The 206,253-nt window shown below is 45.3% G+C and overlaps 2 protein-coding genes across 12 annotated transcripts; both read left to right on the forward strand.

Annotated features, from left to right (window-relative positions):
• Window positions 1-2,637: 2,637 nt before the first annotated feature.
• On the forward strand, window positions 2,638-24,609 carry TPRA1 (transmembrane protein adipocyte associated 1). Of its 5 annotated transcripts, none has more exons than XM_039481629.1 (11): window positions 2,638-2,751; window positions 10,454-10,662; window positions 10,815-10,947; window positions 13,818-13,904; window positions 15,913-15,985; window positions 16,978-17,057; window positions 18,477-18,587; window positions 19,208-19,268; window positions 20,852-20,954; window positions 21,740-21,820; window positions 23,497-24,609. In XM_039481629.1, exons 2-11 carry the CDS (start codon window positions 10,466-10,468, stop codon window positions 23,729-23,731), a joined length of 1,161 nt encoding a protein of 386 aa, XP_039337563.1. In that variant the 5' UTR covers window positions 2,638-2,751; window positions 10,454-10,465; the 3' UTR covers window positions 23,732-24,609. The 5 variants fall into 5 exon arrangements, with proteins under 5 accessions (XP_039337563.1, XP_039337564.1, XP_039337565.1 ...); XM_039481630.1 differs by lacking the exon at window positions 2,638-2,751 and adding an exon at window positions 2,795-2,869; XM_039481631.1 differs by lacking the exon at window positions 2,638-2,751 and adding an exon at window positions 2,799-2,887 and having other exon boundaries at window positions 10,459-10,662.
• Window positions 24,610-33,634: 9,025 nt separating this feature from the next.
• On the forward strand, window positions 33,635-205,870 carry CHCHD6 (coiled-coil-helix-coiled-coil-helix domain containing 6). Of its 7 annotated transcripts, none has more exons than XM_039546036.1 (10): window positions 33,635-33,978; window positions 37,073-37,214; window positions 38,538-38,607; window positions 40,646-40,790; window positions 89,975-89,995; window positions 100,370-100,453; window positions 131,075-131,145; window positions 148,484-148,591; window positions 152,983-153,118; window positions 154,592-154,773. In XM_039546036.1, exons 1-10 carry the CDS (start codon window positions 33,889-33,891, stop codon window positions 154,739-154,741), a joined length of 1,017 nt encoding a protein of 338 aa, XP_039401970.1. In that variant the 5' UTR covers window positions 33,635-33,888; the 3' UTR covers window positions 154,742-154,773. The 7 variants fall into 7 exon arrangements, with proteins under 7 accessions (XP_039401970.1, XP_039401973.1, XP_039401972.1 ...); XM_039546038.1 differs by having other exon boundaries at window positions 33,640-33,978; window positions 154,587-154,686; XM_039546042.1 differs by lacking the exon at window positions 154,592-154,773 and adding an exon at window positions 180,732-180,811 and having other exon boundaries at window positions 33,642-33,978.
• The last annotated feature ends 383 nt before the right edge of the window (window positions 205,871-206,253 follow it).

Raw genomic sequence — 206,253 nt, forward strand, 5'->3', positions numbered from 1 at the left:
AGCTAAAATCAGTGGCTAGTTTTGAAATGGCTCAAGTGTTTGGATCCAGGCTCGTCCGCCCTTAGGTGAGACTATGTATTGGGAAGTTCCATGGGATTGAGAAGGGTAAGGAACCCTTCACACCCATCTGCTGGTCTAAATCCAGCTAAAGGCTGTTTTTTACCATCTGATAACTGCCTGGTGGCTTGAGTGAAATGAGTTTTGTTAAATCAGTCTAATTCCTAGTGCAGGGATTCTAAAAATGAGGATCGGGACCCCTCAGGGGGTTGCGAGGTTATTACATGGGGGGGGTCGCGAGCTGTCAGCCTCCACCCCAAATCCCGCTTTGCCTCCAGCATTTATGTGGTGTTAAATATATTTAAAAGTGTTTTTAATTTATAAGGGGGGGGCGCACTCAGAGGCTTGCTCTGTGAAAGGCGTCACCAGTACAAAAGTTTGAGAACCATTGTCCTAGTGGAATGGTGACCAACAAAATAACAAAATCCACCACCACCAGGATTGCACTAACTGACCTCCATTTTTGGCAGTCCCAGCAGATGGCAAGGATTGAATGAGCCAAGGAGACTGAACTCCCCTATCCAAGGCAAGGATGAGGCACATGGGTTGGTGAGAGCGAAGCTTGCCCTGCTGCAGCTCTTGCAGTCCCTGTCTTGTGGATATAGGGCTACAGTCTCCAGGGTCATCAAGTCAGCACCTTCCACCAGCGCTAAAATATTCCCATACAATGAGATTTCCTAGAACCAAAGTAGAGTGAATTGGAACAATTGGAGATGCCATAGTGACAGCTCTGCCAGTGGTCCACCAGAAGCTAACAAGGTTATACAAAGGCTTCTAAATTTCTTATCCTCTCAGGCAAGTAGCTGTTGTCTCACTTGATACTGTAAAATGCTTTGAGATTCATGGATGAAAACACTATTGTTATTGTTAATAATAATGCCTATGTTCCCATTAGAAAACCCAGGAAGCAAAATGAAAATGATGACAACGTTGGAAAGATGAAGAGGTAGCACAGTGTCACACCTTTGTGTGTGCACCTATGTAAGCCGCAGACCTAGGCGCAGAGGTGTGGAGAGCTCAATACTTGATGATTCTAGACAGTATTTATTAAGACTTAGGGGTGTGTGTGTGTGTGGTAGGCAGTGCCCTCAATGCACCAGCAGTCTAACCATTGTCGGTTTTTTGTAGGCTTCATTGGCAGAGGAGAGTTTTAAGGAGCAATCTGAAGAAAGATAATGATTTAGTTTTGCAGAGGTTTATGGGGAGCTCCTCCCAAGTGTGAAGGCAGCATGGGAAAAGCATGACAGTGCTTGTTTGAAATTTAACAAGTGGGCAATGGAGGCTGGTTGACATCTTGATAGTGAATGACAAGGTTAGGTGGGAGGGGACAGCGATGGGGATTGGTTGTCAAAGGTCCTGAAAGTGAAGACAAGAATCTTATGTTTGCTGTGGCCAATTTTTTTTTTTAAGTAGTCAGTGAGTGGAGGGATTGAAAGAAAGATGTGAAATCGTCAAATCAATAGGAAACTTCTAAAGGTGTGGCTCAACTGTATCCCGAGCCTCTGCCAACTCCAGGCTCAATATAGCTCTCAATTAAATCAATGAGAATTGAATTATACTTCCAGAAAGCAAGATACAAAGATCTGAAGACAGTAGCAGACATTCTGCAACTCTTTGGACTATATGAGCCTATTTAATAATTCTTATTATATTACTTATATAGTGGCAGGGCCCAGAGACTCCAGTCAATATGATGGTCTCATTGACAGGGATCCAGCCCCAAAAAGCTTAAGGTCCAAGAAGAAACATGACAATGAATGGGTGGGGTGGGGGAAGAGGAATACCATCAAAAATAGATAAAATGTGTACACATGTTCTCTCCATATATGCAAATATTAGCTCAACTGCCTCCCAACTTAGTCACAGTAAGCTGGTTAAAGTCTTGTAGTGATCCCAGCAGAAGTGGGTGTTGATAGATGAAAAGGTAGCTGCTTTGGGGGCGGCTTTTGCCTAATGACTGAGACTACAACACAAATCATTCAACACTGCATTCCTCTGGCAGCTTCCATCTGGTGATCTCAAAGCATTTTACACATAACATCCTATGCAGTCAAGTTGTTTTACCCTGAAACTGCCCATGGCTCTCTCACATTAAGCTGTTTGGTTTAGTGTTGGGACCCATTATATTATCCTGACCTTTCCATCTGATTTGCAATCCTAACCCAGTTCTCTCCATTAGACCCTGGTGCAATAGATCTTTCAGTTTGTACCTGCCCTGCTTTGTAACTTCCATTCTCTACCCAGATCCTCTGCTTTCTCTTTACCCTCCTTATTCATTGTGGCCCAGATTCTGCCACCTTTGCTCACCCTAGCGCCTTACTCCGAGTTCCCCACCCACTCTGCCAATACCCCTCCGTGCTTGGCAGGAGAGGGGTGAATTGTTTCCCTGCACCTTTTAGACCCTGGCAGTCCTGCAGGTCAAGTCCCGCCTCCCAGGGAACTCCATTGGGTCCTGTGGCCGTTTTGTTTCTCTTTTTGGCGAGTCTCTTGACCTAGGCGTCTCGTGATTGGGCGAAGAACTCCGGCCCAGAGATCCTCTGTAAATACCAACTCTAGGCCCACACGAATAGGCCAGTCCTTCCCCCTCGCGGGAAGTTGGGACCTCTCCGGCTTACATGGGCACGTCCAGCCGCAGCAGACCCCGCCCGGAGGCAAAGGGGGTGCCAGCGGAAGGGGGAGGGCTAGCTGACATGGGTAGGGGTTGCGGCTCCCTTATGGTGTGGCTCTTTCGCGACGCTCCCCGGGCCCGCGGCCGGTGGAAGCGGTGGGGCCGGAGCCGCGGCTGGGGGATGGCCCGGCTGGGTTCCCGCGGGTGAGCAGCGCCCAGCAGGTAACGGGGGAGCGCGGCCGGGGCCCCGAGCCCGAGGAGGGTTTCCCCGGGGCCAGCTTCGTGACAGGGGGAGCCCTGCCCCCGGCGCCGGGCCTGAGGCTTGCGGGGCTGCAGGCGGGCAGCGAGCGAGGCGAGAGGCGGCTGCGGGTTGCTGCCAGTCAGGCAGGCAGCCGTGTGGGGGGCGGGCCCCGCTGGTGTCCGAGGGGCCCTGTTTGGACGCGGCTTGTTTCCGTGTAACTCGTTCCAGGCGCGGCCTCGCAGGGAAATAAGGAAGGGGCGAGTCGCCGCGCAGCTGGACATTTCGGTTCCGGCTGTTGTGTAGCCACGGCCCTGGGCTTCAAAAGCTTTTCTTAAACCGAGGTCTCTAGCCTGGCTGGTCCGGAGTGGCGGGCGGAGAACAATACTCGGCTCCGTTAAGGGTTGTTAAGACTGTGGACAGTTGTACTCCGTGTCCACTGGAGGTAGGACAAGAAGCGATGGGCTTAATCTGTAGCAAGGGAGATTTAGGTTAGAGACTAGAAAAAACTTTCCCGCTATAAGGGTTGTTAAGCTCTGGAATAGGCTTCGGAGGGAGGTTGTGGAATCCCGGTCACTGCAGGTGTGTTAAGAACAGGTTGGACAAACACCTGTCAGGTTTACTGTGTCTTGCCTCCGTGCAGGGCCCTGGACTTGATGACTTCTCAAGGTCCATTCCAGCCCTGCATTTCTGTGATTCATATCCTGTCTCTTTGAGCCTTCCTGTGAGGAGGTACCCGCTAATATGAGAGCAATGAGCTTCTTAGGGGTTGGCTACATGCAGAAGTTGCATCTGTTTTTAAAATCACTTTTAAAAACTAAAATAATTGTTGCAAACCCCCATGTGGACACACCTGTATCAGTTAAAAACAAGTTACATAGGTTTAGTTTCTGCCTGTATATTTACTAATACAAGCTAAATTGATATAATCCAGGTTTAAACTGACACAAGGGTGTCCACACAAGGGTTTTTACGGGTTTAACTACATTGCTTTAAAACAAACCTTTAGTTATACTGAGGTAACTTGGGGTGTGTTTGGATAGTTTTAACATGTTAGTCGGAAGCCTAGGACTCATCCTGATCAGCTAACACATGTTAAAACTATAATTTGCTCTGGCTACATTAGGATATTCATGTAACGTATTACAGTTTAACTATACACCGTTTTTCCTGGTCTAGACAGGTTCTTTGTGTGTAGGCAGGTTTCAATGGGAAATACCTGTTCAATCTGTTCTGGGGATGTGTGTATGTTGGGGAGGTTGTTGCTGGTCTCAGGAGTTCTAAAGAAGATGAGAAATACTCTCTCTTTTTGCTAGTTGTGTTTTTTGAATGTACACTGGGTTTCATAAACCAGTAACTTCTAGCAGCACCTGCCTGGATGCTGCTGACTGGGAGCTTTCAGTGTTGTTTTTGAGAAACACTGAAATTGACTGCAAACCTCTTCCATGAGGAGTGAGTATTTCAAAATGGAAATCAAGCAAATCTCCTGGGCAGATGGAAGGCAGTGGCAGCTTGGCCCAGCTGTTGTTGGGAAGCACAAACAGCTAACTGCATCATGTGTGAATTATAGCCATCACTGGGAGCCTTTATGTTAGCCTGCATATGGAGGGTCTGTCTAAGAATGTACAAATGCTATTCTTTTAAAAGCCTTTACTAAAAGGGAATGCTGCTTTACTGTAAAAAGTGGGAGAAATTTGGGAGAATTCTTTTATGATTATTGAACCCCTATTTGAAAATCTTTGGCATATCCCTGTGTTCCCAAACAAAGCTATTGTTATGACTGTAAACAGGATTTGACAAATGATCTCTAACTGGCCTTCAGACCTGGCCTCTTAACTTGGGAGCAAGTTTTACTTAAAATTTACATTTTAGGCCAGACTTTTCAAACCCGTGTGCCTCAAGTTCGATGTCTCTTTAGACACCTCATAGGTGGCCTGATTTTCAAACTCTTTTGAGAGTGGTGGGTACTCAGTGCCTCAGAAAGTTGGCTACTTGTTTAGGTGCCTAAGTATGGAATTAGCTGTTTAACATGAGGCATACACACTTTAAAATGTTGGCCTGAGTTTCTTTCTTAATGGTAAGGCTTTGATCCTACAGTGGGGCTCCATGCATGCCCAGGACTCTGTTCACTCAGAGCTCATTGCAGGATCAGGACCAAACTTAAGATTTCTCAAAAAATTCTGTTGGATTTTGATACTGTTTTAGGTTATTTTGAAGGCAATTGATGTGTTGGACTTTAAATCTGCAAGGGTGCACAAGCTTTTTATTGAAGCTTTTTATTGTGATACTTAATATGATCACTCCCCAATGCTGTTTGTAACGTAGTTGAGCTCCAGGTAATCATTGTGAACGGAAACTAAATTCTAAATATTCTATAACATATGATCAACTAAAAAAATACTCATCGCTAACATGGAGCAAAAAATATGTGTGTGGTAATAAGGATGGGATACCCAGGAAAGAGAAATTGTTGGAACAGATGGCAGTGGTAACACTTTTGTGTGAGAGTTTGTTGTATCACTGTTAACCCTCACATACATCAGAAAACACTAGCTTTTAAAACTAGATTGTTTGTTTTCTAAACTAGTGGTTTTCAACCTTTTTTCATTTGCAGACCCCTAAAAAAATTTCAAATGGAGGTGAGGACCCCTTTGGAAATCTTAGATGTAATTTGCAGACCACCACGGGTCTGCAGATCACAGGTTGAAAACCACTGCTCTGGCATAGTCAAGTGAGCTCAAATGGCAGAATGCTAAGGCCTTTCATCTCCAGTGTGCGTAATATTTTGCAATTCTCTAGGTGTCTCTCATCAAAAGATCCTGAAGTACCTTACAGAATGTAATGAATTTAACCTTACAGCCCTATTGGAGAGGCAGATGAGGAATACCCCATTTTACAGATGGGGAATCTGAAACAGAGAGAGGCTAAGTGCTTTGCCTGAGTTGTCACAGTGTTTGCGTGACAGAACTGAGACTATAACCTGAGGTGTGATTCTCCTATGTGGTATGGTTCAGAACTTGCAGCTGAAGGGTGGGGATGACTAAGACACCTTTAAGTTGTGCTCCAGGCCACCAGCATAACACAGACATAGGGGCCTGAGTTACCCAGACTTCTGGGGCTTCTCTATGGCTGCAGTGCTGTTTGGGACTAAGGGTTGTTGGTGAGCTGACCCTTTGGAAGCATTCTTACTGCCTGCACTGGGGCAATTTTCTTGTGGCTGGAACCAGGGCTTCTAGGGCCCATTTATTCTGCTCTGGTATGTGATGTAAAGGGGCTGGAGTGGGGGTGAGGATCTCTGGAGTCCTTCATTTGCTTTAAGCAGGTGGTCATCCTACCTTCCCTCCTCTCCTACATGGGGTATGTTGACTCTGTTTACTGCAAGTTTCTTTGCTACTCCTCTCTCCCCTCCACGAGAAGGCAGCACTACCTTCCTGTCTGCTGTGGTAAGCTAAGGGATATTTCTGAAGGACTCTGCTCATAACCTAGCTTCATTATATTGTGGGTTTGGGTCGCTGGTGAGACTTCTGCTAATTATTTTTTTAGCATTGTGGTTTTCTTTTCTTACTTTTTAAAACTTGCTTCAAATTCTGACATGAAATTGAAACTGGAAGGGGAGAGGGGAATTAAGTAAACATATTTCTGCCACTGGGTGGAAAAACCCATCTTGTGAGCTTGTCCTGTGGACAAAATGGGGATGCAGGAATTTTGAAGCAAACATTGACCCTTGAAAAACTGTGTTTCAACCTTCCTCCCTCCACCCCCAATTCACCCCTCCACCCTTATTTTCACCTTTAAAGACATTGCAATAACAGTTGCATTTAAACGTGGTGTTTGTTAGCACAGTTTTCTGTCATCAGGGCTGCTTGTATGTGGAAAAGGCTGCTGATCATGCCATGTAATGGATAAACAGGGGTTTCTAACATGGTTCTTAGAAAGGAAGAAAAGTATCCTTTCCTCACCAGTCTGGGAAACCAAACTACAACTCTGCTAGCTGTGTAATTCAGCTGTAGAGGAGACGGGTCTTGAGAGAGCAGACTGCTGTCCAGTAATTTCAGCCACAAACTTCATCTATCTTTGAAATTGTTAGAATGTCCTAATTCAAAATAAAATAAAATTAAAAAAAATCCACCTTTTTTTAGTGAGGGGGGCAAAAATACCCACCATTTTTATGTCACACCAACAATAACATGAGTGCTCCATGCTTACTCCGTGACTAGGGCGTCTTGCCCTAGATCAATAATAATGGTAAGATGTAAATAGCCAGGCACATGTTCCTGTTCCTATTGTCCCTTGTGAGTCCAGGGCTTATTGGAAAGAGACATTGATGCAGTTTAGGTCAGAATGGCTTCAGCTCTGTCCAAAATATGGGGAAGGAAGAGTGTGAATTGATTTGCTGTCTGAGAAAGAAACACTTCCTGTAGGAGAAAGAAGAGGGACTTGGGCTACAGCACATTTGTTTTTTTTGTTTGTTTGTTTTTGTTTTTAACCTGGGTATAATATGATTTTGCCTCATCCACACAGCCTGGGCCAACCTAGGTCAGCCTCAACAGAGTTTAACAGCTGTGCAGCATGGTGGTGTTGGCGGTGTAGAAGGTCCTAATGAAACATCTCTCACAATACACACAGCTGATAGTATTTCAGACTAGACTGGACAAAGCCCTGGGGAATATGCTGCTAAAGCACAGTCCTGTGGTGGATGAAGGAGCTAAGACTATGTAGCCTAGAGACTGTTCCTGCTCCCATTGAAAAAGTCAGTGGCAAAAATGCCCGGTGCTTCAGTGAGAGCAGAGCAAAGGCACTTGATCAATTCACCATATTGATGTTAACAGTGCCACTTAGCCTGGCTTGTTCCTTAAGTGCTAGATGTCTTATTACTTTGCTTTTATATCGAGCGTCTTTGGAAGAAAAATAGGACAACTAGCATTTGTCCAGAACTAGTAACCTGGTTGAGAGGCAGGCTCAGTATTGACTTGCCCTTCAGGGCTTTGTGATTGTAAGTCTTAGGTCTGGTCAGCCCAGCTCTGCTTATCACCACTGTGTTGTATTTGCACGATACCAGTGAGCTTTAAGGAGAGGATCTGGTGTCTCTGGGATGCCCTCTACAAGAAAGATGTTTGTTCTTTCTTATTTAACTCCCAGACAGACTGATTTCTACCCAAGCTCTTTCTGCTTGGGGAAGGCAGGTCAGATGCTGTGTCCCAGAGTGGATGTCATTGGGGCGTCATGGTTCATAGTTGTTTTCATGGCTCTCTTTCCCCTCCCTGCACTCATGGTGCTGTTTCTCCTCCCTTCGGCATCCTATTTTAAAAAAAAAGTTAGGCAGAATCTCTGCTCTGCGGGTAAGCATGATGGTATTCACCCTTTCCTACCCAATTCCTGCCCTTCCTAGAGTGAAGAGGTCCGTCACATGTGTCAGGCTAGATGGATAGAGCAAAGTAATTAGAGAAAATGCCTGCTTCAGTGAGCGTCTACGCTGATTAGGAATTGTGGGAAGTGGAGAAGGTGAAATGCAGCTCTTGGGAGAGGAGAGGATGTCTCCATAATCCAAAGGTCACTCATTGGAACCTCTGCCAAACTAGGATTTCTGGCACAGAAATTGCCACCTCAGCACAAAGTTAATCTTCCCAAGAGTGTGTTTGTTTAATGTTATGTACCTAAGGGAGTGAAACATACAGTGATCATTAAAGAAATCCCCAGCCCAACAAGTACCTGTTAGAATGTAGGGATGAAAAGTGGATCTGTTAGCAGAGAGCTCCCCCACTTGCTTTGCCTTGTAAGCCCTGGAAAGGATCCCAGTTTTCCAGAAGAAAGAACAGCTCTGTGTATGAGAGTTTCAGGCAGAACCCTGGAAGGGTAAACCCTGAATGCTAAAGGTTCAGCAGATGACACAGAGCTGTACCTCTCTTCCCATCTGTGAAAATATCCATCTGCTGACTCCTGCTGCCAGCATGTGGGAAAAAACCTTACCTTCTTAAATCCACTCATACTGTCTGCTCACTTTCACAGTGCTGGCTGTAGTTGGAAGCCACACGAAGGGGAATTTTGTTGAGATTAATCCTGGATTAGCTACAGCAAACTGGCTGCCAAAGCTTTATCTGTATGTCTACACTGCAAAAAAACCACCCTAACCCCAGTAACCCTGTGATGGCAAATCTCTGAGCCTGGGTCAACTGATTCGTGCTCATGCTCCGGGGTTAAAAATAGCAGTGTAGACATTCCTGGTTTGGGCTGGAGCCCAAATTCTGAGACCCTCCTCCCTTGAGAAGTTTCAGAGCCTGGGCTGCAGCCTGAGCCAGAATGTCTACACTGCTATTTTTAGCCCAAGAGAGTGAGACCCAGAACCTGAGTCTGTTGAACCAGTGTCTGAGACTGGCTACTGTGAGTGGTGGGTTTTTTTCAGTGGACATACCCTACCAGTGACATGTCTGCGCCCACTACCCAGGGACATGTGGCGTTGTGATGACAGTAGGCAGGTTTTCTTAACCTCACTGTGTTCTGAGATGGCTCCGCTGGGGAGAGCTGGGTTCTAGAGAGAACAGGACTTTGCAGTTGTATTGCATCTTGTGTCTGTGAACTGTAAAGCACATTGCAAGGGTCGGGTTCTCATTCACAGTGGGGAAACTGCTGTGTAGAGAGGGGATTGGCCCAAGGTCCTGCATCACGTCAGCTGCAGGACTAGTGAAGCAATCCAGGTCTCCCATCTCCCAGTCTGCTTTAACCCCATGACACATTATGTCCCATGAGGCATAACATGACACTGCCTCCCAGGCTGCATTTCTCTGGTGATGGGCTGTATATAATTTGCATGTCAGTTTGTAAGTACTATGTGCGTGAGCCCAGTTAGGATTGTGGTATGGTTGGGTTCTTAGAAGAAAGCATGGGGCCAGTTTCTACAACCCCACTAAAGTCAGTGGCCAGGACTTGGGATTTCATGGATGTGAGTGCAGAATTTGGCCCAATAACATATGAATTACAACTAATAACCCAGCAGGAGCAGCCCCTGGTACCGGAGAGATGTGGAGATAGGTCAGGCATATAGGCAAGGAGAGTGTGAGTATGCATTCAGGGAGGGCAGGTCATATGACAACTGCCCACTCCCCTGCTGAAACCAATCTCATCTTCCTTCAAAATGCTAGGGAGAGGGTGTGTGGAACAGTGGACAGACGAGGTAACTGTTACCCTGGGCGCCAGGGTTCTACACTTGGCTGTCCCCCAATGTGACATTGGAGAAGTCACTGAATAACTGTTCTTCAGTTTCTACATTTATAAATTAGGGACAGTGATAGTAACCTGTATCCCAGAAGCGGTGAGGGGTTTAGTTTGTTGATGACTGCTTGGAGATCCTTAGATGAAAAGGGCTGATGTTGGTAGTTTGCAGTAGTGAGTAGGATGCAGTTACATAGGGTCTAATGTCAGGGACGCTATTTGATGATCTTCCTGCTCAGTTGATTTAAGGTTGCTTTTTGCCTTCATCTTGGTTGTTCTGTGTTGTATCATGCTTGGTCTTAGCACCCATTGTGTGTGACTCTAACTCTCTGTCCCACGTCCAGAGCAGAGGCAGGATGTCCCAGTCTGTGACGTCTGCGGTGAGGTTCTCCACGTATGACAATATCACCCACTCTGTTGCCGATGCCCTGGTTATGGCCTCAGATAATGTGACGGCTCTGCCCCAAACAACAACAGGGGCAATCAACGACACCAACATCACTGTGCCACACAAGTGCCTGCTCTTGCTATATGAAGACATCGGGAAGTCCAGGTGAGGTGTAGGAGCTGGGGCTGGACCTTGTCCAGGAAATGATGGCTTTCCCTCTTGGGTGTGGGAGCAGGGGAAAGTGAAGCTGGCGCCTTCCTCGCGGGGAAGGGAATCATGCAAATGCACTTTTAACTATTTTATTTCACTTTTTGCAGAGTCCGCTATTGGGACCTTATGCTTCTGGTTCCCAATGTGCTTTTCTTTGTCTTTCTTCTCTGGAAACTGCCTTCTGCCAGGGCCAAGATCCATGTCACCTCTGGTCCCATCTTTACTACCTTCTACATACTAGTGAGTACCAGCACTGCTCTCTGAATTGACTGGGGAGTGTTAAAATGCTGTGTGTGTGTTTGTGTTTTGTCTGCCCTCACTCACCTTCCCAGAACATTTATCGTTTGGGGTGAACCTGAGTCAGATCCCATGGAGGTAAAAGCCCTTTGGCGCCTGCATAAACATATAGGTTTTCTTTTTAAATTAAGATTCACTGTTAGAAATGGGCACAGAGCTTCAGAGTTTGGATCCAGATCACGATTCCACTTCTCTGAGACTTGGGGGACGTTTGGATCTGGGGTTTTGGGTTGTGTCTTTCTCTACCATTAAGTGGCCCGTTTTTAATCTAGCACAATTTTTTTTACTTCACCTTACTATCTAGTATCTTATATCTTCCCTGCTCATTTCCTCTCTTACAGTATGTCCCATTTAAAACAACAGTAACTTTTCACTGAGATATAGTGGAAGCAAATCCCCTGAAAAATGAAATGCATGAGGCTGCCAGAAAGAGACTGCACATTAGTTAGCCCTCTATAGAAAATCCTGATGTGATGGATTCCAGTTGAGCTCCTGGAACCTGGAGATCCCCAGCTTGGGAATTCCTCTCTGAGGCAGTGGGAAAGGGGCTGCTTGTTCCAGTTGGATGGCCCAGCTTTGGTTCTGAGAGCGTTCTCATGGATTCTTGGTGATGTGAGGTTGGAGGGTGAAAACAGAACACGTGGATGAGAACAGTCCTAGTTCTCAAATACGTAGGATCTCCTTTCCCTTTCCACAGTTTAAAAAGTCACATGCAGCCTCTAATCAGGATAGGAAAGTCTCTGTAGTAGCTACTGTTTTTGTCAGCTGTGCTGCCATTGGTGCATGGTGTGAGTGCAGCTAGGGACCTGGCTGGATTAAGTGTGTGATGAGGTTCATGAAGCTACTGTCATGGGTGTGCAGTCAGGCCCCTGCCTGCCTCAGAGCAGCATGCATATGTCTGTTGTCTGTCAGTGGGAATAATGTGGCAGCAGTACAGTGCTCTGCTGGACAGAGTTCACCTTGGTAGAGAGAGATGTCTTTCCTCAAACTAGGAACGAGTAGTAACAGACAAAAACCAGGAAGTGTGGAAAAACTGAGGCCAAGATAATAGCAAACCTAGTCTCAACCTGTAATTGGAAGTTCTGAGCTCTGGGAAGGGGGTACAGTCAAGTAATGCAGGCCCAGAATGTCAGGGAGCGGCCGGTGGTGGTGGTAGGAAATCTTAGAACATATAATAATTAGAAAAATGTTCAGGAATTTTAAAAAGCATTATCAATAGATTAAAACTTGGATTTAAACCTTTCCCAGTGCAACTGGCTCAGCAGGGAGCAAGTGCCATGGGACAGAAAAGTGCAACTGACAAGAAGCTGAAGGAAAGAAACAAAAGTGAAACTTGTCTAGACTGTTGGCTTTGGGAGGAGCAAAAAGGAACCCAGCAGCAGAGACAGTGAAAAGCATATCTCCATTTTATAATCTCGGGTATACTGGTAGGAAAAAGAGGATATAAAATGTTTCCTTTGAAATCAGGATTTGTAAATTGAGTGTCCCTTCAGACAACTCTCTCTGTCTGGTTTCTAAAAAGCTAATGAAGGTTCTCCTCTCCCAGGGTGTGGTGCAGCCTGTTGGACTGGTGACAGGCTAAAGACAGCCTACATCTCCTCTTGCCCTGTTTGAAAACCCACCTGACATTAGTATGATTTACTGCTTTCTTACTGAGCTGATGCAGTTTCTTTATTGTTAAAAATAAGTATGGGCTTTGAGGAGAGGCCAGTCTTTTGCCCCTTACAGCAGTAGCAAAGAAAATCCAGTTCCCATAAAGGGGAGGAAAAGATGGCTGCTAAACTGATGCCATGGAGCATTCAGAGATTTTGCTTCTCAGAGCAACTTTCCCCCCAACCTTGCACTCCAATGAGTAGCAACACTGCTTGCTCTCCCGGGGTTGCACTCCCCCCCCCACCCCACCCCACCCCACTGCAAGGGTGTCCTTCAGAGCACCCACTGGGATGTAAAGCTGGAATGTGCAGGAAGGTGCTATGAAAATCTGTAGTAGGTGCTATGAAGATTTATAGTAGGTGGTACACTTCAAAACATGTACAGTAGGCTTTATGATGTAGCTCCCGGCTCACCGTCACCGTGGAAAGGCCAGTACAGCTTGTGAGCTGGTTAATCAGATTTGACCTTTCCCCCTATTGGGATAGGTTTAGCCACTTTATATCCCTAGAAGATTAGCATAATTTAGCCCACAACGCTGGCAACTCTTCTTGGAAAGACTTGTGTTTTCAGAAACTCGAAAGGCCTTGGCCTCAGCTGATTTCCCACCTTTCGCATTCTCGAGGGCTGCCAGTGTTTAATGAATGGACTGTGGAGCTCTGCTTTATAACAGATCTGAGGTCTGTTAGCTGATATCCTGTGGTATCTATTATCTGGTGAGCTCTGTATATTGAGTCACACTAGGCACTTGCCTTCATCATTGGGAGTGGTATTTTTGCTGATTGACTCTTTACCTGGGCTGAGGTGGTGCGAATGGGAAAAAAAAGAATTAGCTTCTTGGACCCTGGAGAATATCCCCCATAAAGCCATGTGTAAAAGGACTGGAAGAGGCTCCTTTCACTGGTTGTTGAGGGAAATTAGGCGTTCATTCCTTCACAGGGTCTAAGCCTGCTGCCTATGCAATACTCACACCAAGTAAGCCTGGGGAGAGGGAGACCAGCTCCAGGACTCTATCTTGAATCTCTGACTCGGAAGTCCCCGAGTATTAACTGTTAGGCTTCCAAGCTAAGGTGGAAACTGGTTCCTAGAGCAGAATTCCTGATTAGCATCGTGGGCAATGGGCAGCATATGGGCACCAGCTCACCTTTGCTTTCTTTTCCTAGGTGTTTGTGGTGGCTTTAGTTGGGATTGCTCGTGCAGTTGTCTCCATGACAGTCAGTGCCTCTGATGCTGCCACAGTTGCTGATAAGGTGAGTACAGCACTGACCCTCGACACTTCTGCATTGCACAGTTATGGCCCTTGTGATTAGCAGCTTCCTGTTTACATGCATACTGGAAGAATGTTTTTATCTGCAACGTTCATGGCGTGTGGATACGGTGGAGTCTCATTTTGATAACCAAATCCAAAGGATCACAGCATCCAGATCTGTGGAACAATGAACTTCCTAAATAACCCATCAATAGGAGCAAAATCTCCATCTTGCAAGGAGAGAATGAATCAGCGAGGCATCTTGATGCTAAGCCAGGTCCTCCTACAATTGTCTAATGACTGGCAACACCCAGACTTTAATGTCCCTGGCTGCAGCCTTGTGAAAAATGTAGGGTACTTTCCTGTGTGCTGAGAACAAACAACATTGAAGTCCATTGTGATCCTAATAACTGAATGTTTCTGGATCAAGCAAAGGGCAAACAGGAAATATCTTTGTAAAGTAAATTTTGTTCTAGAGAGTTAAATGATTACCACAAGAGGGCATCCCCTAAATCAAATGCTCTGTAGCTCTTGTGGTGTTGGAGGCATAAGTCCTACCTAGAAAATGTAAGCTTCTCTAGTCAGAGTTCCCTGGGTGCCCTTGGAGTTTCTAGGTTCCCTTTCTCCCTGATGTTCCCTGTGGCAGATCACTGCTTTTTAACACACTACTTGTTGTGAGTGGCTGGCTAGATCCTGAGCCTCTGCTGCATACATCAGGGTCTGAACATTAAATAAGGGATTAGATTTCATGAGAGTAACTGTCTGTGTCTCTGTCAGCTCTCTGCTGTTTGTGGTGCTGTGACATCACGGAGGGACATATAGATATCCTGTCCCGTACTCCCTACAGGGGATGTGCTGTTACGTGGCTTTGTAAGATGGGGTGCTATAACAGGAAGTGCATCTTTTTTTAAATAGGAATTGCTGTTGTGTGACTAGTTTCCGAAGTCTATGAGCATCTTCCCCAGGGGATATACTGGCTACTCCTGAAACTCCTGGGTTCTAATCCCAGATATGCTGCTGCTTCACTTTAGAGGAAATCATTTCATCTCTCTGTGTCTTGGTTTCCCTGTCTGTGAAATGGAAATAATAATTACCGGCCCCTTAGGGAGCTTTAAGGGTTTATTATGCTTTGAGATCCCTGGATAGGCAGCACCAGAGGAGGGCACTAGAATTTCTGCCAACCATAGATTTGCTGCAGAATAGCCCCATAGTCCTAGTTTCTAAGGAGATGAAGACACATGTTGTTTGGGTTGGCAGCAATTGGGAATGCAGCGGACATGACACCCCCTTTCCCAGAGAGAGGGCTTTAACCACGCTGAAGTGGGGCCACTTTCTCAGTCCTTCAGGTGGTGCATCATTCATTTCCCACTCCGTCCTTCTCTGCCGGGTGGGCAGTGTGTGCAGTGCTGGGCCTTGTGGCAAGGGGTATAATTGGGGGGGATTAGTTAATTTTCGGCACCTTCCTCTGCAAAGGGTGAGGAAGGTATATGGCAGGGGTGGCCAAACTGCAGCTTGCAAGCCATTTGTGGCTCTCTTATAGTTGCAGTGCGGCTTGCAGGGCCACGCATTCTCCAGCTACCAGATTGCGGTGTGGGGGAGAGGTCAGGGCTTCTGCCCTGAAGTGGGGTGGTGGTGCTAGGGGCTTCTGCCCCATGGGGAGGGGATCTAAGGGCTTCAGCCCCGCAGGAGGCACCCACTGGGGCTCAGGGCTTCAGCCCTGCTCTTGTTGAAGCCCTGAGCACTGGCAGTCATCTCCCAGGGGGCTGAAGCCCTGAGCCCCACCACCCTGCTGCAGGGCAGAAGCCCTGAGCAGGTGCAGTCAGCTCTCAGACTTCTGAAGATTATCATGTGTGGCTCGGAGAATCAGTAGGTTTGGCCACCTCTGGTATATGGGAACAATCAGCTCCATCTGAAGAGTGTCTTCCCCCAGGGCAAGGGGGTGGAGTATCGCTATATAAACTTCCCCTTGGCTCCTGGCCCTCCTGACCCTGGTCTTTGTTGTCTCTTAGATCCTGTGGGAGATCACGAGGTTCTTCCTCCTGGCCATTGAGCTGAGTGTGGTGATCCTAGGCCTTGCCTTCGGTAGGTGCCAGAAGGCTTCCTGCTTTCCAGTGCTCCGGATGTGTGTCTTCCCTTCCGTGGAAGTGGTGTGTGCAGCCTGGCCTCTGCCTGCAGGGAAGTTGGGGTGGGGTAATCCTGTGAAGCGGGGCATCACTAGAATAAAGATGGAAGACAAGCAAGGCTCTCGTTGTGACCTGAAGTGTCATTTGTGCCATTTCCTGTGTGGCTCATGCAGTTGCCAGGACAGCACATGAATGTCGGAGTCACACATGCGCTTGTGGTGATGGTGTATGCAAATTGGGGGAAGGAGAAGATGCTGGTGCACAAGCGGACGTTCGAAAATGTCCCCTCCAGCATGCAAATTCTTCCCACAGGCTTCTGAAAGTCATTATTGTATTTGCTTGAACCCCACCGTCTTTGGGAGGGAGATTCCTCTGGGGCCCTTCTATCCACCTCCTTTTGCTGCCTCTTCCCTGGCCTGGCCAGGATGAAGCCTCCTCTGCAGCTTGTCAGAAGTGCTTTCATTCGAGCCCAGGGAGATGCTCCTTAGCATCGAGTAGTCCTCAGGCGCATGTGTGTGCTCATAGATGTTTCTGTCATGCTCATCACTGCTGTATCTAAACACTGGATCTCCCACCCCGGAGGGCTCACAACCTCGATGCAGGTTCTCCCAGATGACGTTGGCCCTGACTTGACTCCTCCTTTAGCTGTTCTGTGAAGAGAAAAGTTTCCAGCAGTTCTGTGTAGATAACACTGCTGCTTACTCTGACTTGTAATTGTACTGGAAGTTGCTTTTCTGGAGTGGGAAGGAAGCAGAGTCAGACTCTCCTGTTTTATAGATATGACATGCTGAGCCCTGTGAAAGGCTTAAGCAGTCTGGGCAGTAATACAGCTGCTGTGAGTTAAATGAGCTGTAATCCTCCTACTGGGGGTGGAGGTGGACAAGGGCTTTCTAGTGTGACAGCTGATGTGGTGAGGGTGACTGAAGTATGATCTCTCCTTGCTCTTTTCAGGTCATCTTGAAAGCAATTCCAGTGTCAAGCGTATACTGGTGATCACTACAGTGTTGTCACTGGCTTACTCTGTTACCCAGGTGAGTGCACTGGGGCCTGCAAGCTAGTGCTAGTGAAGGGGAGCACGCTGTTTGATGTTGAGCAGTGTTTGCCTGGGAAGAACTGGCCAGTTGTGTGGAGAAAGGGGCCTGTTGCTTTGGAGTCTGAGGAGGAAAGAAACGTAGCTAAGAGTAATCTCCATTCTGCGAGACTGGAGCCTTTCACCTCTAGTGCAGTGGGCTGAAAGCAACCCAAGTCAAGGGGACTGGCTGGCAGGGAATCAAATACCAGGTTAGGGCAGGGACTGGCTGGTTGAAGGGATTGAGGAGTGGGTGCTGGAGCTTTTCACATCTAGGGAATTACGTCCAAATCCTGTCTTGGTTCCATCCGAACTCGAAGGAGAAACAGCACATGCTTATTGAACTAGAGCTGTCCAGTGGGCCCTCATAGCCTCAAGTCTCATGCCTCTTCCTGAGTGGAGAGCTGCCACTTCCCATCACGTTACCACTTGGTATATTAGCTGTGTCTCGCTCTCTCTGAACAATGTGCTGTGTGTCTGGGCATGTTCTCATCTTCAGTAGTGGCAGTGGCCAGCCCTTTGTAATAGTCTCTCTATTTGAGGCAGTACCAGAGTAACAGGGCAGTCATTGTTCAGTGTTCGGACTCTCACATACAGAGGCAGTGAGCTGATTGTTACCACATGATACGCTGGAAGAGCCTCATTAAATACCAAGTGGCTGAGCTGTATCTGGATTCAGTAATCCTCTCTTTCTCTTCATTGTCTATGCAATCAGATCTCTGTCTAGCCTGCTTTCAGATGGGCTCCAGGTATATATGAGACTGGGTCTCCTTTCCCAGCTGTGCACAAGTGTAAGGCTTTTACAGATTGGATCTTACAATAGGAAGTGTCAGTTCTGGAGGAGGGAATATGGCACTTGCCATTCCCGGTCAGACCAGTGGTCTTTTGAATCCAGTCTCCTGCTTCCCATCTGTTCTGTCTTCTGGGACATCACAGGAGCTGTTCTCCTCCAGACCCAAGCACTGTGGCTGGTCCCCTGGCTTGCTTGCTCCCCAGACTCCGGGGAGAAGTCTCTCCCATTGCAATAACATGTGATTGCACATACATTCAGATGGCTGCTTTTCTATTGCTAAACAGACACCCACCCTTGCCACTTCCTTCCCCCTCCTTCTGCTCTGTTGGAGTCCTGTGGCTCCCCAGCTTCTCACCCACATCTCATCCGCTGTCTTATCTAGATGAGGCTGAATTGCCTGGGAGGGGGGCAGGGAGGGAAGGAAGGAATGTCTGAGCAGTGCAAGGTGCAGGATTCAGTGGAGCAGCTGTCTGAGCATGTGTAAATGCAAATATCCTTTGTCCGGTGTCCTGTGGTGGTGGGTGTGTGTGGGAGATAAAGAGGGGTCTGTAAGAGGCTGTGTCCTGATAATGCCTTTCGCTCTGTTAGGGGACACTGGAGATCCTCTACCCTGATGCTCACCTCTCAGCAGAAGACTTCAACATCTATGGCCATGGAGGAAGGCACTTCTGGCTTGCCAGCTCCTGTTTCTTCTTTCTGGTAAGGACAAAGCACATTCTGACCCTCCCTGAGACACATGGAAAGACAGTTTGGAGAGGTATCAAATTGATACCTCTTCTCTGGTAAGTGTATCTATTATCTCTGCTTACCTATATGCTTGATGTCTTCTAAACAGCATAGTGAGACTTGGGTTCAGGTAGTCAAATGCAAAACCACAGGCGCTAGACAGCTCCTGGCTCCCCAAAGGGACCTGCTTATTCTCTTGTAACTTCCTGCTGGAACTGGGAACACCTGGGAGCTGATGCCTCTCAGAGGCGTAGGGAGGGCAGATAAAGATTGGGTGGAAGGGGCTCCATTCTGGCAGCAAAATTCTAGCTCTGCTTGATGCCTCTTCCCAGTGTTCCAAAGTGAAGAGCCCCTAAAGGCCTGAGCCAGCAAGGTGCTGAGCACCTAGGGCTCCTACTGGCTTCAATATCAATGGCTTGGTTTCCTGTATCCCCTTCCTTTTCCCTGTGAATTCATATTTATCTAGTGCCAATGGGGTGCCTGGCACTTTGCACACCCACCACTCCCTTGAGACTTTAGCAGTTTAACTCCAAGCCAGCGGTAGAACAGTTTGCAAGGGGCAAGGACCTAGCTGTCTCCTTCTGCCTCAACAGGTCTATTCCTTGGTGGTGATTCTTCCAAAAACTCCCCTGAAAGACCGGATTTCTCTACCATGTAAGTGGACACACCAGGCTTCATATGGCATAGCCAGTCAGTGCTGGGACAGAACCATGTATTGGGGGTGGGGGTTGGTTTGCATTTTCCTTAGGTATCCTCTGTAACCAAATCTACAGCAAATACACACACCCCTACTCAACCAGTGACTGGGACATTGGGTATGTGGCAGGGGATTGAGTAGAGGTTTGCTGCTCAGTGGGATCTCCATTTTCTGGGTGGTTTGGATACTGTAGGTTTGGTGTAGCTGGTCAGTATTAGCCTTCCAGCTGCCAGCACTTTTTCATACTGGCAGACAAAAATGTCCTAGCACAATGGGATGTATGTAGGCATCTATGGTAAATGAGGGTTACTTTGGGGTTCTGTAAAGCGCAAGTAGCTAATTCGTGAGTGGTGAAATCCCTGCACGGTGGCATGTCTTGCATTTCAGTCTCTCCTTCCTGAGATGACAGAGGGTGAGAGGGCATGTTTGTGTCCTCGCTGTGACCGTCAAGGCATTGAATGAAAACAGTGGGGCTTTTCCATTATCGTGGGAGTGGGGAAAGGTGTAATGTGTTTGGGTCCTAGTAAGACTCTCTTGTAAGGTGTGGTGAGTACCATAAGGAAGGGCTTGGCTTCTGAAAGGTAAAGCCCCTTGTTGTGTAGCACATAAGGTTACATCATCTTGGCGTACAGCTGCTGTCTGGCCACTTGGAAAGGGAAAGCTCTAAGCTTTCCCTTCCCGACTGCTTGGGAGTTGCTAATCAGTCTTGTCTGGTTTGGCAACTCTGCCATTTTTGTTAGTATGATACATCTCTAGCATCCTGAAATGGCTGCATTAGCTGAACAAGGGGATGGGTGGTTCAGGTTATTGGAATACTTCCATTAGATTATTCATTCTTTAAATGAAAAAAAGTTGTCCGTATGATGCTCACCAAAGCGAGAGGACATGCTGGGCATGCTGCAGGCAGGTGCCGGGCATTCTTTGCCAGGCCACAGCTCTGCCAATGCACTTTGCTCCAGATCTGCAGTATCCCCTGCTATTCCAGTCTTTGCTTCTTTCAGTTCTGCTGATACCCTCACACCTGATACAAAGTGCCCCTTGTCTGTCCTTCATGCTGCTTTACTAATGCCCTTCATTCCTGACCCATAGCACCTCTTCTGGTTCAGTCATGGGCCTTTGTGTCCAAGATTGCCACCTGTGCTACACATTTGTTTGCCTTGTGACCAACACCTGTTCAACGTGCCCAGCTGTAACAGGCTTGCATGTGTTGCCTTGACACCACCCCTTTTAATTCCACCTTTTTCTTGATGATGCATGAGCCTGTGGTTTCATCCACTGTACCCTATTAATATATAGCTGTTTATTTCCTGGTCTCCAGCAGAGCTCCTGGCACAAGATGTGGTCTGGGGAAGAAATATGGGACATGGACTTCCTGCATTCCAAGCATTCCATAGTGCTTTCTCTTTAAATGTTTGACACACTTCCCCTCTGCACATGGGTTGTGTCGCCTCCATGAAGCAGAGTGTGTCTGTCATGATCCTGTATTCAGTCAGTGCTGATGGGGTTAGATTTCATCCTTGTGTCCTTGTCTGTCTTACAGCTAGGAAGAGTTTTTATGTCTATGCTGGAATTCTCGCTCTGCTGAATCTGGTGCAGGGCTTGGGCAGTGCCCTTCTCTGTGTGGATATCATAGAAGGATTGTGGTATGTATGCAGGGCCCCCCAGCATCCTGCCTGCTACTGTCCCTGGGTCCTTGGGTTGGCAGGAGGAAGAGACATCTGTAGCCCAATTAAGACAACTTATTTAATGAGTGCCTTGCATCACCTTCTCCCCCTGCCCTAGGCACAGTCCTGGGATGATGATCTTCCTGACTGTCCTTAAACAGAAATAAAGCAGTTGGCATGAATTAAACAGTACTGCTGTTAAGATCACACCACGAAAAAGCAACAGTGCAGGAAGCTACTGGGAATGAGGGGTTTGTGGATTTGTTCCTTAGTTCTCTCCACGTGGGCCTCTTGTGCTAGGGTGGCACCTTGTTTCCATTGATGACTAGCCATTGGCTTCGTCTTGTCTGGGGTTTTCCACAGTGGGAGAGACCATGTTCAGTAGATATTAATGGAAGACACGGAGACAGACAGTTTCCCCGAACTAGTGTGGGGACACGCCTTGAGTTGTGCTTTGGAATTGGCAGGATCTGCTATGGGGTGCAATGCCCTGCTATTAAGGCGCTCCCCCAGAGTTTGAATTGTGATGCACTGGACTGAGACACTTGGGGCCTGCTGGTTCCGTCCTTGGGGGTCTGGGAGCGGTGAGGCTTTGGCGGCAGAACTCGTTCATTTGCACCAAGGTCATGTACTTGATTCATAGAAGGTTCTTCCTGCGGTTCTCTCCACCCCCCTTCCCTCACTCTGGATGGAATGGGATGGCATAGTTGTGTTCATTAGACAGCAGACGCTAAATGGCTGCATGTTTCCTCTTGCCTCCAAAGCTGTGTCGACGTCACCACGTTCCTCTACTTCAGCTTCTTTGCACCTCTCATTTATGTGGCATTCCTGAAAGGCTTCTTTGGGTGAGTAGCCAAACCAGCAGGGGTTTGATGTCAGTTAATCTTTGTGCTCAGCTTGCCCCATTTGTAAAATAAAAGCAGTGGAAGGAGCAGTGGGTAGGGACTCAGGAGAACTGGGTTCTGTTCCTGGCTGTGGCGCTTGTTCCCTATGGGATCGTGGGTAAGTTACTTCCCCTGTCTGGGATTACATTTCTCCATCTGTATCATGGGAATAATACTTAAACTGCGCACAGGAATTTGTCAGGATTAAGCTGTTAATGTCTGCAAAGCACCAGTAAGAGCTAAATTGTTGGTCACTGAAATGAATAATCGACTGATTGATTAGTGAGAGCCTGAGTCCCACAGCAGGATTAAATCAGTGTCTTGGCTCCTGGATTTTCAGATGGGTTTAGAGCAGGGGTTCTCAGACTTTTATACACAGGAAGTCTGAGTGTGACCCCCCCTTATACATTAAAAACACTTTTAAAATATATTTAACACCATTATAAATGCTGGATGCGAAGCGGGGTTTGGGGTGGAGGCTGACAGCTCCCGACCCCCAGTTTGAGAACCCCGGGTTTAGAGAAACAGTCTGTGGATTAGCTAGCACAGGGATCAGCAACCTTTGGCACGTGGCCCATCAGAGAGAGCCCCTGGTGGGTCGGGCCAGTTTGTTTACCTGCAGCGTCCGCAGGTTTGGCTGATCGCAGCTCCCACTGGCCGCAGTTTGCCATCCCAGGCCAATGGGCCCTGTGGGAAGGGCAGCCAGCACATCCCTTGGCCCGCGTCACTTCATGCAGCCCCCATTGGCCTGGAGCAGCAAACCGTGGCCAGTGGGAGCTGTGATCGGCCAAACCTGCGGACGCGGCAGGTAAACAAACCGGCCCAGCCCGCCAGGGGCTTTCCCTGATGGGCCGTGTGCCAAAGGTTGCCGATCCCTGAGCTAGCATGATGGATATCCAAAACCAGACTGCGAACTCCTTGAACATCCCTCCGTCCCTCACTAATGCTCTCTGAGTAACTGATTCTTGGGCTTGAGGTGCCACTGTGTGGCTAGACCGAGGAAGTGCAGTGTCTTCATCTTACCAATGTTTCAAGAACAGGACACAACAAAACACGCAGGCATGTTTGTGTGAATCTTGCCAGTGGGGGAGGAAGCAGCAGCTTCTTAACCCCATTTAAGGGCTTGATGTATTCTCAGAACAAGTAATACTGTCTCTGGGGCCCCATATGCAGTCTAGGGGGGGCTAAGTTTGGTTTGGAATCGGCTGTAGATGGAAACTGATGGTTCTTCGGTTAAAAATGCCTCCTTTTGGAGCATGTCTGAAATCCCCTGGAGGAGCCTTGAGGGGCAAGCCTGGCCTCATTTAAGTTTGTGGCAAAACTCCCACTGATTTCAGTGGCACCAGGATTTCACCAATGGTCTTTAGGAGCTAAATGTGCTGTGATGAGAGCATATTCCTCTACACGCCGCATTCCAGCCATGACTGTTCAATTGTAGCTCTGCCAATGTACCTCATTGCTGAGCTGCAGAGCCCCCTGCTGTTTCGATCCTGGAACTCTCCTGTTGGTAGCACCATGGGGTAATGTGCTCTGGCTGACTGTCCTTTAGGACAGTGCAGGTTCCTTGTAGCTGCAGTAGGGTCTCTTGTGATACTGCAGCACTTAACAAGGATCTTAATTCTTTTCCCTGACTCCAGGTCTGAGCCGAAGATCCTTTTCTCCTACAAATGCCAAGTGGACGAGCCTGAGGATGTAGATGTGCACCTCCCCAATGCCTATGCTGTGGCCAAGAAAGAGGGCGTGGATTCCAGCTTCTACTCCAGCACCCAAATCGACACCGCAGCCTACCTGGATGACGTCGCCTCAATGCCCTACCACGTGGGAAGTGTCAACAGCATTGACAGTGACCGCTGGAAAGCCATCAATGCCTAAATCAACCCAGACCCCCAGCACGATGCCACCCTCCCATATCACACAGCTGCTAGGATGTGCATCACAGATGGTCCTCAGTCACTTGGTGTGGCTTTTCCCTCTTTCCCTGGGCTTTAAAAAAAACCCATTGTGGAACAAAATAGCTCCAGCCCTCCCAGAAGGACCTTTTGAATCTTCATGTGATAACAGCCTAGACCAGCTTTGTTCATAAATATCTAAATGCTGAACCTTCCTGATCCTTGGTGTTCCAGATGTAGCTGTGACCCAAAAGATGGGCCTGGCTGCCACCCGTTCCTTTTCAGTGACTGAAAACACTTGTGTAACTGGGAGGGGAGTGGGATTTTGGGGTGGGCGAGTTGAGATTGGCTTCTCCATGGCGTATATGTGCGAAGCATTCAGCACATGGAGCCAAAGGCACTTTCATGGGCTGTCTCAACAGGTCCCCTTTCCCAAGTCATATTGCATTGTATTGTAGGAAGAGCGCTGTCTGGAGAGAGGAAGCCTGGGAGAGCAGGGCTGCTCCTCAATTCCAGCAGATACAGATGGAAATCATGAACTGTAGTAAAATGGAAATTACAAGGAGTGTTTTGGGCGTGTATGGGAGAAGGCTCACTGATAAACGAACTGTTAAATGTGTCCTGTGACCATTACAGGGGCACTGTCTGGGATCTGGCAGATCAGCTATATCCTGGGTCAAGGAAAGAGACTTTTAAAGAGCCAGCATTGCTGTCTGTTGGAGAGACAGTGGCTATGGAAGGGTCTCTGAAGACCATGCTTATGCGCAACTGAACTCATACTGTGAACTTGCGGTGACAAGTGGCTATGTATTTTACACTGAATTAGGGTTGAGTTTTAAGAATAAAATTGGCCAAGTGTGAGTTTTTCAGATCTGCACTCTGCTTTACAATCCTGGTTGAATTCCAGAGCTCTAAGAGGGCTGTAGAGGAGGAAGCTTTTTGGCTCTGAAGATGAAGGCTCCAGAGGAGTTCAGATGGTTGAGGCAAAGCAGAAACCCCAGATGAGTCCTGGCTGCCAATGACCAATAACTGGTGAACTCTGGGAAGCCGCCAGAGTGCTGGGATCAAGGTGACTAGTGTTTTAGGTTGGGAGGTAGATGGGATGCAGGCAGACAGGCAAACTGCTACGATTTCTGTGGCAGCTTCCCTCTCCTGACCTGTGGTGCTTTACAGCTTGCAGCCTAGCACAGTCACACTGGCCTGAACAGATTTTAAAGCTGGATGTATTGAAAATATTTCCTTGCACTTAGAACGTGGTTCTTTTAAAGACTATCAAGGACCTGCCATTAACCTCCTCACAGTGAAAGAACAACTTGTATCTCTCCAATCTGGCATGGCTTTCCTGGACCTCATCATGGTCCAAACATGTGGCTGTTCCACTGAAAGCTGCAGCATCCAGTTTTGTGGCACCCCTGTGGTTGGTTTGTATTCACTGTTGGCCAATAGGTTTATGCCTGTAGCACTGAGGGGGTACGATTCCAACTGGGAGCTCTGTGGAGGTGGAGGTTCTTACAAGAAATGTCTGCATTCCATTAGAGACGGCAGGGTGAGAATGTTTTAAACATTTGAGGATTTTATGTTTCTCTCTCCCTCTCTCTCCCTCCCTCTCCTATGACTTTCTTGTGCCTGGCAGCCAAAGAAAGCGAAGGAGGCAAAGATTTTAGGAAATGCTTATCCTGTGGTGTGGTGGTGGTTTGAATTGTGAGTAGGAGGGGGGCAAAGGTGTAGTACAGCCAGCTTCCGGAAATGCCCAGTGGGGGGTAGGGGAAACACCAGGAGTGAGAACTGGAAGCTAGTGCAGGTCTTTGAAGCCATGTAGACACCTGGTTTCTCTCCTCTTGTTAATGAGCAGCGCAGCCTCTGTATGGCCAGGAAGTTCTGCTGCCTTTGGATTCTGCCCTGCTGATCTGCAGGCAGTGCTGTGACATGAAAGAAAAGATCCTTTGGTTTATTTTAAAATTTATCTACTTTTTAAAGAAAAACTTTTCTGATTGCTCCTGTTGAGCTGTTCATGTAGCTTCTCAAAGCCTTTTAAATCCCCACTGCCTGCAGTGACTCAGACAGGAGAAGGCTGAGACTGGTCTTCCTTTCTGTTAAGCTACTTGGCCAGGGCAGCCTTTTCTACACTAGGGAAATGTTGCAATTTCCTACCATTGCGGACACCAGTTCAGCTTCAATGGTGTTAGCAATGTGGGGATCCTAGGAGAGGGTGCTTGAAACACTGCATCTGTGGGTAGGGTTAGATGACATGCTCCCTGGAAGCACTGGGTCACCAGGATGGGTGACACCACTGAAGTTGGACCAGCGTAGCAACAGCAGGAGAACTCTTGCAAAAAAATTCCCTAGGGCAGGCAGGGCTTTTTAGATTGGTTAAAGAGTGTTAGTCTTGTTTGTATAGACCTATGCCACCCCAAGGAGCAAATGCTGAAACTGCTCAAGACCCTGAAAATGAGGACTTTTTTGTTCCGTGGGTGATGTGGAGAACAGACTATGAATACAACCTATTATCTGCTAAATCAAATGCCGAAGGATCAGCTGGGCCTATGTTTAGAGTGCCCAACAGTTCCTCTTCTCCAAGATTCAGTGATCCCCAATATCGTCTCTGAATGTCCCACGTTGTCTTCTGGTGAGGAGCTTCTGCACTAGGTCTAGGACTGATCTTCCTTCTGTTGTCTTTTTATGTCTGTAACATTTCTGAGACCAGCACATGATATGGTCCATGAGCAGAAGTGTGTGTATGTTTTTGGGGGGACTGGGGGAGATTAAAAATAGAGTAATGTATATTTTTGTTTTTAAAATAAATAAAATGACGTTTGGCATAAACAGTAACAATTTCTCACATCACCCAGGCTGTGTAAATGCTCTTCAGAATCTTAAAAAAAAAACAAAAAAACAAAAAAAAAACTGCCATAGTATATGCAACATCCCCTTTTCAAAGGGAAAGGCTGTGATTTTTGTACATAGTCTTTTATCCTAGCAATAACCATCTAACAGTATGGAGCTGAAGTGACAGTGGTCCCCAATTCCAAGTAATTAAGTCAATTAAGACTTCAGCTATCCTGCTCTTCTTCCTCTGGTGCGGCAGTGGGGGCTACCTGGAACTTCTTTTGTGCTGCACACACTCCATAGTCCTGTCTCGGACTTGATACAGCCTTCAGAGCTGGTGAACACTGAGCCTGAGCTGGCCAGAGAGGTTACTCCACTTGCTACCAGATATCCGCAAGGCCATTGCCACCTTTGACCGCAGCCCCACCTTCCCAAGCACTCCTCCAAAACAAGCTGCCTCCCCAAGGTTGCCTGTGTGTATACCATTTCCTCTGCTGAAACAGTCATTTAGTTTTCATCTCTTCCTGTCTGACTCTAACAGCTCCCTTTTGCATGTCCCAGCCGTCCAGACTCTAGCTTCTGCAGAATACTGCTGCGGCCACTTCCTATGACAAAGCAGTTTGATTGTATGCTCACTGTTCATCGATAGCCTTATTCGAGAGACGTGAATTTTAAGATCCATTCAGAAAAATAATTAAAAAAAAAATACCCCCCACTTCGTCTTTCTGTAGCTGATTTCATGGACCCTTGTGCTCTCTGTTCTCTCCACCTCTTCTGGGATGGGATGCTGCCCTATACTCACCTCTGGTGAGGTCTGGCTGCCTTGATGGGCTCCTTGGACTTGTTGACTCCTCCCTGGAGGAAACCTGAGTTATTGGTGCAGTTGCTGCTTCTGTGTTGCTGGTACTGCTGCTCCTGTTCTGTCAGCTGTCCCCTGCCAGGCAGTCAGAAAGGCTGTTAATGCTATGTTGCCTAGCAACCATCACCAATGGGGGGTAGTGCATTGGCCTGCTCCCGCAGGTCAAAGGCAGCATCTGGCAGTGGACATTAGGCTGGCAACAAAAGGGGAGGTAGGGGAGCGAACCTGCAGCTTGTTGGACACTCATCTCTCTTGTGTTTGTGGGCAAATGTCTGGTGGCAGGCCCTGGACTCAGCAGGGGACTCAAGGGCTTCGGTGGTGGTTTGGAGTGAGGGATGTTTGGGGCAGAGGCTTGGGATGTCTGTGGCTCAGGGTGAGGAGCTGCAAGAGCAGCTGTTTAGGGAGGGGTTGGCGGGAGTAGTGGTTCAGAATGGCGGGCTGTACCTTGGGGAGGGGGTTTGTAGGGCTGGCGATTTATGGTGAAGGGCCAGTGGCTCTGGGTGTCAGGCTGTGGTTTGGGATGAGCAGTTGCAGGGGTCAATGTGGTTCAGGGCATCTTCAGTCTTTTGGCTTTTATGTCCAACTGCATTTGTATTTGGTGCCCCTAATAGTGCAGTTGCATAGATCAGATGGCTACTGAATGATAGTGTTAAGCAGCATGGGTGGCACAGGAGGAAGACCAAAATAGTGGCCAGGCATTAAAAAGTACCTGGTGCTAGAGTTCAGGGATCCCTGCTTTTACCATGGGACTGGATCAGATCCTCCTGCAGTAAAACCTGCTGGTGTGGGGTGGGTCTTAGAAGATAGAAATCTTTGTAAGCATCCCTTCACCAAGTTCCTCCCAGACTTTTCCATTGGGAGATGGCAGGGATTGCTCCACACATGGAATGGGCTGCTAGATCCACCCCCAAAATTTCTGAGGATCTCCTAGGGGAGATCCCAGGTGGCTATTTTGTGTGAAGGGTGTTTTAAATGTTTTGCTTTCTTTCCGTACATAGACACCCCTGTAATGCAAGTAATGTACCAATATTTGTATTGTGTTATTGTAGAACCCAGGAGTCCCAGTCACGGACCAGGACAAAAGATGGGCCCTGCCTCAAAGAGCTAACAATCTAATGGCCCTAGATTTCTGCAATTGGATCCACACAGAGGGACCCTTGTGTTTGGTCAGAGCCCCATTGTTGGACTGAGGCTGCGGTTTTCCTATTTATTAAATTAATAATATTAAGCTTTATCTGCACACCTCTATCCCAAATGTATAACTACGAAAGAGGCAAGCAATATATTAAGAGTTTTTGCTTTATATCTGTAAGTGATTAACTTCCTTCTGAAAATGAGGAAAGTCAAATAATAGAGAGGTTAGGTTGCGTGGGATGGTTAAAATCTGAGCTAGGAAAGAGCCCCTTTGAAAATAACATGTCTGCTAGTCAACACTCTGATCAAATCTGCTTGTATGTTGCATACCTTTTCCACATCCTTTATCTGCCTTTTCTGTTTAGATATGAAGCCCTTTGAGCCAGAGAGCATCTCTTTCTATGGATTTGTACAGTATCTAGTACAAGGAAGTGTTCTGCTCCTTGTTGGGACCTCTGGGTGTCACGGTCATACACATAATAAATAGCAATAATTCATAAAAGCCTTGCTGAACCGAAGTAGGTGATAGGTAAGGAAAGGTTATCTTGAACAACAAAGCATTATCTAAAATTGGTGATAAAAACAAGCACAAACTGCTGTCAAAGGAATTGCATGAATTGAGTTTAAGATGAAATTGAATGGTGGACTGCCCTCCAAGGATACATATTGGTATAATGATGGACTAGGAATTCCTTGAAATGGAAAGAAATGCCTATACTCAGAACAGTGGAAACTGGATTGAATGATCAAATTGATGGGAGTGTGATAGCTAACTACTCCCTTTCGGGACATTTTAGAGGGAAAAGAACGTCAACATCCTGAGCATGTTTCAGGATCTTACAGTCCCCAGGGTAACCCTGGTGAACTTGTATGCAACAGATAATATCGTCACTAGTGGACTTTGGAGGCATTTCTTGTTACATTCAGGCAACAGTGCAGCTGTTATGCTATCACAATTAAATCAGCTGAATCCAAAGCAATCTCTGGGAACTAAGATATGAGCATCCTGCTCTCCATTACCCCCCCCCCCCGGTGATATTCTGTTTTCTTTCTTTTCTGTTTGGCTTTTGCCTAAAGAAACTCAATCAATTTAGTTTATCAAAGTGAAGATTTACAAGGTGACTTTGACTTGAACACTCTATAAATACCCTACATAATCTAGAAGAAAAAAGCATAACCAGATCCAATGGCTGGAAGCTGATGTTGGATAAATTCATACTAGAAATAAGGTGCAAATTTTTACCAGTGAGAGTAATTAATCATTGGAACAATTTTGCCTAGGGAGGTGGTGGATTCTCCATTACAGGAAGTCTTTAAGATTAGCTAGCTTTTTAAATGAGATGCTCTAGCACAGGGGTTGGTAACCTTTCAGAAGTGGTGTGACGAGTCTTCATTTATTCACTCTGATTTAAGGTTTCGCGTGCCAGTCATACATTTAAACATTTTTAGAAGGTCTCTTTCTATAAGTCTCTATATACAACAATAGTTTAGTTATATATTAAAGTAAGCAAGGTTTTAAAAATATTTAAGAAGCTTCATTTAAAATTAAAATAAAATGCAGAGCCCCCCTGGACTGGTGGCCAGGACCCAGGCAGTCAGAGTGCCACTGAAAATCAGCTTGCGTACCGCCTTTGGCACACATGCAATAGGTTGCCTACCCCTGCTCTAGCACAACCAGAAGTGATCGTATTGATGCAGGAATCACTTAGTGAAATTCTCTGGCCTGTGTTATGCAGGAGGTCAGACTCAATAATGGTCACATCTGGTGTTAAAATAGATTATCAGTTCCAAGATTAATCATCTTTGAAATTAACTGAACTCCACATTACCATCCCCATAACAAGACAGAACAGGCTAAGACTTGAACCAGATTTGCACCAGCATGAAGGAAGACCAATGAGAAGAAACCAGAGCAGACCAGCCAGATGTCATTCCAGACTGGGGAAGCGAATGGGGTGAAGAGGATAAAATGCACCAGTTTGTGACTGACCTGTGTACTATATCCTACCTACGGCATGTGAATTAAGCAGGCATCAGTGAGAGAGAAAAGAACAGGAGTACTTGTGGCACCTTAGAGACTAACAAATTTATTTCAGCATGAGCTTTCGTGAGCTACAGCTCACTTAGAAGTTTTTCTTTCTTTCCTTTCCCTTTTCTTTTGTGTGCATTTGCCTAAAGAGCAGGACTGATCATAACAAGAATAACACCAGCAGCAGACTGAAACATTTTTCTCCAACAAAGCCTTCTGGTACCAGCAAGAAACTTTTGAAATCAACATTTTCCCTCTGAAAGACTTTGAATGTGAATGAAATATGAAGGATATTGAATATAATATAATGAATAACCATTTAACTTTGAAATCCAAGAATTTTTATGTTTCTCTTTTGCTTGTCATGATCTTTTTTTTTTTTTTTTAACAAATGTTTGGAAGGATTGTCCTAGTGTGGTCATTATGGGAAAAGCGTTCCTTTTACACAAGAACCTGAATCCACAATTAACAGTTTCATGTTTTAAATAGGAAAACACAGGTTCTAGTATCACCTTAGCATCTTGGAGCCTAGTACCCATCTATCACAACATAACACAATGGTGATTTGTTGGTTTATATATTTAATCTCATTAGTGGTGCAATAATTAAATAGGCATATCTTGCCAACAGCATATCACATTTTATTTGTGCTAACTGTGCTAATTAACTGTATCCACTGAGCAAAATGCACTAAATTAAAGAAATTAAGAGATTGCAAGTTCCACCATTGTAGCACCAAGCCTTTCTCTTGGAGCAAATCCAAATTGCCTTCTGTAAAACCTTTTAATATATCTCCAACACATAAAACTAATCATCATCTTGCAAAATTTTTATTTTAGTAATCTTGTAGAAAGTCTTGTGTATCTAGATACTAAGATCTCTAGAATGACCTGTACCCTCAGGATCACTGGATAGACCCAATAGTGGCAGATTTTCTTCTCTGTTTGCTGCTATGTAGTAGGATTGAATCCTGCTGTTTTTGTATGCCAGATGCAAATTTTTGAAAAAATAAAATTCTTTTGGCAGGATGCAAGGCAGCCATTTTCCAGGCTTTTTGTAATTAAATTAATCTATTGGGGTAATGATGTACCTGTATTTGGATGATCACAGTCTTTGTCTTTTGTGTGTCCATTTGTCTGGCCCCTAATATACATTAGGCCCTCTTTTATTTCTCAATTTTTATGAGAAAATTCAAAAGATTTGGATCAAGCTGTCAAATAATTCACCATATGTTTTGGGCAATGAGAGATTTGCCACTGTTTTCCATGGACTGATAAAGCAGTATTAATAAATTGTATTACCTAATTAGCTTAAAATTACTTTGGATTTCAATAAATATTCCATGCGTAGCTATGCCCCCTATAAGAGTCCACATACCTGCTTCAGTATAGATTCTCTGAGGCAGTGGCTTTCAACCTTCCCACATTACTGTACCCCTGTCAATAATCTGATTTGTCTTGTGTACCCTCAAGTTTCACCTCACTTTAAAACAATGTGCTTACAAAATCAGATATAAAAATACAAGTGTCATAGCACACTATTGATGAAAAATTGCTTACTTTTTCATTTCTACCATATATTATAAATTGATTGGAATATAAATATACTTAAATTTCAGTGTATAGTATCTAGAGCAGTATAAACAAGTATGAAATTTTTAGTTTAAATTGACTTCACTAGTGCTTTTTATGTAGCTTGTTGTAAAACTAGGCAAATATCTGAATGAGTTGATGTATGCTGGAAGACCTCTGTGTACCCCTAGATGTACATGTACCCATGGTTGAGAGCCACTGTACTGAGGTATGTTTTGTAAGATATAGGTAGAATGACATGGAATGTTAGCCGCTTTGTGGAATCATTCTGTAAGTGTGATTGAGGGTAATATCTTTTTAAGGAGGTCTTTTAATAGATTAGCTATAAAATTAGCTATAATTCTGTCATTGGACAGAAAATCCAGCAGTGGGAAACTGTCTTGCTGAGGTGAATGTGTTTTATTTAAATATTTTGGAAACGAGTCATTTTCGTTTATTCCATTAACATGATACAGGCTGTGGGCACTCTTTTCTCTCTCAAATTCTTTCACAGTGGCTAATGCAAGGTAAATAAGCATGACACCTTTCTTTCCCATTTAAGTCTAAGCATTTTAGTCTCTGTGTTAAAATAACTCCACCTTTACTGCTCCAGTCTATGGGCATTCAGCCTCTCTCTATTATTGGCTATGAATATTCATATTCATCTGTCCCATTTCAGCCTTCTCTTTTAAAGCATATGGCTACTTACCCTTTCCCTAGTAGAGTTGATGGCCATTCGCTTCTGTTGTCATGTCTCTTAATATGTCCTGCAGCCATAAATCAATGAAAGAGAGGCAGGGGGTGGAGGATTGACTCCAAGGGAAGAAAGGCAGCTAACTGTACACAAAGTTCTGTCAAATGCTCTTTTACCCCACCAGCCCCATTAAAAGTTCCTTTTTAAAAAATCAGGTTTTGCTGTGTTTGGTGCTGTCTTACAGCCCCAGGTGCTGCAGTCATGAGATTATATGAGAATCTCTGCTTTAATTTAAAGGAAGTTTATAAGACCTCGTGGTTGTGGAGAAAATCCATGAAGATGCAAAGCAGGTGAACATAAACACTCAGAATTCAGAAGACAAACAATAGCCCAACATATATTTATTTTAAAAAAACAACACATTATTTTGAAGGCCTGTCTAGCTCATGATGTAGAAAGCTTGTAGGGTGCCCAGAGAGCACGTGTGAAGAATCGGGACAGGTGATGGTGGGGTAATAGGAGCCTATATGAGAAAAAGATCGAAAATCTGGACTGTCGCTATAAAATTGGGACATCTGGTTACCCTAAAAGCTTGGGGATGGGCAGTACTGCTATATAGCAGGGCTATGTTCCTCTGGGAGGGTTGGGGGTGGCCTCCCTGAAGCCCTGTGGGAGGCTAGGACACTAGGCTCAGTCTATCATGCCCAGTGGCTAATTCAGGCCTGAGCTGGGCTCGCAGAGGGTAGGCCACCCCCTCTCGCTCACGCCTCTCCTTGGTCTCCTCGTTCTGTCCTAGCCCGCCAGACCCCTTGGAGAAACCTCGACAGCGACCAGACTACAATTCCCAGCCTGCCCCGCGGGCCACCGCCAGCAACGTGCCTCTCCGTTGGCTGCTCCCGTGCCAGCCGCCAATGAGGCGCGGGTTTGTTGGTCGGTGAACTAGGGAGAGTTTGTGTAGGTGAGGAGGCTGTGTGCCCCAGCTTGCGTGAGGGACAGGGTGGGCTAACCCCCATCCAGCCCCGCCGGCATGGGGAGCAGCGAGAGCAGCCACGGGAACAGGAAGGTCTCGTTCGGGCTGGATGAGCAGGAGCGAGTGCGGGTGCTGCAGGGCATCAGGGTGAGAACGGGCTGGGCTGGGCTGGGTGAGGAGCGGGGGCTGGGGGGAGAGGTGCTGAGGGGCTGGGAAAGGAGAGTGACACCCACCCATAGTATTGTTGCCCTGATAGTGAGTTAAAAGGCACCTCCCCTGCCCCCTTTCCCCAGAGCGGTTTAATCCATCCTGCACTCTGACTTCTTGTGGTTCGAGGAGATTTTACGTTAAGGGCAGGAGGTGGCTGCTCTGACTGGCTCAGAGCGCGTCCAAGGGAAAGACCATCACCCTAAATCAATATCACCTGAGTACTATAGCGACTGGTGCAATGTAGACACGTAGGGAGATAGGAGTTGTTGCGAGTGAAGATTTGATGCCTCTCCAGGGGGGGAATTGGAGCTCAGGAAGGAGGCCCCATCTGCATCATGATAGGACACCCTAGAGATAGAATTGGTGGTGTCACTAGGGTGCATTTTTCTCGGTTTCTTTCTTATCTCTGGCCTGGTCTACACTGGGGGGTGGGGGTGATCAATCTAAGATATGCAACTTTAGCTATGAGAATACTGTAGCTGAAGTCGATGTATCTTAGATTGACTTAGAATCACTTACTTCACATCCTAGCGATGCGGGATCGATCGACTTTCGTTCTGCCTCTTGCTGAGCTGGAGTTCAGCAGTCGATGGGAGAGCAATCGGGGATTGATTTATCGCATCTACACTACACATGATAAATCAATCCCCGATAGATCGATCGCTATCCATTGGGTAGTGTAGACTACCCCCTGTCTCTTTATTTATCTTATTTATACTGCTTTCTGTATTTTTCACTCCATGCAGCCGATGAAGTGGGTTTTAGCCCACGAAAGCTTATGCCCAAATCAATTTGTTAGACTCTAAGGTGCCACAAGGACTCCTTGTTGTTATTTCTCTTCTGTTACTCTAAATTTTTGCACATTTGCCCTATTTCCTTTATGCCATTTGTATCCCATTTGGCTGCTTATTTGCTTAGCCCAGGGGTGGGCAAACTTTTTGGGGCGAGGGCCACATCTGGGTGAGGAAATTGTATGCAGGGCCAGGGCAGGGGGGGTGGAGTGCGGGATGTGGAGGAAGGGGCTCAGGACAAGGGATTGGGGCAGAGAAGGTGCAGAGAGGGGAGGGGGGGGGGGGGGGGGGGGGGGGGGTAGGGGGTGGAGGGCGGAGGGGCGGGGGGGGGGGGCAGGGGGGGGGTGCAGGGCAGCAGCAGGCAGGGGGGGGAGGTGGGGTGGCAGGAGGGCAGAGGGGGAGGGGGGCAGGCAGGGAGGGGGGGTGGGGGGGCAGGGGTGGGCAGGGCAGGGAGGGGGGGGGGGGGGGGGGGGGGGGGGGGGGGGGGGGTTTGAACTCCTCCGGCCCGTGTGCAGCGCAGTGGGTGCTCTGGGGTGGGGCCAGGCCCAGGCCCTGGGCCCAGGGCCACTCCATGCCAGCCTGCCCTGCCCCCTCTGGGGGCAGAGGCTGCGGCCCGCGGGGGGCCAGGGGGGAGGCCTCTGCCTGCGCCTGGGCCCGAGCAGCGCCGCCCTCGCCTTGCCGGCCCCATCAGCTGGCCGCAGGGGGGATCCCAAAGCCTGAAGGGGCGGATGGGCCGGCGGGCCCCCGTCTGCCCCCCCCCCCCATGACCCCTGCAGGCCTGAGTGAGACTGAGAGTGAGACTGGGTAAGATTGGAAGCTGCAGAAAAGAAGTGAACAATCACAAGGATCTGTTTCACATTCCTCTTGTAGATCTTTGATATAGAGGAGAATCTAATCCTAATCTTTCCCTTTGCTGCTGCTTAACTGGGCCTGTTTAGCATTCAGCTCCATGTACCAACTACACAGCAAAGTGAATTGCTTTGTTAATTTTATGTTGCTGCTCAGATGAATGGTGGTGGAATTAGAGAAACTTGTTGATTTATGGTTATTGGTCCATTCCTTTGATCTCTAATGCAATCTCTAATGCATTCAGACTAAATGCACGGAGCCCCAATATTTGTCATTATAAGAGCTCATGCTAAATGAACAGGGGCCTCCCTGGCTCGTTCATTTGAATTGCAAAGCTGAATCCAGTCACAAGCTTTTATGAAATGAAATAGGCTTCCTCATTTTTTGAACTCGAAGGGGATTATTTTGTTTTTTTATAAAAATCTCAGACACTTTATAGCTAGTGTTGACAGTTCATTTTCTTTCAATGAAGTACACTCATTTTCTAGTTATTAATTTTGTCCTTGTCTTCACTAAAACATCATAGTCATTATGTAGATTATTTTACAGTGCGGTGTTGGAGCTGTGTACCCTGGGATCTGTTAACAGGGTGCTCTGTGTGTTTCGTTTATAGTGCAAGCAGAAGGGAATAGAATTGAAGACCTAAGACCAACCTGACAAAATCACAATATGTAATCAAGATGTTAAAATGCTGCTTATCTTGGGCAGTAGTGGCATAGCTAAAATTCATGGTCTGGTTTATGCTTTGAAGTGTGTCAATGGGAGTCTGGCCTGGGCATGGAAATTGAGCACCCCTTAATTTTGTCCATTAGGGAAGAGTGACCAGTATAAAATTATTGATTGGTGTATCAGAAGAACAGTTAGCCCTGTCCATGCCATCAAAGGCAAGGGCAGAAAGGCACTCTGAACTGAATTCCCAGGAGATTTTTGAGTGCATTTTCTACCTTTCCATGGTTCTGCACCCAAGTATGGGAATAGGCAATACAATTGGAATTGAACACGTTTGTCTCCTCCATTTAATTATTGTTTTGTGGAAAACTCTGCCTAGTCTTATAAAAGTAGGAACTGAAGATCTACTAAGTAATAATCCTTCCCTGCCTCCTCCTCCCCCCGGTGCATACAGGATTGTTACTTATAGTTTGTTCTCCAGTTTGTTGTCCAATCTAGCCTTAAGACTCAATTACTTGAACTCCATCACTTCCTGATGTAATATATTTGCTGAATGTGAATTCAACAACAGATAACTTGATCTCAGATAATGTTTTAAAATAGCATAACTAGCAGTATTATGAAGCAGGATTAAAAAATAATTACCTGTTGAAAACTCCTCTTAATACAAAATAAAAATCAAGAATTGACTAACTTAACCTCTTCCCAACAAATTGTTCTAGCTCTCTGAAGATGTAGTGAACCGAATGAAGGAAACTTCTCAACTTAAAGGGGACCAGAGACCATCTTCCTTTCCTCCTCCTTCATCCCGTGGCACTGCATCATCACCACAAGCTGCAGAAGGGAAGCCCAAGTTTTCTTCAGGTATTGTCAGTCTGCGCTATGTCTGCAGTCTAAAGTATTGACACTGTTGGTCACTGAGGTGTGGTCAATGCCTTTATAACACACTTGTACCTTGTCGGGATGTGCTTGTTATGATGAGTGGCATTTACATCTTTGTGGGTATCAGTGTGATTACACAGATTGGACATTCATATTGTTGCAAGAAAGCTTTTTTGGGTGAGGTAGAAAATGTTGTATGGTAACTAGAATGGTTGGGAATTCTGGGTTCTGTTTCTGGCTCTGTCAGTGAATCTGTATGATTCTAAACAAGTCATCTAACTTTTCAGTGCCTCTCTGTTTTCCCCATGTGTGGAATAGTAGTAATACCCATTTCATCAAATATTTGTGTGACTTCATTAATGTGTGGTAAGGGCCTTTTGAGATCTTTGGATTACAGGTATGGTAGCAGTAGAGTATTACTTACAACCATGCTTCTAAAAGGGCATTAGTCATATCAGCTCCTTTCAGTGGACAGGGAATCTGCTGTATGTATGTCATGTTGTTCTGCAGGTTCAGAAGAGAAAAATTTCATGAGCTGATACTAGCTATTACCAGAAAGAGAAGAGGAGAAACTGGCAAATCTCAGCTATTTAGCTGCATGCTTAATGACTTGTTTTCTCATTCAAGTCAGCTGACGCATGTTTTACTCCATGGTGCTCAAATACATATTGTTGGTACATTTGTCATTGATCCCATAAAAGCCTTAAACAGAAACATTCTGGGATCCAGAGTGCCGCAGAGGGTTGGTGGACCATTCCTTTGCTGACAGAGACCGGCATTCATTTGTGGCCGAAGTCTTGTTTTAAAAGTGGGTTTAGTGGTGCCTCATCCTTGTCCCTGTCTGTGAATGTCCCAAACCACTTTATAATTTGGTCTCTACTTAGAAGAGACCAGTGCTGGAATAACAAAGGATGCAGCAGGTCTGGAGAGAGATGCTTTTGCAGAACTGGTGAAAAGGGGTGTAAAATAGGATTAAAATAACATGAGTGCTTGAGGTGGGTCAGGGATGAAGTGCATTAGTATCCTCAGATGGAGGAAGCTTGCATAACGCTCACTGTCATTATGCTTTATTCAATGCAGTATTGTCAGCCTCTCACTTACATCAATGCTAAATTCAGCCATAAAACTTTTTAAAAGTTATTCCTTTTTTCCCCTTGACTTTTCTTATTGTACTGAGTGTTCCCTTTGTAGAGTGTTGCTCATTTGTTGAGAATTTTTCTCTTCCCTCTGATAATGTTTGTTCTCATGATTTGGTAGCCAGTGTTTTCTTCCATAGTCATCACTTGCTTCTGTTCCTCTCTTCAGGAATCCATCCACCAACTGCCAGTAGCTCTGGTCGGAAGCCCTCTGAGGCAGAGGAGGACCTGTACAAGAGGTAGGGGGACATTCTTCCTGTCAGGAGCCAGCCACCTGTGCTGCCTGGGCCACATACATGCCCCGTGTAATGCTGCATTCTAGAATTCAGTGCTATGAAGATTGTATGTGTTGTTGCATAGTATGTTTTCAATGAGATCTTAATGTAGACAAAGGCCACAGGGCATATTTGTTGAGAGAGCATGTGACTCCTGGGGTTGGAGACAGGTAAGGGGGCTGGGAACCAATGGGAAGGAGTTTATAGAACCATAGCATTCTTTGCTCCTCCTGTCTTTCTCCACTACCCATAGAAAATCATATGAGACATATGTCCACTGGAGCCTAAAGTTGGGTCTGCCTGCTCTTGCCTCCTGAGGAAAGTGAAAACCCCTAAGACTCTTGTTGAGTCATTGAAGAAACTTCTGCCCAGACCTCAAATCTGTTGATCAGTTTAACTCTGTATGTGACTGAGAATCTCTGTAGTTATATCTGAAATAATGTATGTGTAGACATCTTCAGCTTCTTCTCCTGTGCCTGCTCCACTAGACCTGGTGGCTACCAGCCTTTTCCACTGCGCTCTGGGTTTTTCCTATATGAGGCATTTTGGCTTACCAAGGTGTCAGTGCATGTAGAGGTACAAAGAGGATGAGATGAGATGAGTTGAGTGAAATGCGGTCCTTGCTGTGTCTCACCCTCAGGGTCTCTGCTGCTTGTTCCAAGGGCTCAGGACAGTAGGAGGTCCAGCTTCCCCATCGATGGAGGGTTGTCTGTTATAAAACTGTTGCCATATGTTTTTCTAGCTTCTTTAACTGCCTTTTCCTGTTCTTTGCTGTGTTACGTTCTCCTTACTATGTCCATGCTTTCTCTGCATGTTACACAAGTCCAGCTTTGGGGACTATGAAAATGAGTCCTCTTCAGTGCTATTGTTGATTATTCAAGCTTGTAAAAGTGGTGCATTGAACCCACTGTCCATAATTGTGTGTCTGACACACCTAGTGGACTCTCTGGGAAGTTGGTTCTGTTCTGTTCTTTAAAGAGATGGTGAAATCAGAATTGCTGGTAGTCTTCAGTCCTGGCTTACTCAGGTGTTTCTAGACAGATGCTTTAGTGAATGCTGTGGAGAAAGAAAGGGAGTGGCATAGAGGTCAGCTGTCTCTCTTGTGTACTGATGAGCCTGTCTCTCTGTGCATGTGAAACTCCCAGGGTCTGAATGGCGGTTACCTGGGGTATGAATACACTGGGAAAAAAAAATACTGGCAGCTCTGAGTCTCAGAGCCGGGGTCAATTGGGTTGGGTGGCAGGGCTAAAAATGTCAGTGTAGACACTTAGGTTGCAGATCCTGTGAAGGGAGTTGGTCTCAGAGCCTGGGCTCCAGCCCAAGCCTGTACATTTACCCTGCAATTTTTAGCCCTGCAGCCTAATCCCAAGTAGGCTGACTCTGGCCAGCCACGGCCATGTTGCAGTCTTTTACTGCAGTGTAAACGGATCTCTAGGTGCACTATATTTGCTCCATGGTGGTCCTTCAGGTTCAGGTGCTTAGACTGTGGGCATGTCTCAAGGTTGCTTCCCTGACATCAATCATCCTACTTACTCTGCAGAGGGCTCCTTCTGCCTCACAGGGCCAGCAAAGCAAACAGGTAAGGTAGGGTTGGTAGTAAAAGTCAGCTAGGCAGACAAACTTCTTTTTGTGTGGCCTGTATCTTATTTTTTTAAAAGCAGCGTTATAGATAGGTTATGAAATCCTTTATTCTCACTGTTTTGAGGTGACTGTCAAGTATTTAAGAGCCAAACCTAACTGAACTGTAGGTCTATGTGCGTTGTCCCTCCTTGTTTTTTTTTTTTTTTAAATTGTTCAGTACTGAACTTTCAGGTCACCTTTAAAGTTCATGGTGCTCCAGAATTCCCACAGAAGCCCGGGAGTTGTGAGCAGGCTTTGTCCCAAGTAAATCACACCTCTGCCTGTTCTGTTCCTGGCCAAGGGTAGGGCAGCTTATCCCATGAACCGGTTGCCAGAAGTCTGCTGAGCACCTTCTCTCTGCCTTTCTTTGGCACTGATGCAGGTATGAGCGAGAGCAGGCACTGGTCCAAGAGGAACTGCTCCGGCTGGCCAAGAGGGAACGGGAGGCAGCCAGCGAGTCTCTCAATACAACCCTCCAACGGGAAAAGAACAGCACCAATGAAGAGAGGCAGAAAGCAGTTCAGCTGGTAGGTATAAAGCAACATATTTCCAGGTAGGAGGAGGGCCTGAAACCTTTCCCCTTTGAGGGAATCAGTTAAATGCCATTTATTTGTGTGATGAGTTCAGCAACTGCTGCTTAGTCCCAAGTCCATGGTAGTCATCACCTCATAACTCTTCACCTGCCTTTTGGCTTATGCTGTAGTTGGCAAGTCTGTCATGTCACTAACCCTATGCTGAGCTGGTATGAGAATGGTATAGCATCTGAGTACATGAATGGGGGAGCATCGTTTGTGGGAGAGTGGAGATGGCTGACAAGAGAGCCTGCTGCATATGTAGGGTTGGGAGAGACTAGCACTGTGACAGCCTGGGCTGGATGGAGCTCTGCCAAGATTCTTCGTGTGTGAAATGGGTATTTTGATGTAGATACAGACTTGACCTGTCTCAGCTTTACTGTATGTGGACTGTTGAGTAAAGTTACACAAACACCTGAATAGTCAGGAGTAGAGTGTCTTACAGGAACTGGCAGCTTGTTCTGAACTGTAGTGGCATGAGCTGTCCCATTATAACAATGTGAGAATGATGCTTGCTACAGTGAAACTGGTCCTGGGTATCGGTAGATAGCAAGGTGGATATTTAGACTAATTCACCGACAGTCACACTGCTTATTAAAAGGACAATGTCTAGATGAGAGAGGGAACAGGGCTGGGAGTTGAGTTCTAAGTTCTATTCCTGTTTTTTCCCTTCCTCTTTTTCCCATTCTCCCTCCCAAACTGATTTGCTGTGTGGCTTTGGTTAAATCACAAATCCCTCTGTGCCTCCATTTTTCCATCTGTAAATAGATGTTGATGATATTTACCTTCTGGAGTAGGGTAGTGAGGTGTAACTTGGTTCTGAAGCACTCTGGAACAGCTGAGTATCATAATTTATTATTGAGCCAACATGCTAGCCTGCTGCCTTTTGATATTGATCTCCCTGATGTGGTTCATAAGTGACCCCTGTGAGGCAAGTGATTTCCTTTATAGGAAACAGCAAAGACTAAGGATGGGAGATCTCTCTGGCGGAAGGGTTAAATACAAAAAAGGAGTTGATATCTAAGGCAGGTAAGAGCTGTGCATCTGGGTGAGACATTGCAGCTGGTAAGTAGCACTTACTCCATGCCCACCAGGAGGATGATAGTTTCTTTTATAAGTGTAATTAACAGACTTTTGTAGAAAGTGGCAGAGAATTAATTTCTAAATCTGAGGAGATGACACTGCTCAGTGAGAGAGTACTGGAGGGAGAGAGACAAGGGCTGTCTGGGAAGAATGTGACTGAGGTATGTCAGCATTATCACTGATATGTGCCCTTATGGTTGGAACAAGCTAGGACCTAACTCTTAGGGTATGTCTACACTACAATTAAACACCTGCAGCTCCTCTATTGCCAATTTGGGCTCGGGCTACGGGGCTATTTAATGGTGGTGTAGACGGTTGGGCTCGAGCCTGGGCTCTGGGACCTTCCACCTTCCCAGGGCCTGGGCTCCAGCCCGAGCCTGAACATCTATACCCCAGTAAAACAGCCCTATAGCTTGAGCCCTGCAAGCCTGAATCAGCTGACCCGAGCCTGGCATGGGTGTTTAATTGCAGCGTAGTCCTACCTTCTATGTACAAATGCTGTAATCACATCAGAGTGTAACACTTAATCCTCCAGAGTATGAAGCATGGAGTTGCTGGGTGCGTGACAGTTTGTAAACACAAAGCGGGTTCAAATCGGATTTTTCTTGGGTAACCCATGGAAAGTAAATAGTGAATATGCAGCCTATGCCCAGAATGTGGTGGTAGGGAAACTGTGGTAAAGTTTATTGCTGTGTAATCTCCTCCATCGATCACTGACATGAAACAAATCCGAGAACCTTAGAAATCAATGAGAAATTTTGGGTTGTCCACTTTGTTCTAACAAGAGTCAGGCAATGGTGCTGGCTGCTGGTTCCTGGATTTCTTCTTCAACAGGAAATTTAATGTGTCAACTCTTTAAACTATGGGGACTCTTCCATGATTTATTTCCTCTCAATTCCAGGCACCCTTTGAATATAAGGTTACCCACTCTGGCCTCTCAAACTGCCTGACCTCTGTTTGTTAGGGATGAATGTCTTTCCACGTCACCCCAAAACTTCCCAGTTAGTGTTTGAAGGTCCAAGACCCCCTCCTTGAACTGTAGCTCTCATCTGTCCGTAGCCTTGTTTGTGAGGATTCCTCTGTTTTCCAGTTCCTTGGCCCCTTAGTTTGGAATGGTGACTGAGTGTTGGCTCTTGTCCTCAAGCCTGGAGCATGAGGGGAGTGATGGATTTGGGCCATCCTTTGACTTCACCGCCCTATCTCTTGCCCCTAACTTCAAAGGATAAACAGCAGTGTGTGTGTGTGTGTGTGTGTGTGTGGTTTTATGGGTATTGATTGTATTATACAGCCAGTCAAGATTGCACTGTCATGCACATGGAAGCCGGGGAAATAAACTTTCAGGTGTTCTGTGCTGTGTGGGACGTCTGTTGTTTTATTTGGGGCAGCTGAGTTGTCTGCCTTCAGCTATTCAAAATATATTAGGACTTGAAGATCATGCCACATATTGTTGGAAAGCTCATTTCTTCTAGATTTGCAGTAAGCGCTTGGTGCTGAAATAATTTGGCTTTTAATACCCTTCTCTTGATTAGGTACCTCTACTGTGTAGCCATGTTCTCTCTTCACCATGCCACTTGTAGGCCATAAACCTGAATACAGCAGCTATATTTTTAAATAATTTATTTTTGATTGTGCTGAAAGGCACTTGATGTTTAATCTGTGTTCTTTACAGTTTTCATCCACTGACCTTTATTATTAGTAGCATTTGTGTAAGGTGATGGTTCAGCCTTACTGGATTGTATGCTTTCCTGTGATCGGAAAGTAGAGTACACAGTAACCCATCAGTAATGGACCCTCTTGCAGGCTTATGCATGTAATTAAGTCATTACTTACAGGAGGGCCTCAGTTTAGAACAGGCAGAGAAGATGTGTGGTTTAGTGGTTGGAGCAGGTCCCTGGGAGTAAGGTCCCCCTGGTTTCTATTCTAAACTCTGGCAAGACCTCTCTTTTTTGAACTTGGACAAGTTACTTATCCATTTTGGTGCCTGTTTCTCTAGTTGTAAAACTTCTTACATAGGAAGCCCTTCATGGCAGGAACTTCACAGCTCTACTAACTTTACCCTTTAAGGAGCCATAGGTGTTGTACCATTGTGTGGAACCAGCTGGGATGGAAACAGTCTATAAGCATGAACTCTTAACTCCTCTCTGCATGTAGTGGATTCTTCCTGTATCTTTGTACAGCACCTAGCACAACAGGGCTCTGATGCGGATCAGGTCCCATAGGTACTTCATAATGCACTGGACCCTCGCTAGAACGTGGGATTTGGGATCCATGCCAAGTACTGCATTATAGCGGGGACTGTGTTGAAATGAAATTACTGTATACAGTAAATGTCACATCCATAAAGTATAGAAAACCTTAGAAAATAAACTCCTACTTGAAGGAAACAAATGAGAAAAAAAGTGTTGCTTTATTAGAGATTTAAAGTAGACATTTCAATAAACTAGTCTAGTTTTTCTTAAAGTTAGTGAGTTGCTTTTGCTTCTTGCTGCTGTGCTGCTTCCGCTTAGCAAACTGCAAAAGACTACGTAGCTGGATAATTTTTATAGGCTCAACGTCTTGCATCTCAAACCATCTCAAAGCAGACGCTAAGCCGGCTATGGTCGCAGTTGATGTTGGAACGACATCCACTTCATCTTCCTCGGGGAAGGACAGTTCTTCAGCTTCTGGAATGTTGTTTGGTCATACTGCCTGAAGAATTTGGTCATCTGCTAAACTTTCAGCAACGGGACAAAATTCTTCTGCTTCATCATCACCTCTTATCCAGGACTCTATATTTTGTGGCAAAACAGTTACCCCGAGCCCATACAGTTGCTGGCACAGCTCCTGCATCCACTCCATGTTTGTTCTTCCAACTTTCTCCTCTGTAAATCTCTCAAAGTCAAATTCCTTGTCAGACTGTGATCTGCTTTCTTCATTTTCTTTCGGGAGCGGGTGACCAAATGACTCTCTGTCCCACCATTCGACAGCGGTTTATCGTTTCAGCGCGTAATAAATTCCAGGAATCACTGCCAATGTAAAAGAAGTTTTTTATGCACAACTTCTTCAGAAAATCGATGACAGACAACTCGCTTTCTATCATTTGTTGTACCAAGTTCCGTCGATAGTGCTGCTTAAAAATGGTGATAACACCGTGATCAAGCGGCTGGATTTTGGAAGTCGTGTTTTTAGGTAAGTATTCAACCACTATTTTACAGTCACGGGTTCCGAATCTTTTGGCCAGAGGATGCGCTGGACAGTTGTCTAGCAAAAGAACGGCTTTTTCTTCTAAGCGTTTTGCCCGCAAATGCTTTCGCACAGAAGGGACAAATTCGGTGAAGAACCATTGTTCAAAAATCTCTTGTCATCCAGGAATTTTTGGAGTTCTTCTACGAAAATGGCAGGCAATTCACATTTATGTGATGAAAGCACCGAGGCATGCGAGACTTTCCAATGCACAATAGTTTTAATTTATGCTTGCCTGTTGCATTCATACAAAACAATAAAGTAAGGTGATCTTTTGCCTGTTTATATCCTCCTTTCTTACATTCATCTGTTCTGACAGCCAGGGTTTTATCGGGCAACATTTTATAATAAATTCCTGTTTCGTTTGCATTATAAACCTGTTGCTCCGAGTAACCCTCTGCCTGTAAAATTTCCCTCAGCTTCTCAGGGTGTGATTGTGCAGGGCTGCCCAGAGGATTCCGGGGGCCTGGGGTCTTTGGCGGCAGAGGGCCCCGCTTCAGCGGTAATTTGGCGGCGGGGGGCCCCTTCCGTTCCGGGACCCGCCGCCAAAGTGCCCCGAAGACCCGCAGCGGGAGCCCCCTGCCGCCGAAGCGGGACCTGCCGCCGAAGTGCAGCCGGGTCTTCGGCGGTAATTCGGTGGCAGGGGGCCCCCGCCGCGGGTCTCTGGGGCACTTCGGCGGCAGGTCCCGGAACGGAAGGGCCCCCCCCGCCGCCGAATTACGGCCGAAGACCCGGCTGCACTTCGGCGGTAATTCGCCGGCGGGGGGTCCTTCCGCCCCAGAGTGGAAGGACCCCCCACCGGCGAAGACCGGGAGCGAAGAAGCTGCGGGGCCTGGCCCCGCAAAAGTTTTCCGGGCCTCCCAGAGCGAGTGAAGGACCTGCTCCAGGGGCCCCAAAAAACTCTCGTGGGGGCCCCGGCAGGACCCGGGGCCTAGGGAAAATTGCCCCTCTTGCCCCCCCTTATGGGCAGCCCTGTGATTGTGTGGCGTCAGCATCAGCAGAGCGTTTTTCTCCCGACACTGCAATCTGAGAGATTCCGTGTCTTTTCTGAAAGCGCCATAGCCAAACCGAACTCGCCTTAAAATTGCTGAATTCGCCATTAAGTTCCGGTCGAATTTTTCCCCTTGCATGGCTACAAGCGGACCAGAGATCGGAATGCCTTTCTGCTGTTCTTGCACAAACCACGTGCATACTGCAGAATCAAGATCCGCATCATTTGCTAAATGGGCTTGTTTTCTTTGAAGGCCAGGCTCTTCATCCAGGTTATGAATGTAAGTTCCGAGCTTGTCAGCATTCTTTAGCCATCCATGAAAGGTGGACTTGTTTATGCCAATATCGCAGCTCATCTTTGCCTGGGTTTTGCCATTTTTAAGTCATTCGATAGCATCCAGTTTTTCCTGCACCAAGTAAGGCTTCCTTTTGCCCGACATTTTTGACATCTTTCTAAAGATAAATACCTGTAAATTTTTATTACATTACATTTGTATGGCCTTCTAGGCCTACAGCAATCATCTTAGGGCTTGTCTACACTACCGCATGGAGTCGAACTAAGATACGCAACTTCAGCTACAGTACGTGAATAGGTGATGCTCTCCCGTTGACTGCGCTTGCGCTCCTCGTTCTGATGGAGTACTAGAGTCAACAGGAGAGCACTCAGTGGTTGATTTATCATGTCTATACGCAAAAAAAGTGTACTGTACAGTTCTTAAATTTGGGATCCATGGCCGCGACCGCGTTATATCCAAATTTGCGTTATATAGACGCGCGTTCTAGCAAGGATCCGGTGTATAAATATTAACATCCAGTACAATGGGGAGTATATGTGCAGTACTGCACAGAGGGGCTCTGATTCTTAATGGGTGTTTGTGAAGTGCTTTGATTCTCACACGAAAGGTGCTATCAAATGGCTGAGAACAGATGTAGCTGTTTTATGAACCCTTTTTATTTTAGCATGCGGGGCCAGGATTGCAGCTTCCTTACCAGTTTCTCTCTTACTCTGTCTCTTGGTTTTGCCCTGCATAGTCCCACTTCTCCCCAAACCAGATACCTTTTCTTTCTTCTTTGTCTCTAATTAATCACAATCTTTTTCTCCCCTCCTAGTTCTTGTATTTTTGCCAAAACAACAACTTTGCAAGTGAGGCTGCCCGCACACATCTCCTTAATCTGCTGGGGCCATTTAGTATGCATCTGTCAACCACTCAGTCAGAAGCAGTGACTTTTCAGGCCTGCTGGCTTTAACCAAAACGGTTGAAACAAATCAATGTAGGATAGGGAGGGGGAGAAGCAGGCGGGAAATAAACGCGATTAAGCGAAGACATCTCATTACTGCTCTAGAAAGGGAGGATTATAACCTATTTTATAGGAGGATCTCATTCGGGGACCAGTGTTATCAGGATAGAGGGAGAGCAAATAGAATAAATGAAATTAATACTTTGAAAAGAAGCATTACCGGGATTTGAGAACTGAACTAATATGATTTGTGCAAAGCCCTGAAGTTCTTATCTGCCTGTTTAATCCCCCAAGAATAATAGTTGTCAGATTTATTGATCCAAAAGTCTCTCTTCCCATGGCCCCTCCCCCCCTTTAAGAGAAAAGGGTGAATTCAGAATGGGTGAGGGTAGACTCAAACCTCACATAACTAGCTTTTTTCCCCGTGTGAGCAGAAGACATTGGGTTGCTGTGTGGAAACAGGCTAGAATGGAAGCAGACCTCCTCATCTGCTGGGATGAAATTCCTCCTGCTGTGTATAGAATGGTGGCTTCTCATGCAGTGTGTTCTTGGCCGTGCTGTGCCAGCTGGGCAGGAAATCTCTCTGCTATCCACTGATTCCTGCTCATTGGCACTCGAGATGAGCCTACACTGGAATTTTGGACTTGGGAAATCGTAGCCAAATGTTGTGGTTTGTGCCCTCTCTAGTGCTCAGGTATATGGTGGCTGTAAGTAATCATGGGCAGTCCAGTTCTGTGGGTCACACTTCATGCACAGAAATAACCTAGTTGCTCTTCAGTTTTTTCCTGTTACTTTTCTTGAGATTGGAATGAGGTAAGCATGAGTGTTGGTCTTGGATTTTGGAGCTGGCCTTATGATTTGCAGAACTCCAAGCTCTTGAACCTTGTCTACACTGGTAGATCTCTGAAAACTTCCCACTGTTGTACTAGCAGTGGGAATGCTAGCATAGACTGGCCATTGGCATTTTAACCAGTGTTTTGTTTTTCTAACCCAGCTCAAAGCAGACCAAGGTGACGCATGAACTGGCCATTGGCATTTTAAACAGTAAGTTTAACCACCAGTGTTAATACAATGGAAGGACAGTTTGAGAAATCTGTCCGTGTAGGCAAGGCTTCTGTATGGAAAGGTGGGAGATGATCAGGTGAGGAGTTGTCTTTCCCCTTTGGTCCCACAGGTGGAGGGGAAAGATTGTCATTGTGTGGGCTTCCAGGCAGTTGTTTATGTTTAAAACTAATCTTGCTTGCTGTATTGCTAGCTTGTATAGCTGTATTTACCTTAGTGAATTTCCCTGTTGCTGACTGCTGGTATCAGAAATAGATATAGCTGAGCTGGTGCTGAAAGTGGTCTCTGAAATGGTGCTGAACACGATCTGGTTCTGTTCACACTTGCAAGTAAGCTGTTTTTAGTTACGGATCAGCTGCACCTTTGCTGACTCCTGTTGTCATCAACAGGTAAACTTCTTAGTGTAAAGAAGCCTTTTGAAGCACACAGTCTCTTACCACTATGTCAAGTATGGGTGACTGATTCAAATCCAGTTCTTAGAATCTTAGTTCTTTTCAGCATAGCTTTACCAGTCCTGCTTTCTCTGCTGTGTGGGCTTTGCAGTCATCGTGAAGCATGTTGGCTGTGCCCTCTCCATTTCTCTGGCCAGACATCTGTAGAGCCCTGTGCGAATACAGAAGTGTAGATCTGCATCTGATCCACGATCTGCAAAAATTATCTGTGAATATCCGCATCCATGGATGCGGATATCCACAGACACCCACGGATTTGAAGGGCCTACTTACTGTGGCTGGGCTGAGGCTCCGAGGCACCTCCCTGCTGGAGCCCGGTTGGGAAGAGCCATGTGGGCAGCTGGGGGGAGTCTGGGGCAGGTGGGGACCCGGCTGGGGGCTGCTCTTAGCTCCCCCCCCTTCCACTGTGGAGGGTCCACCACGGCTCCCCAGCTGGGCTTTACGCTGGCCTGGCTGGGGAGGGAGGGAGGTGATCTGTGGAGCTGCCTCAGGGGCTGCTTGGGCTCCCCGCTCAAGGTAGGTGGAAGGTCCACCTCGGCTCCCTACACTTGCCCGCCCGCAGGGGTGAGAGTAACTTAAAGGACATACTGGTACGCCGGAGTCCTGAGCAGGGGCATGGCCTCAACTGGAAGAGGTGGGGCATTTCAAGATTTAAAGGCCCTGGGCTCCGGCTGTGGCTGGGAGTCCCAAGGCCTTTAAATCACCCCAGAGCTACCAGCTGTAGAGGCGGCTGGGAGCCCCGGGGCCCAGGGGCAAATTAAAGGGCCTGGGGCTCCCTGCAGCGGCAGGAGCACCAGGCACTTTAAATCCCCGCTCAGGCCGGAGCTCCAGCGGCGCTTTAAAGGGCCTGGGGCTGCCTGCAGCGGCTGGAGCCTTGGGCCCTTTAAATCACTACCGCGGAAGCTGGTCCAGTCCGGCACGCCGTGCCAGACCATACCGGCTTACTTTCACCTCTGCCCTCCTGGCTCCTACCTTGGCCAGGCTGCAGCTCCGATTTGCCCCTCTCTTCTCCCGGCCTGAGCCGGAGAGCTGTGCTGGCAGCTGTGGGGAGCATGGGTCCCTCCGCCTTCCCTGGGCAGAGTGCCTGGGGGGCAGGGACAGGGACACGGGCTGGGGGTTGCTCGGGTCCCCTGTCCAGGGCAGGTGGAGGGACCCAGGCTTCCCACAGCACAGCTCTCCCCCACTGGGCTTTGGACAGCGCTGGGGAGACAGCTTGGAGCTGAAGTCCGGCCACAGTAAGAGCCAGGCGCACAGCTGTGGGGACCTGTGTTGTGGACCCTCCACCTGCCCTGGTCAGGGGGCCTGAGCAGCCCCTGGCCTGTATCCCTGCCCCCCAGACCTCCCTGCCCTGGGCAGGTGGAGGGTCTGCGTCTTGGTTCCTCACAGCTGCCCGCCTGGTTCTTACCGTAAGAGCCCTGCGCAGATACAAAATTTGTATCCGCATCCGCGTTGCTGTCCGCAAAAGAAGTCCACAGATATAAAGTGGATACTCGTGAATTTGCAGTGCTCTAGAAATCTGACTGTGTGAAGCATGGGGTTTTGCTTTTGCATTTGTCATCAATGAATGCTGGATCAGTATCTCTCACAGCACCACTGTAAAGCACGAATATTGTTTCTACACGTTGGTTGTTTTTTTAAAAAGTACTGGAGATGTTTCTCCATTTAACAGCAGTTTGTTTGTGGGTGGAATGGCAAGATGAATTTTTTTTTTAAATCAGTAAGCAGAAAATGTTGACTTAAATAACTTTCATCTTGTTTTGCGTTATACTACTTTTTTATTTTCCTAAAGAAAGGCTGATTCTCATTGGTTGGTATGAGAATTACTTTTTGGTAATCAGGAAGATACAATGTACTTATATACCTTAATTTAAGCAATTATGTAGCTTAACATACTTTATTCAGATTCTTTAATGTTTTACTTTCACCATTTTCTAACAATAAAAATGACACATTTCTTATTTACTAGATTTTAATTATTTTATTTAGCTAGCAAAAAGGATACCTTAAACTTACTTTTTTATATCAGCACACTTATACAAATGTTACATTTAAAACTGATTTATTAAACAAACTACTTAGTAAATTAAACTGATTCTAGTTCAGGCTCCCCGCTTAGGGTAGGTTCTCAAACTAGGGGTCGGGACCCCTCAGGGGATCACAAGGTTATTACATGGAGGGGGTTGCCAAACCCTGCTTTGCATCCAGCATTTATAATGGTGTTAAATATATTAAAAAAGTGTTTTTAATTTATAAGGGGGGGGGATCATACTCAGATGCTTGCTAGTTGAAAGGGGTCACAGTACAAAAGTTTGAGAAACACTACAGTGTTCTAGTTGCTAGGTCCTTCAAGATTTTAGAACTACTAGATCTCATCATGTCATACCTTATTTCTATTCATAAATTGGACGAGGAGAATGAGCTATTCTGCTTTTTTTTTTTTTTTTTTTAAACTCTCCATCATTCTCAACTTTCAGTGAACTAGCCATTGAACTGAACTACTTGGATAAACTGAAATTAAGAAAATATTCTCTGCACCTGTGGAATAGGCTGCTGCTGTCAAAAGCTGGTATAGCACTTCAACAAACTCTGGTTCCAGGTACTTAGTCAGTGGCTCTGCCAGTTCAGTGGTCTGACTTTATTTAAAAATTTGGCAGCAAACATGTACTGCTTGAATATTACTATTTAATTTAAATGACTTTAATATATTATAAGTAGTTTAGGCATTAACATACATTTTCATAACTTAAAATTTAATTTTAAATAGGTTAATTTTAAAAAAGAAATGTATTTAAATTTTAAAAAATATATAATTTTCAAAAAAAATCTGATTTTTATCTATCCTGAAGTGGAACCAAAGAACAGACAAACCTGAAGCATGGTTTCTTCTTTACTACAGCCCAGTTCAGCTTCAGGCTGGAAGTTCTGATTAGCTGCTAACTTTGTTAGGCAAATGGCTGACTGTGACTCCTGCTTTGGTGTCAGTGCTTCCAATGAGCAGATCCTGTTTCACCTGGTGACTGTAGCAGATCCAGAGAGTCTGTTAGCCTTAAGCGCTGTAAGAGTGAGAGAGGTAAAGAGAAGTTCAGCCTGCTGCAACTCTTCAACAAGCAACTAGGGTTGCAGCTGCCCGTCCACAGGCCTAGAACATCTGGCTGCCAGTGACATGTTCCCCCATATTGTGCTGGTTTGGAAATTTAATATTGGGCAATTCCTTCACACCAACAACTGTAATTTGTAAGAATATCGCTTCATTGCATCATTCTAAAGACCAGTTACCATTCTGGCTATGCAGAAATTCCACTATTCTCACTGCGTAGTTATTTTTTTAGTAAAACAAGGTTGCCTGGTGTGAAGTCCATTATATTAATTTAGTCAACATTATCTGTCTAGTTGGCATATTGTTTTGTGTGATATTTTTGTTTGCTTTAGACCTGGAAAGATCTACACTCAAAACTTAAGTCGACCTATATTAAGTCGACTTACAGCCACTGCAGTAATTTATTGCAGTGGTTCATGTCTATGCTAGCCTCCTTCGGTTGGTGATGCGCATTCTCACCAGGACCGCTTCTACTGACCTAAGAGGAGCAGTGTGGGGAGCTGAGAGTCTGGGCTCTCAGGTTCGCTCAATGCTGCCCCCACCTATTCTCCATTCCCTGCTCCCACCTGGGAGCCTGGTGGCCCTCCCTGTTCTCAGCTCAGTGCTTCCTACTGGGAACAGGGCAGCTGCCTGGACTCCCCACTGTCCCAGCTCCTCTCCTCTCTGCTGGGAGCAGGGCAGCCCGGCTCCTGGGCAGGAGCCCAGCCTTTCTTGTCAATTTTACGGCTCCTTGCTAGAGTTGTGAAATTGACAAGAATGACAGCCAACATCCCATGTATATAACAGTGTCTACATGGACACTGCGTCACCCTAACTACACTGACATAAGCCCCACGCCTCTCGTGGAGGTGGAGTAGTTATGTCAATGTAGTAGGGCACTTACATCAGCGGGATGAGCAAGGCTGTAGTGTGTGCACTGACATAGGTAGGTCGATATAAGCTACCTAACTGTGTAGTGTGGACCAGGGCTTAGACAGCATGCCTGCTGGAATTGGCTCCCCTGTAATGTAGGATATGGAAACATCCTCCTATTGTGTGCAAATGGGAGTTGTAATGCTGTGCCTTCAGCATTCTTAAATGTGCCTCTTTGTCTCTGCTGAGGGGTATGGACTGGTTTATGTAGCTCCAGTTCTTTTCCTGTATCTAGTGCAAGAAATTGATGGGGGGAATTAAATCACCAGGCAGTGCAGCTTCATAACTTGCGCTCTCTGCCTCCCCGCAATTTAGTGCAATCTGGGCTGGATAATACAGCTCCAGAATTTCCCTTTCTTTCTCTTCGATGAGCTGAATTCCATGTGGTGAACAACTGGGCGGAGGGGCAGTGAGCTGAGACAACTCTGAAAAACACACAGCCCTTCCCTCCCCCCACCCCATGGCTTATGGAGGCAGAGAGTAAGGAGTGGGGGCGATTTGGGCACCTGGAGATGAAGTGTGGAGATTGAGGGACCGGGGGTGTGGTGTTCTGGGCGGACTGGGGAAGGATATGGGAACAGAGGGGCCTGGGGGAGGGATGGTAGGCTGATAGCTCTACAGAGAAAACACAGCCCCAGAACATGGCCCATGAGGGGCAGAAGTTAAAGAGGTGTGGAATTTGGGGACCTGGGATAAAGTAGGGCAGGTTGGAGGAAGGATTTGAGGAGCAGAAGAAGCTGTGGGTAATGTGGGGGAAAGATCTGGGGGTCAAGATGGGGCGGTATGACAGGGGAATGTTCCTGGACTGTGGGGGAGGGGCACCTTGATGTGGCCTGGGCTGCAGGTCAAGACAGGGAGCGTGGAAGACCGGGTGTTGCCCTGCTGCGGTGAAGAGGTTACATCGGGGGCTAGCATTGATTTGGAAAAAGTGACACCAACCACTTGCTCCTGATTCCTGTCCTGCTGGGCTTTGCTCCCTGCTCTGGGCATGGTGACTTCCAGGGTCACAGTGCCACTTAGTTTGGTCAGGGCAAAATTTGCGTGATAGTGTTGCAACCTGGCGCATAGGGCCACAGCACCATTCACTCAAATTTGGCTCAGCCGGCCTCCATCATTATGAAGGAAGGGGTGGCTGGGCCAAACCTGAGCAGGACTGTGGCCCTGTGCACCAGGTCACAATGCTTGGATTGGGGAGCTGAGCCCAGCCAGCCCTTGCAATCCTTTGACACATTCTGGCGACCCACTTTGGGGCTATAACTCTAAGGTTGAGAAACCTGGACTAGTGTGATTGATCAGGCGTTTGTAACAATCTTTTTTTCTCTTCCCCCTTAAATGCACAAAAAATCACTTCTATTTTCTGCTACTCTAGTCTTCTTTTATCTCCTGACTCTGAAGGTTAATTTTGTGTTTGGAGGGTTTGTGCAGATTTCAGCAGCTGATGGTCTAATGTGAGCTTCACATTTTTATAGCTGCCTTGGCTAGAGGACCTTATCACTGGGCTGGCCTCTTTTTAAACCATACAGCTGCAACAAATTGAAGTCATCTGTGGGGCTGCTTGACTTAGCTGCCTTTCTCACATTTTGCGTGTTTTTGCTACAAAGTTCACTCACTTCACAGAATCTGCTGTCAAAATAGTTTGTTCTGGTTTAGAAAGCCTGCACTAGCAGGGTTGCAATGGGTTTGGGAGTTTCAGAATCTCTTCTGTATTGGAGCTGTGGAATAATGGATAAATCACTGATTCTTTGAGGAAAAGCCTCAACATCTAAGATAGAATTTTAGTTTTTCTATTTTAGTTGCGAGTGGATTTACTGCTCACAGCAGTGAGTGCCTAATTGCAGTAGCTGGAGCCAAGGGCAGTGCAAGTCACTACTGTGCGAGCTTATCCAACATCACTCTGCCAATGCACCTTAATCTTCCCATAGAGCACTCGCAGGTGTTCCAGTCCTTAGCTCTGTCAAAATATTTGTTTTGACCCATAGCAGCTCATTCTGTTTATTGTCTTGGACCTTTCACGAGCAGTAACTTTAAATTGTGCCAAAAACAGTGTGTCACAAGCCACAAAAGAGTGGCTAGAAGACTGTGGGAACATTGATTTCCAGATGCGTTAAAGTGTATGAACAACCTGTTCCACCATGATCCTTGGTGCACTGCCATTGCCAAGTCCCATAAAGTTAAAACAGGTTAGCTTTAGAGTTACAGCAAAGCTATTCCATCTCTGAGGGAGGGGAGCAGAGGAAAAAGAACATGGCCACAAATTGTTCAATTGACAAACAAATGCAAGGTTAATAAATTGATATTTGACAGTGAATGAATCCATCAAATCTACTCCTTGATCATCCCCTTATAACCAAAGGCCCAAACTTCATGGCATAGGTGGAATTCTGTTCTTCTTATTCCTAGCAGTCATGCTCTGGCATGAGTACCAGTGCTCTGATTCCACATGGAAGGCCTGGTTAGGCATTACAGCTCTTCAGATTGAGAGCAGCACCATCTCTCTCAAGGTATTACATTGAAGCTTCTGTAGGTAGCCCTTTATTTCTGAGTCAGTATTGAACCAGTGTGGTGCTGCAGCAGGTACCATCCTTCATATGAAATCACTACAGATCCCATGTCACTTTTTGTAAGATTAGAAGTATTATTCTCAATGCCCTACTCTAATTTCAATTTGGGCAATTGCTCTGCCTCTCAAAATACTGAGATGGGTACGGAGTGTTGGGAGAACGATGAGATGGTGAATTTAAAGGGTGTATGCTGGCTAGCAAATGATCTAACTTACATGAAATGAAAAGCTTGGTGGGTAGCTCTGTGTTTCCAGATAACGTGGAAACTAGGTGGGGAGCATCACATTTGACCAATTCCTTTCATCCTGCCTAACCCCCCTAAAATCTAACCAAGGCCCTCCCACTTTTCACACCCTTCCGTTCTGGTAGCTTTAATTAACTTTTTTGTTTTGTTTTGTTTTTATTTTTTCAACAAGCCCTGTATGAAGTTTTCCTGAGGGGACTGCAAAGGATGATGGCGATTAGCCTGTGCTTGAGATGGAATCATATCTATGTATCGTTCTGGGGGATATAGTGAATGTACATGGTATAGTTGGAGAGAGAAAAAGTAGCAGTAAGGAGTGTGTGTGTGGTTTTACATTTTAAAAATAAAATAAAGTAGATGAGGATTAAAGAAGTTGATGATGTGAAGAGTAAATTCCACTTGAGGCTTTTCTCCTAGTTAGTGTAGTTGCAGCCTATCATTCCTGCACAGCTGCCAAAGCTGGGTACCCTAAACCTGCTTTTTTTTTTTTTTTTTTTTTGCTGATCAAGTTTATTTTCTTTCTTCCTAGCTTCCTGCACCCTCCCTCTCAATCTCTTTTCTTCCTCAAAGCTGCAGGACGGTTTCATTGCGTTGCCTTCTCTTGGTGGTGGTGTTATCAGGTGCGTGTGTGTGGAGAGTGAGATTGCAAGCGCCACTGTTCTCCGGGACTTTAAGTATCAGACAGTGTTTTACACCGCGTCCCATTCTCTAGCTGGCTGGTTGGACATGATGTTGGTACCTTATCTTCATGCTGACACACACTGGACATTAATAGAAATACATTGCTGAGGCACATGTGTGGAATTTCAAGCAGCCTCTCTATCTGTTGCTTTAGATAGTCTATTGTGTGCTTAACCTCCTCGGAAGAGGTTTAGATGAGAAACCAATAATGTTAACTCTTGGGTGTCTGGGTGTTTTTTTTTGTTTTTTTTAAGTTTCCTATTAGAATCCGTATAATTTCTTCCAAATAGTGTCTGTACATACTCATGTGTAGTGGAATTTCACTGTTTTTAAAATAGTCCTTCCATGAGCACCATTCCTACTTCCTGATGCAAACTCCTGGAAAGAATTTACTATGTATATAACACAGTTAAGGAGGATGTGAGAAATATGTGTTCAGAGGTAACTGAGCTCCTTACAACCAGTCCAACTTTGTTCAAAGTCCATCCTTATATCATCTGAGCCCTCTAACTGAAGGGCACGTCAACTACTCATGTGAATCAGACTCCAGCTGCTGTGTTTTATGGCTGGCATTCTTTCTGCTTTTAGATCATGTCAGGATTTTGATTATAATTCTATAGCATTGTTCTGTGCTTGTTCACTGTGATTCTCTGTGTATATGAGATATATATTATATGTAAACCTTGGGTGGTAATGCTGCTTAAAAGGGGTTCTGTGAAGGCTGGTAGAGTTCAGAATTTGACCTATTAATTGTTTTCTTATCAGATAATGAAGTTAATAGAATTCTTTAAAAGTCACCTGCAAAAGAGACAAACAGTTAGTTTATGCCTTTTTTGCTTTTAATTAAACAGTGAATAAGGTGGACCTAAAGAATGGGGTGGGGAGGGTATTTCTTGGGTTTTTGGGGGGTGGGGAGGGAAGAGTGCTGATTTTTCTTTCTTTTGCTTGTGTGTTACATTTGAAATTCAGGCCCTATCTAGCTTGGAAAACTCTATGGTGATAGGAAAACTTAGAGGAATGACATCATAAGAATTGAGAGTGAAAACCTGAGCAACTGAGAGGATGGGGAAGATCTTTTAGTTATGACAGTTTTAAAACTTTTTTTGTTTAACATCTACTAAACTTTGGTGGTAAATCAACACTCTGGAGAAATGATGTCTCTGTTAAAGTTCCAGTGCTCCTAAAATTAAAGATATGATAGCCCTCCATGTATGTCCACTGAGACATTGAGTAGGTCTTCAGCTGCTTTGGGATATGAGGAGTCACTGCTGGCTTACCTGGCTCAGAGCATTCATCTAGCAAACAAATCTTTAGACTCAATCTTTCTAAACCTGTAGGTTTGTTCAGTTAGTTGTTTTTTTCAATGAATGAAACAGATGTGATCATTGGCATTCAGCTCCTCTTACAGTAATAATGCACACCCACAAATTAAAACCATACCACTCCATATTAGTAGATTTTCCCCTGTGCAAATTTTAGAATCCCAGCATGTGAGTGACTGGCTCCAACAGAAACTGTTCTCTTACCAGTTTAACACTTGCAAATTTATTTTCCAAAATATTTGTGTGCTAATATTTTGTGTGTGAGAGAGAGCGAGAGCTCTATATATGAGACGATATCCTATATAATTTATTTTAATAGGTAAATGGAATCTCTCTTTTTTTGGGGGGGGAGCGGGAGGGAACAGGACATTTTACTTTTGCCAATCCCAATTTTGCTCATCAATCCCGCCCCCCATCTCCATGTATAAATATGATATTTTTAAGTGGTTTAAACCTGAGCCCATCTTATAATTCTGTTCATAGAAGGCAGCTGCTTCTCTCCAAAACATCCCCACCTGCTCAATAGTTTCATCCTTTAATTGATCAATTAATTGTCTAATTTTTCTAAACTTCATGCACATCAGGGATATCTATTTGACAGTCCTGAAGTCCTCTTTCCACTTGATGAGTGGAGCACAAGACTCCCTGCGCTAGAGCCACCTCCAGGAGGAAGAGGAGAGTTCAGTATCCATGCCCCAGTCAATACTTGATGCCTCTACCAGTGCCTGTAGCACTGTGGGCATTTCTCCTCTGATAACTGAACCTGAGATCTACCAACTCATCTCGCCATCTGATGGCTGTTTGATAGCTTGTGATGCTCCTAGACTGCTGGTCACTATGACCTTGGTCCAAATTGGAATTGATGATCTAAAAAAACCCCACCTCTTTGTCCCATTCTCACCCACCTGAGCTATTCTGCTCCATCATTTTCTTTAAAGAGGTTTATAAGAAATTTGTGTGGGCAGCTATACTTTCCAAGATGAGGCAAAACCTGGAGCTTGAAATTAATATTTTCACTGTAATGAGTCCAGGTACAGCATAACTTTCTGCTTGCCCAAATTAAGCTGAGACCATTAGCTGTGCTATAACTTAGCTGTGTTATAACTTAGTTATAGCTTAGCGAGGTCCTTTCCTAGTGTTAATGAGGAACCTGTTAAGGCACCTTGAGGCAAAGAAACTCTAATGATCTTGGTTACCTTTCTGTTTTATGGAGATTGGACTGGTGTGCATGGTAAATGCACTATTGCCACAGGCTGTTGACATTCTGGCCGTTCCCTTGAGAAAGGAAGCTGGTTCACGGGGTACCTAAGGGATTGTTCAGATAGGATTGAGGCAATTGGAAGAGACCACCTCCAGCTCATCTGCTCCAATATGAATTTAATATATTTTAATTTAAATGTTTCAAAATCAAAACTTGAATCTCAGGGATAGGCACATGCAGATGATCACACTTGTGCACACACATTTTAAGTTCCATGTTTCAGTTGGTTGCACCCATCGTTGAAGGGCAGGACTAAGCTCTTCAGGCAGGGAATGTCTTACTCTGTTCATAAAACATGATGAAAACTTACAGCTTTAGTAAAAACAAACCCGTTAATAATTGAACTTCATTAATGTTGCTCCACCAGGTGTTGCTATTGAGCTGTACTAGGCTCCCTCTTGTTGTTCAGCAAGTCATTTGCCTATTTAAGGAGCTAAATACCCAGGCTGAGAGTTGAACCTGGGTCTCCTGCTTGATAATTTACATTGCTTATCAACAAGTCAATTCACTGACCCCTAGTCTTGAAGTGTATTTTACATGTGTATGTTTCTACATACCTATAGCTGCCTTAAAGTACATCTCCAGCTGTGTGACGCTCTGATCTGTTATTGGTTTTGGACTTGGTTAGTGGCCCTGGGTGAACTTGATTCCCATGAAATCTTCTGCATTCCCTAGGAGAGTATGAGTTTGTCGTGACCCTCTCGTGAAACCTGTCATGAAAACTCTCAGGCTGGCTGAGTGTGACTCTCTCTTTCTCTAAAACCCAGTGGTGCAGGCAAGTGTCTCTGAAAAGTAGGATCAAAACAGCAGGTACTTATAGAGTCCTGATTTCTCACCATAATACTTTACCCTTTGCACTTAGGGCCCAGGAAATCAGTTACTTGCCTCCTTTACTAGGCCCAGGAGTTATCTGTCTTCCATAGACCAAAACCACTGCCCAGTGTGGAGTCTGCTGTGTATATTGATCTCGTATCGCCTCTCTGCTGCTGCTCCAATTATTGAGATGTCATTCTTGGATGTAGCACTTTTTTATTGTGGGGCCGAAAAATTTAACAAATGCTTCCTCAGTTACTTGCCAGTGATGAGCTCTTTTCTGAGCCTGTCTCTTTTCCACTGTATTGAGAAGGGTTTCACAAAACTGGCAAACATTTCCACTTGGTGGCGGTAAAGGGACACCAAGTCACCCTTCCAGTGTTCTTTCAGTAGCTACTGAGGCCTTGGATCGCTTGCATACCAATAAAACCTCTCAAAGTTTTGATTCTGTCCCTAGGCTCTTCTGGGCTGGGATGTAGAATATGCCATCTTTTCATTCTGAATGCATGTTTGTACCATGTTCTGGCCATCTACTTCTCTCTCTATAGAGACACATTCTGTTGGAATTGTGGGGCTGCTGTGTACGGGAATACGTTAAAACCTAGAAATCTATGTTGGATCCACCACCTTCTTCTTTTCATTTTCTCCTCATGCCCCCTGAGGCTTTTTCTCCTTCTGTTTAAACACACAGATCTAGCAGCCACCAGTTATATTGGTGTGTATTCAAGCTTTAACAGTGACAGTAATTAACCCTGGGAACAATTTACCAAGGGTCGTGGTTGATTCTCCATCACTGTCAATTTTTAAATCAAGATTGGATGTATTTCTAAAAAAAATGCTCTGGAATTATTTTGGGGGATGTTCTATGGCCTGTGTTATACAGGAGGGCAGACTAGATGGTCACAATGGTGTAGGGTGACTGATAGCAAGTGTGAAAAATTGGGATGGGTGTGGGGGATAATAGGTGCCTATATTTAAAAAAAAAAGAAAGAAAAGCTCTGAATATCAGGACTGTCCCTATAAAATTGGGACATCTGGTCACCCTACAATGGTCCTTCTGGATTTGGAATCTATAAATTGCAGCAACAGGATGAGCAAAGTTATCAAGAAGGAAACACATTTCTGAACAAATGCTATGAAATCCTTTTAGCTACCTCAGTTGTGTGTCTTTGCAGTCCAGGTTCTTTAGTGTGGGTCTAACAGTTCTGTTTTGAGAGTTAGATGATCCCTAGTAGCAGCTAGTGCAACTCTTTAGAGCCCAGTCAGAGAAGAACTGCAACCAAAGCAATGCCCCATTCTTGATCCTGAGAGTCACAGAAGATCTTCCTCAAGACTCTCTACTGCTGACCTCCATCCCAGCCTTCCTTTTAGATGTTATCCACAAAACCAAGAGTAATGTAATAAACTAGTGTATCTTAACCCACTGCCCTCAGTTGTCTGGAATCAGACCCGCTCAGCTGTGTGTCAAAACAGTCCTATATTGCTGACAGCTAAAGGAGACTCTCCTTTAGCCCAAATGGCAGGGGCCTGTGCTTTGCAACAGGAGTATCTGAATTCAGTCTTGCTGCTGTTCTGAGTTTCTAATTAGCTGCAATTTAAAGCATAGAGATGTCCTAGTTAGCTATGGAAAAATCAGATTTTTTTAAAAAATAAACCAAAGAGGACTTTACCAAGTGTGGATTTGTAACACACAACAGCTCTTGTGATCTTTGATGGTTGTAGCCCTTGTTCGCTCATACCCTTGTAAGTGCAGAATCCCATTTTGAAGGAGATATTGCTGGTTTGCTTGAATCCCTGCAGATTTATTTAGGGAGCAGGTCTGTCTTCTTATTTCTGCTTTCAAGAAGGGGAAATCTGAGTTACAGACACCACTTAAAGGTTCAGCTAAGATTTATTCTGGCCGCATAACTGCTGCCTATAATAACCCTAATGTGTATCGCCCTAAAACTTCTAATTGGCCTTGGTGTTGGCAGGCCTGTCAAACCCAGCAGAATCCTCAGTGTTCAGCAGCTTTTAAGGAGGAATCTAGCCAGAGAGGCACGAAAGATGAAATGGCTGCCTTATAAATTCTGACTGACCTTGAGTCTCTTCATTTTAACAAGGAAGTGGAGGCTGTTGAGACCTGATCTAGATGAGAGTGGTGAAGGGAAAGTGTGCAGGTGTGATTGTTTGGACAAAGGGGAAGTAAAAACTCTTGGACTTGGTCAGAGCAGATAGCTTAGTCATAGATCATGTATCCAATACCCCATCACTTCTAAGTAACTGATTTGAATCTCACCCATATTGGTATTGGAAGTGGTTGTCATCTTGACAGCTGTTCAGAGGTTTATGTGAGATGAGTTTGTTGATTCAGTCCATTTTATCCAGGCCGGTGTCCTTGTTATAAACTCATTCCCAATTAGCTCTGATTGGCCCCTGTGTAGCAGTGTTGGCAGAGACCAAGGACTGAATGGCCTTGGAGGCTGAAATCCCCTTTTGCCCCTAACAGGTCTTGGTGTCAGGGTGGGTGGAAGCCTGCCCTGCTGCTGTTCATGCTATACCTGTTTCGAATACTTATGAATAACAGAGGGTTTCAGTCTCCAGAGCTGTCAGTCTGGCACCTTTCGCAGGCACTAAATTCCCTTTAAAACAAAACATTTGGCTTAGTTTATTTTATTCCATTAAGTAATTTCAGTGCTAATGCATAATTATCTACAGCAGTGACACTCGTCTCTGCTTTAATTATCACGAAGCTGCACAACCCTCCCCCCCCCCCCCCGAAAGTTGTCACTTGTGCAGGGTGGTTTTGTAGAGATAAGTGTGTAATAACACTGCAGTGCTTTGGGCCTTACCCAATACCCGGTTAATTGCTGATCGCCGCATGTGGGCAGTGCAAAGGTAGGTGTAATGAGGAATTTGGATCCCAGATCTTCTGGTAGTGGTTGATATTTGGTGTGGGGTGCATAGATATTTGGAAGGAAAATGAACTAAGGCTTATCAGAACCTCCTAGCAGCAGGTTGGAGATAGAAGAATGGGAGAATACTTAGGGGGAGAGACTAAACTTATGGGAGTGAGAAAGATATGGAAGCACAAATATTTAATTGTAGATATTTTTTTAAATTGTTTCCTTGTGAAGGAATATTTTGAAAATCTAGTGTTTGTGATAGTATAGATTACAGTCCAGAAACCCCACCCCGGGCCAGAGGATTACACCGTGCATACCTCTCCTCTTCCCTACTCCTCAAACTTACTCCCTGACTTAAATGTTCTGCAAACAGTGGAGTCCATTAAAATCCTTTGGGGATCCAGCTCTGTTACCCCGTACTTTGCACTCTGCTCTGATGTGCATGAAATCCAGTACAGATATAGGATTCTCACTCCCTGCTTTGGAGAAGGCTGCCTGCTTGTCTCCTAGGTGCAAGTACCTGGTATTGCTCAATGACAACATCTCTGGTCCATTAAGGAGCAGCTTTGGGATGAAGGAGGGGTGTCCTATCCAGTTCTCTTTGGAAAGAATGTTAGTGGCTATAATGAGTCATGAATGCATGTGCGTGAAGGGCAGGTGGGATCAGTTTGAGCCCAGTTGGGAGGGAACCACACAATCTTCAGACGTCCAAATCCCCACCCACTCCAGGTGAAAACAAAACGGGAGAACTGACTTTTGTTTAGGACAGGAAATGTAGATTTGTCAACTTCTGGAGCTAACCATGGTGAGTCTGAAGGGGAGGAGTGGGACATTAAGGCAGAGCTTGTGTGAGTTCCTGATCTAGGGAGGAAGGAAAGTCTTGTGGTTAAACCACTGGCCTGGGAGCCACATTTTATCTAGGTTCTCTTCCTCGCTTTGTCACTGACGTGCTGGGTAGCTTGGGCAAGTGACTTTATTCCTGCTTCAGTTTTCTCATCAGTAAAATTGAGTTAGTAAGGAGAGAGGTTGTGGGGCTTCGTTTATTAATATTTGTAAAGCAGCTTGAAATTTCCAGATGGAAGATAACACAGACTTACGTAAAGTATTATCAGAACTGCAGCAGCGATAAGCTTGCAGGGCTCTAATGCACTTACCACCTAGGGATCTAAACAGTGGTGGAGGGGAGAGAATGCGAGAGTGTGGCAGATATGTCCCCCTCCTCTTTGGGAGGAACTCATTGAATATCTCATGCATTTGAGAAGTTTCCAGGACGCTCTGTTACCAGGGCCTAGTTGGTCAGCTGCAAACCTTGACATTTAGTATGGCTGCCAGCTCGTGTGGTTTCATTTGTTGCAGACCTGGTGTGGCTGCTTTGGAAATCTGCAGGCCAACAACCTAAGTCAGCCTCTAAACTTATTTAGGATAGAACTTAAAGAAACCAAACTAGCATGGGGCTGCCTCCCTTGACTTCTTACCTCTCTCAGCCACCTTTCAAAAGGGGAGAAAAAAATTTATGGCAGCTCAGGTGATGAGATTCTTGCTTGCCACATACCAACAATGACTGGATTTTAAAGTTTTGATGACACCTGCTGGCAAAGACTGCTGACAACTACCTTGTTTGGGACCCTGGCAAGTGACTGAGAACTTTGAGCCAGTTTCCATTCTTTCTCAAATTTCTTCTTAGAAGAGTTGTCATTTCATTGTCCTTTCCTTATGTTGTTGAGATGGAAGCCTGTATTCATTCACCAACTTTGGATGAGTGGTGCGACCATATGCAGTCAGTATTACAAGGCAAGTTCCTCCTCAGCATGTATCAGCTGCCTTTAGCAAGGATCAAGGATGCCTGTTCTAAGGCAGTCTCATTTGGTTCTAGTGATTTCTAATGTAGACTCTTTGAGCTGGGGATGTAATCTTCTGTGTATTATGTACATTGCCATCAGGGCTTATAGAGCTCTAAATCTGTCAATCTTAAAACTTTCTATGGTATATATCATAGCATCTAAGTGTAACCCTTCTGCCAGGCCGAATTGATAGTAGCAAGGGCTGGGTTCAATACATAGGGGTCCCTTCCCTACAATGTAATGCAAACCAACTCGAGCCCCCACCCAGTGACCTGGGAAAATCTTACACACACCCCTGGGCCCATCAAAGAGGCAATATTTCTCCTCTCGCAAGCACAGAGTCTCGGTGTAGCAGAAAATGTTTAATAACATGAGCTAAACAACATAGCATTAAATTGGAGAAACACCTCAACTAGGCCGTGTCCTTTTCCCTGGTATCTTGAGTCCAGCAACCCAAAAATTACCCACAGTCCCAAAAGTCCCGCAACTCAAAAGTCTCTGTTGTGGGTCAGTGCAGCCCCAGAGTTCAAGAGTCTATCTGCAGGGGTTTTCCCCCCGCCAGCCTGGGTAGAAAGGGGCACCTTACGTGGTCTGGGGCTGACTGCCCTGCCTCTTCGTGGGATTCTCCTTCTGCCTTCTCCACGAACTGCTCAGCTCCGCTCTGCCAGCTGCTCTGCTCCACCAGCTGTCCCGTGATCCGCTCCAGCCGTCCCCGCAAACTGCTCGGCTCCGCTCGCTCTGTGGGCCGCTCCAACCGTCCCACAAACTGCTCTGCTCCGTAATATAGCTTCAGGCTCCCCCACTAGTTAGCACAGCTCTTGGTGAGTTCAGCTCAGTAACCTGTAACTTAGATTCTTAAGGGAATAAAAAATCAGCTCTGATATTCAACAGTGGAGAGAGGAGGGTGTGCAATTGTTGCTTCTGGCTCACACAAGGAGCCCACTCCCTTGTCTAGCGAGTGTCACTCAATTGATGGTGAGACTCCCTCTCACAAAGCAGTTTCGCAGTTCCTCATCCACACAATCAGGGTGACAACACTCCACTCCTCCCACCCCAACGACAAAGAAACTGGGGATCCCACAGCTGCCAAAGCAACCATCCCAGGCTGCCGTGGGCTATGCCAAGTGGGGTGGGTGTGCCTATGCAAACACATCAGCCCCTGAAATTCTTTTCCACACTCGCCATAATTCACCACCAGATGTCAGGGTAGAGCTCATCCTGACTCTGCTTACATAAGTATTTTCCAATTATTAGGTCTGCATGGTGAGGTCTCCAGTGGATTTCACAAACTCTGTTCTTCCTGTTCTAGTGAAGGGAAGATTCTGCTAAAAATATACTTTTTGTGGAGAAAAGGGGTGTGTTCTCCCCTTATTTAGCTATAAGAAGACTCTGCCAGAACTTCCTTTCCCCTAACCCCAATGCCATCTGCTGAGCTTCTGTACTTCTCTGGAATTGCCTTTCCTCTAAATACTGACTGCTGAAATTCCTTCCACGTCTGGAAATAGAGGTTCAGCTGTGGAACAAGCTTCCAGACATAGCAAAACTAGTCCCAGAGTCTGATCACTTTCAGGGCATGCTGGAAAACCCTCCCATAAGAATAGTGCAAAATGACTGAAATTTGAACAAATCAGTCCTGCCAGATATCTATTGAAAGTGACTTTCCTGGCTCTTCATAAGCACTCCCTTCTCCCCTCTCCCCTGCCAGGTCTGGAGCCTTCAGCTGTCTTGTTGGCTCCAGCTGTAGAAACAAACTGTAGCATTAAAAGCATCAGTATATGCCCTCCAAGTGAGGGTGGGATGGGATGGCACTCTTATTAAAGTTTTTATTTTGTTCCCTTATGTGAACACAGTAAAGTGTGTGAGAGGGAAACTGCATAGTAGAGGTACTGGAACTGAGAGCCTCTTGAATATCTTAGGCTACGTCTATACTACCCGCCTGGGTCGGCGGGTAGCGTTCGACTTCTCGGAGTTCGATATATTGCGTCTCATCTAGACGCGATATATCGAACTCCGAACGCGCTCCCGTCGACTCCGGAACTCCACCACCGCAAACGGCGGTGGCGGAGTCGACGGGGGAGCTGCGGACTTCGATCCCGTGGCATCTGGACGGGTGAGTAGTTCGAATTCAGCTACGCTATTCGCGTAGCTGAACTTGCGTACCTTAGTTCGACACCCTCCCCCCCAGTGTAGACCAGGCCTTAGTTAGCACTAGTGAGGAAACCTATTGACAGAGCATTCTTTATTCAAATAGCAAGTGGACTGGCCAGGGATAATGCGGGCGCAGAAGGGAGAAAGGGCAGAAAATGATCCAGATGGGGATGTGTTTTAAAATAAGCATAAACATAGGTGTTGGAGCCTGGGGGGTGCGGTGCGGGGGAGGGGATGAGAGGAGAGAAAAGATACTTGTTGTGGAGGGAGAGGATCCCAGCCTGATAAGGCAGCCAGCAGTACAGCTGATGATTAATTGCCCTTTTTAAATTGCAATTATGTCACTCATCAGAACCCATGAACATTAATTCCCGATTTGCTGCATGAAGAACTGACTGATGATGGGGGTGCATTTGCTGATGTCTCTGAGATGGGCTGAACACCACAGCCAAGTGTTAACATTGAAAGTAAACTCCAGCATGACGCTCCGTTGTCCTCAGTTGTTCAGTGTTTATGCTGCTCTCTCTCACTTCACTTTGTTTCCATGTCTTCCTTAGGAGTCCACTCCCTTAATGCTGGTAGTTGGAACTTCCCACAATGACCAAGGTAGACAGACTGGTAGCTTGATTTAAGTAACAATTGTGGGCAGTGTTGGTTACCTGAATAAACTGATAGCTTTAGCTGTTTGAGTCTCTTAAAGAATCAAATCCTATTTCATTCTCTTGCAGCTCCAACTCCTTCCTCTAGTTTCAAATGATGTTGTTTGTTATTCGTTGTAGATTGGAAAGGTTTGGGGTGTAGATCTGCTGATTGTACTATTATCACAAGATGATGAGAGGCAGGGGCTTATCAATTGATGCCCTGTGATTGTAAAATTATTTTCCTTTTGGAACCCATATGACAAATACGTGACCTCTGGCCAGGCCAGGTTGAAAACTTCATTTATTTTGCAGTTTAGTTCTCTGCTGGGGCGTGCATTGTGTCTGGGGGAGTAAGAGAGATGTAATTCAGTTGTTAAAAGAGAGGCCTGGGAACCAGGAATTCTGGAGTTTTAATCCTGATCCTGACTCTTATTTGCTGTGTAGATCTGAAACACAGGGCTAGTCTACACCGGCAATGCTAAAGCTAAAAAAACCACCTCCACAAGGGGCTTAGCTCCTAGCGCTGGTGCACTGTCTACACCGGTGCTTTACAGCGCTAAAACTTGCTGCATTAAGGGGGATGTTTTTTCACACCAATGAGCAAGAAAGTTGCAGCGCTGTAAATTGCCAGTGTAGACAAGCCCACAGAGGCTGAATGACTTGCCCAGTTTCCCTGAAAATGATACCTGTCTCAGAGGGTGTTGCCATGATTCATTGATGTTCATTGAGCTCTTTGAAGAAGAAAAGTGTTTGTATGTGTTAAGTATCCTTATTTTGTAAAAATATCCATCTGGGGCCTGTTTGGTTATTGGGCCTTGTTGCTTTTTAAAATTCTTTGTTTTAGTTGTAACTTTCTGAAGGTTCTCCCAGACCTTCAGATGTAAGTGCCTTTATGAATATGCGTATTGTTCCATTACTTGTTCATAGGGGTTGGTGTGTGCCACGTTATCAAATTTACTGAGGGTCTGCAAGAAGGCAGAGCTGGGAGTTACACTGAAGAGGCAATTTCAGGTCTTCATTGTCCTTTCAATACTCCATTTTTATGGTGGTAAAAATAGACCACTACACTGAAAGTCTGCAGATGTGGGGTAATGGTTGATGAACTGGGAGCACTGGCCATAATAATGTTATAATAGTTCTTGTGCAGGAAGAATAGACTCCCTGTTACTCAGGGAAGTCTCTGAAATTCCATTGTGACTGTAAAAGCAACAAAGCATCCTGTGGCACCTTATAGACTAACAGACGTTTTGCAGCATGCTTTTCTGTGTGGTGAATACCCTTTTCGGATGCACATACCCTTTTTCCACTTCTTTCTTTTTGACTTGCATCCGGTCAAGTATTTATTCACCAGCTCATGCTGCAAAACGTCTGTTAGTCTATAAGGTGCCACAGGATTCTTTGCTGCTTTTACAGAACCAGACTAACACGGCTACCCCTCTGATATTGTGACTGTATGCTAAGATCATAGTCTTCCAGCATTATCATTCTCTATATTGCTTCATGTGTGTGAGGATCATCTCTCCTACCAAAATGAATCCATTCATGTTCTCTGTTGACAACGTTATGTGAATTTCTGTTACTTTATTTGCTGCTTAGGTACTACAGTGATGGATACTTTACCAATACATGAGAGAGAGTTTGTTCAGCAGACCCTCCCACATATCAAGGCTCTGTGGACCCCTGCTGAGGCAGAGAGAGGGAGGAAGGCAAACTGTTTTGATTTTTTTGCTTAGCCCTCCATTTCTCTTGTGCAGAGCCACCTGGTTAGATTACTTTTGTATATGTGGTAGACTTTTAAATGCATTTTGATTTAAGATCCTCCCACAGCATGCAGGAGAGGCTGGGAACAACCTTAGAATTGAAGAGTTAATGATTCATTAGATTAACAGACCAGCTCTTTTGTCTACCTGGCAATTTAACTTTATAATTTGATGATAAATTGGTCACGTTCATCAGATCCTTTTGTTTTGGATCACCCTGGGAACTCTTATATTACCATTGTTGCCCTCTAAGGTGAAAATTGAATGTTCCATTCTTCTTTGAGTATGAATCAGTATGCATCTCACTGTAGGCACATGTGTGCCTCCTGGGTGGGAACTTGGAAGCTTTCCTAAGTAGCAGTGTCCATTGGGGTCATGCATGTACCCTGTTAATCCTCATCAAGGGCATAAGTGGCCGTGACTGTACCTCAGTTCCAGTTTACTGCCTGTGTCAGTGAGATGGAACTTGATGAGCGTCTGATGCACTCCTCCTCCTTGAGCTTCAACTTATTCCAGGTTTGTTTTTGCAAAGAAATCCCTCTTTGTTTCCTCATTAATTTTTCTTGATTTGGACTCCCCCATTTCTCCCCAAAAAAGGACCGAAGGACCTCCTCTCCCCAGATTCAAACCTTTGGGGTTTAAATCCAGTCCATCATGCAATGGTCTTATGTCCTTAATGACTGGCATAGCAGATGCATTTTCAGCTTCGGAAGATGCATCCTTGACAAGTGCTCAGTTTGCCATTCCTTCTTGTTCTGCATCTGAAAATCGAGAGATGAGGCTCAAATTAAGTCCACTTGAGCAATCAATGAAAGTTGTGTCCAATCCAGGAGAGGTGAGGTCCACCAAATGCGAATTGAGCTATCTATGGCAACTGCCCCAGTAATCAGTCACCATCCTGATTTGAGCAGGGAGAAGTAATATAAAAGGGCACCAAAACCACCAGTACCAACACGAAGATCTCCAGTGGCTGATGTGAGACTCCTTTTTAATAAAGAGTTAAAGGAGGGCAATATAGTTAATGCCAGTCAGCAGAGATTTAAGGAAAACAGATCCTGTCAAACTAACCTGAGACTACACATTTGGTTGATAAAGGTAATAGTGTTGACGTAATATACTTACACATGCTGCATAATACTTTGATTTAAAAAATAAAAAACTAGAATGATACCAAATGAGCATGGCACACATTAAAAGGATTAAAAACTGGCTGGCTGAGAGATCTCAAGATAATTTTATAAATGGGAAGTCATCATAGAGCAGGTGTGTTTCTAGTGGGGTCCTGCAAGCATCCATTCTTGGCCCTACAATATTGAACATTTCTATCTGTGACCTGGAAGAAGGCATAAAATAATCACTGATACAGCGTGTAGATGATACAAAGATTGGAGCGGCGGTAAATATGATGAGGTTAGGTCACTGATACAGAATGAGACTGATTTGCTTGGTAAGCTGGCCGAAGACAAACAATATGTGTTTTAATACAGTCCAATGCAAAATTTATACAGCTAAGAACAAAGAATAGGCTATACTTACTAGATGGGGGACTCTATCCTGAAAAGCAGTGACTCTGAAAAGAACTGGGGGGGTGTTATGATGGATAATCAGCTGAACATGAACTCCCAGTGCACCACTATGACTAAAAAGTGATCCTCGGATGTATAAATGTGAATATAGAGTAGGAGTAGGGAGGTTATATTACCTCTGTATCTGGCACTGATGTGACTACTACTGAAATATAACATCCTGAATTCCAGAAGGATGTTGGTAAATTGGAGAGTATTCAGAGAAGAGCCATAAGAATGATTTAAAGGATTGGAAAAAATGCCTTATAGTGATAGACTCAAGGAGCTCTATCTATTTAGCTTAACAAAGAAAAGGCTATGGGTGACTTGATTACAGTTTATAAGTACCTACATGGGAAACAGAAGTTGGATAATGGAATCTTCAATCTAGCAGACAAAGGTATAATAAGATTCAGGGCCTAGAAGTTGAAGCTAGACAAATTCACACTGGAAATAAGTGGAGGGGGGGGAATTAAAGTGAGGGTGATTAACCATTGGAATAACTCATCAAGGATTGTGGTAGATTTTCCATCACTGGACCCTTTTAAATGAAGATCAGCTGTTTTTCTGAAAAATATGCTCTAATTGAAACAGTAATTAATTCAGGGAAGTCCTGTGATCTGTTATGCAGATCAGACTAAATGATCATAATGTTTCCTTGGCGATATAATCTATGATGCTGACTGCCTTGGCACTGGCACCCTTGGCATAGATGATCTTGGTGCTAAACATATCATCACAGACTCTGGGACAAGGCGACCAGTCACCTATGCTGTCTACTTCAAAAAGTGCCAAGCAGCAGACCTTTACTAAGTACAAGCACAGCTCTGTGTACAATAGGCTTCTCCTGCGAAGAGGACTTGAAACATCCCTCCAGGGATAAATTTTCCAAGCCCATGTCAGCATTGAACAAGGGACTAATGGAACAAAAGGTGCAGGAGATGAAGGTACTGGTATACAGGCTTTGACACAAATCTGCACCTGCACCAACGCCAGCACCAGTTGGTGAGCCGTCCTGGCACCAAGATACACCTTTAGAAGAACAGACATCACTTCTCACCTCGGCAACATGACAAGCACTGGCATCGGCAATCCTGATTCCGGTGACACCACTGCTTTTGGTGATGTACTTCTCCTTGCCATTTTCTATTCACCCACTCCCCCCCCAAATCCTTGCCATTTCCTATTCACTCACCTCCCCCCACAATCAAGTAGGGAACTATTCCCCCATCAGATCAGAAAAGGATCCTATGGAGAGTTCTGAAAATGTTCCATAGGGGGCACCAAAGCATGACTGCGGTGACCTGTCCACTGCCAGTCTGGCCCAGTACTTTATAATCAACTGTCTTGACCTTACTCTATCCCTGCTTGGGCCTACCACCCCATGTGTCCAGGAACGGGCCTCTATTGTATATGTCAAGGAAGAGGAGGAGGACGACTCTGGGGCTGGGGATGAAGCGTTTTGGGTATAGGAGGGTGCTCCGGGCTGGGACCAAGTGGTTCGGAGGGTGGGAGGGGGGTTGGGGTGCAGAGGGATGGCTCAGGAGTGCTCCAGGTGGCATTTACCTCAAGCAGCTCCTGGAAGTAGCAGCGCGTCCCCCCTCTGGCTTCTACATGGAGGTGTGGCCAGGCAGCTCTGCTGCGCACTGCCCCATCCGCAAGCACCACTCCTGCAGCTCCCATTGGCTGTGGTTCCGGCTAATGGGATATGCGGGGGCGGTGCTTGGGGCGGAGGCAGCGTGTGGGGTGGAGCTCCCTGGCTGCCCCTATGTGTAGGAGCCGGAGGGGGGACATGTCGCTACTTCCGGGAGCCGTGCAGAGCACCGGAGCAGGGCAAATCCCAGGCCCCGCTAGTGGCCCAGCGGGAGCTCGAGGGCCAGATTAAAATGGCTGGTGGGCCAAATGCGGCTCACGGGCCGTAGTTTGCCCACCCCTGCTATAGTTAAATTATGTCTTAGATTGTGAGCTCTTTGCGGCTGTCCTACTTGTATAGTATCTAGTACTCTGGAGTATGTGGGCCTCTAGGTGCTATTGTAATACAAATAAATCACTCTGTTAATGGTGTCACTTATAGCTCTAAAGAGATGTCTGTTAGGTGGCTTCCATGTTGGAACTGCATCAGTTTTGGGAGCTCTCTTGCTCACTGCTTGTCGTAAGATGCCAACACTTTTTTTAGGGAAGGTTGCATTTAGAGAGGTAGATGTGTAACCCTCTGACCGCTCCCCACTGAATGTATACTGGGGAAATTTGTATGTCCTTCTGGCAGGACTAGTAAAATGTCTCAGCCTCTGCAGGATAGTGGTACATACTTGAAATTAATCTATTGAGCATTTTTTCTCTCCCCCTCGTTGTCAGGAATAGAACTAGAATCTTCTTTCTGTCCTCTGATTTGGCCCTTAGGACAGTGATTCTCAACCCACTTGGGCTCAGGACCTATTTGTAAACCTTGATGGGCTTTTGCAACCCATCTTTTTTTGTGCAAAAAACATCTGGCTTATTAAATATTCCTTACCTATGAATATATGCATTAACATAAGTACTAAATGCAGCAAATATTTAAAATATACTATGTAAGTATTTGTATATAAATCCTAGGTTCCACTTAATCAGAAACCTGAGCTTTCTTATCTTTCGTTTTATCAAAGTTTGGTATAATTGTAGCCAGCACAGTCTGCACAGCCAGCACAGTCATGCTCAACATCCAGTCTGTTCCTGCTTTTATTTTTCTTTTAACTCCAGGCTGAAAATCCCATTTCACAGAAGTATATAGTACTGAATGGCAAAATGTCTTGAATAACATGGCTAGTAGGAGTGGAATATTGACTAGCAGCACTGCACCAAAACTGGGAAAGATTTGTTTTAATATATTTTCTTTTTACATTGCGATCGCAAAAACAATCCACCGGTTGAGATTCTTCCCCATAGATAGACACTCATTTTCCAGCACTACTCCAAATGGATTATGGATCCATTTTTCATCCCTGAGTTGCTCATCTGGAAAGTAATCGCAGAATCTTGTGTGTAATTTAGTTAAGTGATAACAGATAATTTTTTTTTCAGTGCTTCCTGACCTGCAGAATCTTCCTGTTGTTTATTTTTTATTTTTATTTATTTTTTTGTTTCTAACACATTAGGAACATGTTTATTACACAGAGTGGGTTTTTTTTTCCCCAAATGCCAAAATGTTGTCTGTTTTCTCAAAATGTTGTGCCCTCTGCCCTGTAAAGTCAGATTCAAATCATTCATCTGATTGAATCTATCTGCCAGATTTGCAACATGAGCATATGATATGTCTTGATACTGAAGTGCTCTGCTAGGTGAGCCTTTTTATTGATCTTCTTCAGGAAAAGTTGCGAACTCATTTGTCAGTTTGTACACATGAGACAAAACCAGAGGTGAAAGTAAGCTGGTACGGCGTACCGGCCTGGACCGGCGTGTCCGGTGGTCATTCAAAAGGCCCAGGGCTCCTGCCACTGTGGGGAGCCCCGGGCCCTTTAAATCACCGCCAGAGCTCCGGCAGCCGGGCTCGGGCAGGGAATTAAAGGGCCTGGAGCTCCAGACCCTCTGGAGAGCCCCGGGCCCTTGAAAGCACTGCTCGAGCCCCGCTGCCGGAGCTCTGGTGGCGCTTTAAAGGGCTCAGGGCTCCCCGCAGTGGCCGGAGCCTCTGGCCCTTTAAATTGCTGCCAGAGCCCTGCTGCCGCTACACCGGGGCAGCAGTGGCAGGGCTCCGGCTGCTGCGGGGAGCCCCGGGCCCTTTAAATCCCCGCCTGAGCCTTGCGCTCTGGGGTAGTAGCAGCAGGGCTCCCGCGGTGATCTAAAGGGCCTGGAGCTCCGCGGTGGCTGGAGCCCTGGGCCCTTTAATTCTCCCCGAGCCCCGGGGCTCCTGGCTTCCTCTCCAGCTGGAGTCCCAGGGCCTTTAAATCTTGAAAGGCCACACCTATTCCAGTTGAGACCATACCCCTGCTCAGGACTCCGGCGTACTGGTAAGTCCTTTAAATTACTTTCACCCCTGGACAAAACCTTGCCATGGGACAGCCAAGAAACAACAGCGGGGAAAAGCAGATGGACATCCTCACTGTCCAATTCCTGAGAGAGAACCTGAAAGCATGCGGAATTCTCGCCATTGTGTTTGAAATAATTTACAATTTCACAACGTCTGTAAAAGTTTTGTGAAACTCAGGTATCATGCCTTTAGCTGCTAACGCGTACCTGTACAGGAAGCAGTGGTTCCACATTGCATTGGGTGCTTCTCAAAGAATCCTTTGCACAACACCCAAGTGTTTCTCTGCCATTGAAATGACTCCACCAGTTGTAATATCAACATGCTTTGTCCAGCTCAATCCCACTGACTGCATATAATTATCCAGTGCAACAAATATGTCAACAGCAGTAGGAATATCTGCACTAAATAGGTTCTGTTCTTGAATATCACAGTCCCTTGCATAAACTAGGCAAATGGCATGGTTTGCCACATTTCTGTAGATTCATCTAATTGTAAAGCGAAAGTCACTTGCTGAAAAATGGTCAGTTGTTTTGTTCGTCTTCTGAAATATCACAGTTCTTCTTCGTATTGCATCATTGGAAATGGGGACTTTTATTTTTTCAGTTTTTTAGCAGCTGACTCACCCAACTGCTCAGTGCACATGTCATTAGCAGAAGGTAAAATTAACATCTCAGCTTTTTAACATTTGGCAAGGAAGTGTGCAGTGAGGTAAGAGGCACACAATGCTTGCCCCTGGAGAGGATATCCACATTCAAGAATTTTTTGTGTTATTTCCTAATCTTTGCTTTTTTGTTGAGGAAAATCAACTATTTTGTCTTTATAGCTTGGGTGCTTTGTCCCCGAATGTCTGAATAATTTTGATGGTTTTAGGCTTTTCATTGGGGCCTGTGTTTACCTGTTTGGTCCTCAATGAGCAAAACTCCAAACTTTAAGTACTCAGGGTCATACTTATGATTATTCTTCTTTTCACATTGTGAAGAATTCCTACTCTCATTGCCAATTGCAACAGCACAGTTTAAAAATTTCTCCATTTTATTGACTACAGAACTCACTTCTGACTAAAATGCACCAACTTCCCCATTGCAAGATTACAGTAAGATGATGCACTGTTGCATTTGATTGGCTAATCACTGGTGTCTGCTGCTATTTAAATAACTCTTTACAGAGGTATTGCGAGAACTTCAGGTTTGGCCTGGCACAGGATCGCAACACAGAAATTCTGAGGTCCTTGTTCTAGAACCAAAAAAAGGGCAGGAGAGTTGGGCTAGGGTGGAAAGGGCCCTCTTTTCATATTTGAAACCGCACACTAATCAGCCATGACACTGATGGCTAAACTCCACTTAATTCTGATGCCTGAGCTCTGACGGCCTAGCAGGATGTGGTCCCAAAGTAGCTATACTGCTTCTCCCTCGCATGTGGGCTGTTTGCTATGAGCCCGTCTCTTTCTTTGGACACTGAGAACTGATGTGTGTCCCCCTTCTTCCTATCAGCCTGTGTCTGTCCTGCCTCGCCTCATATAAAAGGACTCATGTTACTGGAGAACTGTGTAGGTGTCTCTTTCTCTTGGTTCAGCCACTTCCATTCCCTCTGTGGGCTTCTTGTGTTTCTAAGGCTTGTGATCCAAGCAAGAGCCTGCCTGGGCACTGGCCAGGAAAGGATTAACACCTTAGCGTGGACCAGACCTTGAGGGAATGGCATGCCAGGACCCAGTACCCTGCTCCATAGGGATCTGCTCCAGCTCCCAAACCATAGGACAGGCTCCAATGCTGGGAGCCAGACTGTGTCCTGGCCTGGAGGGGGGGCAGGAGGGAGGGCCCTTTTCCAGTGCATGGGACAGGGATTGCCATGGTCCAAAGGGGATCCAGCACATCCCCTTCTTTATCCCCTGAGGCAGAAGTGACCATGTAGTGACCACGACACACTCCCTGACACACACATGCTTGGCCTTATCTGGGAATGTGGCAGGCCACCTTATTTCAAATTCTAATCTACAGGTCCTACTGCCATCAGACACCTCACTAATTATTATAGGCAGTGTATTGGGCATATCCCTCCCATTCTGCTGCAACCTTCTCCCAGCTCCGCCTTCCAAGCACTGACCTCATCCATCTCCTCTGTGGACTGGGACCGGCATTCTTTGCCTGTTTCCAGCTAACACTGGGGGACTCTCGGGGGAAGGAGAGCTTCATGTAGCACAGCCCCTTAACTCCGTGAATGAGTGGCATAAAGGTGTGAGTCTGCCTCTAGCTATGACCACTGAGTCTGACTCCACGAGTCTAGCTGTGGGCCTGCCTGGCACTGATGGGGTCATTGTGACTTGTCACATGTGTATGGTGTAGTAATGCTGAGTTGTGCCTCATGCATGCGTGCATGGGCAGGGTTGGACTTGAAACAACAATGCCAGGTTGTGGTGTGCGCATGAGTGGGGTCGGACTTGTGACAGCAATGCTGGGCCATGGCGCATGCGTGCAGGGCCTCGGTCGGACTCGTGACAGGAACACTGGGACACGGCGCATGCATGCAGGGCAGGGGTCAGACTTGTGATAGCGATGGCTGTGGCAGGGTCCACGGACGTTTCTTGCATTCTGCTGACCCAGTTTTGGGTCAGGACCCATGGGTTGAGAAACCTTGTCCCTTCTTCTCCTAGCTAATTAAATACTTCAAACACTGATTTAATCAGTCCTTGAAATACTGTGAGAAAAATCATAACTTTTTTGTAAATTAACATGGTTTTAATATAATTTGTTTCCATAGCATTCTTTACCTGAAGCACTTTATAAGCTCTCTGCATACAGCAGTGCTGGAATACCACCATGCTGGGGTGGCAGCCAGCCAGACAAGCACATGTAGCGTAGGGGTCGGCAACCTTTCAGAAGTGATGTGCCGAGTCTTCATTTATTCACGCTAATTCAAGGTTTTGCGTGCCAGTAATACATTTTAACGTTTTTAGAAGGTCTCTTTCTATACGTCTATAATATATAACTAAACTATTGTTGTATGTAAAGTAAATAAGGTTTTTAATATGTTTAAGAAGCTTCATTTAAAATTTAAATTAAAATGCAGAGCCCCCCAGATCGGTGCCCAGGACCTGGGCAGTGTGAGTGCCACTGAAATTCAGCTCGTGTGCTGCCTTCGGCACGCGTGCCATAGGTTGCCTACCCCTGCAGTAGCGTATGCAATGGAAATTTGAGCCGGTGACATTAGGGGCAAATCCCAACTCTTTGGCATGGGAACTTTAAAGGTCACGAAGAGCAGAGCTCATCAGTTTTAAGACCTCATATGATTGCATAGCAGACAGTGAATTGCACGAAACTTTACTTCAAAAAGAGGAAGGGCTGAACTTATCCTGTTGGGAATTGGAGCTATGACTCCAGGGAGTCTAAGTATTTCAAACCAAATGCTTAGGCCAATACCACCCCTAATAGCAAAAGTCTCCATCAGTTTCCATGCTTAGTCCCCGTCATGTCAGTTTCTGTACGTCAATGTCAGGAGGCAAAGCCCTGCTTGTGGTTCTGCTTGTGGAGGTAAAACTTTGTGGTTGACTTTGCCTCCAAAAATAGGCCCCAGGAGGAATCTGCTTCTGTTGTCTTTCCCCTCCCCCCCCCCCCAAAAAAAAAAAACCAACAACCACTTTTCCAAAAGACCAAGGTGTCATGTTGTACAGACTCAGCTGAGCAATATACTTGCTGTCTAGCAATTCCAGAGTTTGTAAGTTCAAGACAGGCTCTGCAATCTTTGGGGCCATGGTCTGGAAAAGACCTTGCGATCATTGCTCAGGCATTGTGACCAGTATGGAGAGAGGGATGGAGCAAGGAGGAGGGAAGGCTTAAGCTGCTGCCTGTCTCATTTCTGTCAACGTAAGGGGTTTTACAATATTTTGCAAATGAGTTTCTCTCTTAAAGATGCTCAGTTGATGCTAATGTTGATTTAATAAGTTTTTCTCATTCTCTCTCTCTCTTTTTGCTTAATTTGAAATGTCTAATTTTGTGCTTCACAGTTTTGAGCACAGAATTAGTGAGGGAAGAAGAGCCAGAGGGAGTGGGGAGAGCTTAGTGCCACCCCAGAAGTTGCCTGGGGAGATTGATTCAATAGAGTGAAAAGGTGCAAAGGGTTTATATGACCACAACTCAGGACGTGAAGGGGGTACTAATTCAGAGGAAAGCTTGATCTCTTAAGACTAGGCATTTAAGGTCTTTGTGGGGAAGATACTCTAGAACAAAATGGAAAATGGAATGTGGGAGGGTTGATTCTCTGAGTGAATTTTGCGTTTGATCATGTATATTAAGAGAAGGAGGAGGGAGCCTTTTATTTTAAAGGGGGTTTTGATAAGTCTGGCATTTTCTTCCATAGAGGCTCAGGGTTTGTACGGAGAAGCTGGAATCCTTACTAATTAGCAGCTTGTGAATTTGGTCTTGGGAAAAAAATCTTTCATGAAGCTTCTTTATTGTCTATATAGCTGAGTATTTTTTTTCTCTGTTAATTTTGTGCTGTGAAAAAGCATTATTGACAGCCCTGGAGATTGAATTCTCCTGTTTTTATCCCCAGTGCAGTCCAGACTCTTGGATACCATAGTGATGTGTAGTATAAACACTTATGCAGATAGATGATCGTGGCAGAAGCTTTTCCCTTCCCTCCCACCCTTGCCAATGTTCCTCAACCCTGCTTCATAGGAGACCACTTCTGTCGGGAAGAGGGTTGTTCAATCCTTGGCCTCCTGGGGCTTGTCACAATGAAACTGAATCCTGGTTAAAATCAGTTCTTTAACAACTGAATTTGGCAATGCAATGCTCATTACAGCTGGCTGCTCAGTGAATGAAAGGACAAGTTGTGTCAGCATTGTGTGTAAGCATCATGTCAAAAGTGTGGTGAAACCTGATTAAATTCCCTAGTGAAGATAAGCTACCTGAGGCTGCCAGTTATGGTAACCATTGCAATGACAGTGGTTGTGATGTGGGCACTGGTAGGAACTGGAACAAGTCCTCTAGATTGTTTCTCAGGCTACCCAGATGGTGGTGATTTGCAGTCACTAATGTCCCTGGCTGAGCTACCTAATCCTCTTTCATGTGCCCTCACTGTGCAAATATGTTACAGTGAAGATAACTATAAAATTAGGTTTGTGAAAGTGTGATCCATACAATAGTGTCTTATCCCTGAGCAAAGGCTCCTTTCTTTCATAACCAATGTTTAAGTGTAGCAGTGAAAGAACTTGATGTACTCTTGGCTGCATGGTAGCCTGAAAAGTGATGGCTCCATATTGACATGAAGCTTTCTGCACTCAGTTCTTATTTGCTCTGGAACCATATCTCCCTATTTTACTTGAGAGGGGGCTGCAGGAAGAGTGTTTCAGGGAAGGGAGAGTTACTCACCTTCAGAATTTGCTTTCTTTGTTGATTCACTGGTGCTCTAATATGTTTATCTTTAGATCACTGTGCAAAATGTATCTGTTCTCTCTGATGTTTTTCCTCTGAGGTTGGGTTTGGGGTAAGGGTAGTGGGTCTGAGCAGATGGTAGGAGAATTGGGCCCTACTTGTTATGTAGTTTTTTATCAATGAAGTTTGTAAGTGTGGTCAGTGTTGGATGGATGCAGTTCAACAAGTTGAAATAAACAAATGAGACTTTAGTGACCCAGTGCTGCCATCATGAGGTTGGCAGGCTTTGTGCTGCTGGAGAAGGAAGTGTGAGGTATAACCCAGGCCCTGATAGTTTGTGCTCACTGAAGGCTTCTGTGGCCTTGTCTCTAGCATAGAAATTGTTAGCACACTGCTCTGGACATATCTCAATTTGGGGAAACGGACACTGTTTCCCTAAATTCCACTCACTGAAGTTTTCCTTGGATAATTCTTCTTTACTTCCTGTCCCAAACTCTTTTATGTAGCAAGAGCACAGCCAATGCTATTTCTTTTTTTTCTTTATCCTTCTTTCTCATTTGTTTTCAACTACCATGTAGGTGAGCTAGCTCTCAACTGTTTCCACTGACTGCATTAACCCCCACTGCACTGAGCAGAACTGGCCAAAGCCTTAGCTTTCTGTTCTTTTGTGAATGGACTTTACTAACCAAGTCAGTAAAAGGGGACATAATTAGGTGTTTCAGCTCCAACCCTTAATTGATAGCCTGGGTCCTACTACTAAACAAACCTGTGCCCAGCTTGCAGGTCTTCCTTCAGGCATTAGCCTCCAAACGAGTATATGCAAAGCCACTTTCCACTCTGGCTATTTCTAATCTGTTGCACTGGTAAACTTGTTTAATCCATAATTTAATCAATAAATCAATCAACAGGTTCTTGAAATGGCTTTTATTGACTCTCTTTATTAGGAGCTGTAAGGTACAAAAGCAGCTCAAAGCAAGTAAATGATTGTGTGTGCGGCAGCTGTAATTAGAGAGCAAACTGTGTGTAGGTATGTTTATAAATAGCATCTACTACAATAAAAGGGGGTTTGGGTTTGAAGTTTACATTGTATTCAGAGCTGGATTGATTCCTGCAAACTGAAACACATGGAATTGACTCTTAGCTCTACCAGCTCTTCTAGCCGCTAGATTTTATTGCTTTTTTTAAACTAAATGTTGAGCAGTGTTCATTGAACAGAGATTGTGATCGGTTTAGGAGTGAATATTTCCATGATTCCTTAGCACATGACAGAAGGTTTAGCGTATGATAGCACATTTAAATTTCATAAGCTCACCATTTGGATTTGGGAGCCCAACTAAATCTTTTGGTTTTAAAGATAACTTCTTAGTGCTCCCTAACAATTTCCTACTACTAAACCAACCAGAAACCTCACTGCAGCATTTACTTCCTGCTTGTGCTCCTTGGTGAGAGGTTAACACTTGCTACTGCATCCTCGCACAACAGAGTTAAACTCTGTGGTCTTTTCAAACTGCAGACCCCTCCTCTAGACCCTGATATTTCCTAGTGTGTGCAAGAGAAATTGTGCATTGCCCAGTAAATGTAAATTGGCATCGAATTCATGTAGCTATTACACGTTAAGCACTTGCACAACAGAAAACTGCTGTTTGCAAATTGTGCTATCAAATGGAAATCAAAATTTTGCTGGCATTGACATATATTTGCAAATTTCTCTTGATACAATCATGCCCTGGAGATTGCAATGCAAAAATAAAAGTATATAGTTCTACAATAGCCTGCAGTTCTCCTCTTTGCTGTATCTACACTCTTGCTGGGTTGCAAATGGCTTCATGATGATATACTCAGCCATCATTAAAAGATGTTACCTTGCAGCATTCTCTCTGATCAGAGCCTTGTAAAATCTGGGTAGTGCACTTAGCCAAGAACCAGTGTACATGCTGCCCAAAATGCACAGTTGGAAGCAAGGTCTCCAGAAGCAAGACTGAGTCCCTAGTGGACATTTGTCTGTATCTCAGCATCACAACTTAATTGGCAGCCTTTTCATAGGAGGTGCTTGCAGAGTGGTTTGAGGGGATGAGAGGGTGTAGCAGGCCAAGAATGAGGTGCATGCATAAACAGAATTGTAGGTGGGGAAACTTAATCGCTGCCTGCTTGTCTCTATTTAGTGATCATGGAAGTGAGGGATGTTGCAATGAAGTCAGTTCAGTCCATAATGCACTCCAGAGGACTGGAGAAGGATAAATATTGTACCTATCTTTAAAAAGGGAAAGGAAGAGAACTCTGGAAATTACAGACTAGTTAGACTAACTTCGATACCTAGAAAGATACTGGTATAAATGATAAAACAATTAATTTGTAAACACCTAGAGGATAATAGGATTATAAGCAATAGCCATGAATTTGTCAAGAACAAACGTTGCCAAACCAACCTAATTTCCTACTTTGGTAATGTTACTGGCCTAGTGGATGGGGTGGGAGGAAGCAGTAGGTATGATATCTTGATTGTAGTAGGGCTTTTGACATAGTTCCACATGAGCTCATTCTCATAAGCAAACTAGGGAAATATATGGTCTAGATGAGTTTACTAGAAGGTGGGTCCACAACTGGTTGGAAGACCACTACATAGAGTAGTTATTGGTGGCTTGCTGTCAAACTGCCATGGGTATCTAGTGAGGTCCCACAGGGGTCAGTCCTGGGTTTGGTACTAGTCAATATTTTCATTAATGACTTGGATAATGGAGTGGAGAGTATGCTTATAAAATTTTTTGACAATGACAAGCAGGGAGGGATTGCAAGTACTTTGTAGGACAGGATTAGAATTCAAAATGACTTTGACAAATTGGGTGACTGGTCTAAATTAAACAAGATGAAATTCAATGAAGAAAAGAACCAAAGTATTTAATTTAGGAAGGCAAAATCAAGTGTACAACTACAACAATTAAAATCTGACCTAATGAGGAAAGGTTAAAAAACCTGGGCATGTTTAATATTGAGAAAAGAAGACTGAGGGGTGAACCTAATACAGTATTCAAATATATTAAGTGCTGTTATAAAGAGGACTGTGATCAATTGTTTTCTATGTCCACTGAAGGTAGGACAAGAAGTAATGGGCTTAATCTGCAGTAAGGGAGAATTAGGTTAGATACTAGGAAAAACTTTCCAACTATATGGGTAGTTATGCACTGGAATAAGCTTCCAAGGGAGGTGGTAGAATTCCCATCATTGAAGATTTTTAAGAAGGGATTGAACAAACACCAGTCATGGATGGCCTAGGTTACTTGGTCCTGCCTCTGTGCAGGGGATTGGACTTGGTGACTTCTCGAGGTCCTTCCCAGCCTTACATTTCTGATTCTATAATCCCTTCACTGGCCCCTGGAAACAGGGGCGGCTCTACGAATTTGGCCGCCCCAAGCAGGGCAGCACGCCGCAGGGGGCGCGCTGCCAGGCACCGGTCCTGCGGCTCCGCGGAACTTCTTGCAGCTGGTCCGCGGCTCCGGTGGAGCTTCCGCAGGCATGCCTGCGGGAGGTCCACCCGAGCCACGCAACCAGAGGACCCTTCGCAGTCATGCCTGCGGGAGGTCCGCTGTCCCGCGGCTCCAGTGGAGCTCCCGCAGGCATAACTGTGGAAGGTCCGCCGGAGCCGCCTGCCGCCCTGCCGGTAAAATGCCGCCCCATGCGCGTGCTTGGCGCGCTGGGGTCTAGAGCCAGCCCTGCCTGGAAATCCTCATTAATATAATTTAAAGCTTTTTCCATCTCCAGTTTACCAAATTCTAATCACCCACACTCACATGCCACATTATGACGGGGATGCTTGTCTTCTAGGAGTGGAGTTAAAGTGGGTGACATCTCCTATATGTCTCCATGTATCTATTTTATTTCTTTCCCCATGGATTTAGAAGGCAATCTATTTATGCTAAACCTTTTCTCCCCTGGATGATTTTCTTGTGGCTTTTTACCTGTGCATTCCAGTGTCCCTATTAGGCTGGATTCCAGACCCTGAAAAATATTGATTGGGTATTTCTGGGTAAGTGTATTTTTGTGTATGTCTGGGGCTGAAGGAGTAGAGAACACTGGAAAATATACAGGACTTTCTAGGCTTGTAGAAATCTGAGCAGTGATGTGTGAAACTGGACTGCCAGGTCTCCACCTGCAAAGTGAGTTTATTTAGAGATTGGAGAGTGAGTGAGTGAGATATTCAGGACCATGATAGCTGAAGATTTTCTAGGATTTCCTTATCCCAGCAGCATAGCTAATAAAACCACCTTAGCCTGTATTAAAAAGCAGCCCCAAAGCTGACTGCATTTCCTTCAGACCAAAGAGTGTTTGAGAGAAGCTTCTTAAACGAACAGAAATTAGATTTTTAATTTTGTGGTAGCTAGTTTGGCAAGAACAAAGGATTTGTTGTACTGGATTAGGCCACTGTACCATCTAGTAAAGTATCCCGCTGCTGACAGTGCCAATAGCTGATGCTTCAGAGGCAGGCGAAAGCTGCTGCCTGTAATCCAATTGCATAATGCTTTATGTTGTGGGGTGGAGTGGAGAGATTCTTTCCTGACCCAATGGATTGATCACTTTATGCTGCCCTGAGGGATGCGGGTGGATTACTCATGTTATCATGTAATCTTAATTTCATATAGTATTGGCAATAGTAGATAAAATATTCCATCTGATGTGTTCAAAAACTTGGTATCTCCGTCTTCTGAGTGGGGTGAGAGAAACCAACATTGGGAGCCAAATTGACACCGTCAGCTCAGGATTAAACAAAGACTGTGAATGGCTTGCCAACTACAAAACCAGTTTCTTCTCCCTTGGTTTTCACACCTCAGCTGCTAGAAGAGGGTCTCATCCTCCCTGATTGAACTAACCTCGTTACCTCTAACCTGCTTCTTGCTTGCATAGATATACCTGCCCCTGGAAATTTCCACTACATGCATCCGACGAAGTGGGTATTCACCCACGAAAGCTCATGCTCCAAAACGTCTGTTAGTCTATAAGGTGCCACAGGACTCTTTGCTGCTTTTATTGGGTGTGTGGTTTTTTTCTCTCTCTCTGTCTCTGTCTAAATGTGTGGGGGCAGGCACATGTGACCACTACTGCTACCATCAATCCTCTCTCCCCAGGGATAAAAGTAAGTGGTATAGGTGGGTAAACTGCGTCCTTTACCAGTGGTCATGAGTGATCCTGAAATAACCCAGGATAAGCTTTGGGTGGGTTTATGACGCAGGCTGTTACAGGGGAGGGGGATCTATTAACCTTGTAGATTGAGTAAATATGATCTGGAATAAGTGAGACACAATCACTGTGGAACCTCATGATGCCCTTTGAGAGCCATTTTCCTCTTCTGTAAGTTGGGGGCGGGGAGGGAGGAAGGACTTGGACTCTGGAACCTAGTATCCGGAAGAGCCCCCCGGATCGGTGGCCAGGACCCGAGCAGTGTGAGTGCCACTGAAAATCAGCTCACGTGCCATAGGTTGCCTACCCCTGCTGTAGACATTGAATGGCTTGTCTATTGGCAGCCCTTGCTATGAGCTGTGTGTGTATCGCAGTGGTGGAAGGGTGGTAGAATATGGGGTGAAGTTAAGTGTAGCAGTGAAAGAAGCGGATGTACTCTTGGCTGCATGGCAGCCTGAAAGTGAATATGGGGTGGAGATAAGTATTAAAGTAAACAATGAAAACATCTGGTTTTACTTTGAAATTTGTAAAATAGATTGTTTTAATTTAAAATAAAAGGCCAATCAGCTATGGACTTTGCAAACCTGTTTGTAGCAACTCCATAAGCATTAGAGGTGCTGTTGTCCCTTAATCATAAAGGGACAGAGGCCTTTACTGCTACTTTTCATCTTCCATGTTTATAAAATTGTATGTTTGGTGTACATTAGGCTTTGGCAGTTTCAGCACAACCTTTCCTTGAAATTGATTGCAGCTCAGTTGAGAGACTCTCCCCCCTCCGTCAGTTGGCTGGCTACATCTCTGCCTTGTTACGCTTTAACACTGATGCTGGCTTCTGTCTCCCATTAAAGTGGAAGTGTTTAAGTGAGGGAGGGGGCTGGAAGTGTGAGACAGACAGATACATGGGTAATGAGGGTCTAGTCTCAGCCTCAAAGTTCTCTAATACTTATCACCATGGAAACATTTTAGTTTCCAGATTTTTCTCCTTGAAGAAACCTCACTGTTTGTCCATTCAAATGATGAAGTCTGGCCATCAGGATGCCAGTATGTCTGAAGCAGAGCTCCTCAAACTCTGCCGTGTGACCCCCTAAAGGAGTTGCAAGCAGCTGCTTAGGTTACTGTGAACCTATGCCCTTCCCTGTATCCAGGCATCTGCTGTGTCAGATTTGCTCAAGCCTCTTGTAGGTTCTGTCTCAATCCCACCCTTGTCGCACTCCACTGTCTTGAAGCTGTCAGTGTCCCATAAACCATTGTGCCAGTTTCCAGGCATGCTGACTTCTAATGAAGGAGACATCTAGCCAGTGGCGCGGATTCCTACTGAGCCTTTGGGCACTCAGGTCATATGCCCATCCTGCAATCTCAACATAGCAGCTGCTGGAATAACTCCGAGGTAATTGTTGGTGCAGCTCACAAGCATCATCCTGCCCCAAAGACCACTCCTTGAGAGTCCACCTTATTGTAGTACGTTGCAAGGTAGATGACAGAAATGATCTGGCTAGGTGCTGAAATGTGTCATATGCAGAGGAATGAAATGTCAGAGATCCATAAAAATGGACAGATATGCACTACTAGGTTGTGATGATTCACTTTAAAGGGACATCATGTGTTGATGATTTCATTGTGTACTGGACTGAGAACCACTTAATAGATACTTGGGATTCTACCCCTTGCCTGGTGCGAAATCTCTGCTTGAATATTAACTTTCTTGACACGCACTTATAACTTGCATAGTTCCTGGACATATCCAGAGTCCACTCCAGGTAGACACTGCAGGGCAGTTTAGGCATCGGTCCTTTTCTATGAGAATGTCCAGAAGGAAGGTTTACTGAGCTGACAGCTGTGTCTGCTTCGGTAGTAACCTTATGCACCTGGTACAATCAAAGGAAAAATCTTTGTTTCTTTTGGGCTGCAAAGTAATAAATCTACCAATGGTATGGTTTACTGTAATTCCTCCATAGCAGGTTGGGTAGGAAGTGAATCTAACCTTGTACTCTTTGTCTCAGCACAGGCAGCGGCGGCTCTAGGCACCAGCGCTCCAAACATGTGCCTGGGGCAGCAAGCCGCAGGGGGCGCACTGCTGGTCCCTGTGAGGGCGGCAGTCAGGCAGCCTTCAGTGGCTTGCCTGCGGGAGGTCCGCCAGTCCCGCAGATTCGGCGGCAATTCAGTGGCGGGTACGCCGAAGCCGCGGGACCGGGCACCTCCGGCAGGCGCGCCGCTGAAGGCAGCCTGACTGCTGTGCTTGGGGCGGCAAAAAAGCTAGAGCCGCCCCTGACACAGGGATGCTGCAGAGTTGACCAAAGGCTTGAAAATGTGGCTTAAGTATTGGTGCAGAGAGCATAAAATACAGAAGCCTTTAGCTGGCAACTCAAAGCTGAGTCTACAAAGCTGAGAAACAAGATATGCAAGATGTTGTTTCTCTTAGCCAGGCAACTTGAATTCTGAAACAAGTGTTTAGTATGTTGTCGTCAGCCAATGTTAGTTAATGCAGGTCCATCGAAACCTATAATAATAATAAAAAATAATAATAATTGGAGATATACCTATCTCCTAGAACTGGAAGGGACCTTGAAAGGTCATTGAGTCCAGCTCCCTGCCTTCACTAGCAGGACCAATTTTTGCCCCAGATCCCTAAGTGGCCCCCTCAAGGATTGAACTCACAACGCTGGGTTTAGCAGGCCAATGCTCCCCCCACTGAGCTATCCCTCCCCCCACAGGCCTGCCCAATGGCAAATTTTAACCAAGTAGGCCTCAGAGGTGGCTTCCTTTTGAATCTCTCTTCTCTTATTTTCCTCTTTGCTGGGCCTTTACTCAGGATGTGATTGACTTTTCCAATATAGGAGCTGGTCTAGTCACATTCTGGACTGTTTGATAAACTTTTCTGTTTCTGTTTAATGACTCTCTTAAAGTGAATTTTATTCTTTGTGAAAGGTGACAAATTTAAAGCCTTTGAGAATGAAGCCTTGTATCCATAGAACAGGCATAGCATGGCAGTAATAATACAGACTTCCCTTGCAGAGTTACCCCCACACATATATACCATTGCATCTCAAACTTGACATAGAGAGGCCCCTTCAAATGTGATGGGGCAAGTTCATTCTTAATATTCTGCGCCTCTGCTGAGGCTTCCCAAAAGAGAGTGAGTCAGTGCCAATGTTTATGGATTTTTGATGCAAATGTTTTTCCCCTAGGAGCTTGACAGTTAATGACTTAAGTGTCCTATGGATGACTGACATAAATCCGTCAGAAAGCTACCTGTATATGGCATATCTACTGAAATAATAATATGCATTACAACCTGCACCCATTCCCTCCCACCCATCTACTGAGGGCAGAGTACAGTACAGCAATGGAGAGGTTAAAATGAACAAAACCAGCACATCCTGTCTAAACTGCAAATACAGGTAGGAAGAAAAATATTGTTGAAACCAGGCTACTGTCATGATCAGTTGTCGATTGTTAGTGAATGCTTGACGTGTTGGCTTGATGGACTGAAGACTTGTTTCTGGTTGTGGTGCATCTGCAGAAAGGAGGGAATTGGCTTTACCCAGATGAGCTGTAGACGTTCAGTTCCACCCCCTCTGCTATTGCAGAGGATCAGGACAGACCTGGGCGCATAGCTAATCACATTTCATCCCTCCACAACTTCAGATGGCTGCTCTGTGCCATTAAGACAACAGCAGCTTCCATAAACCAATTGCTCTGTGCCGTCTGCTGTCTCTGGCACTGAACTACGACCAACAAGAACATCCCTCCTGCTTCGCCAAACCCCCTCCAATAAATAATTGTGATAAAAAAGGCGAGCCCTTCCAAAGTAACCATTTACAGAACGTTCTGCTGAGCGAATGTAACCCCAAGAAGCAGGGGAGATGCAGCAGTCCTTGACAACGAATAAGCACTCTGGCTGCCTTGTAAACATCTCAGTCTGAAGCCAGGCTGTTTATGGGCATGAGAGGTGTTTATCATCTTGTACTTGCTTTGCTGCTGCTGGGTTATTGCTTAAGTCAAAAATAATAATAAAAAGTGAGAGACAGGAGATACTGAAATCCTTGTGATCTGTGCATCTTCACTGTGGAGTCCCTAAACAAAGACCTTGCAAGCAAAAGATGAGGGAGCAAACCAAGATGGATTTGGTAGAGAGGTTCAGACTATATACTGTAGGAATATTGGTCTGCCTATGAAAGGGGGCATGGCTGAAAATCTGGTCATTGACTGATCACATTTTCATTGACTGAGCTGTCAACTGTAAGGTATCCGGTGCAACTACGTGAGTGAAGATGACTTGCTATCTAGGTCACCTTGAGTATATAAAACTGCTCTTGTGCAGGAGATACTGTACCTGCTCCTCTTGGGGAGTTTGGAAGCAGCAGGGCTTTTGGCCTTGTCCCTCACAGTGCACCTGACAATACCACACCCCTTGCTGTGTGCTGCTACTGATACCAGTATCTCTAATGTTGTGCAGTGCCTTGCATGACTCTGGCTGTGTCACATCTGTCTTTGCCGATCATCTGCTCAATATGGAGCACTGTGCAGCATTCATTGCAGAGAGAGAGGGTGTGTGTGTGTGTGTGTGCGTGCATGGTGGGTGGGTGGGGGTTGGGTGATTGTTTTATTTTTCTTTAACTACCAAGCCTAAGCCCATTTAACAGCCTCTATTTACAGCACAGTCGCTAACAGGGGACATAGGTGCACTGTTAAAATGCTTGCCATTTTTAAAGAACTTTTCTGAGCTGTATTGTGCAGCAGTAGGCAGCCTCCATAAATCACTGATATCTTTTTTTTCTCCCCTTTCCTTTCCTCCCCCCCCCCCCTTTTTCCCCCCAAGCCTGCGGATTTGGATGCCTGGGTAAGATCTCTTTTTGTCTGCATCTTGCTTATTCCAAGTTGTCATATTGTTACTGCATGCATACAGATTGTTATTGCCAAGCACAGATGCAGGATTTTATTTTGTCATTACATTTTAAAAGGTGTTCAGCTAGAAAATTGCATATTATTTCCTCCATAAAGATTTTCACTGGTTCCTTTTGTGTAGCTTACAGCTGCTGAGACCAAACTTGATAGGATGATGGGTATGTGTATGTGGGGTTAAGTGGGTAGCAGAGGCAGGGAGGAAACAAAGGTTTCTCCAATGTTGCTCATTAGGGCCCAAGTCTGAACCCAGTAGTTGGTGTTAAAAACTTCCTTTGATTTCAGTGGAAGTGATAGTAGGACTGGACTCTAGAGAACCTGTAGTTAGAGCCCTGCAAATCCACGGATATCTGCTTTATATCCGCAGACCATTTTTGCGGATTGGATGCTGATATAAATTTTGTATCCGCACAGGGCCCTACCTGTAATATACTTCGGGGACAAAAAATCCAGGGTGATTTTGCAGGTCTGAGCTACCTAACACAGACATTGAGAACTGTACCAACCACTGTTGATTGGCTAGATTTCTGTCAATGCAACTTAATCCTGATTTAAATAACCCTTTATTTCAATATTGTATGCCCCTCTTTACACAGATCTCAATCTTGATTTACAGCATCCCTTACCATTTCAGTCTTGCTTTGCATCTTTCAGCTCAGCCATTGCCCGTTAGTCTTGACCAGCAGCACTCCAGCTATTTCAGTTCTAGAACACGCTCTTTTGCTGGTGCACTTCAATCTTGACCAGTAGCACACCTGTTATTCCAGTCCTGGGGTCCTGAACAGGGTTTTCTTCAGTATCCTGTCTGCTCTAGTGACTGAAGAAGACACGTAGGCAGGCACGAGCAACAAGTGTCTGCCGTTGTTACACTGAGGTGCCCCAGATGAGACATCTTTTCTATGGTACTGGATTCCTTTGGGGAAGCTGATTTCCTCTCTCCTCCCCCCCCCCCCCAAATTAAAATAATTTAAAATGGAAAAAAGGAATTTGTAAAAGAGGTTAGATTTTTTTTTCTAGTGGGGTGGGGTGTAAGGAGGTGCTGTGTCCCATGCTTCTGACCCTGTAAAACAGTGTTGGAGTTTGTTACTCCTGAGGGCATTCTGTGCCAAAAAAGTAAAAATTCTATGCACAATATTTTAAAATTCTGCAAAACTCTGTAAATTTTATTTGTCAAATAAATGTGGAGGCTCCAGTATTGGGACTGGGGAGCACAGGCCACTAGCTGCACAGAGGTGGGAGATCACACACACCCCCACACACCCCCGGGACACAGACTCAGCGGTGAGGCTGCACCCAACCCTGACACGGAGCAAGGACTGGGCCTGCCCCAGAAACATGCCAGGGCCCTGCCCTGCTGTGCCAGGTGCACCAGGTGCAGGCAGGCAGGCAGGCTCAGTAAGGCAGAATCCAAGTGTGGAGGGGCTTAGTGTGGGGGGATCCAGGTGTGGATTTAGATGGTTCTGTCAGTCTGGGTGTGGGCAGCTCAGTGGGACATCTGGGTGTGGGGGGGCATCTGGATGCACAGGGGTTTGTGGTGGGGTTCTGGGTGCAATGGTAATGGGAGTCTGCAGGGATCCAGGTAAAGATGGTTGGGGCTCAGCATGGGGAGGGGTGTCTAGGTGTGGGGGGTCCAGATGCTGGGGAGTGGTGCTCACTGGGGTTGGGGATCCAGGTGCAGGTGGTTGGGGCTTGGTAGGGTGGGGATTTTGGTTGCAGGGGGGATGAGGCTCAGCGTGAGGGTCTGGACATGAGGGGGTCTGGATGCATGGGGGTGGGTTGGGTGGATGGGGGAGCAGCTCCCTATAAAGTGATTCCTCCCCCTGTAGCTGAGGAGTGATGTATGCAGGAAGCATGTGGGGTGGGGTGGGGTGGAGAGGAGTTTGCAGAGTTTCCTACAGCCGGGGGAGAAATCTGGGAGTAGGTCTGATACGGCCCTGGATGCTGTGCAAGGGAAGAGGAAGTCCTGTCCTCCCCAGCCCAGCTGGGGCTAGCAGCTGAGCTCGGTACAGGGTAGGAACCACCAACTGGGTCTTCCCTAGTTCCGCCCCCTGTCCCACATTGATTTACCTTTCCACTGGCTGCCCTGGGCACTTGAAACATACTGCTGGGGAGGGTTGCATGACTGCTTTCGTGGTTTCCCTTTGCTTCCCTGTCAGAAAGTCATTTTTCTGCGGGGAAGCAAAGAAATCTGCAGGGGACATACATTCTGTGCATGTGCAGTGGTGCAGTATTCCCCCAGGAGTAAAAGTTTGTAGACCATATGTGCCCAGTTGAGTGTTGTTCATGGATAAATGCATTTCAGAAGTATCTGTTACCAGATTCTGTGAATTGCCTCTGGGAAGACCTCCCATGGGCTGTGCTATGAACCTTTTCTCTTATGTCAAACCTCCCTTCGCATAGAGACAACCGGTTTCCCTATGATGGATTTTTGTCTTTTCCACATTTTGGGGTCCTGGATAGTCTTCTTTAAGTGAGGCAGCCTGGTGACAATTGTGAGCTGTGCACTATTGCTGTGCCTCATTCCAGAATCCTACCTTAATCTGTCCCTGTCAACAAACTTCCTTTTACTTGTAAATTTTCTCTCTGGTTTGCATGTGCATGTCTCACAGATGTGTACTGGAAGCCTGACCTTTGCACAAACTGAAAAGAGATAAATAAAATGTAAAACTGAGAACTGTATTTTGAATAAAGGGCATAAAACATAAATTAACACAGTTGGGATGATGCCTGCCATGAGACTTGCACGGGAAGACTAATTGCAAAGTCCTCCGAACTCCGGTACCATGTTGCCATATAATGCAGGCATAGCACTGGAATTCTCAGATTGGGTACCGAGCTTGTTTCTTACTCTTTGTGCCTGTGGGAGCAGTGCACTCAATTCCTCAATGTTTAATAACCAACCAGTTTAGTAACCAACACAGGTGCCTTCATAGTTATTCATAACCTCTTACATGGTGAAGTGAGAGGTGCATGGAAGGAGGGCCACATGTTGCTCTGCAACAGCTCCTTATGGTGGACCCAAGAGCAGTGGTTTTTGGGGAGATAAGTCCAGACTTCTTTGGCTGAAAAGAGGATTGTTTCTACCCAGAGCCTTTTTGCGTATAGGGTGGGAGGAAGGTGTAAAGAGAGAAATTAGAAGGAACCTCAGAAGGCCCTTCCACACACTCTCCATCTCACTGAATAAACTTCACCAGCGTCTGTTTGATGTATAGTTAAAAGAGTTGAGCATTGGAATTAGAAGGCGCTAACCCTGGTGCAGCAGCTGCTCAATTGAACAGAGTGCGGTAGTGCACTGGCTCTGGACCTTCACTATTCCACCTTGAGAGTAGAGAGCACTGAGGGCTTATCTGCACAGCGAGTTAGCGCACAACAAGCTAATGTGCAATCACACCCTGGCTTGCCACACACTAACTAGCTGTATGGACACACTGTGCACTAAAAGGTCTGTAGTGGGCTTTGTCGTATTTCCATTTTGAAATGGGAGTATGACAAAGTGCACTGCAGCAAGCTAGTGCTCTGTACATTCACACCTTAGCTTACCGTGCAGTAAAGCTGCATGTAGACAAGCCCTCAGTTCCCAACTCAATTACAGACCGTTGTCAGGCATTTTATGCCCTCCTCCTTGCATAGGAGGGAAGAGGCCATTTGCACTGTGCTGTCCTCTCTGTTGTCCATTCTGTCCTGCCTCCTCAATCTCCTTGCCTAGTGTGCCCCTTTAGTTAGACATTTCATCTCCCCTGAATAGTTTCCACTTCCCTTTAGATATGCTCATACATCACTCGTTTGAGAAGGGGAGTGTGAATTTGGTTGTTGAGAAGTCAGTATTCTACTCTCAAATGCTCCTCTGGAACGCAATCACTCCTCACGCAACATACCCAAGCCCAACTCAGCCTCTTAAAAATGGACACAAAATGGATCAGCAGCATCCTATTTAGAAACCAGTGTGGTGTTACATATTTCTTTCTTCCTCCATCCCTTTGTTAGTGAAAAACTTTTTACGTGAAAAGTGTTTCTGATGCTTTGTTTGCCACCTGCAGTCTCAATCCTCTGTGAAATGTATAATCACCTCCATAGCAGCCAGCTTTGTTTGGGACATCACAGGCTTCTGACTTCAGGTGGAGAATAAGCAGCAGGACAAGAGGAGCTCTTAATAAATATCCTGCATTCAGGCAAAATGTCCCTAGTTGCCTAACCCAGTTTTGTAATGTTCGGTATAGTGAATATTTCAAATGACACATTCTCTGACTGTACCATACTTACTTCAAACATTATGATAAGGTGCACTAGAGTTCCTAGTCATAACAGCTGGGGGTAGAGGAAAACAGAAAGCAACTTTCAAGCAGATCTGTCTCTAAATAGATTTTCTCATGGCACTTCAGTGGAGTTATTTAAAATGAGCAAGTCATTGAAAACTTGTCTGAGTGCCAAGTAAAGCTTTGTCTGTAGAACCTCTGGTCTGTAGTTCAACTGGATAATGGTGATAGTGGAGAGAATTATTGGAGAAGTTCATTGGAAAAGAGGTATTGGGAGGAAGAATGGTCCGGTCACTAGGGCACTAGCATGGTATTCAGGAGACCTGGCTTCAATTCCCTGCTTGCACAGACTTCTTGTGTGACCATTGGCAGGTCACTTGGTCTCTTTGTGCCTCAGTGCCCCATTTGTGAAATTAGGATACTAGCACTGCCCTACTGCACAGATTGTTGAGGACAGATATATTAAAGATTGTGGGGTACACAGGTACTGTGATAATGGGGATTACATAATACTTTGGAGGGATAGGTAGGCCCCTGTCTTGTCAACACCCCTCCCTACCCTGCAGTATTATTCCTTATGCTATATTTTCATGCCACTGGATTGGAATGTTGCCCACAGGATAATGATTCCCTGCTACTCCATGAACTGTTGACGAGAAGCAGAGATGATGATTATGTTTTAAATTGTTTATCTTGTAAACAGGCTCATTCCTGTATAAGACTTTGCAGTTATAGCACCTTTCCTCTCAGGGTTGATGTTTGAGAAGTTATTTTATTTGATAGAAGTTGGATGCTGGTGAAGGAGAATAACAATAGCTCAATGGACCGTAATTGACCAATGTATTCTGATTGGCTTAAGATAGACCAGTGGTTCCCAAACTTTAACAACTTGTGAACCTCGTTCACTAAAATGTCAATTCTCATGAACCCCCTCCTAAAAATGAATATTTCCTGGGATTTTCTCCTTTACCTGAGTATAAATTATAAAAGCAGTGATCTTGGAAATATAAATTTTTTTTTTATGACATGCTTATTACACACTATTTATTATTTATCATTACAGTATTTTTATTGCATTATGAAAACAGCAACACTCTTCCAAGATCTCACTTTTGTAGCTTGTATCACTTTGAATAAGCCAGTTATAAGACAAGGCTCCTATGTTTCATCAAGGAGTATCAGATGTGAAACAGCATGAAGGTATTTAAGAAGCCAACTCAGAGAGTTCCTCCTACATAAGCATTCAGGTCTTGAGCAGTCCAGGCAAACAACGCAAGTTACAACAAAGCTTAAACTTGTTCTTCATCATAATTTTAAAAACAATACTAGCTGCCTATTTAATTTTAAAAAGAGCAAAAAATATCCACCTCCCTTTCCATTTCTTATAAGGAGTCTTGAAGTTTAAATCTCCTCAGTGTGATAGATATGCTTGCTTTGATCTGCTTAGCTCTGGGAAGTTCAGAGGCTCTGGGCTGCCAGGGATCCCTAAGGACAGCTCTGTCTGCCCTTGGGGAATTTTTTTCTTGAACCCCCGTAACATTTCGTGAACCCCAGTTTGGGAACCACTGGGATAGACCCATTGTAGCAGGAGTCCTCCCAGTACTTATCCAGCAGCTGCAGTATCTACTTGAGTAGGTTTCTGCACCTACTGCACTTTTTCCCTCTGGTTTTAAAACACACAGTCTTCTCTGTGGGGGTAGTGTTGATGAGGCCCCCAGAGCGGTGGTTCCTTGCTATTAACACCCTTCTGAGATGCATGGGGCAGTTCACCATGCTCAAAACTATTATTGTTCTTTGAGTGCTTACCCATGTCCATTCCATTGTAGGTGTGTGTGGTCGCCACATTGCACCGGTGCCAGAAATTTTTCCCTCAGTGTTATCTGTAGGGGACCGGCCCTGGCGGCCTCTGGAGTGGCATGCGTATGTACCGGTATAAGAGGCGCCGCTGGCATCGACCTCTGACTGGCGCTGCTCCCCCATCCCCTTACTGGCTAAAAAGCAAAGAAAGACCGGGAGTGGGCGTTCTCCTATGTCCCAGAAAGGGAAGGAGAGAGCTGGAGGAGAGCAAAGACCCATGTGGGGCAGCTCTTCCCCTCCGGACAGTGGCCAGGTTCCGACTCCCGCTGTGCTGTTGAGCCCACTTCAAGGCCCGCCCGCCTGCCACCCTGGGAAGTGGAAGAAGCACTTGGCATGTGGAGGTACTGACTACGCTGGAGGCCTTTCAGGCCACTAAGGACATTCTATCCCTTCTGGTGCCGCCCACTGAGGTGCCCCGTTTGAGGGGTAAACCTGCCTTGGGACCCTTCCAGTGGTCTCCATCAGTGTGGCACTGCTCCTCTGGCTCTGTGCCAGGAGGCCCCTCTGTCTGTGGGACTTTTGCATTCAGCATGCAATCCACCTGGACGTCTTGCACCTCCCCAGAGTCCGGAACACGTTGGTGGATCACCTCAGCAGGTCTTTCTTCTCTCACGACAAGTGATCCCTTCACTTGGAGGTCATCAGAATGGTCTTCCAGAAGTAGGGAGCTTCCCGAGTGGACCTGCTCGCCACCAGACAGAACAGAAAGTGTCATCAGTTTTGGTTTTTCCAAGGCCTTGGCAGAGTCTCACTATCCGATGCCTTTCTCCTGTCTTGGTCAGGTGACCTGATGTATGCATTCCCGCCAGTACTGCTCATCAGCAAAGTCCTCTCGAAAATCAAGAGGGACAAGGCACAAGTCATTATGATTACCCCAGCATTGGTTCAACACGCTCGTGGACCTGGCTGTAGCAACCTTATCGCCACTTCCCAGCCATCTGGACCTACTCTCGCAGGATCACGGTGGATTCCTGCACCTGAACCTCACAGCTTGGATTCTGTGTGGCTGAATCCAGAGGAACAAGTCTGCTGTAATCAGGTGCGGCAGGTTCTCTTGGAGACCAGAAAGCCCTCCACTAAAGCAACTTACTTGGCAAAGTGGAAGCGTTTCTCCTGCTTGGCGTCGGAGTGGAATATCTTCCCTGACCTAGTTGTCTCTGCAGTCCATACTAGATTACCTGCTTCACTTAAAGCACCAAAGTCTCGCCTTCTCTTTGATCAAGGCGCACCAGGCAGCCACATCAGCCTTTCAGTCTCGCATCCAGGGTAGATCGGCATTCTCCCATGAGATGACTATCAGGTTCCTGAAAGGCCTTGAAAGACTCTTTCCGCTTATCTGGGACCTGGTTCCCCAATGGGACCTCAACCTGCTCCTCTCCAGGCTCATGGCTCTGCCCTTTGAGCATATGGCTTCTTGTTCCCACTTTCCCACTTGCTGTAGAAGGTTGCATTCCTTGTAGTATTACCTCGGTGAGATGTCGCCAAGATTAAAGCCCTCACTTCGGAGTCCCCATACACAATATCCTACAAGGACAAGGCCCCATTCTGCCTTCCTGCCAAAGGTGGTGTCGCACTTTCTTGTCAACCAGAATATCTTCCTCCCGGTGTTCCGTCCAAAGCATCACATGACCAATGAGGAGAGGCTGTTACACACTCTAGCTGTCAGGTGCACCCTGGCTTTCTACCTGGAGCGCACCAAGCTCTTTTGCAGATCAGTCCAGCTCTTTATTGCAATAGCAGACAGGATGAAGGACCTTCCGGTGTCCTCTCAGAGAATTTCGAGTTGGATCACCACCTGCATCTGTACTTGTTACAAGTTGGCACAGGCTGTGCCTTCACTGATGGTGAAGGCTTACTCAACTAGGGCTCAGGCGTTTTTGGCTGCCTTACTGGCACATGTCCCTATCCAGGACAAATGCAGGGCCACAATGTGGTCTTCAGTACCCACGTTCACAATGCATTATGCCATCACCCAGCAAGCCAGAGATGACGCTGGATTTGGCAGAACTGTGTTGCAATCGACACGTCCATGAACTCCTACCTGCCTCCGATGGTACTGCTTGGGAGTCCCCTACAATGGAATGGAGATGAGCAAGCACACGAAGAAGAAAAGACGGTTATCTTTTGTAAAGGTTGTTCTTGGAGATGTGCTGCTCATGTCTATTCCATGACCCACCCTCCTTCCCCTCTGTTAGAGTTCCAGCAAGAAGGAACTGAGGGAGGGGGGGAGCCAGTGGCGCCCCTTATACTAATGCATATGCGCGCCATTCCAGAGGGTGCCAAAGCCAGTCCTCTATGGATACTACTGAGGGAAAAGCTTCCAGCACCAGTGCATGTGGTGAGCACATACAACTACAATGGAATAGACATGAGCAACACATCTCGAAGAACAACAGTTACGAAAGGCAATTGTCTTTTCCAGGCTGGCTGCAGACTCGGGGATTTGATTACACCTGAGTCACATTTTTTTTTTTTTTTTGCCACCATGAGGATTTTTTTTTTTTTTTTTATGGAAATTTGAAATTCTTCTTTAATCACATGACTGATGGAGGATGGGCAGCACGCCGCTAGGTGTGTGTGCCTTATTCTCTGGTCTGGGTGGGAAAGAAAGGAAAAGGAAGAAAAAAAAACCAAGGTTCTTACCTTCAAAGAAGAGTTCAACCATTATCATCTCTATAAAGATGATGCATGTAACAAAAAAGCCTCCTACTTGCTTCTTTACCAGCATCTTTATCTGTTCCTCCATCCCTCCCTAACTTAAAAGATCCCCTCATTATACCACAGTGTATCCGTCATCAGGAGAGCAAAGGGAAGGAAACATGCAGCAACTCGCTTTCAGATGTAATTTTTCTCATTAACAATGACTGCTGGCTGTAAAATGACAGGTCTGAGCCCACAGGGGACATTCCTGTCCAGGCTGCTTAATCATATCGGACCAGCATCCTCTGCAATGGAATCGGGCATCATTAAAAGTTAAGAATGATGCTGCTGGGATCTGTGTATGGATTAGCAGTGTTTGCATTCATATGAAACGGTCTAATAATTTTGCCTTTGAAAGGTCCAAGTTAGATGGTCATGCAGACTTTTGGAGGCACAAGTTCCATTGTTCTCCCCTCCTCCACTGCAATTTTAATGTTCCTGATTATTATTTTAAGCTATTAATAAGAAATATCAGTTCAATTCCATCAGTGCCTTGTTATCTCAATGCCACTTTAACATAGGGGGTGAGAGTGCAGTGAACTCCTAACTGTACAAAACTGTTTTCTGAATGGGGAAGCTACGTTCCTATATTTTTCTTATCCTGTTTTTTCTGGCTGATGACTAGGTTATACTTTAAGCTTGTGTTTAGATGCCTGACTTGCTGTTTGAAGGGTCAAACACACTGTAACCTTGTGCTTTATTACAAGGAAGCAAAAAAATCCTTTAAAAAAAAAAAGTGTCGGGTAAAACCTAAAACAAAGGTTGGGGGCCATGTATACTCGAGGGTGGGGGGTGGGAGGGGAGAATAGACACTAGGGATGGAAAGAAACTGGGGGCTGCCTTGCCACCTTATTTAATCACTAAGTAAGTGTAAAAGCAAATGCCTGGGCAATGAAGTGTGTGGGGTATTAATAGTACTGTATAATACGGTTTGGATTTTCAGGGTTGCCCTCAAGATCTTAAGAATGAGTTGACTCTTGTGTGACTTCTCTTAAACCCCAAGTGATAGGAGCTTGAAGGTGGGTTTTTTGTTTTGTATTTTAAAGCATCTTGTGGAATAGACACCTAAAGGAAGTGGTAGAAGTCCTTTTATATGGGAGATTTGGCTCTAGACTAGATGAAACTCTGGAAAAGGCAGGGGAAAAGTTCTACATTGGCCATATGGGTCACTTATGATTATGCATCTTAGATGACTTATATTGCCATTCTTTTACTAGGGAGAAGGAATACATGTCGGGTAGAGAATGGACGTGTGATGGGACAGCCCTTTAGAACTTTGAGAGCAATCCTGATTTAAGCAAGTGTATGTTGTTTAATGTGGTGAAGGTTTGACTGAATTCTATTTGGAGAGACCTGGTATGAGCCTCTCTACACCAGTCCTGGGTGATGTTGGGGTGTTTCTGGACTCCTTTCAGTCCTCATCTTGTCCTGCTATTCTTGTCCCTCTAGCTTTCCTCTTCTCCATCTTGTTCTGCTGATAGGCTGTTTGCTCTTCCTCCTAGGCACGGGAGCTACAGTGCAAGGAAATGGAGTTGAAACGGCGGGACGCCTTCTGTAAGGAGCAGTTGGCCCGTATTGAGAGGAAGGTAAGGCTATGTTGTCTTTCATTTGCAGTGGCTGAATGCTAATGGGATCAGACATGGATCCGAGTGGATCAGCAGAGAAGAGAAACAAGAAGCATTGTGCTGAAACCTGGAACTGTCAGTCCCCATTATTTATCCCCCACATCCACCTTATGCAGTTAAATCAAACAGCTCCACAAACAGAACCTTTAAACAACTCACATTTGAAAGATAATTGGTTTTTAATTGGATGATTTTTTAAAAACTAGTTTATAATAATTCAGGTTTTTATTTTTCTCTCTCACCACAGGGTTTAGTTGAAAGCAAAGTTGCCTTGTTTTCATTCCTTTTGTTAAAAATCCATGGCCAAAAAAATAAAAATAATCTCAAATCTTGCTATACATATGAATTAAAGTTGTATTATTAATTTTTATCAGAGGAGCCCAACAGATCAAAGTGTGTTGCGGCAATGCACTGTCTGTCTTGTGCTGGATAAGCCTTTGAAATGAATGTGATTTAAAGAGACACTGTCAGGCATCTTTTAAGCCTGAAATGACCTTTGAAAATCCATTTAGGGATTTGAATCTCTCCTCTAAACGTGAGATTTGCTTCTGTTTAATTGTTTACCATGATGAGTTTTTAAAAATTGATGTAATAAAAATCGGAGCAGCCACACTGTTCCTTATGAACTAAAGTGTTTTTCTCTTCCTGACAAAATGAAATAATGTTAGTTGTAGTATTTATTTTTTAATAAAGGTAAAGAATATTATTTTACAATTGGAAACAATTAGACCTTGTGACAGAAGTTTCACAGCTCTGACTTCTAGTGATGTTGTATGCCTGAGGAAAAATGCAGTGAGGAAGAAGGTGTGTCATAGGTCTCACCCCCACTTAGAGCTGTTGGGTTCTAATGTGGGGACCTGCCTTGGTTTCCCTCTAAACTAAGATCCTAGTTTAGATCTAGTAAAAGCTGCCACCACCCAATCAGGTACGTGGATTGGGACACAATCCTTCCCCAAAATCCTAGGGGATCCCAAGAGCCCCAAATCCATGGAGTTCTTACACCCAGGAGAAATAAACCATTCCCCCCTGCTTCCTCCCCCCTCCCTTTTCTAGGAGAGATACCGGGACTTAACTACAAGAGGGATACCTCCCTCCTCCTCTTTCCCTGAGAATCCACCCAAGGAAAGACCAACCAAGTCCTTAATAGAAAAGAATTTATTAAAGAATAAAAAGAAAGTCACTGTCTCTGTAATCAAAATGGAACAATATACAGGGTCTAAACTTATCAATCTCTGGAGAGAATTCCCCCTCCCTTCTTTCTCAGTAAAAGCAATAACAGTACAGACTTAAAGAAATTCTATAGCAAAACACAGAATTGCAAATACAGAAATAAAAGTATAAGAATACTAGTTCCTTACTAATACTCACTAGCTTGAATAGAAGAATTTATTGCAGAAACCTGGGAGGACTTGATTAAGATGTCTGGACTCTCTTAATTCCCAAGAGAGACTCTCTAAGAAAACAAAGAACAGGGAAAAAAACTTCCCTCCACACGGATTTGAAAATAATCTTGTCCCTCATTGGTCCTCTGGTCAGGTGTCCACAGGTACTGCTTGTTAACCCTTTACAGGTAGACAAAAACCTTAACCCTTAACTAACTGTTTATGACAAGGTGGATCCCAAAGAGATAGTGGAATTGTGTGCATCTACTTTACTACCAACATGCAGTGTGAAAGTGGCCCATTTTCACTGGAAAATTACATTGTAAAAATGGGAAGACTCTATTAGCATATCTAGTTTCCTTTTCCCTCCCTCTGCTAGTGCATGTTTGTTCTGTACAGTACTTTTTAATGCCATTAATATGAAACATATCCAGGAGCAGTTTTACGTTGCACATTGTGGCAACACTTTTATCTGTATAATTAATTTTAAAAATAAACTACTAAAACTACCACTTAATGCTGCAATAAATTGAGGTTTTAATTCAGTTTATGGATAATGGAGATTGAGATTCCACTGCACAAACAATCCACCCACTATCACTCTAACTATCACAGTCATCCATATATTCATATGTAAAGGGAATTTTGCAATTTCTTCGCCTCATGCTGTGTCTCTTATATTTTTTTCCCTCCAGATCTGGTTTCCCAAAGTGGAAACTACTAGGAGTATTTGTGTGTGTGTCTGTCCTTTTTACAGACTTGTGGGCTGGAGAGAAGTTGTGTTCAGCCCTGCCTTGCCCTCCTTAAGCCTTTTTATATTTTGTGGTTCCCTTTGCATTCCTGTATTGGACTAACCTTTTAAATACAAGGTGACTGATGCTTTGGCTACAGGAGTTTCACTTGGTTTGAGATCAGATGGAAGACCTTTAGCCCCATTCAAATTGCTGATGCATAGATATTTTCCTTCTTTAGTTCTTCTTTGCACAATAGTGAGTAGGTAATAAGGGCAGACTTTGTTTCCTAGCTCAAAACAGTAGATAATTTTGACCCTTAAACATGAACATTTTATTGGTAACAAAATAGAAGAAAGTCTCCAACCGTTAGAGTCTAGATTGGAGCAGGAGGTGCAGGAGCTGGGTCGGGAGATGAGAGAAATGTACTCGAAATAGAGTAATAAAGCTTAATTGTATTAGTTTTGAAAAAGGTTTTCGATCTTCTCTGTGGATAATTTTATTCTTATAATGGTTGGAAAGATGGAAAACACAGCACAGAACAATCTTTTTTATTAGCTGTTGCTTTTATATAATTCCACTTTCACTTGCTGAATACACACAGACCTTGACTGCTTCTATAGTCACTGTTTTAGAATCTTCCAATTGAACCTTTTTTTTTTTTTTTAAAGAGGTTTGGTGGGAGACGAGTTGAGGGGAGCATCTGAACAGCTGTTGTTTTCCTTCTCCAATGTTTCAGAATGTCATGGAAGGACATTTGGATTGCCAAAGCTAGATTGTTTGGGGGTGGCTAGTTGGGGGCGAAGGGGAGGTGATGATTCAATATAGAGCTAAAGAACCCAAAATCATACGTGGAAAGAACAAGCTGTCAGGAATTCCCTGCCTGTACTTTGCTTATCTGAAGTATGGGTTTGGCTCGGTCCCCACTTGCGTGTGGTAACAGAATGTGAAAGCAGCAGACTTTTGTATTTATCTATTTTTGAGGGATGTTTTTAACCCCTTTGCTGGCTGCAGGAACAGACCGAGTTCTTCATCTGAAGTTTTCCCACTGAGTAACCAACTGTTCACTTCATAGGACATCAGGCTAATCACACCACACTGGAGAAGCGTTTTTCATAAGAATGGCAGAATTGCTATTGGATCAGACCAGCGCTTTATCTAATCCAGTGGCCAATTTCAGATGTTTCAACAGGAGAAGTTTACCAACCCCACCCTATGTTGTGCATAATTATGGAATAACTTGCCCACAGGGGAAGTGTCTTCCTAGCTGCTGTCAGTTAGAAGTTGACATATGCCCTGAAGTATGAGGGTTTATATCCCATAAAAAAAATGTATACCATCGAATGAGCCTGTGGATATTCCCATTATTCATATAAACATGTAATTCATTTTTTGAAACCTCCTGAGTTCTTGGTCTCAACCATATATTGTGGCAGTGGGTTCCACAGGTTAACCATGCATTCTGCAAAGTTTCCTTGTATCTGCTTTAAATGTTTCCTTTTAACTTCATTGACTGTCCCTGTGCTCTTGTATTATAATAGGATTAATGAGAGTGCCCAATTTACCTTCTCTGTGCCATTTATTATCTTTCTATATTTCTGTCAAGTCCTCTCTTACATATCTCTCTACTAAACTAAATAATCCCTACCTTTTCATCCTCTCCTCCTATGAAAGTTTTTCCAGGCCTCTGATTTTTGTTGCCTGTCTCCAAACCCTCTCTCCTGCTGTTTTAAGACAGGGTGTTAAGGCTGATTCCCCACTTTGACACTTTGAGTGCAGAAGGTGGGGGCCCGCAAGGATTCTAAAAATTAATACTGGCCACTCCAGGCTTGTATCAAACTCCCAAGGTTGCAGCTTTTTTCTGACCTTGGATGTGTAGATGCTTGCACCACCCAAGTGCAAAAACTTCTTTGAGAGACCAGGAAGGCACACTTGGGAATTCCTTCCTGTGGGGTACCCTCAAACCCCCCCCCCCCACACACCCTGCCCCACGGAAGGGCTGAGAAAGAAACTAAAGGAAATCAGCTGTTCCCACCAGCTAATTAAACAACATATGCACAAACCTCTTAGGGTCCATCCAGCCCCGTATCCTGTCTACCGACAGTGGCCAATGCCAGGTGTCCCAGAGGTTTGAACCTAACAGGTAATGATCAAGTGATCTCTCTCTCCTGCCATCCCTCTCCACCCTCTGACAAACGGAGGCTAGGGACACCATTCCTTACCCATCCTGGCTAATAGCCATTAATGGACTTAACCTCCATGAATTTATCTAGTTCTCTTTTAAACCCTGTTACAGTCCTAGCCTTCACAACCTCCTCAGGCAAGGAGTTCCACAGGTTGACTGTGCACTGTGTGAAGAACTTCCTTTTATTTGTTTAAAACCTGCTGCCCATTTATTTCATTTGGTGGCCTCTAGTTCTTACATTATCGGAACAAATAAATAACTTTTCCTTATTCACTTTCTCCACACCACTCATGATTTTATATACCTCTACCATATCCTCCCTTAGTCTCCTCTTTTCCAAGCTGGAAAAGTCCTAGCCTCTTTAATCTCTCCTCATATGGGACCCGTTCCAGACCCCTAATCATTTTAGTTGCCCTTCCCTGAACCTTTTCTAATGCCAGTATATCTTTTTTGAGATGAGGAGACCACATCTGCATGCAGTATTCAAGATGTGGGCGCAACATGGATTTATAGAAGGGCAATAAGATATTCTCCGTCTTATTCTCTATCCCCTTTTTAATGATTCCTAACATCCTGCTTGCTTTTTTGACTGCTGCTACACACAGCAGGGACGTTTTCAGAGAACTATCCGCGATGAGAGGAGTCCACAAGCCTGTAAAAAATAAGAGATAAACCTAATCACGTCTTCCTAGGCATTTCCTGATCTACTTACGTATCTGGGGTTTCAAATGAGTAGTTTCTAGATATGATCTGATAATTTTCATACCTTGCCCAAGCTTTTATAGCATAGCTTTAGCCCTGTTTCTGCTCTCTGGGAGAACAACACAGCCAGACAAAGGGGAAGTTTTTTTCCAATTTTCAAAAGTTCTAGCCTTCCCATTGGCTCTTTAGGGATGATGGGATGATGCAGTGTTCGGCAAGGCTGTGCTTCAATCCGCGGTTCCATAAACTCCGACCTCACCTCCTAGCTAAGGCTTGGGAGTCACCTAATTGGAAGTGATATGAGCAAGCACCCGAAGAAGAAAAAACGGTTGCTCACCTTCTCGTAACTGTTGTTCTTCGAGATGTTGCTCATGTGCATTCTAAACCCACCCACCTTCCCCTCTGTTGGAGTATCCAGCAAGAAGGAACTGGAGAGGTGGCTGGTCGGCAGGGCCATATATGCGGCACCATGAAGACACGACTCCAGGGGGCTCCAGAGCCGACCCGATCGGTGCTGCTAGGGGGAAAACCTTCCAGCGAACTGTGCAAATGGTGCGCACACACCTAATTGGAGTGAATATGAGCAACACATCTTGAAGAACAACAGTTATGAGAAGGTGAGTAACTGTTTTTTTAAAGCAGATATTAAGAACCTTAGTCTCTCTGGTCTTATCGTTCTTATTGATGCTTTCAGTAGTAGTAGGTGTGTAACATGAAAGAAAGCACAACCTCTGATAGGAATTCTGAGACCAAAGTTAGAATGGGGAATCATTGTCAACTTTTATAACTCATGGAATAAGAATCAATTTTCTGTGTAGGAGGATAGCAGATTAGTATCCTGCATAGGAATGCAGTGCTACTCTGAGGCATCTTGTATTGGGTCCTGTGTAATTTCTGCAGTGTCATGCTAGGAGATGGGTCTTGAAATGGGTCTTCTCCAGTCAGGAGGGTTTGTATTGTAGCATTTTTCTGGATAAGAAGAACAAGGGACTGGAAAGAGAAGTCCTTCAGCGAGAATCATAGAAACAATCAAGCTTGGGGAGGAAGCTTAGGCTGACTTTTAATGTTTGAGTTACCAATAAATGCCAGGAAAGGGTAAATTGGCGATAAAAATGAGCATATACTCTTGTTCAGAATTGGATGAGAATTACATGTGTTTTATATGGGGGTGGGAAGCGTGCATGCTCGCCACTGCAAATGGCAGATGCATCCCTATTAAAATGGAATGAAAAGTGGTTCAACTGCCTTTTAAACCCTTTAGATGCTGATGGGGTTTGTTGAATACATTTCCCCTGGTAAATAACTGTATAGACATTTGCTTGATTCCTTCTGCTGTTCTCCCTCTGTTTCTCCATTTAACCTGACCTGGAGGAGTTAAGGCCAATACTACAATAAAGCAAAAAATGGATAGCTTGTTGCGTAGTGTGAAATGGCACAGAAAGGTTCAGGGTAATCTCAGTGGATGAAGCAGAGCTTTTTGCTGTAGAGTGAGGTTTTTCTCTGTTTTGATTTCTTAAGCACTCACTCCTATAGTAACTTCTAGTATGTAGCTATGGACAATGTTGAGCAATAGATACATTAATTTGCGAAAATCCCCACACGCAGTTTTTCAAAGCATTGAGTACCAGAAGAGGTAGTTGCAACTGCTGCATATTTATATAGGTAGGAAAGGGATGCATTAAATAAATATAATTTTTATTGATAAAGATCTAATGTGCCTTTTCCTCTGTTTAGTTTCATGGATCTCATAATTTTGTGTGGCATTCACTTTATTTGATTTGGTTAAATTAATCTTCCTTCCTTCCTTGCACTTAACATTAATTCATGTTTGTAAAGCATTTAGGGCATGTAAAGTACTATGGAAGTGCTAAGTTGTTTTCGTTTATTATTTTTATTGATATTGATCCTTCTTACCCCTTCTCCTTAGAACAGTCTCCCACTTCTGGCATGTCAAACGTTCACTCTCTCTTCATTCAAATTCCTCCTTACAATACACACCTTCCTTAGGTCTTTCAGCATTAACCCACTGAAGAGAGAAATCTAAAATAATTCTTAAAACAAATTAATTTAGACTCTCTCTTCATCTGGTCCACTGTCTGTGCAATCCCTTTTTGTCCTCTCTGTATTCTACAGTTTTGAGCAAACTGATTGATGCCACCTGACAAATAATACTGCCAGCTAATATCTGATGAAGGGAAAACTAAAACAATTTACTAAGATAGACCAAAAAGAGCTGGGGGAGTCCATGTGGGGTTTCTCTATCCGTGAAACCTAAAGTGCTTATACCTAGTATTGAACCAAGGACTATGCTGAGGTGCTGGCCTTGGGATGGGATGTTAACCCCATCTAGATAGGAGTTAAATATTCATTGCCCTTTGCTAGATGAGTTGATATCTCTTGGCAGGTGTCATGGACACCATTTCTTTTCTCAGTAAAATAGGTGTAATGTCTTCAGGCTGCATGTGAGCTATTGCTATATGTGTAATGGCTGCTCTGCTTGCCTCCAGTCACTCTACTGCCACTACCTAACTTATCACTCTGTCAAGTGCTTCAGGACACTTAGAGTAAGAGAGGCTGGTATAAAACCAAATTCTATGCTGTAAGAAATCATTGTCCTTTCTGAAGTAACTCTTCCTTTCCCATCACTAGATAGGTTGATTTCCTCTGATCTGTTTTAAGAATCTGAACATTCTTGATTTGACTTCAGTAAAATAATTTTTGTGCATTTTTTATTCTATTGAACTTCCCACCACCTGAATTACCATTATGAAATCAAAAGCATTGTAGACTGATGATAGTTTTCTAAAGTACAGAGAAGTACTGTGAGAGGTTTGTCTATCAAGCCAATGGAGCAACACAATAGAATGCCAAATTCATCAAGTGGATGGTTTGATCCGTGAACAGAAGAAAAATAATCCCCCAGTGTAGCTTCCTGTAATAGGTTGATAAGGTTCTCTCTGTTCCTCCAGACCGTTTCTCCAGTTACTTAGTCTGTCTGGAGAGCCTGCATGAACATGCCTCGTCAGGCAGGGGTGATTTCAAGAGGCTCCTGTCATGCTTGCTTCACTGATGTGACACGAGAAGTCCTTAAAGCCACAACATAGCCTCCTTCAAACCTTTGGGGATTTAGCAAAGGGGAGTTATTCTACCCTTTTGTGAGTTAAGTTAAACTACTTTTCTTAATTGCAGACCCAATGTTATAGAGGGGAAAGAACCTTCTGAACTCAGTGGAGTAGCCATCTGAAACAAGTTCTGACCTCTCCCTCCTGTGCTGTCTTCCGCCCAATTTTTTTGTAGAACTATATACTTTATATGCTATGTTTTTGAAAAAATTACTTTCCCTGTTTTCTTCTCCAGTTACCTGCCTCCCACATCCCTCCATTGGCCTGCGTATGTCTTGGCAGGGTCTAGAAATGTTCAGCTGGAGGCACTTTTATTGATGTTTTCCATGCAGTGGCTATGTCTTCTGTGAAATGCGACTGTGCGTTTCTATTGGGTAGACTTACAAGCTGGCTTTCAGTGCTCTATGCTTGATTCACCCATTAATGGCTGTTTCACTAAAAGCCTGTAAAGTTTAGTAGTTAATATACCTCAGTGCACCTGCTTTCAAAGACCAGAGAAATTGAGTGGTAATTTGATGAACTCAAAAAACATTTATATTAGGGTAAATAAAGTGTGCTAGATGTCAGTACCGCCTGCCTGCCTTCGCCTCAGTGTGTATGTTCACCTTAAGTACTGTGTTGACTGATGTACGGTGCCTGACATCAGTTTATAAGCAGCTTCTATGCAAACAGCAACTAAGTGTCTGCTTCCTTTTCAGTCTTCATGATTAGTTTAGAGATGCATTTGCAGCCTGTGTGCTGAACGGGGATCTACTTGAGCCTCAGGATGATTTTGTTTTTCTGGTGTGTTTAAGGTTCCTTTGTACAGGAAAAGAATGATGCTTATGGGTTGCTTCATCTTGGAATAATCCATCTTTAGACTTGCTTATGAAATAAATGTGGCAATGTGTGGTTTTGAACTTGGTGACTTAACACTGAATTTAGCAGCTGACTATAGATAATAATCTGGTATCTGGTCCTGTCAATGGAAGTACATGACTTTTTACAGGTAGAAATGATGTGGGACATAATCTTGTCTCTCTTTGTCAGCATACAGTTGTTCCCTACAGAAGATGAGTGCTTTGTTCAGTCCAGTTGACTTATGCGCTTATTCCACTGTCTAATAAAGCTCACTGTTGACACTTCTTTTTAATATCTAGTCATTTTCCTTTATTTTCCTTTATTTCATCCCATTATTTCCTTATTCCAAGCCTCTGGACTCCTTATTTTTCCTAAGTGGTTATGCCCTTCTTGTACTTACAGGCAGTATTTTTCTTGGTGCTGTACAACCATTCCAAAGTAAGTCTGTACAGTACCATGTACACTGTCCCAGTACAATAAATATCAATCCTACTTCTTGCACCCAAATAATTGTTTAACCAGGCTGTGTGTAGTTAGTTCTTGTAGATAGTTACAGAAAGTGAGAAAGGGAAAACAATGACTTCATGAGTTGATAGGGAAAAAATGTACTGACTGAAATGTGTTCTATAGTTTAGGATGAGATATTCAAAGGAGCCTCAGGCACTTTGAGGGGATCTGAGCACGTAATTCTCTTACGCTTCTCTTTGACTATCCCAGCTTTAGGCCTCAATCCTGCAAGTTGTTCCATGTAGGCAGAGCCCTGCACTTGCGCAGAATCAACTCATATGAAGCTCCTTTCAGAAGCAGGGGCGCAATGACCAAATTGTCTCAAATATTGACTTGGAATAGGAGAGAATAAAGCCTTACTGATCACATGCATGATCCTTACAATTAATTTATCAATAACTTGTTTTTCACTAGTGTCCTTCTTTCCAGGGATCCCAAGATCCCATGGTTTAAAAACAGTGAAGAATTTTAGCCTCTCAACGTCCCTGCGAGGTGAGTCAATAGTATTATGTTCAATTCACAGAGGAGATTGAAAAGTGACTTGCCTAAGGTCACACGGTGAGTGTATGACAGAGTTAGTGATAGAACACAGAAATTCTGCCTCACAGTCCAGTACCTCTCCTTACTTGTATTCACCTTTATGGTACAATTATTGTTCTCCTCTCACCGGGGCTCATAACCTGGCTGTGGAAAAAATGCTCCTGGCTGAAAAGTGGGTTTAAGCCTTGAACTTTTTTAAGCATAAAGTTTGTTTTAAAATTCTGTTCTGTACTTGTCTTGATTTTTGAGGAAGAAATGATGTGGACAGCGATTAGTCCATAACATGGTCTAGCTCAGGGTTCGGCAACCTTTCAGAAGTGCTGTGCCGAGTCTTCATTTATTCACTCTGATTTAAGGTTTCGTGTGCCAGTAATACATTTTAACGTTTTTAGAAGATCTTTCTATAAGTCTATAATATATAACTAAACTATTGTTGTATGTAAAGTAAATAAGGTTTTAAAAAATTTTAAGAAACTTAATTTAAAATTAAATTAAAATGCAGAGCCCCCCGGACTGGCGGCCAGGACCTGGGCGGTGTGAGTGCCACTGAAAATCAGCTCGCGTGCTGCCATCAGCACACGTGCCATAGGTTGCCTACCCCAGGCTAGCTGCATGAAGTATCTCAGATCCCCACTAAATTAGAAACAGTCCAGATACTGAACTTCTTATTGTGCACTTACTGTGACTACATCTCACAAGGGTTTTGTGTGTGTGTTTCTAATAGGAATAGTTTTCTGTGGGTGTTTAAATATATGCTTCATGACAGCCCAGGGCCACTTCTTTGAAGGCTTTCCCTATCAGCCAGGCATTTTAAAGAAATGTATGAATAACGGAGCTATTCCAGTTTCTTGGGCATATAATACACATACCCAAGAGACAGAACAACTTGTAAATAATGTGCTTTAATGTCCTCCTTAAATATACGTATACCTTAGGGCCCCTTATGAGCTCTTGGACTCCAGCAAATGGTATTTGTTTCACTTGTCACAAAATCCCCTGTCCCCGGGCTGGTCTTTAGCACTTTTTTTTTGCCAAGCCTGCAAAACATGTTACAACATGCCTCCTACCCCCAAGAAAAGACTGCAGTCCCACTCTCCCTTAACCCTTCTCTATCCCCCAAAATTAACTGAGTTGCCCATTATGATCTTGCCACACTCAGCATTAATGAATCAATGAAGTCTCCCTATTTATTTATAAAAATAGTAACTGCTTTTCCCTAAAAATTGGGAATGGCCCTGTAAGAGTCACAGAAAACAGTGTTTTATCCTGGTTTTTGTACTTCCCAGCGGACAGGCCATTAGCTGCTTGAGGTGGTGAAATTGACAAGATGCTGGGGTGTGAACACCTATACACATCAGGGACCATGCTCAGGTCTGTTGTACAATTATATTGCCACTTTGTCCTCCAGGAAGATTCCAAATGAGGACTTTCCCTCCTCATGCCCCCCACTCCTCTGTAAGCCAACCTAGCACCCTTCCATAGTAAGACCCAGTGAAGTCTGAGACCATGGGAACTGCTGCAAAAGGTAGTGCAGTTACAGCCCCGGACGGAGGGCCAGGAACACAGGGGGACTGGATTGTGGCAGGCTTTTGGAGGTGGAAAAGAATCAGAGGTGTAAGAGGGGAGACTGGTTTGACAGTGAATTTGTGCACTATGTTTAAGAGAGGGCAATATGAAGGTGAGAGCCAAGACGGGAGGAGTGAGGAGACAGAGAAAAGAAAAAAGAAGGCAAAAGCATAAGTAATAAGAGGAGGGAATGAACAGCCTTTTCTCTATTGTACCTCTCCCTTCTTTGTCTGCCACCCTACAGGGGTGGATGTGTGTGTGTGTGTTTCGTTTCGTTTCGTTTTGTTTCGTTTCATTTCCTGGAACCCAAAGTCTAGCTCTGGGTGGTCTGAGGGGACTGAATAACTGGTGATCTTTAGGGAATGACAAGCTTTCCCCCTAGCTATTATATTTTTAAGTGTCTTCATGAGGAAAAAGGGTTAGAAACTTACTTTTTTTTCCTTAATAAAAGCTGAGAGTCTACATCTACAATGTTGTGCTCTCTAGTTACGGAAGATGGGTTGCCATAGGCTTGCAGGTCTCGGTCTACCGGCAACTCTTAGTTTTCTCCCTTCTTCATTGTTCTAGACGGCGTATTGTGGTGCATCAAGCAGTACAAAGAGATTGCCTGATGAGCCTGGGGCATGTAACAAATTTTGAGCAGGCTTGCGTGTGGTTTTTTTTTAAAAAAGGGGGAAAATGTCTCATGTCAGAGTGGCCACATAGGAAATTCCGAGTCCTTTTTTCTCTCTCTTTCAGTATGTGCATTTTTCATTTGGACATGTTAAAAATGTTATGCCCTGTGTCCAACTGGACATGTAAATGTCTTGGGGAGCTTTCATCTGCTCTCTGGACTAAATTTACTGGGATCTCAATTTTCCAAATACGATTGTGTGTGCACAACAAAATTGCCCACTCATCACACGAAAGGCAGTACTTAGTAGTGAGAATGGGATATGGAGCCTTTCACTTCTAGGTCATTCGTTCAATTATAGCTTGGTTTAGCTGCAGCCACCATTTGCTGTCTATGCAGTGGTTTGGGTCGCAGTGAAACGGCGAGTCTTGGTCTTGTTAGAATACAAGTGCTCATGTTGCCCAAAAAAAAAGTGTGTCCCAATTTACAATCTCAGAAGATGGGGAAGGAGTAACCTGGCCATGGATACAGAGGTTGCCTCTCTAGGTCAGAGGCCAGGCACACAGGGCAGGGTGGGGAAGTTTGCATTTTGGTTTATCCATTTGTTCTCTCAATCAAGGATTTCATTTTCCAGGGGTCTCAGTGTGCAAGATGGGATGTTTCTACAACTGTACACACAAATATTTTTTATCTGCAACTGCATTCCTGTTTTGTTTTTGTTTTTTCATTTTTTTGTCCCCATGATTTGTTGATTTCTGGACTCTGTGGCCCCCAACTCAGCTGAGGTGAAGGACGGATTTCATTGTCTTGGTGGGCTCTGCCCACCAGTGTAGTTGTCAAATAAGGACACATCTTTAACCTGCATTAAAGTCACTTAAAAAAAGAAAACTTTTCCTTTCTGTATATTTTGTTAGCTACAACCACAAAGTCCCAGCGGTAATTTAAGTGTAAGTATCTATAATTGCTTTAGGGGGTTTACATGTGGTGCTTCCTCATTTAGCTGCTGGACCAAGTTCTTTCTTTGTAAGAAATACCCTTTGCTGTGGGAGGAGGAGACCTTTTGGTATGCAGAGATTGAATTCTGAAAGTGGAGGTGTTTACATTAAATGTATTGTTTTGACTGTGATAACTACATGTGTTCCTACTTCTTCCATTTGTGCTCCCAGGATGCCCTTGGAAACTTGACTTTTCATCTCAACAGCAATTTCCCGGTTTAAATATTGTTTTGAAAAATAGATAATAATCTATTTATTGTGAGCTGTGAGGAAGGAAACCCATTTTCCTAGCTGGTCCTGCAGTGAGACCATAATTTTTAAATTGTGGTGACCTAACAGCATTCAAGGCCACATCTGATGTCATATATGAGGATTGTAATACTAATCTAGTCAGATGGAAATGTCTCAGCCAGAGTGCAGGGATGTAGATTTCCTCCTCAGTTATGCAGTTCCCTGCACTCTGCTGTAGTTGTCTGATTTGCATAATCATGGTTACATCTCAGTAACTCTACTGTGAATATGCATCTATTTCTAATCTCATTGGCTGTTGTTATCCCTCCGCTCTGATTGGCTCATGTATTTATAATTTTCAAGCTCTTTGCCAGCAACAAAGAAGCCTCCTTGATGTTTCATTCTCTTCAGAGGAATCAGGAAAGCTCCAAAAATTACATGAAGGAGAAGAAGAATATACTTAAAAGCAGAAAGAATGTGGCTGTCAAACTGTGGAAAAGGAAATGATTTAAAAAAATATTCTTTGACTTTTCTCCTCCTCCTTACCATCTCTCTTCCCTCCACATGCCTTACCTGCCCTTTCCCTGCAGACTAGCAGGACTCTCTCCCCCAGAATAACCACCATTTATTTATTTATTTACTTACCACTGAAAGAATATTAGCCCATTTTGAAACACAACATTTAAAAACCAAAAAAGGAAAAACTAGTGATTCTTGAGCACAGAATAACTGGTTTATGGTGAGTCCCAACTACTGTCAATACAAGGTGCTCCCATTTGGCCTAGCAACTGCACCCAGTGTGTTCACCAAAGTGTTTCCAGTAGTAGCAGAGTAGTTCAGGCAAAGCATCGGCATCCTTCTTCCTGGATTTAGATGATTGGCTTCTCTTTGGCAGGACACACCAGGAAGATCTCATATCAACCTCATTGTTGCGTCAGCATCAGTCATCCCTAGGAGTTTGTGTGAACATGGAGAAATCTATGCTAATCCCGACGCAGACTAAAGAATTTATAGGAGCAACCTTAGGCCATGTCTGCACTACACAGTTAAGTTGACTTAAGCTACGTCAGTGATTATAAACTGCTGTAATTACATCGCTTGTGCATGTTCACACACTGCTCTTTGTGTCGGTGGAGCTTGTCCACAGTTGGTGCTCTAGCACCGACAGAGCAGTGGACCATGGGTAACTATGTCATTGTGCAAATTGCCACCTTCTCCCACTAAGAGTTCTGCAAATGGATAGTGGTGCAGCATAGGGGGCGGGATCACTTCCCCATGATGCAGTTTTTCTCCGTTCCATAATTCCAAGGGCTTCTGCTTGCATTTCGCACCATTTTTCAACTGCCCCTGTAAACTTTGTGCCCACCGTGTCTGCCTGGCAGCCTGGATCCTGCACTGCTCACCATTCTTGTGATAAGCGCTATCAGCACAACGCGGCTGATCCTGCAGTATTTTGTGAGTTGTGAATCTGAACAAGAATCCATGGTGCCTGCCCTGCTGTGTGCCATGGAAAGAAACAATTTGAGATTGTTTGTTTGTGTTCATGGAGTAGCTGCATACAGTGGATCATTGCTATTGGGTTCAGGAAACAAGTGCCGAGTGGTGGGATTGGATTGTGATGCAGGCATGAGATGACAAGCAGTGGCTTCAGAAGTTTCATATGCAGAAAGCCACCTTCCTTGAACTCTGTGTGGAACTCGCCCCTTCCCTTTGTCACAAGGACACCAAAATGAGAACTGCCGTCATGATGGAAAAGCATGTGGCGATCACCGTGTGGAAACTAGCAACTCCAAACTGCTACCTGTCAGTCACGAATCATCTTGGAGTTGGGAAGCCCACCATAGGGGTTGTGGTGATGCAAGTGTGCCGGGCTTTTAATCGCCTCCTGCTATGAAGGACTATGACTCTGGACAGTGTGCAGAAAATAGTGGATGGCTTGTGGCAGTGGCATTCACTAAACTGTGGCGGGGTGATAGGTGGCACGCATGTCATAATTTTGGCCCCAGACCATCTTGTGATGGAGTACATGAACATAAAGGGCTATGTCTCTATGGTATTGCAGGTGCTGGTGGATCATCAGTGTTAGGGAAGATGCATGACGCATGCATCTTCAGGAACACTGGCCTGTATATAAAGCTGCATGCAGGGACTTTCTTTCCAGACCAGAAGATTCCAGTAGGGGTTGTGGAAATGCCCATAGTGATCCTGGGAGACCCAGGCCCGCCCTACCCCTTATTCCCATGGCTCATGAAGCCATACACCAGAAACCTTGACAGCGGCAAGGAGTGCTTCAACAACAGGCTCAGCAGGTGCAGAATGACTGTAGAATGTGTGTTTGGCAGATTAAAGGGTCGCTGGCACTGCCTTTTTGGCAGGTTATACCTCAGTGAGGAAAATATTCCTGTGGTCATAGCAGCCTGCTGTGCTCTGCATAACATTTATGAAGCCAAGGAGGAAAAGTTTCCCCAGGGGTGGAGGGTAGAGGTGGATCGCCTGGCAGCTGATTTTGAGCAGCGAGACAACAGGGTTATAAGAGGGGCTCAACAGGCAGCTATTCAAATTTGGGAGACTTTGAAGCAGCATTTTGACAATGAGCCCCAGTAATGTCTTTCTGTAATGAGTTGTGCCAGGTATTGTTTACTTGCCACAATGAATGACTCCTGTAATGATTCCTGCCTGAGCATTAATTTAGTCTGCAAATGTGCTAGTTGCCACTGTGTATGAATTTCTGTTGCAACCATCCTGTGTAGGTCACAAATAAAGAATCACTGTCTTTGTAAGACTAAATTTTTATTAAACAGCAATACACAGATTAACATTTCTTACAAGGGACATGACAGTGAGCAGCACTCTCACAAGTGAGGATCTCATAGCTGTGTGTAAGTCCAGCTGTCATTATGGAAAATGTCCCTGCGGTGGAGTACAAGGGTTACTGTGATGGGCCAGGAATGTGTGGGGGAAGTTTTGGGAGAGCAACGAAGGCAGTTCTGTATGGGCTACAGGGGGAGCCGAGCACACACGTGTTCCCCCTGCAGCTCAATCAGGGACCTCAGCATCTCTGTTTGGTCCTCCATGAACTTTATTATCTGCTCCTGGCCCTGTATCATCCGCTGGCTATTCATTTCTAGTATTTTGATTGTGTCTCTCCATGCTTGCTATCGGCCTGATCTGACGGTTGCAGCACTTTACGAAATATGTCCTCCTTACTCCTCCTCGTTCACTACTTTATCTGATGGAGGCGTTCTGCTGGTGTGGAGCTGGCCCTCAAGGGCACATCTGCAGAAGCAAAAGAAACAATACACAGAGTCAATATTATGTGTGCACTCAATCTTGAATCATAAAGGTTACATACACCTCTTTCTCACTTTCCCATGGCAAGCATGCAGCGCAGCCAGGAGGAAGGTGCAAGACGGGACAAAGGGTCTGGGTGGGTTCAGAAGGGGATCAGTACAAGCGCCTAGATACGCTAATCTGAATACTGGCACCGTTTTCCACAGATGGGGGTGATCGAAGCTGATGCCTCACTACTGAGGGTAACCGAAGATGCAAGGATGCATCTCCTTCATGCGTGTGACTCCAGACCAGGTCTGTATGCTGCTTGCCTGTGTGCTGCTTTGGTTCCTCCAGAAGTAATTGCCGATTGGTGCGGCAAAGTTTCCTACAAAGGGGGAAGAAACAAAGCAGCTCTGCCAAGGAATCATCGGCAGAGGATTGCAGAGTATCTGCAGGAAAGTTTCCTAGAGATCTCTGAAGGATTCCCAGGAGATGTGTGCACATTAACAAACTTCTCCACAGGGCCCCCACTATGTAACTGCATAGGGTAATATGAAGCAGATACAAACAGCACCTGGCGGTGTTAATTTCCTCCCTTCTCCCACGTGCACCACAGAACAAAATAAAGGACACGTCTAGCTCATGTAACCATGCACTGTCAAAGCAAAATGAGAACTTACTGGAGCTCTCCTCTCCAGCTTCAGGGATGCCAGAGCCAGAACTGGCTAAACCACTCTGGAGTCAAAAAGAGGTCCTGGCTGCCACGCCACCAGACAAACCTGTTGCCTGTCTCGCATCCTTTTCCAACTCTACCTTCTCATTCACCACTTCGTCCTTGGGGTTGAATCGGCTGCCTCCAGTCCTGCCGAAGTATCCATGGGGCTCTTGGCGGTGGAGGTGGGGTTGCTGCCGAGGATGATGTGCAGCCCCTCATAGAAGCAGCATGTTTTTGGCATTGCATCAGACAGATAGTTGGCTTACTTTGCTTTCTGGTACGCCTGCCTCAGCTCCTTGATCTTAGCACAGCACTGCTGTGTGTCCCTTTTGTGCCCTTTCTCATCCATGCCACGAGCCATCTGCTTGTCAGTGTCAAAGTTCCTATGGCTGGATTGGAGCTGCAATTGCACAGCCTCCTCTCCCCACAGTCCCTACAGATCCAACAACTCTGGTGTGCTGCAGGTGGGAGCGCACTTGCTGCAGAAAGCCAGCATGGTCAGCTGGGAAGATGCGATGTGAGCTGTCCACCACGAGCAAATAGGAAGTGGAATTTCAAAAAACCCTGGGGCTTTAAAGGGGGAGAGGCATGTGCCCATGTACCTGGCTGAAGGGCAGCAGAGTAGAAACGGCTTACCAGAGCAGTTATGATGGGCATTGTGGGACCCCTCCTGGAGGCCACTTAAGGTGACATAAGCAAGCGCACTGTCTACACCAGTGGTTTTCAAACATCTTTTCTGGTGACCCAGTTGAAGAAAATTGTTGATGCCCGCGACCCAACGGAGCTGGGGATGAGAGGCTTGGGGTGTGGGAAGGGTCTCAAGGCTGGGGCAGAGGGTTGGGGTGTGGGGGTGAGGGCTGCAGCGTGGGGCTGGGAATGAGGAGTTCAGGGTGTGGGAGGGGGTTCTGGGGTGGGGCTGGGGATAGGGGGGTTGGGGCACGGGGTTGGGGCTCTGGGTTTGTGGGGGGACTCAGGGCTGGGGCATAGGGTTGGGGCTTCAGCTTTGGGGCAGGGCTCGGGGCACGGGTAAGGGATTGGGGCACGGGGTTGAGGGGGCACTTGGGGCTGGGGCAGGGGATTGGGGCTCCAGGGTGAGGGGGGGCTTACGTCTGGCAGCACTTGGTCAGTGATGCAGCTGGGGGGCAGAGGCAGGCTTCCTGCCTGTTGTGGCACCGTGGACTGTGCTGCGCCCCGGAAGCAGCCAGCAGCAGGTCTGACTCCTAAACCAGCAAGATGGTCATTACAGATACCTCCCTATTAGGCTGGGGAGCTCACATGGACAGTTACATGGTGCAGGGCACTTGAATGCCCTGAGAGACCAGAATGCACGTCAGTTTTCTGGAACTCTCAGCATGCTGAGAAGCTTGCAAAGCCTTTTTACCATTCATCCAGTTTTAGCATGTATTCAAGACAACGTTACAAGCCCCACATCTCAGGCATGGAAAGGAGACTTCATTCCCTCAACATTCAGTGAGCACTGACATTTTGTCTGCAGAGAACAAAACTGATCAGAAAGTCACCTAGACCGTTTGTTGCTGTAGCAGAATGAATTCTAGGTCAAGCTGTATACTCCCAGAAAGTCTCTAAGTGGATCTCTGGTAGGATCCTGCTCGACCAGTTGGCACAACTCCCTGCCCCACACAAAGTAAGGGCTCACTCTACAAGGGCACAGTGGGCCTCAGTGGCATCACTTCAACAGGTGGTACTCAACATTTTCAGGGCAGTTATGTGGAGTTCCTTCTGCATGTTCACGAGACATTATGCCTTGGTCTAAGACTCCTCTGCTGATGCATCCTTTGGAGCAGTTGTTCTACAAGCTGCTATACCACATGCATCCTCCTATCCTGCTCCTTTTTGAGCACTGCTTTTCAGTCACCTACAGGGGAATACACTGAGGGACAAGCATTCAGAGAAGAAGGGAAAGTTACATACCTTGTTGTAACCGGAATTCTCCAAGAGGCATAGTCCTTATGTGCATTCCACTATGTACCTCCTTCCTATCTGCTTTGGATTATGACTGGAATCGCAGTAGAGAAGGAACTAGAGTAGGCGGTCAGTCTGCACCACCCTTTACAACCTCAGTACGGAGCACAAGGAGAGCAGGGCTGCAGGTTCGGATCAATGGACACTGATTGCAAGAATTCTCCAGTCCCAGGCCCATGGAGCGCATGCGTATCCACAGTGGAATGCACATAGCAACCATGCATCTCCAACTCCCATCTACGCGACCAGGGAGAGGCGGTTGGCCAATGGAGACTCCTGCGACTGTGGGGTGGGGGGCCGGTTTCCCCTCGCCTGCTCACTCACGTCTCGAGCGGAGTTCCTCTGGCGGCTGCCCTCTCCGCCTTCGAGGAGCAGGGGCGCTGTCCGGGGGCCTGCTTCTTCTCTCTCGCTCCTTCTCACTTTCTTTTGACCTTTTTCCTGTCCCCTGTTGTGTTTGTGTTTGTGTCCCAGTTGGTGGGTTTCTTCTGAGGCTCTGCACTCTGGGGGCTGGGGGTTCTGGGTTAGCTGGCCTGGCGGGCGGGCTCGCCCCAAAAAACCCAATAGATCCAACTCCAGTTACAACACAGTAAATAACTTCCTTTGCCTTGGTGTAACCACTAGACCACTCCTTCTCTGCAGCTCCAGGCTCTGAATATGAGTGAGCACAGATTCAAAATACAAATATATTCAGAAATAGGGGAGGGAGGAAAAATGTGGTGGCAAATTAAATTGCTGCTTGTATAATTTTTTTTCTCTCCCAAGTTTGCTCTTAGTGTGGAAATATGTCTCATAAATATATAAATGCAAAGATGAGAATTGCTGCCAAAAACTGTCAAGTTTCTGGAACTTTCTGCCCTTGATTATTCACATTATAAACCACTCATCCTCTTCCCCCCTCCCCGCAACTAGTACAGTGCTCTGAACATATACACCCACCACTCAGTCATATCTGTGTGTATGGTTCATCGTCTGTGCCTTTGATGTGCTCTGTAACGCAGGCAGAGAGAGGTCTGAACGTCTTTCTAAAAACCTGACAGTTTGTGTGACAATCTGTCCACAAATCCACAGGCTTCCTGTCAACCAAATGAGCTTTTGAATATCAGAGGTTTTGGGAACAGCGCTTACAGCGTCGCCCATGCACTGAGGCGAAAGTACAACAGGCTTCATATGTAACCTGAAAGATGCTCTGCATTTTCCTTAATCATTTTGGGGACATCTCATCATTGCTTGTTGGCTGGTTCTCAGCCCTGCACATGTCAGGGTTATTTAGCAAAGCTTGATTTGCTGGGAACTGCATGCATAGTAATTTGCAGTTGGAGGGGAAAAACCTGAAGGGGGAAAAAAAGGAAAATTGTAGGCCAGACTGTTCTCCACCCCTCCTTCCCCCCACAACAAAAACAGGTAATTTTATTTTTTTTCCGTGGGGTTTTCTGTGTCCATGTTGGTGCACTGACATGACCCACCTTCTTCTGTTCTCCTTCCCCTCTGCATATACCTCCTGTCTGTAAGTCCCCACCCTCCATTCTGGGCACTGAATGCCTCTTAGAACCCAGTCAGCTGCATTCTTTGACTACCTGTTGTGCAAAAGTTTAGGATTGAGAATGTATCCAGGTCTCTTGTATGGAGGGGCAAAGGTTGCTTACTAGGCCAGTCTCCTGCAGTTCCTAAATAAGATTTAGTGTGGCAGGGGCATTTGTGGTGAGAAACCCCAGACTTTTATCTACAGCAGTCTTGGTAGGAGGAGGGGACTTTGGTGTTCAGAAACCCTTGATGGAGGCTTCTGCCAAATACTAGCCTTTGGACAGTCATTACAGTCTTTTAAACAAATCAAATGCCCCTCTAATGCAGAGGGGTTTGGCGGTGGAATGTATTTAATAATATCCCCCTTTTAATATGCTGCAGTTACCTGAAGACTGTTAGGTTTATTGATGAAGTGCTGGTCATTATCTTGATTGAAGCTTTTGGTTATGCAGACTAGTACCCCTGTCCCCCTCACAAGCCACTTGCTGCTTACCCCACTCTTAATATAGTTACTGTGTGCTTGTTAGAGTTGTAAGGAGCAGTCTGCGCTGAGACCTTTCTGCTTTTGTAACCCTGATCTGTTGGTGGGATCCATGTGTTGCTGTGTGGCTGGCAGTGCTGCCAGGCTACCCAGGTAGAGGCATTGAGCAGAAACTGTCATGCCCTGAAACCTTTTGGGTGCTTTTTTATCTGTACAGTACAATCAGGTTGAAATGTTCTGTAAAGCAGATGCTGAAAAACCTTGGTGCTTAATCAATGCTGGTGAGGCCTGTTTACCTGCAGTTGTCAGGTATAATTGATTATGGCATTTACTGTGAATTCCTCACCTAGGACTTCTGACTCCTATATTGGACTTTAAACTAGAAAGAGAGTGTGTGAGGATATTCTTCCAAGGCATTTTAAATGGGATTCTGAGGCTTTTGCATTGCCCGATGCTGTCCTTGTCAGAGAGTCTTTGTTGCCTGCTGGCATTTTATGGCCTTTCTCCGTGAAGCTGATTTTGCTTTTCTGTATTTAAAGCACCACTGATGTTTCACAGCAAATTTTGCAGGCTATCTACTTTAATTCAGTCCTGTTTCTACATAACATGATAGATTTTCCGCATTTTGGTTCCCTTTATTATTGCTAGGGTTATTCATTCTTTGAGTTTTTGTTTGTCTACTGTTTCTCTTTCCAACCGGAAGCTATTGGCCTCATAACCACATGTGAGGATTGAGCTGCTGGGACACTGACCTCTAAAGAACTATTAAGACCTGTTTCCATGAAAGTGGGGGGTGGGGAGAGAAATAGAATTCAGGTTTTTTTATATCAAGTTTTTAAAACTCAGACTTTTGTTCATATTTTCAATGAGATATAATGGCTTTCTAAAGGAAGAGTTGCTGAATTTGGACTTCTGAGGGGCACGTATTGAGACATTTGGCCCTGTGCACAAAGCAGGATGTGTATTTATACAAATAAAGCTTTTAACTAGTGTATCCTCTCTGGAATCCTCTTGCTGAAGGCACCCTGGTTCCTGAATGTGACCCCAGCATTATCGAAGCCCAGTGTTAGACTGTAAGTGTGTTCTTCATCTGATACAATAGCCTGCGTACTGGACTGGGAACTAGGAAGTCCTGAGATCTAATCTTGTTTCTGATGCATGCCCTTCTGTGGTTTACGACAAGTCATGTAACCACTCAGTGTCTCGTTTTCATCACCTGCAAAATGGAGCTAGTCAGTCATCTCCCTCACGGGGGGGCATTGTGAGAGCTGGTATTGGTAAAGCAGTTTGGATATGAAAAGCTTTCTATAGCTGTTAAGTATTATCTTGCTTTCACCCATGGGTAGAGTTGCAGCAGATTTATTCAAACAGAAATAGGCACCTGCCACTGACTAGTTTAATTTCCCCTTTGCTAGTATTGCAGATGTAGCTCTTCTCCTTGATTCTGCAGTGAATCCTAGTCTAGCATTTATGATCTCACAGCCTGTTGCCAAGGGAATGAATTGGGTGTCACAGATTCAGCACTCTGACTTCACTGCAGGCTCCAGTAGGAGTGGATGAGCCCACGCTTGAACAGCAAATACCAGAGCTTCATTTAGAAGCTGCCTTTGGATAGTAACTGCACTTCCCCCATTATTCCCTGTATCTTCCCCGTGCTAAACCTAGGAGAAAGGAAGTAAATTCTCATAAAAGATGCCCTTCAGTTTAATCCATTACTCCCAGGAGCCACATGTAGCATGCTTTATATGTTCATTTTTCCATTTGCAAAGAGTGCCTGTTCATTATCCTTCATGTACATTTACACGTAGCAACAGTGGAAAACCTCAGCTGTGTGTATTTGCTGGACAAACTCAGCTCTTTCAGACCAAAGCACAAGTATATGTTGGAAGCAATTCCAAAGGGTCATCATCCAAAAAGAAGAATTCATCTATCTGCTATCTGCTTACAAGATTTATGAGAGTGGGAAAAAAAAAAATCAAATCACCAGGTTCCAATCTATAGGGATTTTTAGAGATGAGAACCCCTAGTTACAGTTTACAGTGCTAGAGAGGCTATCTGAGCTGAGCACAGGTCAAATGTCTCCATAGGGAGACATTTGCAGTCTTGAGCACTCTCTAAACCAGATGTTCTCAAACTTTTCTTTGTTGATGGACCCCTTTTCAAATGCAGTATTAGTCACTGACCCGCAACTGAGAAACTGATTGACAGAAGTATGTGTACACTTCATATAAATATGTTCTGTTTGTAATCTTTTAAGAGAGTGTCATAACTATAAAGGGAAGGGTAACAACCCTCCTGTATACAATACTATAAAATCCCTCCTGGACAGAGACACACAAATCTTTTACCTTTAAAAAAGAAAAAAAGCTCAGAGTAAACTGGCTAACACCCTGACCCAAAAGGGAAAAAAGGGGATAAGATACTTTCAAATCTGGGGGGGGGCGTTTTTTGTTTGTGCTCTTTGTTTGGTGTGGTCACTCTTGGGACTCTAGCGGGACCATCAGCCATGTTCTTTCAAATCTTTCTGAACAACATCTCTCTCTCATATTTCTTGAGTTTATCTTTTGTTTTTTCAACTTGTGAATTTTTACTTGCTAGAGAAAGTTTATCCTGTTTTGTTGTAACTTTTTGAACTAAGGGAGAGGGGGGGTCTGGGCTCTTGAATCTGGATTACCCTGAGTTATTTTTTTTGAGAGATTTTTTTTTTTTTTTTTTTTAATAAAATCCTTCTTTTAAGAACCTGATTTTTTTCCATTGTCCAAAGAAGAGGGGTTTGTTTCTTTGAATTTTGTAACCAATTGGTTTATTATTTTATTCTCAAGCCTCCAGGGGGGGGGGGGGGGGGGGGGGAGGGGGGGGGGGGAAGGGGAAGGGGAACCCCCTGTTTCTTCCCTGTTTCTTGTTAAATCACTGGGTCAGCCATGCGGGTCCTCACATCTGTACCCTAGAGTTCAGAGTGGGGGAGGAACCCTGACAGAGAATATAAGAGTACTTACAGATATCAGTCAGATGGGTGTTCCTGCTTCTGACTGCAGAGTGTATCCATCCTTGTGTGATGCAGAGCCAACGTGGGTGTGTGGGGGTGTGTGTGTGTGTGTGTGTGCTACGTGAGACCATCAGATTTCTGCCTTCCATTTGACCCTCCTCCCTGAAGTGCTGATGTAGCAGGGCAGAGCAGTGGTGTGCCTCCTTGGCTAGCTGTACCTGCTCATGGAGTGAATGGCTGTGAGGCAACCCCTTCTGATGGCAGGGAGAGATCTCTCTTCTGCAGTGATGCTGCAATTTTTGGTTGCACGCCCTCCAACCCAGACAGGCAGGTGGCCAAATGAGGTTAGTTGGGAGTGGAGGTGGCGCTCTCTCCCTGAAACCCAACTCGCAGGGCTGGCCTGAGCCACCTGTCACCGCTCGCCCACCTGAATATTCCTCTGTGCCCCCCTCGTTTGAAAACCTCTGGCACTCCCTCCCCGAGACCCGTGGCGTTGTCTTCCCCTCCCCCTAACATTTCTCCACACCCCTACTTTGAAAACCTCAGGCACTCCCTCCCCGAGCCCTGCCATGCAAGGCCGGCCCGAGCAGCCTGGTGTCACCGCTCACCCACCCGAATGTTCCTCTGTGCCCCCCTCATTTGAAAAGCTCTGGCACTCCCTCCCTGAGCCCCATGGAATTGTCTTCCCCTCCCGCAAACATTCCTCCCCACTCCTAGTTTGAAAACCTCTGGCGCTCCCTCCCCGAGCTCCGCTGTGTGTTGCTGTCCCCCTCGAACATTTCTCTGCATCACCAGGGGATGCAAAGGAACATACCGGGGGAGAGTGGTGATGCCAGGCAGCTCAGGCTGGCTTCATACAGTGGCACATGGGGAGGGAGCACCCCCTGACTCACCTCAGCGGGCCACCCAGCAGATGTGCAAACCCCCTCTTAAGGACCCCCTGCGGTCAATGGACCCCAGTTTGAAACTGCTCCTCTAAACATCTGTAGCAGCTGCTTCATGAGCTCTGTGTGCAAATGACAGAAGGCAGCAGACATGCACTTTCTCATGAGTGTTATGTGAGTCTTAATCTCTGACTTTAGTGGCATTGGGAAGCAGGGGTTTAAAATCTTTTGTAGACACTTGTGACGGAGGTGGTAAAGTCTCCCTTGTCTTGCCCCTTCTCCTCGCCTTTCATTTTGTATTTATCCTCCTATGGACTAGAGCATATTCCTCCCTTTTAGCGGACATGGGAGACACCCATTCCTGTCAGCTTCTTTAGGGCCACATATTAGAAAGTTTGTTGAATGCTGCAGAGTGCACACAGACAGGGTGATGGTGATTGGGGGTTGGGGGGCAAGATATGTGATGCATCTGTCAGGTGTTAGGCAGATTTCACCATCTAATCCCGCAGCTGTCGTCTGCAGCATTTGTCAAGGCCTCCAATGGCCTGCTCTGTTTCATCAGAAGTATCGCTAGCATTCATCTAGGCTGGCAACATTTCAACAGACATTAATCCTCTTTGTATCTTTAAGCACTATGACCACTGACAAGATTCTATACACCAAGGTGTCAAAATACCTCAAGATAGCTTTGGTATCTGTTGTCTTTTTATATCCAAAGAGCCTCTGATCCACTGACCCAGTTCTTAACCTGATGGATAAATCTGTGTTCTGGTGTTAGAGCTTTTTGTTGCTGCTGCTGCTTAAGGTTAGCACAGCATTTAAAATCTGATTAGTTTCAGGTTTTTCTCACTTCACTCGCGTTCTTGTCAAGTGTTTCACATATCATAGTGAACAATGCACATTCTACTGAGGTGGTATATAATGGACTTCAATGTAAGGGCAAAACTGAGCTGGCAGGGTTTTTCTCATGACACTTCAGCTATTTCTATTTCTGAAATAAACCAAGAAGTGCTTTCCTTGCTATATTTTGAATTTTCCGCTTTCTCTCTTGGAAGAAACCAGACAGTGCAGAAGAATATGAAAACATACTGGAGCCTGTGTGTATGTGGGGAATTAACCAAAATTTATTTTGAACCTCAGTTTTAGTGGGGAAGAGAAGTTTTTATTTCAAGACACTTGTCTGTGTATGAAAGAGAGATCTGAGACTATATTTTCATATTCTCACCATCAACCCATTACTTACCAGAAGAGGTAAACCCTTTGAATTTGCTCTGCATCGGTGCCGCTTGTTCACACTCTAAAGACAGAATCCCAAAATTGCCAACCCCAAACATCAAAAATCATGAGTCAGGCCCCCAAAACTCACTTGATTTAGATAAAAATAATACATTTCAGATTCTTTTCCTTTAAGCCTTTTGGGTTCATGTGGGGCACAGTATCAAACTTTATTTTCTGCACCATAAGGGCTGGAAATTTAGAATATTTTTTTTTAATGGCAGCTCAAATTCTCATGTAGCCACTTGTCACCAGGAGCTGGGGCTTTAAAAAAAAAAATTAAATATCATGAGAGTTGGCAACACTGTGAGTGTGGGACATTTTCTGAGCATATTTTTTATACAGGCTTGCAACTGAATCTCCTTTTCTAATTTAGGGTTCTTTACGCCATATATGGCCAATAGTCTCTGTTGGAGCTGAGCAATGCCACAGCCAGGCCCAGCTTCAGACACCAACAGTATCTGTGGTTATGGGTGACCTGACGAAGTTGTCACCTAGTGTAATGTGGGTAAGATGGTTCTGCATTTTCACATGGCTGCCTGTTCTGAGCTTTCAGGCCGGTTAGAAAGTCCTGGGTTAATATTAGCCACTGGAATGTTCTGTCACAGTGTGGTGGTGCACAGGATCACACTGGGAGGATTCAAACTATGACAAGAGGCAGCACATTTTGCAGATGTAGATTGAATGTGAGGAACTCTCAAAACTACTCTCACTGGGGGAAAAAGCCCCAAAACTGTAGAACCATCTCTGCTCAGTGCTCAGATTGAGAGGCATTTGTGTGGAATTTGTTCTTATTAAATGATTTGGAGAACTGGTCTGAAATTCAATAAAGAGCAGTGCAAAGTTCTACACTGAGGAAGAAAAGAGTTAGCTACAAAATGGGGAATAACTGGCTAGGCAGTAGTACTCCTGAAAAGGCTCTGGGGGTAATAGTGGATCAATGAATTAGTCAACAATGTGATGCAATTGCAAAAATGCCTAATATCATTCTGGATATATTACATACAACACTCCTATACTAGTTGCCATGTTCTACTCAGCACTGGTGAGGCCTCAGCTGGAGTACTGGGTCCAGTTTTGAATGCCACCCTTTAAGAAAATGTGGACAAATTGTTCTCCCTCTGGACTCTCTCCAACAAAAATGATCAAAGGTTTAGAATACAGATGCTCCCCGGGTTACTCATACCCAACTTACGGAAATCCGCACTTGTGGAAAAAATTCCGTAAGCTTATTTATTTATTTATTTTGTGTGCGTAATTGTTGGAGATACGTTCCCGACTTACCCAAAATTTGACTTACGCAAGGCGTTCCACAAGAATGCTTGCATAAGTCAGGGAGCATCTCTAGCTAACTTACGTGGAAAGGTTATAACTCTGATCGTATTCACTCTTGAGAAAAGAAGTGAGGGGGAGACCTGATAAATCTTGACATATGTTAAGGACTGTTATAAAGAGGATAGTGACCAATTGTTCTCCATGTGCACTAAAGGTGAGACAAGAAATAATGGATTTAATCTTCAGCAAGGGAGATTTAAGTTAGATATTAGGGGAAACTTTCCAACTATAAGGATAATTAAACTCTGGAATAGGCTTCCTAGGGAGGTTAATCTGAAGCAAGGACAGAAGTGAATGAGCAGCCCCCTTGTTCTGCTCCCCCATCTGGCTCAGGGTAGGACTGAAGTGAATGAGAAACCCCCAAAGAGGAAGAGTCCCAAAGGGATGGGGAAATCTTTTTAACACTTCTAGTTGCTGAGCAAGCCCAGGTTTGAATGGCTAATCTGGAACTTTTCCTTCTTTTGGAAGCACTTAACAATATTGATTCATAACACTGGAAGCAGTAAGTCTTCCCAAAATGAAAAACAGAGGAGTAACCCAAAAGCAAACCAAAGAGGAATCTAGATTGGTGGGAAAGGGGGTTAATGGAATCCGTGCTTAGATTTCCTACCTCTCCTTTTGAATTTGGCATTTTAAATTCCTTTCTGCGCCTCCTACGCCCCCCACCTCCCATTATAATCCCCAATGACACCCACATCAGACTTGCCAGGCTGTCTGACATGTGGTCTGGCAGGGTTGTCGTCTTTCCCTCCCCCCGATCACTGAGGTTGAGGTGTCCTTCCCCATCAGCATTCTCATTTGCCTGCCTCCCAGCCAAGTTGAGAGGCAGAGTGATGTCTTACTGGTTCCATGCCTCAGTGTTTCTGTCCATGCTTGAGGATCCCACCCAATGTTGCCCAGGGGCTCAGGCAGGAGCTTGATGCAGCAGTGGCATCATCAGTATTTCTACTACCTCTGTCACAATAAAATCATTGGGCTGAACTCTCTCATAAACCACACAAAGGCCCTTGCGCAAGTGCTTTAATTCTACAGTCCTACCAGCAAACAACTCTGTTTGCTGCTTTTTCCTTCCTTAGGTGGGTTAAATGCCAACTTCATGCTGGGCCTCACATACAACATATTTGTTCCTGTTTTCCTTGCCTGCTGCTGTTTCATTGCAAATTGCTGCTGGCTAATGGTGTCTGATGGCATTACTTCCTATGGCTGGAAAAATGCTTAATTTTCCTACCTTCCTTTCTCTCTCTCTCTCTCTCTCTCGCTTTCTCTCGTTTTGATCTCACAAATCCAGACCCTTTGAGAAATCAGGTGGTATGAAATATGAAAATTGCTTGGGAAGTAATTGGAGAAACAGTGAGATTTATGAAACTCATGGAGAATAACACTCATACCCTACGTTTTCACATTATTTCATTTTTAATGGCACATTTAATTAATTGGCACATAGGTCTTTTGTAGGTTCATCTGTGAATAAGCAACAGCAGGGAGCTGGAAGTCATTGGATCTGTTTACAGGGCAGAGAAAAAGGCTCCATTAAAATTTGAACTTTTGTTATTGAAAGAAGTAAAAAGGATTTTGCAGCACAGAAGTTTGACTATTATGTAACAAATAAGCAAACAAAGACATTCATGACTGCTCGCTGGCAAAATTCATTTTGGATTGATTACTGATCCATGATTTGTCAGGTCTAAGAGCGATTATGAGGTCAGAATTTGTGAAACAAATTCCTTCCTGTGGTTTGTGTTACATAAATGCAGATATGTATAGAAATGACAAATACCTTTCAACTGAGCACGTCATAAACCTTTCCATTAGCTAGAAGTCTCAAGACTTCTGTGGACTAGGCAGGTGTTATCCCCCCACTTTACAGAAGGGAAACTGAGACACATAGATAGATGGTGACTTGCCCTATTCCCTTTTCTAACCACTAAACAATGCTTGCAGTCTCTTGACGTGGAGGGCCAGAGTTGCAATCACTGGAGAAAAAGTTGGGAGGAAGAGAACTAGGTTTAATATAAAATGACAAAAATCAGGAGACGGGTAAGAGAGCAGCAAGGATGGGCCCTAAGGTGAATTTCAGTCTTTACCCCCAAGACTATTTTTCTCTCATCTCTTCATTTATTTTAAAAAGTGGTTGGTTCTTATATAAGTTTGCATCTACTCTTTCAGATTGACTCAAGTCTGATACTCTTCGCTATACTGTTAAAGAGGAAACATGGTAGCTAGTCTACAAATGGCTCAAGGAATTTTCCTTAAAAAGCAAGTTACATGGACAGTGGGGTTGAAATATAATAATTCTCTTGTTAGGCTAACTGTGTTAGCAGCTAGCTTTGACACTTGCAAGTCAGTAACCTACAGGCTCCCCACAGCAATTAAAAAAAACAAAACAAACCCCAACAGCATTGGAAACTCCTGTTGGAAAAGAAGTTTAGATGAAATAACACAAGCTGAGCATTGGCCAGAAGGCCTACCCCTCCCCACATGAGGTGTCTTCATCAGTGTGACTCAAGATTGTTGCCTTGATGTGATCTGTTGAGAAGTGCATATGTTCTTTCATATTCATATTTTATATTGGTGGAGCCTAAGTTGTTTTGTAGCAGAATATGATGCCTGCTGGGTGAGAAATGAATGTTGTTTATTATAGAAGACAATTACATCACAGGGTAGGGTACAAAAAAGCACAGTCTTGAGTGATGAGCAATATTTGCTTTGTTTCAGAATGCTGAAATCTACAAGCTGACATCAGAGCAATTCCATGAGGCAGCCACTGGTGCAGAGAACCACATAAAGTAAGAAGTCATTTTGGTTCTTTTCAACAGTTTTGTTTGTATTTATAATACTCTGTGTGCATAGCCCCTGGATATTTACATAAATGAAGTGTGATGTTACCTCAGATTAAGTATTTAGAGACCCGAGCCGTTGTAAACTCTCTTTCTCTTTGTGCTAACTTTAAGGGAGAAAGTTGAGGTCAAAGTGTAGAATTTCTTTGAAAATAAAAATAGAAGGAGATGAGGATGGGGTCTAGAAAACACAAATTGGATTAGAATGTTTTCAAGGCTTTTAGAATAGCAGTGAAAAGTATTTTTGGTTTACATTTAAACTGTCTGCCACAGTGTTTGCAACCCAGACATTCCTGTTCTTGTGCACTAGCCCAGCAAAGTGAAACTTTTTTTCCCCCATTGTCCAGGCAAGAGAAATGTAAAAAGTAAATAGCATAAATGATGACACCTAAATAACACTAAAATCTGTTTTAATGATCATGTGTGTTTATAGTGACACAGATGAAATGTATTTTCTGAAATATGGTTTTTATCTTGGCTCGGAGTCCTTTAATATTGTGTCTATTCTTTTTGCCACTATAGTGCATTTCATGTCTAAATTCATCCATTTTTGTGTGCCAGTAGCCTTTTCCAACTCATTGTTCCACATGTACTAACAGCTGTCTAAGAAAAAATATAAGTTTATGAGAATTTTTTACTATTCATGAGTCCAGAGAAATTATACTGTTAAGAGCAGCAATTGTACAAACAGTTGGCCAACTGGAGTAACAACATATGCAGTCCAGTTGGATCAGGTCCAGACTGCATGATATTTAACTACATAAATAGATTATACAGGTGTATGTAAGTGGGGCACACAGCACATTATATTGCATTTATTTTTTTTTATTATGACTGGCTGCCAAATCATCACATAACTTGTTATAATTCTGCACTGGTGCTTGGACAGTTTGGTTGTTGCAAAAGCTCACATGCAGTGTACTTATAAAATCAAGGTGCTGATACATCCCAGACATTTTCAGAGAACTCTCCTTAGTATAATTTAAATTGTTATTAAAATAAATTTTAAAAATTGTAGATGTGGTAATCAAGACCTGACAGTCTTTTCTTTAGCCCCCTTGGAGCAGAGAGAAGATATTTTATCTGAGTGTGCTTCCAGAATTGTGTAGCCAGTTGGTGAGAATACGTACAACAAGGATATGTAACATAAATAATGAATTCTTAGAGGAGATTAAGACCCCAGGTTATATCCTGTATTTGTTGTTATAGGCTGTGTCAAACCTGTTTTTAGGACAGCCTTCAGTTGGATTCCCTTGAGGTTTATTTGACCTCCCCTGTTCCTTGCAAGATGAAGACCTGCAGCATATGTTACCATCTGGTAATGCAGCCATTCCTCAAAATGGTAAACAGTTGAGATCAGTACAAAAGTTAATGATTTCCTGAGATCTAGCAAGAATGTTCTAGGGTCTTAGAGGTCCCTTCCCTTTCTCTTTGTGCCCCTAAGAGCAGCCAGTCTGAGATTTCCTACTTGCCCTTTCTTGTAATATTTTCTGTTGGAAGAGTAAGCAGACTTTGGCCACTATAAATACAGAGACTTCCTTTGGGTTCACTTAGATGGCAGCAACCTCCCCCCCCCCCCCCCGCTCCCCCAACCAGATCTCTCCTTTGGCTCCAATGTGGAATCTGTTTTGAAGTTCACATTGTTGTCTTGAAAAAATAGCTTGGGAACCATGCTCTGGAAGCCTTGATTATTGGGAAAGGATAGGCTATGCAGGGCTGATAAATGTGAGGGGGAAAAAAGTTCCTCACATCATCTACCCAGTGATGAGCTGCCAAAATCTTAACAACCGGTTCCCTATAAAAAGTTCTGATTTAAGGAGGGGTGCGGGGGAGGGGCTGGGGTAGGGGGAGACATACCTGTGGGGCCAGGGGCCCCTGCAGGGCCTGGGGCAAATTGTCCCACTTGCCCCCCCAGCAACCCTAGAGCTTGCAGCCCCCTCCCCTCTTACCTTACCGGCAGCTCAAAGCAGCTGGAGGACTCAGGAGCTCAGCTGAGCTGCCCAGCTGGTCCCGCTGCAGCTGGGGGGAAGCGGGAGAAGGGCCGGGGTAGCATCAGCCTCCCCAACTGGGAATCCTGGGAGCAACAGGATGGTCCAGCCCGCGGACCAGAGTTCTTTGCCCACTCCCTGGCCCTTTAACAACCGGTTCTCCATGGAGGTCTAATTTTAGCTACCGGTTCTTGGAAACCTGTGGGAACTGGCTCCAGCTCACCACTGCATCTACCTCTTTTGAATGATTTCAGAGTGGTAGCCGTGTTAGTCTGTATCAGCAAAAACAATGAGGAGTCCTTGTGGCACCTTAGAGACTAACACATTTATTTGGGCATAAGCTAGCCCACGAAAGCTAGCCTGCCCTGGCCCCGTGCTGTCCCATGCCGCTTCTGGAAGCGGCCGGCAACATGTCCCTGTGGCCCCATGCACTGCCCTCACCTGCGGGTACCTTCCCATTGGCCGCAGTTCACTGTTCCCGGCCAATGGGAGCTGCAGGCGGTGGTGCCTGCAGGTGAGGGTAGTGCGCGGAGCCCTCTGCTCCCCCCTTCCCCAGGGGCCACAGGGACGTGGTGCTGGCCACTTCCAGGAGCAGCGCGGGGCCCGTGATACCACGGGGGTGGCAATCCCGCAGGCCGGATCCAAAGCCCTGATGGGCCGGATCCGGCCTGCGGGCCATAGTTTGCCCACCTCTGCCCTACATCCTAAGCTCTGTGTTGGAATACGCCATCTAGGGGTTGATGGTGCCACATGTTAATCATACTGACCACCTTGCTTCTCCCTGCCAGCTCACCATCTTCGTGCGTGTGTGTGTGTGTTGAGGGGGGTGTTGCAGTAGTGCTCATTCAGGATTGGGGCCTCATTGTACTAAGTGCTGTACAAACATATATGAACACACAATTCCTGCCCAAATTGCTTACAGTCCTAAAACTAGAACAGAGCTATGTCTTGGATGGAATGAGAGAAAGTTCCTTTGTGGGTATACGTATCAGTATTCTGAATTTACTGGGTAGGACCAAACATTTGTTTATGCTACAAAGTCCCTTTATCAGGCATTGTTTGTTGAGTACTGAAGAATGCAGAATTTGCCACCCCCATCCGAACTCAGTGAGCAACAAACCAACTGAAGGAGCAGACTAGTCATGCTGTTTAGTCTTGAAGCTCTAGACCATCTGTAATTCTGAAAGTAGTTTACCAAGGTGAATAAATTTGATTATCCCCTTTATACAGATAGAGAAACTCAGACACAAACAAGGTCACACAGATTCTGCTAGGGATGAAACTCAGGTCTGCCAACTCTCAGCCCCATGCACAGTGCACTTGACCACCACTGCTCCTGTATAACAAGAAGAAATGGGAAGTGGGGTGGTTCTTCCCTCTGCAGGATGCTCTGTCTCCATTCCATAATATCTCTCTCAGCCCATAACACACCAATCCCATCAGTCATGGTGGATCACTGGACTTACCTTGTCTACGTTGCATGCGCACACAGCTAATCAGACTCAGCTGTCCTGCATTTTTTCACCTTTTATCAAGTACCACATTTGAATTTGTATTTTAGTGTACTGAAGGGTGGGGAATGAAAATGGGATTTCCCCTACAGTGATTAAATTTACTTTGCAGAGACCATACTGCAGCAAAGGTCAAAGAAGCACAAATCACAGAGTTCTGTGGCATTTATAGGCATCTGAGTATCCCTCTCTTTCACTCTCCAGCCCTTTTAAACAACTGCAGTTTTGCACAAGTGGCCAAATGCACTACTGTTTTTTTTCCTCTTTGTATTTATATGGCTCTTCACATACCCAGAGTGCTGTACAGCTCTTAACTAATGAGTCTTTACAATGTGCCTGTGAGGCAGGTGGGTAAGCCTTATTAGGAGGGCAAATCAAGAAATGAAGTGCTTTGCCCCAGGCCACATAGTAAATCAGCAAGAGAAGCACCAGGTATTGGCCACTGCTGAAGGCAGGCTACTGTGCGTGGTGGACTAGTGGTCTGATCTTGTGTGACAGTCTTTGTTCCTAACCACATTATCTGAACCTAGACTCCACCTTCCTGTGAAGTATCTCAGGAAATTGCACAGCCATCCTCTCTGCATACTGCTCACTGTCCTGTCCTGGGTTCTATCCAATTTGTGTCTCTCTTCCAAGAAGAACCTCCTAGCAACAGGAAGCCAGTGAACAGACCTTGGAAAATGGGCAGTTCTTTCAGCACCTTCAGTAACGTGCCCTTGTTGTTTGCATGCTATGATGACTTGGAGCACTGCCATGGACACACTGTCTGTCTGATTTTATTATAATTGCTGCATTATTATTTTGCCCTTTGTTAACCAGTGGAATTAAAGTCTGGAGACTCAGAACTTTTCCTCCCTCCTTCTGTGTTTAGCAAACTCTGCACATCAGTAACCACCCACAAAAGAAGCAGCATGTACATAAAAGACCAGTGCTCCCCACCCTTCACTTTGCTTCACATCCTTTTCTCAGTGCTCAGAGAGCCATGACTCAGACTGGGTTTAGAGAAGACAACTTGTTAATCCCCTCCCTGCTACAGAGAATAAAATGGCATTTCATTCCAAGCTCTATTAATGCGCTCGCTCCTGGGATAAAGCAGGAGTCCCAAAAGGCAGTGGCCAATTTTTTTTTCTTTTGCGTTGTCTTTGTCTTCTTTTGAGTGTTACATTTAGATTAGCTTCTGAGGATTAAATGTTATTACAGCCCCTGAATCTGTTAAGGGGGGGGGGGAATCAGTGAAGAGGTTACGGCTTAGTGCAGGCACTCAAGATTTATCCTCAAAGTGCTGGGTTTTTTTAATTTCATTTATTTTCTTTTGTTGAGTTTGACCTTATCTTATTTTTGTTATTATTTTTTAAATTTGGAAGCAAAGATCAGCATGGTTGGGTGTGGGCATATGGCATTCTTTAAAAGGTAAAGCTGCAGAGTGGGGCAGGGGGATTAGGAAGTTGTTAAGAGATAAAATTGTTCTGGAGCTGAATAATTTCCCTCTGAGATCGTCTTATGGTCTGTTGAACTCTCTCTGAAGCTGCTTACCAAGAGCCTTATTGCTAGCTCGCTATGCTGAGAGGACTGAATATGCCATGCACAGTTATCAATGAGAATTTAAAGAATGCTCCTATCTTGTCATCCTGATAGAGATCAGCTTTGAAACCAAGGCAACTTTCCAGTGGAAAGTCTGCCATCAAGATTTACTCCACATGGGACCTCATATCTAAGAGTTCATTTAATGATTCTAGGATCTTTAAACTTAATGGACATGAGTATTTAAGGTGATTATGTTAGAGAAACTGACAAGTGGTAAGTATCGTCCTGGGCTTTGTATGGAAAGGAGAACTGTACAGACTTGGCACAGACAGGGGTAAAAAGCTTCTGGACAGACTGAGAGCTTGGAACAGCAAATTATTCTAAGTTCAATCCTCTGAAAATGAGGATCTTATTAAATTTCATAACAGACTTTATAGCAGCAATAGGCTTTCACTGAAAGTGGCAATCATGAGCAAATCCCCGAGGAACTACCAGCTTTTTTGACTGGTTTCTTTAGAGTTTGGGAAGGTTCAAAAGATCATGCATGGTGCTACTATGTTGGCTCATGAAATCTTAAAGTCTGAGATAGGACAATTTTTAATTAACCCCATATATTTCTACGCAGAGGGGACTGCACACAGGGGTAGAATTCTGAAGCAGACATTAAATGGAAAATACTGAAGCACAAGAGGAAGAGGCAGGGACATTACGGGCTTCAAGCAAAATGGCTGTGGGATTTCTCCTATTATTAGATTAATAGATTAATGCATGGTTGAATTAGGGGCCTAGGCAATAGGGAGATGGTAACTTTCAGGGATACAACTCCAGCTACCCCTTGGAGCTCATCCTCACTTCATGTTGAGGTAAGAGCAAGACTTACCCCACAGAAAAATGGTCTGGCTCTTCCCCCTCCTAACGCTATTCATGCTGGCTGCTCCCAGCCCTGCCTTCAGTGATCTGTTCCACATGCATATCATATAAAGGGATTCCATCACAGCCTGGTCTGCAGTACACTGACCCCTTGTGCCTCCAAACCTGGTCTGAGTTGGGAAATTGAAGTATTGCTGAAATTGGCCTTCAGGAATATGTTCCCCCAAAGTGATATGTAAAATGGTACAAATGCTAGAGTAGATGGGTCAGTACTGGCTTTAATGCCATTTCAGAAAGTGTGAGCGAGTCTTTATAGAAACAAGAGTTAATTATCCTTTCTTAAATGGTAGTTTGCCCCATTTACACTAGCACTTATCCATTTTCAGTACTGTTTCAGGAGGACCATTGTTAAATTATTTCTAGCTGTACATTGATTTCGGGGTCTTGCACTCAGACCATTTGTAAGGGTTTTTTTTTTTTCTGTTCTTGTGGTCCCTTCTGTCCTGGGACGGTGGGGTATTATAATGAGGGTTGCACTGGCTGTGATGGAACTGCATAAATGTTCCAGTTGGCTCACTTTACTCTTCCTGGGAGTGGTTCTTAAAGCCTTAAATAGTTACTGCCACAGTGAAATGTTACTGGATAGAAGACATGACAGTTTGGATAAAGTGTGCTCTCTGCAATTCTTAGCATTCTAAGATGCTTGTGTCTAAACAAAAGCATATCCCTCCCGTGACCCAGTTCATTTAATGATATCCCAGTTTTGTATTTACAATATTGCCTCTTACTTCCTTGCGTTATTTGGGACAATGAATGAAAATGAGTGTACAAAAACTGTACAGGTTTGTCACTATTGCAAAACCAATGCGAAAATGAGGTTTCTCCTCACAAGTGCAGCAGTTGGTGTAGGTCAAAATCAAGGTGCAATGGTATAGCTGTGGGGTGAGGGTGGGCGGTTGGGACTGGACTAGCAGGGGAAGAAATGACAGACTCCGTGAAGTTCACTAGGGACTTTCCTATTGCTATTGATTTCACATGGAAGGCACTTATATTATGGTGATGGGTGGCAGCCAGGGGCGGCTCTACAGTTTTGGCCGCCCCAAGCAGTCATGCGCGGGAGGCGCCCCGGAGCCACGGGAGCAGCGGACCTCCCGCGGGCATGACTGCAGAGGGTCCGCTGGTCCCGGCTGGACCCCCCGCGGCTGCGGACGGTTCGCGGATCCCGCGGCTCCGGTTGAGCTGCCGCAGTCATGCCTGCGGGAGGTCCAGCCGAGCCGCGGGACGAGCGCTCCCTCCGCAGTCATGCCTGCGGCAGGTCCGGTCGTCCCGGGGCTCCGGTGGACCTCCCGCAGGCATGACTGCGGCAGGTCCGCCGGCGCAGCCTGCCGCCCCCTAGATTTGGCCGTCCTAGGCACCAGCTTGTTTTGCTGGTGCCTAGAGCCGCCCCTGGTGGCAGCATAAAACCCTAAGATAGGTGAATAGTATAAAGTGCATTAACAAAGCTGATTCTGATCACTTTCAGCAGCAATAATATGTACCGCCCTTAAAATAAAACCACGGTTAACATACTCTAAAACATGTTAAACAAAGCTGTCTGGCAGCTCAAATTTACTGCAAGAGACAGACTTTTTTATCAAGAATAAAAGTGAAAATGGAACCAGAGCACTGACATGGTTGGTTTGGGGATTGTGCAGTGGGAAAAGCAACATGGCTGAAGCAAGAACTTAACAGTTTCAGGATGTTTGAGACTCACCTGGAGGTAGTTTTCTTACGTGACTCCATACTAGTAACTTTTTAGGCCTTCTCCTCTGTCTCCCAGGGAAGGTGCCCTGCATATTGATTAGTGACCTCAGGTTGGCCAGCACTGGATGTTTGCAGCTGCCTTTCTGTGTGCTGGTGGTGGTAATCGCCAGTGGTTGATATGAGGCTCAGGTCATCTGGAGAAGCCTTTCCAAAAAGTTGTGATGTCAGAAGCAATAATGCCTCAGAAACCACTTGTAACCAGTGAATTAATGACTTGTTTGCTAATTAGAAGCCCAAGGCAAAGCTGAGGCAACACTTCTAACAATCTGGTCATTAATTCACTAACAACTGATTTCAAGGGCAGTGTTACTATTTTGAACAGTAATTGTATTCATGCTTCTGAATTATATGCTCTGTATGTGAGATACTTCTATTTATTATTACTGAGCTATCCCTCCCCCCTTATTGAATGTTAAATTCTCCTCATGGGGTGATAGGAAACAAGGGAACGTGATATTGGAGAGAATTGAGAAGTATTGAGGGGAGAGATACTGACGTTGAAGGTCAGAGATTCTATATTCCAATATGTGCCCTGAATCTCCTCCTCCTGAGGAGATGATAGTCATGACATAGCTACACAAGCCTCCAACATGGTGAGTTGTCTCCCCAAAGATCAGTGTCCAAGCTGCCCTGCCTTTCCTTGTAGAGGGCGAGAGATAATTTTATAGCATCATACTCCAACGAGCACTTTATGGATGATCAAAGTTCTTCAGCTAAAATAGATTTTAATGTAAACTGTAGTGCAACCAGTAGCTTTCTGAATAGAGTCCCATTAACACTGAAACCTCACAATCAGTAGACCCTCAGCCTAATTTCAGTATGCCTAGGCCTGCTGGAGTTTAGTTCACGCTTCTCATCCTCACCTTCTGCTTCTTCCCTGTGTCCTGAGGTTGACCCCTGGAGACAGGTGCACACCCTGCTTTTCTGCCAAGCCCTCCAGGCCCATGTCTAATTCGGTAAAAATGTAGCACACGGGAGACCTCGTTATTGACTCCAGAGTAGTCCATAGGGATACTTCTTCCTTGGAGAAGATTTTTCAGCAGTAAGCTGTCATCAACTGGAGCTGACTCTGATTATCATTAATAGCTGAAGGCAGCCACCCTGAAGTTGGTGCTGGTCATGTTAACTTGTACGATGCTTTTGGTGCCAGTTTGAAAGCATATGGTTTCCTATGAATTGAAAAACATGTTCACTTAAGTTGTTTTCTATTGGAATTTCTTGTGTTCTTTAAATACTTTGCTGAGATTGTGTTGCTTGCCAAGAGCTGAGTTCAAGGGTTTGTGTTTCTCCTGCAACAGCAACATTTCCAGTGCTTAAAAGGGTGGGTGAATGGTGGTGGAGTCAGTAGTGAGTGAATCACACAACATAGTGTAAGCATGATGTGCTGTGGGGCTGAAGGCATCCTCTTATACATGACTTGTCATCCTTAAGCTTAGATTGCAGAAAGTGCCATGGGGTCTTTAAGCTGAAGTGTTTAGTTCCAGTGTCTCACCTGAATTCTAATTTGGATTACTTAATTCTGCCTCTGTAAATTTCACCTGCAGCTTCAGTTGGATACACTATTGTATGTAGTGTATATAATGTGGCTGTTAGTTATCATGTCCACTCCAGAAATGCCTGCATTTTGGTGGTGGGTGAAGTAAATACTGTAGGAAGCTGCTAAAATACTTAGCACCTTTCATCCAGAAGGGCTGCAATCTAAAAGTAGAAGGGGGTATCACTACAAGGAAAACATCTCTTTAGCTTTGTGAGAACATCATAAACTCCTGTCTTGCAGGCCTCAGGTCTTGCAGGTACAATAAATAAGGGCTGCTTTTGGAATTTTCAAATCTGTATAGATTTAGCATTTTCTCAGTAGGCAGTTACCCCCTAAACACTGTAGCACTGACCAGCCCAACATTTTCTGTTCTTAGAGACAGTAATTCATGCATTCAGTGAGCTGCACATATTCCATTCCTGATCTGATGTCTTAACTGTTCTTAAGTGTTGTTGTTTATCTTATTTAAAAAAATAAATCCCTGTTTGGGTCACCTGTAGGGCTACGTTTTGTTTCAGATGCAGTTACTGCTTGCTGTATTGCTTTTCTGCCTTGTGGGAGCTCAGCCATCCTCCTTTTCTGATTCAGAGAGCTCCTTGCAGCAACAAGGTTCTGATTCATTCCTGTTTCACTTCCAAAGGCCATTTTACTGCTAACTTTAGACTCTTCATCTTTGCTTGTCAACCTTAGTAGCTTGGCATCTTTGGATGAAATGGTGTGTGGTGTTTGCAGGCATGAGATCAACTTCTGTTAACTTCAATATCTCCTGGCAAGGAAAAGAACAGGCTGTAATTTTCCTTTCCGCTTCAAAACTGGCAGAATTCCTCCAAAGTCAATATCCTACGTTCATCACTAGTAAAGAATCTATGTCCAAATATACATTTGAATTGCCTGTGGAAAAAGTCTTTTCTGTTATACCGCACAACTTGCCATCTGCCATGCAAAATGCCAGTAGAGCCGAATAGTTATCTAATTTGCAGGCTCAATGGGATGGGGCCATGTCATCTTCCTTTTTGTGCAGTTTTGAGAGTACCGGCGTTCAACACATAACACAAGTATCCACACTAGTAGAGATTATATCGGTCAGTCATTGACGTTACTTTGACTTTGTCTAGCAAAATAGCCTGAGATATAAATGGAAGCCTTCTAGGGGCACTCATCAGTGAAATGGAGAATGACTGCTTATGTTTAGTGAGGTTAAGAAAACAAGTTTGAGCATGGGAAGTAGTATGGTATACAGTATTGGGCTGAGTACAGTACGGAAGTCAGGAACCGTCAGTTCTGGTCCCAGTTTTGGCCCTTCTGGTTTGTGTTTTATATTCCTAAAAGCTCATATTTCAGGGCTTTAGTTGGTCACCTGCAGGAGTCAGAAAGGGTCATTCCCCATCCCCCTGCCCTCTGGCAATGTACTCTGGGTTTTCTTGGTCTCCTTCGTCTGAAGCATCAGAGATGGCCATGGCTGGTGACGGGACACTGGATGGCATGGGCCAGGGCTTTGAGGTGGCACCAAACATTCTATTTCTCACGTGCTGATTCAGCTGATTCTTGCTCACATGCTTAGGGTCTAACTGATCGCCATATGTGGGGTCAGGAAGGAATTTCCCCCCAGGCCAGACTGGCAGTGACCTGGGAGGTTTTTCACCTTCCTCTGCAATATTTGGTCTGGGTCACTTGCTGGGATTATCTGTATACCTCTCAGTGAGTTCCCTGCAATTGCAGGGGCCTTGGGCACTGGTTCACCTCAGTCTCTTCTGTTCTATGCCTGTGGCACATAGTAGTTTAGTATCCTGTGGGCTGTAATACTCTGGTCTCATTTCAGTTGTTGGGCTTAGTATGTGGGTGGTGAAGTTGGCTTGTGATATACAGGGGGTCAGACTAAATGATCATTTCTGGCCTTGAACTCGGACTTTGTGACTTTGGGCAAGTCAGTTAAACTGAAGCAGCGAGGTTCATCATTTGTGAAATAGGGAGACTACCTGCCTCAAAGGGGTATTTGTGAAATGTAATGTTGTTAAAGCTCTTTAGTACAGGGTCTATGTATTATTACTGGGTATTAAAAATAGCAGTGTAGACATTCGGGCTCGGACTGGAGCCTGGGTTGAAACCCGACAAGAGGGAAGGGTCTTGGAGCCTGGGCTCCAGTGTCTACGCTGCTTTTTTACCTCTGCAGTGTGAGCCTCCTAGTCCTAGCCCGAGTCATTTGACCTGGGCTTTAAGACTCTCTATTGCTAGTCTTTTTTTGCTGTGGAGACATTCCCTAAATCCAAAACTCCTTTTGCCTTAGGTGGAGGCTTGTATTAACTTATCCTTAGATATGTTAATTGAGGGGTGCTCATCATTATCAAGAGGTCTGTAATTCATGCAGTCATGAGTACCTCTGGCAGTATGTCTGCACTGCAATTAAAAACCCACGGCTGACCCATGCCAGCTGACTTGAGCTGTGGGGCTGTTTAATTGCAGTGTAGATGTTCGGGCTCAATCAGTAGCCTGGGCAATAGGACCCTACGAGGTGGGAGGTCCCATAGCTTGGGCTGTAGCCCGAGCCAGAACATCTGCACTGCAATTAAAGATACACGTGAGCCTGAGTCAGCTGGCACAGGCCTGCCGTGGGTGTCTGATTGCAGTGTAGACATACCCCGAGTTTAGTAGTACAAGGTAGCAGAAGGAAAGTGGTATTTGGAAGGCCTAGAACTCAGAAATGCGTTGGATCACTAATAGTATCCTGTGCCCCCACGAGGCACACCAAATTTCAAAGCACTTTGAATAACTGCTCAGATTTTAGAGAGACAAGGTGGGTGAGGTAATATAGAGACAAGCTTTCAAGCTACACAGAGCTTGTCTCTTTCACCAATAAAAGATATTACCTCACCCACCTTGTCTCTCTAATCTCCTGGGACCAACATGTCTACAACAACACTGCAAAGAGCAGATTTTAGAGAGGCACTTACAAGAGTTGAGTTTAAACCATATACAGTGGTGGGCATGGAAACCCCTCTAGCTGTTTTTCTGTACTGGTGCATGTGCAATATAAGTGTACATTTTCTTAAAGTTGGATTCCCCAAACATTTAGGGGTACCATAGGCGTCGACTCCATGGGTGCTCCAAAGCTGAAGTATCCATGGGGAAAAAATGGTGGGTTGAGATCACCCACTGGCAGCCAGCTCCCATCCCCCCAGCACCTCCTGTCCACTGGCGGCCCCGTGGATCAGCGTCGCCCCGTCCCTCCCAGCACCTGCTGCAGATCATCTGTTCCGCAGCAGGCAGGAGGTGCTGGGGGGAGGAGCGAGGGCCAGGCGGGCTCGGGTGAGGGGGTGAGAGGAGGCGGGGTGGGAGTGGGGGCTTGGGGAAGAGGTGGAGTGGGGGCGGGGTCTGGGTCAGAGCCAGGGGCAGGGTTTGAGTTACCCCATGGCACAATAAAAGTCAGCGCCTCTGGTGGGTACCATACTAACTTGGGTAAAACTTGACAGATTGAGACCTTTTTGACCTGCATCACATCAATAGTTTGATCTCTAGTTCTGTGCAAAATACCAAAAAACAAACCCTCACCTACAGTTTTTGTTGTTGTTGTTTGCTGTTTGTTTTTTTTAATGGTTATTTATGGGGTCTTGTATGTCTAGAATCCCTGGCTCAAATAACTCCAAATTTTGGTCACTAACACTATCCTGCACCCTCCTGAGGCATACTAAATTTCAAAGAAACCAACTAAGCGTGTTGATTTTAGAGGACTTTGAAAGGTCCACCTTTAAACAGGTGGTACAATGGAACCTTAACAATAGTGGCACTCCCATGCCACTAGAATATAGCAGTTGCTTCACCCACCACTGAAATGCAGCTATCTCTGGGGTGGGATGCAGCAGCTGCTCAGTTGCTGCACAACTGTTTATGATGACAGGAGGTAAAGCAGCAAACTGTATCCAACAGCAGAGGGAATTCCAGGAGGCAGAATTTAGTTATCTGAGCTGGACATTATCTAGAACACTGAGGCTAGTGGCGCAATCCTTATGAGAAGTCCCAGGGGTGGTTCTCTCTATTTTGGTCCAAATTGTTCTCTTACTTGACATAACATAGTATTTGTCATAGCAGATTGGGCTTTAGTTCTGCCCAGCGTGGTAACTAATCCACAGCAGTGTCCAATCCCGATGCTTTGGAGGATGGTGAAATCAGATCAGTTGAAAAGTGTTCTTATACTTGAGGAAGGGCAGGAGTGTTTTCTTCCTGACCATAGAGGTTATGCTCTTGAAACATACGATTTGGGTACTTCATCTTAATATTTGGAATAGAATATTATTAGATCATGGAAGTCGGAGATGGAAGAGATCTATTAGATCATCCACTCAATATTCCTGCTAAATCAGTCACCAAATGACAATCCTCTTTTTAATTCTAGCTATGTAATTGAACTGACCTGCTGGGGCAGGGAATTCCAAAGGAAGTAGTGAGGTCATGGTGCTGGGTTTGTGATATTGCAGTGTCCTGTAGTCTTTCTCCTTGATCACCAGCTGACAGCTTCCCAGATAGCTGTGGAAACTATTTTCTCTGTGGTGGTCAGTTTGTTAATTTACGAATGAAATGCTGGGTTGTGTTTAATTTTTGGCTGTAAATGATAAGGATGCGATAATCAGAAAAGAAGAAACCTCTCTTTGTCCTGTTAGATGTATTCCTCCAGAGTTATTTTCCTGACATGTTAAAGGGACGCGGTCTGTGACAGCCAAATACTACCAAAGGGAGAATGCAGTTTTCCAGCTCAGCTAGTCACATAGGTTTTTGTATATGTGCAATATCATGCCACAACATACCACAGTACCTGACCATTGCACCAACACGCTCGCTCTAAAATACCCACCGCATGCCTTGTGATGCAAAAACATCCCACCATGTGATTCCCAGCTCCTGTAGACCTACTAGCACTAGCACTTGCTCCCTAAAAATAGTAGTGTAGCCAAGGTAGCACAGGCAGCAGTGAATAGTGGCATGGACTAGCTGTGCCAAGCATGTGTCCTCAGCATGCTCGCCACTGCCATACTACCTCAGTTACATGCCTGTTTTTAGAACACCAGCTCGGGGAGAGCTAGCGTGAGTATGTCTACGCAAGCTAGGAGTCACAACCCCAGCTCATAGTGTAGACGTATCGTCTATGACAAGTCACTAGTGTATGTCAGTCCTGACCTGCAACACCCCGAGCTATCTATGCCCTGGGCCCTCATACAGCTCTATCAATGCACCTCATTCCTGACCTGCCACACCACCTGATATCTCAGCCCTGGGCTTTTCCTGAGCAGATACATGAAAATGTCTAGGTTTAGTTTCCTACCCCATCTGCCCCACAAACTCCTTTGTAACTGCAGTGTACAGTTCAGTCTGAATACAGTTCACCAGAGTGTAAAAGAGCAACCTGCTATGGCATCTTTTGACTACATCTGGGACCTCTGTAACAATCAACTAGTTTGCCTGGTGTATAGTAACCATGAGGAAATTGCTCTCCTGCACTGTCCTATGGGGCTGCTCTGTCCCAAAATGATAGGGCTAGAAATTTAGTTTGCTGGTGTATTTTTAGTTGCAGGACAAAATAGCGCAATACTGGTAGGGGTTAGGGATTTTTTTGAGAAGGTTGGGTGGGGGAAGGCCACAGCTGTGGGATATACCAGTCTACTCTTTTTATTTAAACAACTGACTTCCAGAGTTGGGAACTCTGTCCCAGAAGGGTGGAGAACAGGGCCTGAACCAAAATCCTGCATTTGAAAGCTCATGAACTTGAGAAAAGTTAGATACCAACTCTATGACCTGCAGATGTGCATGTGGTGGAAAGACAGAGGTTTATGTGAGCAGGGACTGGACTGGTCTCCCGTCTCTGTCTGACTGACTAGGAGGAATGGGCATGTTTTCCATTCATCTTTAGAACAGAATATCCTCCTGTCATTCTATGTTGCTGCAGCATTTACAGCTCTCTTTTCTCAGTGCAACTAACCCCAGGGGTAAGTTTAAGATTAAATGGCACTTACCTCTACCAACGTTTTGTGCAACTACCACCCTTCTGTCACCATGCAGAGACTTAGGCTTTGTCTACACTGGAACTTCGTTGGCAAAACTTTGGTTATTCAGGGGTGTTAAAAAAACACACATCCCCAACGACAAAAGTTTTACCGACGAAAAGCGCCAGTGTGAACAGCGTTCCTGCCAACAAAGCTGCTGCCGCTCATTGGGGGTGGAATTTTTTAATCAGCAGAAGAGCGCTCTCCTGCAGACAAACAGCAGCTACACTGCCTGCTTTTCAGTGGCACGGCTGTAAAAGCTGAGTAGTGTAGACATAGCCTTAGTGGCTCTCTTCCCCTCCACCTCCCAATCCTGAGTCCATGATCTTTCTCCTAAAGGAGACAGCCTGCCACCAGCAATCAGCGGGGTCCTTCTCTGGGGCCTGTTGCTCTGCCTTGTTCCTGCATCTACACCTGGGGGCTAGATCCTAAGGATCTTGCCTTAATCCAGGTGTCTCAAACACGTGGCCCACGGGCCGAGGTTATTTTCTACGGCCCGCAAGCTCCTCGTGCCCCCCCCACGTCCTCCCCTAGCATTTACCTAGAGCGGCTCTGGAACCTGGGGAAGGAGGGGCGCAGGGGTGTGTGTTGCTTCAGGCACCGCCCCCAGCAGCTCCTATTGGCCGCCCCCCGAGCCCCTCCTGCAGTCAAACCCCCTGCCCTGAGCCCCTTGCCGCACCCTGCACCCTGACCCCCTGCCACACCCCTCCTGCAGCCCGACCCACTGCCCTGAGCCCCCTGCCGCACCCCGACCTGCCATACCCTGCACCCTGACCCCCTGCCCTGAACCCCCTGCTGCACCCCGCACCCGACCCCCTGCCCTGAACCCCCTGCTGCACCCTGAACCCCTCCTGCACCCCAACCCCCTGCCCTGAGCCCCTTGCCGCACCCTGACCCACTGCCCTGAGCCCCCTGCTGCACCCTGCACCCAACCCCCTGCCCTGAACCCCCTGCTGCACCCTGCACCCCTCCTGCACCCCAACCCACTGCCCTGAGTCCCCTGCTGCACCCCGCACCCCTCCTGCACCCCAGCCCCCTTCCCTGAACTCCCTGCTGCACCTCACACCCCTCCTGCACCCCAACCCACTGCCTTGACCACCTGCCACACCCCTCATCCCTCCTGCACCCCCTGGGGGCAGGGAGGGGGCGGAGTTGGGGTGAAGATTTCGGGGAAGGGGTTGGAATTGGGGCAGGGAAGGGATGGGAAGAGGCAGGGCAGGGGCGGGACCTCATGGAAGGGGTGGAGTGGGGGCGGGGCTGAGGGCAGCAGGGGGGAGGTGTCAGTAATGCGGCCCTCGGGCCAATGTACTAGTCCTCATGTGGCCCTCGTGGTTATTTGAGTTTGAGACCCCGGCCTTAATCTATCCCTGTAATAGCTGGCTGTCTCAGTGTGTGTGTGTTGGGGAGGGGGAAGTGTTACTGTTTGATTAATTGACAAACACTTTTTTACTAGCCCTGAATTGATGGTGGAAATTCTTTAGGAACCTTGCTTTAACCTCCCAGGCACTCTGCACTTCTTCACTGGGTTTATATTCACACAGAGATGAATTTTCCAAGACAGATGAATGCAGCTGTTGGCTGGAGCAGCAGTTACCTGCCACTCTGAACAGCCAAGAGAGGGTTAAAGAGAAAACCTCTTCTGAGCCACTAGATTGGTCCTGACTAAGATGAATGGCTAATTCACTCCCAGCGTCCTTACTGCTGCCAGTAATAAAAAGCTTGCTTCACATATTCACCCCACTGCAGACGTTTCTCTTAAATTAAATATCAGGAGGACATATAATAGCACGATTCCACGCCAAGCCAATATTATCAGATTGATGTCAGCAGTGATAATAGAAGAAGGATAAGTTGATGAGATTTCATTTATTAAATAAAGGGAATACACAGAAAGAGATAGGAATTGGTAACTCTCAGTTTGTCGAAATGCAGCAAGATCTCTCTGGTTCCATGCTTACCTCAAGGGATGGCAGAGAGAAAGATGCCCTTTGTTTCATTTAAGAAAACCTCTCCCTTCTTTTCCAGACAAAGACCTGATTTAGATTACTCAGTGGGAGGGGGAGAGGAGGATCTGAAATCCTGGATTTCATGTGTACACAGCCTTCCTTCCTATTGGACAGCAGAGAAGCAAAGGTTTGTTTTCCCCCAGTTTGATGAGAGAGGCAAAACTAATGAGTTATTTTATTTCTAGTTTCAGCTGTTCTTCTTTCCACCTGTTGACTTACACCTTGCCCAATACGCAGACAGGGGCATAGATTATGGACTTAGCCTTTCATATTGATATGCTTCATTTTTCTTCCTTGGGCATCGTTCAAGCCCCTAACCTTGCATCCCTGCCTCCTGTCCTTTCTCTCGGCCCCTGTAGATGAGTCCCATCTACCAGTTTCAGTAACACTGGTGGGGATTATAACTCAATGTGTTAAACAAGGTCTAAGAGCCTAGCCTTCTCTGGAGCCAGCATAGTCTTTTTTGTATTCTTTTTTTTTTAAATCCTTTTTAAAAACAGAGTGAGCCTGAAATCATTTCAAAGAGAGCCCCAGCTGTGTCACTGCACCAGACCCATTTTTGTTGAGCACCCTGTCTTACCAACCACAGCCCAGTGGGGAGGCTACAATGCCACCTTCCTCAGAGAAATCTGAGCCTACTGGCTGTAGCTAACCGAGGGGAGGGGAGGTACTTCAGAGGCCAAAATGGGATGTCACTCTCAAGAGATTATGGAGGTGTCTGAACTATGACATTCTGCTGGATTCCACTAGGCTCCTCAGGCTTGGCTCCTTCTCAGGGGAGTTCAGAAACACCCGTGAGCAGGGACAGATGAAGGCATAGGTACAACGGGTGCTTGGGGCCATAGCTCTCAGTCATGCGGTGATGTCACAATCACAGTTCCCAGGTTTAAAACAACAATTAAAAATGTGATGCAAGAGGAAGCAGCACAGTGATGTCTGCCTGAGGCTGCACTAGCCTCAAACAGAGGGAGGAGCAGCAGCCACTGGAACTAGGAAAGAAACTGCTTAGCCCTAAGTTCACCACCAGAGCAGTCCAGGCACCCCCTTTTTTGAGGGAGCATGGTGGGGCCAGGCAGGCATAGGCTTAGGTGTCCCATTGGGCTCTCCAGGATAGCCTCCCCTTTGATGGGGTTCGTACGGACCTCTGGGCTAGGCTCCTCCCCTCTAGCTTTTTAGCTCCACAGGTCAAATTGAGGGCTGATGGGAGAAATGATGGAACGTTCCAGATGCTACCTGCTTATAGCACCAAAATCAGCTTTCAAAATGATCTTCCTGCTCCATCTGTGACATGCTTTGAGCAGTAGTGAGATAGTTAACAGACCTGGCATCTAAGTTGTTATTGGGCACCTCATAGATGGGACAGTCCACACCTTTCAGAGCTATTGTTTTAGGCTGTTTACAAACTCAGGCAGACTTTACTGCATTGGTTTCACTCCTTCACATTTTTAAGGTTTTCTTTACAACTATGAGACTCCTTTTTTGAGTGAAAGCAGTGGCCTTGTCTAAATACAAGTTCTACTGATTTACCTAAGTAAGGTTACAAAACAGACTTAGTTAAATCAGTGCAATTAACGTGTACAGACATTCTTAAATCGATTTAAGAATGTCTTAAATCCATAATAGACTTAACTGTCTTTGTGTTTTATTCCTCTAATTTATCAATCTAAACCTGTTTAGTTAAATTGGTGCAACTTGTGTGTAGATGAGATCTCAGCTTTCATTTTGGAAAAAAAATTAATTTATTGAAGCAGGGATAAGGTGTTTGTGATGACTCTGGCTAACTGAAATTCAGTTGCTGTGTAAACGCTCTGCTATTTGGGCTGTTCTGTGAAGCAGTGGCAGATACACTGGTAATGCAGCTGCATCCCAAGCAACCTCTGTCATTTTACATGGGTTGATCTCTCACCTCTTGCAGGGGAGAGGCAGTGGCAAGCACCTCACCAGCTGCTTTCTGTAATTTGTTTTTGTTTTTAACCCTGTGCAGTGCTGCATGCACCCCCTGGCACAGGCTGGGCAAGAGGGTGCCATGAGCCCTCAAGTGTGTCTGAACTTGTCATTGATCTTAGTCAGTGAAGGCAGGCACCATAGCAGGTGAGGAACCAGCAAATAAGGGCTTAATGACCCTCCATTCTGAGACTGGCAAAGTGAAACCCAAACTCTCTCTAAAATGTATCCGTCCATCTGAGAAGCTTATATTGCACTGTTAAATTCAGGTGAATATAGATGAATGATTTCATAACATATTGTATCTTTCTTCCCCCTTCCTCCTGTTGGATGAAGTTACAAAATACCCTTTAGGTTTTTTAACACGCTGAGTTAAAAACCTAATTTAAAAAGTCTTAACTTTCCCAATGAATTGAGGGATTTGGTGGTATTTCCTGACCTAGCACTGTTTGGTATCGTTTTGAAGGACTCACTGAGTTGATTAGAATTATATTAAAATCGCAGTGACAGAGCAAAATGCCAATCTTATGAGTTTCTGAAGTTCCCTGCAAGTTCTTTTCCATTTCAAACTTTTGGAAGGCTTTTAAAAGATTTTTTGTTTTGTTTAATATGACATACAAAATAATGAACTAAGTCCAGGGATCCTACATAGGAATTACCTTCCTTTTAAAGACCATACCATTTCTGGGGGGGAAGGAGGGACTAAATTACGGTATTTGACTGTGTCTAATCCAAGCACAGCAATGTTGCTGTTACTTTTCATGCTCTGGCTGGTATGTGAGGCATGTTGTTCCTGATAAATGCTAGAGCTTTGCCCTTGAGAAGTGGTGTGATCAAGGCTGAAGGTGTACTTCTTGGACATTGTCCTAGTACAATTTTCTCAGAAGTATACGGATATAACAGAATATTTTGCCCTCATCATGCCTCCTACTCCCAGCATGCATCCCCAACCTAAAAAATGTGAGGGCTGGAATGTCATGTCTGAGCTCCCTTCTCCCCATCCTCACTACAGCCACAAAGGATCCAAGAAGCACAGGATTTTTAGTTTCTTTGCCCAGTAGAAAGAAACGTGACTCAAATAATAGCTTGAATATGCAGCAGGTGCAACATCCAGAAACTCCCTCTCAGCGCCTCCCTGATTGTGCACTGAAGTCATAAGGATGCATTGGTGACACCATTTTTGTTGCTCAGGAAATGAATGTGATGTCATTGCACAGCATTACAGTTTGCTTGTAGGATCAAGTGCTGTGGAAAGAAGAGCTGGGCTCCATGTTCAGAGACAGACCTACAAATGTAGCAGTACAGGAAAAGTGGGGATTTAAGGTGTAGTAGATTACATCTGAGAATTTCTTCCTGCGTGCACTCCCTCCTTAACATATGCACACACTTGCACACAAGTTCTAAAGTGTGGTGCAAATCCTGCAGTTTGTATATGCATGTCTGTGTAGATGATGGCACTTTGCTGTCTTCGGTCGCATTTCGGCGGTGGCTCTTTCGAATCAGGCCCCGCACGTTCTAAAGCCAGCCCTGTATGTACACACACATCTTATAGTATATGAAGAAGATCCCATGTTATACCTGGGTAGCTGTAAATGTCACCTATTGATGAATAGTGAAATAGTGAATGGAATACTTCAAAAAAATAAAAAAACATATTTAGTCACACTCTTACTCCCTACTCTTTCTAGCTACTAGAATGGTCATGATGACCCCAAGCCTTCTGGTTTTTTGAAGTGCTTAAATAGCTGTGACTTGAATTGGAGATTGTGAGGTGGTTTATTCAACAAGTTATAGATGCTCTTCAGACACCTTCTGTAAGTCTACATGACAGTCATGGGGTCTGATTGCAGCCTGAGTAGATACATTTCAGCTAGCTTTAATCTAACTAGCTAGTGTGCTGAAGCAGTGAAGCCATGGCAGCATGGACTGCAATGCAGACTGTACAAGCCCGTCCAGAACCCTGCGTAATTACATGTGGGACTAGCCCATGCTGAAACCTGTGCTGCCACAGCTTTATTGCTCCAGCTAGATTAAAGCTAGCTCCTGTATGCCTACTTGAGCTGCAGTCACATACCCCAACCTGCTCCTTTTTGTTTTGTTTTGACATGCTTTAATAGCTATGACGTAAATTGGAGAATGAAGTGGCTTATTCAACAAGTCATGGTTGCTCCTCCGACTCTTAGGGTAGACCTCTGGTTGTTTTGGAGAGTCTTGTGGTTCAGCCTGGATTCCTGGGATTTAACTCCAGCTCTGCCAAAGATTTTTTTGTACGATTTGGGAAAATCATTTAATCTCTGTCTCTTTCCCCACTTGCTGAATAGGGATACCCCTTCCTAACCTCATGGGAGATTGAGGCTTGTATTTGCTAAGTGCTTTGAACTCCTCAACTGAAAGGCACTGTGAATGGTCTGATTCCTTTGGTGGTTGCTATTCCTATTGGATAACTTACTTTTTGAAGATTTTTCTTGTGGTTCCAGTGCAGGGGTTGGCATATGTATGGGAATTGGTAGAGTTGAAGTAAGTAGGTGAACATTACCCTTGTCACAGATTCTCCTGTTCTCGTTTTCCCTACAGACGGAGGAACACTGAGCCTCTGTGCGCAGGGCTGCAGTCTGAGATTCTGAAGTGCTACCAAGAAAACAAGCATGAAGTGCTCAAGTGCTCGGAGCTGGCCAAGGAGTACCAGCGCTGTGTTAGTGCAGCACAGAAGGTAACAGTTACTTCCCCACTGCATCCTGCTGGCTTTGCTGTCCTCTCTGCATGGTGTTTTCCTTATGGGGAAGTTTCTCTCAGGTTGCTGTGGCTCTGATGGCAAGATCAGAATGCTCACAGGCCTCAGTCTCTCCCCAGGACCTCCCCACAGGCTGCTGAATCCCCCAATCGCAGCAGGTGCTGATGCTCTAAGTTAGCATCTTGAGACAGTAGTGCCAACCGCTGTTGGGTTTCTGATAAGCTTCTCATGCATCTTGTCATTTCCCCCAAATCTCAACATTTCCTATGGACCATGCAAGCTGCACCCTTCACATTTAAGATGACAAAGCAATATTTCCAACACCAGCAATATTTTTGAATGACCAGAGCTCTAAGTTCTCTCTATCTCCTAGTATTGCACCCCAAAATTGGGGGGCTTGCCTCCTATTGTTGCTGCTTGCCGTTAGTTCCCCTAGATTGGCAAATTAGACCAAGGTGTTTCCTCTAAGGGATTATAGGTATCCCAGAATTGCTGGCCCAGCATAGGAAACCTGCACCCCTTATGATCTGATGTTCAGAGGTGCGGAGTGCATACAGCTGCCATTAACATCCATCAATTTTGGCTGCTCAGCATCTTGGAAGAATTAGTCCATTAGTATTTGAACAAAAGAAAGGGAGTGGAAAAGATGCACAATTCACAGACCACTTCCACTGGAAATTCACACTTTCCAGGGCTCTCAACTGGCAAAAATAGCCTTTGAGATGGTGGTGAGTATAAGATGTGGGATTTCTAGTGTGCAAGAAAAGAGGAAAGTGTCCTTCAGGTACGGGGCCATCCTCTCTGACTGAGCAATTTCTTGAAGAGTGTCGGGGTTTATGGTGGGGTGGACTTCAGGGCAAAAGCAGAGCTTTGTAGAAAATATGAGACTGAGATGCTTCTCATGGGATCACCTGTGTGAAAGGGATAGGCTGAGACTGTTGTAAAGGGAGCCTCTCTCCTTTGCATTAGCATTGTGAGGGGAAGCTGTTTGCCTGATTTAAGTATAACATGAAACAAGCTGCCAGCCGGCTCCCAGAAGAAGCCCCAACAGAAGGAGACGGGAAAATTGTCAGGATATATTAGACCAAATGTTGTTGCAAGTCCTAGTGGAATTTTTTTCCTTCCTGTTTATAAAGAAGGGCTTTGTATGTCTGCAAATCAGCAAGGTTAAAGCTGCCAGGGAAAGGGCTTTTCTCTGGTATCTTTAAAGTCACCAGCTCCCAAAACATGTGGTTTCTTTTTCTTTCTCGGCTCTAAAGTAAAGCAGGGCCTGTGCTGCTGCTGCACAATCTTCCCCCCTGTTGCTGTGTGCAGAGCAGAGCACATCTCTTGCCAGTCTCTGCTAGGCAATGCTTCCTCCTTGCCTCCTGTAGATCAGGCTTGTAGCCTTTCCAGCAGAGTTTATCTTTAGCAAATGCATTTACCAATACATCTTTATTGTGCCCAGTGCAGACGAAATGTGATTACCAAAGAAGACAGATTGCATTAAACTTCAGCATATTCACAAGTTGCAGCTCCAGCTCGCCTGAGAAAGAAGCTGGGAAGCTGCCAGTCCTGAGCCCCAGCCTGACATTATTAAAGAGTAAATTGGAAGCTGAATGACTGGTAACAGCAGAGGGCAGTGAAAGATCCTATTAGCTTGGAGGTTGTGAGGTTTTTTTAGTTGTGTGTTTTCTTTATAAACCAAATACCTGGGCAATTTTAGTTCCCAGAGACTTCTGTGTACAATGAACCTTGCTAGAAAGTTTCCCTTGGTGTTGTGGAAATCTGCTGGAAAGAGGTGCTGGCAGGGTATTGAAGCACATATTACATTCATGTGCTGCAGGGGACGGCAAGGTGGCAGGAAATCTCTGTATGTACTGGGAGGGAAGAGAGGCTACTGCCAGGGTAACTGTGAGCTCTGAGGTTAGCATTTGTGGTGAGTTCTCCATCACTGGACATTTTTAAACCAAGATTGGATGTTTTTCTAGTTTGCTCTAGTTCAAACAGGAATTAATTCAGGGAAGTCGTGTTGCCTGTGTTACATAAGAGGCCAAACGAGATAATCACAACAGTGCCTTCTGGCTTTATAATCTATGAATTAAAAGGTTCTGAAAACACTGGGCCAAATGTAGCCCTGGTGTAAGCTCTGACAGCTTCAGTGAGTTCTCTGGCTTACCCCAGGTTTAACTCTGGCCATGGTAGTTAACCCCAGTGGTGTATGGTGTCCTCTGAACCCCAAGGCGTGTGCATTGCCTCAGTCACAGGCAGCTGGCTATTTTTCATGAAAGGCTATTACAAGACTAACAACAACAAAAAAGACGACTTTTTTTAATTTTACATCTTACACCAAATGCCCCGCTGCCTCAAGCTCTCTGCACGTTTGTAGATTCACCTTGGAGAAGGGTGAGGAAAAAGGAAGAACTTTGTTTTTAAACTGAGCTTGATTTCTAGACGGAGGGGTGTTGGCTCCCACTAGCCACTGTATACAGGTGACTTCAGTTTATTTGCATACAAATGCTTTGCCCTCACTAGTGCCCTTCCTTCACCAAAGATCTTGTAATGCTCATCAGATGTTACTTAATGAATCCTGTAGTGCTCTGAGAGCTCCCCCTGATGGTGGCAGAAAGGTGCCCAGGACATAGTTTAAACCAGCGTTTCTTAAATGTGGCCACAATGGCCACAACCTCTGGGCAGTGACGGGGTGGGGTGCAAAGCAGTGCCTCTCCCCCAGGGCCACCAGAAGCCTTCCCTCCCTCTGGAGCCACAAACACTGGAGGAGCTGGCAGCCAGTGAATTCCCCACCTTCCCAGGGGTGTGAGGCTCGGGCTTCGGGCATCAACCCTGGGGTGGCGGGTGGCAGGTTCCAGTCGTGGGACTTTGGGCTTCAGCACTGGATCCCAGCCAAGCAGCGGCGGGTACTGGCTCTGGGCTCACTCTCTGCCCCATTGCCCCTAGCCCCCCCCCCCCCCAGCCTCTTCCGGCCCCAGGCTCTGATCGTGAGGTGGCAGGCTCTGACTTGGGCTTATCTCCCCCCAACACATTGCCCCTGGCATCCATTGCCCCCCTTCCCACCTCCCCATCCAGGGCTTAATTTGTCCCTGGCTTGCCAGAGCTGAGTAAATCTGCTGTGAAAAAATTGATATTTGTACAGTTGTTAATATCACTTATCACAGCCTCCTAACTAGCTAATAATCCTGCTATGAAAAGTGATATTAGCAAACATACAGATATTACTTTTCACAGCAGCAGACTTACTAGCTAGCAAGTTTTTTAAAAAGCAACCAAAAAGAAAACAACAACAACAACAAAAGACTACAATGTGCAAAGCATCATATTTGTGTTTCTATTCTGTTTAGATCCAGTAAAGAGTAGAGAACTGTACATTATTTTTATTATTGAGTCTGCAAAAAAAGAAAACCCTCCATAAATAAATTACAATGATTTGGACTTGTATATGTGCATATTTATTTGTTTTTCCTAAAGTTAATTAATTACACCTCTACCCCAATATAACGCTGTCCTCGGGAGCCAAAAAAATCTTACTGTTATAGGTGAAACCACGTCATATCGAACTTGCTTTGATCCACCGAAGTGTGCAGCCCCCCCCCCCCCCCGAGAACGGCTTTATTGCGTTATATCCGAATTTGTGTTCTACCGGGTCGCGTTATATCAGGGTAGAGGTGTATTTTAAGAAAAATTGTCATAGCAGCCAACAGGAAGAATGGTGGCTGAACTCTGAGGCCACCAAAAATTTTACTGAGAGAGCCCCTGGTTTAAACTAGACACAGGATGGGAGGACTCTGAACTATGATAGAAGTGAATATTGCAGCTCCCAATAGATGGCTACTGTTCCTCCACCCCTTCCAGAGCCTGTATTGGTCAGAGCCTGTACTTTAAAAAAATCCCCTATTCTCTCTGAAAATCTCCCATAGCCAGAAGTGTTGCATGTGCTCTGAGTTCCCCAACCCCATTAACAAATAGATAGAAGAATTTCCTTGTTTAATTCCACCCCCTTTAGTTTGAAAATATATTTGAGGCATTTCCTTCCGCTCCTGGTTCCTTGGCCTGTCTCAGCACTAGCCCTTTGTTGGGGTTCCAGTGAGTTCTGAAAGAGTGACTAGGATGACACTGGACTTCTGCAAACCTGCTGTTTTATTAAGGAACAAAGGGGAGAGGGCAGCCATCTCTCTGCAGGCCAAGAGCTGGGACTCCTAATGAGGGGAGATGATGGAATGATGAAGGAAGGAGAATGAGAGAGCAATAGAGGCTCCAGGACTGTGAGTTTGGCATTGTTGGCTGAGCTGCCAAGGTCAGTGACCAATCTCAGCAGCATATTCTGCAGTGCAAGGGGTGCTTGGTGCAAGGCCAACTCTGGAAAAGAGCATCCCCAAAGAGGCATTGTGGACAAGGGGAAGGAGGGAATGCTGTTCACCTGATGAAAATCATGAGACAAGGGAAGGAGAGGCCCCTTGGCTCCTGGACTCTCTCTGCCATAGAGATACTGCTACCTGTGCCAGGCCGTGGAAAACCCTTTGGGTCCTCTTAAGACGGTGGCTGTTTTTACTCTGATGGGGCAGAGGCTGATGGGCAGGGATGAAGTGAAGGTGTGTGCTGAGGAAATGTAAGGGAAATCCCCTCTTCACTGGCTTTGACCCAAAGAACATGCTTCACTTATTTACTTCCGCTTAAGCAGTTCATGCAAGTGAATGTGGGGCTACTTTTCTAATGTCTCCTCCTCCCAGCAAAGGAGAAGAACTTGGGAGGCACTTTGTGAGACCAGGTTTCAAATCTCCATTGGAGCTTATCTAACAATGAGTTTAGAAGCCTCAGTACTGACTCTAGTGGGTATTATTCCACCTAAGTACCAGGGGCAGCTCTATGTTTTTTGCCACCCCAAGCACGACAGGCAGGTGGCTTTCAGCGGCGCACCTGTGGATGGTCTGCTGGTTACGCGGATTAGGCAGCACACCAGCAGGAGGTCCACCGGTGCTGTGCCATTGGCGTCCCCGCCGCTGAATTGCCGCCAAAGCCACGGGACCGGTGGACCTCCCGCAGGTGCACCGCCAAAAGCCGCCTGCCTGCCGCCCTCACAGCGACCGGCAGTCTGCCCCCTTCAGCTTGCCACCTCAGGCACACGCTTGCTGCGCTGGTGCCTGGAGCCACCCCCCTAAGTACTCTCCATTATCGGAGCACCAGCATCCTGAACTTGCTGTGTCTTGCTTGCTAGGAATCACATTGACTATCACAGTGGCCTGCTTGTGATGTCTCCTGTTTAGTTTGGGTCTGTGTTCATATCTCTGCAGAAATTCAGACAAGAAAGCATAAAGTCACTGCTTTTAGACCTAAATAAAAGCTGGGATAATGGGGAAGCTGTGGGAGGGGCAGCTCCCATTGTGTCCCTTCAAATTGTGTCTAGTTTATTGACTGCAGATTTCACCAGGAGCTACCACAGCTTGCATACAATTAGAATTGAAAGGCCAGGCTTCTATTTTCTCTCATGCCAAGGGGGGGAAAGGGGGTCAATGGAAATCTGGTTAATTTGTTTCTTGGAGCACAGGTAGGAAGACAGGTGGTGTTGTGAGCAAATAGCAAAAGTCTTTGTTTTTTATCAAGCCTCCCAGCCCCATCCTGAATCGGGCCCCCTAGGCTTGCAGAAGTATTTTATTGCCTCCCTGTTTCCCTTTTCTGTAAATATGTCCCTATGAGTCTTTGCTGCTCAAAAGGCTCCTTCCCCTGTTGCCCTCGAGAGTAGATAGAATCTGAATTTCACCTCCGGTTTTAGTTGTTAGAGAATTTTCTGCCTGATTTGTTACATAACCTGTCATTATACAATCAAATCTCCCATCAGCCCCTACGTAGAAAGGATGACCTACAAGAGTGAGCCAGTGGGCCTGACACCTTAACCCTTCTCTGTTCTCACAAATGCCTGCAGAGGTTTGCCTCTCTGTGAGTAGTTGCCCCTTCCCTCAGACTGCCACCCTAGCGTCACCAGGACCTTTTTCTTATGGACCAGCCAAGCTGACATTTTGGGCTGGTCTACACTACTGGGGGGAATCGAGCTAAGTTATGCGACTTCAGCTATGTGAATAACATAGCTGAAGTTGACATACTTAGATCTACTTACCACGGTGTCTTCACTAGTGTGTCCCGTCGATTCCCCTTGTGCTTTTCGAGTATCGGAGTCGATGCTAGAGCGATCGGCAGTTGATTTATCATGTCTATACTAGACATGATAAATTGACCCTCGCTGGATCGATCGCTGTCCATCAGTTTGCCTTTTGGCTCATCTGATGCTTATGGCCAGGCTGTGTTTTATGTAAGGCTGAAGCCATGCACAGGCTTCACTCAGTAGGGTCCTACCACATTACCATTCTCTCTTGTCAGTAGCAAGTGCTTACATAAAGTTGTTATGAGGAGTTCATAATTCTCCCTTATCCTTTTCACTCTATTTCTGTACTACCCACCACCTTACACAAAAGTATGAAGGAGGAAAAATGGCCATGTATGCTGAGGCGAATCCTACTCTGATGAGGTGTGCCAGAGGATTTTTAACAACCTTGTAGAGCATGTAGGACCTCGTTAAAGCCTCGTTGAAAAGATATATACATATACTCAAAGTATACCACATGGAACACTATATCTCTAACTCAGAAGGCTGATGGACAGTACTTCCTTTCTGGAATCCAAACGTAGTTTCAGAGAAGTCTGTGTATTTTATACTTGGAGCTTGGATCACTCAGCCATTCCCGTGGTATATTCCCACGCTGCTGTCCGCATATGTCCACCTACCTTTTTAAAATGCATACGAATCTGTAAAGTTTTCTCCTGCTTTCCCTGTAAAGTTAGTTCAGTTTTTAATCTTTCTTTCTTCCAACCTTTGTTTGTGCAAATGCTGTGGTGATAACGGTATCGGAAGAGTTTATGACTCAATAAATGGCCCTGACAAGGGAATCAGTGGAGAGGCCACAAGCTGCAAGCAGCTGCTGTTTATTTAGTCATAAACTCTGAGGAGAGCAGCATCAGATTAACTGTACCCTGGCGTTCTCCTAGCTTATTATTTGCAAAGGTGAAAATATCGATATTTTGCTTCTAATTGTAAAGAACTGGAAACGATTACTGTTTAGATCCTATGGCAGAAGCTCCTGGTTCTGAAGAGTCTCTATTTGGTCCATACACAAAAGCTTTTCATGTGCGCTAGTGTTCATTGGTGGAAAAAGTAAAAATATGGAGCTGCCTGAAAGGACATAAATTGCACTCTTAATATATGAGGCATGTCCCAGAGTAAAATGCTGGCCTACTTAAAATGGAAATGGCTGCTGCATACACCCGGTATTTACAAAGCTAGAGGCACAAGTTCTTTCTTTTGCTTTGTATCACAGAGCTTCACAAAGCCCTGGTGTTTCCAAGCTGGCATATCATCAGTGTGTATTAACACGTGTGAACAAGTGCCTTTCCCTATCTGTGCTACACAGTCCACATGCTATGTAAAGCCCAAAAAGTGCCACCTTCCTGGAGTTTGGCATTATTCAAGAAAGCAACGAGTGAACATAAAAATCAGCTCAGAACTTTTCCCCGTGATTGGCTGTGCACCAAGATTCTTCCTCCAGCACTGCTCTGCCCACACCCTATATCCCTTGTTTCCCCCACACTCCAAAGAGGCCTTATAGCCAGGTAAAGTCACCTGCCTCAGCAGGACCCACTTAACCTTTTCCCTCAAGATCAACACCTAACAGGGTGGCATGTTCGAAGCAAAAGTTCTTGTTAGACTGATAGGGCAACGTGGAGTTGTATCTTTAATTGTGTGTCATGGAGTCACACAGGGTATCCTGTAACAGTTTCTTAGAAGTGACCCCTTTAGTGGAACAGGCCCCAAGGATACATGGACCTAGGAGCAGGTCCATGGCCCCCAAGACTGGGCCTTCAGCACTAGCATTCCCTGACTCTCTCTGTGGCTCCCTGCAGCAGAGCAGATTCCTACGGGAGGCTTGTACTGTGCCCTGTCAGGGCACAATGCTCTCAGTGAGTTTTTACAGTGACACAGGCAGCCTTTTCAAAACAAGGTAACAATTTATTAGTCACCTGGCACACAATCAGAAGTCCTGAGGTTTGCACAGAGAGGCAGAAGTTACACCATAGTCCATTCTGGCCCCGATGGGCCAGCCAAGCTGTGATGGACTCCATCTCACTGACTTTTAGTCCATTCCCCTCTCTGGTGCTCCCAGCTTCCTCCAGCAACCAGCATTTACTCCTGACCTCACATCTCTCCGTCCTTTGTTCTCAAGGCAGGGCTATGCTGAGTTCACAACCCCGCATGCTGGGGGTTTCCACAGTTGAGGATTGATTGTAGAATCATTGGAGTTTACATTGTCTCTCAGATTTTCCATTGATAAGAGTCAGCCTATGGCAGTCCTTTTTAATGACCTGTTCATACTGCTCAGATAGCTGGATGACACCCACACACCTGTCTCATGGTCTGTGCTGCCCCCAACAACAGACATAATCCCATATTCTCCACTGGGTAGGTACAGGGAAAGATAAGGCATACATAGGATTCATAAAAGGTATTAGAAAAAACTCCCACTTTGTCACACTGTTAACCACCCCAGTACCTTGAATGAAAGAAGAAGGACTTGTTGACCCCCAAGTTCTCTTCTCCAAAAGAGTCTCTTGTACACATCTGTTCTTCTCATTTGGTCTCAGTGGGACCGAGTTACCCTAGGGCCTGACTTCTTTCCTAATGGCTTTTCTTATCCCTGGCCCACTCCCAAGTAAAGTTAATGTCAATATGCATATTCCCCAGGTAGTCTTGAAACCAGCTTAGTAAAAATGGGTAAGGCCGTGTTGCAACATTTAAAACCAGATTTACATAATAGCTCTTAATGATTTTAAAATCAGTTTACCTAAACCAGTTGGAAATTTTCCCTAGTATAGACAAGGTATAAGAATTATGCACATCTAAGTCAGGGAACAGAAATCAGACCATGTAACTTATGCGCAGTCAGAGTTAGACAGCTGCCTTGTAATTGGTACATCCAACCAAAACTAATTTTGAATACTTGTAACAAACTGCTCATGAAAATATGCAAACTGAAAATTGTTTATGGAAATTTGGCAAACAGATTTGAGAAAATTGTAAGCTGCTCATGGACTATTAATAAAAAAAAAAGATAAATCAGTTGAAATAAAATATTTCCTGTTAACTATTCACCCACTTCTGTGGAGTACTAGCTAATTTGAATGGGGTTGGGTTAAAACCAGAGATTTTTAAGGTTGGGGACTGTAACCACAGAACCTGGCCAAGTCCTGGATGTTTTTTCAGGGAAAGAGGTGATCTCAGGTATTTGCTTGTGTAGGATCCTTCTCCCTAGTCACCTGATTGGTGGTGTTGGAATGACTGTCTTTGAAAATAAGTCAAGTGCTGGAAGGAGGGTTGTTGTGTATTTCAGTTCTATATCATATCAGCGCTGTTAGGCTCAGAGTGGGTAAAACTGAAAATATTATGCTGATGTTGAAAATTAAAATTTCAACCAAAGTTTGGCTGACTACTCATTAGAAGCAAGGAGTGGGTATGTCCTCTTGTATACAGTATTTCGTAAAGGATTGGACCTCTTATATCCTAGCGACTTTACACTAGATCATTTTTAGGATAAATTCCTAGACAGTAAGTATACAGTGGAGTATTCAGAGCTATCATACCTAACAGAACTCTCTAATTCTGTGTTTCTGGGTTTGAATGCATAACTCTCTAGTGATGTAACATACACAAAAATAGGCAGTGTCATCCTGAGTGAACATAGCATATCTTTGGTGAGGGTTATTGCATTTAGGAATTTGTTTTTCAGGGCCAAAAGGAATGTAGCAGTGCACTGTAGTGTTGCATTTTTCATGATTTCATGGTGTCACAGCACTGCGTTGGCATGTTGGATGTGTGGACATTTTTATCCAGACTAATTCTGGGAGACATTAGTGTCCAAGCAGCTGAAAGTAGAAAGAAGTTGATTTCCCAGCTGAAGAGTGGTATTTGTTTGAGACTCAGGATAGACTGAAACAGACCCACAAAAATTGCAGTCGGTAACATCTGCAGATTAGTAACACAAGGTCAATGGCCAAGTGGCTTTAACTTCCCAAGAAGTTCAAAAATAGCCCTGAAATGTGCAACCTGTTGTTTGCTGTTGTCATGGAATGGAACTTAATTTGGTTATGACTTGAGGGATGAGGCAACCTGGATATAACTTTCCATCAGAGTTGTAGAAACTGGAGATCTATTCATAGAGTCCAAGGTCAGAAGGAACCATTGTGATCATCTAGTCTGATCTCCTGTGTAGCACAGGTCACAGAACTTCCCCAAAATAATTCCTAGAGCAGATCTTTTAGAAAAACATCCAATCTTGATTTTAAAATTGCCAGTAATGGAGAATCTACCATAAATTGTTCCAATGGTTAATTACCCTCACTGTTAAAAATGTATACCTTATTTCCCCTCTCAGTTTGTCTAGCTTCAACTTCCAGCCATTGGATCATGTTATATCTTTCTCTGCTAGACTGAATAGCCTGTTATCAAATATATGCTCCCTGCGTAGGTACTTATAGTCACCTCTTCACCTGTCTTTGATAAACTGAATAGGTTGAGCTCCTTAAGTCTATCACTAATGGGTTCCATGTGATTTATACCCTGAGAGGTCAGTGCCCAGTTGTTCCCTACAACATGAAGTTTGTTCCTTCCCTATATCCATTCCAAAATGCTGTGTTTAGTTTGTAATGTCTTTAGTTAGGTGGTCTGAATGGCTCCAAGATTAGTAATCAGATGTATTCCCTTTCACCAGTCGATTCAGATCCATCCCTGGTTGGTAGTGTTTGAAAGTAGTTACTCGAGTCTGATGGCTGTTTGCTCTTAGTCCAATGGGAAAGTGTCTGCATCAAACATGACCATTGCAATAAGCATTAATTGCAGCTTTTGCTGGCAGTTATAGAAATTAGGACAGGGATACTGAACCCCCCTCGTTCTAGGAGGTGGTGCTTTCACGTTAGGGCTATGGGACATAGGAGGAGAAGTGTTGGGCTACTGCTTTTGTTGTACTTCTTCTGTGGATAGAGATCTTCTGTCTCCAGGGCTGTTAAATTGGCACCTTTCACCAAATCTAAAATTCATGTGTTTTTGTTCAACTTTGCATAGTGTATGTATCTCCAGTAAAGGCAACTTCCATCCCTTTGTGAGACTGTTCTGCCATCTAACCGATCTCCTTGCTAGGAGATACTTCCTAAGACTCCATGTGTATTTTGCATGCCATTACTCCTAACTACACCTTTTCAAACCGCCATAAGTAATCTTTCTGCCTTCTTAGTGCTTGACACTCTGATACAAGAAGACCTGAGGGAAGCATTCTGTTATAGTGGTTAAAGCACAGAACTTGGAGTGAGCTCTGCTACTAACTTACTGTGTCCTTTTGGAAGATACTTAATCTCTCTGTACTGACATCTGTAAAATGAGGTTAATTCTTACTCACCTTTGTAAAGTGCTTTAAGATCTTATGAAAGGGCCTTTATAAATGCAAAGTATTCTTAGAATTTATTTGCAAAACTGCTCACATGCTAGGATTTGAACTAGCTACCTTTGTAATATAAAGCAAACAATACACAGTCTTTAGAGGTAACTCGGTGCTGCAGCGTTACACGTATTGAATAGTTTCCAGAGAGAGACTGGCCTACCATTCTGCTGTGTAAAGCCTGAGCATGTGTCCAGAAATGCAGGAAAAATTATTTTGACAATGTGTTTAGTCTTTGTCCCTGATGAATGCTGAGTTTGTCCTGTGTAAACAGGCGTTAGGTTCAGCCAGCCTCCTGCTCTGCATTAGCCTGATAAGATACGGTGAGGAGAGTTTAAAGATCATAATCTGTCCGGTGGCTCCCTGGGTACATTAGGGGAACGATTTAAAAATAATGCGACCAGAAAACAGTTGTTTTATCTTTAAAATGTTTAGTTTATACCCTGTAAAATCTTGTCTCCTCTGCCTCAGTTCTTCAAGCTCTCTGCTTGCCCTCTGCTCAGTTATCTTTCTGTCAGGTCCCATTGCCTCCAACCATCTGGCTCTGAATTTTACTCCACTCAGATCAGCCTGCACCACTGTCCACAAGGACTGAGTTTGCTATTTTTCTGAGTGGATCATCTGCTGGGCCACTTCCCCAGGTCAGGTAACAGAAATAATGTTTACCAGATTCAATCCACCCTGCCAAGCACAGGTCAATTGTTTCATATTTTTGAAGACTCCTAATTTCCCTGAAGAATAGGCACTTTGGGATTAGGTATCTGGGAACTCTGCAGAGCACCTGTACATCTACTGTGATGAATTGGCACTGTATCCTTTACTCACAGGGATTTAACCCCCATCTGTTTTTAAGAGTGAGTTTAATGCTGGGTAATCCCAGTACACTGACGTCATCTAACCCCAGAACTGGTAAACCACCTGTACTGGTGGTTCCATTTTCCTCTGTGTGCTGCTTTGTATGTGGTGTTCCTCAACCCTGACCTAGTTGGACCTCCACTCATGGAAAGAGAAGAGTTGGTTCTCTACGGCCCATTTCATCCTTGTTGGCAATTTTAGCAGAAAGACTAAGAGGGCCAGTTAATTACTGGTGTGCTGGTGATTTTTATTATGTGTACACCTGTCTTTTAAAAAGTGGGCTTAAGCCCCAACCACTCACTCCATGCAGGCCACCAATGACCTTCAGTCCATTGACTCTTACAGTTTCCTTTTCAGGGAGTCTGAAACGTGGGTCTACATGCTCTAGCCTGGGGAAAAAATAAGCAAATTGAACAAAAGGCACCTTTAAACGTAATAGACATTAACAGCCTCTGTTATTCTTTGCTTCCTTAATTCAAAATAGCCTGTTTGGATTATTTTAAAATTCTGCTTTGTTTCCTTCATGGTGTTTCCTACTCATGACTGGTAGCTGGCCTCTGTTGTTGTTTTTTTCCCTCATAAAAACCCCACGGCTGGCCCAGGTCAGCTGATTTTGACTTGTGGGGCTCAGGCTCTGGGGCTGAAGAATTGCAGTGTAGACATTTGGGCTCAGGTTGGGGCCTGAACTATGGGACCCTGTGACGGTGGAGGGTCCCAGAACACAGGCTTTAGCCTAAGCCTGAATGTCTACACTGCAGTTTTTAGCCCCCGAGCCAAGTCAGCTGACCCAGGTAGCTGCTGCTGTGCTATGGATCTTTTATCCCTGTGTAGTCATACCCTAAGAACCTCCTTTAGCTAAATTGGTCCTGGGCTTTTGAGTCAGGAGGATCAGAATTCTGTTACTGCTGTCACAGTGCATTTGCAAAGGGGAATAGTGTACAGAAGTAGTGATAATTGTGAAGACGCTAGGAGGTTGGGTACTGTAGGACAAGAGTGAGATGCATCGGAAAGGCAGAGTTGGAACCTTGAACTGGAATGACCTGGGTACTGTAGAATAGGATTGAGGTGCACTGGAAGAGCAGTGGGTGGTGAGCTTGACTGTGCGTGCCGTGCTATGTCTGGTGTTTGCCTGTGTGATAGAGTCTCAGAGTTCATGAGCACTAAATTCACCTATACATGTAAATCAGAAAGCAGGTCAAGGTTGCTGTTGAGCACGTTAGGGAGTAATGTCCAAAAAAGCCATATCAATTTCATTCCTGCCAGCCTGTCCTAAACTCCAGTGTGTCTTTGCTAGGTCATATTGGCACCACTTTTCTGTGGAGGTGGAAAGGTGCTTCAGAAGCCATTGAATGTAAACCTGACACTTTGCACCAGCTTGTTCTGAAATGGGCTGTCTGTTCACACAGAAGCAACAGCAGGGACTTGAGACAGCAGATAGCTTTTAAGCTCCTTGCATAATGCAGTATCAAACCAAAAGGGAGGGGAGGGGGAGAGAGATCCCAAGCTGCACGTGGCATCTTTTGTGAAGTTTCATCATGTATTGCCAAGCCTTGATATTTGCTGCACTAAACCACCATAAAACCCAGTGAAGTCTCTCTGATCATGTGGGTGTCTCATCAGGTCTCCTGTGCCTGAAGATACAGCCTGGGTCCATGCAGTAAAAATATAAATAAATAACAAAAGACAATATTGTGTGCTGTGCTTCTAGTGCTCATTCTGTGACTACCTACAGAAATGACACCAAGCTAAACTTGTCTGTTCTCAGTCAAGGAATATCTGAAACCAAGGTAGTGAAACCATGCAGAGGGCCTCATCAGCCCTTCAGACTTAGAGAGATGGAAAGAGAAGGCAAGGTTATTTACTTCCTCCCACTGTGCAGTGAAATTACCTTGATTTTCTGAAGGCTGGACACTGTAAGAGTGACCTATTTTGTGAGAAGTTATCAGCCCTATCCCCAAAACCTCTCTCAATGACCTCATTTTTCTTTCTAGGACAAAACATGAGGTGGTATGGTTGGGTATGAGCAGCCATCTGAATAGTCTTGCAAGGAAAAGAGAGCTGATGGTTTTAAGGCTACTTTTAGTTTTGCCCGGTGTGGGTTGTCCAGTCAGATATTTCATGCTTGGGAAATGTGAGCACTTGGGAGCAGCTGCTAATTCTAGCTGGCGTGAGCACCTTTTCCTGCTGATCAGCAGTATTTGTGGCTAGTTGTCAGCCAGATGTCAGTTTCTTGGTAGCTTGTTTTCACTGCTTACTGCCTTGGCAGGACAGTGATTGAGGGAGGGAGAGTGGGACTTCATAACCTGCTCATGTAGAGAGTTAAAGGCCCTGACTAATAGGAAAGAACATATCTGACTCAATTCACTCTTTTACATGGAGAATGCTTTCTGTCGCCTCTGTCAGCTGAGAAGAGGCGTCCAGTAAATACCCTTCAAAGACCTCCCAACCCAGTAGCAGGTACTCAATGTAATTGGCAGGATGTAATACATGTGCACTGTGCCTGGAGAGACTTGACTTGGATCTGGATCACAAGGTTAATGAGTCTGGTCATCTTGGTCCAGTCCCCAATGGATAGGAGTCCACTCAGCGCAGTGTGCCATGATTGACAGACCCTCATTCAACAGCTGGATTTAATGGGAGGCTGGGAAGTGTTGTCATTGAAGATGGAGGCAAATCAGCAGAGCTGTGGGGGGACTCGGGACTAGTATAGCTGCCAGTCACAGTTAGGTGGATCATCTCTGTGAAGCTTTGGCAGAGCCTGTCACAGTGCTGATGGGGCTGAAGTCTAACTCCACAAGGAGGAAAACAATTTAAAAATCCCCAGTAGGAAGCAGATCCATTTCACTGACTCAGCTGGTATCCTCTACTGTGGCTTCTCTCCAAACCTGCAAGATTCTGCTTCCATCTTTGTGGTGGAGGTGAATTGTGTTCCCTTTATGGAACAAGTGCAGCCCCTTCACTGTAGTTTTGCCACCTAGCCCTGGAGCTCGATGCTATATCTGATTCTATAAGGGAAGCCTGCTCTTCCCAACCATAAATGTGAGTCTCCCTCTTTGAGCCATCCTGTTGTTTGCTGGTGAGTTTGAACAGTGAAATAGTGGGGAGGTGGCTACACTCAATAGATGGTGAAGCAGTGGAGAAAGAGATCATGCAGCACAAATAAATGGGAGAAGTTGCATATGCCTTTCACAAAGGAGTTAGACATGGGACTAGCACTGCTGTAGCAATGTGTCACCTTGCAGGAAACTTGTAACTGAATCTCAGACCGACCCAGCCTCTTGCTTCACGAACTGGCAGAGTCTGAGGGTGGTGTGGGGAAGACATGCTTACCCGCTGGTGTGGCTGGTACTGGTGAGCGCCAAAGGGGGGGGTCCAGTCTTCCCCCCACCAGAAGGATGCTGGTTGTGATATGACCCCTGAAAGCAGGAGCTTAAAGCAGCAGAAATAATGGAGGACCTGTGTAGCTTGCACTAGGTCACTTCTGCTCCATTCTAAGAAATGCCGTTAGATTAGAATTCAGGCCATGGGTGGTTTATGGACAGGCTATATTGTGTGTGGGGAAACCACTTATAAAATATAGGGTGTGCCAACTATGCTCTCTCAAAGGGAGAGTGCCCAGGCATTCACCACCATCCCAAGAATTTTGCCATTTAGAATGTTAGACAGCTGGAGACCTCAATCCTGCTCTTGCTGCCCCTGTTGTCTCTAAGCACTTCATGTTCCTGATTTACCCATCTCTTTCCAGAGTCCATGCTCAATTTCTTCCCTTCCCTCTGTGTCTGCCTGCCCTTGTATTCCACCTGCCTTCTTCCACTCTCTCTAGGCTCCCTCTCTCTCCCTCCCTCCCTCCTCTCCTGTCCTCTGCTCTATTCTTTCTTTGCTTTCCTTTCATTTTCAAATCTGAATTGGAGCTGACATCAAGATGCCTATTCTTTGTAGCACTGAACTGGCAGTTTGGAAAGAGGAGGCTGCAGTTTCCTTAGGGGGCAAGGCAGAGTTCAGTGCCTGTCTTACTTAAAATATATATCTCAACATGGCTGACAGAGGAGCAGAAAAATCTCTAGGCTCTGAGTATTGGAGGCTCATAAGAACATAGAGCGTGGGTCTGTATTCCTTGCGCCTCTCTTGCAGAACAAGGGTTCAGAAAGCTAAAAGGTGAAACTGCACAGGGGAGAGGAATAGAAGTAACTCTCAAAACAATGGTAAGGGAGAGGGAGACCCCTGGGAAAGAGGATGGGGGAGGGATGTGTGTGTAATCATCACACTTTTCTCCTTCTTTCCTCTTCCCTTTATACAGCTCATTTCAACCCTGAACAATTCCCAAGGTGCTTGATATATAATTATGTAAACTTTAACCTTTACAAAATTCTGTTTCCCTTGGGCAAGTAGAAGATTAGTAGCTTATCATCCTAGTAAAGGAGGGTAAGTAGAGATGGTGAATTTCCAGTGTAGCTATATGTACAGGAAACCCTTCTCCCACCACTGAGATGCAGCCACCTGAAGGTTGAAGCAGAACAGCTGTTTAGCAACCCAGCAACTCTGCACAACAGCTTAGGACAGGAAGCGAAGGGTAGTATACTGAGTTGACACTGCAGTAGTCATTTTACTTAGGCTGAATGTAACTATCCAAATTGCAGTTTGGCAGGACACCGTGGTCCTGACTTCTGCAAAATATGCCACGGGATCATTAATGGTCATTGGAGGTCAGGACCTCAGCTTTATGAATGTTGGGACTTCCAACATCATGTTGCCTTTCTAGCACTTGGTTTAATACCGATTCTGAGAGAAGAATGCCACTCTTTACTGTTGCACCCTGGTGGTCTCTCATACTCAAAGTGATCAAGCCTATCCCTGCTTAAGCTGTGATCACCTCAGATCTCCCAAAGTAAATTACAGGAATGGTTGCGGGATCTGTGCCAACCAATCTTCAAGTGTCATTGGAATGTAAGGTGCCTGCCCGAACAAAGGAGGTGCACCAGATCATTGCCCAGTAGAGAAGAGCAGAATCCTTGCCCAGAGTGGCCCAGTTAAACCAAGCACCAAGGCACAGAGAAAATGAACGCGCGCGCACAATGTAAGGAGTATTCTATAGACGGACTCTAGCAATGCTAAGGCAGAGGGTGCTTTGGGGGTCAGGAGATCATCCTTCATGAAAACCACAGCTTAAAAAGTTCCGAATATAAATACAAAGAAGTGGCTGCTACATATTTTTCCACTCCTCCTCCTTCTCTAACACAGAGGAAGAGTCTATGAAACCACAGTTTCCTTTGTGATTTGTCAGCGCAAAATGATCAGAAGAGCTGAAGTCTGGATTGGTTGGGTTGATGTTGCCTTCTGTTCTGATGCTGGCAGTTTTTGTCGAAGCATCAGGGCCTCAATTGATTAGGTATGTTCAGCTGCTGTTCTACTTACAATTTGTTCGGTATTTTTAGGAAGTTGTGCAGATGAAGTGGGTCGGGGAGGAGGAGAGAGGTAAATGCTGTTGAGTGTAGATGAATTGGCACATGCCATGCTGCGAATTCACCCTTTAGTTTCTACAGTATGTTTTTCTTGTTTGTATAACAAAAAGAATGTTGAGTGGCAGAGGGGAATTTGGTGCGCCTGAAAAGAAGGGTCTGATGGTCCTGGCAAGAGCCAAGCAATATTACAAGCTTCCCCAGCTCTGCTGATGTAGGTCATTCCTGACCTGCAGAACGCCTTGCTATTGGAGCTTTGAGCTCCCTATATAGTTCTCCCAGTGTCCCTCTATCCTAATCACTAGCACCCTCTGCTGTTCCAAACCTGGGTTCTCAACACCGCATTGCTGATTCACTGTGGTCCTGACCTGCTGTAATCTCTGTTCCCCACACTTGATCTCTCCTGAACAGTCTGCTAGCTATTCCTCGCTTGCTGTGTCTATAACATTTTTCTTAAAAATTGCACTCTGTTACCAGAGCAGCTTTAGTGCTCAGAGTAAGGCTAGACAACAGGATAGTAAAATTGCCTGAGCCCTGTCCACCCCTATGCTCCCAATGTTGCTGCCACTTGTGTGGAGCTGTGCGAGTGGTCGTGCAGAGATGGGGAATTTTTTTTTTTTTTTTTTTTTAAATAATGCTAGTGTAGACTCGGTCACTGTTTGATCATTTTGTGATATGGATAAACCTCCAAAAAGGGTAATGCAGGGTAAGACATGCCCATGGTCAGTGTCACCTGTGTACTTGGGCTTTGAGTAGGGTGACCAGACAGCAACTGAGAAAAATTGGGATAGGGGTGGGAGATTATTGGCACCATAACCTGAAAAAGCCCCCAAAATCAGGACTGTCCCTATAAAATCAGGACATCTGGTCACCCTAGCTTTGAGCCCAGGTCTCTAGAGGTAAGAGGCTGTTGTGTTAACCCTGCTACTGCATTGCTTGCCAAGTCTGAAAATCTAGGTACTTCATAGAAGCTGTTACTTGTTTGACCTTCATGCATGAAGCAGTTTCTCTTTAAAATGTTTTTTCCCCTTTATCAGTTATTCATTGAAGAGTGTCTTTGCATCTGTAGAATTTTGAAGGGTAGCTATTATTTTACCATTTTAATTTTCCCAGCTGTTCAAATAATAGTTTTAACCTTTCAGTGCCTGGAAAGCAGTGCTTTTCACATCTTCATTGCTCTGCATTGTAATTGTTCAGCTTTATTTGATAAGTTATGCACAGAAAGGCTATTTTCTTTCTCCCCTTCTCTAGAGGGTTATCCTGTGAGTTTCTCTCCAAGTCTCTGTGACAATGGTGTGGTCTGAAAATAGGGCTGGGTGCTAGGAACTTGTGAGTTCTAATACCAGCTCTGACACTAACTCACTGTGTGACCTTGACCAATCACTTATAGCCTGATTTTTCACAGGTGCTGAGTACTTCCAAGTCCCGTTGAAACCAGCATGAGTTGTGTGGGTGCTCATCACCTTTGAAAAATCAGGCCACTAGACTCTTTGGATAAGTTTCCCCATCTGTAGAATGGGAATAATGTCACCAGAAAGTGGTTTGAGAAGATTAGTTAATATATGTAAAGTGATATGAAGTGCTCAAATACTATAGTCCCTCTCTAGTCCCCATCTATTACAGCCACCGCACTGACTGCTGAGGACAAGACAGAACTCCCCTGTCAAAGCTGTCCACTAATCTGCCATAGGATGTTGCCAACTGATGGTTGTGAGGCAATCTAAACTAATGCAGAATTCCCAGCCTGTGCTGATCTTCCCAAGGTGGGCAGTACCTCCTGGGTTTCTGAGCAAGCAATGAGAGCAGCAATGTCTTCTTCAGAGTTCTGTTTTCCTTTTAGCTTTTGTAGTAAGCATTGCATCTGTTGTCAGGACCTTGCCATGGGTGACAGAAGGTGGAATTTGAAAATAAGTGACAATATCAGGGTATTTTGGACCCATTCTTGTATTCTCATTACATTTTTTTTCTTTCCTCTCACATGTTTAAGAGAAGTTCCAAGAGTGATTTATATTTCATCAAATTGAGCGTGAAATATCTGACTGCAAAACCTATCAATCTGATCCCATCTATCTCTATCCCTTTAATTAGGGAAGCCCTGCTGAAAAATGTACCCATCAGCTAGTGAGAGATGGTGTAGTCCTGGACCCTTGACATAAATCTTGAGTTATCCAGGTGCCAAAATGCTGTCAGAACTGACAGATTTTAGAAAAATACACCCACAGGCAGAGTATTATCCATTATTCTAGCACTGAGCAGTGGGCAGTAAGGAAAATCAGCAGAGAATGTGTCTTTATCAACTTTAATTGGCTTTTCCCGTTGATAAAAATCAGTGTACTCGGCAAGGGACAGAGCCCATCCGGCAGTTTGATCTTTTTGTCCCAGAGCCAAAGGATTCGATCTGTCTCCATTGACATGTGACATGGACTTGTCTCAGCACAACTCCTGGCAGTGAAGCAGATTCTACAGCCTACAAAGAGGCTGCCAGGCTGCGCTCGGTGAGTGACCATGTTTAAACAAGCGTGAAGAATGAATTACTCTGTCTGGACGAGAGAAGTTGGATTTCATCTGCGCTCTAGTTGCTGGAAACTTGCTTCAGAGAAAAGCAAACTTAGTTTAACTTTTCTTCAGGCGCTGGCTTGTTAAAGCTCCTGGATTATAACTGGACACTCCCCAAAATTAAGGATCTGGTGAATGAATATTCCAGTATAGGGTAAGATTTCACAGCTTTATAATAGCTACAAGAGAGGACTATCCTAGGGTCGTTTGGGTTGGAAGTGCTTCTTCTGGGTCATCTAATCCTGCATCCGATAGAAAGGGGTCGATATCTGCTTTGGATTTCTACAGTGTAGGTGATTCTGCAGCCTCTCACGGCAGCTTGTTCCATTGCCTCAACCGTTCTTACCAAATTTATCTCAAGTCTTCCTTGTTTGTTGCAGCTTAAGTCGATTGCTACTAGCTTTACAAAAGCTTTTATTAGACTAAATAATACATAAAGTTAACCACAAATCCATTACTTGTTTTCTTCATGTTGACTTGTGAGTTTAATTGATACCTTTATTTATGATCATAAAAATGAAAGATCAATTGATAATATCTTTTAGCACTTGCCCACCCCTGAAAATCCTTGTGATTTCTCAGCATGTTTCTTCTGCTTTCTGTTCTGCTGGACGAGCCTCCTGTGTCCTATTGCATAACTGTTGTAAAATACAAGCAGGACTATGTGCAGATAGGTGCTGGTTTACTAAATTGATCTACTTCTGCTGCTATTCTAGAAACTGCACCACATCCCACCATGACTTTGAGGGTCCCATGAGCCAAGCTGCAGGAGTCTGAGCCTCTTAAACTTACTTACAGTGCTGTATACATGCTTCAACACTAATTTTTAAACTGATGCAAATGTCTCTAATCCAAATTAATGAAAGTAAAGTCAGCTCTTTGCATGTTCAAAACCTGTACCATAGGAAATCTCCATTCCCCTGAAATGGATTATTGTGATCTTTTAGCTTGTAACTCTTTGGAGCAGGGACTGTCATTTTCTATATGTTTGTATGGCATTCAGCAGAAGGGGGCCCTTGATCTGGTTAGCTTCTAGATGCTACAGCAATATAAACATAGGATAATAATGTGACCGGCATATTGTGCACACTGGCTGAATGTATTGGCTGGATGTTTCTGGCACTGTGATCAGCAGTGAAATTGTAACTGCTAGTGTCTTAAGTGAGTTTCAGAGTGAACATATGTCTGAGATAAATGAGAGGGTGAGTAGTGAAGGCCATTCCTTTTCTTTCATATTCAACCTGTCTGTTTGCAGGCCCAACACAAGGTATTTTGTCAGAGTTCTTTGAAGCAAAAGGAAGACATACTTTACATTTTTGGAGCATACATACAAAATCCACGTGAATATCCTAAAACTTCGAAATGTGGTTTCTGGCCACCTTTCAGTTTGGGTAATTGCATTCTGCTAATCTAAATTGCCTCTACAGTTCTACCAGAAAGCAGTGTTCTTTACTTCCTGCCTTAACCTATTGTGGTATTGCTGTGTGCTGTCATGTGTCACTATAAGGATGGCTACATTTCAACAATGGAAGATATTATTTTGGTGTGTATAACCTGTAAAGGTGGTAGAGAAATACATAATTATTATGAAATATAAATAATTCTAATGGGTGTAAAAAACTGATGAAGGACCTCAGGATTTGGGTTACCAACATTATTCCAGATAGTGAGACTCTCCCTTTGTCTGGTGATGCTGTCTGATATCTCTTCATCTAGAGTAGTTATGCACATTCTAGGCACTTACGCCCGATCATATGTTGGCAGGCCTTGTGGTGTAAATATGGACAGAAGGTGCCAGGGCCCTTGTCAGTCATTCTTTGAATGCCTGTCAGTATCTGTTTGGCCAGTTCCCTAGTTAGTTCTGTTTAAAAGAGGACTGCATTAATTTTTGTTTCTCTGAAGCCTTTTGCACTCTTTAATTGAGCTCAGTGAGCTGTTGTCTGCACGGCACTTCAGGATTTTTGTCTTGCCAGGGGCTCTGTGAGTACAGTATGTATTGTATTGTAGGAATGAGCTCCTTACACTGCAGGTGCTGGAAGAGGAGCAAGCCACATACAGTGAGAGACAATGCCTCCAGGGATAATGAAAACAAGATGGCACAGGGGATTGCGGGAACGGGAGTCAGGATAGCTGCCTTGAGCATCACCTTTTAATAAAACAGCTATTTATAGATCAGCTGAGACTTTGAAGAGTAGATTGTTAAATTAATATTTACATACTAGCTTCATTGTTTTTCCCTGAAAATCTCATTTGCATTATTGCTTGGACTGAAATGCAGCTTCCTGTTCTCCAGGCACACGCATGTGCTCAATAAAAGAGACCACGGTATGAATCTGAAAGCCATTACTTCCTGCCTTACAGTACCTCACCTCCCGATGGTAGCGTTTTCCCTTCTCTTTGTGTGTCTGTCATTGCTCTCTGAAGGAACGGCTCACAAAACCCTCTTTGGTTCCCAAACACCCAGGACACTCCTCATGAACTGATCTCATTGGAGAGAGACATGAAACATTTTTGCTTAGTGATTCCTAATTAATCTCTGCCTCTTGGAGAGAGACTTGAATTGCTGATGGATTGTGGATAATTTAGTAACTGATAGACAAATGGGATGTATGAATGGTGGTAACTTAAACCAGGTGCAAAATCCCCCCTTCCCTATTTGCATCTGTTTGAATGTGTTCTGTTGTAAAGGCTTTTGTTTCTTTATACCTTTTTAGCACCAGTGAACCAGCAGCAAGAATAATCACTTCTCACTGAACATAGCAGGCTTCACACCTGGATGAGGAGTTTAAACCTCTTTGTGTGTTTCAAGAGGGAAGAGTTCTCTAGCTGTTAGATTTGTGGCTCTGCCTTACACTCATTAGATATCTTGAGCCAGACATTACGCTTCTCTGTTTGGCCATATCTAGATGGGTAGATATTAGTTACTTGGTAGGCCTATTGAGATTGACTGGATATCTGGAAAGTGCTTTGAGTTCCTTAGATGAAAAGTGTTATTGAAGTGTAAGATATTTACATTATCTTTTCATAAAACTGATCAGGGTTCTGATTCACCTCTGTATGTCTTGTCATCTTACCTCAAAGCCATTTAGACACTTTGACTGCACAGACACTGAAACATTTACACACAACCCCCCAAAGGTACTAACAGCAGAGGCTGAAGTGTAGACAGGGCTCAGATGGTTTTACCACCATGTCTTCTAACCTTAAAGCAGGGTTAGGTGACATAGTGGTAGAAATGCCTGAGACCCAACCAACTACAGCAGAGGTAGGCAACCTATGGTATGCGTGCTGAAGGCGGCACGCTAGCTGATTTTCAGTGGCATTCACACTGCCTGGGTCCTGGCTGCCAGTCTGGGGGGCTCTGCATTTTAATTTAATTTTAAATGAAGCTTCTTAAACATTTTTAAAACCTTATTTACTTTACATACAACAATAGTTTAGTTAATATATTATAGACTTCTAGAAAGAGACCTAAAAATGTTAAAATGTATTACTGGCACGCGAAACCTTAAATCAGAGTGAATAAATGAAGACTCAGCACACCACTTCTGAAAGGTTGCTGACCCCTGAACTACAGTCTCTGCTATTAGTGGAGCTGCACTGGTGGTGTATGTTCTCGCTATGCGTGTGTTTAGGAGTTGTCATTGTCCCTCAGTCACCCAACTGAGAAAGAAATATGACATGGAGAGGGGGAGAGATCCACTCAATTGTGAAGCTGCCTTGGTGTGGTGCTCGGTTGCTGGCTTCAGATAATGTCTTTTCACCAGTTTACCAATGGCTAGGGCAGTACCATACAGCTTCCTGCTGTCATCTTTGCAAGAGCACAGGAGGTTCTAGTGTGAATTCAGGATACTGGGGGCAATGCGGTTGGAATAAGCAGTAGAGGAAGCCTCTTTTTGAAAGAATGGAAGGTCCCCACAGCAGGAAAGCGCTGACGTGACCCATCACTGAGTTGTTTTTTTGACTGGCACTGGGTCTCTCACTTTGCTGATGGGTCATTGATTAACCCAAGTTGCATGCTGCCATAAGCCTGTGTGTGTCTCCATGCAGATTCCTCTGTAAAGCACAGTCACGGTAGTTCTTTTTCACTTTGCTTTTCCTGTCTCTTAAGCTGAATTGTGCCGGGAGGGTGAGCATGATGCAAGGTGCGTAATAAATTGGTGGACAGAAGTATTGGAGAGGTTAGTGAGAGGGAGAGGTCTTGAGATGCCCAAGAAGTGCAGCTGTTAAGGAGGCATAAATGTGTAGTGTCACATCTGTTTAACTACAAGACAGAACTTCCATCGTGAGGATCAGTCAGATATTAAAAAGAGGAGAACCCTGCTTGATGTGTGATTTTACTCTCCTCTCCCACATCTGTGAGAGAGGGGCATATAAATTATATACTGATGAGGAAGGATTGTCTTGTGGGTAAGGCACAAGCTTGGGTGTCAGGAGACATGGTATCAAAGCCAGGAATAGACCCTAATTCACTATGTGACTGTAGCGAATCAGTTTCCTCTCTCTGTGCCTCAATTTCCCTATATATAAAAATAGATATTTTGCTCTCTGTCTGTTCCTCTCTTGGCATCTTTAACATACCTATCACTGTGGTGTCTAGGCACTGATACTTCACAATGGATTTATGATGATAATTTATTAAAGTTCGTAGAGGTTTATAAGATCCTTGGAAATTAGGCATGAGGGAAAGGCAGTATATTATCATGAATCCTGTTAACTGAACATACTGAACCTTTTAGGAGCTATCCTGTGCCACCAGGAAAACCGCAGCCCTTAGAAATATTTATAAATAACTCTTCATATGGTTGGGGCAGCTCCTGAAGCCTTGGTCTATACTCCACTTCTGAATAGATTTCCCTAGAGGATGGTATTTTAAGGGTTAACATGGACCACAAAAGGAGGAGCCAGGACAGCCAGCCAAATGATACTGCTGGCTGAAACTTGATTTGCAGTGAGAGCTTGAGATGGGAGGAGAGGACACTATAGCCGACCCCAGGAAGGATGGATACAGGTTCCTTGTATATTCTGAGTCCAATGGCTGTGCCCATAATCTGTGCTCTATCCCATCTGTTGCTTTAACTTTCACACTGACTGAAGACTGCATCTGAACTTGGTGTTCTGAGCTCGACCACGTTTTCCTGTAACATATTGATATTTGGGGGGAAGGGAAAGTGGATTCCTACAAAATTTCAAGGTCACCTCCTTGAGAGCTGATGATATTAACACAGGGATCGGCAACCTTTCAGAAGTGGTGTTCCAAATCTTCATTTATTCACTCTAATTTAAGGTTTCGCGTGTCGGTAATACATTTAAATATTTTTAGAAGGTTTCTTTCTATAAGTCTATAATATATAACTAAACTATTGTTGTATGTAAAGTAAATAAGGCTTTTAAAATGTTTAAGAAGCTTCATTTAAAATTAAATTAAAATACAGAGCCCCCCAGATCGGTGGCCAGGACCTGGGCAGTGTAAGTGCCACTGAAAATCAGCTTGCGTGCCGCCTTCGGCACCTGTGCCATAGGTTGCCTACCCCTGCATTAACACATCATCCATAGATACACAGGTACTGAGGCTCAGGCTCAGTCACTGTTACTCTCAAACACACTCAGGGCTTGGCTACACTTGCGAGTTAGAGTGCATTCAGGCAGCCCCGGGCGCCCTAACTCATGATGCATCCACACTGGCGAGGCACGTAGAGTGCCCGGACTCCGTGGCTGGAGCGCTCCTGGTAATCCACCTCCACGAGAAGCATAACGCTTGCTGCAGCCCTGCTGGAGCGCCTCAGTGCCAGTGTGGGCGCCCTGGTCTATTAATGCGCTCTGATTGGCCTCCTGAAGTGTCCCACAATGCCTGTTCTAGCCACTCTGGACTCTTTTAACTCTACTGCCCTGCCCTCAGGTGACCAACTGTCAGACCCGCCCTTTAAATTATCTGGGAATTTAAAAAATCCCCTTCCTGTTTGCTCAGCCAGGCGTGGAGCGCTCTCAGCGAATCTTTCCAGGTGACCATGCCTCCACACGCCAGGCAATCCCCAGTATGGAGCAATGGCGAGGTCCCGGACCTCATCAGTGTTTGGGGGAAGGAAGCTGTCCAGTCCCAGCTGCACTCCAGCCATAGGAATTACGATACCTTTGGGCAGATATCAAGGGACATGATGGAAAGGGGTCATGACCAGGACGCACTGCAGTGTGTCCCGAAGTGAAGGCGCTGCGGAATGCTATTGGAAAGCGCACAAGGCAAACCGCCACTCTGGTGCTGCCCCCATGACCTGCCATTTCTACAAAGAGCTGGATGCAATACTTGGGGGCAACCCCACCTCCACTCTGAAGACCACCACGGACACTTCAGAGCCAAGTTCAACAAGGCAGGAGGAGGAGGAAAGTGGGGGCAAGGGTGCTGAGGAGGAAGGAGACAGCCCGGCATCCGTAGATGCATGCTGCCAGGAGCTGTTTTCAAGACAGGAGGAAGGTAGCCAATTGCACTGGCCAGTGCTTGGGGAAGAACAAACACCAGAGGAGGTGCCTGGTAAGCAGCTTTTATTTTGCGAAGGAAGTTATTCGGTGCAGCCTCTTGGGGCGAGGAGGGTTAGGGCTGCGTGCATCCTTAGATGCGAAATAGGGCGTTGATGTGCTCTCTCACATCGTGGTAATTGGCCTCAGTGATCTCTTCAAAGGTCTCATGCAGAAGCTGGGCAATCCACTTGCGCAGGTTCCTTGGCAGAGCTACTGTGCTCCTTGTCCCAGTAAGGCTAACATGTCCACGCCACTGTGCCGTGACGGGTGCGGGGGTGCCATTGCTGCACACACAGGCAAGCTGCATATGGGCCAGGACGGAAGCTGTATTGTAGTAGAAGACCCTCCCTTGCTTCCCAGGTCACCCTCTGCAGCGAGATATCTTCCAGAACGAACTCATCCTGTGGAAAATGTAGGAACAGTGTTCAGTATAGGGGCCCCCTGCGTCTATTGGCTCTCCCCAAGGCACAGAACCCCAGAGGACAGTACGGCTGTGAAACAGTCAGTCCCCCTTGCTCCTGTGCTTGCTCACCATTTTGGGGTTCCTGTGGGTTATGTGCGCTCGCTTTGGGATGGGCAATTTCTGCTATTGTGTACACTGTGCTTGTCTTTAAGTATGGCCGAAACATTGCTCTGTCTGGTGTGAACAATGCTGTCTCTGTTAAATGTTGCATTTTGGCTTTACAGATGCAACCTTGAGATCCCAGCCATCCTTGTTATCAACAGATGAAAGACTCCAAAGAATTAGGAAGCGTCCGCGAAGAAGCAAAGAGGACATGCTGCATGAAGTAGTGCAGCAGTCCCTTAATGAAAATCAAAAAGTGCAGGAGTGAAGGGAGAGTGAAAGGAGGGTCTGCCAGCGAAATGCGGGTCGCTGGCACCAAAGCACAGAGCAGCTGTTAAGCTTCATTGAGTGCCAACTGGACTTGATACAGGCGCTTGTAGCAATGCAGGCGGAGCACTTCTGCACCCGCTCCCCCCTGCAGCCCTTGCCCCCAAACTCTTTCCCTTGTGCCAGCATGTCACTGCCAACCCACTTTTCCCCAACATCCGGGTTCTTATCACCACAATCTGCCTCCAACACCTGTAGCTTCACCACCAAGCCGTGCAAACTATGACCCTTACCCACTGCACTCAACCCCCATCGCCATGCATTTTAGCCAGCCTGAAGTGCAGGACTCATTGCATGGCACTCCAGACAGGAAGGCTGAGTATGATAACAGGACGTAAACAAATCTGTGATTGTCCCACACAGCACAGATGTGTCATGCCCTTTCTATTTCCCAAGCAGTTGTTTCTTTTCAATAAATGATTTTTTTGGCTTTGAAAACATTCTTTATTATTGCATTAAGTAAAAGATACCGTAGCCCAGGAAAGCAACAGGCACTGCAAGTCAGTGAATTGGACATAGCAAACACGGATTCCTACTAACATTGGAACCACTGCACTTCACTCCTGTACAGGATACCAAACATCAGTGGTGGCTTTCAGCCTCAAATTTCTCCCTCAAGGCATCCCTAATCCTTGCAGCCCCGTGCTGGGCCCCTTTAATAGCCCTTCTCTCTGGCTGTTCAAATTCAGCCTGCAGCTTTTGAACCTCTGAGGTCCATGCCTGACTGAATCTTTCACCTTTCCCTTCACAAATGTTATGGAAGGTACAACACGCAGATATAAGTGTGGGGTTGTTGTCATTGGCCAGGTCCAGCTTCCCATACAGACAGTGCCAGCAGCCCTTTAAACGGCCAAAAGCACACTCCACAGTCTTTCTGCACTGACTCAGCCTGTTGTTGAACCGCTCCTTGCTGATATCAAGGCTCCCTTTGTAGGATTTCGTGAGCCATGACATTAAAGCGTAAGCGGGGTCTCCAAGGCATTTTGACTTCCCCTATGGTGATCTTATGGTCTGGGGAGAACGTCTCAGCTTGCAGCTTTCTGAAGGGTCCTGTGTTCCAAAAGATGCGTGTGTCATGCACCTTTCCGGACCAGCCTGCGTTAATGTCAATGAAATGCCCACAGTGATCCACAAGTGCCTGGAGAACCATAGAGAAATACCCCTTCCAATTTATGTACTCGGAGGCTAGGTGGGCTGGTGCGAGAATTGGAATGTGTGTCCCATCTATCGCCCCTCCGCAGTTAGGGAAATCTGTTTGTGCAAAACCAGCTTCAATGTCATGCACATTACCCAGAGTAATGGTTCTTCTGAGCAGGATGCAATTAATAGCCCTGCAAACTTGCATCAACACGATTCCAACGGTCAACTTTCCCACTCCAAACTGGTTAGCAACCGATCTGTAGCTGTCTGGAGTTGCCAGCTTCCAGATTGCAATAGCCACCCGCTTCTCCACCGGTAGGGCAGCTCTCAATCTCATGTTCTTGCGCCGCAGGGTTGGGGCGAGCTCAGCACACTGTCCCATGAAGTGGCTTTTCTCATCTGAAAGTTCTGCAGCCGCTGCTCGTCATCCCAGACTTGCATGACGGTGTGATCCCATCACTCGTCCCAAAACCAGTGTTTCACTATGGTGAGCATGTCCATGCCACAAGCAATCTCGTGTTGTATGCGTTATGCGAGTCGACATCATCATCGGACTCCTCACTGTCAGTTTGTAGCTTAAGGAGTAACTCGACTGCAATTTGTGATGTGCTGGTGAGACCCATCAGCATATTCCTCAGCAGTTCGGGGTCCATTCCTGCAGACCGGAAGGGAAGACAGAGCGCGCAGTACAAAAAACGTTGAAAGATGGCGCCAAATGTGGACAGAAACACAGGGATTGCTGGGATGTGAAGCAATGCATCATGGGGCATTGGGACAGGACCCATAATGCCCCCAACCCTGCCCCCTTCCCACAAGCCACAGCGCCAGAATGGGAAGAGGTGCTCTGTGGGATAGCTGCACTGCATAATGCACCGCTCCTGATGCCGCTGCGAGTGCCGCAAATGTCGCCATGCCAGTGTGCTTGCAGTTGACAGTGTGAATACACTGCAGCGCTTTCCCTGCTGCGGTCTCTGAGGGCTGGTTTAACTCTCAGCACTCTACATCACGCTTGTCCTGCCACAGGGAGACAGGCACATCTCTGCTTTGCCAACTCTTGCAATATTTCACAGTTTTCTTATTGCCCCAGCTTCTGGAGTCATGTGAATACATGAGTCTCAGCGTTCATTTTTTTTTCTGTCCTTTGTGTTTACAAAGAAAATCTTGAGAGTATGACCTGAGTCCACCCCAAAGATTCAAAAACCAGAAGGCAAATGAAAAGGATACTAAATGTATTTAAAACAATCTTATGATTTGAGTGGGATGGAGGGCTGACTCATAATTTTTTTTAATACTTCGGGTGGGCAATACAGCACACTCTGGAGGGGGGAATGTACGTACAAACATTCAAAAATCATGGGTCTGCAAAACTCACAAGAACCCTCATTTGCATTCCTGTTTTTGACCCGTTAGGGGGCACCATTTTTTCTTTGCAGCCGTTGAGGGTCAAATCCTCTTTCACATGGAGGTGAAAACTGAGATTCTCATGTATCAGAGGGGTAGCTGTGTTAGTCTGCATCTGTAAAAGCAGCAAAGAGTCCTGTGGCACCTTATGCATGTGACGAAGTGGGTATTCACCCACGAAAGCTCATGCTCCAAAACTTCTGTTAGTCTATAAGGTGCCACAGGACTTTTTGAGATTCTCATGTAATAAAGCCCCAAGTGCTGGAGTAATGTTGAGAAAAATCCCTATAACACCAAATATCATGAAACTTGGGATAAAATCATAAGAACTGGCAACACTGCACATCCACATGCACATACTTGTAGTTATGCACATTCACACAGGGATAAACATTCATACTCAGGCTCCTCAATAGACCTTCAGAGATGCACAGCTGGACTCACAGGTCCATATGCACACTTCCCAATAATCCTACAGAGAGGCACAGACTCACTCTCAGGTGAGCGTCCACGTGCATTCACACAGGTTTCTCAGTGCGACACAGAGGCACACGTACCTGCAATCTCAGATGGCACACATTCACACCCCTCCGTTGCCCATGCAGAGGCATATGTGCAGTCAGACTCCCACAACATAAAGGTTTCCAGTAAAGCTGAAACTCGACAGCATTGTTTTCCCAATCACTGGCAAATGCACAGAGTCATTGTGTTGTCCTGAAAGCCGTGGTGCTTTATTTTCTGCAGGCTGAATGGCAGCTGTGGGTAATAATAACCCAAGATTTAAAAAGCCAACATTATAGGGGCATTTACAACCCACCGAGAGAGTGAAATCTCAGCGAGGCTAAGCTCTGTCTCCAGTGATCCTTCATTTTTTCCAGCTTGATAAGGAAATGATGAGCAGCTCTAGAGAAATGGCCACCGCAGCGCACATGAAAGGGGAGCAGGTTGTCTGTTCAAACACCGCAGTAAGTGGAGTGGGACAAATGGAATAGCTCTCTGCAAATTAAACGACCCGCTTGTCCTCTTTGTGCTGCGTGGGCTGGCTTTGGGTGGGGTTTTTTTCCCATTATTATTTTGTCTGCAGACGGATGAAAAGCAGAGACTGGCTGGTTTCAGTGCAGTCACCTTCAGTCTCCATAATTCTGTGCCTCATGCTGAGAACCCTCTGCTCGTGGCTGTCCTTGCCTGGCCAAGGAGATCACCAGTGAAAAATCATTTGTGCACCCACCCACCCAAATATATGGTAGGAATGTAGCTCTGACTGTATTAAAACACCAAACTGACACTTAATGTGGGTTGGTTCCTGCTTTTCACATGTACAGAAGCAGCCACAAGTACCATGGTGAACTTAAACTCTATGGCACAGGAAATGTTTTCTTAGTGTTTTTCATAGTGTTACCAGTTGTACAGCGAAGGTCATCACCTTACTTAATTCAGATCCCAAGTTACCTCTGTCCCCACTGACCCCTGAGTTACCACATTGTCAAAACCTGTATGGAAACTTTTTTGCAAACTTTATCCATTTTAAAGGAAAATTCCCAGTGTTAACACAAGTCTGATCATTCATGACAAGAGCAAATCACTCACATTTGGAATTGTCTTAAATATGGTAAAATCAAATGGAAAACTGCCCTATTGATGGTGTGATGCAGAGTAGGTTTGAGGGAATCCAGATGAGAGACACGGGCAAGCTCAGGCTTTCAATACTATGAGTTAACTATTAAAAATGTCTCTGTTTAAGTTAACAATAATTAATTTTGCTTTATTTAGTAGTGGCTTAGCAAGTCTTGAATGAATATAACAGGGTATATTTTAAAATCGCGTAGCTTTTTTTAAACTTTTTGAAAGTCCCAGCTTTTCCATGAATTCATGTGGCAGCTGCATTTCCTAGACTAAACAGGAAGTGTCTGTACATGGCTGTTTCCACTCGGACACCATTTATAATTATGGCAATAGTGAAATATTGATAGCTATTCTAAACACCGTTTTGAAAAAATCATGTTTTAATAAGAGTATATTCTTCCCTAGCTATAGTTAATCACTATAGTTTTCCTTTTCTAAAAAATAACTCATTCAAGATTCTTGCTTTGTTTGAGGGAGGCAGCGTGATATGGTTACAGTAAGAATTGGGACCTAGGACTCCAGTTTTTTTCAGTACACCAAAGCTATTTGTGAATTTGGGTCAAATTTGATGAATAGTGTAGTCTGACTAAAAAATTAGGATTTTTTTCTATATCAGAACAAACCATTTTGACTCTTGAAATTAAGAGATTCATTTTGACCATTCTGAAATGAAACATTTCCATTTTTTTGTTTCAAAATTGTTTTGTTTAGAAATTTAGCTAATTAAAAAAGTTTAAAACAAAACCCAAAGAAAATAAACCCAACCCCTCACCCAAAATGAAACAAAAAAACTGGGTGAAACAAAACATTTTGTTTGAGTGAAAATTAAATTTTTGTGGGTTTTTTTTTGTTGAACTGATTTTTAATTTTTTTACAGCCCATTGCTCTGTTTTCATTATAGCGCATATCTCAGGGTTTGATGAGCCTCAATTAATATTTGTATGTTCTTTGAGATCCTCTTCTGAAAGGCTCTCCAGGAAAACAAAATATTTTGGATGGTTTGTTTTGCTTAGAGGAAATTGGCCAGTTCATGAAAGCTAAGTGGGGATATGTACTGTCTGCACGAACACAAAAGGTGTGTAAATCTTGATTGTGTACCTCTCTTCCCTGTCTCCTCTCTGTTACGTTGTTTTTCTTGGATTATAAGATGTTCAGGTTGCTAACTGTGTGTTCCTGTGTATTTGTACAAGTCCGTGGCTTCAATCCTTGTGCTATCATGATGCAAATATTAAATAATTTGTTTAAATGTTTAGGCCTTGTGGAAAGAGGATAAGTAGGTGTTAGCGCTACAGGTAAGGAATGGTTAGGGAGGGGTGAGGAAAGGATTCAGCTGAAGCATGAAGCTTGTTATTTGCCAGAGCCTTTACATCAGAAGCATTGATGTATTCCCAGTTGACAGCTCCCTCATCCCCCCCTCTCTCTCTTCCCCCTCCGGGGCTCCTGTTTCGGGATGAGTTGGTTCCAAACAGACAATACTTTTCTGCAGATAAAAGGACACCCAAGCAGCTGTGCTGGTATCTATCACAAACAGACACGCTCCACAGTGAGAGAAATTACAAGATGCGACCAGCACCATTCGTCAAAAATTAAAACACCCTCGGCCTGAGCTGTGTCCACAAGACACCCGCATAGCATATTTATAAAGTGTTGCTTTCTTTTCCAGTCTCTTATGCATTTTAAACTGTTCTAGTTAAACATCCCACCTCAGGTCCTGTTTGTAAAAGCTGGTTTTAGATGGCAGCAGGTCTCCACTCTATGTATCTTAGGTTATAAGTTTGCAGCGATGGAAAGGGGAGATGATCATTTAGGCAGCCCTAGTGTCTTTTCCTAGCCACCTCCATCTCATTAACCATGGGAACTGTCACATTCCATCCTGAGGAGGAGAAAGTTTGTGGGAGAAATACTGCTTTTTTAAGGATTTTAATTTTGGAAATGGGCTTGGATCTGACTTAGATAGGAGGAGGCAATATGTGGAGAAACATCCTCGTTTCCCAGGATCGTTGCTGCTCTCCCTTCATTTGTTAATGCTGCATTCACAGTTATAGCATAATGTATGCAATTATGTTTAATAGCATTGGGTGTGTTGGATAAAAATGGTCAGCTATACAAAACCATTTTGCTGCAGCGTTAAGGAGTAATGACAACTGTGTGTATGTGGCTATGGCGAAGCGATGACTCACTGGCACGGCCCCTCCTGCCAGTCATCCTGGGAATTAGCTCTCCAGCTCCGGAGCGCCCTCTGCTGGCCAATGTCCCACTTGTTGCTAGCCCCCCCGTTTCCCTCCGGGACCCCGATGTCCCCTGGCAGTACCCCCACTCCCTGGGTCTCCCCACCCAGGGGAACCCCCAACCCTCTACCGCCACCTTGCCTCCGTGGCTACTGCCAATCACCATCTAGCTCCCACTCACTGGGGCAGACTGTAGTCTATACCTCTCATCATCGGCAAGGGGGGGTTGGACCTGCTGCCTTTGCCTACCCTAAACTGCACCTCTGCAACCCCAGTGCCCTTCTTTGGGCCTTTAGCCAGGCCTGCAGCCTGGGGAATTGCCAGGCTGGAGCTCCTCTGCTCCTTTGCCTTTCCCCAGCCCTGCTCTACCTCAGGCACCCTGCTCAGCTCCCAGGCAGCCAAGTCCTTCTCTCTCCACCGCTAGAGAGAGACTGCCTGAGCTGCTGCCTCACAGCCCTTTTATAGGGCCAGCTGTGGCCTGATTGGGGTGTAGCCCCAGCTGTGGCTGCCTTCCCCATCAGCCTAGTCTCTGGCTGACAGCCCCAGCCCTCTTCCAGGGCTGGCTGTAACCCTTTCAGGGCCGAAGCAGGTGACCGCCCCGCTACAGTGGCCTAGTTGGGGGGAAGGATAGCTCAGTGGTTTGAGCATTGGCCTGCTAAACCCAGGGTGAGTTTTTCAATTGAGGGACCAGTTAGGGATCTGGGGGGAAAAAAATCAATACTTCCTGCTGTGTGAGGCAGGGGCTGGACTCAATGACCTTGACCTTCCTTTGCCACCTCCACCCTCTGAGGGGAGGTGGTGGCCAGCCTCTCCTCCCTCCTGTCCCGAGGCCACGTCGGGGACATCAGTTGGCAGCTCCTCCCCGGGGCCATGAACACGGGAGTTTATTTGGCGCGGTTTACCCTTGTCCCAGACACCTGCCTGCCTTCTGAGACCCTATTAGTGCATGTTTATGTTGCAGTCAGTGGCTGCAGCCCCTATCCAGCTCCCTCAGCACTCCTCTTGCGTTTCTGGCTTCTCTTTTTTCCACCTCCTTCTCCTTCTCCCCTCTCTGCCCCCCACCCCACAAGGGTTCACCTCCTCAACCTCCTCCTCCTCTGCCTCCTCCCCTCGGGCATCGGCTGGACCAGCCAGGCGGTTGGCGGTTGGCCAATGGAGACTCCTGACTGTGGAGCTTCACGCCCATCCTTAGTCATTCCTTCTGGGCGCTCTGGTCTGCCTGGGGCTGCGTGGCTCCCTCAGGGGGCTGAGCGGAGTGCACTCTGTTCTCTCGGGTTCAGTCTCCTCTCCGTGTCCCTGTCCTCCTCCCTTCTTATGAACCTTTGACCTGTTCCTTGTCCCTTATTCCCTGTCCCTGTTCCCCCCGTGTCCCTGTGGTGCCTGTGGGGGCTGGGAGGCCTTAGCATAGGCCCGGGCTCCATGCCAGCGGAAGTACAGTGGCCTAGTGTCTGCATGCACCTGAGTTGGTGGCTGGTCATGTCTACCATTGGTTCATGGCTGGGCATCTGCATGTGGGTGCGTGGCCAGGCACCTCTCTTCGTTTTTAATCCGTTTGTTAGCTTTCCTGTTTTATTCGGGCTTTTGTGTTATACCCATCAGTGATCCAGTGGATCATGCATTTCCTGCCATGGGTGATAAGTCTTCATTATGTGCTAGTTGAGAAACCCAGGTTGCCGGGTTTCCTGGCTCCTTGACACAGTAGAAAGGCGGGATCTGCCAGCAAATGTAAGGAAGTGAAACGTTTGGATTTGGTGCGTGAAGGCTGGAGCCTCCACCCATGAGGTGTGGGTTTGGAAGTAGACAGTTTAATTTTCAGCTGCAGCCTAGTTTGTTCACGTCAGAAAACATGATGAGAAATGCCTGTTACATTCATGTGCTTGGCTGTTGCAGGTCTGCAGAGGCCCATCAATCAGGGGTTTAGTGTGGATGAGACCATAAGACTACTCTTCCCCTTGTGATCTAATCAGGTCTCTAGGCACTGTTGGATACCATGGAGTTGAATGTGGTACAAATGCCTCGGTAGCTTTATAGATAAGTTTCCACTGTTGAAGTGCTGCAGCACTGATCTGAAGGAGTCAGTCCTGCTTGGAGGGCATTTCATCTCCAGCTCTTATGGTTGTGCATTTCAGTTAATCTCTGTGTAAAATATCTTTCTGATTCACCCTTGGATTATTTATTCTGACACCAGTCAGTCATTGGTAGGTGTTTTATAAAAGCAGGTAGGGAAGGTTATACTCCTTACATACTTGCAAATAGACATTGTGTGTGCAGCCTTCCCTCTGCCCCAGCGCTGTCTTCTCTGCTGACACCCTTTCTCTTCCCCTTGCAGAGAGGAATCGACATTAACACCCGTAAGCACGAGATGAATACAGCTATCATACAAATAAAATTACTGGCTGCCGAATGGCAACAGTTTAATGAAAATGGGAGCTGTTAAACAAATAAAGCCAGTCAAGCTCATAATACTTCTGGGTGGAATTTCAGTATATCACTGAGCAGAAATAGAATTAGGCATAGAAGAGGGATATCTAGGGAAGTCATTCCTGCCCGCATGTGTGCACTCAATATATGAGGCTGGACTGGAGAGGAGTTAGCCTTACGCAAAATGTTTTCCCAGAGCTGAAGTGGAAATCAAAATACGCAGTACTTTGCAGGAGTCTTTTAAAGCAAGGTAGAAGGGGGCAGGCTAGCACAGCAAATTAATGCATTAGCTTTTCCTTTCCGAAGCCAGAGTTCAAATCTTGCTGTGGAAATAAATCCCAAGAGAATTTAGTGGTAAGAATTTGTACTTCTCTAGCATCCTCCAGTGACAAATAATTAATGCATTTGGACCCTTGCAGGACCACTGTGTGGTTGGTAAGTAGCAATATTCCTATTTTACAGAAGGGTCAACTGAGGCAGAGAGTGACTTACCTAGAGTCATTCTGTGAAGTTTGTAGGAGAGCTGGGAATAGAACCCAGGAATCCTGAATCGTACACATTCTCTCTCGCCTCTAAACACCCTTACTTTCTATTAATCAAAGAACTACCGCATAGTATGGCAAGACTTTCAGCCTCTGCTAAGGAGAGTCTCAAGTGGCATGTAGCAGGTGATACTACAGGTCTGGACTGAGACATGGTGCCAGAGTTGTGTGGTGGTGAAGCCTACATGCAAACTGTTCACATTGTAGATGGGGTTGGGTGTTGCAAACTTGTCTCTACTTGACTTTCATGAGCACTGAAATTCACAAGATAAATGTGATATTTTGAAAAGGGAAGAAGGAGGCATCGATTAATAATGTGTCCAGTAATTATAAAGGGGCAGCATTGACTGCCTCAGAACAGAACAGCATCCTGTTTTCCTTGATCTTCCAGCCCCTGGCTGCTGTTTGGAGCTTTGAGGGGTTAAGGATATGTGGGAGGGAAGTTGGACAGTCTTTAGGGATACAGAGGAAATTCAGGGAGTATTTTCTCTTTATCAGGATGACATTGTTTTAGAGAAAATCATGTCTTGACCGGACTTGGTTTCAGATTAATATGGATTCCCAATGACATCAAAGTTGGACAGCATCAGAATTGCCTGGTGCACTAATGCACTATGGTATTTAATTCTGTGGGAAGTGTAGTGAGTGAACTGAGCTGAGAGTTTGAATTATCAAATGGAAGGGGGATGAAGAATCTAAAATTCTTGTGTCTGGCCAGAGTATGTTCATTTGACTTTAGTTACCACTCAGTCAAATGGCATTTGATGAGGCAGGGAAAAAAATATTTAAAGGAGCCTTTTCTCAGATGTCAGTGGTTCTGAACATGATAAAGCAGGAATGGGCAATCTTTTTGGCTTGAGGACCATATCTGGGAATAGAAATTGTATGGCAGGCCACAAATGCTCACAAAATTGGGGTTGGGCTGGGAGAGGGGGTGAAGGATCTGGTTGGGGGTGTGGGCTCCAGGGTGGGGCCAAAATGAGGAGTTCAGGGTGCGGGAGGGGCCTCCGGGCTAGGGTGAGGGAATGAGGTGGGGGGGGTGAGGGCTTGGCTGGGGCACGCGGGCTCTGGGGTGGGGCTGGGGATGAGGAGTTTGGGGTGCAGGAGGGTGCTCTGGGGTGGGACCGAGGGGTTCAGAGGGAGGGAGAGGGATCAGGGCTGGGGCAGGAGGTTGGGATGCGGGCTCGGGTGAGGCTGTTTGGGGTGCAGGAGAGTGCTCTGGGCTGGGATTGAGGGGTTTGGAGGGCAGGAGGGGGATATGGGCTGGGGAAGAGGGTTGGGGTGTGGGGAGAGGCTCAAAGGTGCAGGATCCGATCGGTGCTTACCTCAAGCAGCTCCCGGAAGCAGCAGCATGTCCCTTCTCCAGCTCCTACGTGGGGGCACGGCCAGGCGGCTCTGCACGCCGCCCCGTCTGCAGGCATCGCCCCTGCAGCTCCCATTGGAGCGGGACAATTGGACAGCATAGGAGCCAGAGGGGAGCCATTCCGCGGCTTCTGGGAGCTGTGTGGAGCAGCCCCCGACCCTGCACTCTGGCTGGCGCACTGGAGCAGGTTAAGCCCCAGACCCTGCTCCCCAGCAGGAGCACACAGGCCAGGCCATAGTTTGCCCACCCCTGTGATACAGTAATCCCTGCATAGAATCTGTAATGAATTATTTTTGGAACATTGGATATACAAATTCATGAATCTGAAATCCAGAGGGGTTTCCAAGGGTAAACTGATCCTGAAATGAATTTCTGCATATCTGACTTTTATGTCTCCTCTGTTTCTTGCCTGTAGTCTTGCCTATTTCTGGTTTTCGCTGGGATGAAGTAGATTTATTAAGTAACAGTGTGACATTCTGAATTCAGATGTCCAAACTACAGGCTTCAAAGCCAATACTCCTCTGATATCTTGGTGTCAATCTCTCTCCTCCGACTTCCTTTCCCTAGAAGTCTGCAGAAGTCATTGTCTGGGTTGGTTCTAATTCTTGCAGAGATGCAGTTTACTGGTGTCTTGTTTTATACTATCTTGTATCATGTACTTTGTACTTCTCTAATCCCTTTAATCCAAGAGATTTGAACTACATTCCAACTATTTACTTTAATCTCTCAACCCATTGTGATTTGTAGTGTTGTTGTAGCCGTGTTTGTCCCAGAACATGAGAGAGACAAAGTGGGTGAGGTAATATATTGTATTGGACCAACTTCTGTTGGAGAAAGAGACAAACTTTAGAGCCACACAGAGCTCTTTTTTAGGTCTTGGAAAGGTAATCAGAGCATCACAGCTAAATACAAGGTGAAACAAATTAAGCATAAGCAGTTAACACGTTGCAAGAAACCATTCAAGATGAAGTGGGCAATTAATACCTCTGCAGGTATAGGACAAAGGAGGGTAAGTGGGTTACAGATTGTGGTAATGAGACATAAAACCAGTCTCTATTTAGGCCATGTCTACACTAGCACTTACGTCGGCAAAGCTTTTCTCGCGCAGTGTTAAAAAACACCCTCCTGAGCGAAATAAATTGTGCTGGCATAAGCGCTTATGTGCACAGTGCTATGTCAGCGGGAGATGCTGTCGTGATGAGATGTTTTTGTGTCTTATCGTTTTTCTGTGAGAATTCATTCAAGAGCATAGTGATTGTTTGGTTTCACCCACATCATTATTGTTTGGACTTTTGATGCACTGAATGAAGTACACCATGTATTGTGATAGGCATGTGTAGAGCCCATGGATCTTGAAAGGTGTGTTATGGGGGGTGTTGATCATCATAGCAGTGGAAATATGTCTTCAGGGTTTTCATTTATTGTGGCAGGGTCTGGTGCTGCTTTGAGTTGGTGTGTCCTGGTCTGTGGGGAGCTTGCTTCTGTTGATGAGCTTGGCAAGGTTGAAGGATTGGGGAAGAAGAGTTGTTCAGGGAAGATTTCTTTCAGGTTGTAGTCCTCATCAAGTATGAGTTGTAATTGTTACGGTTACAAATTGTTTGTTACAAAAGGTGAGGGGTGGTAGGTGACAACTAAGGGTGCGCACGCGCGCACACACACACGTGCACGCGCGCGCACGCACACACACACACACACACACACAGAGTATTGAAGCAGGGTCTCCTGAGGTATTTGGTTGGCCTGTTCCATCATGTGATCTACTTCTCTGGTGGAGTGTCCTCCTTTGGCAAAGGCAGTTTTAAGTGTGTTAGGGTGTGTATCCCAGACTTTCACCTCAGAGCATATTCTATGGTGTCTGAGTATATGGCTGTAGATAAGATTTCTTGTGGTGTCTGGGGTGTAGTTGGATCTATGAAGGTGAATGTGGTAATCCAGGGGTTTCTTGTATACAGTTGTCTGGAGGGTTACATTGTTGAAGCTGATTGTGGTGCCCAGGATATTGATGACTGGTGTGGGAGTGTTCTTGAGGCAGTCTGATGGATGGGTGGTGGTGGTTGTAGTTGTGGTGGAAATTTGAGGTAGTTTAGGTAATCTGTCCTGACGGTGACAATATGATTGATGTATTTCAGGCATATCATTGGCTTCGAGGTGCATTTTTCCAGAAATTCTTTCTTGAGGTGGCCCCATGCAGAGAATGGCATATTGGAGAGCTATTCTACGACCCATGGCTGTTCCCATGATTTGGACAAAGTGTTTGTTTTTGAATAGACGGTTATGGGTGAGGATGATATGGATGAGTTTGGCTCTGTGTTTAGGATGGATACCTGATTGTTGTTCATTGTCTTGTGTAGATGTTTGAGGCAGGCAGTGATGCCATCATGGTGAGGGATGTTGGTGTACAGGGAGATGACATCCATGGAGGCAAGGTTGGTGTTCTGAGGAAGGTTGTTAATGTTGCGAGTTTCTAGAGGAAATCAGTTTTGTCTTGGGGGAACCTGGCCTTTTATGTGTCTAGTGGTTTGAGGATGGTTTCTATGAGTCCTGATATTCCCTCAGTAGAGTTCCGTGGCCAGATATGATTTGTGTATTTTGGGAAACGTGTAGAAGGTCGGTGGGGTGAGGTTATGGAGTGTCTCTTGGAGTTGTTTGGGGAAGGATTTGATGATATTCTTAAACTCCTGGGTAAATTATGGTGCAGGGTCATCTTTTAGTTCTTTATAGTAGGTGGTGTCAGAGAGTTTTGGGTTGGCCTTGTTGACACAGTAATCGTCGGTGAGAACTGTGATGGCACTCCCTTTGTCGGTTGGTTGGATTTCAGGGGCTGTATATCTCTTCCCTCAGTGGTGGAGTGACGGGCATGGGTGTGATGTTTGTTATGGATTTCAATCTGGGGTGGGGTTTTTTTGGTTTTTTTTGTTTTGTTTTTTAAACTAAAGCAATCAATGTAATGATCAAGTATGTGTCCATTGGGGGTGGCCTGTCAGATTATTCTTTTTTCCTGTGATTGTCAGTGGGGACATGATCATTGTGGATGGTGTCATCTTTGTTGTGAAAGGATTCTTTGAGGCGGACAACATAGATGACACCCCAACATCATCAGTTTATCAAGGACTCCCTAATTTAAGATGAATTACCTGTATTCTCCAAGGGACTGAACTTCTGGCCCACCACAGACCCTCATACCATACTAACATGGAGAACTAGAAGAATTCTTTCGCTGATTCTGCCTTATCATCCCAGGGAAACACTTTTCACAAAACAATCACTCTCTTATCTGATTTCTTAGTCCTTGTCCTCAAAGGAAACCTACACAACATCTTCAAAAGATGAGCTTGGGAGCTTATATTCATAACTTCATTAAAAGCCATGGACTTTATAGAGACACTGGTTTTATGTTTCATTAAAACAATCTGTAGCCCACTAACCCTCTGTTTTCCTACAACTGCAGAGATGCTTAACAATTTGTTTCGCTTTTTATTTAGCTGTGATGCTCTGATTACCTTTCCAAGACCTAAAAAAGAGCTCTGTGTGGCTCTAAAGTTTGTCTCTGTCTTCAACAGAAGTTGGTTCAGTACAATATATTATTTCACCCACCTTGTCATTCTCAACCCCTGTGAGACAGGTAAATATTATGGCAGCATAGAGAGGTTACAAGACTGGTCCACAATGTTTCTTTGGCCTTGTCTGTACTAGTATTTTTTTCTTTTTCTTTTAATTTCCCACTGTTGCTCCAATTGTTCAGTTCAACTGTTTGTAGCCATGGTAGGAACCCAAGTTATATATACTCTGGTTCATTTAGATCTGCTCTGAGCAAGGTAAAACATAACAGTGATTTAAAAGTGCCTGCAGCCACAGCCTTTCTACACCAGCAACAATATTGCTACCCTCTGTCCTGACTTCACTAATGCTCTTGGGTTACAGTTTGTAGGACCAAAGTTTTATGTTGCATCACTGGGGTGATTTTCTATTCCTTTTGGCTCTGGAAGTGGGAGTATTGCTCCCCTGGCTGCAGTTATCCAGGGTCTTTGGTATGAGGACTGACAACATTTCTTTTAATCCCACCTAAAACTAGGGTTGAATTTGCACAAGTTGTAATTATTCTGCTGTAGAAAACATCAGGTGTCTCCTGGATTCCTTTATCCCTCCTGAGGTCTAAACTACAAGCTTAAAGAGTGCAAAGGGTTATTCCAATTGCACTGGAAAAGAATATCTAGTGTTCTGTCCTTTCCCTATAAATTCTTTTCTCTGTCTGTTCCTATAAAGTGCATTGTTGTGGTTGTACCTTCTAATGTGTATAGTGGGATGTAATTATCTTCATCCAAGGCGGAATCATTGTGTCTGGTTGTGAGAGGTCACAATCCTAACGAGAAATGAATTTTGAAGCAATCTTGAGCAACTCTAGTGGAGCCATTTCATACCACTAGAAACCCAGCCCCCACTTCACAGCAGCTGTATGTCCTTTTCCTCCAATAAGATATAGTACTAACTCTTGCAGCATGTCTAAACAAAAATATGCAATAAACTGCAAGTCCCAGGCCTGGATTTGGGTTCTGATGATTATTGTTTTGTGCTGCCATATGGGAGACCCATCACCTAATCTTGATTGTTGTTATATACAGAGTCTAAAAATGAACTAAGTACTTTATGGAACAAACCACACAATAGCCATAAGCCCTCCCATCAGCTGTGTGTGCTGTGAGGCTGCCTCTGTGATCCAAGGTTCTATTCCTGCAGAGGCGAGAGGAAACATCCTATTTCTTTAAGAGGTTGCAGTTCAGATAATGGCACAGTCAATAGAACTAAGTGATATAATAGGCAGATGTACCAGCTTTTTATCTTGGAAGGGCTGGCTTTAAAGGTGGGCTAAATTACAAGGCAAATGAGCTTGGCCTGAGCCTTGTCTAATAGCAGATACTTTTTCATATTACAGAACATTAGTGACTGACAGAATTCAGCATGATACGGCACTTTTGGCTCAAGAAGTTCAGGATTGTAATAGCCAGGAGAGGCACTAGCAGAGCAGGGGAGGGGTCAGCATAGGAATAGCAAGTGAGGTTTCAGGTCAGGATTGAGGTGCAGGGACAGAGCTGTGTGTGGAGCCCGGGACTAGAATAGCAGGGAGTGCTTCATGGAAGAGTTGAGGTGCACAGAGACATGAGGGGATTCAGGACTGGAATAACAGGGAGATGCAGGTGCCAAGCTCTGAGCAAGTGCCAGCATCAGAACAGCAGGATTAATCTAGCAGTGAGAGGCTTCCTATACAATTTTCATCACTCCATAAGTCTTTATTGAAAAATAAAAAATATTTTAATAATTGTCAAATGTACCCTGTTCCAAATCATTAAATGATGGGTGGGGCGAAGAGGAGTTCACAAATGAATTATTCTAAATTTTTCTCCTTTTGCATCACCACCTAGGCGTGGGTGGAGTCTGCATGCCAAGCACAAGGAACATCACTCTAGCCTGGTCAGCTTTCTTAATGGTGAAAACAAGATAAAATCAATGGATATTAATAAAAAACACTCTCAGTATTTATTTCAATCCGTTAGCAATCATTCTCTCAGGAGTGACCCTTTGCGGAATTATGTTTGTTCCTCTTGCCCCCAGTGTTCTCCAGCTCATGTCCAAAATAAAAAAAAAGCCGTGTACTCCCTGCATAATATGTTGGGGCTGCTGACTTGTTAGCGGACTGGACCCCAAATGGAGTCTGTTTGCTTACAGCATTCTGGGAATTGCAGAAACTCTCAGCCAGTGGGAAAACATTTCCTATAAAGCAGGTGTAATGATGAGGGCTCTTTCAATGATCAGAGTGATTGTCCTGTGGAAATCAATATGTTATAATGCATGAACAAACAGGTGAGTCTCAGAACAACTAGAGATTAGTGGAGCTAGTGAATTACTCCATCTTCCAGTCATACACCGATGGCAGAAGGTGTAGTGGCAGAGCAAAGCAAACAGTGCATCTGGTCTCTCAAGTCAAGGAGAAAATAAAAGAAATAAGTAGAGAAGATCTTTTTCCTTTTCCTTTCTTCCATCAGGCTGTGTAGACCAAGAGGGGGGCTTCCATGCTGATGTGCTGTCTGTGGTTCCCCACAATACACTTTGCACCCTTTTGGAGGCTTTCCATTCTGCCATCATGCTGGCTTCTGAGATCTATATCCAGGAGTGAAGTAGGCCAGAAGCTATTTATTTCTGTTCTTCCTCTGTCTCTGCAAAGCTACTGGGAACAGTTAACAGAGTAGGGGATGAGGAAGCAGAACTCTGTGGGTTGTTTATTGAATGAACTATTTTTCTTGGTGCTTAAACATCCTCCTGCCCTCTCTTAATCCAAACTTTGCGACAAGAAAAGCAGACCTCCCCAGTACCCTTGGACTGCGTGTTAGCCTGAAGGACGTGAGATAGAGAGGCGGTATCAAGCTGCTTTATTTTTGTGCAATAAGTGTATGGCATAGAAGTGCTTTGATCCATTTGTCAGCACAGCTGCTCCTTGGACTAGACCGTACACTGAATGCAACAATACCAATTGCACATAACTGAAAAATACCTGCAAATCAAAGTGACGCAAATGCCCTTAAAATTGGTTTGAGGTACTAATAGTCCAGGAGCAAATGCCTTAGCCAGTAAAAAGGCCTTAAATACCCATCTTGGGACTGGCATTGTTTTCTGTGTTTTCTTGGAGGGCCCTTCTAAGTTAGCAAAAGTGAAAAACACTTCTGCAGTCCTGCTGGCTAAAGGCAGACAACACGTGCACCAATATTAAGGCTGCTGTGGAGAGGTATGGTATGAACATAGGGCAGGGAGCCATGAACTCCAGAGTTGTAGTTCCAGCTCTGCTACTGACTCCCTCTGCATGGCTTTGAACAAGTTACTTAATATTTCTGAGCCTGTATCCCCCATGTAAAATGAGGATAACACTTCCCCACCTCCATGAGATTCTGGGAAGGTAACTGATGTTTGTAAAGCTCTCTGGAGAGGGAAAGCCCCACAGAAGTGCTAAAGATAAGGCAGCAAATGTCAGCATCTGCAGCACAAGTGCAATGAGGAGTTAATGTTCTGCACTCAGGTGATTGCACCCTGCTCAAAGAGGTCCCTTGATAGCTGTGTAGAACTCAGAACCTTGGGGGAGCTCTCTTGGCAGATTCACAAAAAGTTTCATAATAATTTAAATGAAAGTTTTTTTCCAAAGAGAGCATAAGCTGGTTTGTGGTGTGAGGTTACAGCAGCAACCATGGGGGAGAAGCTTAAAACATCCACTTCCCCCTTTTTCTCCACCACCCTTCTCGGGGAGGGATTCAGGAGAGAAGGGGGATCCAAGACATTTGGCTTGTGGCTGGCAATCCTGATCCTGTTGCCACAGAGCCTGAGCGCTGAAAATAATATTAAAACAAACATAAAATAGTGTCCATCAGAGGCACCCGGCAAATGGCAGGGTTTGCTGCCGTGGTGTTTGCTCGAGCTTTAATTTAACAAATGTGCCTTGCCCTGTGCTGAGGTTTGCCAAAGATGGCTTCCCACAAACCACCAGAGGGAGCAAGTTTCACAGGGTATGAGGCTGTCAACTGAGAATGTTCCACACCCGCCTGGAAGTGCCAGGCAACACCAGGACCCTGACAGCCGGATCAACCCAGCCTTGATGGGGCAAAGGGGGAAAGGTTCCTCGCTACAGCTCTATACTGGCCCAAGTGATCTTAACTGGCTGCCCGTCTGGCTGCACACACAGGGCAGAGAATAAAAGGGAGGAAGATAATAGAGCAGCACTACAAAACCTTGTTGCTGGGTTTACCTGGCCCCTGATCTTGGTACGAGGATGAGTGGGTTTACCTGGCCCCACATCTAAACACAGCCTCGGAAAGGACAAAATGTCTTGAGTTGAAAAGATTGCGGAGCCTGACCCTTTCTTGTGCGCCCTGATGGAATCAGGGATGGAGGGTAGCTGGCTTTCCATGCTGCTGCTGTGAGATGACAGACTGGCAGCCTAGTAGCTGGCTGATTTTCAGAGCTGTTAGTTGAGGGGAAGAGCCTCACAGTGGTAACGAGTTGTGGGTCAGTAGCTGAGATTGCTGCATGTCAGGAGAGAGAGGGGAGGTAGAGACAAGCAAAGCTGGAGATGCTTTCTAGACTGGACAAATTTCCCTTCCTGCTAGAGCTGTAGTTGTGAGGAACTATCTTGTACTCTTTATATAAAACACACACACACACACACACACACACACACACACACACACACACACACACACACACACACACACACACACACACACACACACACACACACACACACACACACACACACACACACACCTCTGACAGCCTTAGAGACTGTATTCCTCCATCTACAGATCATGTATATCCTGGGCAGCAGCATGGCACGCTCCCCCCCTCTCCTGCCAACACGCCTCACCCTTGTTCCTCCAAGTGTGACCAAGGAGTATGGCCTCCATGCCCCCATTAGGTCCCTAGCTTCACTATTGAAATTGTAACAAGGAGAATACTTAGTGCCAGTTGTGGTGGTTTATTATGAAGACATTTTGAGCTGAAGTTTCTAACTCATTTCATTGTGGGCCACCAAACAGCCATCGCACAGGAACAACTCTTGGTTGCTAGCTGACTTAGACTGGCTTTGAGGGATGGAATGCTGTGTATGCCATGTGAGGGATTTGCTTGGTTCATCCAGTGAAATCTGTGAACTCCTGGAATGGCATAATGTGGGGATGCGGAGGGTAAGCACCCAGCAGTTTGTTTAATTGGATAACCTATGATAAATGAGACAATTTCTACTTTCATCGTAAGTGTATGTGCGTATGATATTGTGACAAATCAGACCCCCCCACCCATGCTTTCCCCCTGGCTTTTGCTGTGCAGCAGTTATGACTGATTATCTCTTTACAGTGGCTGTGGGGATAGAACTTTGATCTCTGGCACCAAAATCACAGGCCCCCAGCATCATTAACTGTTAACAGTATAGGGTTCGTGACACACAGTTGATTCCATCCTGGAGGAGCAATGGTGTATTCATTAGCCAGCTCATACACGATGCCGTGGTTTTTGCTTTCTTTCTAAAATGAACCTAAGTACATATTAAGAGGGTTCAGTGCCCCTCTGAAGCATCAGTCACTGGCCACTACTGGAGACAAGATATCACTGGTCTGTGCTGCTTTGGTAAATGCTATGAGAGTGGGTCTGAGGGCATGGCTACACTTGCAGATGTAGAGCGCTTTGAGTTAAACCAACCTTTGTAGAGCGCAGTAAGAAAAGTGCTGTAGTCTGTCCACACTGACAGCTGCCAGCGCACTGGCGTGGCCACATTAGCAGCTCTTGCAACGGCCACAGAGAGCAGTGCATTGTGGTAGCTATCCCAGCATCCAAGTGGCTGCAACGTGCTTTTCAAATGGGGGGGCTGGGGTGGAGTGTGACAGGGAGTGTGTTGTGTGTATGTGGGGGGAGCGAGAGTGGGTTTTTGGGGGGCGGAGAGCATGTCAGCATGCTGTCTTGTAAGTTCAGACAGCAGCAAACCTCTTTCCCGCCCACCCCCCGCCTCTCTCTCTCACACACAGCATTCCACAGTAATGGTTGCTTTGTCTCAGAGCAGATAAGCATGCCGGCTGTCAGAAATGGAGCTTTCAAAGGGCATATCCAAAATAATGACAAGAGTGGCCACTTGATTTAAGGGGATTATGGGATGTTTCCGGAGGCTGATCAGAGCGCAGTAATGCAACACCTCGTTCACACTGGCGCTGCAGCGCTCCAGCGGGGGCGCAGCAAACGTTATTCTACTCCCCAAGGTGAAATACCAGGAGCACTCTAGCCATGGAGTCAGAGTGCTCTACATGCCTTGCCAGTGTGGACGGGTAGTGAGCTAGTGCGCCCAGGGCTCTTTTAATGCACTGTAACTCGCAAGTGTAGCCAAGCCCTGGGTCTCTGTGCCAAGCAGTGAAGCAGTCATGGCTGTGAGCGGCTTCCCTGTATCCAATCAGCCGTGTGCTGAGAGTACTTCAGTCTCCAAACACTGCCAGTCCCATAACCTTCACGAGCACAACATGCAGTACCCTCTTAGGAGGGCAAAAATTAATTAGTCACTCCATCCAGTGCGTGTTGATCTTAGATGTAATTGTATCAAGCCTCCATTGGGAGCAGCCTGAGCTGATTGATAGTGCTATCCAACTGCAGCCTTTGTTCATAGAAACTTTCCTTGATGCGAGCTGCATGGCAGGAAGCAGGTGGGCAGCTCTGTTCTGCACCCTGCCAGCTTTGGGGTCCAATGCTTATTAGACAGGGAGTTTCATCAAGTTCTATTTCTCTTTCCTCCTCTTCCCCGAAATGAGATGGATCCTGTGATGTTCTAGCATTAGAAATGCTTGTTAACCTTCAGGTTCAGACGAGTAGATAGTTTGGGGTTGGACGGATTTGATTTTAATCAGTAAGTGCTGGCTAATTGTCTTTCTCTCAGCAACTAAAAACAAATGAAAATAACTGATCGATATCACAATCTGAAGGGAGAAAAAGTGCTTTTTAAAAAGTTTTAAAATATAATTGAAGGGTGAGTTGGTGCATTAGTGGCTCTATTAAAGAATGCAGCATTCCTTGATGCTTAACTAAAATGTTACAGGATGAATATAATGAATTCTTTTACTGTGAAATGTATTGCTGCTTTGCTTATTGCATTTTGCAGTTTTTAAAATGTACCAATTAATGTAAAACTTCAACTTTCTAATGATCAGAAAAATTACTTGGGAAATTAGAGCTGGTCAAGTAATATTAGGTTACTGCTGGAGTGACGTCACCAGCTGCCGATGAACGTTAGCTGGCCCAGTGATGATATTCCTGTAAGGACCCCCCTTTCTGGGCCAGTGCTTGCAGGAAAAGCAGCTTCTCCCATAGGGAAGCCCACCAGGCAGGCAGGGGGATAGAGCTCAAATCCAGCCAGAATCTCTGGAGTGCTGTGTGAGACCCCCATCATCCCTGAGTCACTCAACCTGCTTTCTGTAGCTGGCTTTAGCAAGATTCTTTAAACATGTCTAGGTTCTGTTTGCCCTGCAAAATGGAACCGTGCTTTAACCCAGTAGGGGAGACAACCACCATCATAACTGGTTCCCTCAACTCGCTTTTCACGGTAGTTTAGACAGACTGTCAATTTGCTGAATGTGTGGCTGGTAGGATGATGCTGTTGCTGATGCAGGGAAGCCAACTATGCACTATATGAGATGGCATCAGACACCAGGAGCCTGGATTATAAATCACTGAAAGTACCCTGGGTATACAGGTGGTTGGCAGTACTAGCATCTGCTTCTAGGGAAGAATGACCGCTCATCCTTAAGGTTTTGACTCTGACTTAAAAGTAGAAACGTTTGCTGGCATCACACAAGTACCTTGGAAAGTAGCCTTCACTTGGCATCAGCTCTGCTGTCATCCACAGGAAGGGGAGGAGATATGAGCTCATTACAGGACAGCTGTTTTCTTTGAACTTACAGAAATGAGAGAAGTGGGAGTAAAGACGGGGAGACTATGGCATGTGCTGCAGCAACCATGATATCCTAAAAAGGGTTTGAATAGGCCCAAGGTTTTCTGTCTTCTCTTACCATTAACATGACATGGAGTGTAAGTAGAGAACAGGGTTCAAAGAAGCTAAAAGATTCCTCTGGGGACAAAGCACATGAGGTTGATCTGGGTTTTAGGAAGGTTTGTGTCACTCAGATTAAAAGCAAAAGTCCCTCAAACTTTGGTGGGGGTCAGAGTGGTCTGTGGGACTCTATTTCTTCATCCTCTATCCTTCTCGTGTCAGACCCTCTGGAAGGAGGATAGGGTGCTGTTCCCTTCTAAGCTGGTCTGCACTTGTCCAAGTGTCAGGTGGAGTGTGTGTATGTATAGATGGATAGGAAGTGTTCAGCTTCGTAGGGGCTGAGCAAAGTGCTCCAAGCCCTGCTGGGCCTAGGAAGTGAACACAGCACCAGATCGTCAACCCTGCCATGGGGTGTTGTACTGTTACCCATAGCTGATCTGGAACTTGCCTAGTTCCCACCTGTCCATGGACCGTCATGGGAGGATCATCACTCTTGCTCTTGATTACCGGAGCAGAGCTTTCCAAAGCCAGTGTCGGAGCATTCATTCTCAGTGGAGAGCCCTCTTTCTGGTCTACCAGAGCTCGAGGTTGGTTGCCTTCAGAGCAGATTGTAAACTGCCTTGGTTACTCAGGGAAGGATCAGGGCCCAGGCCCATCAAAAGGCAGGAATAGACATTTTATTGTCATACTGGTCTCTGTGTGTGTCAGTTTGGCACCTACAGTAAGAGGCCAAGATGCTGCCATGATAGGCACTGTATAAATATTCGATGGAAAAAATAATTCGTCTCCAGTGTGATTTACATTGGGAACGTTGACTCTTGAATCTGAGGCTGGAGACCTGCTGTTTCTCACCAAAGTCCTTATATCCCCATTGTTAAATCCTTCCTTGGACAAGTTTTTTCTTGTGCCCCTCACCAGAGCTTGTGCCTCATGTTTGATCCTGGGGCTGCTTTCACTTGTCCCAAGGTCAGCCTTCCCATTTGTGGGACTCAAGATCCCAGAAAGGTGGCAAATCAGGCCACAAGTTACTTCCCCTCTTACCTGTTATCAGAGGAGTCTGGCAAAAAGGTGTTTCCTTTTGTTCCAGCTCCACTATCAGAGGAGGCGATGGGGTCAGCCAGGCAGAGATTGTAGGGGATGACCACCCCCTAACAAGCAGCCTTAGTTTGGGTCAGCCCTAAGGACAAACAAGGAGGTTTTAACATGCTTTAGCTTGGTTTGGGGTTTCTTGCTGCTAACTCCCAGAAGCTGTATGGTGCAGGGGCTGACGAGGGATAGCTCAGTGGTTTGAGCCTTGGCCTGCTAAACCCAGGGTTGTGAATTCAATCCTTGAGGAGGCCACTTAGGGATCTGGGGCAAAAAATCAGTACTTGGTCCTGCTAGTGAAGGCAGGGGGCTGGACTCAATGACCTTTCGGGGTCCCTTCCAGTTCTATGAGATAGGTATATCTCCATATATTAACCTGGAAGAAATCCTTCTTGGCTTGAGCGGAAACCTAGCTCTGTTGTTGTTTCACAACATGTAGGGGTGATGATCCAGAAAACAGTATTGGAGCAAGTGAACTGCTGGGACTGGGTTCATTCCTCCTCTTCAAACCAACTTTGACTTTGCTTGAGCCTGAGAGGAAACCTTAATGGCAGTGTGAAGATCTCTCCTACTGAGAGCTACCCTGTGTAGTTACAGAATCTTCATTTAAAGCTCATCAGGAAGCAAATGGAGCTTTGGGATTTTTAACTTCTCCCTCCTGAGATGTTACAGACCTGTAAATTGGGTTGGGATCATGTTGATTTTGGGTGGAACAGGGTGGAAAGAGTTGAGGGGCCAGTTGCACGTTTTGAAATGTTCTTCCTCTGCCATTTGGCTGTTTCAGTGACCTGTTCTATGATCCCTATTTCCCCCCACATCTGTTTTGCAGCCAGGAGTACCTGATAATCTTCTGAAGGGTGCTGTTTCTCCTGTCTGGGTGTGATCTATATCTCATCCCTGGCCATGTTACTCATGCATCTCAGAAAGAAACAGTCCAGTGTCAGCAGTTGAATAACTAACCAGCCAGCTCTTCCCTTTATCTTCTTTCCCTCTTTCCCAGGAACTGTTGGTTAATGATGGATAAACCCCGGCAGCCACCAAAGAGCAGAGAACAGAGACCACAGAGGCCATTGGAAGCCCAGCATCCTTCTGGATTTATGCTGACCAAAATCGGTGCCTTCTGTCTGTAGCAGTCCAAGAAAACGACATGATTCCTCTTCTAAACGCCTGCATGTATCTGTCTCACTGGATGTTTTTGGAGTTGGGGCGGGGGGAGGGCTTGAGGGGCAGCACAGTTCTGCCAAATGTGCTTCACCCTTTATATTTGTTCATTGTGAAAAGAAGCCTGTCAATCGTAAGTGCCCACAGCACCGCAAGTAGCTTAGAGGCCCATGTAACCCAAGGCCCAGTTAACTCCGTACTAGTTTTGGTTTCACTTATGCAATCTGTGTTTCCAGTGCTGTTGCCTTTGTCCTTGTGCTCCAGAGAAAGGCATCTGAAGTACTGGGGGAAGCAACCCTGACCTGCTTGTTAGGATTAACTGTTCCTAGCATGCTCTTGTTGTTAACACCAGCAGACACATTCCTTCCCTTCCAAGGCTCCCTCCTAAGAACAATAAACTGTCTAATGGTCACTGTGTGTGTGAGATGTTTTCACCCCTGTGAGTTTGAGAATTGCTCCTTACTCTCCCTCCGCCCCCTGCCAGCAGTGAAAATCTGTCAATTCCCAATAAGCATCAGGAACAGGGATAGGAATAGTTCCAATCTCAGTTTGTAAATTAAAAATCTCATTTGTTTCAGGCCAGGGGTCGAATGACTTTGGCTTTTCTGAAAGTACTTGGAAGGAGACAAAGCCTTGGCCGGAAGGGGATAAAAGCCTTGGCCAAAAGGGAACTAGCTGTGGTGAATCATGCTGCAAAAAGCTTCTTACCTAATAAAGAGTCCTCACTGCCCCAGTCTCTTGTGCACTCTCCCTCTCCCGCTTGCTGTAAACTCTCTCCTCTCTCACCCTCCAGCC

Source organism: Mauremys reevesii, linkage group 7 (assembly GCF_016161935.1).
Source record: "Mauremys reevesii isolate NIE-2019 linkage group 7, ASM1616193v1, whole genome shotgun sequence".
NCBI classification, from domain to species: Eukaryota; Metazoa; Chordata; order Testudines; family Geoemydidae; genus Mauremys; species Mauremys reevesii.

Bases quoted from the DNA above. Each gene is read 5' to 3' on its own strand.
- TPRA1 (XM_039481627.1), top strand. From the start codon at position 2,847: ATGGCCCGGCTGGGTTCCCGCGG. The intron at 10,948-13,817 runs GTGAGTACCAGC...TTCTTTTCCTAG, and splicing joins TTACTACCTTCTACATACTA to GTGTTTGTGGTGGCTTTAGT. The intron at 19,269-20,851 runs GTAAGTGGACAC...TCTGTCTTACAG, and splicing joins AGACCGGATTTCTCTACCAT to CTAGGAAGAGTTTTTATGTC.
- CHCHD6 (XM_039546036.1), top strand. From the start codon at position 33,889: ATGGGGAGCAGCGAGAGCAGCCACGGGAACAGGAAGGTCTCGTTCGGG. The intron at 89,996-100,369 runs GTAAGATCTCTT...TCTTCCTCCTAG, and splicing joins CTGCGGATTTGGATGCCTGG to GCACGGGAGCTACAGTGCAA. The intron at 153,119-154,591 runs GTAACAGTTACT...TGCCCAGTGCAG, and splicing joins GTGTTAGTGCAGCACAGAAG to ACGAAATGTGATTACCAAAG.